The sequence below is a fragment of the Aythya marila genome, assembly GCF_965140915.1.
Source record: "Aythya marila genome assembly, chromosome: 3".
NCBI lineage: Eukaryota > Metazoa > Chordata > Aves > Anseriformes > Anatidae > Aythya > Aythya marila.
Window position 1 is genome coordinate 12,061,763 of NC_139044.1, and position 227,152 is coordinate 12,288,914.

Consider the following 227,152-nt stretch of genomic DNA (forward strand, 5'->3'; position numbering starts at 1 on the left):
ACCAAACAATCCACAGCAGTCAGCAACTGGACTCCTAATTCTTTGGCATGGAGTGTGTGTCTGAGTTTCCAGACCTTGTAATCCCTGGGATCTGCATGGAAATTGTTACGGATGGACCTACGTATGTCTATCCACACAGAAATATCCCCAAAGATTTGTCATATTCTCATGTTCTCATGCTTTTAGGTCTTTAGGGAATTTCCAAAGGATGCTTCCAGCCTGACTTGAAGTAAATAGTCCCAAGAGCGCAGGGAACAAAGCCTGGCTTCTCGCCTGGATTTTCCAGTGCCTGCTGCAGTAGGGAGGTCCAGCAAGAAATGTCAGCTGCAGTATTCGCAGCATTTCACGACAAGTCCTCCTGTGCTTAGGAGCTGAGCCACCCCCACTGGCTTTCTGCGCTGCTGAAGTCTCTCCTCTGTCTAGTAACAGTTTTGTTACAGAAAGCACGTTAGCTCCGAGATCATTACCTGTCTATCAGATGTGATCGAAGAGTTCAAAAGTAACTTGAGAAAAGCACAACCATGTTGGCTTTCTTTCCCTTGGAAGCTATGCTAAAAATAAAGATAAAAGTCGTGTCTTTCATCTAAAGGGCTGCTGTCCTTCGAGTGGGGTTATGGGGAATAGAGAGAAACTGAAGGCCAGAGGGCATGCAGTGCTGGAAGGAAATCACCCTCTACTTACACAGTGCTGTCTGCCCCTGTGGTTCTCTCCAGTGTATTGCTTCAGGGAGCTTCTAACTAGATTTTGCAGATTTCTGCAAATTGCATTGCTTTAATTAACTGAGGTTCTCATTCACAAGGCACAGGATTGACAAAAGACTTTGGTATTAATTTCACTCGTCAATTCTTAGAGAGCATCTTTATAGCTTAGGAGGGAAGCTGCAGTCTGATCCTGTTCAGTGCATCGTGATTTGAGATGACAGTCTTGTTACCTGTTCCATATATCATGAAAAACTGTGTTTGGTGGTGGTTTTTTTTTTTTGGATTAGTTACACTTTTTCCTGTAATTTTATGAGGTTACAGCTGCCAAGGTCCAGCCCTCCGCAAAGGTCCATTCAAAGCACGTCCACTTCTGGTGCCTGTACTCTGAGTCGCAGCTGGAGAACTAAAATCAGGTCCTGCAGCAGTGCCCCTGCATGAAAGGGGCACTGCCAGACTCCAGCTCTCTGCAGAGGCATGCTGGTGATGGGAAGTGGCACAAAAATGCTCAGAGTGCTATCGGCTCTCCTCCGATACTCCCCCTGGTCAGGACAGGGCTCTCTCCATATTATTCAGAGCCTGAGCTGTGAAATGCTCACTGATTCCTTCTGACTTATCAGGGAGGCCTGGTGGTTATCTCACAAGGAAAGACAAGGCTTTTCTTCATTGCTACCTTTTTGCTTTAGGCTATTCAGCTGCCAAGTGGTTTTGTGCCCTCCTCTTCCAAGCTGTGAACAGAGTAGAAGCACAATAGAAATTCTCCCCCCACCCAGAGATTGGGAGGGAAACAAAGCTAAACCTGACAGACCAATATATTAACACATAAACCCATCTTCCCCTCAGTCTGTGGCAGCTTTCGGCCTGCTTGTTAGTTTACCTGAGCCACCCTGACCCTGTGTCACCAACACTGAGCACGTTATCATGCATCTACATGGCCACCTCGGAAGGGACACGGCTATCACGTTCACCTCCAGCCTCAACCCTCACAGCTCCTGAAGGCCCTGTTGGCACTGAAGGGTTTGAACCAACAGCATACGCTCCTCATAGAAAAAGAGATCAGATCCTTGTTGCTGGCTTTGTGCAATTATTTCTGGTGTCCAGCTAGTTGCATTTATTCTTCACCTCCAATTGATACAGAGAGGCCAACCTGGAACTGTTTGGAGGCACTTCAGCAGGAGCTGTGACGACACATGAGGTTCCTGAGGCAGCACATGCCCACAGCAGCTCCTCACAGACCCCATTCTCCTCCTGCACCCAGCTAGTCCCTTGAAACACGGAGGTTTTCACTTGCTTTTCCACTCCCGGTGCTGAGAAAGCTTGGAAGAAGAAAGAAGAAAGCTCTGGACACGGCCTGAGGCAGGAGAGCCCCACGAGGCCTCTGTCCTACTGGAGCTCAGTTTCGCTCAGTTCCTGAGTCAGCTGGAGAAGGCCTTGAACTCCTGGTGAAGCCAAAGCACCAAACTCCTGGGTCAGCACTGGACTCACTGCCTCAGGCTGTGTGTAAGAGCAGACAGAGGAGAGGCCCTGCCCTCTGGCCTAAGACTTATTTATTGCCTAAAAGCAAAGGTACGGAGCAGATAGAGCCCTGCTCTTTGTCCTTAAGTCTCCAGACATAAGCTCCTTAACTGCTTTGCAGGAGAGCTCCCTCCCTAATCTCTGTTATTTTTAGATTAGCTATTTTGAAGGGAGTGCTAGATGCCCACTGTACACCTTCTCTGAGGGTTTTGTTTCTCAGTGCTGAATGCTTTGCTGCGCCTGTGGTTACACCACACCAGTTTGTTCTCTACTGGCTGGAGCACAGACAGGGTTAGGCGCGGGCAGGCACAGGAACAGAGACCTCTAATTAAGAAAAAGAAAAAAAAAAAAAAAGGATAAAAATCAAAGCTGCAGTGACTCAGGCACTGGCTCACTCTCTGGGAACAGAGCCAAGTCTCCGGGCGGAGAGCTCTCCTCTGGGTGATGGTGATGTGGAGTCCCAGCCTCTCGGTGCTTCTTAGACCAGGCCACAGCAGGTGGAATTTGGCACGTGCCTCGGGGCTAGGTTTTGCTGACATATTCTTGAACTTTTGACTCGATTCTCCCCCTGAAAAGCAAGGGAGTGTGTAGCATGCTACCCCTCTTGGAGCAATCTTGAAGGAAAAAAATGACAGAGCCATGAGCACAGCCTGAACGCTGAGCTGTCTGTGGCTGTCTGTTTTGATCGGGTCTTTGAAACCATGGCACCTGGCACACCACAGCTCCTCTCCAGTGATGAACAGAGAGTTTGGGCTGTTTGTGCTTAGAGGTGTCTGAAGCAGCTGGGAGGCAGGATACTTCAGCTACCTAAATGAAGAAAACCTCTTTGTGTTCGTGAAGTACTGTCTTGGCTTGTTGCAAAACCCTATCAGGATTTTACTAGCGATTTCTCCTCCTCTCAGGGAGGATTCTAACCACTCAGGATCCCAAGTGCTCAGCTTCACACAAACCTCCCTTCTCAGGGGAGAAGACGGCATCCGCCTGCCTCTTCCACACCAAAATCCCACCTTAAACCAGCTTTGCACTGCAGGGCTTTTCTACCCCAGCCCAGGGGATTGAAGGCCAATGTTTCCAACTATAAAGATGACTGAATTGATAAGAAATGCTGAAGTTTTGGAAAGCAGGCATTTTAGAGGAATGCTTCCTCTAAAAGTGTAGTAGATTAACCTATACATATCAATTTCATATATATAAGGTGCATATATATTTTTTCAATCAGACAAAGGTGAGTTCAGCAGCTGGGTGAAGTGTGAAAAACAGTATACAAGAGGGCTCCTGATGCATGATCACAGCATCAATAATGAATCCCACTAAAAAAATACACTATTACCCAACTAGATCAAAAAGAAAAAGAAAAAAGAAAGCCATGGTTATGGTGCAGAAGCCCCAGCAAGTCCCATTCTTCTGACCCAGGCTACTCAGGGTCCAGCATAAAAAGGGCAGGTGCTGCCCATTGCAATTTTTGCCACAATTCTGGAAGTCTGAAGCCAAGATTTCACTCCAAATGGCAGTGCCAGTACAGCAAGTAAGCCAAGACACCTCTAATGTGTTTTTGAAGACTTGCAAGGAACAAATCAATAACTTAACGGACTGACGTAACTGCACTTAGGCCTCCAAATCACTGCTGAAGCTTGTATTTAAACCAAAAATAGGTTTTTCATATTTTTAATGCAGAAAGCAAGAGCTGAAATGGTTTCCCCACAGTATTCATTTTTACTCTGGTGCTGTGGTTTCTGTACAAGAGCTAATGTACCTTTCTTTCTCCATTATCCCACGGTGAGAAGTAGTCATTTGCTTCTCCAGCTGGAGCTTTGATACACACATAACAGCATAAGTCACTCGGAGGTGGGAGAGCTCAACCAGTTCCTATTTTGCCCACATGAAAGTCTGTGATTTTCTTTTCCATTGTCACAATATTTTTCATAAAGCAAGCCAGCACGTCTCTATACTACCTTAAGTGGCTGTGCCTGTGGCAGAACTGTGACAACCAAGACCACGCAAGGAGACGGGGGCAAGGCACCAGCGCTGGCTCTCCGCAGAGCTGTAATTTCCATGATTCACATCATTTAATGGCAACGCACCATCAGGGAAACCTGGAGCTGCTAAATGACAGCGATTTCCCACAGATAGGAAATAAAGCTTGTCATTTTAGAGCACAGCATGTTTCATTTTACAGAAACAAAGATAGCTACATGATTCTTGCAAGATAATTGCTCTGGCTGTACATACAGCCTTCCTGCCTGCCTTCCTTCACTTTCCCCACTCCCTTCCAGTCCCCATCCACCATTTTTTGAGGAAGAGGGCAGTGTTTGCAAAGCAGGATTTGGGTCCTTTAGAACATTCTCAATTTTCCTTTATAAAACCTCCTCGTCTCTTGGATAAATTAGGACAAGCATTTAGACACGCAGGGGAACAAAAGTGCAAAGCGAGAGGAACCTGAGAAAGATCTGGGGGAGGAATTTGACACGATGGAAGTACTGCTGCAGGTTTTTGGTTTTACATGAAAGGAATTCCACCTTCCACTTCCCTCAAAAACATCGTGTCTCATGATGCTTCCCTCCCACTCTTAAGCTCTGCGTTGCCGTTTGCTTAGCAGTTCCCTGGCACTAATACAAGTTTCCATAGCAAAGGGTGTTAAATGAGACTCTAATCACAATCTCAAGGAACTGATGAGGGCTGAAAGGCAACTAAAACAGACACGAAGCAATAGAAAAAAATGCAAAAATGTCTTTGGAATATCCCTGCTGGCAACTCTGCACTGGGAAATGGTGGGAAGAATATTCCCTTTAGAAATCCTGCCTAAGCAGAGCATCCAAAAGTCTCCCAACCACAGCTGAAAGTGCCAGACTAGATCTGAAGCCCAGAAGTGACTGGATCAGAACAGATGCTAGGGAGAAAGGCTCTGGCTGTCCTCTGTATCTACATAAATATCAAATCCATTGAAAGTCATGTGAAAAATTATGATAATGGGATCAGACTTAAAAATCTGTGGGACTTTCCCTGCAGAGCTTTAAGTGGAGCACTGAAACCATTGGCCATCAGCGCTCGAGCTGGCGTTAGCTGGCATGATTCATGGGCTTCAGTATAAAGAAGGCTTCAGAAATGAATGAAAGCTTTATTTACAACCCTTAATGCCCCTTAAAAGGGCTTCTGTGTAAGAGACCCCCACCTTACTAGCAGGAGCACATCACTGAAAGCAAAGTTTAACCCTAATGGCAGCAGAAAGAAGAGACGCCCTCCACGGGGAGCTAACACAGTCATGTCTCCGTGTGCACCCAAGTAATTTTAACCTAGACTAAAGGTGGAGAAAAAAGAAATCTGACTTGTAAGGCAACAAAAAAGGCTTCAAAAAGTAGGAGGTCTAATGCTGCTTACAGGGTGGGATTCCCCCATCCCTGAGAGCTGCTCTAAAGTACATAAGGGTGCACATACTTCACCCCCACCACAAATGTATTGTGATACCAGGGCTGGTGCTGCTCTCTGTGCCATCCACGCTCGATACAGAAGGGAAATGTGAGTCACAAGGAGTCCTGATGGGGATGGACTGTCCCAGTGGAAGAGCCCCTCCAGTTTCAAGCAAGGGTAGGGGCAGCATGGGGTGCTGGCAGGGGGCTGCACACTCACATTTATCTCCAGCATCAGGTCCAAGCCCAGGATTACTTGGGATTGCTGTGTTCATGGCTGCTCGTCAGCCTTGAGTTCAACAGCAACAGCCAAGCCTTTGGGAGAAGACTGAACTGTCACAGGCAGGGCAAACCCCTCTGCAGGGACCAGAGCAGAGCCAATTGTGCCAAAATGGCACAGACAGGTCCAAGGAGGCCACTTGATCTGCCCCTGAAGGCAGGTGGTGATGCCTGCTCCAGAGGATACACAGCTACAATGGGACGAGAACTGAGCAAAAGATGGACTTGCGCCACCCAAAAGCTGGTGCCAGCAGAACCCTTTGCACTGAAGGCTGTGAATTGATCCAACAGCTGCCCAAATTCCTCCTTCCCATCCAGGGTGCGATCTGCCAGACAAAAACTCACCATGCAGAGACTGCTCCTTGTGCCTGCAGTTGTTTTTGACAAGCACGAATACTCATCTCATTGATTCGAGGCTTCTTAAAGCTGGTGGTACATTTAGGTGCCTTTGAATCAGGTGAAGTGGAGTGGATTTTACATTAGCACTAATAGCAGCTACCCATCCAGTTCCCTTGTGTAACTACGAGATTGAGGATTCATCTGAATTTTCCCCTTGAAAACACTTTTTTATTGTGCAATCCCTTAAAATTACACTCAAATATGTCACAATAACATGTGCTGCTTCCACATGTCCAGTTCTGCAGTCATGGTTTCAAAGCACAGTTTAAATTAAGCTACAACCTCCCTCCCCACCCCACCCCCCCAAAAAAAGAGGTTAAAATCCATATTGTTTACACGGTCTCTTGCCCAGGATGACTAACTCAAAAAAAAAAAAAAATCTTTCAGGATGTACATGCTGTCTTATTTCAAATATAATTAAAGGCAGTCATTTTACGTCTCTGCCATGAAATAATTAACCATTGGTTCATTATGCTGAATGCCAAACAGCCCAGCCATCTGTACTGATATTGTGTTACAACTGGTTTTGAAAAATGCATTTCAGTACAGCTTTGGGACAAAATTAAGCCTGAAATTAGGCCCTGCGTAACGTGTTGTGTACCTCCAGAAATGCAACACCTTCCCTGGAGGTAATACAACCTCTGAATGATCGCAATCGGTAGCCCCGCTCAGCACCAGAAGTTAATACGTTACATGTGAGCATAAACTTTAAGCCAGGACACATGCATAGGTATTGGACAGGCTTGGATGAGATACGGGCAGGGAAGGTAAAAGGCGTATCACTGGTTTTAATCAACATTTGAACTCGTGCATTAATCTTTTACCAGCACAGAACGTCAGGTTCACCAGCCGTGATGTTTTTTAGCTCTTTTCCTCCTCTGCACCCTGTGAGAGCATCAAAAGGGGGCAAATATCTCATTTGTCTGCTCTCATCTCCAGTGCAAACATACTGCAAGGGGTGTTTTCAGAGCACAGACCTGTCCTTGCAGCTGTCCCATGTCCAGAGAAAGGCCAGAGGGGTTGCTGCCTGGTGAAACAGCGAGTGAGCCCTCCGGGAGCAACTGGTGCCTGGTCTGGGCTCTTCCTTCCTCCACTCCCTTCCTCCCACAGCATGGGCTTGTCAGGCTTTGGAAATCCACAGGCCCCGTCCTACGTCTTCCTGCAGCACGTGCCAACGGGCAAGAGCAGGATTTTATTTATTTATTTTCTAAAGCGTTGTCATCAGATGGGCATGAGACCTCTGGAAGCCTTTACTCCAACCTCCTGCTCCGAGGAGGGTGACTGCCAATGCTAAATGGGGTCAGCTGCAGCTTTGTCTAGCAGATTCTTGAAATGCCTCCAAGGATGGAGGTTCCCCAAGCTCTCTGGTGATCCGTCCCAGGGCTGCACACCTTTCCCGTGAGGAAGTTTTTTCCCCAGCACCCAACCTGAACCTCCCAAGGCACAATTTGTGTCCTTTGCTTCTTGTGACACCATCTCTGCCACCACGCCAGCGAGAAGAATTTGAATCCGAGCAGAGTTTGGCTCCGTCACCTTTTCAAATGTCCTTCAAGTGGCTGAAGTCTACTATTACATTGTTCTTCTGCCTCCTGAGCATGCCAGGGCTTTGTTGCTGGCACCAAGGACGGGACATTCTTCACTAAGGAAGTCACCAACAACATCCTGCTGGATGCTTGCGGGCACTTGGCGCCTTTCAGATGGAGTCACAGCATTTGCAAACAAGCCACGTAGCATCCGTGTGTGTGTGTGTGTGTGGACAGAGCCAAGTGATCGTGTGCCCTGGGTCGTGGTGCCAAGTGCAAGATCCTCTGCCAGGAATCTCTTAACAGCTGTCTATTCAGTTCCCCTGCATCCCTCATGCCTGGGGCAGGTGGAAGGTGGTATTTCTTTGAGCTAAGAAGTTTATTTCTCTGCGTTGAGCATCACCAGGTAAACAAAACAGTAGAAAGCCTATAATAAAGGCAAGAAACACCGAAGCATGTCTCTTTCAAGGTCCAGCGTAGCTCAGCCGTACTCAGGGGAGTCTTGTAGAAGTGCATGTCAAAGGAGACCCCTGTGGAGCTCAGCCCCAAGCAGCTTCATGGAGCAAAGGCTCAGAGTTTGGGAAGCACTCATGGAAGAAGGAGGGAGAGCACTGCTCCCCATGTGGGTGTGGATACCACCACTCAATGCTCCCTGGTTTTACTGACAGACCTCATGGGGTGCCCTTCCCAAGTGTAAAAAGGGTAAAAGGGTAACTCAGGGTGGGCAGCCTGCCTTCCCTGCTACCCAGGACTCACCATCCAAGTCTTTCAGACTCTTTGCATGCCGTTGGTCCCTCATGTGGGACAAAATCCCAGCAGCATGAAGCTGAAGCCTCCCCACACCCAAGACTATTTACAAACATTTATTTCCCACCTGGGGTTGGGATGCATGTTAGGGAGAAGTCAGGTGCCAAGGGTACGTAATTCCTGCCTCCCAGGAGGGAGCCACCTCAGGCTTCCAGCAAAACCTCAGGCTGTGATTTGCAGAGAAAGAATTTCTTATGTCTTTTTGTGGAGTGACCTAGAAAAGGCTCTGAGGCTGCACTAGCGCAGCACACAAACCATCGCTTATCTACGGAGTGACCTAAACAAGGATGTGATGCTCAGCTGCCCGATAATAGCTTGCTCCAGTGATTCAGGGATGTGCAGCGATTCAAACAGAGCAGCCCAGCCAGCGAGGCAACATTCACAAACCTCACGTTCAGGATCTGACTCCCAACCACCTTGCAGAAGCTGTTTGTGAAAAGGAAGAGATTCTTTTAAGGCTGTGGTTAACCTGATACACTAATTTTAAAATTATGTCTCCCTGTTCCCTTCCAACTGCAGTAGTCCCAAGTGCACGTTGCCAGTCTTCCCTTCAGCTGAGAGGAAGCTGATGTAACGCTGAGGAATGGGCAAAGGATGAGCTGGTTTGGCTCGGCACTGGTGTCACCTTGGTACAGTCATTTCACATCCGTGTGCCTCAGATCCCTGCTTGTGAATCGGAGTGAACTAAAACCTCTTTTCTCCAACGGTGAATTTATTCCGCCTGTTCGGATAGCGAACTTTTCAAGACAGGGACAGTGCCAAGCAAAAGGCAGGCCATGAGCAATAATAAGGCGATAATCAACGTCCTGCATGCAATGGCATTGGTCTGCAGAAGTCATTAGGCAGCTATAAATAGTTGTGTGCCCAGGGTAAGAATCACAGACAGACCTGGTTCTCGGAGATGAGGAGAAATCTGCTTTTATATGAAGAATTTGTGAATGATCAGTAAGCTAAGCTATCTCCTGTTTTCCAAGCAGAAAAAAAGACTAAATACATTCCTGAAGTGTCTTATTTTCAGCAGTCAGAAAATAAATGAACACGAAAGTTATTGCTAAGCACAGACGTGAACCCAGTGCCTGGTTTGAGCAAGAAGGGCTTTTTCCTCTTCTCTCTCCGATGTGTTTATGAAGATGGAAGTACGTTTGCCTTGGAAATGACTTCCTTATTTCTTGGGTGTTCACTCAGTTCTTCTAGGATGCTAATTTAAGTGCTGGTGGATCACATGGCAGGACTTTGCACTTACAGACAGCCTCATTAACTGACCGGTGATACAGACTCCCCGTGCTAAAAGGTCCATAACTGGTTGATGTCGCCTTCCCCCTGGTTTCCACTTAAGCAACACTTTAAACTAGGTCAGAGAATTAATTAACTTTTTCATGAGATCTCTCATCAGCACATTCTGCCTCCCATTGGCTAGTTAATTAAAATCAACACCAATATTCGGCTGCTACTTTGCAGAAAAGAAAAAATGCTAGTAATTACCCTTTTGGGGAATAAATTATTTACGACTTACTACACCTTAATGCTCACCTGCCCTGCTGTAGCTGGAAAATAAAAACCTTTCTGGCCTGCTTGGGTTTTAGTGACAGGATAAGAGGCACCAGGCACAAAATGCAGGAGGTTCCATCTGAATATAAGGAAAACTTCCTTACTGGCAGGGTGTCAGAGTGCTGGCACAGGTTGTGGAGCCTCCTTCCCTGGTGATATTCAATACCTGCTTGGATGGGATCCTGTGCAATGTGCTCTAGATGACCCTGCTTGAGCAGGGGGATGGACCAGATGATCTCCAAAGGTCCCTTCCCACCTCAGCCATTCTGTGACTGTGACTGGGCCATAGGAACGTGTGCCTTGGTTTCGCCCTTGGCTGCACTTCTGCTTGACAAATCTTTATTGAAAATCACCTCCTTAAAACTGTCTGGTTTCTTTCAGCTGTCTTGTTGGAAACAGACTCCCTGAGCACCTTTCAAGGACACAGCTGACCTTGGATAAGTTTGAGTTCAGGCTTGACCTGAGTGTTTTGGGTAAGAGAGGGTCCTTCTGTGTTCCCACAGGTGTGCTCATACTCACAAAGCACTCCGATGAGCTTGGGTTTGGGTTCATGGAGTAGTGCAGGAGACTCATCTCCCCTTACTTGAAATGCCAACAGCATAGGCTCCTGGATCAAAGTAAGCCAAGCAGATTTTCAGTGGAAGGCAACAAGCACTTCTGTTTATAACATCCTAAAGGAGACACCTAAATAGCACAGAATAACCCTTCTCTAGAAATGCTTTCTCTTCCCTTGACAAGAAAGGGAGGGTAAATGATGCTTGGCTGTAGACAGCTGTTATGTGCAGTGAAACAAGCCTCACCCCTCAGAGCATCCCCTTTACTCCCTCGGAAAAATGATGTCTGTCCCTAGGAGAAGCATGGTGTGATCATTCCCAGCCTGAAGCTCTTTTGCCTGTGAGGTATAAAATAATCTGCATGGCTTCAGGAAACTCTAGCTGACATTCCTCGTCAAGGAAACAGTTGTGGCTTCCCTGAATACATGGAAGGACGACATTTATAATTAGTGGCTTGAACTGTACTGACCTGGGACTGGCGGCTCCAGTTCCTCTCCCGAAGTTGCCAGCCAGGCTGCCACTCTTCCCTTGCTCTGCAAGATGAGAGGAAAATCAGCTGGCGGCTGTTGCCCAGGGACAGAGATACCGTGCTTTACACAGTCACCCACCAGGACAACAAAATCTACTTATAAATATATATGCCTTCGTTATATATGGTGGGAACACAAAATAATCTTGCTGAGATTGCCTGTGGCCTTGGATTGGGCATCTGAACCCCTTCCACAGCTTTGAAAAAATCTAAGAAAATGAAAGATCTTATCACAACTTTAGATCTCACTGCCTGGAGCTGAATTCTGAAGTGCAGACAGACAACAAAAGCAAACAAAGGGTTTGGGATTTTTTTTTTCCTTGGATAAACTTTGGCCTCTTTCTTCAGCCTCAATCTTTATCTACTCCCTTCCTCATTTCGTACATCTGACTGGAAACCAGGTCCTGTAACTACCTATGCAAATAATCGAATTGTTTAGTTCAGCACGAGATGCTGAGCATTCCTCAGATGAAGTGGTCTCTTCCAAGTCTGCAGGCTTTCACCTGCTCTAGCTTTTTGTGATAGGAGTTTATGAGGGGGGTTAAGACATCCCCAGCTCATTTTTGTTATCTGGCAGACGACATTTCAAACCTTTCTTGATCAGCTTGCAGGAACCCAGGTCATGGTTTCTTGTGAGGTCTGCTGGCCACCCACTGCAGGTGTGCCCCAGATGCTTATTGTTCACAGGTATTATCACACTGAGTTAACACCCACCAGACCTTGCCAGTGTTGACTTAGCAACTTCTATTCAGCAATACTTGGGCAAGAATTTGCTTCCTGTTTTGGGATAAGGCTGTGCCACTCAACGGGAAAAAAAAAAAAAAAAAAAGATTGAGAGAAAAAAGGCGATGCTGCTGATTAGCTCATGACAAGCGTGCCAATAGAAAGTCACTTGTTTTTTAAATGTGACTGACTATTTCACACTTGGGATGTAGGAAGATGAACTGAAAAGATCAAACAAGATAACTGCCAAGGTAAACTTTGAAACACTATGGGAAGCAGATAGGCTGAAATGGGGATTAAAAGGACAGATGCTGGCTATCAGTACAGTTTCTCTGCAGCTGAAGGAACTTGGCTGTGCTCCTGGCATTTGAAGGCATGCATTTTGTGCTGACAACATGCTTGAGTCCTGGAATCGAGCACCATATTCTTATTTCTCCAGGTGTGTCTGTTATTCACATGAATACACATTTATGCAGCAGTGTTTGAGGTCTGCCACTGACCGCCACAAATCTGCAATAGAGTCTTATATTTTTGTGCTCACTAAGCCTGTCCCACAGGGAAGTGAAGTCCTAATGCTAACACTCCTCTTCTGTCTTCCTCCTCCTCCCCTCTACAAACAATTGCTGGCAGGTTTTTATGACAGTCTCTTAGATGGACGTATTTATAAACCATATCCTAAAAGAGCAATCCCCTAAGAAAATCTGCTGCACTGCCACTACAAGCTAAACTCACTGCCTGGACAATTAGGTAGTGGCTGTAAGCCTCTGCCTGTGAGAAACAGTGGAGGCACCCAGCTGCTTGCCTGCCACATGGAGAAAACATGAGCAGGAGACATCACTGCCTACAATTCATATCCTGTTTGCTTTTCTTAAACCCACGGAGCAAAGAATTCAGGATACTTCTCTCCAGCACTGGCCCAGCACAGCTGGAGCTGCTGAGCCCAAGCACTAGACTCAAGTTCTGAGATGTCTAGGAGGGCTCTAGTGAGATTTGCTGAGGTTTCTGGAGTCTCAAAGCTGCCTAAGTTGCCATGTCAGCTTTCCTTTTACCTTTTAATATTTGTTTCTTTGTGAAGCAGGTTGTCTTGTTTATCTACATCCTTGCTCTGGAGGGGCAGGGGCAGCCAAGGGGTGTAACTGGTCTAACCAGAGGATGAAAAGAGTAAAACTACAATGAAAAGAGTGAAACTAGTCTGGAAGTCCTTAAAAGCATATTCTTTTATGGTGCAATCACAGTAAACAATATGATTGTTTTATACTAAGAGGTGGGGCACTTCTGTTTATCCTTAACGTGGTACTGGGTATCTGAGCTGTGACACAGCTCTGAGATCTAAAATGTTCTCAGCTTGTCTCTGGACGAAAGGCAGAATGCATTTCCCTGGTGAATCTGGCTTAATTTGTATTTCTTTACCTATCAAGCAGAATTATAACATGGAATCTGTGACAAGCAAGTAGGAAAATGCACATGCACCCTGGATGGAGAGACCACTCATAATCTTTCTTTAACTTGTCCAGGAAAACTGCTTCTTCTACTGGAAGAATATCCTATCAGTGCTCTCTGGTCTTCCCATATCAACCAGTCTTCATATCCCATGCTTCCTTTGCTATCCTTATCCAAGATAGTGTTGCTTTCATGTTAAATAACTTACAAGTGCAAAATATGCTGTGGCATTTTGTCTGGGAAAATAATCAAGCCCTGTCTATTCATTGCAACATGAATATGGCTAAAGACAGCTATAGGCAACTATAAGACAGCTTCCAGACTCTCATTAAACACTCAGCTCTCCTAAACTCTTCACCTGTTCCCCAACTTTAAGATTTTGTCTGCCTGCGTGCAAGACTTCATCACATCACAAGAAATAGAAGATGCAAAGATTAGGCATTTTAGATGGAAAAAACACAGTTACAAAACACTGATTATCCCAGGACTAGTTCTCTTAACACAACATTGCAAGGCAATGGCTCATATAAACAATGATAATTACTTCCTCTTGCCTTTTGAATAGTCAATTGCAATAAAAGCAATACTTTACTGCTCATAAACCAGTATGTGTTTATCTGTTTGCAAGCTATCAAACACCCCAATGGCAGAAAATAGTCAATATCTAAAAAGGAATGTGTTGTTTCCATTTTTTTGTACTAATCGTCAATAATGTGGCTTATGGTAGTATTAAATTTAAGAACAGCCATTTCTTACATCCTTCCTGGGAAGGACAGGCTCATTTAGCTCTGCCTGCTAAATGCCCACAGGTAGCCAATCCTTGTGGTCTCTGAACCATATTCCCAAATCAATTCCTGCCTTTGCCTGTGCTCTGCAGAATGGGTACTCCCTCCCCAAGTGACTGCACAAAAGCTCCACTCCACGCCTGCCCTGTGTCCTCGCTTCTTAAACACATCCCCTGCTGGCTCTGTGGGCACAGATGGAAATAACACCACTTCTCCGAGTTGATGAACCAGATGAGAATTTTCCTCTGTGCAGGGAAATCTCCACCAGCCATCCCTGAGCTCACAGAATCGCAGAAACACAGGATGGCCGCTGTGGGTCTGGACTTCTGCAGCTCATTCTGGTCCAACCCCTGCTCAAGCAGGGCCACCCAGAGCTGTTTGCCCAGGACCACATCCAGCTACTGCCCAAGATAGATGAAGAATGGCTGCTTTAACCCATAAAAACGTTGGAGAGAGCCCATAATTTGGCACATTTCACCTCAGTTTGTTCTCTGTTCCTTTTCATGCCTTCCCTTGTCAAGCTGCTCTCCTCTTGGATGGGGCTGGCTCCAGGTGACACGTGTGGCCACTTCCCCTGGGGGGAAAGAGAAGAAAGAAATGGGTCAGCGTGATGTGGAGGCAGCAGAGCTGAAGGCTTTTCCCACTGTGTGCACAACTTACAAGGAACAGAAGGCCTTCAATTTTGCCTTCTGTAAAGTCGGAGCAGGTTGTGCCCGGTTCCTGCTATCCAGGCTTGTGCAGGAAGGCCTGCAGGCATTTAGGAGGCTCTGAGGCCGGTGATGGGGAGACACTGGCACCCTCGACGTTAATTTTGCAAACCCTGGTGTCAAACAAATGTAGCCAGCTGATGCTTCAGGGCTTTAGCTTGGCCTTACACATGCGACGCGTGGCCAGGCCCGGTGAGCAGGTCTCTGAAGTGAGCCCCGCTGCCCGCATGGGACAGCAATGTACTGCTGGCACCAGCTGGTCACCAGCCCCCTGCAATACTGAGCAAATGAGTTAAAACTGCTGAAAATAGTTCAGAAGATGCTTTATAAGCCCCACAATGCTTTATAAGCCCCATAAGGGCCCTTCCTTTCCACCAGGTGAGTTATTCACCAGTGGAAGGACTCCCCTGGAGAAGATGAGGGCATCAGGCCTCACCCCAGCACCCCACCATGGAAAACCTGGGGAAACCAGACACAGGGCTCCATAATTTGGTGTCCCTTGTGTTGTCTCCTTTCCCCTTTCCCATACAGTGCCATTTCTGCTGGAGGTATTACACTGGGAGGGTGACTGCAGGTAGAACACCACCCGCATGGACAAACAGGGGCTACTGGGCAATGAGTGAGAGCGCTGTGGAAACTGCCACCACACCACTTAAAGTCATCAAAAGACTAAGAACATGCTAAATTTTAAGTGAACAAGCACTCGTGTTGTCCTTGCAGGCTTTGCTGAGCTGGCAGGAGCACAGGGCCCTTTCTGCCCCGTGACAGCTGTGGTGTCTCCACAGCATTCCCAACCCTTGTCCTCCAGGAAGGAGGCAACGTGAAAGTCATTCCCAGGCCTCAGAGGATGGGAGCGCAGTACTAAAGCCCAAACTAAAGCATACTGAAGCCAAGAGTTATCCACTGATTGATACAGATGCTTGGCCAGGCCTTTAGCAAATAACTAATTACTTCTCGAGTTGGGAATAGCTGAGTGGGGACTCGTACACACACTCTCCAGTTAATAATTTATTCACACAAATAATCCTCCATCTTACAGGCAGTCTTACTGAAAGCAAGGATTACAATGCAATTAAGGACTGCAGGATGAAGTTCTGAGATAAGGTACGGAATAAACAACGTAAGATAGCGCAGCCATTAATTACTGTTTAGAAATAGTCAGCTAATGAAGTCAGGGCGGCCATGAGTCACGATATTTCACTGCTTCGCGAGCTTAGGAGCAAAACTGCTCTTGGTGCAAAGCCACGGTTTTAATTTTCAAGATTGCTATTGTCACAAAATCTGTGGCTGAGGTTGTAACCTGTCTGTGACTGGGCAAAAAAAGGGTGACAGCCTCAAGAAGCCCCAGGGTGTAAGGTTTTTGCAGGAGCTCAGTGTTACTCTGTGGAAGTCATTCTCACTGCTATCTTCTCCGTCAGTGCCTAATTTGTCTTTCTATTTTTAACATGCTTTTTCTTTTTTTTTTTTCTTTTTTTTTTTTTTTTTTTAGTTCAGCTTTCCAAGAAACTGGAAGGAACTGGAAGTTTATGTGACTAGGCTGTGTGTTTACATTCATCTGTCCTGTCCCTTCCTGCTTCCCAACGCATTTTGAATCTACCCACTGGTTTCAGACAATATTGACGGAGGGGAAAGGGCCTTGGGGATCTGCACTGGGAGCCTTGAAGAAGACACTGTATTAAAGGATTCAGGCAGCATGAACAGACCATGCCTGCCCTACCAGGCCTCATACCTAGGGCTTGAGCAGCCTGTAGGTTTGCATGAGCAGCTGCTGCAAGGGAACCTGCTGGAGGCCCTGTGTTGGACTACGCTGTGCACTGGTGGGTGTTCAGACAGAGGTAATAGTCCAGCCTGTCAGGAGAAGATGTATGGGTTCACTTGGTACACAAAGCGAAGGACACCACGGCATGGGAGGGTGGCAGACCACGGATGGGATCGGCACAGCATGCTGTAGGAAAATCCATCCAGAGTCTGTCTGATGTTGTGTGAAACCAGGGTTCCCAGCATCTCAGGGGGTGAAAGATTTACTCACCACCTGTTTTTATTCTGTCGTATTGAAACAGCTATTTCATTACATCATTTGTTGTTGGGTGTTTCCTACTGAGATCTGGAAAGAGCCCTGCACTGTCTCTCCCTCTCAGCCCTCGCAGTGCAGAACAGGATCTCGATGTCCTAGGACACAAGGTGCACAGCCAGGACAGGAGGGTAGCTCACGTGTCACTGCTGAAGGCAAGCCTGCAGCATGAAATTAATCTTTAAAACACACAAGTGGGAAAGAGCTGCTGACAGTCAGCCTTTGGTAGCTCCATCGTCTGTAATATTTCATTTTAAAACACTTTTTTAAAAATTGTGCTTTAACTTGGTTAGTAAAGATAAAACATCTCTGAGCAGTGCAGACAACTTGTGCAATTGCATGACTTGGGAAAAAAAAAAAAAAAAAAAAAAAAAAAGATATATTTGCTTTGTTTCTGTAATATTTTCCAAAATGCTTGCCTTACTGAAACAAAAGGCATTTTCTGAATATGCATTTTTTGGAAAAAAAAAAAATAAAAATCTGCTGTGTATTTGATACAGTTATTTCACAAAACAAATCATAACCCTTTGTTTAGATTAGAAAATATTAAATGCCTGGAGCATGTTGCAAAACAAAGTAAACAAAAATAAACAGGAAATATGCAGCTGAGTAGCCATAACATGTTAAGGTCAGTTCCCCTTGTTTTGGCTCTCTACTGTATCCTTTCCCATTGTGCGTTTTTTCCAGGATTTCTGTTTTTTTCTCTCTCTCTCTTTTTTTTTTTTTTCTTTCTTCTGACTGCTGCTTTTCCTCCCCTGCTTTAATTGAATCATGTCTGGGGGACAAAGCAGTCATTGGTCCCAGCCAGCATGGGTTTGTGAAGGGTAGGTCCTGCCTAACTAACCTGATTTCCTTTTATGATAAGATCACCCGTATGGTGGACCAAGGGAAACCAGCTGATGTGATTTTTTTGGACTTCAGCAAGGCTTTTGACACGGTTTCCCATAGGATCCTACTGGACAAAATGTCCACCATACAGCTAAATAAAAACATCATACGATGGGTGAGCAATTGGCTAACAGGCAGGGCCCAAAGGGTTATGGTAAATGGAGCTGCGTCAGGCTGGCGGGCGGTCACCAGTGGGGTCCCTCAAGGCTCCATTTTAGGACCGGTACTTTTCAATATTTTTATAAACGATCTGGATGTAGGAATAGAGGGTATTTTGAGCAAGTTTGCTGATGACACCAAACTTGGAGGAGTTGTGGACTCAAATGAGGGCGTAAAGGCCTTGCAGAGGGATCTGGACAGGTTGGAGAGCTGGGCGATCACCAACCGCATGAAGTTCAATAAGAGCAAGTGCCGGGTCCTGCACCTGGGACGGGGAAACCCTGGCTGCATGTACAGACTGGGCGATGAGACGCTGGAGAGCAGCCTAGAAGAGAGGGATCTGGGGGTCGTGGTAGACAGCAAATTGAATATGAGCCAGCAGTGTGCCCTGGCAGCCAGGAGGGCCAACCGTGTCCTGGGGTGCATCAAGAACGGCATCGCTAGTAGGTCAAGGGAGGTGATTGTCCCGCTCTACTCTGCGCTGGTGCGGCCTCACCTCGAGTACTGTGTGCAGTTCTGGGCACCACAGTATAAAAAGGACATGAAACTGTTGGAAAGTGTCCAGAGGAGGGCTACGAAGATGGTGAAAGGCCTTGAGGGGAAGACGTACGAGGAACGGCTGAGGTCCCTGGGCCTGTTCAGCCTGGAGAAGAGGAGGCTGAGGGGAGACCTCATCGCAGTCTACAACTTCCTCGTAAGGGGTTGTCAAGAGGCAGGAGACCTTTTCTCCATTAACACTAGTGACAGGACCCGCGGGAACGGGGTTAAGCTGAGGCAGGGGAAATTTAGGCTGGACGTCAGGAGGGGGTTCTTCACAGAGAGGGTGGTTGCACACTGGAACAGGCTCCCCAGGGAAGTGGTCACTGCACCGAGCCTGTCTGAATTTAAGAAGAGATTGGACTGTGAACTTAGGCACATGGTCTGAACTTTTGGGTAGACCCGTGCGGTGTCGAGAGTTGGACTTGATGATCCTTAAGGGTCCCTTCCAACTCAGGATATTCTATGATTCTATGATTCTATGATTCATTCCCTTCTGCCTGTTAGAGAGCCTGAAGAAATAAACTTTTATCTCAGCTGGGCAGCTGGAGGTGATGATCCCTATGCACAAGTCACAAATTGTGTGTAATTTACTGGCTTTTCAATTACTTTAATTCAGCCTGACCCTTGGCTTGGTTCGGGATCGTTTGCAAAAGATCTGTGAGATAAAGGAATTAGAAAGCTAACATAACAATTCATTGAGGCAAGGCAGTTTAAGAATCATCCCGCCCTGTTCACAACCTATGCAGTAGTTCAGTCCCTGGGTGGATACGATGGGATTTTGGAAGTGCCTTTCAATGCCCAAACCCTAAAAGGGCTACACTCCTCCTTTCAATGTGGGTCTAAGAACCTCAGCAGATTTTGACCACGTGCATGCAGTACAAAACCTGGCCCACAAAGAGGAACCCACTGAAAGATCACATTTGCTTTTGTTGTTTGGCTCTTGACATCCTTTAATCTAAATAATTCCACTGTAAATAGGTGAACATTTAGTGTTCACAAAGTCTTTTGAGTGTCATATGATCCCTTAATGCAGTTTATGGTCTCAGTCCCCAAGATACTAAGACACTGGCTTGTTTTAATAATGTTTAAAGCTGGTTTGATGTTTAGTGGGTATAATTATTTGTGGAGCAACACTTAGAAGGGAAAGAACAGAGATAGTTATAGCTGCTTCTCATCCTGGAAGAGAGCAAGGAAACAATATGAGGTTGCCATTAACAGTAAAACTGATCTTGTATGTGACCAGGAACTTGCTTTTACTCCTCACGCTAACACACTTACAAATGTGAAAGCTTAAAAATGTGAAAGCGTTTGTACAACAATGCAAACTGGCTGTAATTCAACATCAGCAGACTTTCAAGGTCCTCTAGAGTAATTCATGCAGCTTACGTGTTCAAGTGACTGAAGGTTGCATCTCAAAACAGTGCCTTGGGACTGAGGCTGTTTCCTCCAGTGGTGTCTAGTGGGAACGTGCTTTGTGCATTTTGTAGGGCACCAGCTTGGGTTCAGGATGGCCAAATTCAGCCTGGGACTGCAGCGAAGCTCTTCCTCGCTGGGATCCTTCCCCACGGGCAGTTTTAGCCATTATTCCTCTCAACTGCCCCTGGCAAGGTCAGGTCCTGAGAAAAAGGGCTAAGAGAGCATGGAGGGCTGCTCCTTCAGCAGCTATTTTCCAGCGCCAGGTAGTTTCCCTGGGGCGTGAACTGAGCTTCGTGGCTGCAATCTCACTGCCATCACCAAAGCAGAGCCTTGCGCATTTTAGTTAATCGGTCCTCTGTCTGCACACCCTGGCCTCTTGTGGTCTCACCGCCGAGAGCAGCCAGGGAGATTTCCAGCCCTTGTCCGTGATTCTCAGAAAAGGGTGTTCACACCCAACCAACAAGCTTGCTCTTGAGATTTCACTGTCTCACACCAGCTGCAGCCTGGATTTCACAGCTTTTGTTTTACTCTTCCTGGTACTCTTTTGTTTGGCAAGAAAACCAGCCCATACCCCAACAGGTTTAGTACTATTTAAAGGACTACCTATCCTTTATGTGCCGGGGGTGACTCCCAGTATCTGCTGCTGCTACACAAAGGCTATGCATTCTTGAGCTGTCACTTTTATCACTGATCTTACATCTTCATTGTGGTTGCTCTTTTAAATCTTTCACAAAGATGTGAATGGCGAGCTTGGGAGCAGCTTTATGGGAGCACCCACACTGGGGAGAACTGTCAGACACAGCTGGAGCAACAGCCCACTTGCAAGTCAGTCTGGGTTTGCAAAACAAGGGATGTTGTCATCTTTACAGCTACAGCTACATACATTCAGATGTATCTGCAGAAGATGGGAGGTGGGAGTCGCTACTGCTTTCCAGTGAGTGTAGTAAGAGTGAGAATTGCTCCAAAGACTTTCTTGGTTTGTATCTTGTCGGCTTTGAAAGTCTTAATTCTGGACATTTTTAATGCTGTGCTTTTACAGAATGTCCTGCCAATGACTGAAACCTAAACATGTATTTCTGTCATGGATGGAGGGGGAACAAAAGCAGCAGAGGACAGGAAAAGCTAACTTCTGCCTGTGTTGAATTAGAGTTCCCCCCTTTACTTTCTTCATATAAGTACCTTCATTAAAGGCATAATCGAAGAAACATTCAGTCTGGAAGTAGAGCTCCAAGAGACAACATGAAGTGGCACATTTCTGCCCCTGTTGGCCCCCTTGCCATTCACAGGGGCACTGGGAGCACCAGTATCCTTCACCCCCGAGGAGCTTGGAGCACCAGCACACTGCTGCCCAGCATTATCGCTAGCCCTGACCTGCAGAGTCCAAAGGAAACACTTGCATCACTGCTATTGTTACCTGGCAAAGCATAAAATTCAGTCACACATTTCATGTAAAACGCAAACACGACCTTTGAGAGCGGATTTTGAACCACAACAGAGTCATACGTGCCTGCTGTCACAGGAAACCACTCTCTCCTTGCATTAGGGCAGGTGTTCCTCCCTGTTCTTGAGATAAAACCAAAACAAGACAACTAGATAACTCATTATATATGCATTTTTATACACAAAAAGTATCGTATTAGTAATCATTTTTGGCCAGTTTAGATGTGGCGCTTTGATGGTGTGATACTTCAGTTCTTCATTTAAATGCTTCACCATAAAACTTATGTGTTTCAAATGAACTATCAAAAAGCTTAGATCAAGAAGCAAATCATACTTAGGCACCTTAAAGACTACATTACAATGTCTTATTTTCAATCAAAACCTCATTTCTGCAACCTTGTATTAGCATGCGGGTTCTGAGGGGATCATTTTCTGTTGTATAATCCGACACCAGTTGGAGACAACGTTACATGAAAATGAACATCATTTGCAAACGACTGAATCTTCTGCAGGAGAAAGTGGGATATCTGTAACTATTCTTTTTCATGTCACGAATTTGATAATCATTAACAGTAACCACCTAAGGGTGCTGTTATTAAATGTGCTCCTGCACATCTACAGCAGCGTTCCTCCACTCCCTCCACACCTCCAAACCTTCTAGGTTTCCCTATTGCAGCCATTTAAAAGAAGTTTTAATTTTATTTTTTTTATATTATTTTCTTTCTTAATTCTTATCGCCCACTTCTCTGATGTGTTTCTATGTCCGCCAGCTGCTAATTTGTCCACAGAGCAAGTGATATTACACAGTATTATGGCATATATTACATAGAAAATGCCATTGTACAACAGACACTTTTCTATTAATCCTTCCTCATCATTCTCCGTGAGACTAGGAGGCTTTTGCCGTGCTGACAGCAGTTCTGCTGTCTTTAATTTTTTATGCTTGCTTCATACCTTCCAGTCTCATAGCATCACTTATCTGCAGTGTCTGTAAATTGTCCAAATTCCACGCGATAATGATACAGCAATATTCTCAGTGACAGAGAAAAAGTCAGAAGTGCATTTTCAAGAATAAGTGATTCTCCAAAAGGATTAAAAAAAAAATAGCATCCTTTCTAACTGGGTACAGCATGCCTAATGCTGTGCATCAATTTGCATAATTTTACAAGTTTTTTTTTATTCACAATAACCCATCAGAGCCAGGACAACTGCAGAAAATCAAGTAGAGCATGATAAGGACTGCAACTCATCAAAATACACACAGCTTTCATCAGCTGCAAGCACTGGTGGCAGTGGAATTGCTAATGCAAACTGTGAAGAGAGGAGGGAGCACGTAGATAGATTGTGAACGTCGAATCATAACTGCTTAGAGTGTGAAATTAAGCTGGATTTGTAGGTTGAATCTTTAATTCTAGCAGCTGAAGAAAATATTACATGGGCTACAGAAGTGGACAGAAAACCTCAGAGGCATTTCCCTAGTGCCTTTCAGTATAGGTTTGATAGTCACAGGAACAAAGACAGCAGCTTGCCAGACAGTGGTGGCTAAGTTCTCCAAGTAACTCTTTAATTACTATAGTGGAAAGGGGGAGACGAGCTTTTCATTGCTCACACACGTGAATAGACAGCTTGTGTTTGCACACTTGAAGCAGATTCTGGACCTATGTCTTTCTGGATCTCCTCGGGCCTTTTTGCAAACAGCAACTCAATTCATCTAAGGCTGTATGATATTAAACTGAGTTTTCATTTTATCGCTATGCAAATTAGAAAAGCAGGCTACCAATCTTTTTTTTTTTTTTTTTTTTTTTTGGACATATGCTTAAGAAAAGTTCTATAAACTCATCTATGTGCTCTAATTACAGTTCAGTTTTATATTATCATAGGGAACAGCTGAGACTTGCCTGCTGTGACATGGCAGGCACGTATGACCTTATCTGACCCAACCATATTGCAGCAGCTCCTCAAGGAGGGACAAAAAAAAATAAAATGTACGCAGGCAAACTTAATTAATTTAATTTTATTTTTTTTCAGGTTAAGCCTAGACATAGCAATATTGCCCATTCCACCCTCTCCCTACTTGCTCTAATTTACACTGAGCACAAGCTTGTTATTCTTAATTAGTTGGTTTGGTTTGGTAAGGCTAAGAAGTAGTGCAGTGGTATTATTTATAGGAATAAAGTTACTGAAAATTATACATCAGTGAAAGGCTTCAGAACAAGGCAAGATAGGGATCGCACAAGCTGAGGCAAAGAGAGTAGATGACCTCAAACCTACTGATGCAATCATGGTAACATTAATTGTTCAGAGAGCTGAATCATAAAGCAAAAAAAATGTCTTCCCTTTGAAAAGCCTTATCGATTACAGAACAGAGAACATCATCTTGGATTTTGACAAACTCAAGTCACCATTAGAAAGAAAAGTAGTCCTTGTAAGTTGCCTGACAAATCCTGCTGTTTGGAATCAGCCGATCCTCTTAATGCACCAAAGAAATTCCTATTAGCATTCTTTCCAAATGAATAAGTATAAATTATTGAAGATAACCGAAGAAATAAAAAATGGTTTGGTTGAAAGAATGTCAGCTTCTAACTGAAACCAACCATGTAAGTTTACAAGGAGAGAAAAAACTAATTCTCTAAGCATTTAAACTGAGCGGATTGTATTAGTTTCTCATAACTTATCGAATAAAGAGGGAGATGTAGAATCTTTAATAAAATGAATACATTTTTCTTGAATACATTTGAGGCTTAAATTGCAATTTTTGGCCATATTAAACTATTGTGGGAAATGCAATAATAGTTTTGACTGGGTACAGGTGTGGGGTTTTTTTGAGTACATACTAGAGCTGAAATGGACCAAATGTTGCACCTCTAGTTATAACAAACTTTTAATGGTACAATTTTTTAGCATGATGCTGGCACCATATCAAAGGCCTACTTTTGAAAAATGTAACTCACCCAAGCATGCTTGAAAATATTCAATTTTCTCCCCCCTGCTTTGAAACAAATTACTTGAACTAATAAATCTTAAAAAAAAAAAAAAAAAAAAAAAAAAAACACCAAGAAGGTAATTATTTTTCTAAATAGTATTTTCTCTATAGTTTCTTCCTTCCCTCTTTCTTTGGGCCAGTGTTGATTACAGCCATAGAAGTGATGGTTCCTAATTTTACTTAATTACAAAGGGTTTGTAACTACACTAGTTCATATTCACATTTAGCAAGAACCTCGCTTTCCAACAAACACTTCACCAACCCTCTATCCTCCTCACCCAGATGAATTCCTCCTCTCCCTTTGGCTTTGGCACAAACTGCTTTCAGCCACCATTTCCATTTACTGCTAACCTCCCCCTGCCTTTTCTCATTTAAGCAAGGTACTCCAATTTTGCAATAGTCACATGAAGACCTCCACAACTTGGAAATATTACACACTTTACTGGTAACATCTGATATTAATATTAATTTTCCTTACAACATCTAGGTGTACACCACAAATTGGTCAGAAACATGTCTGGATTTGCAGGGAATGAATGAGTGGAAAAGAGCCATCTATTTATTTAAAGAGCTGCTAGACGGACAGTACGAGCAGCATACCTATTACGGCACTAGCTCCTACCGCAAGACAGAGGATAAGTGGTTTCACGGTATACTCAAACTGCAGCTTCTTTGTCAACTGACACCAGTTGTATAAAGCAGAAGCAAGTTCCCTCACAAACTATTTATGCAAGTTTATTATTGCAAGAGTGACAGGGCTGGCCATACTGTCACAGTTCCGTAGCTCTGCTACGAAACTGATTGCAAGCTCCCTCAAAAAAGTAGAAGAAATTCTTTTCTCATTGCTTTATTGAGTAAATTCCAATAGAATACTCCTTTTGTCGGAAAATAAGGAGGTCTCAGCTAGGCCGTGAGGTGATAGTGCAGAACACAACTCTGCCTTTTAGGGCAGCAAAGCCCCGTGGGTTCATTTTCCTCATGCAGGCATCTCAGCTGCCCTGAACCAGGCACAAGAAACACGCTAGAGCTCTGCCCGCGGTCTCAAAATTCCAGCATGGGCCCTCCCACTCCATTTCGCTTTGCCACTGTTGCTGCAGGGGTATGTTTTTAGCTGTGGCATGACAGCCCCTTTGCTTGTACAATGGGGGAAATTGGTTGTGGGTGGAGGACAAAGCAGTGCTTGCAGGACTGTGGGGGCACCATGGGTGGGCAGGGGGACATGAGCACTGCTGCCCCGTGTTTCTGTGGTGACGGAGGCTGCAGCCATGCTTAGAGGAGCATCCACAAAGACCAAAGCTCTCCGCAGAAAATGACTGGTGGGTGGTGCTTGTGCTCCAAAAACTGCCATCGTGGCTTGCCTAAGCGATCAAATCCCCATAGCAGCTACAGGGAAATGGGGCTCCCCATCCCTTGCACAGCTTTCATGCCGACAGGCTGGCTACCAGAGCCCCAACCCTGCCTAAAGGGGACCAAAAGGGGCGGGCAGCAAGATGGAAGCCAGCCCGGCCTCGCCTCGCCTCAGCGACAGAGCCGCTTCCCGCCCTCGGTCCCCCCAGGGCAACGGACCGCGTGGCCACGCTCTGGGTAGACCTGGCCACCCACAGGTAGACTTGGCCGACCACGGCCCTCATGCAGGCCACGCCCCCTTTGTGTTGACCACGCCCCTTTAGGGTGGCCACGCCCCCTCCGCGCTCCATCGAAGCGCAGCCTCCTATTTGCCGCCGCGAGCGGAGAGGGCGGGGCCGAAGCCCCCGGCGAGTGACGCGCCGCCGCGGTGACGTCACAAGGGGCCGCCCCTCATTCCCCGGCCCGCTTCGGCCGGGGGCAGCTGGGAGCCGGTGCCCGCCGCGCCGCGCCCCCCCCGCCCCCCCCCCCCCCACCACCCGCTCTGTCAGGCGGCCCCGGGCGGCGGCGGCGGCGCCTCCGGGCGGCGGGAGGAGGGGCAGGGAGCGCGGGCGGCGCCGCACAAAGGGGCCGGAGAGCCGGGAGCGGAGCCCGGGGCAGGTCAGTCCGCTACGGGACGGGACCGGGAGCGGGCCGGGGACCGGGAGCGGTTGGGGCGGGCGGTGGCGGTGCCCGGCCGGGGGCGGAGGCGCCGCGCCCTGCGCGCCCCCTGCCCACCGCAACCGCCCCTACCCTCAGGCCAGGCCACGCCCCCTTCCTCACCCAGGCCACGCCCCCTCGCGCAAACCACGCCCCCAACGCCGAGGCCACGCCCCCTCCGCAGAGCTTTCGAGGAAACCCCGCCGCCCTCCACGCGCGGGCTATCATTGGCTGCCTCCGGAGAGGGGCGGGGCGAGGCGGCCCCACGTGACGGCCCCTCCCCGAGGCCCCGCCCCTCCCTCCCCGGCCCGCTTCGGCCGGGGGCGGCTGGAACCGGTCGGCGCCCCCCCCCCACCCCCCCCCTTCCCGGGCTTGGCGCGAGAGCGGCCGTTGACGGCGGTTGGCGCTGAGGTGATTTGGGGCGGGGGGAGAGGGGCAGCGCCCTCAGAGCCGGTTCGTAACGCACAGCGTCTGCTCTAGCCTCTGGGTAACTATAGGGAGCAGTAAAATAGTGTTTTTCTATTTTATTTTATTATTTTTAATATTTAGTGTTTATTTATTAATATGCAACCGCGTGGTTGAGCTCTTGTCAGTTGCGTGTTCGTGATGAATGTTTCGCTGAAGAAATAAATCCAGCGGAGGCTGTTTTGGTGTTCTCGCCAAGGCACCCCAACCCATTTCCTGTCATTTTCAACAACTTTGTGTGAAAAGCTGCCGTAGCACAGCTGAGGCAACGCAGGCGCTTGTCCGTGCTGCCTGCACAGGAATCGGAGAAATGCTGCAAACCTTCAAGTTTTTGTGGCTTAGAACAAAGCAGATGGTTTTGGTCACCCAGCATGCCAGTGAAGGATCTTTGCGTTCAATTCCCAGGGCTGGCTTGGCCTTGTAAGCAGCTGCCTAAGTAGAGGCTGAAATTAGCGTCTTGAAGATATTTCAGTATTGCTGTAAACAGAAGTGACGCTGTTTGGGTTTGGAAGCAGCGCTCAGGCTTTGCCTCTTTCTCAACACCAGCAGAGCCACGTTGGTGACATTCTTGCCTTTGGACCAGAGCAGCGTGTCCGAATCTCGTGTGCCAGTTTGGTTTTCTGTCCGGTGCTCGTGCTGCAATGCAGCAGGAGCGAGCTGCTGACTTTGTGGCTGTCCTTTCCAGCGCAGTCAGGGTGAGGGGAGGGAGGGGGGGGTGGAAGATCCGCCTGGTGGTTCAGCTGGGAATGAGGGAGGTGATGCTGTAATACTGTTTCTAAAAATTCTCCTCCGGTTGCCAGACACTGTCCTGACAATTTGGAGTGTCCTCTGACGTTGCTCTAAAACCCAGGTGTTGCTATCCAGGTATGTAATTAAGTTACGATAATTTGGTACTTAAGATGTGTCTTACAATGTTGTGACTCCTTCTAAGGAGCAACAACAAGCAGCAAAATCTGTTTTTTATGCTGCTGGTTTAATCAGATTTGAATAGATATCATTTAAATATTAAAAGTACAGACTGAAGTAGTGCAGTTTGTTTGATTGTCATTTTTACTCACAGTATTAGACTAAAATGTCTCTTAAAACAGTAGTTTTCTTTGGCTAGGCTCCTATTTCTGTGGTGCTGAGCATAGCACCAGCTCTGACAGGTGCTGGATTTTCTCTTGCCGTGCACAGCACAGCTTGGAGGGAGGCAGCATGTCAGTGCAGCTCTTTTCCCTGCAGTGCCTGGTAGCGTTCAAACGCAGGCTTCCCACTGGAGAGAGGTTCGGGGCTGCAGTGCCCTGTGTCAGCCCCGCTCCTACCCGCGTACACTCCTAGCTGTCGAACAGCTTGGCTGGGATTGCGGCACCTTTCCCCTGCTTCAGGCTGGAGCTGGACCTCTGCTTGGGGCTGATAAGTCTCGCCAGTATGTACTTTTAAGGTGGAGAATGTCTGCTTAAAGCAAGAAACATACAAGCAAAGATCCCGCAGCCTTCCAGATCTTGCTCTTTTGATCTGTGTATGCAAGAGAGGAACGATATTTTGAAATAATTGAGCATGTGTTTACTTTTTGCAGTACTGCGGTAGTCTGCACTGGACTGGTGATGAAATGTGTGCTAACGGTATGAAGGAGCCTGCTTGTGCGCACAGATTGGCTGGTATTTTCCTACAGATATCCAAGCAAATTTAGTAATACAGTGGTTAAAAATATTCTTATATTAAGGATCAGTTGATTGAAGGTATTAAAGTACATTATGTGATTATCTGGTACTCAGGTACTTAGCTTGCTAATTTTAATTAAGTTTTCTGTCTAAACACCTTTGAAAAATTCCATTAAATACCTATATATAAATTTAGATAGCTGGATATATATTTTTTAAAATAACACATTAAAAAGCTACTTCAGTAAGCTCTGTTTTTATCCTCATGGGGAATAAAAGAATTATGTTCTGTCTTAGCCAGTTATCATAGAATAATTCAGGTTGGAGAAGACCTCTAAGATGATTTAGTCCAGCCTTTAACATAGTGCTGAAGTCCACCACTAAACCGTGCTACTGGGTTCTACACCTGCACGTTTCTTGAAGACCTCCAGGGAACGTGACTCAGCCTGGGTCATCCTTAAATGTGATGTTATTTGGCAGAGTTTCAGGATGATGGCTTCACGTCAGACATTTCTGCCAGTAGTTCGCTGCTTAGGGTTTGGGGAGGCAAGTGAGGAAGAGGTGTCCCAGAGTGTCTTTCAGCATAAGCCTGCTTCTCTCTGGCTTTCTCAGTGTTGGTTTGCCAAATACAGATTATCCTTAATGGATAAAGTCACTGCAAAGGGCCCAAATCTCTCACAGCCTGGGTCAGCCAGCTTCTAGGAGCTTAAATGAAGCTGGTTTAGTTCACAGTCCAATGGATGTGATGTAGAGAGAACAGAGTTTACAAAGCTGCATGTACTGGAAGAGCAGTATTTTGCTTTTCCTTTAATCTTTTTTTTTTTTTTTTTAAATCTTACTATTTTTGATACAGAAATCTTCCTTTTGTTCTCCCTCTTCAGAAAGCTAATGAAGAATTTCCTGAGGGTTGGTCTGTTTGTTTCTCCTTTCTTCCACCTCCATTAGATGTCAATTTGTAGTTTCCTGCTATACATATTCTATATATATATATTTCCTGCTATATATATATACACACCCAGCCAACCACCCTGCAGTCCTTATGGACATCTCACAGCTGATAAAGTCAGTGTTCCATGGAGTTCTGTCTTAATACAGTTGCCTAAAATGTTGTCTACCTACTTCTAAAAGTTGCCTGTTTATACAAAAAATAAAATTTAGAGGCCTCTGGGCTTGGAAGTCTGTGATATTCTGTAATTCTGTGAGTCTAAGACATGCTCAGTGTTTGTAGGCTATGGTATTATATTCCAGGATTGTCCCAGATGACTTGGTGTTTATTATATAAGCCTGAAATGCTGACCCGTGAGCCAGAAGGTTCAAGTTAACTCCAGGCTTGGAATTAATCAAGTCCATGTTCTGGTATATTTTGACTACAGCAAAAAAAATTATCTTGGTCTTCCCCATCCAGGATGACCTCTGTAATCTTCGCTGCCTCATTTGTAGAGGAAAGGTACGGTATTTTCATACGTTAATAGCTGACTGTGTTATGCCAGAAGGAGAGTGTTAAATGTTGTCTTTTCTTCTGAGTGCCTTTAGGGACACAAGGCTGTTTGTCTGCATCTTCTGGAGGTGCCTTCCTAGAATGAGGAGAGGAGAGACTATTATTTAGGGAGTACATTGCCTCCTGTCACTCTTCTTCAGGTGTCAATGAGGAGGAGAAAATTAGCGAAGGAAAGGCTTACAGGACATATTAGAACTGTTTCTCCTTTCTTCCACATGCAGGTTACTGTGCTTAAAGTCTTGGTTGCTTTTCTTATGGGTGTCTGAAGGCAAGTAAGTGGCTTTTTGAAACAGCAGTACAGTGCTTCCCCTCCCGAGGAGAGCTCTGCCTTGCAGCAAGGGAGCCAAGGCTGCGTGTGACCCTGCCCTCTCAGCTGCTGACTTGCCCCTGCCCTGAAGCCTTGCTGCCAGCCTGTGGCGAGGCTGGCTGATGGGCAGGGTTCTGAGTCCAGCTTGAGAAGGCAGCGCAGCACTGCCTCCGGGCTCAGTCAGGGCGCTGCTGCTGTGCAGGCACCGTCTCCTCAGGAAGCCTCCGGAGGCTGGGAAAGGTAAGGGCAGAGTGTGCGAGAGTGGCTGTGGCGTGGAGGGGAAATGAACTTGTTTCTGTTGGGAAAGCAAGGATCTCTAGGGAGATAAATGTTTGTTTTTTTTCCTCAAAGTGAAGTGCTGGTAGTGTTGTGTGAGTGTTTACTGGGTAAGATTTGTGTATCCCATGGGGAGATGTCAGATTCAAGTGATCACTGCTTGCTTGCACAAGGTTTTAGTTGCAGTACCAATAAAAGCTGACCCAGCGGGGAAGGAGGACGCAGGCTGAGGGGCAGCTCTTTGCAGCACAAACACACGTTTAGTCACAAATAAGCGTGGCAGATGTGAATTCAGCTGGAAAGTTTTTGAATCCAGAGGCTGTTTAAAAACGGTCGCACAAGTTGATAAATCTGCTCAACTGAATTTGTTTTATCTTTGCTGATTAGGAAATGTATAACACTTTTTCCCAAAGCTGTTCTAAGAGACTGCACTTCCCCTGGGCAGTCAGTAATGACTGCTGAGCTCTGTTCTCCCCAGCAGTCCGTCTGTACAGGTGTGGGGAGTAGAGGATTTTGTTATTCTGCCTCACCAAAGGTGAGTGAGGTTCTGTAAGCCTGAGGGAACATAGTTTAGAACATCGGCTGACACCTACTGGTCAGAGGCTTTTAATGTTCAGTCTAGGGTTTCCTTCTGGGAATTAACCTTTGTCTTCTCAGGCGCAGTCAGGACCAGGACAGTTAAACCTCTGTGCTTTTTAGAAACTAGATAGAGCATTTTTGTATCACGTTAAAGTACAGAACAGTTTGTAGGTGCATGATGATACACAACAAAGATTTGATTTATGAACAAAAAGATCTCTGCTGAAATAGAGTTACTGAGTGGACAGACATTATTTCTTCTTTACTGTATACTTGCACAGACTGATCTGCTAGAGAAGATACTTATTTAAAATGAGGTAGTGCTTTAGACCTGAACACGAATGTCAGTACCATACCTGTACCTGCCGGACTGCTAGAAATCATGCCTGAGTTTAGTGGTGTGAACTAGAATTTTCCTTTTCCTGTTGTAAATTTTCTGAGCAGAATTTTGAAGACTTCTCAGTGTGAGTTTACTAAATTTCCTTACAGTTAGCTACTGTTGCAGAGAAAAGTAATGTTCTTTGTCAGTCAGTTTAGAAAAGCCCACCAGTGTGGGCTACCTCCCACAAGTAGGTACACAGAACATTTGCAGCATGAAGTGAAAAAGGCCTTATAGATTTAATGACAGGGTTTCAGATTTTCTCTAGGAATGGATGGGTAGGTAGTTAATTTGGAGTAGGGTAGCCATGCTGTTTTTCATCGAGGTTAATTTTGTCGTGTTGCATGAGCCTTTGGTAATGGATTTTTTTTTTTTTTTACATGGTGAAAATCTGTTCTTGCTTTGGGGAACTGGGTTCAGGCTTCAGCTGCTACCTACCTGCTTTGTAGCCTTTCCCAAGTCACTTCTGCCTCTTTTGGCTCTTCTGCCTTCCCAGTTAAAGGCTGTCCAAGCAAAAACAATCAGCAAACCCAGCCAGGGCCGTGAGCTGTTGGGTGTCATTACAAATACACACCAGTCATTTGTATTTTCTGCTTCAAAGTGAAGTTTTGGTGTCATATTGAATCAGTTTCGAAACTGTACTTTTATTTTTGGCACTGAACTGTGCTGCATTTTAACCTTCCCGTGTCTATAAATAGCTGCTAAACAAATACTAGAGTGTGTCCCTGCTAACGTACAGACTGCCTAATGACAACAACACAACAAAGTTTGTAAAAGATGTGAGCCCTTTCTGGAATTTCTGTTTATTAGCTGTATTTATTTCTAGCATCAGTACTTTGTTTTTGGTTTTGTGTTTTGTTTTGTTTTTGTTGACAGCAGTGTTACTGTTGAAGCTTACATGTGGAATGAGGATATGTGACCAGAAATACCTATATTGCTACTGTTTTTTTCTCTCCTTTTGTCTCTGAAGAGTTATCTCCCTTGACATGGCATGAGAGAAATAAGGGAGGAGAAAAAAAGAACATAGGGGTGGCAATAATGAAAAAAGGATTAGAAGTGTAGAAGATCTGCAGGGAAAACTGTAGATATTCAAGCTTCAGACCACAGCTAACTTTGTGATTATTTGGGATCAGTGAGGATTATGAGTATTTTCCCTATGTTTTCCTACCAGCTGACTTTCTTCAGCTTTTTGTGTTTTCAGGGCTTTTTTTAACTCCTGTTGCTCTACACTGTGCCCTTTGAAGGCAAGGCTTGCAGTAGAGCTAGTGCTGAATTTGTCCTGCTTTTGTCCTGTTCAAAAATAATACTAATGTAAACATTCTGCTCGCTTGGATGAAAGGGAGGAAAACAAACCAACAGTGCTATAAAGAGATGGATTAGTTGAGAGCATTGCAGAGTTAATCCTGCATATAATTAGTATGACTGACTGTTCTGCAACCTGTATCGAGAGGAATGTACTTGGGTGATTACAGTTAGCCTAGAAATACCCAGACTTCGGTAGGACTACTACCTTCATAAAAAATCTAAAAGCATATTTTTTGTTAATGGGGTGGGATCCTGGTGGCTTTTTTTTCTGATGAAATTATTGTGCATTGGAGGAGGGTAAAAAATTGAGGCGGGGTCAGTCCTCTAACAACTGCCCTGGCTACAGAGTTTACTAGCAGTCCCTTCCTGCTCTGGCGACTTCAAGATAAGGTTGCTTGGTGTTTCTGCTTGCTGCTGTTCCAGGTGAAAGGCTGGAAGCCTTGGTAGGAGCACGGAGCCCAAGGTGATGATGGGCAGTCCTTTGCCTGTGACAGCAGAGAGCTGTTATCTGTCATGGATTCTTCCCCTTTTTCCTTCCACGTAATAGTGCTCATCTGCAAAACTTTTCATGTGTTGTCTTCAGGAGGATGCTGAAGAATAACACAGGGAGACATAAGTTAGGGGCTGCCAAAGCCCATTTTAAAGGTCTTACAGTAAAATTTTGGGACCAAAGTTAGTCATAACAGAGGTGTTTTTTTTTTTAATAAAATAATAATAATTAAAAAAAAAGAGTCCCAAAACTGATGAATGCTGCGTAATGTGGATAGTTGCATATGTTATGTTTTTCAGTTGTCTCTTTCTTGTTCCAGTGTTGCAAGAGTGTTTTCTGCAGCTGGATGCTATTTTCTGTGGCTGCTGCTGATTTTAAAGAGCTTGCTATTTTTGCTGCTCACTCAAACAGCAATGCCACTAGTCGGCTTGCTTCCATATAAGTGGTTGAGATTCATGTTTCTTCTTCCTTAGGACAGCAAAAGAAGTTATGTATCATTCCTGAAATGTAGTTGTTCTGTTTTTTTTCCCCCACTATAGGAGATTTCAGCTTTCCTAAGACAAAAGTTCTGCAAATATGACCTCATCTCAAGTCACTTTTGAAGTAAGAGGACCATCAGCACCAGGTAACCAAATTGAGCTTTTCTTCTTGTATGGTAGAACTAGAAGAAAACTGATTAGAAAAATGTTCAAAAGTTGTCTTACCTGTTGTTGTTTTTTTTTTTCCAGTGGTAAAGGAACACATCAGTTCAATTATCAAAATAAGTCACTGTAAAATACATTAGGAAAAAATTTGACATAGAAATCCACACAGTGTGCTACCTGTTTTCTTGCTCACTGAAATAATTGACTGCTTTAAAATGAGTCTTCTCTACTGGCTTCTTATTCAATGAGAGGGAGTATTTACATTCTGGACTGTAATAGGCATGCATGGACATGTTTGTTCTGTTTTTTCTTTTCTTTGTGTCCCTGTTGAAAATTCTTTGTAGTAAGATACGATCTCTACTGGGAGTTGGTGACAGAAAGAACATGAGGCCTAATTCACTATTGTTTGGAAATGCATCAGATAGAAATAAGTAATTCCTCAGGTGATAAGAACAGTGTCACTTGGTCATGATTCCTTTTCATATAGCTGTTACCCTGCATCATGGGATTCTGACAGTGATAGTGTATTTTTGCCTAATGCTATCACAGATTTTCATTTCTGTAAATGCCCATTAGAAATAAATTGATGAGCTTAATGTTTCAATAGCAACCTGTCATAGGAAGTTCTGCTAAGCAAATCCATGTTTAATACACAGAATAACTATTCACAATTACTTTGTTTTCAGTGAGTTTTCCTGACTTTCGGAAAAGCATCAAGTTTGCTATTTTATTTACTGTTCAGCTTATAAAACCCTTTAACCTCCATTGTATTTACGTTGCTGAACACCAGTCTGAGTTCAGAAATGTTTTAGTCCTTTGGTGTACAGAAATATTTTATACTAGTTCTTTAGTTTTCCTCTGTTTTCTGTTTCAACTATGCTCTTTAGAAACGGGGAATGAATGCTGGAGTAACCCAGAGCGTTCCTGACTTGCATAGGGGAATTAAAATATTTCATTTTTTATGAGTGTTTGTTATATGTGCATTAACATATTGTCACTCTTTGCTTTATGTTACCATGAGGAAAAATTATTTCTGCATGGGTGAAGTAATTTCACAATCTTCTGAGATGTGTAAATAGCTCAGATTGTTCTGCCTGTTGTATTGCCTTGCATTTATCAACCTCACATCAGGTCTTCCCTTGCATCACCAGCCTGCCTACTTCTGTTACATCCTCTTGATGTTCCATATTTTGCTGATTTTAACTATTGTAATCTGGCAACTAGAAGTCATATCAGAATGTAAGGCATAGAAGAAGTTACTTAAAATGCACACTACAACAACAGTAAGTCATTATCCACACACAATACTCTGTAGAGACTGCAAGGTCTCTGAGCCACCAGTGGTGGTATTATATCTGTCTAATTCATAACTTGGGTCTTAAAAAGAAACCTTCTTGGTTTTGAAGACGACAATTCAGCATCACATAAATAATATGAAGCAATAAAATTTCATTCATCTCCAGCTATCGTGGCAAGGAGATTCCTTAACGTGCAAAATATTCATGGATTCTGAAGAAGTCCAGCAATGGCTCCATGAGCTGATGAGTGAGGATTAACTAGTGGAGTGGAGAAGAAAAAACATGCTGCTTGGCTGAGGAGTTTGTTGCTTCTGGCTTTGGAGCATGTTTCAGAAGTGGTTCTTTGTTCCTTTTCAGTTACTATTCTTAAGGCTTTAAGTAGCATTTCCCCGTATCTTTCATCAAACGCAAGGTTAAGCATAGCATAAAATTTCCATCTTCTTTTGTTAAAACAGGTAGAAACGTTAATTTCTTGAGACAAGTGATGAGTGAATTCAATCCAATTAATGAAATACTTCAGTCAAAAATGTTTCGTCGTAAGCATCTAAAAGACAGTGCAGCAATCATGCAGGTATCCTCCAGTGGTTAAGAATTGAAACATCCTGTGGTCCCTGTTTGAATATGACAAAAAGTGGGTTTAGGATTAAAAAAATGCTCCTTTCTCAGCTCTTCAGAGCAGGTTTCTCCATTCGGTAGCTCCCGTGTATACCTCCCTTTTTACCCATGTATCTGTTGAAATTAACACACTGAAATCTTGACCTTCAGCATCAAATTAATTTAAATGTTATTAGTGTTATATGTGCTCAAAGAACAGGATTGTGTAAGCTTTGTTTCTGTAGCCAGCCTGATGTAATACTTACTGCTAAAAATATAACTTGTTTATCAAAGCTATGTGGCAAAAGTGTGTAAAATCACTTCTGTTATCTAACTGAGGAATACAAATTGTCAGATCATTTGTAACACCAAGATGTAGCGGTATTCCATTGTGCTTATTGCTTTGACCATCATCTTTAGGAACTCCGAAGGAAGCTAATAACAACAAAATGGTAGCTAACAGTAGCAGCTAAATGTGAAATTATGTACAGATTGGCAAAATTCCTGTTACAGACCAATACCAGCTGGCATAACGGTTGTGGTTTGTGGGGGAAAGAAGGGATAAAAACATAAGAAAAGCTTTGACATCTGTGCTATGTTAGACTTCTGTGTTGAGAGTTTGGGAACTGAACTTTGACAGACAATATGGACATGGAGCCTTTGGTAAGGAGCAATGTTTTTATAGCATTTTGGAGAAAACTTCAAAATAAAAAATGAATAGAACTCCAGGTCCTATGAGGCTATAAATCATTAGTGTAGCTAACCAGTGCAGTGTTGCAAGTCATGCTCTCTTTGCCCTGTTTGCAGTGTTTCCACTGTTGTGATGGTGCTGTCACTAGCCAAGTTGTCTTTGGGTACGTAACTTCCTTTTACTGATGAGATCTGCAACAACAAATAGCATCAGGAAGATGTAGATCCTGCTCCAGTGGCTGGTTACAAAGAATTGCTTGGAGATGCCATTTGGATAGCATTAAGAGGTGACAAGAGGTTGCTTCTGCTTATGACAGTGTTGATGTGCTTGGTTTTGACCAGGGAGGAGGGTGTTGAGATGCAGCCTCATGAAAGGAGAGAAGGAGAGAAGCAGCTTTGGTTTTCTAGAGCTGTTAGCAGTTCTATGAATGGCAACAATTATTTAAAACACCACACTGAGTCTGTCAGATCACCTTGGCGAGGAGTTGGTGAGACAGGAGTGAGTCCTCACCTTGGATGCTCAGGTGTTGTGTCCTCATCACTCGCATTTCCTGTTGATGTCAGTGGTTCCAGCTACAGGGTGGAAGGGCAGCAGAGGAATGATGGTTTGACTCGCTCCCTCTAGCCAGACTACTTCTGGAGTTAACACTGGCAGTGAAGCCTACACGCTGGCATAAACTCATGACACGGAGCACTTTGTTTTTGTCTCATCCTAGCGGAAGGAAAATTGTCACTGGTTACTGACTGTGACTTGTGTAGGTCTTCATCAGGGCACAGCGCTGTACCAACAGATGGTTAGGGGGTTGAAGATGAGCTAAGAGAAAAATAAACAAAAACAAGCCTACTGAGTTTAGAATTGCCTTGGGGAAGACAGTTCCCCTATATGCATTTTTCTTGTGCTTTTCCGCAAACAGCATTTCACAAATCCCAATTCAACCATGTGATGTGAAGCGAGTTTAGGAGTGACTGTGCATCCTGTTCAAATGTTGACTCTTGTGTGTTGTACCTTGCGGAGTGATAAGTCTTCACCGTACGGTCACACTCTTTTGTTTGTTTGGTGGTGGTGGATGGTTTTTTTAGATTGCTCTTCAGGGATTGCCTAGCATTTACACAAAGATGAACTAAATGCTGCCATTTCTAAGGAATATTAAAAAAATTCTCACTCCTGTTTAATATCTTCAGTCAGCAGATGCGTGGTATTTAAGTGGTTTTCCCTTCCTCCTTCACCTTCCCCTGCAAAAAACAAACAGTCATGTGCCCCAGTGGGGTGGAAAGAGTAAAACACCTGACTGGCAGTTGTGTGCAGTAACTTGCACAATAAATGTATTCATACTGCACACACAAAAAAAAAATCAGCTTTTGTATACTTAAAGCAAGCATGCAAAAGCCTGGATTTTTTTAATGAGTTGGAAGACAAGATTTTTAGTTGGGGGGAAAAAATAGTTTAGGTTTAAAATTATTATTATTTTTTTGTTTAAAAAGAAGGAATTAATCTATTAATCTTAATTCCTCACATTTGCATGTCTGCAGTGCTCTTTTATAAAAAATATGGTGGTGTCTTTTATTAGGTGAACCTGTATACCTGGAAAGGATGGACTCTCTTCTAGAGGCATAAGTACATCCTCAAAGGTCTTACTTCAGATTTCAGTTTTGAAGTACCAGCTGTGATATTTAGCATAGTAAAAGGTAGTGTCTATGTAACCTACATCTTGCACTTTGTATTTTAAGATTGAGATTATTGTACCCCCAGCACTTTACTACTGCTTTCCCAGTATGAAAACAGGAAATCACCATCAGATGTTTGCGTCATGCTTTTGTCAAGACTGATATTTGTTTCTCCAAGACTTTTCAGCTATCAATTTGATCCCTGCTGTTTCTGTTCATCAGGCACCACCACCCCTAACCTTAAAATAACCTGAAGAGATTACTTTAACTTCAGCTGAATGTTCTCATGCCTGTTGTGGTGTAAGGGTTTCTTTGTTTGAAATGTCACATTTATACATGCCATTTAGATAATGAAGTTCATTTCAGTACATATTCTTGTTAATACATTTTTTTTTGAGAAGTGGCTCTAGCACTGTGGTAGTTCTTCTATTTTGCATGGAAAGACTAAAAGGTTAAGCAGATTATGAATAAGCATAACAGCTTCATACTTCCTCCTCCCATAATAGATTCTTTTTATTGCTTCTAAAAATATTGTTGAATTACTGTGGAAAGCAAAATACTAATTTTGCCTTTCCAATTGTATTTATTGTTGTTGTTTTAATTGTATGTTGGTTTTATGTTGAAAAGCAAGGATAAATTGCAGTGTTAACTTCAACTCTTGCGTTTCCCAGAGTTAAGTATTTCTGTGATACTGTTTTTTGTTTTTACTGTGTGCATGCATTATGGTAGACAGTACGCAATGCTTTTTGTGTGACAACCGTACATTTTCACTTCCAGTTAAAAAATGAAAGCGTAGCAGCTAAGTTGATTTTATTTCTCACACGAATGAAGCTGAATGTTCTTGTGGGAATTATGCTATCAGCCTCCTATTTTGCCTGTGCTTCTAGGTTATTTATGTGAATCTTAGAAAATTACTTTTTTTGACTTGTACATTAGTACTTGTGTATGGACTTACACACCCACATATGAAAAAAATGTTTTATATTGACAATAAGAATTTTACATTAAAAATTTGCCTTCTGTTTCCAAGTTGTTTGTTTGTTTGTTTGTTTGTTTCCAAACAACATAACTAGGAGGATTTGGAAGCCAACCCTTTTAGGGGTTTGGCTTGTTACTAATGCCTCTCTCAGAGACATCTTTGGAAAACACAACACTGTTTTAATTTTAGGTGGGGAAAAATACCTTTTTCAACCAAAAAGAGGGAGTTTGGATGGGTGACACTGTGTATGTGTTAAAATTATTTGAAGGTTTGACCATGTAGACTGCATTTAGTAATTCCATATAGGCTTGAGTAATTAAGTCTTTTTTTTTCCTGTTTGTTCTTTTTTTATTAGGAGAAGTATTTGCAATATGTGGGAGCTGCAGTGCTTTGGGAAACTGGAATCCACAAGCTGCAGTAGTCCTCCAAACCGATGATTGGTAAGATTTTTTGTTGTGGTGGGGTTTTTTTGTTAGTTTGTTTTTCCTTAGAAGTAACTGCAGTTCTGCGGCAACAAACTTGTTCTGGCTCATAGTTCCTAAATTATTAGGCTATATGTGCTATTAGTAAAACTCTCCAGAATTTCTTGTGTCGCCCTTGAACGCTTTGATGCTTAGGAATGCGTCTAAGGTAATGTTCAATTTGAGTATGTTTTCAAGTTATGAATGATGTTTCTACCATTGTTGCGGAATAGTTCAGAAGTACGGTTGTAGACACTTGAAATAAGAGGCTGCTAAGGATCACTTTCACTCCTGTAATGGAGCATACAGGAAGTTATGGGAGATGTTCATAGTGTTTAGCTCTTAACCTGTATAAGCTCTTAGAGTGCCTATAAAGAGATGAGAAGATGATTTTAAAACAAGACTTCTGTTAAAAGTCTTAAGTGTTTTGTATCTATATGAAGATGAGTGTATACAAAAACAGTCTAGACATGGCAGAGGGATACAGTATTCTTTTAAATTTGAGCCCTACCTATCATTATTCATCTATATGATGCAGAAAATAGGGCTCAAAGGATGTATCTGTAGTTCTGCCAGTGGCTTGCTGATCTTGCATGAATCCCTGAATTTCAGCATGTTTTCCCTACCAGTTAAAGGAAGATGAGAGCTCTTCGGATCTGTAGATTAGAAAGTGCAGTTTCTGTTCGAAGTACTTATTGTGCTTTTTTTGCATGCTTGGCTACCCTTGTGTCTTTCCAAACAGCTCTGTCACTACTTCAACATTGGTAGGGAATGGCTGAAGCATTGACGCAGAATGGCTAAACCAATTCAGTTTGATACTAAATCATAATATGAAGTAACCTGTAAAACGTGTTGAGCCTCACCTACTGTTTTGAACACCATGGTGCAAACTCAGTTTTGTCATCAAAGTTGCAAACAATGCCAAAGTATTTGTTTAACCATTATGCTTATATTTCTATGATAAATTATTGTACTGACTTAAGGAAAAAAAAAAAGAAAAAGGAAAGCAACAAAGTGAGAAAAAACAAATGTACTCAGATAGGAAAATGATAATCCAAGCAAATGTGGTTTGTGTCTCTATGAATAAATCAGTTGTATTGTTTGTATTTTTAGATGACAGTAGAGCTGTTAAGCTAAAATAGTATTTAGAACTTTGGATAAAACTTCAGAAAACTTGAGATGAAATTCTTGAAATTGTTCTCTTTCCACAGTGAATTATGGAAAGCTACTGTAGAGCTTGTTAGAGGTGTTCCTGTTAAATATCGGTATTTTAAAGGGTACTTCTTAGAACCTAAGGTACGTACAACTTTTTTAAGTTGGCTCATCTTCTGTGATTTGAAATAAAAAGGATTTTCTGAGTTAATCTTGAGGTTTTTAGAATGAAATCTTAATTGCAACATATGCTTGTGGAAATGACAATTCACTTCTGGAGATATGTGACCGTATACAGTTAACTTAAGTTATTTTGGTTAAAATGTCTTTTGTCTTTTACCCTTGTTAGTGCTTTGGATATTGAATTCCAAGGGTGTTGAAATGCCTGAGACTATTATAAAGCTTAAGCAGTATGGAGAATTTTTTATTAAGTATAATAGGGCTACGATAACTTACTTAAATGAAGACTTAAGTAGGGCAAGGATCTTCAGCATGGATGCAAGAGGTAGTAGGAGGAAAAACGCTTAATGTGAACAGCTTTATTTAAATTTGCCTAATCTACTACAGTTTTAAAACTGCTGAAGATACTTGGGTAAAATATGAGAAGTATTATCTAGCCTTTGTGCTGCATAATTAATACATGTTAATTTCTTCGAGTGAAGATGAAACAAGGAATGGGACAGCCTGGTGTTTTCTCTAGGTTTGTATACACCTATTTGCATGACCTGACTGAAGAGGCAGAGATGTGCTTTTTTTTTGTTTGTTTGTTTTTGCAGGTATTGATGTAAAAGTTGCATGAGAGTTGAATATATTTGGCAGTATACTGGTCTGTAGAAGTCATACTAGGATGGGGGAGGAAGCTCTTTCTTTTTCAGACTAGGGATGAAATTGCACACAGAAAAATAAAAAAGTCAAGACTAATTTGGAAACTAAGCAGCTACTCTTCAGCTGTTTTTCTTGATAACACATAATAGCTGTAAGAAGTAATCCGTTTAAAGTTATCTTTGCTGTCTTGCTTACTCTATTAATATCCTGTAGCTATTTACCTTGGGCTTTAGTTCTTCTTTGAAATAGGGATTATGAAGGCTACAGCTAAACATGCAGAGGAGTTGTGGAATAAGCTGGTCTATATATATATATATATATATTAATATTTTAAATTATTGAAGAGCTTGGAAGCTTTTGTCAGTTGAACTCAGCCTTCTTTCACTGAAGTGTTAATGGAGGTGTCATGAAAATTCTCAGTGAAGGATACTAATTGAAATGGAACTTGAAACTGTTCTGCTTTTTATTATGGCAAGTGAAACAGTCTAATCTGAAACTGATACTTGCGTTGTTACTTTGAGGTAAAAGAAAGGAAGGCCAATAATAGTTTTTGGTTTGTTTTTTGGTGGCTTTTTTTTTTTTTTTTTTTTTTTTGAGGCCAAAAGTAGGTCAGATTTTATGGCCTAGTAGATTGATCGGACTCATCTTTCTCACAAATGCCTATAGGCTTAAAATGTAAGCAATACCGCCTTAGGATAACCACACTTAGAACAGATTGCAGAAAAAGTGCTCACGGACAACACAGTTTCTGTTTTAACAGTTGAATAAGTTCACAATATGTATTGGTGAGTGTGTTTCTTTAAGTAGGTGCTCTGTATCGTGCACGCTTTATGTACCGTGTGATGCAGAGTCTGCCAAGGTAAGTATAAATTTTATGGAATAACAGCATAAAGAGCTCCTATATTTAAAAAAAATAATTAAAAAAAAAAAAAAACCACCCTACAAAACCAAGTATGTGAATTGCCAGGGTACATGGTTATCTGCTTAGCAGTCTCTAACCTGTACCTGTTAAGTATCCAGTACCACAGAACCTTTTATCATAAAATACATTATTTTGTAGTTGGGGTCTTTGCCCTCAGTGTTTTCCTTTCTGTAATTTTTTTGAAGAACAAAGAAAAAGCAGGGTCTCTTCATTCTAACAGGCATGTAATATACCCTAGAATGCAAATGAGTCTGTGGAGGACTTCAGCATTAACAACCCTGTTAAGGATAAGATCCTTCTAAATTAAATTCTCAATATTTTTATTTCAATAAATGTGTTTGAATTGCATGTGATTTATCTTCTAAATTGGATAGGCTTGCAATATATGATCCTTCAAACACTGCTAACATTTTGTTAGTGCAATTCTATATGTCATGGTCTGTAGTTGGATAACTTAACTATGTGTAGACTTAAATACGTGTTGAAGTCTGCATATGTCAATTTTACACGACATAATTGATTAAGCAATGTTGAAGATAGATCTGTTTTAAGTTATCATATCCTTCCTTTCTGAAACAACTGCATCTTTGAAGGTGCTTGAGATGATCACATCAGCATGGGTGCATGTTGGCCAAGTAGGGGTGGTGCATGTTTACACAGAGAAATGATCGTTTCCATATCCAAAATGTTACTACAGACTAGATGGGAAAATAAACACAACAATTCACATTTTGGAAACAACAAATAAAGAGTATTTTTCACACATGGAAAAAAAAAAGTTGTCACCTGATCTGATCTCTGTTACTATTTTGGTTGAAGGGTAGTACAATGTCATGGGAAGTTTGGCTGGTTGGCAGTAAACTATTTTGATGTTAACATGATTGTGGTTACATAAATAGAGCATTATTTTATACATAGAAATGTATAGAATATTTAGGAATAGGAGTACAAATAAATGAACGTATACATAAAAAAATACCTTACTAAAATATCTGTACAAGTCTTGAATTCTTGAATATTAAGAGTTTCTAACATTGTGAACATTTTAATGATTATATGAGTCATCCTAAGACTTTCAAAAGAAAACTAAATAAAGGATTTGATGAAACAAGACAGTAATTTCAACTGGTTTGCTCCAGGTTTGTTTTTGTCTTAAGCAAAGTCCAGTACCAATTACCTTACTGTGGTGGTCTTCCAATCTTTTATTCTAAACATAGGTTCTGTTTGATTGAAAGAGGGAGAAAAACACCAACAACCTGCTTACCTGGCTTCAAATTTAAATCTTGTGGGTAGCATATGTTTGAGGAGAACGTTTTATGTACTGTTTGTGTGATATGTTTGAAAACGTTAGTAAGGTCAATACCTTATTCTGTTTAGCTGTGTTCTATATTTGTTTTTCCAACAGTAAGCAAGCATGGAAGTTCAGGGTTATTTCTTTCAAGGAAATGTGCAGTAGCTATGTGTGTGTGTAGTGGGATTTTAAAAATTGTATTGGTGAACGTCTCACATGTGTGAGAATACTGCTTTACTATAGATATTTTAAATAAGACTTGCATTTTTGCTGAAATACAAACACGTCAAATCCATCTAGTGCTTGGAATATAATAATCAGGGTGAAATTTAGGTCTAGGCCCAGTAATTTCTCTAGTAGCAAAGTGCCTTAGAAAACCTGTTGCCAGGCTGATAACTGGTGGTTAACCTGCTGATAACAGAGGAGCACTGCTGCTGTGAGTACGCTGAGGTAGCAGGCTGTATTCAGCTGCTGCTTGAAGTATATTAGAGGTGCTGTTGCCTTGTGAATTAAGTGACGCTGAGTCTACAGCTATTGTTGTTTCATTGGTCTTTTGCTTAATTATTGTCTCTTATTTGGTACTGAAATCTGGAGGTGTTTCTGTCAGATATCCACCACAGGCAGTGAAGTCTAATTCATTTAGCTCTGACCTGTTCTTGAGGCACATCAATATCCACTCCTGCAATAGAGTTTCAAGAAGTTAGCTGTAAAGTGCAATTGGTTAAATGTCGTTGTGGTCTTTGTTTATTTTGTTTTGTTTTGATTTTTAAGCTCACCTTGTTTTTCCTAATGTCTACTCTGTTGTGTTGCCTTGGATCAGAAATCTTGGCACTGGCCTCCTAAACTGTCATTTAAACATCCGAAGAAGTGTCTTAATTTTTCAATTGTACTGAGCCACCCAAGCACTTCATCAGACTGCTTTGAACTTCTGGAAGCCACCTCATGTTATATAGGCCTTTTACCCTGCATTTCAAAACGTCTCATGACTTACTGGGGGGTCCCCAGCCTCTGACAGTGTGCGAAGACTTTTTTTAGAAGATTCCTTTAAGTCTTTTCATAGCTTTTTTAAATTGCATCAAATGGTCAGTCAAAGATCAAGGATTATAATTTTATGGACCTGATTTAAAATAAATTCTCTGTGTCGGTAGAGAGGAGTTCATGACATACAGTGCCACTCCGTATAATCTCTGTGTACTGCCCACAGGGATGCTTGGTGTGACACTTGGGTACTTGTCCTCTAAAGGCTGTCCTAGCAGAGGCTGGCTTTTTAGGGAACAATACCATGCAATAAATGTTGATGACACATCATCATTTGCTACAGGCTGGTCTGGACAGGACTAATGTTGGTATATATTGCTGAAATTGCATCAGTATTCTAACATCACTGGAACAATGACTAATGTGTAATGAAAACAGTTGCAGTTATTTAAATTCATATAGGCACAAAATCCAGGGATTGTGAGAGAGCTCTCAGTCACGTCTGCTCATACTTGCTAATCCATTGCGCTTCTTTTCTAGGTAGTTTTGCTTACCTCCTTGTTTTTAGTATGGAAATTGAGGGTTTCTGGGATTAAATGCATAATCAGCTCACTGTATCTCTTCCAGGGGGTGAAATTTTAACTATATCCAGTGTGTTGTGCTTATTGTTGGAATAACATTACTCAGATTTTGATTCTTAATTTTTTTTAACATAAAAGTGAAATGTGGAATTACAGTAGTGTATTTATCCTTTCAGAAATAAGCTGTTATTGTATTTTAATATGATATGTTGATTGTTTCTACAAGTAGAAGCTTTTGTTTGCCTTTTTATAGGAAACAGCCTAATGCATGCTAGGACAGATTTTCATTCCCCAGCTTTGCAAACTGCAAGTTCTGCATGTGTTTATGGGACCTGCTGTTGGAGAACTTGCAGGCTTATGTGCTGTTAGGAAACGGTAGCCACTCTGCTAGCAAACACAGATTTCAGCTTTGAAAATGGGAATTTTATACACAAGCATGGATCTGCTGTGAAAAATGGGAGGGGAAAAACTTCTGAGCTTTCCTACAAGTCCATAAGAACAAGTATTGTGGCAACAGCAGAGGAAAGGATTAAAACTACCCTGTAACAGGAATCAATGAAAACAATAATACCATCTTATTTTATGTATATTTATCTGTATTGTATCTTTAAAGCAGAACTTTAAACATTTGTGTTTTCTCCTGACATGACTGTTAAGTATGGACACTTCTGAAATCACTAGAAAAATCAGTCTGCACTCTGAATCTTAGCTAAAAGCCAACCCTTCCTCCTGAGCACTTCTCAAACCTTTGGCACTTGCTCTTACAAAACCAAACCATAGTAGGTTAAATGTGTTTGATGGTCAAGAAATACCATCAGTTGATAAAGAATTTACTTAGTGGGCTGTAAGACAACAAAGTATTCAGATACCCGGATCTGCTGACTTGGAATCATGTCTGGGTGTGCGTGTTGATCTGAAATCTGTTTAAACAAGAACCTGAAGTACTGGGACAAGTTGACATTGAAGTCGATATGACTCAGGTAGGCAGTAGTAGCTAGTCTTTCTGAAATTGAGCCATTTAGGCCCAAAGCACAAAAAGGACAAATTCTTCAGCTATTTGATGGCATTTTTAATGACTCCACACCATGTTAGGGAAACCTGACAACCTCTGAAGGTGACTGAGCTGGGATTCAGGCATATTCTGTCTGTTGTTAAGCACTGGTTGCCTGAAAGTTCTAACCTGGAAAGCATTTTCAAGTGGTACTGTTTTGAAAGAAGAGGTAGAGCTACTGTTCTGTTCATCTGTCTGAGTCTAGACTACGTTTGTCAACAAAACTAATTTTTGATGGAACAATCTAATCTATCCTGCTTCAAACAGAACAGTCTGCAGGGAGCTTCACTGCTGGCTGATTGCATTGTGCCAGTGTATTTTTCCTTCTGAGGCAGTGAAATTCCATTTCTGCTTTAATTGGATGGTAGCTAACTTGTTCTATGCCACAAGTAGAATAACCGCATTAGATAGACTTGGAATTATTTGAGCAAATTGTGAGGGAGAAACCACCCCAGCAGCTCCTAACTGCATGAATAGATGCTGGGTGCTGTTGAGAATTTCAGAGATGTGGCTTAAGTGAATTCTTTTTATAAATTGCTGCAGGAGTAGAAAATGCACGTAACGAGTTCAGAGATGCTTTTTTGTATTCGAAGGAGACTATGCTAGTTCAGCGGAGTAGCTATAAGCAGCAAAGATTTAGTCGTTCCATTTAATGTCTCCATCCTGTTGGACTTTTTCAAGTTTTGTCATATGTAGTGTGACACATCAGGTAGTAAGTTGTAAGGGGGTAAGAACCAAGCCTGACCTGTTTGCTTTCTTTCTTGCTTTCTTTCTTTCTCTTTCATTCTCTTTCTCTGTCCTGTTCTTTTTTTCTTTCTTAAATTTATAAGTTTAGTTCACAACCATCCCAAACAGATTCATGGGTAGAAAATCAGATATAACAAAAGAAATTATTGCAGACATTTAACTTTTAAATTACAGACTATCGATGGTCCCTGCGAAGTCATAGTTCACACGTGGGAGACTCATCTACAACCACGATCAATTACCCCTTTAGGTATGGGCATCAACTGCATCTGTTTGAGGCATATGCATAAGATTGCTAATATGCTGCACATTGGTTTAGAGGGATTGATAATGAAAGCTTTAAAATACTTAAATGTATTACTGTGTTGGAGGTATAAACATTTTTTTTTGCACAACATGGACCTTACTCTCAAAAAAAAAAAAGTGTGTGTATATATATATATATATATATATATATATATATATATATATCTGTAAGTGGCTTAAAAATTGAGTGGGTGTAAAATTTTTTGCTGCCATCCTTAAGATCATGTGGGTTGTTTTCATGAACTTTTAAAGTAATAGTTTTTTGTAATTTAATTCTTTGAGACTAAGGATCCATATTTTCATTTCCAGAGAATGTGGGGAGGGGGAGGGTGTGAATTCACTACTGTTTTTGTTTAAATACCATTCCACCAGTAAATTTTTAAAGCAAAACTTTTTAATTAGGCTTCTTTAAATGAATGGCTTCATGTAAAAAGAGACATGAATGAGCTAATTTACCCGGCAATTTAGCAGAAATTTATTTTGCTGGAAGAAAGGGTGGCATGCAGACTTGTGTACAAGTTTCTAATGCTTTTCTGAGATGGGAAAATATGGGTTTCTTTGCTTTTTTATTTTTTTTGTTAAGAGTGTTTGAAATAACCTTTGAATGTAGCTTGTAATTCAGATATGCTGTTATAGGATGGCATGTTTTAAGCACTTGTCTCTTCTAGGATATGAAAAATGTTATTTTCTCCACACTTAAAAGTATACATCTATTGAATATCTTCTGATTCATTGAAAGAATACTTCTTTTAGAAAGCAGCTTGTATTAAAGAAGCTGTAAATAGTGAATAGTGCCATGATCACTGTTTTTGGGGGGTTGACTTCATTTAAATTAGTGCAGTTAAGTGTTGGTGTTCCTGTAACAAAGTGATGTTTTTATATTCCTAAGGATCTAATTAGGGAAGCAGCCCACCCTCTGTTAGGGTTAAGAATTTCTCTCAATTCAGATAACTTCGTTCATGCAGTTAGGATTTTTTTTTTTTTTTTTTTGAGTACCACTCAGTGCTTTTTGTCTCCTTAGTAACTGATTAATGTCAAAAATAGCCTCTGCAGAATTCTGTGGTTAAAGATGCGTTTGTTTTTTTTTTTTTTTTTTAACGGACCATGGAGTTTAAGTTAACTTTTATCACAGAAGCTAACTTTACCCAGGATCTGTTCGTATGAAATAGGGGCTTTCTTCATAAGCAGTCTTTTAAGAAAATGCAGCAAAACCAGGATGTTAGCACTTGGTCATTATGATCCTGAATTGTTGCCTAATGGTTTTTAAAAATGGAGGGCAGGACTATGATTCTTCCTAGAAAAGGATAGGGTTCATGGCTGTAAGGACAAAATTTTCTTAAAGTTTGTTTTGAGTAACTTGTAGTTTGTGCAGATTGCTGCAATTCTGTTAACGTTGATGAATTGCTTAGCGCATAAAGATTTGAGTTACTAAAACTTTGGAGAGGGTAAGGATGAAAGGAATTGTGGAACATTTTGAGTATTTCATCCTAGGATAGGGTTTCTCTCACATGGACAGAATAAGCAGGCTGGACAGAATCGAAAGACTCGCTTGATTTAGAAGCTTTAAATGTGCAGGAGAACAGCTTTCTTGTACGTTTGCAAGAAACTTGAATGTCTTGGACACTAACAAGCATTTTAGATTCTAGTAGGACAGAGATGTTATGAGCAAACTGCAAAACTACACAGCCTTCTTGCTTTTTCTGAGTTCAGATTACTTCAGGTAACACAGGCATCTTAGGGCATTTCGGGTGTTGATAGGTTTTTCCTGTAGAAAAAGCACAAAATTGGAAAAAAACTTTATAGTAGGTTGCAATCAACATGCTTGTTTGTTTCACTTTTTCCTACTTTTTATTAGACACACGTTTTGGTAATGAAGTGGAAAGGTAGAATTTAACTTGGCAAAGATTCCTTTTAGTATGCATACTAATAAGAATCTTTCATGCTTTTTTTCCCCTCCTTTCAATTCTAGAAAATGAAATGACCATTGACGATGGATACTTTGGAATCCATAGTAAGTGAGATAAATTCATCTTTACTGTATACGTGTTAACAAGATGAAACATTGTAGTTGAAAAATATTGTGAAATGCTTAGTTTGTTTTAAACATGAGTTTTCTGCTTGTGATTGCTTCTTCGGCTTGTACAGTTGGTTTTATACCTAGCATTTGTGAACACGCTCAGGCTGTAACTCCTAACGTTAATAAAACACAGCTAAGATGAGCTTAAAGATTATCAGCGTACTGGTGTTTAAGATCAGAATTTGTAAACTTTAAATTATAAGCATGTATTTTTGGAAAGGCAGAATAGGCTGTTAGCTTTCTCTTTAAAACTAGCCTTAGAAAGAACTCTTCCTGACTAGAAGAATGTCACTTAGACAAAACGTACAAAAATGTGCTTCATCAGATGAGCACATAACTGCCAAAACCTCATGTTCTTGTGCATGGATGTGTCTTGCTTCTGTCTGTTAGAACCCACCTCTCCCTTAATGTTCAACCCCTTGGCACCTGAGTTAACTCTTTGTCATGTTTCATACATCTTGGCTTCAAGTTTTTCAGTTTTTCTCCTATCATCCAAGGATACATTTTGCTAGCAATTACTTGAAACTGCAGAGTCTACTTTGGCATGTAGTCTGGCAGCTTATGCTTTCTTTGTAGGCTTTCCTTCTCCTGATGGTTGAGGGTTTTCCTCTCTGCTTTTTCCCTATTTTATCTGTTACTGTATTTTGTCTTGCATGCTTAAACTGTTTCATTGCCCTTGCTTATGAGCTAATTTGACATCTGTATCTCAACTGAAACAGTCTGAAGTTGCTTATGAGTCTGCAGAGTTTGTCAGTGTTCATCCATGTATTGAGAGATCCCTGGATATGGGATGGTTTCATGTACCTGTAGAGATTTACTTAGCTGTTAATACCATAAATAAAAATGAATACTGGAATACTTAGTATTCTTCTTCAGACAGTGACCACATGAAGTTGGGAAGGATCAGTGTTCCTATTTGTTTACCTTAAAAGCCAGTGAGCAACTGCAGCATCTGTTGCTTGTTCTGGCTAGCTCAGAAAAAAGAGGTGAAAGGATGCTCTCAACATTTGCCTTGGAAATACTATTGAATAAAACTGTAGATAAAGGAGGATTGGCTAGAAGGTGGTGTCAGAGGAACTATAGTTACATTAAGCTGTTTAGATCTTCTTTTAGAAAGTGAAACAAGTTATTAAGTTGTCTTTCTAATTCTTGTTGCTTATTCTTTGACAGATGGTATTGAAACTGTGGATGCTGGGTGGCTGACCTGTCAAACAGAAATCAGGTTGCGTCTGCATTATTCTGAGAAACCCCCTGTAGTGATAACAAAGAAGAAATTTAAAACATCAAGGTTTAGGTAAGAGCCTGCTCATCTTTGGTAATCTTTAGTAGCAATTTACCTCATGTTAATTGTCAGTACCTTTTGGTTCTTTTTTTCTTAATGAATTTAGCCTTTTAGCATTATGGTTACTAGTAGGGCTGTGCTGTTAGGCCAGTTTCCAGGTATTTAAGTGCTTTGTAAAAATGCAGTGATTAATATTCGATCAGTGGTATATCAGTTTCCTCATCTTATTATTGAAATAGTATCAAAGGTCTTCTGTTTCAACAAAGGAATTCAAATAGTTAAAACTATTCTGGTCTCACTGCTGAGTTAATACTTTTCAACTCTTGGCATTCTGTTAGTTGACTTCCGGGCTATCAAAAATGTATGAAGTGATTGTGTTGGCAGAAGTTGAACAGGCATCCTTCACAAATATTTACTCCATCTTTGTCTTGATGTTTGTTTCCTGCTTCTTGGCTAGAACTGTAGCATTCTTAGGTAGTGGTCTGATATACTTCAGGGAGTTTTCTTTATTCCGTTGTCATAACTTCTCCAAAGGACTAGCTTGGATGTGAAAGCTGGGGAAGGAGAGTTGTACTGTTGTTGTGTTTGGTTTTGTTCTTTGTTTATTGACCCAGGTGTTTGTTCTCCTTCTGTGTCTGAATTTCTGCGATCTGGAGCTTGTCTTCACTCTCTCTTCCAACCTCCCCACCTTTTCCCCTTCTTGTGTGGATTTTTTTTTTTTTTTTTTTTGGAACTCTCTGGTTGCTAAGCTTTATCCCAGCATATAGAGTTTTACCGCATGGTGAAGGCTTTGTGTCTTTTGTAGGTAGTGTTGGCACTCATACTCTGACTATTACTATAGTTCTCCCATTTACCCACATTCCAATATTAGAAGTAATCAATACTAGAGGTAATTGAGCACTTAAACATGACTGAAATAGGATTTAGACAGCAATGGTTCCTAAATCCTACTCTTGTTAGGACCTGCTGCATGCATAGCTCTCTGTACTTGGTGGTGTCAAGAAGACTTCTTGTGTTGTATGGGTGTCTGCTCAAGCTGCTTTCTAATTCCCCAGTGTTTCTGAAGACACGCCTGTAAGTTAACCATTTGTTTTGTATTTCTGATCGGGTAGAGTAAAGTTGACTCTAGAAGGCCTGGAGAAAGATGAGGATGATGACGAGGGCCAAGAAAAAACATCCCCTACTGTTCCTCAAAAAATGGCAAACACTGTGGAGTTCTCCTTAATAACCAACAATGAATATAAATGCCGACACTCTCAACCAGACTGTGGTTACGCTTTGCAGCCAGATCGATGGATAGAATATACTATACAAACCATGGAGCCTGATAACTTGGAATTAATCTTTGATTTTTTCGAGGTATGTCGCTTTACCACTTCGAAGCAACTCCAGTCTGCCTTCTGGAGTTGAAGGAGTCGATTACTTTGAGGATTCCACTGATGGCATCAGCCTGCAAAGTGATCAGCTTGATCTTTGGGATGTTACTTGTGTAAATGGTTTAGGAGTCTGTTTGCTGATGCACCATTGTACAGATTTTTGTTTTTGAATTGTCTCAGTATGACACAAAGTTTCACGTTCTTGCCTTCTTGAGAATAGTTAGTACAAATTGGACTCAAATCTTAGTGTGCAGTACTGTGTATAATTCGGTTAGCTTGATTTTTATCCTTTAACAGGGGTGAGTTCTGCTTATCCTCTCTGAATTTTAACAGTGCATATAGGGACTGGTTAAAATACAACTATTTCATCTTGATTTTAAGTTACAAGAAAAAATCTATGTAGTAATTAGTACAAATTAAAACTGTGCAGATTCTCGCTACTTCATTTGCTACTTTGCACTCAAAGCATTTCAAGAAAAGTTAAATATTGATAGCTTTTAACAAAACTAACTTTGGTCTTTTCATACTGTTTATGGAGAAGAAAGTTTTAAGCATTCTCTTTGGTCAAAAAAATGCCTTTAAATCACTTTGAGTCACAATTGTCAAGTTGCTACATAGTTCCTGAAATTAACAATGACCAAGTGCCTGTTCTGTTTGCTAGTAGCTGTCTTCCTTCTCTGCAAATGAGTACAGAGCTCTTCTAAACTTACATATTACTTAAGTTGAACTTTGTTTGAAGTGTGACTTGGGTATTTTAGAAGAGAGTATATTCCATGCATGGCATTTTTGGTCTGAAAAGGTTGTCGTATCTAAGAGTTTTTTCAAAGATTAATGTACGTGGTTTTCTAGATTTCAAACAACTATTTCGTATTCCTATTTGTAACTTGCAACATAGTTGCATGAAAAATTTTGGTCTGAAACTTGTGTTTTCTGTAACACATGGGAGATTTCATTATATTAGTGACTGTATGTTTTGCTGAGGACCAAGGCTTCCAGGAGAAAGCAGAGTTGGTTAGTATTCTTACCCACATATAACAGTAGATGTTTTGGTTCTTTGTGTTTTTAGGAAGATTTAAGTGAGAAAGTACTGCAAGATGATGAGCTCCCAGGTCATGTAGGTTCTGCCTGCCTCCTGTCATCCACAATTGCAGAATTTGGAAAGAGTGCTGGAATTCTTACACTTGCTATCATGGGCAGAAATCCAAGGAAGACAATTGGAAAAGTTCGAGGTACAGTTGATGCAATCAGACGTAGATAACTTCACTTGAAGTCATCCATTATCTGTTGACATGTGAAGCATTTGGTATCTTTCCTTGTAGTGGACTACATCATTATTAAGCCAATCCAGGGATACACTTGTGATATGAAGGCCTCATATGCAAAATACTGGAAACCAAGAACAACTCTAGATGTTGGACACAGGGGAGCAGGAAATTCTACAACAACAGCTAAGTAAGTTCATTTGTCTTTTCATCTGTTGGTTTTATTTAATGTTTGGGTTCATGGATACCAACCGAGGAAGCAGCTGGTTTCAAATTAAAAGCTACAACACATAACTGTTTTAACTCTCTTCAATATTAAACGTGAGTGTTCCACAGAACAAAGACTTCCAATTTATGTTCCTGTTGCTTCAATGAACTTCATAGTGCCATTAATAAAACTTTTTCCTTTGCTGTTATTTCAGACTTGCTAAAGTTCAAGAGAACACGATCGCTTCTCTGAGGAATGCTGCAAGTCATGTACGTACACACATTTACATGAACACAGTACTTGTATGGTTAAAACTAGTGTGGCTTGTATGTTTAGTTTTCAAGATTCAGTACAATATATGTTAAGTGTGTTGATTAATAAAAAAAGAAAAAAGCTTCAAATTACGAAGCTGTGGAAGTTCCCTGAGAAATAGGAAAAGAAGAAATAGCTTAGTTTAAACTTTCATTTTTAATTTTCCTTAAAAACCCTTTCCATCCAACATATTCTGGTGTTATTCTAATACAGAAAGAATTTTAACTTCAGCCATGCAGAGACTGAATAATTTTGAACAGATGATTGAAGTCTGGCTTTTCTAGAGCCAGCATACTCTAGGGCAGCAAAGGTCTCACTCGGGGACTGCAGAGTACCTCAAACTGGTTTGCAAAAAAGGGACTTCAGTTCTAAGAATAAGTTCTTAGAATAAAACCGTCCTTTGTTCCAGTGGTTGTTAAAATGAAGATTTTTGACTCCTAGGATCTTAAAAGTCTGGAGGGATACTGAATTTGGAGATACACTCCTCTGATGCTTAAATTCTGTGACCTATATTGTTGATTTTATCCCTTCCAAAATTTGTTATTGAAGTAATCTGTGATAAGATCAACCTTGATGAAGAGGCAGTGAGGCAGAGTAGCTGGAGTCAGTCCTATGGAGCACCTTCAGACATTCCTTGTGTAGCTCCTGTTTTCACTGAACAGCTGTGGTTACAGTCATATTAAGATGCTGCTATGAGATCACATGCTGCTTAACTTGTAGGTTTCGGAGACTTCCCTGGTACTATAACAGTACCAGAAGAATCCACTAGCGTGGAATCTTACCAGACATCCTTTGTAGTTATTAATACTCTGCTGCTGCCATCCCTTTATATTTATTGGCTTCTTATTTCTGAACACTGTAATGCCCGTAGAGTTTCATCTTGGAGGTGGAGTAGAATTTGAAGACAGTGTCTGGACCATGCACTGACTAGAGAGCAAATGAAAACTACAGTTATGAAATGATCTGTTAAATAGGACTTTTTAATTTCCTGGTAGATACAGCAGGTTTCTACCCACTTTAAAAAAAAGTCTGCAGAAAGTATGTTGAGGCAGAAATTTACTGTAAAATAATAACATCACCAGAAAAAGTATTTTGAATTATTTGTGGAATGAGAAGACTGGAAGCCACTGCTACAAAAATATTTCTGCTAAGAAAGGAATGATTTGGAGACAGTCAAAATAAGTCAAAAACTGTTTCTGTGTGTTTCTCGTTCTTTCTGGGCCTTCAAATCCATAAAGATTATACTTAGAGCTCTTGTTTAATCTTTCATCCTTTTTAAGCTTAACAGAAAATAACATACATCTGAAAATAATAGAAGAACACTGGATGTAGAAATTTCTACTCTTGAAGTTGTTATAATGCTGCTGCTCTGTCCTTTTGGATTTTGTTTTTGTTTTCCCTATTTTTAATCAGTTTTTGAGTAAGATGTGACTAGTAACAACCAGTATTGCATACAACTTCTGGTAGATGTCCAGGACCTGTGTATATTTGGAAACTTGTCCTCTGAGTTTTCTGAGTTCTCAAGCCCTTGTGCATCAGCTGTTAATGGATTTTTGTTTTGTTCGGTTGTCAATGTGTTTTTTGTTTTCTGTAGGGAGCAGCATATGTGGAGTTCGATGTACACCTTTCTAAAGATCATGTGCCTATTGTCTACCATGATCTCACATGTTGCATGGCAATGAAAAAGGTAAGGATGATGATCATATCTGTTTTTTTTATCTGTATTTTTATCTTGGTGTGACCAATCCAGAAACTACTTTTTTTTTTTTTTTTTTTTTTTTTTTTTACTCATAGAAATAAGGTCTCATAGAAATAATGCTGGGAAATCAAGGAAAGGAAATACGTAGTGTTACTGTATGCATAAAGTACGGCTGGGAAGTTCAGTTCCTCCTTTTGATGTTGTAGCAACAGTGTTTCAGATGCATGATCTGTATCTCTTTAAATGTAAAATGCAGTTATTTGGCTTTTGTTTATTAATGGTTTGAGAGAAAAATGCACACAACTTCACTGAATTCAGAAGCACCTCTTGCAACCCCTTTAGATTCTCAGAGTAAGATCTTCTGGTTCTTTTTTTTGTTAGTTTGTGGGTTGGGTTTGGTTTGTGGGTTCTTGTTTTGTTCTGATTTGATTTTGTTTTGTTGTTTTCGAGGGAGAGTTGATGTGATTTTCAACATGACTTCTCACCCCTGCTGGTACTTAATCATTTAGGACAAGTATAGTGCTATGTATTCATAAATGCACATTAGCTTAAACCAGAGTCTACCTTGTATCCCACTAGTGGTCAGTGGATGGAAAGCAGAAAATTGAAAGAAAAATTGATCTTCTCCTTGATTTAGAAACATTGTGAAAAAATGGATTAACCACAGATGGCTAGGTTTCCATTAATTTTTCTCATTATTTCTTGAATCCCTTTTCCTCCTGCATTTGATCTTTCCTTTACCTGTGAGGTAAACAGTGTACTTCGTGCCTTCTGGGGACAGTAAGTGGGGCTGAAGAACTGCTTTGGTTTGCTTAGTGGGACAGAAGGAAAGGAGTTAGAACAGATGTGCTAGGAGCAGGAAAACAGGACTTGAAAGCGTCTTGTTCCTCTCCTAGCTCAAGTTATCAGTTGTTGCAGTAGTTACTGTTTTCAATCAAAACTCTTTTTCTGCTATTTTTGTAAGCATTGAGAGTAGGATAACATAAGCAGTGAACAGTACTGTTATTCCTGCATATGGATAATTGTTCCTTAAATGGTGCTCTGACCAGACATGCACAATACCTTTTAAATAACCAAGTTTTATGAAGCATCAAAACTGAATGTTTTTATGGTGACATAACACTTTTTAATAATGAGAGAAACATAGGTCTAAGAGCTGGTGACTTAAACACAGAGTTATTCTTTCTTTTGGTCTGTTGTGTATTTTCCTTGATCCCAGAATATTTGTTCTCAACCACAGTGTAGAGGCAAGCTTAGGTTTGAGCAGTTCTGGAAAGGGAAGTACTTACACAGCAAATCAGTGTTGTCTTGTTGAGTATGAATTCCTTCATAGTGAAAGAAAGGAAGTGAAAACCATGTTGATAGCTATGTATTTTTTTTGGCAATAGATTCTTGAAGGGGGGAGGGTTGTCTCAGTTTTACCAGGACACTTGTCTCTGTATAAGCTTCAGAGACATTGGATAAATAATTATGAATTGAATTGAATTTTAATTGCTTTTCATATTAACATATTAAAAATATATATGAATTTTTAGTACTTTTCAATGATGCTTCATTGTGTATTATTTCTCTTCAAAGAAACTGGATACAGAGCCTTTGGAGTTGTTTGAGATTGCAGTCAAAGAGCTCACATTTGATCAACTGCAGTTATTGAAGGTATTGTTACTTCTTCTGGTTTGATACACCGGGTGTGGGATTTGTAGCTTTGATTTTTGGAGTAACTGCACATCGTGTGGGAGAACACAAGCTTTAAAAGCAGTACAAGTAGAACAGGTAGTTAATTTCAAGCATAGTACTCTTGTGCCATCATTACAGCTTGAATAAATATTATTACTAAGGTTTTCTAGAAATAGCATCCAAACAACTTGCATAGATCCACCTCATTATGCTACCATTCCTGTTTTAAAAAAAAAAAAAAAAAAAGTGTTGGTAGGGTTAATTCAAAGCCAATGCTGTGGAAGAAAGATACCATTCACCAAGTCTGTATAGTTCTTATATTTCCCTGTTAACAAGAGAGATCCAGATTATGTTGGCTTCCTCCTTGGAGGTGCATGTAGAGGTTTAAAAGGGTCCATGGTTCCACAGTCTGGATTGGACAAACTGGCCAGAACTAATTGAATTTAATTTAATTGGGTATCACTGTGTCTTCCAAATAGAAATTGTCTGCCTACATAAAAGGGGATCAGGGATAAGACTGGTCCACTGAAGACCAAGCTGAGAAGATACCTGTGCTCAGTCAAGGAAGCAGCTGGCTTAACCAAGAATGATGTTTCTTCCAGTTAATTCCACTGTGTCTGTAAATGAACCTCTAAACTTAAAATAAATAGATGATGATAATTAAAGTTTAAAAAGAAAATCAGAAGGAAATTGTGTTGTACTTGTAATAAGATCTCTGTGGGTGGAACACTTGTTAATTTTATTATTTTGATGCTTTTTAGCTGGCTCATGTGACTGCCCTGAAAGTTAAAGATCACAATGGTGCGTACTTGTTGGCAAGAGTCTTGGGATTAATTTATTACGATGTAATGATACATAGTCAATAATTGCAGTAACTTATTCTAATTGTATTTGGCTTTTTCCTGAAAGTGTATAAATGCTTAATTAGTTACTTTAGTTTTAAGCTGTCTGTAGAGCTTTTTGCTGGGAAGTGAACACCTGAATGGGAGTTACTCCCTTGGAAGAGAGGGGACAGAAGGGTTCAAGTTGCTTGCATGGCTAAATATATATTGATGAGTATTCAAAGTGTAATTGCCCGTAGTGTTTCTTTTTTATGCTTCTCTGCTGTTTTGGCACCTCTGCAGAATTGCAGACAAGAACTTTGTTAACTGTTATACGGCATCTTATTTGTGCTATAAGTCTCAGACTGTAATTCGTCTCCTTCATGGGGACGTCAAAATGGTGCAAAGCATCTCTCACATCCTACTTGTCTGAGAAAAGAAAAAAGTAATAAACCTTGACAGGCATGGCTGCTTCTACTGACTGTGATTCAGTGACTGAGAGAGTGAGGTATGGGAGAAGCTGCTTCTGACAAATATTGTCAAAAAATTTTCCTGCTGGTAGAACGGGAATTGTCAACACCATTGTTGGGAGTATGTCAGTGTTAGAGAGAAATTTTTAACAATCAAAAGATAAACCTGGTTCAGTTTTTCATTCTTAAAGGTGTTGTAGTTCTGAGCCAGTTAATTCTTGCTGGATTAGGAGTGTTACTATCTATTTTAATCCAATATTTTGTATTCATTTTCAGCATCTTTTAAAGAAGAAGAAAACTCTGCTTATGAGACCCAGCCGTTTCCTTCTCTGCAGAGAGTAAGCAGTGAATGTAGAGCAAGAGATGATGATTATACAACATGCAAACATGCAGTTTACTTTGTGCTCCTCGTGTAGCAATGGACATTAATTTTTTTAATTATTATTTTAACCATCCAATATCAGTGTTGGAACTGAAAATCTTGTTTTGTTTTGTTTTTCCCCACACTGGAGCCTCACCAGCACATAAAATCAGTAGTTTCCATACCTTCAAAGGCTCTTAATTCAGAAGCTCAAGTTGTGTAGCTCAGGATATGCTCAGTTTAGCAGCTGGCTGACCATCTGGGCATTGCATTTCAATGCATTGACAGTTGTTTGCTGAATTTAAGGTTTGTGTTGGGGAAAGACTTTTGGGAGTTCATTGTGTAGTCTTGGACGTGTAGCAGAGCCAGACATAAAGAAAACAAAAGTGAATATCTAAAATGTTTCCCTTTGTGACTATTTGCAAACTATTGGCTTGAATTGGTTTGTTTTTCCCAGAAACTACTGTCCAAATAGCTTGATACCATTTGCAGCATAGTTTCTGGAACTGCTATTGTTGTTTCCCCTTCATGTTCTCTTCCTAATGTCTAGACTGCTCATTTAGCATGTCTTTTAGGGACTTTTTTGCTTTTTTTCTGCTTTCTATTTGGACTATAGAGATTATTAGTATCCAGTTAATACTTATGTGAGAATTAACATAAATTATTTATATAATAAAGAACTGTGTAATGGACTGAACTATTGAGGTTCAATTCATACACATTTTGGCTCTCCAAAGTTCACTTTCTTCCTGTGAGAAAGGGAATGTTACTCTTCTCTGTACCTTCATATTCATAGGATTAAAGAATCTAGCATTTTTTTTATTTAATTAGCTGTTACTTCCGCATTTTGACTTAGTCACCTTATAATTACAAATTTTCTTTACAAGCATTTCACTTTTTTGTTCTTATCATAATGGTAAGCTCATGGATTTCATACATAGGACTATTGTTACTGAAAGTACTTTCTGTATTAAACAAAATCTTTCTAGAGAAGTATAGAACACTTTTTTCAGGAGTATAAGTGGGGCATTTATCTCAAGTGTTAAAGGTGAATTGACTTACATTTGTACTTGATCAAATCTTGAAAAGAAAATTTATTGAAACTTTATGTGGTTCTTAGCTTTAAACTGAAGAAGAAAAAAAGTAAATGTATTAAGGTTTTTTGGTGTTGTGTTTTTTGGTTTGTTTGGTTTTAGTTGACTGTTGACCAACATTTAGTTGAATGCAACCATTGGGGTTACATTCCAGTGTATTCTTCCAGTAATTACCCTAATAGTAGTTAGTTGACCCCCTTAGCAGTGGAGTCTCTTCATAATGAAATCTTTGCAGGTCCTGGAGTCAGTTTCTGAAGACGTTGGCTTCAACATAGAAATAAAATGGATCTGCCAACAAAGGGTAAGTGAATGTACGGGAGATTTACTTTGATATTTTGCTGTGTTCATGGCTAAGGCTTGCGATTTGATATGACAGTTTCTTAGGAGCTATAAACAAAGAAGCATTTTTATTTTAGTGTGATCCTTTTATTTTATGGCCCATTATCTTTAAAACTGAGTATATCGCCACCGCTTTTGCAACTGAATATAACACAAGCATGCTCTTAAAGCAATGGGATGTATTTGCAGGACTTAGCTCACAGTGCAGCTCTGCTTTTTTTCTGCATTTTTTAACGTTCTTTCATGGATTTCCTTTGTATTTTAAAAATTAAAGAAGACTTCACAGCAGCTTTCCCCTTAGGTGGGAAGACTGAATTTTTCAGTCAATCGTGCTGTTAGAATTCAGCTGTTCTTCTAAGACAGTCCTGCAGAGCTGTAGCTGGCATTCAGGAGACTGAAGGAGTGACTTCTGTATTCAGACTTGTAAACTCAGTTCTTGTTTTGCTGAAGTTGAAAGAGATTGTAGCTTGTTAAAATAATTTTAGTAAGCATCAATTAAAATGGCTGACACTTGTCTTTTCTTTTTAATAGGATGGACAGTGGGATGGTAACTTGTCAACTTACTTTGATATGAACCTCTTTTTAGATATTATTCTAAAAACAATTCTGATGAATGCTGGAAGAAGAAGAATTGTTTTTTCTTCTTTTAATGCAGATATTTGTACAATGTAAGTTAAGGAGCAACCATATGTTTTTTATTTGATGAAATTTACTTTCAACATAAGTATACCCAACTATTCACTAACAAGAAGTTCCAGTTAGACCTAAAATTTGGGCGCAAAAATAGATAGGAATTGAAACAAGGAATTAGACCCCTTTGATATCTGAGCTGTGACAAAAATCAAATAGGAAAATGAAGTCAAAGTAGATATTTTTGTCAAGTGCCTTTCTGAATGCTTCAGTCTTAACACAGCAAAAAAAAAAAGTCAGTATTTCTTACGGTATCACAAAGTCTGTTTCAGATACACTTAAGGGGTACAGAAGCCTAATTTGCAAACAAAAAATGGTTAGATTTTTTTCTGTGTATTTGCCTTTTTTAGAGAACAGGAAATTAAATAGCTTTGAATTACGGTGGCTCTTTCTGGTAAGAAGAATTCCTCTTGTGGAATGTCGAATACATTGCAGCACAGAAAAAGCATAGGAAATAACTGGGAAGCAAACAGTTGGGCTATATGTGAATTAACAAGATGCTGTAGTATGTTGTAACAAGAAGTGATTGAGCACTAAGAATGAAAAGCTTAGTGGAAACATCATTTGATGAGAGACTGATGAAATACCATGGAAGGATAAATAGGACAAAACCAAATCAAGGTACTGATAAAAGAATTACAAAACAAGCGTGAAAGCATATAACGCATTAATCCCAGAACTGTGTTTCCATCTACTGTCATTTCATGCCCCTAAGTGGTATTATCCATCTTGAAAATTACATTAATATGGTTAAGTATCGTACATTAAACACAATGGATTCTTATCATGTATTTTCGTTTTGCTCTATTAAGAAATCTACAGATTTGGATAGCTTTCAAGGATTTTATGTAAACATTTTGTGGGTGTGGATTAGAGTTGAACATGAACTCAAGCTTCCCTTTAACTGTGTTTTAATCTCTGACAATGCCAAACTGTTGGAGCAAGTTTGTCACATAGTTTGCTATGAAAATACAGTATGATCCTGTTGCACCCCTCAAATGCACATGCAGCAAAGGGAGTAATTCTCAAACAGTAAGATTGAATTTCACTGCTATTAAACTTCCTGCTTGCAAATGTTTTTTATAACAGGGTCCGGCACAAGCAAAACAAGTATCCGGTGTTATTTCTCACCCAAGGAGAATCTAAGCTCTATCCAGAACTTATGGATCTCAGATCTCGTACAACTCCAATTGCCATTACTTTTGCACAGTTTGAAAACTTGCTGGTAAGCTGACAAGCTCCGGTATTTCTCTGTTATAAAATTAAATTGAATTATTACTAATTGTTGTAAATCCATCATTTTTTACCCAAAATTGCAAACAAACTCATAAATGCATTAACGTTAATAACTACCAATATTATGTCGGTTGCTTGAAATTTCTATTTAGTACGTTGCTTAAAAAATACAGGGCTCAACTCTTCAATTGTACTAAGTTATCATATGAAGTTATTATAAGGAGCTACAAGTGTCAATAAAAATGTGAGACCTTCTCAAACAGTTTTTTAATTGAAGTGTTTTATATTTCAGGGAGTTAATGTGCATTCTGAAGACCTGCTGAGGAATCCATCATTCATTAAAAGAGCCAAATCTAAAGGCTTAGTTATTTTCTCGTGGGGAGATGATGCAAATGACCCAGATAACAGGAAGAAGTTGAGAGAATATGGTGTTCATGGGCTAATATATGACAGGTATGTGCTTGAAAAAGAAAAAGTAGAATATTTAAGTTCAATAAATGGTTGTATCCTGAGTCCTGTGAAGCTCCACGTTCCTTTATGATTGACTGGGTGCAGAGTACCTTTCTTTTCTACTACAAACACAACAAGCCCATAAAACCAGTTGCAGAAAGAGATGCACTAATTCCTATTCTTTTAGCTGTGTATATGAATCAGAATAACTTCTGCTTCTAATGAGGCTAATGGAAATAAAACTTAACTCTAAAGAACTAGTGCATGGCCTACACATTTAGTACGCTATTAATATTTCTGGCAGTAATTTTTCAAACGTGTATTACAGTGTGGTGAGGACAGTATTATTTTAATTGACTGCAATTTTCAGCTTTCTACATTTATTGATGGAAGTAGTTAGCACAACTTTTATACAAATGAATTATACTTAGTTTTTCCCAGCCTTGTGTTCAGTTCTGTTTCAGAGTTCGTAGAATCAGAGAATGGCTTGGGTTGGAAGGGCCCTTAAAGATCATCTACTCAAACCCCCCTGCTGTAGACAGGGTGGCCAAGGCCCCATCCAGCCTGACCTTGAACACCTCCAGGGATGGGGCATCCACAGCTGCTCTGGGCAACCTGCTCCAGTGCATCACCACGCTCTGAGTGAAGAATTTCCTCCTAACCTTTAATCTAAATTTCTCCTCTTAGTTTAAAACCATTCCTCCTTTTCCTGTCATTATGTGACTGAGCAGAGAGTTGCTCTCCATCTTTTTTGTAATTACCCTTCAAGTACTGAAAAGCTGCAATGAGCATTTGTGTATAGTTTTACTATTTTTTTGTATTAAAATACCTTCAGAGTGACTCTCAGGGCAAACTGCCAAAAATAATCACTTCAGAGGTTAAGGTATTTCTGCAGTTCAGGTGGACATCAGAATACTGCATGAAGTCTTTGAACAAAGGACTTAATTCAAGTCCTTTCAAAAATCAGAAGTTTTAGGTCTTATATCTTAAAAGATATGAAATTAATAGCAGAAGATAGTTGCACAAAAACGTGTTTAGTTCACTACTACAAGAAGAATCTTGAACTTGGAAAGCTGAAATTAGTCAGAACCTTTAATTACAAAGAATATCTAATTAGGAAAGCACTAAGTGTAGTGAAGATGTCAAACTGTGTAAGACTCCAACCTTCAAACTTCATGCTTTAGCGACAGCATTGCTTTGCATGTGGTGCACCAAAAAAAGGCGAGGAAGATCAGGTAATTGTCAAGGGCTCTGTTCTCTACGAAGTGAAAAATGAAAGTCAGGTTGATATGCCTAGAGGCAAAAAGTCAAATACACTTCATTTTATAGTTCTAGACACCTAGACTCCTGCAAAAAGTTACCTAATTCCCTTTGATCCATTCTCGACTCCTGAGTCATTCCAGACTGGGTGGAGATTATCTGGCTTTCCAGTGGTCTTCCTCCTTGTCCTGCAGTAGGTCTGCCTCTTCTCGTGGATGGTAAAAAGGAGACTTTTGCACTGGGGAGCAGCTTCAGATTTAAGTCACTGAAACATCAAGTCATCTGCTGTGCTGCAGCAGTGCTGCTTGTTAGACCTCTCAAAATTTAGACCCTGTTAGTGGATGGACAGATCTCTGGACTGGTGTGCACAAGATTTGGTTCTTAGTGTAGGGGTGTTACCAAACGTGGTTCTGTGCCATGCATGGCTTGAAGCGATAAATCATCGGTCTGTGGACAGGTGAGGGGTTCTAATCAATTATCACTGCTTAAAGGGTTCTTCTTGAAATGTCTGTGCTTCTGATGATTACTAATCCAGTCTTTTCAGAGTTGTTAATTAATCGCGGTGTAATAGATAAGCACTAGCATGGTAAGACAGTAAAATGTGTGATAGCCTTATTTCTGTCTTGGTACTGCTTCCCCTGCTTGGATATGTAATTTCTCAATGCTACTGAAATAATGCTGCATTTATGCCAGGGCTGCAAGCCCGCAAAGCGTCATTCATCATGTCTTCTCTTTTGTACTGCTTAGCGGGTTTAAGTTGCAGCATGATAACCAAACATGTTTTACCTCACATTCTGATGACTAACCAATTCATTGGAACTGGTTATATGCTGAGTTTCCTGGTGAAGTTAAACAAAAAAAAAATCTTTCACCTCCCTGTACTGTACGGATCATCTAGATTCTTAACTACTTGTGACTTCTCTGATCCACTTCTCCCCATATTTCTTCCACCTTGTTTACATCTTCCCACTATGAGAGGAACACAAAAATAATATCAATTACAAAGCTGTTATTTAAAAAAAAAAAAAAAAAAAAAAACACGGTAGTTCAACAGTGTATTTTTTTTTCTCTTCACTCAGTGTGACTGAGTAGCAAACGGTCACTTTTTTCAGCATAACTATTGCAGGCTGGTTAACTCTATAGTTTCTGAACACCACTAACTTTTTCTGTAGGCAAAAAGAAATATTGGAATGCTCCTTTATGATCCTTAATAATTTTCTAAGCTTAATGATAGAATTAAGTTCAAGCTTAACACAGAACCCTTAGAAGGAACATGACTCTTCTGAAAGTTGCAGCATGTGGACACTGTCCTGTGCCTGGTGTTTTGTGTTGCTGTTCACTAGAGCTTTACTTAAATCATCTTCGTAAGTGTTAATTGTGACAATGTTAGGAAGTGAACACATGGATTAAAATCTTTAGGTGAGCTTTAGGTTGTTTGGATATGGCCCTGGGTTGTTGCTGTGGGTAGCATCTGGTAATTGTGTCAAATATTATGAACTGTCTGGGTAGAGATGATTTCTGTAAGCTATTTTTCTGAACTTAGTTATCCATGTAACGATGAGCAAAATGAATGTAGCCACTCGCGAAGATGGGAGAAAAGCTCTGTGCTGAATACCAAAAGTTGCTGATACCAAGTGTCGGGGAAAAAAAAAATACAGGTAGGGAGGGTCTGACTTTGTTTTGCATGGAGGAAAAGCTGCAAGGCTGAATCGGAGAAGCTTAACAATGCCACTGCTGTTAAAAGAACCAGCTCACTGGTGCAGGGGGAAGTATTTTTTTTTTTACCATCCTTTCTCCACTTGGGCTGCAAATTATGAGACATAGCCAAAGTCAGTAAGCGAAATGTATGGTCTAGTGCAGTTTCCAGGACAGTATTCTGCTCTTTTCCTATGCTCAGTGAGCGTTTATCTCGACACTTAAAATATCAAAACTACTTGTGTAAAAGACAACCTATAGAAAAGGTGACACCTCTGCCTCAATATCCAGGCTCCTATTTGGGCCCTAATCTAAAGAAGTACATTAAAGGCACATCTGTGCATCTTCTGTTAACATGGAAAGTTAAATCTCATGGTAAAAACTCTTTATTAGTCTGGTGTTCAGATTTATTGAAAGAAGAAACTTGAACCTAGTATAGACAAATTCTCTGGATTGGCAAAAAAAAAAAAAAAAGACAAGTTTTTAAACAGGATTTTGAAGGGGAATTAGCTGGCATTTTTCTCCTGGATAAATTTTGTAAATGGTCCAGAAGACACTTCTCTGTTTGAATTTACTTACGACTGTTCTTACTGAGTTAAGCTCCTATAAAGAGTTGGTTAGAGATTAAACACCAATGTGGAGAGGGAGTGGGTGCTAACTTGGCTTGGCATTATCATCTTTTTTTTTTTTTTTTTTTAATTCTCTCTACATGATCTGAGTTCTGCTTGTTGAATAATACATACAGCTGCATGAAAATTAGTAAGCCAGTAATCCTGAAACATTTCTGCCAAAAGCTTTTCCATGAGTGTTTTCAGTGTGTTTGTCTCCCCTCTAAATACTGCTTTTCCTTATGGCTTCACATTGAGTTTGCAGGTTCCAGACAAAAGCTTTGTGCTGTATCAGTAATTTTCCAAAACTAATGCAAATTTTGTTGGCAATAAATGCAAAAGCATTTCAAAATCTTCTTAAAGCTGTGACTGATTAAATCTGTGTCATTGGGTACAGTTCTCTTGCATGAAAACAGTATTTCCGCGTGACTGACTGTGGTTTTGATTTTTTGATTTTGAAATAATTGGTAAGAGAGATCCTGGAGCATTGCTCTTTCTGCCAGCTGAAGGTGTAGAATAAGGGACCCAAACAAAAAGTGGGAACATGAAATTGTGGGGTGTAGGAGTAGTTGGGCTTCAAATGGTCTTCTCTGCCTTCAGCATAAAGAAGCACTACGCATGTTGTAGCAGATGTCCCAGCGAACAGTCTGAAAGCAGCTTGGAAGGCTGGCTTCTGCAATCTTCATTGAAAAGAAATGAATATAAAGCAAGAATTACAGAATTTCTGCTTGCCTTAGCAAAGAACTAATAGAATGCCTGCTAGAAGCTGCCTAGCAACATGCCTAGCCATGTTTCCAGAGCCAAGGGGCCTGGAAACATGCCTTTGTTTTTCCATCGTCTATCTGATGGGAAGGGCTTAAAAACAGGAGTTCATAAAGGCTGTTGCTATATTAACAACAGAAACAAACAAACCAAAATCCTGGCTCCTAGCTTCAGTGCTATGTCTTGAAAGCATAAAAGAATTGATGAGCTAGGTTAACTAAAGAAAGCAAAGGTCTTACCTGCATCATGGGAAGAAGGTTGTATTGCGGATAGTTTCTATCAGGCAATTTGGGTTCATATTGTAGTCCTTTATCAGGCTGTAGGTGCTGTGCAAGTAATTGAACTCTGTGCCTTCGGTTCATGTACCTTAAAATTGGACAGCTTGCTATCTTTGGTCTTACTGTAAGGGACTTGATCAACATCTGTAAGTCCTGTAGAATTGTTTCCAAGCTGATTTACTGTATCACTCCTTGAGCAGTGTGTTATTCTTGTCTTGGGCTTCCCAACAGTTGAGAATGTGTCTTGCTGAGTTTAAAGGCACGTGGCATTCTGTTTTGGTCATGCCACTGTGTTTGGACATAGGTTGAAATTACTGAGTGAAAGAAAAAGATTGATTCAATAGAAATACGCTATTTGCTTGAAGGAATCATAGATGAGAGGCAGTGTGAATATTCATAAGATGGTGAGGCAGAAGCCACAGTAATTCCTTCCAGGAGTTTCCTTGGAAGGAGATAAACCTGGAGACCTGCAGTATCTGAAAGCAAAGGGAACTGGACTGAAGAAATTTGCCAGAGTTTATGTTTGGGGTATTTGTAACATACTGATATTAGAAGTAATGATGATGATTAGAATGTGTTCTTTTTATTTTGGCTGCAATAAGTTTGTACCAAAGTAGACCAAGGTTTTTCTTCCACCATGAAGTGCCATTTGCTCCAAGTAAAGAGGATGTGCTATTTACATGGTGTAAGGAGTTGAATTTGCATTAGGTATGAATAAAAATCAGGTTTTGTTTTTTACTCTTCACCTAACATTGTAATAGTAATTTTAAACAACCATAAATCAACCATTGTGCAGAAGACATACCATTTTATATTGCAAGATTAGAGACAAAACGTAAGGTGCTAACCTCAAACATCTTGTTTTTGTAGACTTGCTGGTATGTGACTTCATTAGGAGAAAAAAAAAAAGATGAGTAGCTTCATTTAGTTGTATTGTGAACTGTCAGGTTATACTGATAAGTCTGTCTCTTCTTTTCTCATTTATTCAGGATATATGACTCGAATCCCGAACAACCAAATATATTCCAAGTAGAACAACTGGAGCGTCTAAAGAAGGAATTACCAGAGTTGAAAAGCTGCGTGTGTCCCACAGTTAGCCACTTCAAATCCATATCTCCATGTAAATGTCATCATAGTTGCCTGGAAGAGAAAACTGTAGATAACTTGCAGAGTGTTCAAATGCAAAAGGACTGATTCTAGGCAGAATGCTGTTTTTTATCTGTTTAACTTCGACCATTGGAACAGTGCTCTCCATGCCTTGACTGTTTGTTTCTTTAAGTACCCCAAACAGCAATAACTGTGTTCCTCCTTCCTGACAATACTTGCTAAAGTTTCAATGTTAAAATATTCAGCCAGTTATAGTTGTTGCAGTTTACATATGCAGTTTTAAGTTTCCCATAATCAAGTCTCAAATTTTGAAGCAGTAAATTTAGTATTAACACTAAGTGTGTTTTTTAAAAATAAGCACTCTAAGGAGTGGAAGCTAAACTAAATTGTACAGAAATTACAATGACCTGTTGGTGAAAATGCTTTAAAAAAAAAAAAAGTTTTGATTTTGATTTTACTTCAATAGTACAGCTCATCAGCCTGTACGTGACAACAGGAAATTAAGAGTGATGGTAAGGTACATAAAGTTAGATCTAGCCCGAATAAATCGGTACCTCTATCTATATATGTATTTGCACTGATAGATCCACCTGTATAAAGCTTTGTGCCATTTAAAAAAAAAAAAAAAAACAAAAAAAACTCTACACCTTTAAGTAAATTGCAGTGCATATTAACTCATTTTTCCCCCTTCATGGACATTTAGGCTGCTGCCATTGTTTTCTGATTTGCCAACTGAGTGGTACAGTGTCTGTGTTTAGTAGTGAGGGGTGAACCACAACTATGAGCATTTTTCATTAGTCTCACACAAGCCTGCTAAACTTCAGGAATGTTGCTCATAATTTTAATATTAACAATTACAGAAACACCTGTCAGTGGTTGAGAATCTTTTTTGCACAGTAACCTTAATAAACAAAATATGTACCATGCACAAACTCTAGAAAATGCATGCTTTAGTTTTTAAGCATGAAATTTAGGTGTTTGCTGAGGTCCTTGCATCTTTACGGTGCTAGTTATGTGTGAAGGGTGCAAGGACTAACTAAACTACTTAACCTTCTTTGCCTAAAACCACAAGCCTGTTATTCACAAACATTTGGGAAAAAAAAGGCTATACCATTCATGGTTTGTCTTTCTTACATAACATAAGCCACTAGCTTTTGTATTTTGCAAGATTTGATTTTTATTTTTTTTTCAGAGCAGGAATTACAACTGTACTGAATTCAGATAATCTGTATGCTGTTGGCTGATCCCTATCCTTTGTAATTTATTATGAAGTTATAGTTTAGAATCCTTAATAGATACATGCATGTCCTTTTTCCTCCTGAAGTTGCAGGTCATGCCAACACAACAGCTGTAACTTTCTACTGAAGTGTTAATGTATAATAAGAATGAAAAATATTTATTTTTTTTCTCTTGTAAATTGACAATGAAAACAATAGTGTGTACTATATTCTTTATATACAGTCATTGCTACATAGAACTGATTGTACAAAGAGTAAAGCCATTACAGATACATGCTTGAGCCTGCACCACTGAGCAGTTTGGAACAAACAGCTTGTTTCAATTTGCCTTGTACATTTTAGTATTTAAGGTTTGTCCTGCACAAACAGCACAGTCATGATTAGCTATCTGGAAGCTGTCTTTTAATAAAAAAAAAAAAAAAAAAAAAAAAAAAGTTTTGAAGTGTGTGAGCTGTGTTTTTGGGAAGGAGGGAAGGAAGGAGCTCTGAACCTGATTCTTGACATCAACAATGATCGCCTGCAGCTGTTACCGGATAGAGCAAGTCCAGATTCCCCACTTGTCAATGTGTGAGATTAATTCTTAGTTGTTTATAATTTGTGTACCCTGGGAACCTCTTTTGAAGGGTTTTGAGGGCTTTCCCAACAAAGTGGCTGCGGCAGCTGCTCTTTTCCTGCATGGTAGCAGGTCACTAAGGTAAGTGTATGGCTCACTGGAACACTACCAGCAGCCTTTCCAGGCAGAGTGTAAATCAGCCTGATTTTTGTTTTATGCTTCCCAGTTCTCCAAAAGCTTAATCCTTTTTCACTGTCCTGCAGTTTACAGGTATCAAAACAAAAACAGGTAAAAAGACAGTGGCTTTGTTAGGAGCACCTCTGTTTTCCAGGGTGTTTGAGTGTGGACAACCACCTTCAGACAAAAACATGCTCGCCACCCACTATTCCAATAACTGAACTTGCTCTCTGCTTCCACAAGTGCTGGCCTTGACCCCTGGGGTCACATTCACGCAGGCCATTGCTGGGATGGTGCTGCAGTGTGCTCTGATGGTGTTTGCTGTTCCTCTGGTGGCCAAGAGCACAGCTAGGGAGAAATTAAATAAAATAAAGGAAACTCCCTCCCTTCAGACGGAGGGAAAGGAATTAAGCAGCAAGCGTTTTGAAGTCTGGATTTTGTGCAGGAATGTGTTAACCTCTGGCTGGTTAGGATCTGGCTGTATTTTGAGTGCTTGCTGGAGCATAGCTTCTTGTTGTTCCAGCAAAAGGACTGCTACGTTTTTAAAAAGAAAATTTCTTTTTAAATTAATCCTAAACTCTCTAAACTGGTAGATGAGAGAATTTCACTCTTACTTTTGGAGTTTCCTGTCTTTTGGCCTCAAAGGCAGGACTACATCAGCTCTGACAGCTGTGTTACTTGGGTTCTGTTCCCCTTAAATAAAAGAGAAGGGGGAATGATGACAAAATTGCTGATATGACAGAGTGAGTAGTTGGGAGAGAAGAAGTTTCTTGCATGTGAGTGCTTGGATAACAAGATATTTAATTGCTGTGACAAACTTCTGGTAAGGTTGAGACAAGGACAGGTCTGGGGAAGGGAGTTAACATGTGTTAGATGTGCGGGAGGAGTGAAGTGCACCCACCTTGACAGCCAACTTCCCTCCTGGCCAGGAGGACAGGATTTGTCCTTCTAAACCTCTGCTACAGTAGCAGAGAGCAGATTTGTCCTTGGGACAGTGGCTTACCCAGCAGCTAATGATGCGGTTGTGTTACCTGCTGCTGACCAATGTATTAGTGCTCCCCCTGTGTGCAGATCCCCTGTATTTGCCTTTCCATTGACTGATCTTTGTATTTCAAACCGCTGTCCCCCAGATGAACTATTGCAGGTGCTTCTGGAAGTGACAGCATATACATTCCCTTGTCCTTTGGTGTTTGTACCCAGATGCCAACAAAACAGCGACCTCTCACGCAGTTCCTGTTTGTTTTGTATGGGTACGTGTGTAAGCAGGTAATGTGACGTTTATTTTGGACCAGGCTCAGTATTTCAGCTGACAGAAGCAAAACTCTCTGCTTGCTTGTCTTGTGAGCACCTGTTTTGTAGCATTTTCCATGTGAGAGTCAGGGGCTTGGCTTGATTTCTGGCTGCTGATTTAACAAATGGACAGAAATATTCATTGGCATAATATAAAATAACATAAGACAAATAGAACAGACAAAAAGTTGAGTCCATCTCCTTACATTACCACTCATAATGGGTTTGCCTGGCCCACTTTAAAAGCAGCTGTATTGGAGATGCCAAACCCTCTTCGTTTGATCTTCCCTAGTGCTCTGAAATTTTCCTGATTTTTAACCTGAATCCCCCTTGCTGCACTTCAAGGCTGTGATTTCCTAGGTTACCCCCTGGACATAGAGACCATGTTCCTGCTGTCCTCTTGTGGACAGACTTATACTTTTCCTTTTGATTTATTTTATTTAGACTAAACAGCCCCCTGAAAGTGAAAGCAGCAGATCAGGGTTTGGTTCCAGCCCTGTACTACATCCCTCTTGCTTTGGACAGGCACGGCCCAAGGACTTTCAATAGCATTTTAAACTTTCAGTAGCATTTTAAACACTGGTGGCGTGAAGTCTGTTCCTGCTGATCCTGCTCACTTCTACAGCAATATTTGGGTGGTTTTGGTGCTTTTGGACTGCAGAGACGTGGGGTCATAGACACTGCAGCGTGTAACGTTGTTGGTGCTGGGCCTGAACTGACATCCTGCCATTTGTTCCTGAGCTGTGGGTGCGGAGTCACCCCAGGGACTATCAGTAAATTTTATTCCTAAATGGTGTGAGCGTAGATACTATTTTAACATCTGCAGAAGGAGGAATGCTGCTGTAATTCTCCCACTTGTCATTGGCCTGGGCTGAAGAGATCATACAGTCTTCTGCTGAAGTACATGGAGCAATAGCTGCATTGGAACATTTGATCGTTTTGCATTTGATCATCTCACATTTGATCGTCTCACATTTGATGATCTCGCTGAGGCAAGGATTAAAAAGGAGACGATGCTCCAGTGCTGTGCCCTGGTGGCACGGGGGTCACACCAGCTCCCAAGAACCCGGCGTTTACGATCGCGTTGACATGAAAAACCGTTCTGCTCGCTGTGACGCCTCAACAGCGCCGGAATAGAAACTTGAACCAAATCCGCTTTTTTTTTTTTTTTTTTTTTAAGTACTTCTTCCCTCCCCGGGCTCGTGCTGCCGGCCCTTCAGCCGGCCCCCTGGGCGGGGGCGGCCCGAAATGGCGGCGGGGGCGGGCCAAGATGGCGGCGGGCGGGCGGTTCTTCTGCACGGCGGGACGCGGCCTCGAGCCCTTCCTGGCCCGGGAGCTGCGAGCGCGGCTCGGAGCCACCGAGGTGAGAAGCGGTCCTCGTTCGCTGCGAGTCCGTGTTGTTTTATATATCGTGCGGTAAAATTAAATATTTCGCGCTGTGTGCGTCAAGGAGATGCTAAGGAGTAAAATCATGACAGGACACCAGGGAGGCGTCGGCTTGTAAAGGCACTAAAAGGCTTTATTTCACGATATCGCGCTCTGAGGGCTGGGCTGACCGACATCTCCGTCCCCTCGCCACCCCCGGTGAGCTGTGCCTTGCCCGGCTCTTCCCGGTGCGAAGGCGAGGCAGGGCACGCGGTGGTGCTGTTGAGCTGCTGGAGTGCTCACAGAAAATACTTATTTTTTTTTTCCCTTTTTCCTTAAGGTGGACTATGTTGCGGGGAAAGTCTTCTTCACCGCTGACGCGGAGCCGAGCGAACTGAAGAAAATCAAGTCTGGAGAGAGGCTGTTTTTGCTGATCAAGAAACATGGCCCGCTGCCCGTGTCAGGACATAAAGGTACTGCGCAGCCTGTTCCCCATGTTAAATTAACACTTGATCGATTTCATCACCCGTGGCTCTAACTGAGAAGAATCAACTCTGAAGTTGTGGTTTCTGTTTTTCTTTTTGTTGTTTTTTACCCAACCGGGCTTTTAAATATGTTTTTCTGTGCTGAAAACAACTTAGAAATGTTTTAAGTTCATCTTACCAGCTGACATTCTGCTGGCATAGTGCATACGTATATGTGTATAACACCGCTCCCACACCAAAAAAATTAACAAAACTGAAGTCTGATTCTGCACCCCTTGTATGTGTTTTAACAGTGAGTTATTATTTTTTTTTTAGGTGATGTGGATTTATACGTACTCTGCATCACCTAACTGTTCAGCATGCAGATTTCTTGTGAATTTCAAATACTTGCATCATGTTCTCTATCAGTGTTGAAATAAGAATTTCGAGTAAGAGGGATTGATGCTTGTATGGGGGTAGGATTTTATTTGAAAGATTACAAGAGGCCTTGGACTCTAAGGATCAAATTTAATTATGATTATGAAATTTAAAACGAGAAATAGAAATAGTTAAGTGTTTTTCCTTGACCAGAGTCAAGACTTTTTTTATATGAATTGGCCTCTGTATTTTCCTGCTGCTCTTGTCATAGCTAAGTCAACAGGACAACCTACAGGTAGGTGTAAGTTCAGGTGTGCATCAGAGGCTTTGTAGGATTGAAGGCAGAGTAATTAGTAAAAGAATAAACTTGTGACTTTTATTCTGAGCTGAATCAAAGTGATTCCTGTTCATGTCTGTCAATCCTGGAAAGTGTCCTGGATCTCTAATCCTGGACCAAGTGTTTTCCTGGACCGAGAGGAGGACGATATGGTGGGCTGGTGCTCCATCCCTGGGAGTGACTCTGAGGCAGTCTGGTTTTCTAGAGCTGCTGAACTTCTGCAGAATTCAAGCCCTGCAAAAGTTATTCTTGGTTCTGCAAAGCTTGTAATCAGATGGATGTGTGGGTCTTCAACTGATAGGGTTTGTGGGTGTTGAGAGCTTGGCTGTGTCTGTAATGTATGCTCCTGCAGTTCCTGGATTCACACGTTACTGAGATCTAAACCAAGTCTCTGACAGATGTTCTCGTTCTGTGGGAACATCAAATGCTGAGATTGAACTACTTAACCTGAAACTAGCGTTTTCTTCCAGGGAAAATGCTGCATGAAATCAGAAGTCTTGTCATTGAGGAACCAAAAGATTGGCTGGATGTTATCGCTGCTTGGAAAAACCTCCGTGGTTGCGAGGGGAAAAAAGATGGTGTCTCTCAGGAAAACCCATCACCTTGCAAGAGAAAATCAGAAGAAGAGATGGATGTTGTAACTAAAAGACAGAAAACAGAGCAAGTAAGAGAGAGTGTGTCTGAGGAATGTCAAGCGGGAGCTGAAGAGAACGGTGTGGTACCAGACAGGAAGAGCGATGAGGAAGGCCAACCTGAAACCGAGGCTTCTTTAGAAGACTCTTCCAAAAGCAGTGGAGAGAAACCTGTTGAGAATGAGAAGCACGGCTTCAGCTTCCGAGTTTCTTGTCGCTGTAGTGGAGCAATTGCCAAAATACTTACTTCACAGGTATGCTAACGCATCTGTGTTTTCAAAGAAATTAGTGAAAGTGAAAGGAGGCGTGTGGTTTATTTGCAATTTAATATTTATTTTGTATGTTTTGGAATAACAAACTGGTCTAAACTTTTTCTGTATTTTCAAAAAAAATTTTGAAAAAATCATAAAACCTGCATTTACGTTAAGCAAGTGGAAATACAAGCACTGTTATTAATCTTAAGGCATGATTACCCTGAATAGTTTTTCAAATCAATGTCTTTTAATAAGAATATAATAATAAGAGTGGTTGAGAGTCTGAAGAGCAAGCTGTGATTAGTTTGCAGCTACTTGAAGGGCCGTAGCAAGGACAGCAGAGCCACGCTCCTCTCATTTGAGGCAGACAGCGTAACAAGGGGTAAAAGCCAGAATCTGCAGAACTCATGAAGAACTACCCAGAAGGGTGGTGCAGCCCTGGGACACATCCTGGAGGGTGAATCTTGGTCCTTGGGGTGTCAGCACTCAGCCTTGAAGAGCCCCAACCATTCTGAGAGAGGTGATGTAGAGATCTCTAGAGGCCCCTTCTATCCAACGCTGTTCTCATCTGCATTGTATTTTCACCATGAGGAAATGGGAAGAAATGTGTAGCTGTAGTTTATTTAGGTTTCTAAGTTGAAAATAACAAGAGTTAGATTTTTTTTTTTTTCCTCTCTATTAAAGCTGGTATCTTGAGAAGATGGGACACATGAGCCTGCCAACACCAGTGTTTGTTTAAATTGGTGCTGTGCCTTTGAATTCTTATGCTGAAGGTACAACTTCCCAGAGGTGATAAAACATTAAAGCTGAGAGAGTTGCAGTTACGCATTGACAGGTTTTCCTTTGGGTGATCTAATTTACAGCCATCAGAAATACTTAGCATGCGATACATAGTTATAAAATGACTACAGCTGTTTGTTTTACCTTGGGTAGGACTTGAACTTCAGCCTCCCACACTCCAGGTGAGCAATAGTCATGTTATCCTGAGGTGTGTTTGCTATGTTTCTATCACTCTGTCCTGGTTCACCTCTTCTGGTCTTTGTATAAATTGTTCTCTAGCAATAAAGAAAGAGTCTTTCTTTCCCAAGGTAGTTAGAAGGGTTGTGTAATCAAGGATGTGATCTGTAGTTTTCTTAATTCATTTATTTTTATTGCCTGTTTGTGGTCTTTCCCTTCACAGGAGATCGGAAGAGCGATTGGCATAGCGCTCATGAAGCAGTTTAGATGGCGAGCTGATCTGCGGAACCCCGATCTAGAGGTAGTGGCACCTGTCTGCCAGGTGGCCTGTTGTTATTTCCAGAATTATCCCAAAATTTATTTATTTATTTATATGTGTCTGCCTTCCACATAAAACACTCCTTCATGTCACTACTTTTTCTAGAAAAAAAAAAAAAAAATGAGTGCGAGGATACAGTGAACAATCTTCTGCTTAGAGTAAATGGTTTTATAGTTAAAAATATCAAGAAAATGCTTCCTGGAGAAGTTTAAGTGCTAGTGGATGGATCCCCAACTGACAAATCCCTTCCTAGTTCAAATCTTAAATCATCTTTAAACTGGCATTCAGACTATCAAGTGCGATTTCTTCCAAATAATCATAAATTTGTAGAGCATGTGTTTTTGTTCTTAAATCGTATGATCCGAAGTTCATAGATATATCTTCTCTGTCTGGTTTAAATGAGTTTAAGCTACTGTCATCTCAAGTTGAGAGATTTTAATGTTATTTTTTCCCTCTTTCAGATCTTTGTACATCTTAATGACATTCACTCAGCCGTGGGGATTCCTCTTTTCAGGTAGGCATTCTCATCATCAGGTCTGTTTTGGAAGTACCAGAACAGGCATAATTCCTAAATAGTTTTGCTCTCCACTGTATTTATCTTCTGGATTAATATTCACTGGACTGTTGCATTTGTCTTGTGGTCTGTGTGAAGTTAACCTGAGCACATATTCCAGACTTTGCAGTGAGTGGCTAAAAGCAGGCTGTGGTTTCTGATTATTTACAGATCTGGGAAGTTCAGTTCTTTTGGTATTTTATATTACATAGGGTTTTCTATGTTGTTGTACCATTATCTTACATTGATTTTGCTGTCTACAGTCTTCCATTGGCAAACAGAGAGTATATCAAAACAGCAGGACTGCGGTCAACAATTGCGTGGGCCATGGCATCTCTGGCTGAAATCAGTGTAAGTGAATGTTCATGGCAAAGGTGGAGAGTCCTGAGTGAGTCCTTTGAAGCAGTGTGGTGATTTTAATTCTTCATGCTTTAATCCATATGGACAGAGCTGGAAACTTTTGTGTGGTTAGAGTGTGCTGTCACCTGGTGTTCAGCCACATATCTTCTTTAGTCCAAGGGCCTTCTAAGGATAGCTATTACTTTTTGTACAGATACACAGTAAAATTGCAGGGGTTTTGTCACTGTCCAGATGTTGAAGCTTGTTTGGGGTTGTAAAAACAGAAGCCAGCGTGATGTTTTCCACAGGTTAATTTGATACCAGTATCTGTCTGCAGTCTAATAAAGCCATTTATGCTTTTTTGTGATATTGTCATACTTCTTTAATATATCATCTCCAAGTATGGCCTGATACCAAAGTGAGTGACTGTTTTTACCTGCACTAGATTCAATGGGCCTGTGCAGGTGATCAGTCTGTGACTGAGTTTGCTTTGTGTTGAGGGAGGAGTCTATCTTGTTTGGGATGCAGTAACCCCTTTCTTTTTGTAGGCGGGTGACTTTGTGCTAGATCCCATGTGTGGGCTGGGAACAATTCTGCTGGAAGCTGCCACAGAGTGGCCCGTAAGTATCGCAGTCGTAACAGGTAGGAGCTTGCCAAAATTTCTTGTAGTTGTGCCAAGAAAAAACATCAATCTGTGCCACAGTTATAATAATGTCCATTAATGGAATGCTGGAACCAAAGTGACCAGAACACGAAAGGAGTGAAGATAGCACGAAATTTCCCATTGCTCTGTTGTCTTTATGTATTGCTCAGTGTAATAGCAGTAGATCTCAAAGCAAGTGGTTTGTCTTAAAAGAGCTGTGCAAAGAGGCAATTTTGTGAAGGTTTTATTAAATTAATACATGTGTTTAACTATTTTTTTTTCTTTTTCTCTGACCAGGAAGCCTGCTACTGGGGCACAGATATAAGTGATTCACAATTAGAGGGTGCAGGTGTGAATATTAAGACTGCAGGTTTGGTGGATAAGATTGAGTTACTTAAAGCTTCTGTGAAAGGTAAGCCTGTAAGCTTTCAAAGTGAGGCATGTTTCAAGTCTTCTGTAGTGGGTAGCGTAGGTACTCCTGAGGTGGTCTGTAATAGAGCTAACTCTAAATAAATAGCTGGCTAGTGACTGAGTAATTTTGTTCTCTCCCCTTCTGAACTTTGGCAAGAATAAGCTCGGCATAAGACAATGAAAACAACATTTTTCAGGCTTGGGCAGTAACTCTGTCTTAATGTTAAATTTGCAACCACAAAATGGTCCAAGAAGCATCTCCAGCCAGGTCGGGTAAGGCTGGCATAGAATCACAGCAGGGTTTAGGTTGGGAAGGACTGCTGGAGGTCTTGGGTTTGTTAATCTCCTTGGAGCAGGGCTAACCCTGAAGTGGGGTTCAGGTGGCTCACCTTATCCAGTCAAGTTCTGAGCATCCTGAGGGATGAAAACCCCGCAATGTTTTCCTCTCACGTGCTGGTTTTACTGGGGCCAAGCCAGCCTGGTGCGTGGCTGATCTTCACCACCACCAGGGTGCACTGCTGTGCCGTGGTCAAAACACAAAATACTCCCAGGACGCAGCAACGTCGCGGAAATACTTCAAAGACACGAGTTCCAACGGAATCCAAGTGATTCTGGCTGAAAGTTAAGTAGATTCTTGGGGAAAAAAGAGGGGGTGGAGGGGAATTTAACATGTGGCTCCTTGCCATTAATGTGTGTTGGTTTGAACATCTGTGCTAAGCAAAATGCTTGCGAGCTCAGCTCTTCGGTTGCGTTTTGCTTGTGAAGGTTTACTTGTGCTGAGAAGCAGCAGCTTGGAACTGTGCAGTGCCCTGCTAGGAGATTGTTGCTGTTGGGACGAGCACAGCACCAGTAACAGGGAACATCACAAGCTGAACTATGCTCTTAAGGGTTTGTCTGTACCCAGTCTGCGTCAGGTTGGTAGCTTTGTGGTGGTGTTGGTGAGGACAAACAGAGGAGGAGCTGTGAATCTGGGTGTGCAACCTGTGAAAGAGCTGGCAGGTGCTTTGGTAAGGTGAAGGATGCGATGGCTGCTGTTGGATTTTCAGATAGATGTCAAGATCTCCCTTTGTTCCGCAGCGTTGCCATTGCCTTCAGAAAGCTTTGACGCTGTGGTTTCGGATATTCCATTCGGGAAGAAGTTCAAGATCACGAAAGACGTCCGATTCCTGCCAGATACTCTCCAGGAGATGGAGAGGTACGCGCGGCCTTTGTTGTAAACATAACGATGGTTTGTGATCTCGAGCGTTCACTCAGCTCCAGGTTTGCTTTATTCGAAACACTCTCCAGCTCTGTAATCTGATGCTGTGCAGGCTGTAAAGTCTGAGTCCTTCACTCGTCGGTTAGTGGCTGTTGTGACTTGTCTCGCGAGCTGATGGGAATGCAAGCCAGCAAGGAATGAGCTTGTTGGCTGAACCACACTCAGAAATATTCTTTCCACAGCACGCTGGTGAGAGAAAGAAGAAAGAGAAGAGGGTAACCTAGCCAAGCTGAAGGCGTAGATAGGCAAATAAAGCAATAATCCTTCCTCAGTTGAGGTCTGCGTAAAATCACAGGCTTTCATTTTGGGTGCACAACCAAGCTTTTACCAGCCTGCCTTGGCAGGAGGGATCTCAGACGGGAAAATGGTGAAAGGCATTTTCCTTTCTGGCAGTGTCCTGCAATAATCCAGCTAGCCACCTGGTCATCTTTTAGATGTCTCCTTTCATATCTCACTCTGTCATTTTGTGGCGGAGTGAAACCAAGCTAATAGCAGGCTGCCTCTAACAGGTGCTTCAAAAACTATCCGTCTCCTTCTTTAATTCCTTTGCTGAAAACAAACCTTTTCTGCAGGACCGGACTTCAGTGGGTGTTGATCACACTCAGGGCAGGAATGTGGCAAGGAGATGGTGAAGGAGGTTACATAGCTCCCCAGAATGGCAGGGTAATCTTACGCTGACCATCCCTCCTCTTGGCTTTGTTTGACATTCTTATTTTCTGGTCTCATTTATTCTGTTGGGTCGTCCTAAGCAAAATATCTCCTTGGGAAGGTGGAGGTGAGGCAGGGATCATTATCACGAGACTCCCACCAGTAAGGCCGTTCGATGCACTTGCTGTGAGCACAGCCAGGATAGTCTTTTTTTTCCCCTCTCAAAGCCAAGTGTAGCGTTTCCTCCTGTGCTAAGAAAAACCGAGTTACACACAATGGTGAACTTTCCTTGGTTTCCTGTGTTTGAGAGACTTCAAGGATCAGTGCAGCGTGGAAAGGACGGACCTTTTAAAGCTTTCGAAGGGAAAGGCCAGTGTCAGAATTGCCTTACCAATGTGAAAAGCTCTCTTTTGCTGTGATGGGAAGCTGTTCCTGTGCGTGCTGGTGGAGGCTCAGGGCTTGCTCCTCATTGTGCGGCTCAAAAATGGGTTTTGAAGCTGGTTGTGCCCCTGGTTCCTTGGTACAACATGAAAAGCAAAAAAGCTGAGTCCATCCTCAGTGCTCAACAAATAGAGAACTCCTGAGGTCAGAAATGTTTGGAAGTCAATAAAGGGCCCATTTTTCCCAATCAGCAAGAGGTATAAAGATGGGGAATTTAAATTCCCTTTGGGAATGTAGCTTACTGAGTTGAGCATTTAACATGCTCAGGTGTGATCCTGCGTGCAGTTGGCACCTGAAGTATCGCTGTTGTCGAGTTGTGCACAGATAAATGAATCCAGGCAGGACGAACACCTAACCTTTATTTTTTTTTTTCCTGCAATTGCCAGAGTACTTCGTGTTGGAGGGACCGTTGTGTTGCTCTTGAGTCAAGATCTCCATAAGCGCATGGACAGCATTACCAAGAGTGGTGAAAACCAATCTCCTAACACCAGTTCTGATGGTGCAGGGGAAACGACCGCTGTGGAGACCTCGAGTAGTGACGGGAATTCTTCCTCCGTGGTGAAAGGTGTTGAAGAAGCCTTTCTCAGCAGCAGACAGCCACGTTTTGGGTCGCTGGTGCTGGATGGCGTCTATGAAGTTAGCCTTGGCAAGACGGTCGCTTTCATATACAAATACAGGAAGGTCTCTGCTGCTGGGAATTAGTCACTTAGGTGCACTGCCTAAGGTGTACCTGAGTCCTGATATACTTGAAAGCAGCGTTGCAGTGAACTGGTGGAACCCTGCTGATCCAAACCCTGTGCCATTTGTTGGCTCACCTCACTTCGTGTGAACTACACTGTTGCTTTTCTCTTCAGTTTTTAGGAGAGGTGGAAGACACCAGCTCGAGCTTCAAACGTTTTTAACATAAAATAGTGTCACGAGGAAGAGTCCTCAAATCCTTGCTTAGGCAAAGCCTCCTAATATCATGAGGAGTTTATTCAGGAGAAAAAGACTTGACTTGCTGTACTGCAAATATTACATGTAATATTCCATGTAAATGGTTTTTCACCTTCAGCAATGTTTTTCAGAAGCACTTGTGAACAAGTCTCCAACTCTTCTTGAGGACCTGACGGAGGGCTTTCCTATGTCTCTTGCAGTCTTGTATCACTTTAAAGGTAGTTTGTGATCAATCTGAAATGTCGCTATTCAGATATTTTTTGAGTGAACAATAAATTATTTTTGTATTAATTCCTGGTGGAGTTAGCATGTGTCAATTGAGTGAGCTTTAGCTTTTTAGTGTGAAGACTTCTTTCTATGAAAACAATGCTTTTCCTTGCTTGCTAGTGCTGCTTGAATGGCACAGTGTAGCAGAAGGAAAAACTTGCACAGTGAACAATTAGAGTTGACTTCTGTCTGCGGAGAATCATATGGAAAAATTTTCCTGAAAAGGGAGAGGTCTTAATTCTTTCAGTCTATGCTAAAGGTATTTTGGGGGTGATAGTCTAATTCAAAGCTTTCCCAGGGTTGCTGAGCTGACAGTGAAGTATTTCTGTAGAGAATTATTGTAAATTGCTTTCAGATGGTATTTTGGATGAGCACTTGCAACTTGGCAAGCTGGGATGGACTCATGCATTGTGTTCCTTTGCTGTGAGGAGTATGGAGATACAATTAGAAGTGTCTGTCTGGGTTTTCTATGTTTTTTTTTCTTCTTCTGCTACATTGGCTGGGAAAGGGAAAAAACCCTGACTTTTCATGGTTAATTGCACTTCAGGAGAGTAAATCTCACTGCTGTTGAGAGCTGCTTGTGCAGCTCGTGTCTTGTCTCAGCTTGAACCTCCCAGCCTGGCTGAATGCATGGGGTTATGTTACCCGTGATGAGCTCTGCTCATCTCCTCGAACGCTGTGAGGTTCTGCTTCCTAAGTTGGCTGTGGCCCCTCTGGGTGGAGGTTCTGCCTTCTACCATGACAGCCACCCCCAGTTCAGCATCACTCATAGATATTTGTGCTCTTCACCCAAGGTGGAAACAAAATTTTTTTGTTAAACCTTCTCGGTGTTATGTTAGATGCATAAACCATTTTGAGAGTGTATTTCTGCACTCTGCTTATGACAAGACAAACATGCAAGCAGGTAACACCTGGCTCTAGCAGAACCTCACAGTGTTTGCTGAGAAACTGCTCTGTGCTCAGCAGCATGGCCAGGCACAGAGACATGGGCAAGACCAGCTCCAAAGCTGTGCTTAGTGCTGACGCTGGTTTGTCTTGTCATTGCTTCCTGGCATCTGGATTGCTCTCAGACCAATTTTCTGACCTATTTGGGTGTTAGTCTCCTTTATATGGCTCTGTTTCTTCTCCTAATTTCCACTGACTTTTTCTGGTATCGTTTAATTGATGGTTCTTGCATTAAGCTGATGCTCTCTGTTCTACCACTCTTCTCTTTCACTTCCTCTTCTTTCCTCTCCCACCCGTTTGCTCTTCAAGCAACCTTTCCTTCTCTCACTTTTCCCTTCTTCACTTCCAAACCCTGTGCTTACAATATTCACCCCTATTACTGCTTTTTGTTTTCATCTTGTACTACCCAACCTGACTGCTACTCTGAATGCTCAGCTCCTTCAGCAGCATCTGCTCAGTTCCTGACAGCCTGTGCCCCCTGCGAGGCAGCCCGAGGGACCTTCTGGGTTTCCAGTCAGCTCTTTCCTGTGCCCAGCAGGTGTGAAACACCTCTTCAGCAACAAATGTGTGGATGCTGTGTATCCAGGACAACGCTGGCTCTTAGGTGGTGGCAGAGGGATAGCAGTTTGGGATGAGTTGTGACAGATGCATCAATGTAGCACCGAAGTCCCTTAATTATGAGGACTTGCACTGTCAGCTTGAACGATGCCTGACAGATTAGCGTGGTGATCTCATCAGGTAACTTGCATGTCACTTCTCTTAAGCACTGGAAAATGCAAGGCTGCTCCTCTTCTAGCACCCACTGCCTCTCTGTTGCTGCGAGAGGCTTCTTTGCCCAGACAGAGAGGTTTTCGGGGGCTCTGACTTCCTGCTGCTTCGCTTGGTGTAAGCGCCAGGCTGTAACCCTTCTGGTTTATGAACTCTCTCTGCTTTGCAAGGGTGACCATTTCCAAGCTATGAAACTGCAGTTGCTGCAAATGATTTTGACAGAGGAGGGTATTTTACTAGATATTGTAGCTTGACAAAGAGCCTAACACCTCAGAAGCAGGGACAGGAATGGTTTAATCCTCCTCACAGCGTGGCTTGGGTGCCCAGGATGGAAACCTTGGTTATTTACAAATTACACGGGACCTTCATGTACAAAGGTTACACAAGCACACGCTGGTTTAAAAGAAAAAGGTGTGTTTGGGCATTCAGAATAGAAGGGGGGCACCAAAGCCTTCCTTGAAAATCAAATGCAAAAGGTACGGAATCATATAATTACACATGATGCCCTGGGGAAAGAAGTGTAATTCTGTCTAGGATTTATTTGGCAACAGTGGCTTTCCTTTGATTCCTTTATGAACAGACCCTTTAAAAATTAGAAATAGCCCTAAATTCTTACAGCAGCTTTCTTACCCCTTTAGCCTGCTGCTGCAGATGTCGTGCTCCTCACAGATGTAGCGTGTTGAGCTGAAGCATCTGATTCTGTGCCATCTCTGTCCTCTGAGAGCTGTCTCATTTTCTAATCTCTGCTGGGCAGCATGGGACAGCAGCTTGCTGAACCGGTAAAACGCGATGGTCGGATTTTGAAGAATCAAGCTTTTGTGCTTGGAATCCGGAATTTCGTTTTCCCTTTGCTTCTGTTTCTTTTAGTAAGTCCTGGGGATGTTTTTCAGCCATCACTGGATGGTGTTGGCAGTGGGCGAGCAGTCACACAGAGGATTCTCTGGTGGACTTCAGCTGCATCATCTTGCTCCTGCTAATGAAAGGGTGAGCTGTGCAAAGACACCTGCCTGCTGCTATAAATCCCCGACTGCACCAGGCCCAAAATACAGAGCAGCTGTATCCATGTTCTGTGTCATCAGGAAGGCTGTAGATGAACTGGGGGAAGTAGTTCAGGTCATGTGCAGTGCTGGCTGCATGAGGGCGCAGAGATACGGTGCAAAATATGCTTGCAAATGAAATAATGGTATTGGTATTTGGGGATGTAGCGTAGCGTGAATAACTAAATAAATGTTAAGCCTTACTAATCAAATAACTTGCACCCAGCTTTGTTGGTATAAGTTATCTCGGGTAGCACACAGGTTATAATTACTGTTATTCACGGAGTTCCATTGTGTTGTTACCCAGTGACACAAGACTAAGCTGTAGCTCTGTGGCTGTGAGTTATAATCGGTTAACTTCTTGGTTTCTACTTTTAAGACTGAAGGAGTCTCCTGTGTGACTTCAGTCAAGCCCGCCCTTGCAAACCAGGCAAAGTACCCAAAGCTTCCACCTGTGATCAAACCTGGTCCAAGGGGCAAAATCGGATCGAGCAAGCTGGAGCTGTGGTGTGGAATCCCCTCTGCAGGAGCAGAGCCTGCTGCGTGCCTCAGGGGAGCCAGGAATTTTTTTTTTTTTTTTTTTTTTTTGCATGTGCTGCACGTAATCTGATCTGGAGGTTATAGAGCAGGTAATCTACCTTTGTGGGTGGCCCTCGGCAGCCTCCCATGGCGTAACTCTGCACAGAACCACTGGGGCTAAGTCAGTCCCCAGCTGTCTGCAGGCACCCGTCTCCCTGCCTCGGGTTTCTCTCGGGTCACTCTTCATTAGGCATTTTTCATTAGGCTATGTTTTTCATTAGGCAGCTAAATTAGCCATGCACAATGAGCCTTTCCTCAGGCCTGTGCTTCCCAAACTCAAAAAAAAAAATAAATAAAAGTATGCTGTGCATTACAACTACTGAAATCAAAGTATTTCCTTTGGCATGAGAGAAAGCATTGTACATAGCATTGTGAGTTGGGATGGTTAAAACTTGCATTGGTTTCTTGTTGGGGGATTTTACCTTTTCTTCTTTAAACAACCTTTAACTTCACAACTAAGATTTTTTGTGAAAGTGTTCCCCTTTCCTATTTCAGCATTAAGTATTTAGTACAACACCAAGGACTGCAAGCTGCAGACTGTTCTGCTCTGGAGAAGAGAGATCATTTCATACGTAAAGGGGAGGGAATGGTTGTTTTGCCCCTATGGTCCTGTCCTGCTGCTGCATGAGGCCTAAAATACATTTCAGTTTTGTTCTTTTTTTTTAATTACTGGTTATTCCACTTGTACAAGTGAATGACTCGCTTCACGCAAGGCACAATAACTGGAGATGAGAAGGAAAGGCGTGCTCCACTTACCAGCGTTGCACGGTGCCTACCCAAGGGAAACCTGATGAAGTCTTCACCTGTAATTAGCTCACTAGAATGCAGCATTACCATTACCTGTCATCAGGAACAGACAACCTGTGACGTGCTGGGTGAGGCTTTTCTCCCAAAAGAAGCTGACTGCTGCCACAATGCACCTGCAGAGAACAGCTGCAGCCGTGCCCAGGAAACTTCTCAAGTCTGTTGCCACCAAAACTGAGAAATAAAAGGTGGTTGTTACTGTGGACGTTCCTTCCCTCACAGCAAAAAGGGGAAGGATGCTTAGAAAACAGGCACGAGCACAGCTGGCCTGTGCCAGGCAGACCCACATTAGGAGGTAACCCCAGACCAACAAGCACCTGTAAATAGAAAGTGATCTCGCCATGATCAAACCAGTGAAGCTGGTGGTTTTGTAGCTGTGCTGTGAACTTCCCAGTATTACACGAGTCATTTAATCATACGACTTTGGCCGTGTAAGATTCAGGATGTGGGTGCAGCAGGGATTTATGCAGACACACCGTGATACACTTTGTTCTCTATTTCCTCCTAGAGTTAAATTTAAAGTAAGTTGGACAGACAGAAATGCTCCAGTTTCTAAACGCCTGGGAGTTTCCATTCAGACAGGTTCTGCCATAATTGTTTAGCGTGTAGCTTCTGACGTCAGCTCCTGAAACATCTGCTGCTGGATGTCCTCCAGAGACACCAGAAAGCACATTTCCAGCCCAAGGTCCACAGACTCTTGCAGAAGCTAGGGGAAAGGCAACCAGCTTCCATTCAACAAGCTTAAAAACATTTGTGTGTGTCCCGTAAGCAGAAATGAGGATGAGCACTGCTGATGGTGGGGCCCCGCTGGGACCCTGCCTCCTCGGTGTCTCATTTCTGCCTTTTTCATGTGAAATGGAGAGCACGGGCTGTGCTGATCACTTACGGAGCAGATGCCATTTGTTCTGCTGGATCATCTTCGTCAGGTTGATGAGGATGTTATGTAAGTGTTTTGGCTGGGAGAAGTGGTACTCGATGGAGCCGCATTTCTGAGCGATGCCTGCCAGAGAGGAAGGTGGAGGTGTTCCCAAACCAGGCACCAAAATAGCACTGGTCCCCCTGCTCCTGGTGCTCACCCTTGTCGTACACCTTTGTCCTTCCCATCCCTTTGACACATGATCACTCCTGCCCACTCTTTTTATCTGTCCTGTTCATCCCAATCTCCCACATCCAGAGGCAACTAGGCCCTCAAAATAGCCTCGCTCTCTGTGCTTCCTTTGGGGCATGAAGGCTTCGGATCCAAGTGGTGGATGGATGGGCTGTGAGCACACCCAGCCCCAGTCAGGTGTCTTCTGTGGCTGCAGGGAGGGCTGGTGACCCCTGGGGGCACCACAGTGATTCAAGTGGGGGATCTCTTAATGTAAGAGCTGTTTCTGTGCCTCCTGGTGTGTGTGAGCTTGGCTGAAGCTGGTGGGCACTGAAGGAGGTTCTCCTCTTCCATCTAAGAGTGTGTCCAGAGAGGGGTTAGGGAGCTGGTGAAGGGCCTGGAGCATGAGTCCTGTGAGGGGCAGCTGAGGGAGTTGGGGGAGTTTGGTCTGGGGAAGAGGAGGCTCAGGGGAGACCTCATTGCTCTCTGCAACTGCCTGAAGGGAAGGTGTGGGGAGCTGGGGGTCAGCCTTTTTTCACAGGTAACCAGTGATAGGACCAGAGGGAACAGCCTCCAGTTGCACCAGTGCTTTAGGTTGGAAACGAGGAGACATTTCTCCTCAGAAATCGCCAGGCGTTGGGATGGGTTGCCCAGGGAGGTGGTGGAGCCACCATCCCTGGGGGGGGGGGGGCGTTCAAGGAAAGGCTGGACGTGGTGCTTGGGGACATGTTTCAGTGCGTGACGGTGGTGCTAGGGGAACAGTTACACCAGACGACCTGGGAGGGCTCCCCCAACCCCATGGCGGGCTGACAGCTCCCCCTAAACCCCCTCACGCAGCGCCCCCCTCAGTAACCCCCATTTCGCCAACGCATGCGCCTCACGGCGGGGCGGAGCGGGGCGGCTCGAGGCGGGGCAGCAGCGCGCAGGCGCGGTGTGGCGGCGCGGCGCCATGTTGCCTGAGCGGGGCAGGGGGCGGCGGTGAGCGCTGCGCGCCGGGCACCTCCCTCCGCCCTCACCCCCCCCCTCCCCCTTCCCCTTCCCCCGGTCCCCTCCCGGGACCCTCCCCGGCACCATGAGCGGCGGTGGCGGCGGCCGGGTGTGCGACCTGTCCCGGCGTAACCCCCAGGAGGACTTCGAGCTCATCCAGCGCATCGGCAGCGGCACCTACGGCGACGTCTACAAGGTAGCGGGGCGGGGGGGGGGGGGAAGACGTTAAAGTCCGTGTTAATTTTTGGGGTGGCCGTTGGTGAGCGTTGTCCTGGTGGCTGTCACCGTCCCCGTCCCCTCAGGGGGGTCCCTGAGGCAGCCCCCCCCTCTCCCCCCGTGTCCCTTTTACCTGGGAGACGTCTGCCCAGAAATGAGCAGCTGCTGTCACGATAATCCTTTATTTTACCTCAAAATGTTGCTTGTACACCTCTAAAAGGTGAGGCTGGGCAACCTGTGGTGTCAGGGGAGGCATTGCTGAGGCTGCCTGGCGTCAGCTCCCTCCTTAACGCCGACCCCACAAACGCAGGAAAAGCAGAGCTAAACTAAATCACCCCGACATAACTTAATCTTTATTATTTTCCTCATATTCTCTGCTTTCCACTTGCCGGTGGTGCACCTGGGGTGAACCCTTGGTGGTGAGGACACGGCTCCCCGGGGTGCCGGGGCAGAGGGGAGGATCGAGGTTGGCCGCCTGTGCAATCCCTCTGCAGCCTTGCCTCAACCGGGTGCTCCCCGGCTGCCTCTGGTTTTGTCATCCCAGGTGGTTTGCTTCAGGAGATGTCTCTGCGTAGGCAGGGCTGTGACAAAAGGTTTGGAGGTGTCCCACAATTTGAGGTTCCGCTGTGTGTAAAAGGAGTACCGACTTTACCTCTGATGTGAAGTGAATGTGCCCAGCACGAAACCTTGCTTGGGTTGGGGCAATTTGGGTTTAATCTCAGCTCGTTTGAATACTGGAAGCTTCAGGACCTCAATCCTCTTGTTGTTGTGCCCTTTGAGCACTAACTCCCTACTTTATTAATTCCTTAACTGAAAAGATTCATTGTGTTGCTTTCCCTACCTTGCCAGCTTGCTCGGAGTATTTGTGTACGATGCTGCTGTTCTAATTACCCACGCCTGCTTGCTCCACTCTCCGGCTCTTGTTTTTCTGCAGGCTGTTGTCTCGATGTTCTCAGCTTTCTTGCAGTTTAAAGCTGGCCTGTTGACTCTGTGCTGCCTTATTGATCACATCTTCTCAGTGCTCCGTGTGTGACTTTGATGGATACGAGTTAACTGTCGTCCGTGTTCACAGCTTAATTTTCAGGACGTTACCTCTAACCACAGAGCGAGCGTCTCCATTTGCAGTACCAGTATACATAGCAAACCTGGTCATTTTCCATGCCATTGACAAGGTTTTCTCGGTGGTTATCGTACATAGATTGCTGTCACCTTCAGTTCGCTGCTCATTTTTCATTTATAACTTATTGGGGACACGACATACAGCTCATGTGGCAGCTGAGATGGAAGGAAATATATTAGAACAACGATACGCTAGGCCAGCATTATAGTTATTTACTTCTTGATGAAAGAGAGAGAAGCACTTCCTAGCTTTCTGATCAGGTTCCGGGCAGCGTAGGGAAAATGGGATGTGCTTTTCTCCTGGCTGAATTACCGCGTGTTTCATTTTGAGGCAAGGTGTTGCCCAAGGTGCCTTCAAAGAGGAGCGTGAAATTAGCCTGAAAATAATAATGCGAGCTGGTTGCTGGTAATGTCACAAAGAGGAAGTAATGCAGCCGTATGTGTCATCTGCATGTGAGCTTTATCCTAAATTTGCGAGGAGTTTAATGAAACCCTTTTGATTTGCTTCATCCTATCTTCCCTAGCTGAACTTGTAGTTGATGAAATAATTGGGTGAAGCTGAGATTAGCTGTGTGAACGTGGCACTCATCGGTGGTGGGATTTCAGCAGCTCTGATCCAAGCACTGGATGTACTTTGGCAGCTTCAAACTATACTCTGTAACTTGTGTTTTTGCACCCTGAACAGGGAGAGAGCCTTGTAGGGAGGCATTTCTGCTGTTGGTAGGTAGGGATTATTGCCTTAGTAAGATGACAATCTTGTTATGTTGACATTCTTACTAAACGCTGACCTTTCTGTAACCTGCTTTCCTGGCAAAGTTTGGAGGAGCTGAAAGCTGAGCAGACTGGCATCTACTTCCTTGATCCTTTTTCGTTGAACTGAGCTACAGCAGTGCGTGGGCCTACGATTATCTAGGTGAAACGCGTGATCTGCTGAAAAAAATAAAACAGGTAGAGTATCTACTCTGAAGGTTTCTGATTTTAAACTCAGAGTGGGTGGTGTGGACTGAAGGAAGGAATTTTAGTGGGAATGAGGATGTGTGTCGGGTTGTTACCGCCCCACTGGCAGGAGTCCCGCTGTTTGGATGGCACCTGGAAACATGCTGGTGCACGGCAAGTAGTAGATTTTGGACTTAAAACAACGTTTTGTAGTTATCCGCCCTCCCACCCAAGTTCAGGTTTCAAAGAGGACTTGGAGAAGGTGATAGTGAGTTCATAGTAAGAAAAGTAACGGGGAGCTTCATCGTGTGGTTAGTTCTTTATCAGATACGCATAGCCAACAATATCTCTTCTAACCAGCACGAGTTCACTGCGGGAGATGAAGTTTTACCTGGATTCCTGAGTGATTAGTGCATTGTAGGGACATAATCACAGGACACAATGCAGTTTTTCAGTGAGGGTCTGGAAGAGACCTAAAAAAATTTATTTTTTTAAGTTTTCAGAGAAGATATGTTACCGTGACAGACAGGTAAAACACTAACATTACAAAGCTCTCATTAGGTGCCTAAGTAAAACATAGGACTGAAAATCTATTCTCTTGTCAACAGCTGTCTCCTGTCAGGATTGGTAAAAGAAGTCTGCAGTGAAATCAAGTTAATACCTTGGAGTTGGTGCATTTGTAACATACATAGCACAGCTGATCTGCTAATAGAGCTTTCTTGGAGCTGAGTAGTCTTTAGTTTTGCTTATCACATTTTCACTTTTCTCGTTTTGTTTCCTATGTCTCAGTAAACTCCCTTGTCAAGTAATTTAGCTTCCTATGCAATCTGGCTTAGAGACTGGCAGCGTAATTACTTTTCTGATTGCAGGTACGTGTCAGCAAAATGCTTGATTTTCATCTTCTGTTTCTGATGAATTTTTTCAGCTGAAGTGAGACCTGCAAGAAAGGGTGAAAGCTTGTTCTGCTGCCAAACCAGTCATTTCTGCCTGCTGTGTTTGTGTTTCCCTGTGAAGCACTGTTCCATCGCGTGGCACGGTCAGCATAATGTAAAAGAGGGTTTGGACTTTTCATTTGTGAAACAAGTGCTATCTGACCCTGCTCAGTTGGAGGAAATACTTCTGGTATTAAATGAGGCAGTTGCTTAATTACTGCTTTTTATTTCATCTCCGACTTTGAAATATTTTTATGTCTTGATATGAAAATGCCAATTTAATCACCTCTGTACCCAAGCCCTCTGTAATTTATGATATGCTTTTTGGTCTGGAAGTGCCATGTGCAGTGTTGGCTATGCTAATAATTTAAATCACTGTGCTGTAAATTGCTGATTTGCTCCTACCCTAACACCTTCCTGTTTGGCGGTAACTGCATTTGAAGTGTATTCCAAGGCAATTGCAGGTCCGTTTCATTTGTCCATATCATTCATTTTTATCACAGCATATCTTAAAAAAAAACAAACAAACAACATAAACAGCTTCATTTGCCATCTTACAGGGTAGACCTTGCCACAGTTTTTCAGCATCTTATAAAAGGAAGGACCTTTCTTTCCCTTTTGCTGAAGCCCATATATTTATGAGGCTCAGCGAGGCTGTTTCTGCAAGGGTATCAGTTATATCGTGGCTGTGTTACTTCAGCTATTTGTGTTATTTCTGGTTTCAGTGAGCTGGCAGATGAAGACGCAGAAATTTGTAGTGCTCACTCTGTTTGATGTCTCCTTTTAAACTGAGCCTGATTTTCTGATCTCCAGTCCTTTGGCCTGGGTGTTTGTAGGGAGAGTAGTCGTGTATTTACCAGCTCAGCTACTGCACACTGAAACTCTCAGATTCTGTGAGTGTCTCTAGGAAATGCTTGAAGACTTGTTCTGCTTTCTGCTATCAACTTCGTTTCAGACTGTTTTTTGAGAGCTCCTCTGTGGTGCTTGAAGGGAATATGTCCACACTAGATTAACCTGAGGAGCCTTCCATTTTGCAGAGTCACACGCACAGTTCGTTTCTCTCACGTGGCTGAGTGCCCTTGCTTCTCTTGCCCGGGGTGATGCAGTAAGCTATCAATTCTTGTACGTCTCCTCTCCTGCGATATTTAAACTGTGACTTTCAGTTGTGTGCTTTGGGATGCACATTTTAGTCTTCCTTTCTTCTTCTGTGCCTTACAGCTGCTCAAGCTCCTTTTGACTTTGCTGGGAGTGAATCTCTGTTTGGAAGGATCTCTGTTTCAGCTTCGGTAGCCTTTTGAAGCTTGTCAGGCAGGCAGAGAGGGTGGACGTCCTCCCATCCATTTTTTTTTCCTGCATTGAGTACTATTGGGTTTGATTTCCGTGGCTGTAATTTCCTTAACCAAGGAGCGCCCTGCTTAGGGATTTTGTTTGCTTTAGTTTAGGGTCTCTTTGCTTAACAACATCCCTTTTAATCAAAGCATTGCTTTCTAAAATTGCAGCTCCGCCAGGCTTTGGTATCGTGCCTCCTACCAGGAGGTGGAACGTGGTTTATTTTTATCCTAACTCCGAGCGGTTCAGTTCGGGTTAATTACAGCTGTGACTTCGTACCATGGGCTGACCTGATGTAACAGCTTACGTTTACCCAGGAGCCGGGGGATTCCCTTCCCTATTCCCAGCTCTTGTCTCCGCTCCCACGGCTTATCAGCGCTGCCTGAGCCGCTGCGATGAGCTAACCCGGCAGAAAAGCAACCAGAAAAAAAAAAATCAGGTAGAGTGCTGCTGGCTGAGAGCTGAATCAGCTCCTGGGGCTGCAGCCACAGGCAGTGGGGTTGGGGAGCTGTTGGGGTGCAGTGCCCTGAAGAGTGGGGCCGAGCCGGGTCCTTGGGTGCTGTGCCCAGGTTACCCCGTGGCGCAGAGGCCTGTTCACAAGCTGCTTGTCCATGTCTCGTTCAGCAATCCTCGTGGGAAGGAGTCAGAAGGAGAAGCACCCTGCTGTCGCTGTCTCAGACTGCTTTTTGGCCTATTTTTTCTCACAGCGTTGTGCGCTTCATATTGCCAGCTTCCAGTTGAGCGACAAATATAAACTTGGCAAGAGATTTACCTCTTTGGACCTTGGATTTTATGTCTATACTGCACAGGCCTCTCCTTTTTATAAGCGTTGGGGCATATATTAGGTGGGGTACTACGTACTGGCCTCCCTCTTCTTTTTTTTGTTCCCCTCCTTTTCTTGTCAGACCCGTACTGTGCACATCTTCTGCCTGGCTGCTGCCTCCTGCACAGAGCCCATCTGACGGCTGCCCTATTTCATTGCTTTTCCACTCTCTGGGCTGGAGGCCTTTCCAATTGTGAGACATTTTGGATATCCAATCTTTGTATAAGGCGTTAAAAAAAAATAGGCTTCTCTAGCTTGTATTTATAGTGGGTGGCTGTTTTTGTGCAGCGTTTTGATCTGACATCCTCCTGCTGTCACAGAGACAGCAATTATCTGCTGTTTAAACAGTCAGTGCTCCTTCAGCTCCACTTAATGGTTGCTTCTTCATCGTTGCTTTTTGTTTTGTTGTTTCTCTTTTATCCTCCCCAGGTACGGCAGCCTCTAGAAGAGCATTGCTCTTCCAGGCACCGCTTAGGATAAGGAGCTGTGTACAGTTTTTTCCAGAGCAGATGTTGTGGAAGTGCTGTGTACAGTGAGCAGTATGACTGCGTCTTGATGCCAGGCCAACAGCAGCATCTTTGCTTTGGAAAACCTGTGTAATGCGTTCACCCTGGCTTAGCTCACTCCTGGAAGCAGGCAGGTGAATTGTACACCAGTTTTGATGTCTAGATGGCCATCATTACCGCAGCGTGACCTAAAATAGGGGTTGTATTTCCTGAAATTTGTGTTTGCAGGAATTAGTTGCAGGCTCCTGCTCCTAGAGATAGGGATGGGAGGAGGAGTGGCCAGCTGCTGCTGCTACTTGATCATCACAAAGGCTAGGAACCCAGGCAGAAACCCAAAATGAACGTGTGTTTTCTGACAGCATGAGGCTCTCTGAATTTATTTTTTGCTGACTCAAAAATACTTGTTGAAAATTGTCCTTCAGCCATCTATACCTTATTTATGCTCTAATTTCAAAATCCGTAAGTAATTTACAACTTTACTGTGATTATACTAAAAGAAGGCTAAAGGCAGTGTCCTCAGCACGCGGAGTTGTTGTATGGTACCTATACAAGTACCCTCCAAGTAGGGGTTGGAGCCAGCTGCCCTTTTCGGTGCGTGTTGAGAAAACTTCACATATGTTATGCTTTTTAATCTCTCATTCAAATGAGTTCAGGCAAGGAATTGTTTCTCAACAGGTGTTTTGAAAGGTATTTGATGAACTCAGGTAATACCTGTCAGGGTACCTGATCTTCATCTGTTGCAAGGAGCCCTTGTAGCACTGCTATCAGGACGATCACACGCTCAATATTAATAACCCAAATGGAGTCGGTTACCAGCTGATAACTCATTCAGATTGTTGACTTCAGTTCATATTGTCTCAGGGAAAGATTCGTGCCCTTAAGCAGCTGGTAGTCAGCCCTTTCTGAGGATGTTGGTGACATTAAATGAGATTTTGTTCCTCCTTTCTGGTTTTCATGAGCCCAGGAGGGTATTGGCTGAGAGAGCGGCTGGCTCTCCAAGGAGTCCCATTACTGCTGGTGATAAAGGAGGAAATCTGAAGCTGAAAATGCTGAAAAGACTCAGCATTTGTTCTTTCCCGCTCACAATTTTGAACAGTTCTTCTATGTCTTGTTCTCAAAAGAAGAAAAACCTTTGCAACAGGAGGGGACGGTATAAGCCGCAGGGTGTGGAGAGTGCAGGTTTGGCGAGGCTGCCCGTTGCTCACAATTTATTCTGGCATTATGCACATCCTGCTATGGATATATCTGTAAAGCCATCTCTACTATCGATAGCTTTCTGGCATCCCCACCACATGGTGAGTAATGGCAAGTATGCTCTTATGTTTTATTTGGTCACATTTGCTCCAAAATGTTCATTAGCTCCTACCCAACTTCTGGCTTGAGTGCCATGGCGTTGTGCAGAGCATAGTGACCTGTGGAGCCGTAGTCAGAGAAAGAAAGTCCTGACAGCTGAACGTAGCATGGGATGGGGGATGGAATTTACCAAACAGCTTGTTTTTTCTGTTGGACTAGCAACATCCCTGAAGCCTCCGAAATGGGTTTCCTGCTTGGCTTGCACATCCCAGCTGAATGCAGGATGCGTAACTACAGGATCTCATCACTGGTGTCCGCTACAGTTGTGTCTAATTGATTGATCTTTCTAGCACAAGCTGTCCCAAAATGTCTTCTAGTATTAGCGAGATGATTTTATGTCCTCTTTAAAGCTTAAGTAATCCTTTTTGTTAACTGCGGAGGTTAAAAAAAAAATCTGCCCTTCGATTCATGATCATCTTGTTTCTGTTTGTTTCTTGCTATGAAAAGAATGTGGTCGGGAAAAGAGCTAAGGAGTACAAAAAAAAATCTTAGCTTGTGCTTCAGTGTTGCTGCTTTCTGTCTCGCGTTGCCTTCATTCTCTGTTACAGATGAAAGGGAACTCGTATCCTCGCTATTCCTAGTGTCTGTAGCATCTTTGTTCCACCACAAAGCGATGATTGGAGACACCGCTGCCATCCGTGGGGCGGGCAAGTAATGGCTTACAGGAAAGGCCGTCAGGCAGATGCTATTTTTTAGCTCTGTTCTTTCTATAATCTATGAAGTTCGGGCTGCTCTCTGCCTTGTATAGGATTCCACTGATTTCAGGATCTATTCATAACCATCTGCTTACAAATTATTCATGAATGCTTGTACTCCCAGCTGTACAGAAGAGCATGGCCACGGCAAGGAACAAGGAGAAGTTTGAGGTCAGCTGTGCAAGGAACTACCTGGGTACACCTCTAAAGATAGGAACACACGCTGCGTTTATTTCCAGACTCAATCGCTGGCTATTTTTCAGAGCCTTTTGTTTTCTGTCTTGTTTCTTTTCCATCACATCAGCCAGCTCTCAAGCTGCTGTTCAGAGTCGCTACCTTGCAGCGTTTGGTGAGTCTCACAGCCTTGTAAAGCAGTACTGCGGATCAGATCACTGTTTGTGTTCTTTCTGGTGTTTTATGAAGCTATTTTTAAAACGTATAGTGAAGGGGGGGGCTCAGTAAAAGCCTTGAGTTGCTGAATGACTTCAAAATGAGATCATTGGCAACTTAAAAGCTGGGTGCCTATCTGCATCATTAAATTCTGCAGTTCTGCAGAACTGGCTTTTGTTGATTTGACAGTGGATTGGGCAGGGAGCAAAAATGGGACTGACCTCAGTCTGTCACACAGCTCCAGGCACCAGCGCTCCTCTGGAGCTCCTCTGGAGCATCTTTCAGGAGCTGCTGCTTTGGGGCTGGGGATGGCTTCTTTGCCTTCTCATAGCTGGGTATGAGAGCATTGAAGCACAGCACAGATGGCTCCCTGATTTTTCTGTTAGGAGTCAAGTGCAACAATTCCAAAAGATACATCAGTATTGTCATTATTTATATTGATTCTTAATGGCTTCTGAAAAAAACAGCATCCTTGTTTACTCAGTAGAACACAGGCTTTAGCATGACAGAGCCCTGTACAGAATGCAATTAAGCTGCTGAGTAATTGCTGCTGAAGTTGCACACACACACACAGCAGCTCAGTGGCCAAGGGAAAGGTTGTTTTAATTCTTTCTAGCTCCGTTTGCCAGCTTGTTTGCTTAACACCCTTACAGAAAGGGCAGGATGCTGCCACTGACTGTGAGTAAGGATCAAGGCGCAGGTAGGAAAACAAGAGCAGAAAGTGTTGCACTGCTCCCTTGGGAGCCTCAGGAGCTGTCACAGGCTCAGCAGGGCAGAGCACGTGATGCTCCCGAGGCTCTGCTTTGAGATCTGTGTATATTATAATTACTTCTCAAGCAATAGCTCAGTGGCCAGCTAGTTATGGAATTTAACATGGAAGAACAGCATGAACAAGGACTTGCCTTATTGGGACCGGCGTGTGCCACTGCAAAGTTTATAGCTGCAGAGCTCAGTGCCAATTAGCTGCTTAATGTGTTTGTGAGATGGTTGGCTTTGTCAGGAGATAAGAAATCCGGCATGAGAAATGCTGTTGGAAGAATCCTTCCCACAAACTTGCAGTGGAGAAGAGCTTGCTATCTTTGGAATTTTACTGTTTGGTTCAGTCGTGAAGTACAGGCATAGATTATTCTACATAAGTGTTTCAGATATAACAACTCAGTAACGAAGCTCACCTAATCAAATGATATGCTGTAAGCCCAATAAGAATAAACGCATAGTGTATTTAGAAGACAACTCTAACCTCACGTTCAACATAAATGTACAAGATGTTTTAATTTATTGGCTCCTCCTGAGGCTGTTTTGCTTCAAAATAACCCCAACAAATGATTTCATTGTTTCAGACCCTTGTGTATGTCAGTCGCTCTTTGACTCCGCATTGTCAGAGAATTTCAAGTGGAGAGTGCAGAAATGATTGCTGTGTTCTGCTCTCTAAATACTGGTTTTGTTTGTTTTTTTCCTTGTAGGCTAGAAATGTCAACACGGGTGAGCTAGCAGCAATCAAAGTAATAAAACTAGAACCAGGTAAGTGTTTCCTAAGTGAAATAATAGGCCACTGAGACTAAATATTTTCATGCTTAAAATGCATTTTTGCAAAATAAGTTTAATTCATTGATTGAAAAAATAGATAATTGCTGCTTTTTTTTTTTTTTTTTTCAAGCATAGAAGAAAATAGACTGTTCCAAAAATAACAAACGTGATGAGCAAGATGTGGGAGAAAAAATGTAATGTGGAGAGGGGGGAAAAGTAATTGGAGAATAGTTAAAGGACGGCTGATTTAAAAAAAATAAAATAAAATAAAATCAGGGTGAGTTGGTTTTTTGGTCTTAAGTACAATATTTTTGACCCAAGTGGTACAAAAATCTGCAGAGAACAAAAGAAATAAGGAAGATAGCAAGACAGAAAAGAATTCCACTGGGGAAAGTATAGAGGGAGAAATTATAAGAAGGAAGAGTGACATAATAGGTGAGCATTAGCTTGATTATTGGAAATTGAGTAAACTCAATTTGGCATTGAGTAAATTAATAACTTAATTTTTTTATTATTAGTTATTAATAGTTATTATCAATAACTTAAATTTTTTATTATTGAAAATAATAACCGATAAATAACTATTGGTGTTCCATTTACAGATTAATGCTGGGGTGGGTGGTAGAATATCTGAAGTATTACCTGATTTTATCTTTAAGGTCCGTGCAGCCAAGAAGGGGAGGATGTCACTGCATTCTTCCATTTTTCTCTTAAATTCTGGAAGCGATTAGAAATGTATGTGTATAATGCACACCCATTTACTAATAAATAAGTTCAAGATTGGACAGTATGTTACAGTGTACTTCCAGAAGTGTATATTCATCACGCATCTCGTGCTCAGACTGAAAGTTGTGGTCTCAGATTATCTTGTCAAGTTCTGCTACTCTAATGTTTCATGACAGTTCCCACCGCTGGAGTACGTGGCTGTGCGTAACGCGGGTTCTCAGCTCAGCTGAGACGAGCAGCCGTGCTGTGGCTCCCTATGGAACTATAGAGATAAAACAGGGAAGGAAACTTGCATAGTGCAGAAAGAATTGCAAGAGTTCAGACCAAAAGGATGTCAACCTTTCAAATAACACGAGTTTTTCTCAGCTGCCTTCTTTCACTCTCTCAGAAGTGTAAAATGACTTGTTGCACTGAGCTGAATCATGCAGGGTGTGTGATATGAACAGCAGACAGTCTGAGGATGCGCCGCAGCTCAGCAAACTTGCTCTCAAGCTACACTGACAGGGACAGAGAGTGGCATCTTGCAACTGAATCGAGTAATTCTGGCAGCTTTTGGATACCGAGCGGTGCACAGAGTGAGCTTTAGTTGCCCTGTTTGCTTGGTGAGCTCAGTTTCGCTTTGTAATTGTCACTTCTGGTTGTGGTAGGGGATTGACTCACAGCTTCATGTGGGCAGCATCCGTGTTCCAGAAGTGTAGTACTGGCTTCCTTCCTATGTTTTGCACATTTGGGGACAGTGTGAAGACGAAGGATAATCATTTTTAGGTGCTTATGCTGCTTTAATATTCTGAAAGCAAATGAAAGCACTAGTCAAACGCTGAAGGAGTCACAGATACCTGTGACTGTGGAGATACCTGTTACATGGAGATACCTGGTTTTATGTGAAAACAATTTCTTGTTTGTGTTCGTATGGCTAAAGGTTAACCCAGGATACAGTGAGCCATCAGCAATAAACCATGGATACCAAATGGCTGACTGTGAAGTTACCTTACAGCTTGTGATACCAAATTTGCTTTTAGTGAACAAAATCCATGTGAACATTGGATTTGTGGTTAAGAATTACCAAATTGTTAGATGACCCATACGGCATGTATGGGAAAACATAACAGATTCGCTTAGATAACAGTTTGGTCGGTTTTCTCAGAATTCGTTGCATTTGAAACTTAACAGCCATGCTAAGTGATTTGGGGTTGTGACAACTGATAAATGTAAGCTTATTGTCTGTATTGAGTTTTTTAGACAACAGCTTTGCTTTGGGTTTAGAAACCCTTTCACTTACGCTGGAGTGTACTACAGCAGTAGACTAAAAGAATTTTGATGTTCTTTGAATTTTCATGTTTCTGCAATTTGCTTCAAGAGTTTAAGCTGTTCATGAAGATAAATGATTATTTTAGGCCTTCAGGCTTGTTTTGGGTATCAACTCATTGAAGTTGGCAAGAATTAGTTGGTTTTGTACTGCGTATGTCTAGTAAGCATGCAAACTTCAAAGGAATTTCTTTAGAAATAACGTACCAGGCTAGCTATAATTTACTATGCCTTGAGACATTTCAGAGGAGACCTGGTGTAAGACAATGAACAGCAAGAGAGTGTTTGACATGTTTCTTACAAAAATGATTATTTAGAAGGCTATCAAACTTGTGTTATTGACGTTGTCTTATATATTGATGTCTTTTCACCTTCTGTAGCTTAGCTATGAAATCCGTGCATAACACCACCAAAACAAAAACATCTCTGGGAAACAGAGTTGGGATTTACAATGTCATACATGTCTCTCTCTGTCTACATCTGCTAAGAACCTTTTATAGAAAGACAGGTACAACCTAAGTACCAAATAGCAAGATCAATGAAACATCTATGGCAGTGTTTTATCTGGACATAGTTTATGCACAGTCCATAAAATGAGCTCAAGGAGTTTACTGAGAAGTCTCAGCAGTGTGTTGTTTTTTGTTCAGAAAGGTGATGAGTCCAATGACTCTTGGACATGTGGCCAAAAAATGCATTGCTTTGTGATGTCTTAAGGACCTGGGATATTGTCAGGGCATGTGCAGATGGACACAGTGGGGCCTTGGGGAAATACAATTTAGTAAGAGATGTGGCCCATATCTTAAGACGTATCCACAGATGTCAAGTCCAACTGTCCTAGAATGAGACTTCTTTTTGTAAGAATATAACTACTTATTGCGAAAGCCTCGCTAATTACTATTGCTTTACAGTTGCAGTACGTGAAACTGGTCGACAATTAGTTTTAATTACTCAAAATGCTTATTTTATAAACATGTACTGAAAGCCTAGTTGAGATGCGGGTATGGAGCAGGCCAATGAAAACATGCATTCTTCTGCTTTTTAGGAGAAGATTTTGCTGTTGTGCAGCAGGAAATCATTATGATGAAAGACTGTAAACATCCAAACATCGTTGCTTATTTTGGCAGCTATCTCAGGTACAGTTTGTTTCTTTTGTTCACTTTAAGAATGCCTGTATATTGCCTTGAAAGGGACAGGTTCTTAGAGCGACTTAAGTAAAAGTTAAAAAAACATAAAACGTGACTTAGCAAATAAATACTATCTACTTGCATACTTTTTTCCCATATACTTCTTCTGCTTGCTGCAATTGCCCTCTATAAATAATATTTTAATGGCAATGTAGTCACGTTTTCTTGGAAACAAGTTGCAGTTTAAACGCTTTGAATTGAATGTTACATGGAAAATTAAGCAGAAGTATGACAAATATGAAGAAAGAGCATGTGTATGTGATGTCTTTTAAATCTGTTTCAGTGAAATGTCTCAAATTTGCAAAACTTTGGGAAGTATATTGCGTAATACAGAGTTCTCAGAAGTGTTTTGACTTCATTGGCCTTCACATGTAAAATCCTCTATGAGGACTTGAAATTAAATGTTATGGGGAAGTGAAGCAAAGAATTGTTGTTTCTTTTCATTTTTTCTTTCCTGTGCTTACTGGTCCTATGTTAAGTTTTAAGGACAGGCCCACTCCAAGGTACCTAGAAGTGTAAACTGTGCAGCCTTTAAAAGCCCTCTGGTTCTTGTGTTCTGGATTTGGTTTGAAATCTAAACACGATTGATATTTTAGTTTTTATCTTTGCTTTTCTTTCTTGAGCTGCATACTTGTTTAGGTTATTTATTAATGTGGAATATACGATTGTTCTCTTTTAATAGTCCTTTGTTTAATTCCTTTTGGAAGTTGTTATGTGAACTTGTTAGAAGTACAATAAACTCATGATCCATAGAGGAAGTCTTAGAAGATTGATAGCTTGCTCCTAAGAACACTTACTATTATTTCTTAGTATATCCTGGGAAGTGTTTTATGCTAGATGTAACGACTGTTTGATATTCAAGGAGTGGACTTCTTAAATGGTGGGTTTTTGTGAATCTAATACTGTCGTAATTTTAGTTCATAGAACCATTCAGGTTGAAGAAGACCTCTAAGATCATCTAGTCCAACCTTTAACTTAGTAGCATGGTTTAGAGGTAGACTTTAGTACTAAGTTCTAGATTTAAACTTTTCTTGAAGACCTCCAAGGAACTCCACCACTTCCCTGGGCAGCCTGTTCCAGTGCCTCACAACCCTTTCAGTAAAGAATTTTTTTCCCAATCCCCAACTTAAACCTCCCCTGGTGCAACTTGAGGCCATTTCCCCTTGTCTTATCACTTGGTACTTGGGAGAAGAGCCTGATCCCCACCTCGCTACAACCTCCTTTAAGGTAATTGTGAAATACATCCAGGTCTTCTTGAGCCTTCTCTTGTCCAAGCTAAACACCCCCAGCTCCCTCAGATGCTCCTTGTAAGACTTGTTCTCTAGACCCTTCATCAGCTTCGTCGCCCTTCTCTGGACCTGCTCCAGCACCTCGATGCCCTTCTTGTAGCGAGGGGCCCAAAACTGAACACAGCACTCAAGGTGCGGCCTCAGCAGAGCCAAGTACGGAGGGACAGTCACCTCGCTGGTCTTGCTGGCCACCCTATTTCTGATCCAACCCAGGATGCTGTTGGCCTTTTTGGCCACCTGAGCACACTGCTGGCTCATATTCAGCCGATTAGCAACCAGTACCCCCAGCTCCCTTTCTACTGGGCAGCTTTCCAGCCTCTCTGCCCCCGGCCTGTAGCACTGTATGGGGCTGTTGTGCCCCAAGTGCAGGACTTGTGCCTAACTTGGTGTCATCTGACAGTTGTAACAAGCCTTGTAATAAAAAGCTTTTAAAAGGCACTGAAAAGTTGTACTGATCTGTAATGCAGAGGCTTTTCATTGCTTTCAGGTATTTGCATGCCTTCTGTCTGCTTGGGGGCAGGCTATATTGGACGTGATAGCTCTGCATGTTGTGAAGGTTGCCAGCTTGAGTTATTCATGCCTTTACTAGACTTCAGCAACTCTAGCTGAAATTTTCCATGATGGATACCTGCTGCAGCCAAAAACTTCTGAGCAATTTTGGCCAAGTGCGTTAGAGATTGAAGGTGAGAAGATGCAGGTGTTTCCATATGAAAAGTCTGGGTGCATGAAAGCCTTCCAACAAAAAATTACCATCTTTGAAGCAGGAATATTTGACACGTTGGCTTTTGTATTTGGAGCGCGCCTTTCCTGTTTCAAAATCCTTTCAGTTTTGGCCAAATCATCTTCTGAAATACAGCATTTCTTTTACCTTCTTTCCAGGTGTGTTAGGGCTTGGGAAATCCCAGTGAGCGTTTTTGTTGTGGCCAGCAGTTCGGTGCACGTTTGCAGTAGTACTGGAGAGCTGCGCACGTGTTCCCTGGCTTGCTCAGCCGCTCCCTGTTGTGCTGTGGGGTGAACTGGGGCAGGATGTTGAAACGGAGAGGTTCAGGGGAGGAGAGAAAGCCCTGCCTACAGACCTCACAGCAGGAGGAGATGTCGCGTGCTGAAGGCAGACTGATGGTGTCTTGAGGAGTTCATCGCTGCTCCTTCAGTGCCCTGGCTGGCCCTGGATGCTCCCTGAAATCATCGTGTTATCACTGGCAGGGATTAATTGCATCATTCTCAGCCTCATTATCTTTTTAGCTTTTTTGTTCCATGAGGGAAAAAGCGTTGCACGCTCCCAAGTGTCATTTGAGTCAGTAGGGTTTGTGTTTTGAGTTTTCATTTCCCAGTCCCTTCAAAGGGCTGCAGTGGAGAACCTCGTCCTGCTTGTCCTTCACAAAAATCATTTGCCGTGGTGCACGAAGGCAATTTCCAAGAGAAAAATGAATCTTCACAATCAAGTTAAATATAAATGCACTGAAAGCACGTGAATGGAGAGGAAAGCCGACCATCGATGAGCTCCTTAGGATAACCTCATCTGAGCTGGACGCTGACAGAGGCAGGGGGTCGTACTAGCAAGAACATGCAGTTGTGTGCTCATTGTGTTCCCGTGTGCACGCAGGGAGCAAAGTCTGATTATAAAATCAACAAGCCATGCTGTTCTGGCATCCCATACCTCGGAGGGTGCTTGTCTTGGCAGCCTGAATGCTTTTTTTTTTTTTTGTTATTTAATTCAGAGCTGGTCTGCAAGCTGCATTATGCACGAGTTTGTGCGGCGTGCGTGCAGATGGAGGGCACGTACATGTAGGGACTTGGTTCTCCGAGCTTTCTCTGGGAGTGTCTGCGCTTCGGTTTTGACTCCTCAAGGTTAATTTGAAGGTTAATTGAGGTGCCGTGTTACTCGCATTTGGGCCTTACGTTGTGCATGAGCAAGTCTTAATACTGATGCATACCTTGAAGTCACGTTAAGGATTAGAGAATTTGTGGAGTTTGTAGTCTGGTTGACAGCAGTTTACAGCTTATTAGGTGGTAAAGTTGGCAGGGGGGGATCGTGACCTCTTGAGGGGAGAGGATTTGGAAGCTCTGTGTTAAGGCGATGAAGCTTTTTGAGTGGATGGTGCGTGTTCCAAAAGCTGTGCGGTGGGGACCAGGTGTGTCTCACCCTCCGGTCATACCTCCTCAGTCTTGCCAACCTCAAAGCCTGCCTGTGTTTGGTAAGAGAGCACCTTTTTGTACGTTAAGATGACCTCTGCTGCACGGCATGCCTCTTTGTACCTTTCTGTAGTGCTGGGAAGGAAGCTGTGCTGACGTTTTCCTTGATGTGAGATGTGAGTCCGCAAATACAAAAGTCATTGTTATAAACCTTCACGAAGGCACGTTTACAAGAAAGAAGTAATTGAGGAATGGAAGAAGGGAGGGCTTGGGCTCTGTCGTGCTGCTGAAGTTACCTTGAGTTGTTTTGCTAACACTCAACCTTCTGACGAGAATGCAGTAACTGTTCCACTCAGGCTTGTTCCTGGAGGTGAGGTTGTTTGCTCTGTGGAGGCACTGACACATGCGTCCAGCTGTCTCACCAGCTGCTCTCTAACCAGTCGTAGTGGGAACACATTGCTTAGGATAACGAATAAGAAGCTGTTCATGGTGGTTTTTGAGACTTCACATGAAAATGGGCTGTAAACAAACGTAATTGTTACATTCCACTTCAATGGAAGTCTTCAGATTGAGCCAGTGCCTCTTCTCATTGCACTGTATTCAGATTGGGGATGCTTCTATGTAGGGGGGTAAAAAGAGGAGTTTTCCTCTGGTCAGAGAATATCAAGATGTACCTTGGTAGACATGGAGTATAATGTTGGCACATACAATTTATATTTTGGCACTCTTGTGTGCCTGCTTGGTCCACTCCCCTTCTTTTGGTAGGTGGTGTACTTAGTGCTTCTCATTTGGGCAATCAAATGGCAGTGGTAGAGGCCTCTCATTGTCTGACTTTTTGTTTTTTCCAAGTAACTTCCAGTGCTAAAAACAATAGAAAAACACCTTCATCCTGTACTTGGCACTCTTCTGCACTTTGCTCCCCAGGTTTTTCTTCTGCTTACACATGGGTTTCCCAGGCAGCCCAATTTCTGCCTTGCTGTGAGCCTCGGTGTGAGGTTGTAGGCACTGAGTGGTACTGTTGGTGCTCTTGGGGTTTTGTTTGCTGTGCTTGCTGCGTGCTCTGCAGACCCAGACAACTGTGTGTGCTGTTACTGTTGATTTATTGGGATCTTCACCTGTCGCAGCACTTAGGCACTGTAATAAAACTCTTGATAGTGAGTTAGAAATGCAGTCTCCTCTTTTGATGTTTGTTTTTTACTTTATAGTAGAGCCTTTCCACATGGGGAAACAGGTGCCCAGTGAGTGAAGAAGGTGTGAATTCACAGCACTTACCTTTCACATTTCCTACTTGTGTGGGAGCTTTGGTGCTGCTAGGACTGGCCTAGCTTTTCTCCACTTTGATGGCAGCATCAAAACAAGATGTAGCCACGTGGCTACATGGCTTTCATGAGCCCAGTGCTTCCCATCATATCCCCAGTGGAGTCCTGTATCGCTGTGGGGAACAAACAAGAGGCTTGCAAATACCTCCCTCTTCTTCAAGGTTTCTTTTTCACTCTTGCTCCCCTGCTGCCATTGCTAATCCGGATGTATTGCAGAAGTACTGGTTTTGCTTCTGTGTCCGATGTTGATCATTTATTTCAGTGAAATTTCAAAGTAGTAGTGCTTTAATTAACCTCTCCAAATGTATGGTGTAACCGTGACTTCTTGTATAACACCAGAATAACACTTTTCCCACCACAAGTGGAAGCAGCCACTTTGCTTTGAGGATCCTGTGGAGGAGGCTAGACTTAGGGAAGGAGGAGATCCCAAAAAGACAGTTCTTCCTTGGAACAGCAGCTGTTACTGCTGTTGCCTTACTGGTGAGAAATCTTAGCAACTTGCAGCCCAAGGGCTAAGCTCAGCATTTACACCATTGCCCTGCAAAGCACTTCCATGAACATTGGCATTTCTCACTGGAGTGTCTTAGCTCTTCTCACAAAGCCTCATAAATGCAACGAACCCCAGACCAGGCGTCACAGCAAGCTGCAGAACTATCACCAGTCTTCCCTTTGTCCCAGTCTGCCCTGAGGTGGTTATTTTTTTTTTTCTCTCCTGTGTGTTTTGACGGCCAGGAATGAGCAGGCATGCCCTAAATCTTCTGATCTCTAGGATGCCCCTTTGCATTCACACTTGTGACATCTGTCTCATCAGTGAAAAATAGTAAGTGAAGATGGAAGATGAAAACCCTAACTACACTTTTTGTTCTCTACCATTTCTCTGAACCCTTCAGCCCACTCTGGTTTTGGAAAGCACCTTTTAGTGTGGTACAGTGAGTCAAACTGAATTGATTATCTCTGCCAGAGAAATCAAAGATACCCTGTGCCCCCTGCCACCTAAAATATCCACAGGTATTTCTGAGGGAAAAGATGTCATCTAAGTAGTCATCCGTTATACAGGCTCCACTCTGCCTAGCTTTGACTCCAGTGCTAGTGTTTCACTCTATTTGTTTTGAAAGGAATTGAGTTGATAGATATCCCTAGGGATTTTCTATGTTTGGGTTTGTTTCTTTGTTCTTTGGTGGTTGTTTTTTTTTTTTTTTTTTTTTTTTAATTGTTCTGCTCTGAAAGAAGTGGAGGAGAAGTGAAAATGAGGAAGAAATGAGAACCCACTATTATGCCTCTACTCAGTAAGAATGTTTCCTAGCACATCTTTAAGAAATATAGTGTGCGTGTGTCTGTTAATCCAGCAAACCCCGGAATATTTGGGGTATTTCATTATCACCTGAAGATCAAATCATATTATTTTGACTTGTACTTCTCATAATACAGAGCTCATGATGTTGTGCTTTGTAATGCTTGAGTCCTCTGACTTGTGTTTTATAGGTACAGTTTGTTTCTGACAGCTAATGAATTACTTTTGTTGGCTTTTTAGACGAGACAAGCTATGGATTTGCATGGAGTTCTGCGGAGGTGGCTCTTTACAAGATATTTATCATGGTATGCCAAGACTGTAATTCCTTAAAAGCTAAGTAAAGCTTGTTTTAAAAAATGGAGATGATTACAGTGTTTTGAAATCAAAGAGGATGAATCTTAAATTTAGTATCCATAATAATCCACTGAAGGTCAGTTTTAGCTTACTTGGGTATTTACGTAATTGGTTGTTTTTATGAAACACAATGAGCTATAGTGGGGTGGATTTTTTGAGCAACAGAAGTTCCTTCCTTCCTTCATCAGATCATATACCAATCACTACTTTTCTAAGACTGTAAAATTAGACACTGTTGTATAGTTTTTTTTTTTTTAAAAAAAAGCTTGTATCCCAGTGCGCTGCCTTACTTCATAGCTGTTTTGGGTTTGAGCTTTTGAACTTTGCTTTAATATAATCAATACCGCTGCCTACGGATACTTAGATAAATGGATTGATGAACATGGATGCTCTTGTCCTTTTGACCTTATGTATGTTTGTATTGCGGTATTGCCAAAAGGGCCTTTTTTACGCATGACCTGTGAGAAGCAGAAGTGACCTAGATATTTGCTTTAGGCTTATGAGTGGTCAGAGAAACAAGGAGTGTGTGTAAATCTATTGCATGAAGTCAAGACCAGTTGATTGCTGGTTTTCAAGAGACAAAATCAGTTTTAAGGGATTTTTATTGCCCTGGCAATAGGACTTGTTTAGGAAAAGACTGTGTCACAAACAAGTATTGGCTCCTGTGGTTTTCAGGTGATGTTTTTCAGGCAGGAAATCTATCCAGATTCTACATCGTGAAGATTTTCTATGTTAGGTTCTTCACATCCTTCTCGTGCATAAACAGCTTGCACGTGTTTTTACGTTTAACTTGGGTGCAGTTAACGAGACACCAATTCACAAATTCACACTGCGTTCATGGTGCTGTCGTTTGAGTGTGGCCTTGTTGATTCCTGATATCTTCACCAGTGATCAACATCAGAGCACCGTGCCTGATAGGCTTTGTTTTGCGGAACACCTGTAGAGTAGGAAATGAGCTCATGTTGCTTAAATGCCTGAGCAGATGTCCTACAGGAGCCATTTCCTATTGCAGCTGATTTTTTGGCTTCTTTGCTAGTAGCTAGAGTGAAAGGTTCTTTTCCGATCTTAATCATGTTCCAATTTTTTATTCCAATTGAACCAATTAAATCTCAAGTAAAATAAGCAGTTTAATTTAATTAGCCTTCAGTTTCTCAAAATAAACATGGGTTTTGAAGAAGCTAAGTAGTTAGGTGCTTAAATCTTATTTAATTTTTAACTCCCAGCTCCTTTGCAAAGCCCCATCCAACTTTTCTGTTTGCAAGCTTCTCAGGTTTTGCAGAGAAAATAGCGAGGACTGCTGGTCTGGTCATAAAACCTTGTAATTTTGGGATCAAAGTCTGGTGACTGGGGACAGTCACAGGCTGTTCCTTGCTTGTGGTTCAGTGTTTGGTTTATGTATTTGTTCCAAATGCAATTGTTTTCATTTAAGAGAGTTGAGTGAAGGTGAACTATGGAGGGAGGAGAGGAAGACTCTTGGAAAGCTGCAGAGACTCCTCAGAGGAGTGTGAGGAGGTGCCCAGGGTGGCAGGCCCAGGAGCAATAATGCTGACAGCTCGTGCAGAAAAGGGACGAGGAGGTCGTGTGGCTGCAGGGAGGTTAGGAGCAGAGAGCAGGTCCCACAGCAGCAGGAAGGATGGGAGGAGAGAGCAGGTTGCAAAGGGTGGAAGGAACTTCGTGGAGCGCAAAGGGGCCTGAGCTCAGCTCTGAGTCACTCAGTTGGAAGTCCTGGACACAATGGGTTTGTGCAAGGGAAAGAGTTGTGCTTAAATCACTGCTTCTGTTTGTTTTTTTCCCCTCTTAGTTGCTTTGAGATATATCCATGTACCAAGTAACTCATTTCCATTCCGATAGGGCTAGACACTTCTTGAGCTATAAAAACCTTCTGGTAGTATTTGGGATGCTCCATCTGAGGGAAAGCCGAAGCACTTTCACTTGGATAATCTTACTGATGTAAGATCCTTTCAGTGTGAATATAAAGTAATTGAGGTTTGGGAAGGATAGTATCTCATCTGATTTTGAGCTTTATTCATTCTTTTTCTTTCCATTTCAGTGACTGGACCACTCTCAGAACAGCAGATTGCCTATGTTAGCAGAGAAACACTACAGGTAGTGTATTCTAAGGCTCTTGTGGTTGTATACAGTTCACATTTAATGTAAAAATATCAAAATCTAGAAGCAGAAGCTCCAAACGCACATCATACCATGGAAGTGCAGTGTTTGGAGCGTTTAACATTTTTCCCAGCCTCCTGAGGAAGTCCTTTATTATAGCCCAGAACTGGTTCATATAATTGCATAACCCCAAATTATCCTGGATGATTTGAGGGAAAATTGACATCTACTTTCTGCTGTTATTTTTTCTAAGGGCTGTGGGGTGGGGGGGAGGAGTCTATTTGTCTATATTTGTAATACAAGCTAGTTATTGCAGGCTGGAAGGAAAACTTTTAAAGCCAGTTTTGCGTATCTGATCGTTGATCTGTGCCAAAAAGAAAATGGAAAAAAGAATGCCTTTGTACTTGAGATGTTCCAATTAAGGTCATTAGCCTCTCCTCGTGGTCATGCTAGCTTTCATATGTCTTTCCTAAATTAAATGTTAAGCTCACCACTAAAACTTCATGAGGACCAGCTTTTTTTGTTGTGTCTTCTCTCCATGTGAGAGAGCAGCTCTTGGCTTCCACTGAATGCGAAGCTCTTGAATGCCATCGGTTGAGAGCTGTTGCCTCTCACAAACACTCTCTCAAGATAGCTCTGTCCCCGAGCCAGCTCTCTTGCATGCCACTGACCATTTCTCTGCACTATGCCAGAGGTTGCTGACTTTGAAGATGTGACTTCTTTTTTTCTTACAATGAAGCCTTGGCTTACCTGGCATGTGGGAGTGTTTTGATATTTGAATTTTTAATCCCTCTTGTTCTTCGCAGAGTGTGGAGAAGTGTTTTAATAATCTAGAATTTAATTTGTGAATTTTTTATTGTTTGAGAAGACTTTTGGCCAGTATGTGTAAATTGATTATTAGAAGGAACTGTGCTACTTTGTGTTTATTTTCTAAGTGTTATCAATGGATGCTTTTTTTTGTTTGTTTATTTTACAGTTGTCTGTAACTGCATGCTTATGCCACACTCTGACCAAATATGATGTTTATAGTTTCTCGTGTCTTGTTGTAGTTAATGATCTAGCAGTCACTCTTTCTAGTGAAAAATCAAAGAATATAGTCCATCTGTCCAAGGAATTTGCCAATGTTAATTTTGCCATCAGTTTCCTTGAGTCTGGAGTTTCATGTGAATGCATGAAGTTAGCTTTTGATGTCCATATTTAGGATGATGTATATATTTATGGATCCATATAATATGGATGATGTCCATATTTAGGATGAAGTATGATGTCCATACTTCAAGGTCTCAAGCACCAAGTCATGTAAGCAAGCATTTCCCCATTTGGGTGTAGTTAGGACCATCCATGAAAATGATGATAATTGAAAACAATTCTCATTTCTTTTTGAAATCCGTTATGTGATGTCTTGCATGAGCAGCTGGAGGGGGAAACAAAGTTTGTCCTGACATGGCTATCTGCAGTGAAATGTAGTCCTTGTGGAGGTTCATGACCGCACAGCCACACGGATGTTTACCTGCAGTTTGCCCTGTGGAAGAGAATTTTAAAGATAAGCCTGGAGCGTCAAAAACAATGACATCTGAATCCTCTTGAAGGGTTTCAGCTTCATTAGTATTCTTCCAGATCATTTCAAATTTCTAACCCGTATCAAGGCACTGAGTCCTAAAATGCTGTGGTGCCCTGATGGAGACCTAGAAGGACAGCCCAATAATTTCCCTTCCTGCAGAAATGCATGAATTAGGGTTGAACTCTGGTTTTAGCCCTGGGGTGTTGCCTGCTAGCATGGTTCTGGAGTTAATTGAAGCCTGTAATGATATACGAGATCTCTGCATTAGGTATCCAGTGAGCAGACTGTTGAATAGAGCAGCGTTAGGCAATTTAAAACTAATTAACTTGGTCTAGAAAGGTGACAGTTAACATGTCCGGGGGAAACTTTGAATAGAAAATATTTGGCTCTCAATAGACTGGTAGCTGGCATTCTTTCGTCCAACCTGTGTTTAGCTGTTACCCTACTGTGTGTATTGAATTTGCAAGTGCATTTAAGATAGACTGAAGTGAAAGAATTTTCTTCAAACAGAAAGTCATTTAGATGACTGAAATGGATCCTAAGTACGTTTGTTGATTAAATAAGAAATGCATATGAAGTGAAAAATGTTGGACTAACTTATTATGTAAATATTTTATGCAGGGATTATATTACCTTCACAGTAAAGGAAAAATGCACAGAGACATAAAGGTAAGTAAAAACTGAATGGAATGTGTGTTTTTGTAGTAGCCTACACCATCACCTCTTAAGGGTCTTTATGGTTACACAACAGTTTTGGAAATCGTCTTTATAAGGTTTTTCTGTTTATTTATATATATATATTTTACCCAGCAGAAATTAAAAACTTGAATATGCATGGAAACAGTTTGTTCTTTTGACTGGAACCACACACACATTTAGTCCAGGGCTGCAGGATTTCAGCATCAGCCATGCTCCAGAACGGCACGTGTTCAGCTGGCCCTGGGCGTGTGCTTTGTGCAGAAGCAAAGGCTCGGTGTTCTCCCCACCTTTCCAAGAAGCTCGAAGTACCTTCCGGCTGAACCAGCGAGTAAACAGCTGTTGCTTTGGCTTCTTGCCTCTTTTCTGGGGAGCAGATTGCAGGGCAGCGGCTGCCGTTCTGCACGGTTCTTGCCCCGACTACTTGCTTCTCCTCCCTCACATACTAAAATTAGAGAGGGTACCATGAATCAGGGCTCTTAGCACCGACTTAGTTAAAACTTCACTTCTACAGAGCTGTATCAATGGCAGCTTGCTCATACTAGTATACTCCCTGGTAATAGTTTCCTTCTGATACTTCCTGTTGACTTTTTGTCCTTGGAGTTTTATTACCTGCTATTTGCCTTTCTAAACTCTTCCTTGCGCAGTCTCTGGCTTAAACTTGGCAGGCTTCCCTCCTGGAAATCAGACAGTGAATTGCTGGGCTCCTCTGTGTTGCGCATGTGATTTTTGTTGTTGTTTAGTTGTTTTCCCTGTTGTTGTTGTTTTGTGTGTGTTTTTTTTTTTTTTTCTTTGAAAACTAGGGATACAGTTTATGTAGTAGCTTTAACTGGAGGTGCATTCTCACTGACTGCAGGAGAATATTTGGGTTTTGAGCAATGGTGAAAATCATTTTTAAATGAAAGATTAATTTGGACACTAAACTTGAAAGTTTTTCATCATACTTCCCAAGCATTATTTCTCATCCTATGAGGATGCAGTGGATATATATTCATTTCTAAACAGAACTGTTCTGATAAAACCACTTGGAATGCTTACAGTGAGGTTTTTTGTTGCTTTTTTTTTTTTTTTTTTTTTACAAGCTGTTCCCATGAGCGTGGAAAAATACTATTTTCATCTGCAGATCTCTTGACTACTGAGTTATGTTTGCTTTCCTCAGTAGTTAAGTTATGTATTTAGAGTATCTGTCCTGTTAGTCTTGAAAGGTGGACAAGGTCAAGAGCATGTTAGCCAGGCTGTTACACTATTTACCTAGCTCCATTTATAAGGCTCATTTACTGTACTTGTGCAGGATTTGCCAAAATGAGTTGTGTGGCTGGAGTAGGACTGCAGGTCTGATTTCTTCCCAGTGAAAACCCCTTCCCGTATATAAATGATGTTTGGAAAGCCCTATGTGCTGTGCCTCTCTGCCCGGTTTATGGGCAGCACTGACATTCGTGGCTCTGTTCAGCTTTGCTTAGCCATCTCCAACCTTCGCTCAGTTCTGCTTGTAACTGGTTTCCTTCTTCCAATCAGGTTTGTTCACAGTCCTTTTTATGTGGTAATTTTATGGTGTCAGCTGCCGCTTGGGGTTGGTTTTGATTATTGAGCTGATTATTGAAGTGGTGCACATAGCCCCACAGCAGTGAGCGCTTACAATCGAGCACCAACAGAATCTCTGCTGCAGAAAGATGGAAATAGTTGTGTAAAACACTTGAATATCAAGGGAGGTCCTTAAGGCTATAATTATCATGGCTCTCAGATGAGAGAAACCCAGCCCCTGCATATGAAAAGAAAATCAAATTACTTCCGCCGTGACCTTTAGAGTTCCTATTTCCTTTCAATCACTGTAAATAGAAAAAAGAAAGTAAGAATTCATCCGCATAGGCAAATGATCATAATTCTGCTCTTGGAGAGGGCTTCGTGTACAATGGGAAACTTTGTAATACCATAGACTAGAGAATACTAAACTTGAAATTCATGAGAAACCCTGTGTATGTAAGTTCCTTTATATCACAGAATGGCAAGTAGATAATTTCAGATACATTTCCTTGAACATGCAATTCTTGATTTATCTTTTGACCCCGTATTTGCCATTAGATCTCACAAAAAGATTTTTTTTTAATATAATATCAGGGAAATCTGCATGTTTTAATTGAAGTGCACTTTTTTCTTTTAAGGGAGCAAACATTCTTTTAACGGATAATGGACATGTAAAGTTAGGTAAGTAAATAAAAATCTGTTGAGCTGTAAATCGTATGTGCAGTCTAAATTGTGTGCAGTCTAAGCAGTCTTTTTGTTTAATTAGGTAAGGAATTAATGAATGTTAGAATTCGTTTTCTCTTGCTGATAATATCTCATTCAGCACCATCATATTAATGTCTTCAGAGTAATTGGAGTGTGGTTTTGGAACACTGACGTGAAACATTCTGATGTTGTATGGGAGATGTAAAAAATCAAATCCCAGGACTTTTATAAACTGAGCCTTTTTCTTCCTTGTGTTGATAAGAGGAACGTGTTTGTGTGCAGCCTGCATATTTCTTAGGCGACTAAGAGGGGTTGACCAAAAGAATTTGAGAATCACCAAGCTTCCGTTATTTGCTGTTGTTACTTATTTTTTTTGTTAAATATTTCCGGTATGTTTAGCAAACTCTTAAAAGTGAAGAAACCAAACTGTCATGGTCATAAACAGTGAATTGCATCAGATCAGTTATTAACTCTTTGTTCTTATTTTTATATAGCGGATTTTGGAGTATCTGCGCAGATAACAGCTACAATTGCCAAAAGGAAATCATTTATTGGCACCCCATATTGGTAACTATGTTTTTAATTGCTTGTTAATATAATAGTAATGAACATAATACTATTGAAAATCTTATGTTAAAAGCATGCTATGTCTTTCTGACTAATCACTAAAACCTCTCTGATTTTCATGGAATCATGTCTGGTTTTGTGCTACATCCTGAATTAGCTGAGCATCAGAAAAAAAAACATTCAAATACCTTGAAAAACTTAAATATTGTCTGTGTTCTGCTGTTACTATTGACCAGTGGATCTTAGTTTAGTCTGATTTTAAATCTGTCTGCGGTCTTGTTTTTAACTCTGATCTTAAATTTTTTTCTTCCCCAATATCCATTTTGGTGTCTTGGGTTACTTCCCTTTTATGCCAGACCTGTTTTTTTCCTGCAACTCTTCAGCTGGTAATGAGTTTCATTTGTTTGTCTCTGCAGATTCTTTTGCCACTTGTGAAATGTTTTCTCTAAGACTTCTGTTTGTTTATTTTTAGGCATATCAGGCAAAAAACAAAGCAAAACACCACCACAACAAAAAATGATAGAAAAGAAACTTAAGTTTGAGTTCAGTCTGTACTGTGTCTTATTCTTTCCTCAGTCAACTAGTTTGCATAATTTATCTTCTCCTAAAGTTAAGGTTTTTCCTTTTTTTTTCTTTCTCTCTTTGTACTGGATGTGGTTCCCTTTTTGCCTTGAAGTAAACGATGCACATTCTTCACTGTAAAATAGCACTTCTGTACATTTCCTAGACAGATATTGCAAGTTCTATTGTGTGACAGCATAGTATTTATGAGAAAAATGTATGTACAAAAAAAAAAAAGCTACATTCAAGTATGCAGTCTTGAAATAGACTCAAGCACAGCATTTTTAGCATTTTTTTGTAGCATAAGTCACGCCAAGGCACAGATTCACTTCCCTTCCTAAGCAGTGCAAACACCCATCGGTCATGATTGTGTAATTGCACTGTGGCTCTGTTTCCTGACTGAGATGTCTGGGGTGACTTCAGTCCTGACCTGTATCGCTGTGAAACTTCCAAACTGGGCCATGCTTCTCAAGTGACACGCCATAACCTTAAACAATAACTATGAAAGCATTACATGGTTAAATACTGACGAAAAGCACCAGTTTGTCTTTGGAAGTCATCTCAGATTTGGGGAGTAGAAGCGAGGAAGCAAAGCTTGAGGCTGTGGAGAAGATTTAGCTGTAAGCAGTGTGAAGATTTGAGCAATCGTTAGAGGTATGGGCAGAAAAGGGCACCATGGTGGGATGGGAGAGACGTGAAAGGCAAAACTGCTGTGCAGTGTCTTCAGTTCTAGTAATCCCACTATTTACCCTTGTGTTCCTTCTCCTCCATGTCTTTGTAAAGTTAATGTTTCCCCTATGCACTGCTAACTCCTTCTTTAGTATCTTCCTTTTTTGATTACTTTTTTATTGAACTCTAATGTAAGTATATGTAGATATAGTTTAGGCCAACCGTGAAATAAATCGTACCACAAAAATCTGATGTTGCCTTCAAATCTGCAGTTAAAAACACACCTGTGTTTTAAATATTACATCATTTGAAATGTCTCTAAGTAATGCTGTCTGCTGCTTTACTGTAGCACTCACTAAGTGACATTCTTCTGTCTTATCTGTGTTGTGTTGCATTTCTTATTCCACTGGTCCTTTCCAGGTGATCTGGGCTAATGAAGTTCAAAGCTTAAAAACTTCAACACTTGACATCCGATATGGCTATATCAATCAGATCCATAGTTTGCTTTGGCAATCCAAAGCATGCCACAATTCCTAGAGAATTGTTTTATTTAGGTATTCTTATTTGTGTTGATTATGCTTGTAAAATTTTTCCCCCTGAAGATCTGAATCTGCTTTGTAGACTTAAATGAGCTCCTTTGACATAACAGCAAAGCAGGTTTTACAAACAAGAAGTTCTCTGCAGAACTGACATTAAGTCTTCAGGCTTTATGCTTTTAGGAGAGAAGAAAGCTTCTCTTCTTCATTGCATTTCTAGTTAGAGTTTTTCTCTTCGAAGTCATGTGATTACTTTCTGGGCCATGTGGATATTTGGGTGGTGTTTGGATTTTATTCTAGTTTGGTTGTCCACTGGTAGTTCCCTGTGCTCCTGCACAAGAATGTTTTCATCCACTTCCTTCCTGGAAGATAATAGAGGAGAACTGAATCATTGCTACAATGAGGGAGGGATCCTAATGTGGGAATTGTTTGCCTATCACTACTTTCAGATGAATAAACAAGTACCATGGTGTTTATTCATTTGGAAAAAAGGAACTAGGGAAAAACTTGACATAGTTTTGTGGACTACAGGTTAAAATTTAGAAGTTCAAAATCAAGAAATGTATGTATGATGTACCTTTACACGTACATGCATGCATGTATGTATATGTACATACACAGAAAAATATATATATGCTGTGTATTAAATAAGATCTATGGGGATATAAAAAAACATGCTGCTGCATACAGAATGTTTAATTTGTGATGGAAAGTGTATCTAAACCAAGACATCTTCCCTCATTTAGGATGGCACCAGAAGTTGCTGCAGTGGAAAGAAAAGGTGGCTATAACCAACTCTGTGATCTGTGGGCAGTTGGAATAACTGCTATAGAGCTTGCTGAACTTCAGCCTCCAATGTTTGACCTACATCCAATGAGGTTAGCAAGGGGTTAAAGCTCGGTGTATAAATGCAGCTTTATAAATGATCTGTTTAGATAAGCTGGCTGTGTGTGCTTCTGGTGTTTAGGGCTACTGCAAAGATGTTGGGTTGTAGCAGTCCTAAGAACTCTTTTTGGTGCGTAAATATGTGGTGGTGTCCTGGTAGCATCTCTTAAACTGATGGGCTTCTTACTGCCAACAAAATGATGTATTTACTAATCTGTCTCGTGTGTGTGCGTGTGTGTATCCATCTCACAATGTAAACCAGAGAAATACTGTCTTTTTTTTTTTTTCAGAGCACTTTTTCTAATGACGAAAAGCAACTTCCAGCCTCCTAAATTAAAGGACAAAATGAAATGGTAAGCACTTCAACATTTCAGTAGATTAGAATCCATTGTCCAGCAAAATACATGATTCTAATGTTTACCATTTCATTTTACAGGTCCAATAGTTTCCATCACTTTGTGAAAATGGCACTTACAAAAAATCCTAAGAAAAGGCCTACAGCTGAAAAGTTACTACAGGTAAAATTTGTGTGATTTTTTTAAATTTGTTTTTGAAGTTATAAAATTAAAATGTGTTTATTATGACTGATTGGTATTTTAATGTGTTTTTTCCTTCTGTCTTTCAGCATCCTTTTGTTACTCAGCCACTAAATAGAAGTCTTGCTATTGAACTTTTGGATAAAATGAATAATCCTGATCATTCCACTTACCATGACTTTGATGATGACGATCCTGAGGTAGGAATACGTTTTAACCATAGAATCAGCTTGAGTTTTTGTTTGCCAACAAAACTAATTGATTAGATACTTAATTATTTTTTGTTGAGCCACAGAAATGTGATCTCAGAATGGTCTGCAGGGTTCCGTTCACTTCAGTTTATTCTCTTGTTCCATGTGTAGACTTGTGATGCTTACCAGACCCTTACCAAAATTCATTGTGTTTGAGGGAGGGAAGATTAAAGAAAGATGTAAACATTTTAATTTTATTTGTTGTCCTTCTGCATTTTATGGTGCAAAAGTAAATGTGGGCTCCTCCAGTCCTGCATTATCGTGCACCCTGCTTTCTATTTCTTCATGAGAATGTCTTTATCTGCAAAAAACGCATTCATAAAATCACTTTATATCCATAGATAACTTGTTTCTTTGCTTTTAATCTGCTGTCTCAGCAACTTTCCTACTAGAATAATGATTCTGTAGTTGTTTTTGTCAACTGTTTTGCTGTGTTTCTTGCAGGTTTTATTTTCTATCTTAGAATACAAGACTTGATTTCCCTCACGATTTTATCAAATGCAAAGTCTGGTTTTCTGCTTTAACAGCAGGTTAAAAATATCATGCTTATGTAAGGTGATAAACAGCACAGGACTGAAGTGATTCTTAAGAGAAGACATATTTTGTTATTGCATCCTGTCAACATACTTAATTGTATCTTAGTGAAGACTTCCCAGATGTACACAGTTCCTTAAGTAATTACCTCTTAAGGGGAAAAGAAATCCTTTAGGCACAAATCGACTCATTTATTGCATATTTTTGTGCTTTGTGTGTATTGCGTATTTTTTTTTTAAATAGGGATAAACTAGTCTAAAAATGTCTTCAAATGAATATAGGCCTAAAAAAGCATCTACTTTAAGATACCCACTTTCAGATTTTGAAAGTTAAATGAGGTTTTGTAGTTTCTGTAGAATCAAAGACAAGTTGACATGCACTAAATCTGCTTCTTCCTTCCTTAGAAGTTGAAATAAATATCTGGAAAGAAGCGAAACTAAAATCTGTTTTTTATTGCGGAGTGCAATGTTTAAGTGGGGAAGGAGAGGAAGGCATAAAGATTGCATAGTCAGTACTCTTAAAAGCAATTCCAAGTAGTCAAGCTGTGTAAAATAAATCTAACTAAATTTTATTCAATTTATTTAATTTAAAGATGCAAGAAAACCCTTAATGTGTTTGACTCTCCCAAGAGAAAAGTTTCTGATTCTTTACGTCTCTGTCAGGAGACAGCACCGAGGAACTCAGTTCTGCTCTTTGCCATAAGCTGTGAGGATCAGGTGGTGTTCTTTACCTTACTGTCTGTTCAGTGATGGTAGACAACTAGGAGGCCCCCATAAAGTAGTATTTCTGTAGAAACCAGAAAAACAAGACTTTCATAAGCTGTCATAAGAAGTAAGATAGCTGTTTTCAGTGTGCTTTATGTTAGGTAAGTGTTTGGGTCAGGCTAGCTTGCACAGAGTAGCTTTCCTGGAAATTGTACTGAATCATTGATGTGCCATTTCCCCGTGTCACTTTTACATATTTTCCAGTAAGAACGTGTCTTTATTCTGGGCCACTCAGCTGGAGAACCTCTCTTCTCTTTCTGTCTGGAGTCACTTCAGCACACATTTTAGTGACAGTTATCTGTGGCTTTCAAAATAGTATTCGTTCTTATGTCCATTCTGGTTTACCTTTAAGAAGTCTCTTCACTTGTCCAACGTATATCACTTGTCAGTTATCACATCATAAAGCCTGGTATCAGGAGAAAGTTATGCCTTGTCTGGGGAGAAAATAAAATAAAAACAGTCTCACAACAGTGATCAGAGAAAAATGCATATTTTCAGCATTTGTAAAGGAGCTGTAAGGGTTGACAGTATTGAGGGGATGAGCAAGTTGTCTTGAATGTCTTCTCAGTTTATTCTTTTGGATGCAAGTTCATTTGTTGTTCACCTTTACGAGGCTTATGTGGGGTTTTTGTTGTGTTCATGGACTTCACAGCTAGACATAATCCAGTTCCCTGCATTCATCACGTGGCCTTGGTCTGTTCAGTGGGCTTCAAATACCATTACCTGTGGCGTTGAATCATCTTCATCAAATAGACAACTTAGATGTCACTTCTAATGTCTGCCCAAACCTCATTACCAGAATACTTTCCAGCAAGGCTTTTAATCAGCCTGCAAAATGAGATTGATAGGGACACTTGGGAAAATGTTTCCTTAAAAAATAAATGAGTGTAGGATCTGCCTCTGCACATAAAGCAGATGATAAATTATCTGATGCATCTTGAACAAGGTCTGTATATCAGGTATCCTGTCACAGATAAAAGTTGTGGTTGACACTGCAGTCATTCCCAAAGAGGGTAAGAAACTTCCGTATTCCTCTTATACATGGTTGAACACACTCCAAGACCTATCTGTTCACAGGCTGGATGGGGATGTTCACCTGAACCTGGGGAATGACCACTCCTTTACTAGTAGCAGACACCCGAATGCATCCACCAAAAATTGAAAGAAGCAACATAGCATGGTACAAACGACTCTGGGGAGGATCTTGAACATTAGATCTGCACCGTGGTTTGTTTTTGTGTGTGTGGTAGTCGGTCACTTCGGTTTTTGTTGGCTTTTGGAGGCACGGGAGCTTTTCTAGCTAGCTGTGGTTTTTGAAGGCAGGCTGCTGCCCACTGATGTTAGCCCTTCACCTGGCCCTTGGAGGTTTTATGGGAGTGCTATTTGTTACTGTTTGGGTAGGATAGTCTGGAGTGTTGTTGTAAAGATGAAACAGCGTGTGTGGGGAAATGCAATCAGGTTGTTTGGATGTAATCAGAAAGGTCTCCCGTGGATACAGACAGTATTTGTTTGGCAGCAATACCTGTGACTGTGGCATTTATGTTTTCCTCACTCCAACTAATGGAGCAGCACCTCAGTGGGTTTCTGATTCCAAGACAATTTCCATTTGGGACTCCCTTATGAATAAGGTATTGTAGCTGCTGGCAACTGCCTGTTCCCTTTAATCCTCTTTATTACGCCTGAGTCTTAGCACCCGGTATGTTTTGGGGATGAGATTGTTTGTGAGATCTGTACCATGCTTAACCTTGTGCCCAAATGGCATTTTGTGTTGGCAAGTTAACCTACATTTCGTTGTCCTCGGGCACAATTTGGGTGTCAGCTGCTTCTGTTGTTTAGTTGTCAGCATAGGTCTTTCAAGGTGAATTGCAGACGCTGTCCTCTGACAGAGTGATGAGGATTTGACTACTTCCAGTAATTCTGTTAGCCGAGGAAAAGGAAGTGTGAGGGCGGGTTCTGCACGTAGTACAGTGTGAATATCTGTGAACATCTGTGGCAGGATACAGGGAACTTCGAAAATAATGCTGCGAAGGCAAAAATGCTTTCTACCCGCTCTAAACCTGCCTCCTGATGCTGGCATCGCAAATGTGCACACACCCTGTGCAGGTGGGCAGTGCCTCTCAACCAAGGACTAGACGTAAGCAACCTTTCAGTGCTTAGTGTTTGAAATATTCAAGTGGAAAAAAAGGTTAAACCTTGAACTGCATCCTGAGGTATCTAGAAAGCAATTTTTTAAAGCTCAAAAGAATGCAAAATAGGCAAACCAGAACTGCAGAAGAGGAGGATTGTCACAAGCTCCAAAAATGCAAGCCTCACTGTGAGATGCATTTTCTCTCATGCACCCACAGTTTTGAAGCATATCCAGTTTAAAAAAAGACCGAAGCAAGCATAGAAGTGAGGTGAAGCACTCTGTACGTATGTTTGGCTTGTAATATAAAGCAAGGCAGTTGTCTTTGATGCAAAGAGGATGGGAATAAAGCTTTCAGATAATACTTGAGGGTTAAACAGAGTTGCAGAGCATTTGTGACTTCTTGTGGTATTATACCAGTTAAATTTCTCTAATTGTCATCCCTTCATAGTCAGAAGTTGCCAGGGAATGATGAGTAAAAGCAAACTTAATGATGAGTAAAATGATGCAAACTTAACTTACAAGCATGTCAAATTTCTGACACTACTGTGTCATATTGCCTTCATTAAAAATTGTCTTGCTGCCATATATTCAAGACAGGAACATGGCAAACATACAATTTTCACAGATTACTTGGGAGAAAGTTTAAATATTTTTTTTTTTGAGAGTAAGATTTCATAACAGAGGACATACTGAAAACACAATTAGGATTTCTGTTGCTGATTTTGGGGCCTCATTGTACACATCAGTCAGTTGGTCTTGTATTCTTGCTAAGAAACCTTGTCTTATGGTTTCTTAGAAAACCTGCAGTAGTAGATAGGAAGGAAAAGCAAAACTCCAACAGGATCAAGGAAAAGAAAGCTACATCTTAAAGTTCATGATGCTTCATCTGGTACAGAAGTAAATGGAAATCCAGGGAAAAATAGAGATGGCCCATACATACGAAGGTGAATTTCTAGAAATGATGGCATCGCTCTTGCCATACAACACAAGGAACTTGCTGTGTGGTACCAGGGATATTGTCTCTTCTGTTCAGCTCTGAAAACCTCAGGCTAACTTGTCATCTATTGAAAGAAACTAACTGATGATGTTTTAGAAATCGGTTTAGATTAAAAACTGGGAAAATATGGTTGTCTGAACAAAGGAAAATCTGCTGGTAAGACTGAGTTAGTACTGCTGCTTATTTTGGATGCTACCAATACTATTAAACTGAAAGGCACAGAAAAGAAATGTTACACGAGCAAAAGTGAATCATAGCCAGTGTTATCTTCATTTGCTCAAATCCAGAGTTTAAAAACCCTTACTCTGAACTTGATGACATTCTCAGAGAAATGTGGAGACACTGTAGCTAAATAATTCTAACTTTAAATAAATATTTATAACTTTAATGTACAAAAAAAGGGAATCTTTATTTTTAGCTTCTGCTTGATTTCCTTTTGATATTATGCTAAAGAAATATGCTAAAAAAATACCATACCATATCAGAATACCATGTTTTAAATGAGTATATGTGGATATTCAAGTATTATTTTTTTCTTCCAGCCTCTTGTGGTGCCTCATAGAATTCATTCAACGAGTAGAAATGTGAGAGAAGAAAAGACACGCTCTGAAATAAACTGTAAGCATGTATAGATGACAACATTATATGTTCTTAAATTAATCATTAATATTCTCTTACAATTTCAACTAGTATTCTGGGTATTTGACACATAGAAACATTTTTATTGGTATGCAGCAAAATAAAAACTTTCATGTCCAGAATGTATCTGCAGGTGAAACAGTGTAATAAATATGTCTAAAATACTTGAATACACACTTTGTCAGCACTTCAGTAAATCTTACTATTGCTTCATCTTAATTGAACAGTACACAGCCTGAGATCTTCTGATAGCTGGTTGGTATAGCCCCATATCTCACTTGGGCAAGGATGTTGAGAGTGATGCCAGATTGTGCCGGGTACCAGAATGGCAAGGAAAGCTTTTTCTTCCTTAATTTAGTGTATTTGTCATGTTTGCTTTTGAATTGAAACAGATATATGAAAATTGGGAAAGGAGAACGTTGATCACCAGCCATTGGAATCACTCCACTCCCAAATCCCCAAGTTTTAGTCATTCCTTTGCTTGAATTAAATCATAGCGTTTTCTTGCAGCTTCAGTTTTCTTTAACTAAAATAGAGGGGAGATGTCTTAGACCTGCCAAAGAGCTCTGAGAAGGTGTGATTAGTTTTCTCCGAACTTCATTCAAGGCTCTTGAGTCCTAATGAGTCTCCCATAATAACACATCCAAAAGTAAATTCGCATAATAGATGTTTTTATAAGCTACAGCTGTACTAGACCTTTAAAGAGGGTACTTTGATGCCCTCCCTGTTCACTGAATCCTTTTCCAGATTGTAGAGCAATTAGGTAGGGTAAATGATGATTTTGCTGCCTTCTGTGATAGAATAGTAGCATGTGTCAAAAGTTTCCATCAGTGAGCATAGAATACGGTCATTAAACCGAATTTATTACATGTGTTAACCTTTGGAGGAAAATTTTGTCTAATTGCTGCTTAACTTAAGTTGTTGTTTTCCTTTTCTCTTCTTTAGTTGGTCAAGTAAAATTTGATCCACCCTTGAGGAAAGAAACAGAGCCACATCATGAATTTGTGAGTAACAAGCAGCGTGTACAATGCACAATACATCATTCCCTGCAAATATCAGTGGAGGAGGGGAAATAAAAGATAGTGCTTCCTTAGCACTACTAAAATCAGTAGTAATTCTTCCAACAAGGGGGAACATATCGGTCCTAATAATTCAGTGTCATTAGACTGTATGCATCAAGACCCCCTTCTTTGTGGGTTTTTTCAGGTTTGATGTATGTGCTAAGCAACAGCTCTTTGTGGTTTTCCTCTATCCTTTATACCTCATTGCCAAGTATATCATTCCCTTTACTTAGAGTTACAGTTCTAATTGTAGAGTTGCTGTGTGTGTACTCAAATGCTTCTCTCCCTCATGCTCATATTGACAATGATTGCTATTGGAAATAATCATAAAATTGAGAGCCTGGGAAGAAGCATGATGCGTTTGAAAATGGATTTTTGGGGGAAGGTTTATTTTCCCATGCAAACAAACTTCTTGTAGCCCTGAATCACACCTGAGCCACACGGAGTCTGGCAGTTGGTGTATTGTGTGACGATATAGTGCTGATATTTTCCTCCTATGGGTCCATCAGTACAAGAAAGGTCTACGAGAACTCAGGCAGTGGGGGAAAAGGTGTCTGTGCTGTCTGTCACACGCCTCTGCAGTAACTTCTGTGATGGAGGCTGTTGCTTTCCACATCTGTGCACTTGGGCAGTTTCTTCCCATTCCTGGGAAGGTCAGTGTTTCTACCATCAACTCAGCAGCTACCTCAGAATCATTTCTGAACTAATTCCACATTATCAGGACTTTGTTTCTGTTCTGCATTGTCTGGATTGTGAAGAAAATTGGTGGCATCATGTAATTCAAAGTATGATGCTTTTTACTTTTTAAGAATTTTATATATATAGAATCATAGTTGCCAAAAGACGTGGGTGGAGAAGCTCAAGTTTTAAAATAGTTTCTTTCATTTTGATTTTATCAGTCATTCACTGTACAAACCAACTAGTCAGCTGGACAGCTTCACTGGGGCAGGGAGGTATTTTTCATTGTACCTTAGGAACCTGAGTTGCTAAGCTGCAGAGAGAGAGATTTTCTGCAGGGGGTTGAGGCATGACTTCTGAAAGCTCTTCTTTGGCAGGTATGCTTGGAAAAGAGAAATTGGGCCTTTTCCCACAGCGTGTGTTAGCAATCAGGACCTTTGCACTTCAGAATCTTAGAAGCTCTTTCTGCTACAAGAAGGGACTTGAACTATCCAAATTAATTCTACTGATAAGGAAATATTTTAGTATTATGTATTCCTCTGAGAGTTTGCATATTTCAAACCTGTCCAAAGAACTTGCCTTCTCTCTCTACAAAGATCTGTAACTGCTTTTATGGATCTTTCTCAAGACAGAAATTAACTGCCCCTCTGCCCATAACAGAACAAAGCATACAGACATGACTTGTCCTTTCAGGATATAAAAATCCTTTGCTTTAGGACATCTTAAGTAATTTTCACCTTTAAAAGATTAATATATTCTTTTTGATTACCTGGCAGGAGTTGTGTTTTTTTTTTCTGTAGTGCTGGTCTAATTATTTGAGTTTGTTTTCAGTGTGAGCATGAATGGGAAAGAACGAAACAATCATCAGTTTGTCACAGGATTACTGTGACATACCTAAAAATGCAAGCAAGATAGGTAGTTCTGTAGGCAAAGGTAACTGCTTACATGAAGTATTTGGATCTGTGGTAGCTGTTTCTGTAACATATGCCAGCATAGACTGAATTAGAGGAGTCGTATTAATTCTTACAGCTGCTGTTAGCCAAGAGAGAAGCATAACTGTCATTTTCCAAGTGATGATGCTGGGTCTAGAGACAAAAGAAAAAATACATTTTGTTGTTAGAAACCAGCCATGGAACAAATGGGCAATTGCAATTGGCGTTTGCAAGGAACGGCTGCTCTAGCAAAGAGCCTTCGTACAAAGCAGGCTAGAGGAGAAACTTGTAATAATCTGCATCCTCTGGGGGAGGCTGGAGAGAGACTTGGAAACAGGAGCAAGAGATGCTCTCTCTTTTTCCAACAATAATGTGAATCTATTTGTGTTAAAGCAGTTCTCCCGACCCTTTTGCTTTTGTCTCACTAAAGCTTGTTTAAACTCCATGCTAATTTACTGAAGGGTATGAGCACACAAGCCAAGGGACTGGACCACTGCTGAATGATGATTTATTGTTGGTGATGCCCTCATATTTTATGCTGGTACACACGTGCCTCTTACTGAGGCAGGTTGTCACCCATTACCACAGCTCAGGTGATGAACAATAAGTCGTCATTTTGGTGTGATTCAGTAGCATTTGGTGATGTGACAATACCCTTAGCTGTGTTCCACCCTCCTGCCTGAACTGTTTTAACATGGTTTGAGCTTCAACTAACAACTCTTTTTTTCTTTTTAGCGAGAAAATTCCCCTTTATCTATCCCTGGCTTTCAGTCACAATGTAAATAACTTGAGTTTCTTGATCTCTATCTAATGAACAGCCTGACAGTAGCGATTTTTTGGACAATTCAGAGGATATATACTACACTGCAAGATCTAACCTGGTATTTTTCATCTTATGCCTTTCTTTGTCAGTGTTGGTTTTGTCTTTATTTTCCTTTTCCAAAGCTCATGTTCTGTCCTGTTGTTGTAGTGGTGTTCTCATCTGTGTAAAAGCCATTTGGTGCAAGGATTATTCTATATGAATGTTTCTGTAACATAGGATGGAATTCTTACAATGTGCAGTACTGAAAGTGTTTAACCCATACTCATGTTTCGTTAAATCACTTCTGTAGAAGGGGCTCAGTATTACACGTTCATTCAAACTTATTTAACTGCTTTACAATGCATAACGTGTTAATTTTATGGAGGGTGATTAAAAAAGAGAAACTACATCCTCTTCGTATTTTTGCTTGGTAGTTCCTTTAAATAGTTCCATGAAAGACTATAAAATTATATAAGTTTAAATATCCAAATTCTCCAGATAGCAGTTATATTACAGAATGAATATAAACTTAATACAAATAACAGAAGGCAGGGTCATAAGTGTTTTCAATGGCATTTGGCACCATTTATACTCTGATATATTTTCCAAATTTTCTGTTACCACACTGCTAAAGAATTCAGTTGTTAGCACTGCAGCATGGAAATTACTGTAGAAAGCAAATTTTCTTATTTCTTTACTCTTTAGGCACAACGTAGTTACGAAAGTAATGCTTCTGACTTTGACAACTTCTTATATGGTGGAAAAAATGAAGAAACATTTTGTAGCAGATGAGGATTGTTTTAGTGGATTTCTTTGATTTGTGAGCTTTTTAGTATAAGTGTACTTGGGGGGAGGAATGGAAGACTGAGGTGTTTGGGGATGTTTTTTGTTTGTGATTTTTTGTTGGTTTTGGCATCAGTTGGCTTGGTGCAACTTGAATCTGCCAATGCTGTAATTACTGAGAGCTTTGACTCATTTTTGGAAGGAACTTCATGTGGAATTCCTTGGTAGAAAAAATGTTTCACAAATTGTTTTGAGATTAGTAGCTTAGATTTCCCTATATGTGGTGGGAACAACTCATCCTGTGCAATTGCTCTGTTTTTGGGGATGGGTTTTTCTTGATTTTATTTTTGTTTTGCCTTGTTTTATTTTTCAGTTGCTGCTTTTTTTTTTTTTTTTTTTTTTTTTTTTTCTTCAGATCTCCTTTGGCATTGTCACATATCCCATTAGCTTAAAATCTGAGGGTCTAAAGGGGAGATGAGAACGCATCTCCCAAGTGAACCGTCCTTCTGTTGCATGAGGCCCTGGGCAACCTGATCTAGTGGGTGGCATCCCTGCCCATGGCAGAGGGGGGCTTGGAACGAGGTCATCTTTAATTAAGGTCCCTTCCAACCCGAGCCATTCTATGAGTCTATGATATGTTGTTTTGCACATTTTCAGAAATGTTTACTGTGATAAAATTGATAAACTACTGATATTGCAATCATGAGAGGGTATAGCAGGGCCAAATATCTTTCAGTTAAAATATTTTTGCTGTATTTAAGCATTAGTTCAGAAATAGCCTCAGGTATGTAGTATCTTGAGGAAAAATATTATTTTCTTCAAGCTGTGACTTCTTTCAGGTTATTTTTCCACCAGATGGGTTCTAGTGGAAAAATAGAGCTTACTGTTGACAGGATTCAAATCAAAAAGTCATGTTGAGCAAATTTTAGTTTGGGTTATCCTGGTCATCAATGAAATATTGTGTTGAAAATCTTTTTCATAGCTGAAAAATTGTTTTTGGATGCATCCACCCCGGTCTTGGAAACTGATTGATAACACTATAGTCGCTTTTTTTCTTCGTATTGGAGGAAAAATTAAATGATTCTACATTGGACTTCATACAATTTAGTCTGGAGTATTCAACACACAGTGGAAAGTATTGAATTCTACTTTTTAAGGAAGTGGGGATGGAGGAGGTGAAAATGTCAAGTTTCAAACTGAAGTTGTTTTCAGTTGCTGTCAAGTTAGCGTTCACTTTAGATTTCTCTGGCAAAGTATTCAGTAAGGGATTTGTGGTTATCATGCAATGCTTGCTGTTAAATTTGCCAGAGGTATTTATACATTAGATCCGTGGGGGTTTTTTTTGCTTATAAACATTCTGGATTTAATATTTTTTAATAGTCTTTGGCAACAGTTAATTTTCAGAATGCAGTGTTTCAGCATAGCTTTTTGGTGTTAGTTATTTATTTGTGGCATAGAAATTGAGAGATTTATAGGAAAACCTTAAGTTAAGGAGAAGTGACTGACGTAGATGATAAACTTTGCCCGGAAGACTTACTCTTTAGTTTGTTGAGATCATTTTTCTCCTCACTATACATGCATGTGTATGATTTTCACTTTGTTAAAAGCCATATATATTCCTATTCCTGCTTAGTTATACTATATTTTTAGAGTTATATTAGTTATCTATTAGCTGGATTTCAGAAAGTCTTCATACTTCGCTCTGCTTTAGTTAATGAAATGATGTGTGATCCTTAGAAGAAAATGAGTAAAAATGTGAGGGGAAAAGTACGTAAGGGTTAGGAATGTGTTTGGTTTTTGCTTTTTCTTTTCCTTCACTGTATGTTTTCAGTACTTTCTACCTCAGCAGAAGTAATCAAGAAGATGAGATGCTGAATTTTGTTGCTAGAAGGCAGTTTTAAAATATTGTGTAGAGGTGTCTGTTTGATTGGGGCCTTACCATAGTTAATTAGGGTGGTAATGTTCGCTTACGTGGATGCAAAATAGTGCTGTTTGTGCCAAGCAGACACTCAGACAAAACGTATAGAGAACTGAAATACAAGGAAGAGGGGAACAATAGCTACGTAGCAGTAACGCACAGGAAACCTCAGTCAGTCACCAGGGAGGAATTACTTTTGCTCATGGTTAAATATATATATATAATTAGCTATTTCTGCTATCCACAGAAAATAAAGAATGTGATTTTTAATGAAGTAAAGGCATTGGAAGTGTATATTCATTAAGAAATATTAAAGCTTGTCTTAAAATAAGCATTCTTTTTTATGGGGTAGCATGATAGGAACTGCTTAATCATTATTCTTATTAAGAAATAGGGATGCATATGTGCCTTCTTGTTTGCTAAGTTTGTAGTCAAAGGTGATGTGTAGTCTTCAAAATTCAGATTTACTTCCCCAGCACTTTGTGGATTTAAAGACTTAAGAAACAAGGTCATTTGAACAAACAAAATGAATAGATTAACGTTCCAGGATTAAAAGATACGTGAAGTAACTGCAAATTGCTGGTTAACTGTATACATTCAGTTTTGCTTTTTGAGAGACTGAACACTTAAAATAAATTTTTCAGTACAGCTCAGCCTTCAAGAACAAATCTGTTGATTAGGAAAGAAGACTAAAATTTACAGTAATGCTTAATTCATCATGAAGTTCTGCAGAAAATTCAATAGCTTTTTTTTGAAGCTTCAACTGCTGAAGATACTGTAGATTTAATCATTCTTGGGGAACTTGTTTTATAGCATCGTTGATTTCTTTGAAGGGTGTAATTTGCCGTTTTACATGACTTCTTCCTTTAGTTATACCCAGACTGGTGAGAAGAACTAGTGGTTATTCCCTGTATTATCTCTTTTCCAGAGTGATTGTTGTCAGCAAATAGCCTTCTGTCTTGTACACAGTTATGTTGGCTCAGGAATGGGTCCTTCATAACCTGAGCTTGAAAGCAGAATAATCTGGGGTTGTGTCTTAGATTTAACAGCAAAGTTATTAATGATTTTCTCATTCCTACTGGGTGTAGGTCTTAAGCTTCTTTTGGAAAATGTTTAGTCATTCAGACTCATTTAGTGTGAATGTTGTCTGATTAGAAAGAGTTTTTGTTAACTAATTGGCATGGTATGTATCTTAAATGAGAATATTCATGGAGATTAATAATGTTGTTGGGCCACTTTCAGGATGTGGGTGAGGTGATAGCCTTTATTAAAGCAGATGTTGCATCATTTAGTAATTCATGCTAATTTGTTCTTCCCAGTGGGAATCCATACATGATAAGGTTTCTGTTTTGTTTATGTTTACATTTGGCTTTAAAAATAAAAATCTACTTACACTTGTTCTTCTTATAAAGTATAATAGCTCTGTGGAGGGCTTATATGATAAATGCAGTACTTATCTATGTTAGTGTATTAAATATATAGCTAGAAGGTGTATAAAGTCACAATTCCAGGATATATTTGGAAAAAACAAAAAAAAAAACAAAAACAAAAAAAAAAAAAAAAAAAAACACTAGCACTTTCAAAGAGCCGACTAGCTCTCAAAATGTATCTGGTAATCAAGAGTGAAAAAGTAGGTTTCCCTAGCAATGGGTTACTTGACCCCACATCCCCACATTTAGGTTGAAAACCAGAAATATTTTAAAAGTTTGCAAGAATGCTAACAGGCTAGTCAAGGACAGGGAATGAAAAATATATCCAGTTATAATCATAGTGAAAAAAATGCTAATAGCACAATGGTAAAATGAATAAAAAATAAGCTTTTGTCCTTTTAAAGAATTTAAGCATAAGTAATTCTGGCAGATGCCATTTTTCATAATGAGGAATCCAGTGAAGCTTGTAAGGTCTTGTGACAGGTGAAGGCTCTTGATGTTTGCTTATTTTCTCTTATTAATTTTCCTGTCGTTGCTGTACAATGTATATGGTCATGCATTGCATGATGTGTAAATTAAAATGGACAAGCATTTTATGTCTGGCCAACATAAGATTTCTGTTTCCTGCTTGTGATTAATGTGATTGTGCAACATGCAGACAAAGCACTTGACACTCAAACTGAAAATCTCAGATTTCGGTATACCGGTCTGGGGTTATTTTTCTCCAACAATCCTTTTTCTGGCATCCTTTTACACAGACTCACGCCGCCTGTTTAACCTTGTTGTTTGTGAGTCTAGTGATATCTTATGTTTCCAGTCTTGTTATTTTCTGCTGCAGGCCTGAATCCCCAAATACCTGTGCTTACATTTGGCTGCTGTGGACCTTTTTGAATAAATTATTTTTGGAATAATTACTGACTCACAGTCAGGAGAATTAGATCAGTGTATCTCTGGTGGATTGGGGTGTGTCAGCTGATGGTGAGGACCAGCAGAAAGAAATTGCCTGGATGATGTTATAGATACTGGGAATTACCAAGGCTGAAATTGCAGAGGGCTTAGGATGGCCTTTCACAGGGGAGGGAGATTCTCTGAGTGAGCTGTTGGGGTACAGGAATAGAGTAAAACTGTGGAGAAGGAAGATAAGGATACCAGAAGGTATCAATAATACCCGTGACTGAGGCCTAACCCCTTCCACCTGCTACCTCATGGAGCCTGAGGCATGGCCCTGGAGGAGGGCGAGCCTTCCACCTGCATGGCCATTTCTGAGCCCTTCCTTCCTGTCACCTCATTTTTCTGTGGGGAGTGGGTAGGGTTTGTTGGTGGTTCAGAGTTTAATTCTAGAAAGTGGTGTGTAATAAACTCATACTAAGGCTGACAAGTCTCCAAGGTTCAGGAAATGGCAGCTTTGGGCTTGCCATTGCGGTTTTTATACAACCCTCTGATCTCTACCTTTTTACATCATATCAGTTACGTGTTGTTTATTTCCACAATATCTCACTTGTCCTGGGAAAATATGAAAAGTCACTGAAGCAATCAAATGCTACTGACAGCTGTGGTAGAAACACCCATGTGGAAACTACTACTTAGCTTTACAGAGTAGAGTTGAAGGTGCAGTAAACAAAACCTGGAACTCCTTGCCAAGTAGAAAACAACCTTTCATAGCTTTGTGTGAAGTGATTGCCCTTCAGTTTGGGACTGAAAGCTTGTGGTGGCTTGTGCTTTGGTATCTGGGAGCACTGGAAAATCTTGTAGGAGACTTCTCCCCTGATTCTTAAAAACAGCCTTTGCGAGATCAGCCCCGTGAGTTGTCGTTGTCTAGCCCAAGCTCTTGCAGCGTGGCTCTCTGGGCACTTTTCTGAAGGATGGCATGGTTTTGATACAGGCTGCAGCCAAAAGAGGCCTATTCTACAGAAAATACTACAAAACTATTGAAAAGTTGTCTAGGGAGGAGCAGTGTAGCTTCATTTGTCACTAACTTAGGTGATAAGTGACTAATTTCTCCTGGTGAACACACACAGTGTTTTGGGAAGCAAGTTTATGTGCAGATTTCTGTGTGATCCATCTCAAGAAGCCAAAACCATTTGATTATAGCAGTATCCTCCTGGCAGACGCAAAGTTGTTGGTGCTTCAGTATGGTCTCTTTATTCCCATTAATGAATTAAATTTGTATGCCATACGGCATCCATTGAATAGTAGTGTCTGAGGCCTGTTGGCACTTCTTTTTCTGAGTAGCCAGCCCTCGGTGATAGCTTGAGTGCTTTATTTTGCTGCCCGTTCTGTTAATACTGTATTTTTATTTTTGATACAAAAGATATTGTTAAAATCTACATAAGAACATAGAGTTATCTCTCAAATATATATCGGATAACCAGAGCTATTAAAACCCTTTTAGTGTCTTCTCTGCTTATTTCTTTAACATTGCCATCTGCTAAAGGCATTTCAGGCTCTCTGCCAGAAGAACTCCCCATCTGAAAGGAATACTATTAATGTGCCAGGGAGGGATGGCTGGCTTCTGTAAAAACTAGTGTGATCAATTTGATGGGGCTTGATCCATCACAAAGTCCTTTTTGTTGTTTTTTTTTTTTTTTTTTTATTTCCTTTTCTACAGCTGACTTATTTGAGGAAAGGATCTGTGAGGCTAAGGAAGAAGCTAATGACAGAGTTTTAAAAGGAATTAGAGGTGCAGCAAGCTGGCAGAGGAGATTTTCAGGTGTGGTGGGCTTGAGAATGGTGTTAGAGGCCAGAGGAACTAGTTGGTGTGGTGGTTCAGGTGTTGTAGAGAGGGGTAACAGCAGTGGGATTGATGTGGGGTATGTGTTTGCTCACCTGTTCATCTTAAAGATTCATTCTCTTGTATTTCAGGATCTACAGCTAGAATATGGTCATGGTCCTCAGGGTGGCTACTTCTTGGGTGCAAATAAGTGAGTAAACAATGGCATTTTCTGTCATGTATATTCACTCAAGGCTGTTTTACTACAAGTTCACAAATGTGTGTTTAAACACATCAACTGAAATGGATGTAGTAAAATGTCACGCTTATTTATATCAGTTATGGTTCCAAAGTCACTATTTATACAATATTAGTAATTGATACAGAATTACAGCACCTTTCAGTATTTGAGGCAATGTTGATCGTACTGTCTCTGTGGTGCTGTGAGTCTCCTTTTAAGAGCTGTTATCTTGGTCTGCTTGTTAACAAAATGTTCTGCATGGTAGGTGTTGCAGAGCACAATTTTACCCCATCTAGTAAGTACCACTGCTCTTCTTTGAAGTTCCGATATGAACCCCTTCTTAGTGTTATAGGGCATGAGGAGCATTCAGTTACACAGGCTTTGAAAAGTAAAATTTACCTGTTTCGAAGACATTTAACTTTATAGGTTTAATAATTTTCTTGTGTTAGTCATGTGAAATAGTTTTCAAAGATATCATTCCTTTCCACCCAGTTTCTTAATTTCTGTTTATGCATGTCAGAATTAGGATGCTTACCTTTGTGTTGCTAAATCAAATCATATTTTAAAAATGCAGGAAATCTAAGCATAAAGCATGCTGTTTTTTTTTTACTATCTTTTATAGATCAGTAAAATCTGTATACCAATATGTGTATAAATCCTATTGTTTCCTATTCCTGCATTTCACCTGTTATTCTTCTGTGTTTTCAAAGACACAAAACAATGAATCTATTCCAGCACAGTAGCTGAATGCACATGTTACTTCAGCTTTTTTTAATGCTGCTGATTTTCTTGATTAGTGTGGTTTTCTTCTAAATTTGATCAAGTTAAAACAGCCTTGTTTTACAGTACAAGGGCCACTGTGCTGAATAGCAGTACATTAATAAATGCAAACGGAAGTGTACTGTGTAACTTAGAAAAATGCAGCACTGTTTGTTTGTATGTAGATGTTTGATTTATGTTCTGAAAGCTAGCTAAAATAATATGCTTCGCATTATTTGCTGATAGAATCATGGGAGCATTTGCCTTGGCTTTTGATAATTAAGATTGTGTGCCACAATTAAACTGTCTTCTTATTCTTATTTAATTCTGAAGGAGTCTCTTAAAATCAGTTGAAGAAGAACTGCATCAGCGGTAATTCTATTCTTTTTTTCCTCTTGTGTGTTTCAAAGTCATTTGCACGTTGATTTCTTATGTCTGTCACAACTAGTTCTTGTTTGTCCCTGTGTGTGCCAAGAAGATAAGAGAGAGGCTTAGTTGGCTGTAATACAGCTGTGCTTTGAAGAAGAATAATAATCATGATAAAAAGCTAAAAGACAATAGTCTGTAAAAGGGGTAGTAGCCCTTTAATCTCTCTTTTTTTTTTTTTTTTTTTGCATTATCCAAATAATTTTATTAAAACTCACTCAGCCATAGTACCTTGTTTATTTTCTTAGGGGACACGTGGCACATTTAGAAGATGATGATGATGCAGACGATGATGCTAAACAGTAAGTCCTCTTGTAAAAAATAAATAAATAAAACCTGATACTTGAATAGAAGAAAAAAATAATAAAATGTTGAATTCAAGATACACGTTTAATATTTTTCCTAGGTTACATCATCAGAATTTTGCTTATTGTGCTGATAAACTTGTGGTAAATTAAGGGGAAAGATCTTGTTCCTCACATGATGTAGTTGCCCTTTTGTTTTCTAATTTTGAACAAAATCTGTGTACTTCTATTGAGACAGTAAATTATCTCACCCTTGTCCTGGATGTGTCTTTTAGAAGTAATGACTATGTAAAGCTCTAAAAAAAAAAATACATAAGATGTGTTACCATCTTCTCTAGATGACTGAATTTGTGCTGTCCGCATTCTCAGCCAAGAGAATGCTTATTTAGGTGTTTGAGGATGTTGGAACAGAGAGAACCAGCTTCTTGTGACTGCTAAGGCAGTGTGGATAGGCATATGTTAAAGTAATTATGCTCATTTAATTCCACTGATACAAGTATTTGGGGGCGTTTTCACTTGGCAGATGAGCACTCAAAAAATTTCCAACACACAGCAAGTATGTGGAAATTTACATTCCTGAATAAATCCAATGTAAAGAAAAAAAAAGATGCCATTGAGACAGATTTCTTGTTTAGTTTCCAGTTAATGGATAATTTTGAAAGCTGTTGCTTCATACCAGAAACCTGTAAAACATGCATTCTCTGTCACTGGACTATTTACCCCTTTCCAGAGAAGCAAATATCTCTTTGTATTTCTTTTCTTGAGGTATTTTACTCTTGTTCCCTTGTAACAAAGGTAGGGCTTTCATCACCTCAATGAACATGATGGACAGCCCCCTTGAAGAAGGGGGCTACCTTGAAGAAGGCTACTGATCTTGATAGTGTCTGATGTCAGCTACTTTACAGTGACAGTACTTTAAACTTGCATTGATTAATGATCAACTTCTCAAAACACAAGGCTGTTTGGTGCAAGTGACATTTACAGAAGAAAAATGATTTAGTCAGTTTTTAGCAGGCATTATTCCCTTGCTAATTCCTTGAGAAATTCTTCGTATTTCATTAAGTGACTGTCTAAAGATACCATCAATTACACTGTCAACAATATGAAGCTTCTAAGTATTATCTTCAAGGGGAAGAGAGTGGTAACAACACTCATTGATCTGTTCTCCTGCATTTGGACCGAAGAGCCTCCTCTGCTCGTAACTGCATAGACCTTACTAATGGTAAATGAGGCTTCCTTCACTGTAGGATGAAACGGTCCCCCTATAGCTCCATAATGCCAGATCTACTCTGGTCAGAGCACTGAAGATGCTCTGGATAGCTGCACTGCTGTGAGCCAGTTCAGCTTGGTTCCTCCAGCTGTATTAATGTCTAGATCTCTTCCTTGTGTACAGCTCTGTGTCCTTGTTCATTTTTGCTTTGTTCCTTCCCCCCTGTCTTTCTTGCTCTGTTTGCAGCTAGTATCATCTACTTCAGTCATGTTCTGGGACCAAAAAAGCACCCCATAGCTTCTAGAGAGGTTCTGGTTTGTCTGACCCTAAGGACAGTCACAGATGGTAGTATGAACATGTCTTGAGATTTTTGTATCTTCTCACATTGTATACCTAGTATTCTTTTTCTACTGAGAGGTCCTGAAATTTTCCTGTTATCACAGCGATAAGCCTCAGATGCCTCAGCCTTGACTCAGATGGGTTCTGCACGTGCCTGTTTCCTCTTGGTATCTGTTTGAGTCCAAAGCTCTGCTGCGGTGTGTTGGGACATCAGCTCAGTCTCTCATAGCTTTCTCTGGAGCCTGCTTGAAGATTCAGGGCTCTTATTTGATTTATATTCTGTGAGATGGAGCTGCAGTTGAAGAGCGCATGTGACATCAATAGCTTCTTCCCTCAGACCCAGAACACAAACAATGAAGCAGCTGTCCCCTCACCACTCCAAACTGATGCCACTGCATGACTCCAAAGCTGGATGATTCATAGCAGCAGAGAATACACACACTTCAGGGAATATACAGAATTCTCTCTCTTCTTTTAAGGATTTTGGTTGCTTTGATACGTCTTTTTCTCACACATGTGGCTAATCTGGTGATGCTTGAATTTCCTGGTTATGCAAGTTGAGAAGGCAGAAAATTTTGATGCAGTATCCTGTGTGATCAAAGTGCACATGCACTTTGCTGTTGAAACCAGGACGCACAGTCCTTTGTACAAACATCTATCATATTTGGCAAAAGCTCTGACTTTTTTTTTTTAAACTGGGTTTGACTGCCCAGTAACACTGTGGTGGCTGTCGGAAATGCAGAGAAGGATATGAAAGAAACAGAGTGGAGCTTGGACACACGTGACTGAAGACTTGAGCTTGGTCTCCTGCTCAAGGTGATTGCCACCTGCATTGTGACTGAAGTACCTGTCACAGGGTATCCTGTTCTCAGAAGTCTGTTCCAGCTTCTGTAAAATAAAAGCAGCTGATAAGATGCTAGAACAGAAACTCCGGAGAAGAATGATGCAAAGCAGGCAAGCTGTTGAGCTGTAAACAAGCAAACTGATAACCTTACTACTTGGATATTCTCCCAAAACTTTGGAACGTAATTTAAAAAAAAGCAAAATATTGTGCAAGAATGTCAAGTTTTCACAGCTGTATTCCTGATTTATTTAATGGAAATAATCTTCTGTTCCAGAAGGTTAGGAAACAGTGCAGTGCAAAAGTTTGTAAAAACATCAAAATTCTAGGAAATTAAGATTTAATAAAAATACAGCACATTCTTTAAAATGCAAAACCAACAGAAGAAGAGTACTCCTGATGCTTCAGCTTTCTTTTTTCATGCTACCTTGTCCTGTTGAGCCAACCTGCTGAATGATTAAGTTAAATATGTATTTCCCAAAAGATTTGTGTGAAAAAAAGAAACTCATAGAAGGAGAGGAGAAGGGAAAAACAGTAGGTTAGCTGTATATAGCATTTTTTTTCTTTGCTTTCATTTGGAAGGCTGTTATGAAAAGTTTGTGGTAAATTTTTTCAAGGAATGGTATTAGTCAGTTTAACTCTCCATTGCCTTATATATTTACAAATGGCTCTCTAGAAAAGCTTACTGAGAACCCAAACTTTTTTTCCTCTCAACAGAGTAAATGTCTGCTCTGCATCTCCTTGCTTTTTTCCACACAAGCATGTCCCACAAATCAGTTCAGGTCATTTGTGGTCTCAAGGATCCGTGATGCTTGAGTTTTCTGGTAGTATATGTGGTACACACAGCAATAAGAAACATGTTTGAAGGTATTCGAGTACGATGCAGTTATTTTGATGTAATAGTGCTGTTGACAAGTTAATGGTGTATGTATAGGAGTTACTTGTGTGGAATTTATAGAATCCTGTATCCTCTTGAACACTGCAATATGAGATTCAAAGAAATACACCAGACAGCAACCTGTCGTGTTTCTTTTCTTTTACAGTGCCACTATGAAACCTAAAGTACCACCTCCTTTACCACCAAAGGCAAGTGAGGGGGGATTTGTTGCCCAGAATAAAAGGGATGCCTTTAAAAATAAACAAACTAAGAAATGCTGATGGTTCTTTGGGGTGAACCATGACTTGAGGACTAGAATCAAATTTTAAGTCAAGCGTGTGTTCAGGGGGAGTTTGGCGGTTACCATAATATGAGCAGAATTGGAGAAAAAAAAAAAGTCAGATTGCTATCAGTTGGCTAGGCAAAAACTGCAGGTTTGATTACTCACTGTGCTGCACTAACTATCTTTGTATAACTGAAAAGGATTTTACAAGCAGCTTTAGTGCAGCCAGTGACTAAACAATGTTGTCCTTTGTGATTGCACTCCCTATTTGGGGTTCTTTACACAAATCTCTGGCTGTGTCATTGTACATTCCGTAGTTTCTATTTAAATGTCTGGTTTGGTTATCTGTAGTCATGAATGGTGACATTTCTATATATCCAATAATTGTTTAATGCATAACTTGAATGTAATTTTGAATTTGATTTTTTGTCATAAGATTTTTTTATTACTATTAATTTTCTTCTAATGCTTTTTTTAAAAGGAAATCTTCATAGCATAACATGTTACTTTATTAATTTACCTGTGAAAATTCCAAGATCCAAATACTTCATGTCTTTTTCACCAACAAGTCTTTTTCTATTATGTGAGTCTTTTTTATTGTGTATTTATTACTACTATGTCTTTTCAGCCTAAATCCATCTTTATCCCCCAAGAAAGCCATTCTTCTGAAAATGATAATCAAGGGACAATCAAGAGATGCCCAACGTCCGAGAGTCCAGCAAAATCTGCATCTCAAGTTCCACCCAGACCACCCCCACCACGGTTACCTCCGCAGAAATCTAACGTTTTAGGTAAGAGTTACACCAAGAAGCGTACAGGAGGTATTGCTTAAATAATCTGATGTGATTTTGTCTACATCTATGCACACCTTAAAGCATGCTGGAGTGGGTGGGTGTTTTTGTAGTGGGTGAGTAACTGAAGGTGCATTGAAATTAAAGAAAAAAAAGCACACTGAAACTCTTAATGTACTTTCAAGTAAAGCCACTGACACAATTCCTTGCTGATATCAGTGGTGACGTAGTCGCCTTTCTAAGCGACATGCTCGTAATGTTGTATACTGAGATTGTCACAGGGAATAAACGTTTTCCTGTGTGTAAGTTTCAGATTCTTGCCCTGTGTGTCAACTGTTATGGTAATTTGGTATCCGTAAACATGTCAAGATTACAGTTCTGCTTTCAAAGTTCAATTTTTATATGTAGTGAACGGGGTTAGGCAGTATACCAGGTAGTAGTGCTTATTTACTGTTTGCTCAGGCTGTTCCTTTGATGCTTTTGTTAAGGTCTAATGCTTTGAGTGCTGTACTAGGCTGGCCTGTTTTAAGCAAGTTTGCTGTCTGACTCTTATTTGGTATCTCACTAGATCTTCCTTGCTATATCTTTATTACTGCAGTCGTTGTGTTACATCTTTTGCTGTAACACTCAAGTATCTAGTGCTGAGGAATGCCTCGAGGCTACTAACTAAAAATCAGTAATTGAATTGTTAGCTATATCCAGGCTTCTCTTAGATACTTTAATAACATTTTTCCTCATAACCATGACTGCATCCCTTTTTCTGTCCACACTGGCTTTGTTGCATTAATTACCAACCACTATGGGCTAAGATTGCATGTGGCTTTATAGATGGTTATGTGTGCATGTGTGGGGAACATGTATGCTTTAGAAATAAGGTATTGGATCATGTTCTTGCATCAGTGACACGTCCAGAAATTTTGGCCCTTCAAAACTGTTTTTAGGCTAGACTGGTCTTCAGTTTAAGGTAGAACACATTTTTAAATCTGAATCTCTTTAGGTAACGGCTTCACTTCTGTGCAATTAAATGGTGAAAGAGAAGGATCACCACCTCAACACAATGAAGACAGAGACACTAATTTTTCAAGGAAAGAAAGGAAAGAAATACTGGTGGGTATTTAAGCTTCTAGATGTTATTCTAATGTCTCAGCTGCTTTAAATGAGCAACAGAAAGGAGTAAGCATGCTTTTTAGAGTAGAAATAATGTTGGATGGCATCTTGTTTACTTGATTCAAAGCACATTTTTGCTAGATCATCTAGTTGTGATACAGTCTTATGCTGAAGCTTGAGTCAGTATTTCTCAGTAAAAACTAAAATAATCGTGGGTATACAAGGCTTGCTTATATTCACATATTTGAGAGACATCTAATGAGAGGGAGCTCCAGCAAGAGATGTGTTGTGCTGTACTGAGTAATGACTACATAAGCAAATGAGGAAATTAAGGAATATGCTGCCACCTGATGGCTTGCTGGAGGATTTGGCTGATCCTAGAAAGGAGCTGCATCAGGGCTGTTCCCAAATGAGTCCTCCTATCCCAGTGTATGCATACAGCATTTTGGGTGTTCAGGGGAAAAAAAAGATGAACTTAAATCTGGGGAGGGCTGTCCAGATACCTGAGCTGCTTGCCTACTGGCATTTGGAGTACCAGGCTTCAAGGTTTAGTAGCTTAGGTGCAGTGTCAAACTTGAGCTCTGTATACTCATGTGGAGTTGCATCCTTGGACAGAATACAATTTTACACCACCTGATTCAGCTGTGGGCTGAAGAAAGGGAATATTCCTCATCCCTTTCTCTTCTTCCAAGTGAGTTTTTTTTCTTTCGATCAAAGCAGCACATGGCTTCCAGAGTGGTCACTCCATTACTATAATGTAAAAGTGGAAGTGGGAATATGAGATAAAAGAGTGGGAAGCTTGTTCAAGTTTCCCTGTTTCAGAAAACCTGAAACTGCAGCCTTTGGGGGCTTCTTCTAAGGATGAGACTGAAATGTAGTGCTTTTGAGAGAACTGAAGGAGAAATAGGTCAGCTACCTAGTGAACATTTTGGTTTTGTTTTAAGGAACTGCCAGTAATGCAGGTGATACTTCAGAAAGTGTGATTTCCTGAACTGCATTGAACCTGGCCTTTTAAATTGGATGTCTAAAGTTTCCTGTGTTTTTGTAAAACCTATTTCATCAGAAGTGTGCTGTTACTAGAAGGAAATGATGTTGATACAGAACAATGAGTTTAGTACCGACTGATAGAGCTTAACACTGCTTGAAGTACTGAACGGTTGAACAGTTGCTAGAATATTGCTTAAATTACTGGATATAGCATTCTTTCGAGCATCATAACATGAGAATGCTGTGCAAGAGATTATGCAGCTATTCAATGAGGAGATATTAAGGAATAATAGTAGTGGTTTTAACAAAGGAAGATGATACTCTTCATTTGGGATGTGTGGTCAGTAGGGGAGGGGTGGTTAGCAAAATTGTACGGAAAGAAGGAAGTATAGGTTAGAAGGAAAGTCTGTAGCCTAACCTCATGTTCAAAAATAGGAGTGTAGACAAAGCCCTGCTGTGGATTTTAGATCTGTTATGTGACACTGAACATGGTGATGTGTCCCAGGAGGTGCCTTCTATTACAAATGTGCAACAGAAATCTTTATCGTCTAAAAAAAATATCTATGGGGAGGGTTTTGTGTGTATTTATTTCCTGTTAATGTCATTATGCTTGATTATTTATTAACTGCTTTTAACAGCAGTGTACATTTTTAATATACATTTATATTTTGGTTTTGCTGTAGTGTGGGGAGATAATATGCATGTCCATGCATATGTACACTTGTGAGTATAAACAGTTTTTTAACTTTTATTTTTCAGAAACCAATTAGTAATGGCCTTCCTCCCACACCTAAAGTACATGTGAGTATTACTGAGACATACAAATGTATCTTTAAGGCAGGACGTGTTTTCTTACTAAAGCTGAGAAAGTATACTTTCTGAATATTTGTTGTATTTAAAATTAAAAAAAAAAGTGTAAAAGTATCTCTTAGAAATGTTAATCCACAGGTGTAGCATTTCAGAAGTCACAGCTGAGTTTGTGCTAAGTAAATTCTGGAATTTTTTTGGTTTGTTTGCAACATGTAAAAGTAAATGAGAATTCTGTGACAGTAAATTAATTTCAAGTTTACTGGATGTACTTACTGATCGGTCTTTTCCTGTGGGATCTAAGGAGCTGATACCTCAGGAATTGCAGAAGTAGCACTAAGTTCATACTGTGCAGCTGTAGGTTTCAGAACTTCTGAACATAGCATTCATAGATGCCTTAGGGCTGGAAATAACTGGCTACAATCACATAAGTGCACCTTCATAATGTAAAGCAAAGTAGAATTTCATTGTATTACCTGTGTGAACTTGTCATTGTGCTTCTAGCCAGCTCTGCCATCAGAAGAACTAGTCTCTCCCTTTTCTTGACCCTTTGTTTCTGCCTTTAGCATTCTCCTCCTTGGATGCTGGAGTGTGCATTCATGTAGTTGTGCAGGGAGCCAGGGAAGGTGTTTTTAAACAAACCTTTTGGTACGTTACTCCTAAGCCAGATCAGTTTCTCATCTTTACATCAGAAAATTAAATAGCTACAAGGATGCACAAGGGCAGATGATACTCTTTTTTGCTTCCTAACTATTTTAAAGGAGTAGGAAGGGTTAAGGCAGAAGTCCTGCCTCTTTTACTTAGAGCTGTAATACCTTGCATAAATGCATGGGATTGTTGCAGAGCTCCAAATTCTTGATATATTTAACATTGGTTATTGAGGTCAACCCTGTTCTAATAAACTCAGTGCTAAACTAAATGCATGGCATAGGTGTGTGTATGTGAAACTAGTGGATGATAGCAATTTTGAGATACTTCTGGCACTGAAAACAACTGAATCACATCATGGGGAGGGAGAGATAAGATAACTGGTGACTGGAATGAGAAAAAGGGTAGAAAGTCTAATAGCCTGAAGTGTGAAGTCATGTATGTTGTACTCCGGCTACAAACTGAAGGGACAGGCCATTCAGAGACTGTCAGCTGCCAATAAAATGGAGCTGTAAAAGAAACTAACTGAATAGAAGGACTTCTGCAGCTGATCGGATGAGTCCTTGGCGTTTGACTGCCCTCGGCATGTTCTTGAATCTTTGTGCTATTAATTCTGTGGTTCTGCTGGGTCCTCAGTAGGGTTAGAAACTTTCCCCTTTCTTCTTTTTCCCTCATCATATCCTGCCTTTTATGTATAATTAGCTATTTCTAACCTTCCTGTTAAGTATTAGGGGCTGATCTGGTACTTTCACACTCCTCTCTACCTCCTGTCTCCATCAGCTGCCAAATAATTGGTTGCAAATCTGCATGTTGCAGAGTGGCACGAAGTGTTTTGCTTCTCAGTGCCCTCTGAAGTAGCGAGATGTTCTGGGACTCTATAATGGTATTTATGCATGGTCGTCTGTCATTTGAGAGACTTGGTTCAAATTTCTTAATAACCTGCTCTGGCTGGCTGTTCTTTTTTTTGTTTGTTTTGTTTGTTTTTTCCCTTCCTGCCCTCTGCTATTTTTGGATGGCTTGCAGTTCAGGGGAGATGCATTAGCTACTACCTCTGAAGGGATGGCTTGCCTCCTGAATTTCCTTCCAGACTGGAATGCTTCCATGGCAGCAGGCAGTTCAAGCTCCCTCACTTTGACCTTTTATTTTGTGTTTTTGTTTCCCCCTCAGCCCCAGCAACTCAGTTTAATAATTTGTTCTGCTTGATTCTCAGCTCTATCCTTGGGATTTGTGTGGTATTTATGGATGATACCCTCAGGCTCTGTTTGCTGTTCTGAAGCATTTATAGCAGCATCTTGGCTCTGTAGGCTTCTCAGAGATCAAGGCTGAGAAAGGCCAGAGGAAAATGGTTGGTCTCTTCTGTTTTCTACCCATTCCTGCTTTCTTAGCCATCTTCACGCTGCAGAACTCAGCTAGGTGTTAACAGTGAACAGCAGCTTCTCTCCACAGCATCTCTCTCCAGTGCTTGGAACAGGGTCGAGGAGAATTGCCTAGCTGCTGACCAGAGCAGCAGAAATGCTGTTTCCTCCAAGAGATCAGAATCTCAAGTGTCATTTGATGAATTTTCAGTTGAGTGCCTTCAGTGTCCTGCATGCTTGGAAGGAGGCTTCCATAAACAGTTCCAAAAATCCTTTTATTGTTTTTCATGATATCCCCCCTTCAATCTCCTTGCTGCCGAGGGATTTGACAACATGGAAGCTGCGAGTACATTGAGGTCGCTCTGTGTCAGTATCTTCTCATTCTCCTGCCTTGTCATCTGTGTCTTAGCTCTTACTGATGTTCTTCTGTCTGCAGAAGGATCAACTCACTCTCTAGTGAGCAGCCAGCTCCCTCCTTGGTACTGAGACTTCTGCAGCAATACTAGCAGTGCTGAGGTCTTTCCACTTCTCTTTGTGTCTTCCACATTTTGCTGTTCCCATTGATTTTTTTTTTCTCTTGCACTAGTAAAACAGACCAACTCATGGTCTTCATAATAGTGATGCGAGAGATGGATGTCCAAACCCCAAAGAGGGCTCTAATTTCTGCTGCTTTTAATTTTAAACAGTTAATTCTGAATTAATTTCTTTGCTCTTTTACACTAAGCTACGTTCAGAAGGCACTGAAATTTGTGCAGACTTTCTTACTCAGCAGAATTTTAACAAAAATTGTTGAAATGTTGACAGGAGAGCTGTTCGTTAATTCACTTATAGGTCAATAATAATTCACAAAGTATTGACAGAAAGTTAAAACGTTGTCATGCCATAGCTCTGTTATAGAATATATAGCTTTGCATAAAGGTGATGTCTGCTTGTATTTGAGATGGAAACACTTACTTAGGAATTATTTTTACGTTTGCCCATCTTTTGGTAAATAGATACGTTTCACTTTACTACCTGTTTCTACTGAATTAGTCATCTACTGTACTGTCAATCAAGTCTGTTTCCTAACAAAATAGGAGGGGTTACTGTGATGTTCAGGGAAGAATGGAGAAAGCCCTGACTTCTGCTTTTCAGTCATTGTGATGCGAATTTACTAATTATTCTTATAGGTGTCCTCAAGTGCTAGTGCTTCATTAGGGGGAGGATGGAGAGATTGACTACAATATACTATGCAAGTCTCTTATTTAGCAGGCAAACTGATTATGGCAAACATAGGATTATGCCAAATAAGGAATGGAATCTTCTACCAGAGGTTTTCCTTCAGGTAGCTATCAGTACTGTAAATACATCAACTCAGAACAATGAATAGGAAATCCAAAACGAAGATTTTAATTGTGGTATGTCCTAGAGTTTTATTTCATGTTTGTGAAGTATGGCAAGAATAAAGCTTCACTTTTGAGACTGTTTATAAAATCACAGAAATCAGGAACTTTTTCAGGTTTCTCACGTGTAGTAAGTACATGCTTAGACTAGTAATTTAAGAGCTGCTTCAGAAATGCTCATCCTGGTATGTTTGTTCAGAAGGGTCTTATGGACAAAGAAAATATCACTTAAAATATATATATATAAATAAATTCTATTTGCCAGCATGTTGTCTGGATAAGATTATTTTCCATGTGGCAAATGAAGCTACTCTTAACTTGTTAATACTTTTAAATCAAAATAATCCCATTGGAAGTGATGTGGATCTTTATTTATTTATTTTTACTTCTGCAGATGGGTGCTTGCTTTTCAAAGGTTTTCAATGGCTGTCCACTAAAAATTCATTGTGCAACATCATGGATAAATCCAGATACAAGAGGTAGTATGTCCCATCTATTTTACCTATTTTGTCCTCTCCTAGGCTTTCAGGAGTTTTTAGATAAGTACGACTATTCCCTTTAAAGTACCTTTATTTATGTAAGCAGTTCTTCAATTATACCACTCTTGTCTCAAGTACAGTGTGTTTTTTTAAATTACACTGAAGTATATGGGGCACAGTTTTCAACTTTAAAAAAGAATAAATTGCATGTTAACTAAAGGTAAAGAAATATCTTTCTGATTGTGACCCAGCTCTTCTCAGCATTGTAGTCCAAAAGATATCATTCCTAATTTATTTTTAAAAATCTGACTTCCAGAGGTCCTACTTGAGAATTATTACCTCATCATTTACTTATTGTTTGTTTTTTCCCCCTAATCTTCCTAGTTGTAGTGGTTAGTTTGGTGCATCTCTTAATTTTTACATATCTTTTTAGTGCTTTATTAAATTGCCTGATAAAAAGGATAATTGGTAACACTGTGCTCATATTACCTGCAGTTTCACCTGATTATAGGCTATGTAGACGTGCTACAGAGCCAGTAAGCAAAAAAAGACTGTGTTGGTTTTTTTTAGAAACTGAAATTGTGAAAGTCAGTCTTTTCCACTGACACCTTCTCAATATGAGATGCCTGCCTTGTTTGGCTGTCCAAATGCAAAAGAGGGTATTAATTAACTTCCATTGTAATTGCAATAAACAACAGGTGAATCATGCTCAAGAAGTGAGGCACCCCTAAAGTACTGTGAAAACTTTCCAGTCAATACTTCAGTCAATTCTTCCTTGTAGTTGTATTACAGCTGCATTTTTCTTCACAGTTTGTCACAAAAAAAAAAAAAAAACAAAACACCACTCTTAGGTCTTAAAACAGCTTCATAAATTTAAGCTTCCTCGGTGAGATTATATTTTCAGACACCATAACCATCATATGTTGGTTAATTTCCATGTGTGCAATTGTTTTAGTCTAGTTTTGACAAAAGTTCGGTTAAGTGCTGCATACACTTATTTAAAAAAAAAAAATAAAATTAAAGATCAGTATTGCTGGATTTGTTTTGTGTTTGCAGATCAATACTTGATATTTGGTGCAGAAGAAGGCATTTACACACTGAACCTCAATGAGCTTCATGAAACGTCAATGGAGCAGGTATATTTCTGGTTTGATACTTCTGTAAAAAAAAAAAAAAAAAAAAAAAGCAAAAAAAACCACCACCATCCATGACAGTTTGTAGCCACTCATTAATGTAATATATTTCTGTATTATCCTGGAGTTAAATGATTTGTCCAATAGTATGGAATTTCCTTGACATGTTTTGTATGAAGGTCTCTTTTTTTTTTTTTTTTTTTTTTTTTAAGTTATTTTACAAGATAGGATATTTACATCAAGCGTTATGTTTTGGCTATAGGGAAGTGAGAAGATCCTTTAAAAACTAGATTCCATTCTTTCAGTCTTAAAAACAGTTTTGCTGATGAAACTCAACTTACTGAATCCCAGTTAAAACTGTCTTTGCAGAATCTGATAAATAGTAATTTTTTTGAGGGTATAGTGGGGAGGGGGAAATGCCAATTGCAGGTTTTTCTGTATGGTGACTTCTCCAGCTCTTTCATTAATCTCTAAGAGACTTGTTTTCTTTCCTGCCTTCTCCCTAACTTAGGGAGCTATGCATCTGCCAGCAAGATGGAGGAATTTGCAAGGACAGCCTTCACACTGTAAGCTGGAGGCACTGGTGTTTGTTCATTTTCCAGGGTCCAGACTTTGTAGAGATGTCTGTTGTGTTGAGAAGGAGGCTTAGGTAGCTTGCACTGAGCCCCATGTAACCCATAATCATACTGGTGCTTGAGTTAGCTGGTTAAAACTTAGTTCAGGTACTTATCTGCTGCTGCACTTCAGTTGCAAAACATACCTTGAGGAATATCACTAATGCAATAATTCCTGCAGGCCAAACAGACCAACCAAGTTTTTGAAAAATGGCAAAAATGGAGAATAGATAAAATGAAACTCATGCTCTCATATCCATCCGTGTTTTCTTTAAGTACCATGTTCTGTAGTGCATTGTCAAATGATGTTTTAAGTATTTTAATAAGCACCTGCAGACACAAAGAGGTGCTAGTAAAAACAACCAGTCGTGTCACTGGAGCAATGCGTGGCAGCCTAATCAACCTGCATATTTGAAGTACTGCTGTTCTTCTCTAATCCCCAGATCCAAACCCACTGAGTCACAGTATGCTTATGCAACTACAGAAGATCAATCAAATGTGCAAGTTAAATTTAGATACTGTCAGGCTGTTAGAATATTGCTATTTTTTTTAATAGTGTTTAGGTTATGAGAAGACTTCAGGAATAGAAAGTGCACCCTCTGTGCTGACCATTTGTTACATCCTTATTTATGATAGCAGTCAATAGGGCTTTAACTCCAATAGTATTTTTGAATCCTGTGTTTCACTGTTGTTTACTCCCTAGGTCTGATACAATTCACTGTAAAAGCAAAAGTAGTGTTCTTGGTTATTTTCCACTTCATTTCACTCTGCTAATGGACAAAGCAGAAATAATACGTGTATCCAGGAGTCAGTACAGCTTCAGGATGATCTCACACTCTTACAGAAAAACCTTCCAGTTAAAATACATGTCTCTTCAAATCTCTATAATACACCAGCAGGGAGATTACAGGGTTTTTTTAAGAGTAAAAAAAAAAAAAGTAAAAAATCTTTCTGGGAGATCTGTCTAGTGCAATAGTCTGTTTCCTGCAGCGGCAATAGGAAATGCCCATGAGCTCAGCCACTTTGATGTCCCCTCACAGTCAGTCCCCTTGGACGTCTCTACAGACATTGAATTAGGCATGTTGGAGGGTACATCCCTGCCTGTTTGCCTTCGTGTCCATTTATGGGCCTGTTGGACATCAGTATGTCTAATCCCTCGTTTACACTGTTGATACTGTCCCTTTCCATGAACACTTGTGGCAACAAGCTCCAGAAGTTATGTGAGAGGAAGGAAGAAAAAATACTGTTTTTAATCTTTCTTTTTTCTAAAAAGATGCCTTGACAGTTTCAGCCCCTTCTTTCTATCGTGTCTATTAATTTGACAGATAACAATTCTGCCTTGACCATTTGTTGCATTCCTTGATCACTTCCGTGAAACGTGTAACCATATGCAGATGGAGAGTCGCTTCAAGTGCCAGTTCTAATTGTTTCAAGACACTTGGAATACTACAGGCTTTAGAATGGCTTTAGTTTATTGACCATGCTTTGTTTACTGAGGCTTATGTTGTTAAGTGTTTCTCCTTTGAAGGAGAAAGGCTGGTGGTTATTAAAATTTTTGAAAAAGAATGGATTGATCTTTATAATGACACTGTGGGCTAATTACAGTGTACTTGAAGACCTGAATACAAAATGTTCCAATTGTCTAAATGTTAATGTGTATGTTAAATATAGTGTGTGTGCCTAAGATTTACTCAGAATTAACTCTGGAATCCAGGTAAATATTATTTGGCTTAAGCTAATTTCTGCTACAAAAAGCAAGTCAATATTAGTTTTGTCCTGTCGTCTATGCAGACATTAATTGATCGAGTTAATGTGCTCCTATTTTGTATTTATTGAACTGAGTGTATGTTTTTTTCTTCCCTATCAGCTATTTCCTCGAAGGTGTACGTGGTTATATGTCATGAACAATTGTTTGTTATCAATATCTGGTAAGTTGCTCTGCCACCTGTGAGTGGTAGTATTGGTATCCATTTGTTTTCGTATTTGAAGTGTTTTTTTTCTGATTTCCAGGTAAAGCTTCTCAGCTATATTCCCATAATCTGCCAGGACTCTTTGATTATGCAAGGCAAATGCAAAAGCTACCTGTTGCTATTCCAGCACATAAACTCCCTGACCGGATACTTCCCAGGTAAGTATGCATCATCGGGTAATATCAGAACATCTTAATTCAAAGAGTTCAGGGTATGCCTGTGAAAGTCTGGGAATCCCAAATAATTTGGAACTCTGTTCACGTGTTCACACATTTCCATAAATAACTCACATGGGTGTTAGCGTGTAGACTTCTACGTTTACGTGAATCAAGATGTGACTATGCTCTTAACAGAGAACTGAGTTTCAGTACGTTTTACCTTCTTGTCTGGAAGCCTCTTGTTTCTGGGTATGGCTCTTGTCAAGCGTAGTCTAGCATGGCAAGTCGTGATTGTCCTTGTGAAACAGAATCTCAGATTACTGTTGTACCTGTGATATTTCAGGCAAGTAGAAATGGTGATCTTATGTTAGTTACTTGCTTAAGCTCTGGGCAGCCTGTTTCTGTTCTATTAAAAAAATAGTTGCACTTAAATGCATTTCCCCACCTTACTGTGTTTTTTTTTTTTTTTTTTTTTTTTTTTAAAAAAAAAGGGGGGGGAGGTCAAGATGATTAAGGCGACTCTTATTGCAAAGGGAATGGGCTGATGGGTTATTTTGAAAGCTGGGGAAAACAGAAGTGGAACACAGATTTGACACTCATCATTGGCACGTCATTTGCAGGTGAGGGTGGAAGGTATTACAAGGAAATTTGTGTCCCCAGATGCCTTCAGTAATTGTACATGCAGTCTCTCCAACTTTATTTACCACCAAGAGCATGCAAAATCCCAGAGACTGGGTACAATGGGTAACAAGCAAGCCTTAGGCGCCCATTCAAATTTAAGAGGAAGAGATAGTAACATTAATCTAGTTTGCAGATAAACTCTGGTTCTTAGAGGGCATAGTTAATCATTGGATCTTCTCAAGTAATAGGCTTTTTTATTAGCAAATTGTATTATAGTAGACCTGATTCTTGATTACCTTTGGTTCTGCTGACAGCCTATTAACATTTAATTCTCAGATTCAGGAAAGGCTTCTCGTTCAGTCATCTACAAACATATAGGTGCAACACTTATCTAAAAATTGTGCTCTCCCTAGAGGCTAAATTCTTATTATCTAAGAGATAATTTGTGCTTTTAAATGTTGTCTTCTGTGTACCTGCACCATGGTTCTGTTCCTTTCTCTTCCAAACTAACTTTGTTGGGATGGTTTTGGCTTGAGGATTTTATCAGCAGTGGACTGATGATCGTAATTATTACAACGATCATGTGTGGAAAAAATTCAGACTATGTTCAGCCTGGAATGACTCCTCAGTGAAGTTCCAGAAGGCTCAGAAAATTTCCTGTCCAGTCCTGTCACATCCCAAGAAAAATGCAGCACAACCTGAATGTGCGAGTGCCAAGCTAGTCGTTCAAAGGCACGACAGATTCATTTAGATAATCCGTTCTCCTGCTTTATCCTTTGGCTGTAAGGCGTCAGGGTAGTAACCTTAGCCAGGCAGACTACCAGAATTATATTTGAAGTATGTAGGAAAGCATTTTTTTTTTCCCCTATCAGACCACAAAGTATGTTCCGCAGCAAGTTCCTAGATAGTATGGTGATGAGTGCAACATGAATAATGTAGATAAACTAAAAACAAAGTTTTCTATAGAGGAAATGAAAAGCAAAGTAAAATTCCAAGTCATTATGTGAGGTTCAGTATGGTTGTCTGCCAAATGGTCTATGCTCAACGTATGATACTTAGTAGACAAGTATTCAGAAGTAAAAAATAAGTCTGCTATAAGTCTCCTGTCCAGCTGCATTCCTTTGAGTGTCCTTCAGTTGGTCCTTTCAAGATTTTCATGACTTCTCCAGCCAAATTTGTGGTTACAGCGTTTTTACACTGCTCAGTCCTACTACATTACCAGTCATTTCTGGAAAGCTTCATTTGAAATGCTATGCAACTGTTTTCCTAGTTCATAGCTTTGACCACAGCATCTGCCTCTCTCTTCACTTATTCCCATCTTTTCTGCAGCATCAGTCAAATTAGTTATTTTTACCATCTATTTTACAACTGTGAGCAATCTCCATACAATCCATAGTCTTCTAGTCAGTTCAGAAGCATTGATTTCCACTTCCAGCAAATAACACCATCTCCCCAGCTTATCTGATAGTTTTCATCATTTCTCAGGGAGTGTCCCCTACACGAGAGATCTTACAGAGCTGCCTTCCTGTCCTCCTTCAGACCTCCTCTTGAAACTCGTGCTGCGTTGCCTATGAAAAGCTTTCATAAAAGTCTTAAGGTGTGAGTTTGCAAGGACAGCAGTCCAGCAAGCTATCCAGCACAACATAGTTTTCCACATTCCAAGTCCCCATGTCTTGTCTTGAACTGTAATGTCCTCGGGACAAGGATGGATTTTGTTACCTGTATTAGCATCCAGCACAAGATGCAACAAGTTATAGGTTGATTTCTAACTGCATTCGTAACGCTGGATAACTGAGCAGCATCTCAGTGCTTCATGATGGGATCACACTGTGTGTTCTAGGCATTTTGTTTTGAGAAGAGATAAATAAATGTTTAACTTTCCTGGGGGACAAGTACAATTTTCACCGCAACAACATTCTGAAAAGCAAATTTATTCAGGTGCTTTAGTTGATTGATTATTCTGTGTTTATCTTGTAGGAAGTTTGCGGTGTCTACAAAAATTCCCGACACCAAATGGTGTCAGAAGTGTTGTGTTGGTAAGTAAAGATCTGCAGAATAAATGCCAATAAGAATCACAAATGGTGGCAGTATTAAGATTTCTGTGTCAGTTTTTGGAGGTCAAGGGAGAAGAGGCTTTTCTGTAATTATGAAACTATGCAGCTGCAGACAGTGACCTCATCCTATTAATCCTTGCATTTAGGCAATGAAAACTTGCTCATTTTTGTCTTTGTTTTTGAAGATAAAAGTATTTCTCAAGAAAATGCAGGGAAGCAGAGTGCATGTCAAATGTTTAAGCTAGCCCTCAGGAAGAACCTAATCTCCATGGATGGAGTGACTTAAAGATTTTACCGTCGGGTTAAGTAAGCTGATTTACTAGTGGAAGATGCAATGATTTATATTGGATTATAAAAACAAATAATGTTTTCAGTTCTTTGGGGACAGTCCCTGAAGACTCCATAGTGCATTCAAAGTGCCAGCTACTGAAGAATTAAAGCTGTGGTGTGTTAAGAATGTTTTAAAGAGGGGAAAGGTAGCTGTGGATGATCTCGTAAATTCTTATCCCTGGGAATGTTTCATCTGGTGTCCCATAATCCAGTCTTTGGTGTGAGGAGTTAGACAGGAGATCTTCAGTGGTGGGTGAGCATCTATTGCTTATCCTGATGAGAATCTCCCCAAGATTGCTAAAACATCCTATGTTTGTTATCACTCCTTTGCCCAGCTCACCTGTTAAAACTTGTCTCTTTCTGGGATACAAATCCTTCAGGGTGTGGTGGGGTGTTAATGATATGTACTGTGTTCGTTCGGGCCTTGCCTTAATTGAGGCGTCTAGTCAAGCTGTGACTGCTAATGGATGCTGAAAGGAAAACTTCAGCTTCTCCCTCCTCTGTGGTGTGGATGTCATCTGGGGGGTGTGGAGAGGCAGGGATCAGAGCAGGTACAAGCACTGGCACTTAAAGTTCATTTCAGAGCCCCTTTGTTTTAAGATAACTCCATTAAATGAGGGACATGGTGGTATGCTCCTCCGTAATCTTATGGTTTCTACACTACCAGGCACGGGATTTAACAGGAGTGCCGTGGGGGTTGGCACGATGAGGGCGAATTCATTGTTGTGCTCAGAGACAGCTCAACCTAATAAGCCTGGAGCGCTTCTTGCATGACGGGCACTGGGAATTTGTGATTGTAACAGGGGCAGCTGCAAAAGAGAGGTCTGAGGGGCAAGATCCCCCACCTACTGCCCTGCTTACTACGTGCAGCCTGAGTCTCCATTCCTGCTGGCAGCGTGAGGATCCCTTTGGCCTGGGGAAAGCAGCAGTGCCATAGGAGGCAGAAAAAGACCAGAAGTTCTGGTCTTGTTTCTCCTGCTTACAGGTGTTGCTAATTGCCTGTTTTGTGGTTTCTGCTGCTGAGTTCAGCCTTACTGAGGGCCATGCCAAGTGCTGTTTGCTGCCTTTTGCAGTTGGCTTGACTGAAGGTGAAGGAGAACTCGGGTTAATGACATTGAGCTTTTGTGTTTCAGATGCCAGTGGATTGTGAGTGGATTTTCTTGGCAGTGGAGTAGCATGAGCATTTTTCATCTATGTACATAGTACTGGGTTAGACGCTTGTTATTTGAGCTCTGTTGTTAATTGCCTGGTGGCTGGCTGATGGTTAGTTTACTGCAAGTTAACATCTGGTCTTTAGGTGTAGTTGTACAAGGTGCGAAGTAACGCTTGTTGTTCCTAAGCAGTGCCAGCATATCCATTAGGGAGTGAAATGTTGTCATTACTGTAGAATTCAAGTTGTAAAATTCCAGCTTTCACAGTGCCCAATTTTCACAACTTTATTGTCCTTTTTACAATTCTAAATTGAACCCTGATAAAAAAAAAAAAAATAGAAATGGAGCAGTCGAATGAAAACTGATGTCACTTTAAAACTGTATTTCATGCTGGTCAAGAAGTGCTAATCAAAAATACAGTATGTGGCTTTCAGACTTAGCATTGTGGTGCTTGAAAGGCAGCTGAGCGGTTCTCAAGTGACAGTGGCTGTTTAGTTCCTCATGGATAATTGTCCATGTCTCATCAAAAAAGCCATTCCTTAATAGCTTCTCGTGATAATTTGGAGAGAGTTTAAGCAAACCAACGTGTTAGAGCACGATACCTCAAATGTTTGTGACTCCCCTTTTTATTATTAATTGTCTAAAGTAGTAAATCCCATCTACTGTTTCAGAAAACAAAAACCAATATTATTTCGAGCTGAAGCGGTGAAACATGCCAAAGCTCTCTTGTGAGAGTTGTTTGTTATGGCTAATTTGGCACCAGCTGCTTGCTGTTCATGCCCAATGGAAAGGCAGCCCCTGCTCCAGCATGCTCCGTGCCACCATTTTTTAAGTATAGATGTTGACTTTTCAGCAGCTTCCCTTCATGAAAGATTAGGGTAGGGATGGGAGGAGTTATTTTCCAGAAATGTATGGACTGTTATTTAGCTGAAAATTGTTTATGATTTATAATTGCTTAGTATACTAATGTACCCTACCTCTTCTTTTTTTGGCAGTGAGGAATCCCTACACAGGCCACAAGTACCTTTGTGGAGCACTACAGTCTAGCATTGTTTTGTTAGAATGGGTTGAACCAATGCAAAAATTCATGTTAATCAAGGTAATGCTGCAATAAGGTGAAATACTCTGATGTTCATTTCTATTTGTCTTGTAATGATTTGTTATGAATAAGTATTGGCTATTGCTTGTGTTATTTAATAGCATTAAATAAGTAAATAACTGAGTCATTACCATGCATTGACTTTTCTCACAGTTTCTGCTTAATTACCTTGCAGATATTTGAAAAGCTATTTTCAATATGCATTTACTGACTCAAAATGTATATAGGAACCTTGTTTTTTTCTTTTGTGGTGCACTTCAGTTGAAGAACAAAGCCCTCCTTGCATGAGCATTGCCTTTTAGTTGCACAATAGAAAACTCTGGCTTGCAGACTGAGGCATGGCCAAATGGAGGGGTTAGAAATGGGCCTGTTTCCATACCATAGAGAAGGTAGCCAAATATTCTGTGGTTTGAGATGCCGTAGGTGCCCAGAAATGTTTGACACCATCAGAAGAGATGGAACCAAGGTGCACTCTTTTTTTTTTTTTTTTTTTTTTTTCTAATGAGAGGCAGCTGCTATGACTTAATCAGCCTAGGAAGCAATGGCTTTGAGACTCCATACCTAAGGGGGGCAATCCTGGGTATAGCACTCTTGTCCTCTGTGAGCAGCAGCACAGAGCACACATGATGAAAGGCATCCCATCTGTTTTAACCAAATCGGCATGAAGACTTTCTAATTTTCTTAACTTGAGGCTTTCTGTATCTGTCTAATACTGTTATCCAAAGGAGTCGACTAAGTGTTATAAAATATACAAAATAAAACTTACTGTATGGTTTAAATAGCTAATAGCAACTGGAACTAAACCTGTTTCCCTTCTAATACATATTTTTTGTTTCTTAATCTAGCACATAGATTTTCCTGTACCTTGTCCACTGAGATTGTTTGAAATGCTGGTAGTCCCAGAGCAAGAATTCCCTTTAGTTTGTGTCGGTGTCAGTAGAGGAAGAGACTTCAATCAGGTGGTGAAGTTTGAGACTGTCAACCCAAATTCTACCTCTTCATGGTTTACAGAAACAGGTTTGTGCATGCTGTTGTGATTGCATTCAGAAGTGTTCCTTGCTCTTCTGTTGGAGTTGAAGTACTGGAAAGGTAGTTTCCTTTGACAAAACTAATGGTTAAATCATTAAAGCTGAGTGATCATGATAAGTCTTTTTTGTTTAAAGGGGTATCTGGATGTACCTGCTTGTATATGCACCCTTGTTTTTTGTTGTTTTTTTTTTTTTTTTAAAGTGTTTCTACTGTTGAACCAATTGGACTCCTGTTAGTCTCAAGGATGGAGTTGTGGTTTCTCGCATTTCCATAAATAAGTCTGTAATTGACTTTCAGTCACTGTGCTGTTCTGTGCTTTACGCTGGCGCTGCGACTTTTGTTTATTTAATAGATTTTAATAGAATTACACTCTGAGCTATTTCTTTCAAAATCACTGTAGGTGTGGTTTGGCTCTCCTGCAATAAGCCAGTAAGGTCAGAAATGGTGTTGTCAGCCTTCTGTTGGGAGGGAGCACGTTTCTATTTTGATGTTTATGGAATGAGAAAACAACAAGAACCACTGATAGCAGGGAACCAAGCACTTGTCCATCACTGGTCTGGGTGCTGTAAAAGTAAGGAAGCCGCCTTTGGTGCAACAGTAGAAACTCTTGCAAAGGAAATGTGCTCAGAATTATTTTTCTAGAGCCGCAAGGATCTCTCTAAACATAGCTACAGTAGTGAGCCAACTCCAGTTATGGCTTGCAGGGTTAGAAGCAGTAAATAACTTAGTTGTTATCAGCCATAGAATCTGTGTTGATCCACCGTGAATTTGTGTGTTGCCCTGTGCTGGCATAAATGTGTGTATCAATCTGGCTAATTGGATACTGTGGAATTCACTAAGTAGTAGCTGGCATTGGAAAGATGCCTGCTGACTTTCTTGCTGCTGAAAAGGATATGTCAGAGTGACACAATTAAAAGAATTGGTACAAAACCAAAGTGATCAGTGGATGGCCGATTAATGCACTTACTACATCAGAGTTGGTGCATTTTATTTTCAAGCTCATGTATATTTATGTGCCTGTGACTCCAGTGGAGTCAATAAAAATAGCATGCTGAGGGGAAATTCTTTGAACCGTAACATCTTGTTGTCATTCTTCTTTCAATATTGTCTTCATCAGTATGTAAATACAAGAATAGTAATCCCTTCCCAGTTCCTTTTTTTTTTAATGTTGGTAATTTAACACTGCTTTGTGCTTTCCAGAAATATTTCTTAAGCTTCCTTGAGTCAGTTGTGTCTTCCCTTATTGTGTCTGTGTTGTTTTCTTCTATTTATTTAACACTAATTTAAACTCTTATGTTGTATTGGTTTTTTCCTGTCCTCTGCTGGCAGTAGGGCGATAATGCAATCAAAAAGATTTATTTCTTTTTAATGAGGAAAGTGTTTACCACATGGTCGCAAATATTTTTGTTTGACATTTGGCATTTGTTTGTGAATTCTTTCAAGAAAATGTCTTTATCAGACAATTAGCTGGCAGAGACTTACCGCAGGGGCTTGCTTTCTTCCCTTCCCATCCCTCTCCTGTTAGCTTCAGCCAGCGAAGTGCATGTTTCTACATTACATGATGTGTTTGCACAGGTGTATATCCTCCAGTCTTTCTGTTGCATGCTTTCATCATGCCTATATCCACTGTTGGTTAAGATCACGCATTCAAAACTGGTTAAGGTGGTTAATGTATACCTTCCAAGACACCTAACAGCAAAAAAGAGATGGAGAGGCCATCTCGAGGAGCACACTTCTGCCATCATCCTTGAATTTTTTGGTTCTCAACAGTACCATGGAATTCATTATGTATTTTAGGTAACATGCCCTAATTTCTCAACTCTAACAGATTGATTGAGTTTCTATTTTTTGTATGAAAGAATGCCTACAGAATCACTGGCAGCAATGTGGAGTTAGTAAAAGCTGCTTTTTGTGTAACTCCAAAGTTAGCAAACAAATGGACCAAACTGCACTTCTCTTTTGAGTTGACATGTCCACTGATCACTTGTGGGTCAGATCCCCCTGTTTTTGCTGTGATGAAGACTGCTGCAGCTGTAACCCAGAAGAAAGGAAGGTAACGCTTCCTTTCAAAGTTTGGAGAAGGAAATTGTCCCCCAGTTTCTAATAACTGGGGGTGGAAAGTCTAAAAAGAGCAGCAAGAATTAAGTTCTAATTTTAAAAGTCCCTAGCAAGATGTAGAAATAAAGGCAGAAGAAAAATGGACTGAAACAGCATTCACAGTTAGTGTGAAAAGCCTCAGATGTATGCGGTTTTTTGCAACAGCAAATTAAATGAGACTAGTGGAGAAAAAAGAACAACAATGTACATGAGTTTGCTTTTGTGACTTGGCTCAGAAAAGCCTGGATTAAGTCCATACTTGATAATATTACAGCTTCAGTTTTCTCATCACAGTCAACAAGTTGGATCAGTGGACATGCCCTTCTAAGAGAAGAGAAATGTCACTGGTAAGATGATTGTTTTAAGTAGATAAAAAGACACTAACCCATTAAATTGTCTCAACTTCTAGAATTCAGTTTCAAATTCATGGTAATTTAGTTTACAAACTAACACTCTCGTTTTTCTTACAGACACTACAGAGACAAGTGTTGTACATGTAACACAGCTGGAGAGAGATACCATTTTGGTGTGTTTAGATTGTAAGTTTCAGTATCAATGAAATATATCCATGTGCATGCGCATGCATACTGTATATCTTCAAATTAGGTCATATATTGAAGATTAATTCTTTGTTGATGTATCCTATTTATTGTCTAGGCTGCATAAAAATAGTGAATCTGCAAGGCAGGTTAAAATCCAGCCGCAAGCTGTCATCAGAGCTCACATTTGACTTTCAAATTGAATCAATAGGTAAGTTGTTTTTTGTTATTAGTATTGAATATTTGATTAGATTATTTACTATTACAACACAGAATTACTTGAAAACTGTCAAGTCTTCCGGTATGCAAAACATTATCACATGCTCACTTGGAGCTCGAAGGCTCAGTGAAAGGCTCAGCATGCTGCATAACATTCTTCTCTGGGAGCAGTAACTCCGGAGTCTTCCCTGATGAGACTAAATAGTCTGGCAATATGATGGAGACCTTCAGCATGGAAAACCTTAACGCAGCCTGCTTAAACTCTGTGACTCACGCATGGCCAACTCATTCTGCGTGTGTGTTCATGCAGTCCATTTTTATAAAGCAGCTCAAACAAAAAATGTGTATACGTCACACTTAACAACTGGCATTGTTTATGTATTCTTGTAAAGAATCTGAATTTGGTTTGTGAAAGACAGAACGCATCCATTTTGATAGTTTTCAGTTGGTTACGTACCTGAATTACATCACCTGCTTTTGAAAACTTGAGCTTGTGAAACTCCTGAGGAAGTTAACTCTCACAAACAGAGAAGCAGACGAGAAGGCAGCCCTTTCTCTGTTGTAGCCTCAAACCAAAAGGCTGGAAACTGCATTGCATGTGAGCTTTCATGGTCTCAGAGGCATCTACAGGATGCATAAGCTTACTGAATGGAGAAAATCCTCACCCTGCCCTAGCAAATCTCCCAGTGATTGTAAAGAGTTTTGAGGGATTAGGGAAGGAAAGAGATGAGGCACCAGGGCAGGAGAAAGCTGAGTTGGAACGGGGAAGCTTTGCAGAGGGAGGAGTGGGGGGAGTGTTAGATTGTTGGGAAGGCAAAGGCAGTTCTAGTTCCAGGCTGTGGAGTTGATGAGAGGTGGGACCCAAGGTTAGGTGATATGGGGAAGGAATTGTGTGGAAGAAATAGTTTGGAGCCCCGGTGGGAAGAGTGGGACAAGGTAGGATGTGTGCATAGGTGGAGGGTAACACCAGAAAAGGAAGAACAGTGAGAACAAAAATAGTAGAGAGGTGGAGGGATTTCCTCCTGAGGAGAAGCTTAAAAGTTTCGAACTAGTAGTTCGAACAAACTCAGAGGAAAGGACAAAAAACGCTGACATGGAAAATGTTTTTTTATGGCTTGTGTTGGTTAGGAATGGGGGAAAGGAAGGAGTAAATGGACTTGAAGCTGCTCACTGTGGGTAGTACCTCTGCATGTGCTGTAGCCCTGCCTCTGCTCATCACAAATGAGCTGCTGCTGGCCTGTTCTGGCCAAACAAGTGTTTCCAAAGAGCTCTGCTCTACTTTCTGCATCCCTGCCATAATTGATAGAGGCAGGGTGCTGGATGCAGGTAGAAACAGATTGTTCTTAGGGACCTAGATGCTTGTGCCCCTCTCTTTGAGGAAGGCCCTGGACTCGTTTCCTTTCACAGGGTTTGAATGCAGGTGGCTGTCGTGTGGTTGTGTTTGTGTGACAACGGGAAGGGCTGGGAGGTAGAGGTTTCCGTAAAGCTCTGCTCAGCTGTTGCGTAAAGACCCTATTAACCAACAGATGCTTGGTGACTGCAAAATATCACTGCAGTATGCCTGTAACTCTTATGTTGGAGCTCAATGTATATTTTCAGCAAGCATTAGAATGGAAGAATGTTTCTTTTTTTCACGAGAGGACCATTTTTAGGGCTAAATATCAGACAGAAAGGTCTTCTCCTAGTTAGGTGAGAATATTTTTAAACCCTGCTCTTTAAATAAGTAAAGTCTGTGTGCACAAACATAATACAATAAAATGTGTATATACAATTTTTGAAATAGCAGCCATATGCTTTTGGCCTTGGAAGTGTTGACATTACGCCTGAAAACTGATTCCAGTGTTCTTTGTTGTTAGTCTGTCTACAGGACAGCGTGTTAGCGTTCTGGAAACATGGAATGCAAGGAAGGAGTTTTAGATCAAATGAGGTGAGTACTGCATTGCATTTTGCTTCAAATACTAGTTTTTAATATAAGTCAAGCTCAAGACAAATGCATGAAAAGAGTGAAACATTTCAGTAACTTCTGAACATGAGACCTGGAAGGTGAAGTCTCATTCCAAGTGTACCTCGTAAGCTACAAACTAATTAGACTTGCTGTTCCAAAGAGGAAACCTTAAATGTTGGAGTATTTATTGAGAACAAAGAACCTTTTATTCCTTCCTTGATGGAATGCTGCATGAATTAGCTGAGTTGGGGATGCTGTCCTTGTAACTTGGTGGGATAAGATGCCCATGTTGCACAGATAGGGGAAAGCAGTGGAGAATCTAGCCAAACAAAACAAATTGGAATAGGTCAAGATTTTTTCTGCTAGATGGGCCACACGTTTTTGAAAGGAAGCTTCATGAACAGATCAGAAATAATGGAGTGGTGCCTCTTCTCTAATTGGAAAGTGAGCTGAGCTGGAATGCTGCAAGGCCCTGGCTGATACGAAGCTGTACCAGGAGTCACTGTCAAGTCTAACGTAGAAAGCAACAAGAGACCTGGCGGAGTTGCCATAAAATGTATCTGAGCCTAATTCTTGGTCACATTAGTCATCTTCCGCCTTAATTGCTTGGAAGACCAACCTCAGTAGTCCCTTAGCCTCTCCAGATGGATACCAGAATTTGGGCTTTGCCAGTAGGTGCATGCTCCAGTGCTGAGCTTTAAGTGTTGAATGAGTCGCCCATTGTTTGTGGTGTTTTTTTTTTTTTTGTCTCCTCCATGTTTACTTGGCTTTGGAGTCCTTTGAAGTTTTTAGTGCTCATTTTCAGAAGAATTATTTTCCATCTGAAGAGGTTGATGTAAAGGTTATTTTCTACAATTTCTGTGCAGTCCCTTTTTTTCAGCCACTTAAACAATGTCTAGAAATTGTCAGACCATTGTAAATACCTTTACGACTCCCTTTTTCCTGCTGCAAACTTTGTGCAACCAGGTGTGAGTGAAAACACTGTGCTCTGCAGGATTTTCCAGAGCCTTTTAGTTTATTAAAGACTGCTTGCAGACTTAACCAGCTGTTTCATCAGTGTCACATTTGCTGAGAGATTGAGCTCATTATGACTAGTTGTATTTTAATGTACACGTACAGTCACACCATGCCAAACTTAGATACTCCGTGTTGTTACACAACTCCATTTATTTGCACAAAGCCACAGCTGACCTTATCTATGCTGACAGTAGTTCTGCCCTTTTGTGGCAAGTCGGACCAGGAATTGGAGTCAGACTGCTTTCTGACTTCCAAATGTACCAATGCTTTTTGTGGCATTTGTGCATGTTTGATCACCAGGCGCGATTGTCGTTTTCCCAAAAACTCATAATGTTGAGCTGCAGCTCCCCTGCTGTTAGCACAGACCGTGAGGAGGAGATGACGCTGCTAGGCACTTGTCCAACCCCAGGCTGCTGCTAGCAGCATTCTGCAAGGCTCAGCGTATTACTCCACCCATTGGCACTCAGTAGCTCTGATCCAGTTGTGAGAGGACGTGCCCCAGAGTGCTGCAGCACAAATGGATGCTTTATATTGTTTATATAAACCATAAGGAACTCTGTCATCTTGGTTTGTTGTTGTCAAGCCAAAGCCAGCACCTAAATGAAGAACAGACGGCAGAACTGAGCTGTTGTCAGAAGGACAGCCACCCAAAACTTATTTTTTTCCATAGAACATACATAGGGTAAGCTCTCAAGCTTTTTTCAATTCCTTATCTCTCCTGCCTGTACTAGTACATTCGTTACTTGGTGCGAATATTTTTGTACTGTGTGCTAAGGTAATTAAAAAAAAAAAAAAAAAAGAATAAAAATAAATGACCAGCCTGACTTCGCAGCACATTTATCTTTGAAGACATTGTTAGTGGAGATTCTCTAGTCTAGTATTAGCCGGTCTAATTGAGGATAATTTCACCTACTTGTAAAGTTGCTTCACCTTTTCATTCCACAGCTGTGACATTCCACAGTGGCTTGATTTGATTGATTGGGAAGAATGAAACAACAAAGAACTGTCTGAATTCTGAGACAAGACTCTCGGAATTTGGGCCAAAATGTACAGGCTCAGCCCCACAGCAAGCAGGAAGTAACTTACTTCAAGTGGGGAGCTTCGCTGATGTGAATTAAAATTTTTTTCTGAGTTTGCAGTGCCAGAAGTGAATTCATGAAGTCGGCTAATGCTGCTAGGACCTGGGGAGGAGAGAAAAATCTCTTCTGTCCTCAAAAACATGAAATGTGGCTGTGTAGAAAGGGATCTTTGTAAACACTGCTTCCCTTTCACAGTATGACTTGATATCCTTCGGAGTATGCAGTGTGCTTTGGTTGACTTTAATTAATAACGTGCTGTTTTCTTTGGTATTCGTATCATCATAAAGATGTATCTCAAATACAATTCACCAGCCATATACAAAGCTCTATTGCACTAGTCTGAAATGTCCAAATACTGTATTTTCTTTACACAGTGGGCATAAGCGCCACAAGTTCGGTGCTTTCCCTGTTCAGGTTTTCAGAAGACTAACTTCCTGCATCGTCGTTATGATTCAGAATTTCAACCATAGGTATTTTTTGTGTCACTTACCTGACCCATTTCCAATGTCTGCTGTAGGGTGAGACAAATGACACCCTTACAGGTACCTATTTCGATCATGGCTGTGAAGAGAACTGCGCCAGTAGCAGCTCAGGTGCTGTGCTGAGCCTGTTGATTGCAATTGCTACCAGAGGAACTCGCATAACATAGCAGGAATTTCAACAACCAAACCACCACGACCAAAAACCACTTAGATCTCGTTCAAGACTTACAGTTGCATTGAACTCTCTCGCTACCTTAAATGAGCAATAAATGGGTAACATCATAGTCAATTCTTTTCGCTAGTTTGATTTTAAAAATAAAAATAAAAAAGTGTACTTAACATGTAAATACTTGTTTTATTTTTGTCTAGATCACACAAGAAATTTCTGATAATACGAGGATATTCAGGCTTCTGGGATCTGACAGGTATGAAGAGAAGCGAGCATGGCATGCTAAAATAGAAAAATGTTCTCCTTCTACCTTGTGGAAGTTCTTTGCTTGTTTCTTGTGATTCCTTTTCTAGCCATCTTACTCATTCCTTTGTGTACATGTTCACCTTTCAGCCTTTTAAATTTACTTTTTTCTTAAAAAAAAAAAATTCTTCTGAAAGTGTTTGTGGGCTTCCAGAAGTACTTGGCTGTAGTAGGAAGCTCGTACTTGGCTGCAGTTACAATATCCAGGAGTGTCTTTCCTTTTTAGCACCATAATTCCTTTGTTTAACTGTTGAAATCCTTACTTTCAGATGCTCTGCTGCAGTAGCTCATCAGTATCTCCCTCTTAGGAAAATAAATAAATTAGATGTCTTGCTTTCGCCCTCAGCAAGGAGCTCTGATGGTTGTCCTCTCAACAAGACAGCCCAGTTCTTGAAGAGCTCTTCATAATTTTTAGCGTAGCTGTTCTTTGGCGTTTCTTTTACAGGACACAAATGCTGTGTCTGTCTGACCCATCAGATCTAAGCTTGCCCAGTCAGTCACTGCTATTTTAGGAGTGTCACTGACTTCCTCAACTTTCTCTGCCCTGCTGTCGAACTTTGTACTTCTTTAACAGCCATGAAAGCAGCAGATGTTCTGTCTTCTGGGGAGCGCGTGCTGACATGGTGGTTTCACCAGTAACATACTCGTGTGCAGTGCAAAGCCACATTTTGATTTTGGAGAATTGCCTGTCCTCTGCCACTTGCAGGAAACGCGCTTTCTTGTTGCATCGTGGCACTACCAATAAGCTTCAGAGCAACCAGAGGCTTTCCTCGTGTTCTGGTTGCCCAAGCTTGGTGCACAGCCCTGTAATTACCTCAAACATCAGCGGCACCAAATGGTGCTGTGGCTTTGTCAGCTGCCTACCTCATGGCAGTTTTTGCTGGCTGGGGGTTGAGGATTCTCCCTTACGTGCAATACCTGGTAGCTTTTTGGTAATGAGTAATTGTAAGCAATACTCATCTCTGACCTGAGGGTTTTACTCTCCCTGTGCCAGTGAGGTGTGCGTGGAGCTCGGCTTTATTGTGTCACTTCTCAGGTGTTGAGAGACGGCACAGCTCACTTTAAAAACAAGCCTGGCTTGAGAATGGAACATGACATTGCAAATCATTGCCTTGGAGAACAGTGTCCTCTTCTCCAAGGACTGTTCCATCTATTTCCATCCTACACTAATAGTCTCCCAAATCAGAGATCATGTTTAAAGACTTCACACTGCGATGAAGCCGAATTGCAAATTTTTCAGACCTCGTTTTGGTTGCAGGTCTGTCGGATTTTGTGCTGGAGCTGTGAAACCTTTGCCAGTAACACGTCATTTCCTAGGCAGTTCATAGGAACTGGGGTTCTGAGAAGCCAAGAAGCCTGGCATCAGTGTGATGAAAGCTGGCGTGCTATTTTCTCCCAGCAAGCCGGGAATCCCTCGTGGCATGAGGTGTCATGCCCTTTATGGAGCACATTTAGCAGAGCGTTAGTTTTGAAGCAAGCAACCTTTTTTTGGGGTGAATCCACAATAGCTGGATTTGGATTTTGGGGGTTGTTTGTGGAGAATTCACTACACCCTGCTCCATTGAGCAGTTATAGCAGTTCTTGCCTGATTAAACATCTCAAATAGTTTGTGAAATTGACTTTGGATTGCTGACTTCTCTCCTTTGAAGAGAGCAGTCTGATGCAGGATATCCCTTATGGTCCTTGCAGTGGTAGTAGAGATCCAGCTAACCCTGTGTCCTGTCTCCAATGTTGGCCAAAAGCAGGTGGCAAGAAAAGAGTACAAGAGAAAACTCTGCATATAATGATGCTTGCTTTGAGAATTCTCTCATTTCACAAATTTTTGTCTCTCTGGGACTTGGCAGGAAGTTTCTGTGGATGTAGGGACTGTTGATAGCTTACATGGGCTAAGGGAAAGGCTAAAATCACAGAAGACTGAACCTTGGTCATCTATTGTGTCCAGTGGCCGGGGCAGACTAAGGTTGACTTGACTTTGTTGCTGTTTTGCTTTCATTTCAGGGTCGTGGTGCTGGAGAGTAGGCCGACAGACAACCCAACAGCCAACAGCAATTTGTATATCCTGGCAGGGCATGAGAACAGTTACTGAGAACAGCGCACGGCAGCTCACCATGACAAGATAGCACTCCTGCTGCGGCGATCATGGCTGGCTGAAATTGCACAAAAGCTGCAGTGACCCGACTTCAGTTACTTTATAATTTATTGTGGCATGAGAGAAAGACGAGACTTGTTTGTGGTATGGACACATAAGCATTAAGATACCACGGAAGTGCTTGATTTACTGTTATGTAATCTTTGTACATATGCAGTATTTTTCAGTGAAACTTCGTGCTGAAGACCTACACTGACTTTCTGTAGATAGTAGTCCTCCTGTTAAGTACAAGTGTCTTACCTGTACAGATGTAAAAGTCACTGAGGATGCAAAAATGAAATCGGGGTACTATTTTAAGGACTTGTCGTGTGTTTATTATAAAGTGGGATGCTAGCAACAAATATAGTTCATTTAACAACACTATTGTATTTTATTATATGTAATTTACTAATACAAATAAATCCTAACTTTTAGAAATTGTAACCAAGGCTGTAATCAGATTACAATCTTGTTTTAATTTTGATGCAACACACTGGTGTTCATGTTTGCACAACATATTGAGATGTGATGTATTTAGTCACAAAGGTAAGCTGTGACTTTGTGGATATGACTTGGGCTTCAAAGATCCCCCTTTTTTTCCTTGAGTTTACTCGGGTAGTTTTCTTTGTGAAACAAACCAGTTAAACACCTGTATTTTTATATTTAATTAAAACTCTCTTTACGATTACTTCTCTATGCTTGAAAACAATACTTCCTGGATGGGTGTCAATCCCAGACTAGTGGTACCTTCCTGTAACACTGCAATAGGTGTTTGAATTATTAGTGTATACAACGATAAAAATTAGTATTACTCTTCATCTTACTAAATAGTTTCATATCACGATGAAAAGCAGCAACATTCCACATTGTGGAAATGGCTCAAAGACGTTGTCATTTTTGACTTTTTTTTGGCCTTATAACCATTTTCACACTTCTTTTTTTCAATTTAGGATGTTAACACATGGCCAAAATAATTTAGTTACTACCTCATTCAAACAATACAATGGTTACTACGCATCACAGGAACTTAGTTTTGATCAGAAGTATTTTTGATTGCTATTTTCCAATGGAGTATGTAAATGCCAAGTTTTAGCAAAATGCACACATTTGACTCCTTTTTTGTATATGTTCTTTATATTTTATTGTGATAATATACACTAAAAACAAACTAAATTTAAAGTGATTTATGGCCTGCATTATTGTTGTGATTGGTAATGCTTTGAAATATGTTCCCTAATGTATATAATGTAAAATAAACTTTTTTTAACATGTTGTTGTACAAGTAGATTACCACCTGCACTAATTTCCACAGAAGACTAAAATCTGTTGATGGAACATACTGAGTCTTGGATTCTGCTATTAAATGTTTGTGCCAAATGCAGAAGCTGGGCATTTGTGAATGTATGAATGATCAGGCTGCTGGAGGTCTGCTGCATTTAGACTAGCACTTGAGGGTAGGTATTATTAGTCTTGCTCCCCCTTAGGCAACAAATATCTGTGTTTTGGACACATATTTCCAAATTCCAACTTATTTCATTTTTTTTCCCCTTAGAGTAACTTAGCCCCTCCTCTCTTGGTTGCAAAATTTGATTTTTATTTTTTTCAGCAGGGTTGTTTTTTTGGTTTTGTGCCTGTGAGTTGTTGGCTCTGCTGGCCCCATCTCTTGCCTTGCGCTGAACCTCAGTTACGCCTTGTGGGAGAGGTGGTGACACCAGCCCCGCTGCAGAGAGGCTGAATTCTCAGAAAAGGCGAGAAGTTCTGGGTGTTTTACAGCACATTTGTACTGCTGCTGCTCAAGGGGGGATTTCCATCCTCCCTCCTGTCAACTATTCTTCACTTCAACATGCAAAAAGTAGCAAAATTTGAACAAAGTACAGTATGGCTGATGTACAAATGAGAGCTCCCTAAACTTGCTTCCTCCTCTTAGGTTTCTGCAGCAGCTTGGGCCCACTGGAGTGTTGTTTGGGGCTTTTGGGCCACTGCTGAACTCCAGGCAACAGGAGCTTGAGGAAGATGGTTTTTGTTTTGGTTGAGCATTTTTGGTACAAGGATGCATGCTGGGCTGCAGCTGGGATTGATCACCAAAGTCAAGGAGGACGGGGAAGTGGGAAGGGGATCGTTGTGCTAGGACAGGCTGTCTCAGATTTACTCTTACAGCCAAGACAACTTGGCTCCCATGTGCTGCTTTCCAGCCTGGAATAAGAGGAAGAAGGGAAGGGTTCCTGCTTGTTTTTGAGGGATTATTCTGTTGCAGGAGTTGGGGTCTGTGCTGCAGAGCTGCCTCTCCTGCAGAACAGAGCTGCTCTGCTGGCAGCTGCCCTGTGCTTAGCCCAGGAGCCTGGATAAGCAAAAGGTAGAGCAAAAAGTCGCCTTTACTACATTTGCAATTGCCACAAACAGCTTCCTCAAGCTTCCCCCTCACTGGGAGCTTCCAAAACCCCTACCTTGATGTCAGATGGGATCAGAATGTGTGTGTGGCTGGCTGAAAGGAGCACGGCCAGAGCCAGGAACACAAATCACAGGCCAGATGAGCTTACAGCAAGGCATCTGCCTACAGCTAGTTCAAATAGCTTCTCTGGCAGATTGAGTGGCTTCCCTTTTTCTCTCTCCTCTCAGCCCCTTCCATTCTGGCTGCTAGTGTTGGCTTCTAGCTATCGGCCCTTGCTAATATGGGGAAGTGGCTGAGCAATAGAGCACTCGCCAACCTGGCAGCCAAGCTGTGAGCAGCGCAGGGGCTGAGGTTAGGTCCCACCTCAGGCTGAGCTTCTTGAAGAGAAGTGAGAAGTGGGGTTGTTCAGTTCCTTTGCAGAAAGAAAAGCCGAGCAAGCAACCACAGCCTTGCACCAACAGCCCAAGTCATGCCTGCTCGGGCAATGCCGGGGGCTCAGGTGGGAGATGGGATTTCCTTCCTGCCCAGGCCCCAGCATCATCCAGGCCATTCACTGGTATTTAGGAGCCTTAGACCAAAAACCTGGGGCCTTCATCTCCATAGAAAAGCTGGCAAGTAGAGCACAAGTGTAATTTTCACCCAGCGCTGCACATACTTGATAGCAGTTGAGGTGTTACGCCTCAGGATCTTAATGCTGACAGACTGAATTTTCTCCATACTGTGCTGAGCACCCCAGCCTGCGAGATGCTGAGATGGCGTCCCCAAATGTGCCAGCAGCCTGCTAGGCCAAGCAAACAGCTCTGAAATGTGAATCCCCCTCCTTTCATCGTGGTCCCAGCGTGTTCAAGGCAGAAGCCTGACTCCTTCAGCCAGCAGCATCTGTCTGGAGGAGAAGCGCCACAGGCAGAGCTGCAGGGTGAAGACGTCTCTTTCTGAGAAGCTCCATCCATTATACGCTGGAGTGCTGCTCAGCGTCTCGGGACCATCTCCTCCTGTCCTCAGAGCGCTCCACAAACACTAATTACATGTAAGTGAGCCTCCCAACGTGCATGTCATTCCTGACAGGTGTCTGTATGACCAGCCCTTGAAACGAAAGGGAGACTCCACAGTCTCTGCCCAAGCAACCTGTGTGGGCACCTCGCTCTCCTTCCAGCTGGAAAGCTGGCCCTAAACCAATCTTCCAGCCACCTGCAAAGGTTTCCACATCTCCCTCCCTCTCTGTGGTCCCAGCAGCAGCACACTGGATCCTCCTCTGGCCCTCGGGCTGTCCCTGGCTCCTCACCTTGCAGAACAGAGCACACTGAATCTGCCCATGGTTCCCAGCCCCCTCCTGCCAGGCCCTGCACACCACCATGGACTTTGTCCCGCTTACGCCACAGGGCATCATTTATGTTCCAGCTTTGCTTTTTCTGGCCTTTTTTCTCCCACTTTTTACCCCTGAGGCTGTTCTTGTGCTGCTTGAATGCTGACCTGGCTCCATGTGAGATGCCTGCATCTTTCTAATGATGGGTGACAGAGCTCCCTGGGGCACAGTAATGCTGCCTCACCATCTCCTGACACCCCAAAATGGGACCTGTCCCCTTGTGCCCATGAGGAGCCCAGCTGTGGCCTGCAGGCAGCAAGGCCTCGGGGCCATTGTGAGCAGCATACATGTGGGTGCTTGCTGGGGATTGACTCCCCCAGCACAACTCAAGTCTGAAGTGCATCAAACTTGAATGTGTACTAAGTCAGTTTGGAGAGGATGCTAAATTTGGAGGAGCTGTTGAGTCCTTCCAGAGTAGAGAGGCCTTGCAGAGAGATCATGATGAATTAGAGGGCTGTGCAGTCACCAAACATGTGAAATTCAACTAAAATGCCAGATTCTACATCTGTAGGGCCTGGTGGATGAGAGGCTGGAGAGCAGCCCTGTGAAAAGGGGCATGGGGGCTCTGGTCGATGGCAAGTTGACTCTGAGGCTGTGTGCCATGGCAGCCAAAGGGGCTGAGCACATTCTGGGGCACATCAGGCATTAAGGTCGAGGGGAGGGACCTCACCTCAGGTAGTGTGTGTGGTTTTGGGTGCCACAGTGTAAGAAGGACGTGGAAGTTAGGAGTTCAAAGGAGGGGTATGAAGATGATGAAGGGTCTGGAGGGCAAGATGTACGAGGAGCAGCTGAGGTGCTTTGGTGTGTTTATCCCAGAGAAGGGGAGACCGAGGGGAGGCCTGATGGCGGCGTGCAGCTCCCTCACGAGGGGAGCGGAGGGGCAGGCGCTGAGCTCTGCTCTCTGGACACAGCGACAGGACCCGAGGGGACGGCATGGAGCTGGGACAGGGGAGGGTCAGGCTGGGGGTTGGGGACAGGTTCTGCACCCAGAGGGTGCTCGGGCACTGGGACAGGCTCCGGGGGGCGCTGGGCACTGCCCTAGCCGTGTCTGTGTGTCTGTCTGTGTCCGTGTGTCTCTGTCTGTGTCTCTGTGACCGCCCCCAGGCTCTGTGACCGCCCTCAGCCTCCTCCGCCCCCTCAGCACCGCTCACGCGCGCGCGCGCACCGGGGGGCGGGGGGGGGGTGGAGACACCTCCCTCCCCCCCTCCCCTCTCCCCGCGTGACGTCACGCCGCCGGGGCGGAGGCCCCCGCCGAGAGGCTGCTGGGCCAGCGGGGGCTGCGCGCGCGCACGCGCCGCCGCCTCAGCCGTGCGGCGGACGAGCCGAGCCCGGAGGCGCGCTCCCGACCCCGCCCTCAGCGGCGGCGGCGGAGGAGGAGGAGGAGGAGGAGGAGGAAGCCGCCCCCCCCCCCCCCCTCCATTTTCTCCCCTCCCGCTCCGTTGCGGTTTTGCCCCCCGAGAGCCCGTGCGGGGGGGATGCGGCAGCCTCCGCCGCCTCCCCCCGCCGCTGCGGGCCTGCCGCCGGTGGCAGCGGCAGCAGCGGCGGTGGCGGCGGAGGAGGCGGAGGGAGGCCGCGGGGCCTCCTGCTGAGGCGAGGCGCTGAGGGGGGGGAGGCCGCCCGCTCCCTCCCGCTCCCCGCGGCCTAGCGTCCCCGGCGCTGCCCCGCCCGCCCTGAGGCCCCCCCCAGGGCCGGGCCGGGCCCGGCGGCAGCATGCAGGCGCAGCCGCTGCTCTACGAGTTCTTCAGCGAGGAGAACGCGCCCAAGTGGCGGGGGCTGCTGGTGCCCGCCCTCAAGAAGGTTGGTGAGGGCCCCGGCACGGCCTGGCGGAGGGCCGCGGGGCGCCCTGCTGGATGCAAAAGGGGAGATAGGGGCTGGGCACGGCGCTGGGGGGGTGCTGAGGGGGTGTGGGGACTCCACAGTGAGCCAGCGGAGAGGGCTGGGGGTGTGGGGGTGTTGGGCTCCTCATGAGGGGGTGTTTGGGGGCTCCTCTTCCACTTGGGGCTCAGAAGGAGAAGGTTTGAGGGGCTGGAGGTGGCTGCTGCTGCTCAGACTGAGCTCAGTGCTCTCCTAGCCCAACACGGCAACATTTTACAGATCTACGTATTTCTCATGGTTAAAGGCGGCTTTCCCTCAAAGCACTTGCTCCTAGGGCTGACCGAACTGTTGCATCCCCCGGTGCGGGTTGGAAAGCTCAAGTGCTGCAGTCGTGCCGGTGCAGTATTTCTTCCGAATTTCCTTTCGCCTCATTTTTCCGGGCGTGCTCTCTGAGGTCTCCATCGGGTCAGTGTGCTCTCATCCACATCTTGGAAGTCTTCTTGCTTGTCTCATCCATAGTTTGTGGTGCTAATGGTCTGTCCCTCGTCGGTAGGCTCTTTCTGAAAGTAAACTTGTGTGTACATTGTCCACCTGGCTGCTCCTTGTACTGCTTGCAAGCACCCAACTGGAGCCTGGGGGGAAAGCGGAGCCACCCAAGGTCTCAGAACAACACAAGCTCGCTCCTTTGGAAGTTGTTTTATTCCGTGGATTAGCAGGGGTTCATCAAACTTGGAGCCAGGCTCAGTGCTGAGTACTGGAGGAGGACGTAGACTGAGGATCTCAAGGCAAAAATGAGAAAAAACATCGGAATTGCTCTCTACATCTGAAGCACAAGGTTATATCCTAATGGGCAAGGCAGTCACGGAGCCACCCTGGATTAAAGATGCTTGCCGAGGGATTTGGGCAGAAAGGAGGAATTCTGGAGTCTGAAGTCAATGAAGAAGGCCAGCAGTGACAAGCTCTGGAGGGTGACCAACTGCCCCTGCAAGGTACGTTGTCTTGGTTTCGCTGTGTTGTGCACCATTGCTTGCTGCGGGCTGGGGGACAGCAGCAGTGACGTGGAGTTAGTTCTGGAGGCTTGACACTCAAACGCACAACTGTCTAGCAGATGTTAACTCCTAACCTCAGCTCTTCATGAGGTCGCCACCTGTTTCTTATCTTCTCTCAGGCTATTGCCCGGCGTGCTCCAGAAGCGCGGGCTGCTGCTGCTTCCTGTCCCTGTAGAAATGGAGAACCTGTCCGTGTCACCTGCTTCACCGAGCAGCCCAATAGTTGAGTTACAGGGGAACTAAATGGCTGATGAAAACATCAAGCTGTTTTTTTAATGGCTTCTTCATTAATGGAGAAGCCAAACTGGGTGTTTTACTAACTTACATGGGTGCAAGTCATCTCAGCTAGGGCGTTTAGCCCTTCAGATAAAGGCCCCGTAACGTAATGAGCCTGTCATAAGTGGCAGGTAGGCTGGGGAGAATTGCAGCCTGCGTGCTTTGCCAATCGTCCATCCTCGCTCAGGAAAACCTTTGTGGCAGCTGGGTCTGAGACCCTGCCCCTTGCTCGGCCAGCCAGAGACCAGAGCTGCCCCTGGAGCCCGCGTACGGGACCAGTAAGACAAAGATGGTGGCAGCATGTGCCAGCAAGGTCAAAGGGCAGAGCTGGCCTGGAGGGAGAGCTCCCTCTGTCAGGGTCAGGTTGTGCGAAGCCGATGTGTGTCTGGAGGAGAATTTTCCTGCCCTGCTCCCAGCTCATGCCCAGGTAGTGGCAGCAGCTGCTTTCCGAGCTCCACCTTGAAACCTGCCAGGTACACGGACAGGATTGTTATGTTTTCCTGCATGGCTGCAAGTGAGACTTAACGCTTTGGGGAGGCCTACGCTGAATTAATATCTCCGAGTAGGAGAGAGGTGTTTTAATTTAACGTTGCTGAAGCACGTATGCCAGGATGGAGCCTTCCCAGCTCCTGGGGAAGGCTGCAGTTACTCTTCTGTAACTTCACGTTGGCTTGTAAAGTGGAGCTTGAGCAACAATGCTAGAATCCCTTTCTTAAAAATTGTTGAAAGGGTTTTATTTTTCCCACTGTGTTACCTTGGTTCTGTGTTTTTATCAAGCAAAAAACCAGGCACATGTAGTAAGAATAAATCACTTCTTTACATCAATAAATTCTCAAGAGCATGTGCCGTGTATTTCATTAGACATGGGCCTCAACAATAGGCTCTGTATTGCACTGTCGCTGCATTTAACAGCTGTGTTTGCAGAAAGCAGCTTTTGTGCCATTCAGATCATAATGTAATCCCTTTTCTTCCCATTCTTCTTCAGATCCTGTCAAGATATACTCCAGTGCACTCAATTAGGAAGAAAATGATGTGTAGTGAGAGATGCTTCTCTGCCTGGTCGCTGTTACTTTGAAGCATCAGAAGAGGAGTGTCACAGAGCCCCACAGCCGCCGACAAAAGGCAGTAATCCTGGTGACGAGCTGCAAGAAAAGGAAGTAAGAATGTCAGCTGGTGCTTGAAATTGTGGTTGCAGAAGTGGATGGAAGGTGAGATGCTGGCGATGAAGACAGAGGACTCAAGACATATGACACACCAGAGCTCTGGGGTGGCTGGAGACAGAGACACGTGGATTCGGGACTCCTCGGAAACCAGGCTGAGAAGAGACGCTTGCACAGCGATGCCTCTTCAAACAGTGGTGTTCCTGTACTAGCGAATGTGCACGCTTCCTTCTGAACAGAACCTTTTGGATAGTTCTTCTTGAACATCTTTCCCTGGGGCTTCATCTTGCTCGTGTAACTCTTGTACAGTAGGAATTTCTCCGCGTAGCTATGACTTGCTTCTTCCCTGATGTGTTGGTTTTGACTGCAGAAAGTCATCCTTACTGCTGGCTACCTTCAGTAGTTTTATCGTTTAGAGAAAGAAGACAACTTCCTTGCCGTACAGATGTAGGAGTACCACCGCCTGAATACCTCGAGTTGTTTTGAAGCAGTTGAGCAATTAATGAGGGGTGCTCTTGGAATGTACTGCGCTCAGAGTGATGGGATTGAAGTGGTTTGACAGCTGAGGAGGATTTGCAGCTTCAGTCAAGGGAATTGTTCCAGGCAGTGTGCTCCCAGATCCTCACTGTGTCGCTTAGTCAATCTCTTCTACCTTTCATGGAGCGAAAGAGACGAGCGAAGTTCCTGAAGTGACTTCAGAGGGCTTGGGAAGCCGTGCCTGACACAAACAGTTCTACCTGACTTAATTATCTCGTTCTCTAAACTGATGACGGCCCAATTGCTGTTCTGAGTAACGAGCAGCAGTAGTTATTCTTGGCACCGTTTCACTGCAGATGTAGGACATCCTTAAGTTTTGATAGCTCTGGATTCCCTGTGCTTCTGATGGCTGCGGAGGATAAAGTTAAGATCCTGAAGTTGCTCAAGTGCGGATTTAAGACCCCTGTGCTTGTTTTACTTAGCTTGATCCCTGAAAAATTCAGTAAACAGTAGAAAAGTGCAGTATGCTCTGCAGAATTGCCGAGTATCAGTGGAGTTGTACAAGAAAAAAAAAAGAAAACACAGTTTTTATGGGGTGTTTGCTCTATGAGAACACTCATTCATGCAAGCTGTCCGTAAAACATTTCATCCTGGAGTACTTCAGCGATAAGCAGCTGCTTGTCGGTACTTCTGTAGTCATCGAGGGCAGATTAACAAAAGCTGTGCTGTGTAAAAATGAGGGGTGTAACATCAGTGAAGACTCTCAGAGCAACCCAAGTGGGGAGGGAAAGAAAAAAGCCTGCCCTGCCACCAGGTTGCTTATAATAATGTCATAATCTGGCTGTGAAGGCTTGTGTTTTCCACATCTGTCCTCGGTATTTGGAAGGTTTGGAGAAATGCTTGTAATCAGTTGAGTCTCGCCCTGTGTTTTGGAAAACAGCTTGGTCTTTGATTCGGGAGAGGTGCCAGAGGCCCAGCCTCTTCCCACCATGTTGCAGTGCAAGGAAAATGATGGATTCCCCCCGCTGGTAACAGGGGAGCATTTGCTGTCCAAGCAGGCAGGGAAGGGCAGCGCTTGCTTGCTTTACTTCTGCAGCCTCTCGTGTCACAGCTTCTTCCATTTTACTCTCCAGACGCTGTGATAAACCCGATGTTTTTCCTTCAGCTTTCTTACAAGTGCCTCAGCTTGAGAGAAAATCCTGGTGTGGTGGTACCTGTGCTCAGCAAAGCGTGCTTGTGTGCTGAGCACATCTCGGTGCTTGATTCACACTTTGACGTTGTGCCAGAATCCCAGGAGATGGGTATCCTTGCCTAGCTATGGAAATGACGTTCTCTGCCTGACAGAAGATGCTTTGCTTGTGCATTTTGGTTTGTTGTGTGGCTTTTGGATGATTTCCCTCTGTTATCTGCCTTTCTGAAGCTTCTGCTGCACGTGGAGGCACGCAGTTCTCTATCTTTTTCTGCACTCTTTCTTACAGAGATGCTTTCAGCAGAGGCTGAGATTTTTCAGCTTCATGTTCAACGTAAATCACCCTTCCCTCTTGCAGACGTGAGGGAGGGGTAACTGAAAGCTCTTGTGAAGGGGGCTTGGTTCTGTACCAAGCAGACTGACAACAAGTGAAAGGGAAAGGTCACGGAGTAAATTCAACAAACATCTCTTTAGTGCAGGATAAACTGCAGAATATTGGTCTGGGCTCGGCTTTGGATTATCTTGTGGCCAGCCTCAGAGCTGCTGTGTTGGACCAGTTGGAAAATAAAACCCCTGTGGAAGCTGGAGCTGTAAAATCTGCTTCCCTCGGACTCAGCCTTCTTTCTGGGTTTGGTCTAGATCATGTATTTCCTATGAGAAACAGGTCTGTGTTCTGGTTTACTGCTTGAAAAAGCTTTATCAAAAATGTTTAATTTTTTTATATAGAACAAGTTGCTAAGGGTTATAAATTGCAATCAGATATTGTTGCGTTGTTTATTAAAGAGATGTGTTAGTCTCTTTCTCTGGCTTTTTCAGACAGTTTAGGCTTGCTGGTGCCTGATTTGTAATTTGTTGCCATTCCTGACAGAAATTCTTTGCTCTTGTTGATTTTATTAAAAGAAAAGAGGGGTAGGAGGGGGATGCCAAGTCATAGGGTCATAGGATGTTCCTGAAGTGCTACAAATTTTCATGAGCAGGGGTTGCACCTTCTCTGTTCATAAACAGAAAGTCGTTCGAGAAAGGCTTGCCTGGCTCGTCTTCAATTAAAGAAAATCCTGGTGGGTTTGTTTCCATTCCAAAATCCAAGGGAAGAAGGCCTGCATGTCTTAAAAAAATAAAAAAGGAAAGAATTGGGTGAAGATGGAGCAGTGGAGGCAGGGGTTTCTAGCCATTTTGAGTTGTATTTTCCCCTCAGGATTTGGTGGCTTATCTTGGAGAACTGAAGCTTTGGTCAAAAGATTTGGAAGCTGTTCTTGTGGTAATTCCCCTTATCACGAGATAGACGTTTTGGTGTGTGTGGGAGGGAAGGGATGGGTTCTGTCATTATTTAAGGGAGAGGTTAAACGCTTCGATAAGGATCTTATCCAAACATCACTACACTTCAGAAGTTGTTCCTCTGTTTTTATCGCCCCTGTTCCTGACATGGGCTGGCGAGGGGGCTGGTGGGATTCACGCCGCGCTCCAGCGTCTCAGGGCTGATAAGGCAGGGTGGCCTGCTTGTTTGCTTTTAATTATCATTATAATTTTTAATTTTGAATCTGAGCAGACTTTCTGCGAAGGCTGGAAACCCCCCCGGTAACTCGATCTCCTTTTTTATTATTATTATTATTACTATTTTTTTGGCTCGGGTCACGTGGCGGCGCCCGCTAGCAGATGTCCTCGCTTGCTGCCTTCCCTCTCCAAACCCCGTGCTGCCGCCGCCGCTCTTGCATCACGCCCCAGCTGATGACCTCCTCGGGCACTGCCTGCTCCTCGGCCCCAGCCTGGAGGTGCTGCCGGGGTGCAGATACCCAAATTACACGTTCCTCTGCTGGCCGTGCACCGGGCCGTCCTGTAATTTTCCCCGTCGGACTAGTTGTTTTCTTGCCTTTGCCGGGCTGACTTTGAACCCTAAATGATACTAAATCTCACTTAAGTAGCAATGAAGCTTATTTACTGCCTGCCTAATGGAGATAAACTGTGCCGGCCAGCCGGAGGCACCCTCATGATGTTTTTCTGCGACGAGGTGGATGTTGTGCTGAGGCAGAGCCCGGCACTGCCAGCAGACGCTGGCCTTCGAGAAGCAGGGTGTAATTGCTCCCCAAACACAACCTCTTAGCAAAAATGCTTGGAACTTTATCTCCTGAACGAGAAGTAGGTTATCGGTGTTGACTTTGTTTCGGTTGACTGCGGATCATGTTTCAGGTCATGGCGTGGTGTTTGTTTGTTTGTTCTTACTCCTATAGACAATTACAGGCAGGCAGGGGATGACGAGTCCCTTCTCCATGATCTGCCTTCTAAGAAAAGGTAGAAACAGAGCCGTTTTTCATCACTCAGTTTTATCCCATTCCGTATTTTTTATTGCCTGATTGACTCAGTAATTTAATACTTTTCTGAGTACCAAATGCTAGAGCAATCCAGAGGGTTCACGTAATAGACGTTTTTTTTTCAGTTCTGCCTTAAAATAAATTGAGACAGCATCTTCCAGGCAGCTCGGATCAGCTCTGATCTTTCAGAGGAGTCTCCTGCAGGTCTGTAATTTGGGATGTTAAAATGTCCCGAGCTGGTGCAGTGTTTCAGACATGGGTATTTGAATTGTAAATGATTGCTGGGACTGCTGGGGATGCTGTTACACAGGTACCTCCAAAAACACGCGCTGTGGCTGTGCGTGGCCGAGTTCTTGGTATTTTCCTTACCCCAACAGTTTCATTTTTCTTTTCGTTAGTCACGTGGGGAGAAGTTCTCCTCTCCGAACAGTGTTTTCAAGTTTAAAAAAAAGCAGCAAATGTCAGAGGCGTTCTTTAAGACCTAGTGGATCAAGGTACACAACCTGCAAGTAACTAAACCCCTGATCGAGTGCATTTAATTCTCTACAGCAGCGAAGTGAGCACCAGGGCTGTGCCCAGACATGAAGTTTTCAAGCTAATGAGTGCCTTAGCAAGCAAGTGGATTTCTATTTGAGGCTGTTGCGTGTTTGAACTTCATAACATTTAATTCTTGCTATAGCTGCAAGTAGGAATGAGAACTCAGCTGTGAAATTAAATAATTATGGCAGCGGGATTTGAATATAGGCATGGGTTTAATATTGGGATGAGACAGATTGTTGGGGTTTGGTTTAAGGTGGTTAAGCTCTTCTGGAGGTGATTGAGAGAACTGGAGGCATTTTGAGTTGAGTGCAGTGGGAATGGTAAAATGATGAAATTGGGGCTTGAAATGTGTTGCGAAAGTCAGCAGTCAGCTTGCTCTGGCATAATATTTGCCATCAGTGCTTGGGGTTGAGATTAAACTGCCTGTCAGTTCGAAGCTCTTGGAGCAGGGAGCTTTGCATACCTGAAACTTAAACCAGCTAAAACCATGCTATTTTGTTACCTGCAGAAGTGCAGAGGGAAGCTGTGCTGCTGTTCAGATGGCTGTCTAGAAAAATAAGTTGGTAACGCAACCCTTTGGGAGGAGCACTGAGTAGTGTGCCTCAGTGGGTTTACACCAGTGAGAATTCCCAGATGGGAAAATCTTTGAATATCTCTGCTGTTTCTGTAGTGCTCCGCCTTTAAAAAAGTTCTGGATCTTGTTATTGTAGCTTGAGTGGTGTGCAGGAGGCTGTAAATGGGCAAAACCCTACATCTGCAGCGTGCTCTGCAAACGGTGGTGTAAGAGTTGGGGTGGAAAGACGAATTTATGCAGAGTATTTAAGGAGTTTTCCTAATTGCGCTGCTGAACACCGTTATTAATTAGCTGTTTTTTTGACATTAAATATTACTTACAGCCATTTGAGTACGTTTAATATTTGAGGTTTGTGTTCCTAGCAAGTGTAAATGAGTGTTTCGCTTCTCTGCCCAGCGTGCCTTAATAGAGCTCAGCACACATGCAGTTCTCATTGGATTTTTCTAAACTGTTTGGCTCGTTCTTTTGTCATCTTTTTTTTTGTGAGTAAAGCATATAACTTGGGGCAGAACAAAAAATAAGACTGATTCTTCTGTTCCGTACAGGTTCAGGTGCAGGTCCATCCTAAACTTTCCTCTACCGAAGATGCGTTACAGTACGTGGAGGAGTTAATTCTCCAGTTGTTAAATATGCTGTGTCAAGCCCAGCCCAGAAGTTTTCTGGATGTAGAGGTACGGAGAATATTTATTACAAATCTGATCCGCGTTTTGCAATGTAATTTGAGCTGCTGTATAAAAAGTCCATGCAGAAATCATTTCACAACGCGAAAAGGATCACTTGGTACAAGAAAGAGAAGCAGTAATTATGTATGTTTATGTAACAGAACCTTCAGCAGAAAACCTGCTGAGTTACCTAATAGGTGATTTTCCCATCGGTTGCATTTCTTGTTCAATGCTCAGTAAAACAGTCCCTGTGAACCGCATTACTGTGTAATAGCTGGTGAGTGTAACTTCTGGACGTAAAGCTGACTGGCTCCTTTCAAAAGGCTTTTTTCTCTGCCCCCCCCCTGCCCCGAGATAGCATGCGAACTGTAGCTGCTTCGTCTGTGATCTCGTGCTGCTTTCTCAGCGTGGTGATACAGGCTGATACACTCCCCCCCCCCCCCCGGAAATTTGAACAAAAATAGTTCAGCTGCTTTCTCAGAATGAGTTGAGGAACGCTTCTTTCCTCTCTAAGGGAGCCTCTTCTCTGACGATCCTGTTTTCAAATGTTTACAACCTCTGCTCAGAAAAGCAGCTTGATGTTTGAGAAGAGCTGTCTTACCTCTGTTTGAGAAACAACCTAATTCAGTTTCACTCTAAGCCTGTGAATATATTGGTAGCCCTTTGTGCTTAACCATGATATGAAGACTTTGCTGCCCAGCTGCAGACTGTGCATGTTGGTTTCCAGTCCTAGGGGGCTGTGGCTGTGCTGTGCCAGGTTAGGTTGCAAAACAAGATGCAACTTCCTCATGTTCTGAAGAAAGTGTAGAAGAGTGTAGGCAATGCTCTGACAGGTACACGGAGGGCTGAGGAGATGAGAGCTTATGGACAAAGATTTGGTTAAAACAATGCTGGAAAGCCAAAAAAGAAACAAGCAAAACTAAAACAAGCAGCAAGAAAAAATCACTAAGATGTCCAGGAATTCAACAAGTAAAAAAAAAAAACACTAAGCTGAGTTCAAGATTGATGAATTTCATCCTTCCTCCTGTTTTGAATGTTGACACCTAATGGGGTTTCAGTGTCCCCTCTCATGGCTAGCCTGTTTTGCAACATTACTCTGGTCAACTGAAGTAACAGAGGTTTGTGGAAGATTGCATGAAGTGTTTTGGTAGCATTGTTTAAAAGCCAGGGTTAAATGTAGTGTTGCTTTAAGAGTCTTCTGGTTGTGAAGTCAAGCCCTTAGGATGAGAAATGCAAGAACTGAAGATGATCAGGCAACCTCAATTTACCCCCTTTGTGTTTACATGTGATGATTCCGTCTTTAATTACATGGTCATACACGGTTATTTTTCCCCCAGGACACCTTCATTCTTCAGTCAGCAGGCTGGGCTGCATTAGGGGTAACAAATCAGTATTAGATAGCAAATGAGATTTTATTTTTTCTTAAGTATGACTTCAACTTTGCTCTTGCAGAATTGTTATGATGGAGGGTGGGGAGGACAAAAAAAAAAAAAAAGGAATCTGTACTTTGAAACATTGGTTGCCACCTTTATGGACTTGTATTCTGTCCCAGTTCTTTTTGTTGGAAAGTTTTTGTTTGTGTACATTGCCCTGTACCAGCTCTTTGTAAGTGGTCATTAATTTCATCTTCCTCATTTCGTGGTTGCTCAAATTGGGGTCATATTTACGTAAGCGAGCGCTTGCAACTGAAACAGTCAGTGGGAACTGTGGTCTGAAAAAATATGCGAAGCGATCTGAGAAATTAGATTTCTGGCACCTTTTCTGAAACACCTGGGCTACCAAAAACAGTCAGGGCTTTGAATCTCCAGAGACCCATGTGTGAGTTCCAGCAGGAGAGCTATTCAGAGCATGGGCGAGTGTAGGTGTGTTCCAGCACCGAATGCTGGATGCAGTAATTAAACTGCAGGAAAAAATGAGGGCAAAGCTGAGCTGGGCACGATTGGGCCAACTGCAGACATGGAACTGTTGGGCAGTCTTTTCTTATGCTGTCTTCAGAGGGGTTTGCATGCGAGTGATAGACAATTCGGGCTGTGTGCTCATCAGTGAAGATGAAACAAAGCTCCTATCCTCTCATTCAGTGACTATTCTATGTCTAAACATATTTAATTGCTGAATTATCACCCATGTGCACAAAAGGAGCAAATTGTACCTGCAAAAGCAACTTCATTCTGGCATTTCTCAAATTTTAAGCACTAGATTTTTCTATGGAAATGATATTCTGATATCCCTTAGGAATGTGGTGAGCAACGTGTACCAAAATGATAGTTTGTGTTATAGAAGCTCTTATAGTCAAAATATCAACATTTGCATACATTAATTTGTTAATTAATGAGAAGTGATTTCAGAGTGTATTAGCATTGCTCAGATAATTCCAATTATGTATTTACCCTCTAGTTCTGGTTTTGTTTTTTTTAAGGATCGTGTTCAAAAAAGTTTTCCCCATCCTATTGATAAGTGGGCAATAGCTGATGCCCAGTCTGCTATTGAGAAGAGGAAACGAAGAAATCCGTTATCTCTCCCAGTAGAAAAAATCCACCCTTTATTAAAGGTAAGCAGTGACATGATCTTGCTCTTGGAATGCAGTTGGAGGTTGACAGCTTTGTTTTGTCAAGCGTCTGTGTGCTGCCTGAAATGTAAACAAGAGAACAGTAACAATACCTGTTTTCAACATAATTTTCAGAGTTTTCAGTTTAGTTGATTGTATTTCTTCAATTTGTACATTTAGGAGTTTTTCTGGAAGTTTCTTAATTGTTTTCTGAGTCATGCAAAGTGAATTAAGAACAATTAAACTTGAATCAAATGACTGCTTAGCTTTGTTTATGCGATAGACAGTTAACTAACTTTTAAGTGAGGCTTTTGGGACAGTTCTGGGCTGTTGTCAGCTCCACAGTCTGCAATGATGCTGTTTCTTTTCCTGGCCTACAGGCTACCATGTTTCTTTAATATAGACTGTATGCCTTGAATGTTTATGGTGAGGAGTTAGAAACTTGCAAGGTTTAGTTGTAACCTGTTGTGTATCTTTCATTTACTGAATAACTGTGTAGCACTGATTTTTTATTTTTTTATTTTTTCCTTTCAGGAAGTGCTAGGCTACAAAATTGATCACCAAGTGTCTGTTTACATAGTGGCAGTATTAGAATACATTTCTGCAGACATATTAAAATTGGTTGGGAATTATGTACGAAATATAAGGCATTATGAGATTACAAAGCAAGATATTAAAGTGGCAATGTGTGCTGATAAGGTAAGCATAACTCTTGTTTCTAATGTTAACGGAAAATTTTAGTTAAGTTTTGGTAGGACAGTGTCTATTCCTTACCAGGTAAATGGGGTTTTGTGTATTTGAAATAAATTGCTGCAGTAAAATCTGGTTCCATATTTTAATACAGCAAAGCTAATTGAGTTTATAGAGCTGGTGCTTGGGCTTATTAATATCTGAGTGTCTATTGCTTATGATATTGCTTGCCTAATCCCAGCAATGTGTGGATGCTTTAAAAATTATTGTGAAGCTGCACTAACTTCAAGTTTTCATGATTTTGGGAGACCACCCATGCTTAAGACTGTATTGCATGTAAAAAACAGTGTTTCAATGGTCAAAAATAAATTGAAAAATCCCTTCATAAGCATCACTAATATTCTGTGGGGGTCCGTATTTTTATCTGCAGGTAGTCATTCTTGTAGTTTTAGAGGAGTGTTTCAATTCAGAAAGCAATTACCTCTTTCCTTGGTGATCCAGCAGTGCTGGAGAAGGGTCTGCTGTCTGTCTTTTGAGGTGCTTTTGTGCTCTAGCTTCTGGGGCCACCTCATCAGCATCTCAAAATATCCATTGTTTAAAAAATAAAGCTTGAAGTAGATCCTTTCAGAAATGCTACTGGGCAGTGAGATCTTGCTGAAGTCCAGGCATTTTCAGATTTATCACCTCCTCTTGGTACTTCTTGGTCTATGTTAATCTGCGTTTCTGCTTGGAATTGTCTCGTTTCATTGAATTCTTTTGTCTTGTTCATGTTTGTTTTTTTCTGTCTTGTTTTTCTCTTCACCTCAAGACAGGGAAGAAAGATGTCTTGTGAAGTCATGAAGGGCCAAGTATTTTTCAGTCAGGGCAGTTGTCTTAGTCCCGCTTGCTTTTGGGTGTACTTACCTGGGTTGTTAAGGCAGTGTTTAGAGGTGTGTGAATAAAGAACAGAAACAGTGCTGTCACTGTGTGTACCTTTGTATCCTGGGGAAAGGTAGCAAGCAGAAAAGACTGATTTGGGAAATTCCATTACATGGGCTGCTCTTACATTGGAGCAAGCCTTTTTAATATGTGCACAGAAGAAACATTTGAAAGGCTCTGAAGTAGGCATGTTAGTTTTGCTGCTGCAGTGGAACAAGCTATGGACAGGTATTCCCAAGGTGTTTTCTTTTCCAGTCACATCAAGGACCTTCTTAGTATATTAGGATTTTACTGCCAGTGTACATTCTGCTTGGCTTTATTTTTATTATTTGAAACAAACCAACTAAAACAGTCTGTTGGCCCCACGTGTCTTTTTTCCCAAGCACTTTCACACTTGTTTTTGTGCCACCCATCCATATTAAAAAAATCCTGCCTCCTCTGAGAGGGGGAAGACAGCAACAACAAAACTCCACCACCACCAAACAAAAAAACCCACGTGCATTTGAATGCAAGCTGCTTTTATTTGACTATCTGCTCATGCTTCTGAACGCTCTAAATTCAGTGTCCCGGGGTACGGTTGCTTTGTTTCTGTTGTTTTCACCGTAGTGAGGTGTGCCTTATGATTGCAGCCTGGAATCTTCTAGATTAAGTATGCACTGGAACTGCATCCATGGAGTTATAAATGCTGGGGCCTCCTTGAATACCTCCATTACCCCGTGTAATTGCCCACAGTAGTGATGCTATGTAATGTCCTGTTTCCCAGAAATAGGATCCTGATTGTAATCTGAGTTCCATGTAAATTTTCTGGCTTTACAAGATGAATCACCTTCTTTTCTTAGAACATGTCTTCAGAAGAAGTCAGGCTTAATGCAAAATGTCCATTGTTTTACTTTCAGAAAAGCTTAAGACCAGGGCGTGTAGCAGGGACCTTTGACTCACTAAGAGAAAGAACCTGCTGCGTGCCCATTTCCCTCCCCACTAGACCTCTGTATTTTTGAGGATTGTTAGAACAGGACCCAGGTGAAGGGATGCCTGCTCTAGGTAGGTGTATTTCTGCCAGTATTGAAGGTGGATGAATCTACAAGACCATCCCTCGTGCTTACAAATCCCCAAGTATTTTCTTGCAGGATAGCTCATTTGTCCAATATCAGTACTCGGCAGCTTGGCTAGCTGGCACGTCCTCTAGAGAAGTGCCTGTGTAAGGTGCATTATAGAAGGAGGACTTCTACAGCAAACAGCAGGGTAAATGTCACGTTGGCTGTTGTGGCTCCTTCAGAGGCTTAATTCTTCACCTCCAGTTCTATAATTATTTTGAGCAACACTTGTTCTGTTTTCTGCCATTTAAAAAAACTCTGGGTCGTGTTTTACGTCTTAGCCTTCCCTCATGTCGCTCTCAAATGAATATTTACAGCTTTGATCCTGCAGTCTTCTCCTCTGTCTTCTTGGTGATTGACAGCCGTCACCTCAGTCTCTGCAGCAACAGGCGTAGGTTGCCATGGCTTCACCTCCATCTGTTCACAAGGGAGGCTGGCAGGCAGCACTTAAATCCTAATTTATTTTGAAGTTCGTGTGGATTGTTTGATGCCTTCTGTGGCCTCCTGGAAGGGGAGTAGCTCTGGGCAGTAGGTTTGTTTATAAATGCTGTCCCGTCTGTCTACCCCAGGACTAAGTCATCTTGTGTGTTGGACTGCATCTTCTGCTGGTTTGCTTTTAAGCTGCATCACTTTAGGTTGTGTGGGGCCTGTAGTGTTTTATTTTTCCAAAGATAAATTGGATTAAAATGCCTTTGCTATTTTGCAGTCAACACATTGACGTTAAGTTGTTCTTCAGGTTTTATAGACATCAACCAAGGAGTAAATTCAGTTTGTCGCTTGCTAAGTCATTGTAATGACTCCTGGCTCAGATTCCATGTTTGGAAGAGGTTCAGTGATCCACTTAATCTTTTTCTTGAGAAATTCAATATACTAATTGCTTGTGTTTGGTAAACCTTGCTTAGGTAAACAAATGAATTGGGACCTCTGGTAGTTGGAGTCCTTCAAGTCCTTTTGTCTGTGCAGTTCTGCACCTTGGTTGACAGCTTTTTCTGAAGCTGCTGCCCTTCCTTGTGGGTCCAATTTAACAAGAGAACTCAGGAGCTATTAAGGACAGAAACCAGCGCATTTGCAATGTGTGGGCAATCCGGTATTCATCCAGGTAGATAACAGGGTTCTGAGCAAAATCACGTGTGACTGCCTGTTAAAGCCAAAGGAGGAAATCCAAAATGTGCATACTTTGTGACTTTAAATACTGCATTATCTTCCGAAACTTAGATTATGTGGGATAATTCACAGTTAGAGAATACTGTTAAGGGCTAAATACCTCTTTGTACTTCATAGGACACTTCGAATAATAATTGATTTTAGGACCATATTCTGAGAGGCATCTGGATTGGTCTAAGTGACGGGATTCTACAGAGATTTCCACTGCAAATAATGATTTGCAAAGTAATAACACTGGATGTTGCTTTTGTAGTGCTCAACCAATTGCAGAATTACATACGTAAATATCTCTCCTGATCACTTTGATTCCATGGCAATGATAATTCCCTTTTCTGGTAACGTACTGGTAGATCTTGAAAAGAAGTTTTTGTCACTTTGTGGTTTTCTCCCTCTTTGCTACCTAGGTGTTAATGGATATGTTCCATCAAGATGTGGAAGATTTAAGTGCACTAACTTTATCTGATGAGGAACCCTCCACCTCAGGGGAGCAAACCTATTATGACCTAGTGAAGTCATTTATGGCGGAGGTTCGCCAGTATATAAGGGAACTAAATCTCATTATCAGAGTTTTCAGAGAGCCATATGCCTCCAACTCCAAACTGTTTTCATCTCATGTAAGTGTTGTGTAAAATAAATTATAGTGGCTATAAATTTAGGTTAACGTTTCTAGAACCTAACTATTGCATGGTTTAATATATCTACAGTAGAGCAACCACTTAACAGTTCTGAAATGTGAATTGTAAAGGAGCTTGTGGGGAGACACTAGTTCTGTAGAAGAAATGACATGATTTTCTATATTCACGTGCAGGCCTGTAATTTAAGGTTGGCCAGTGTTCCGTGCCATCTTGTTTCATTGTCAATTTTCATGTATTTATACATACTTAAAGTTATTGTTTTGAAAATAAATTGTGATTTTTACGTATTAGTATTACAAAATACTTATTAAAAAAAAAACCTTGTTTTAATTAAGCGAGTCTAACTTCCTAATCATAACAGAGTAGCTTTGCACATAATGTTCTTTCTTTTAAATTACTTAAAATTCCTTGTTGATTTTTATCTGGTTCTGTTGCTTTTTGCAGGATGTGGAAAATATATTTAGTCGTATATCAGACATTCATGAACTCAGTGTGAAGTTATTGGGTCATATAGAAGACACTGTTGAAATGACAGATGAAGGTAGTCCTCATCCATTAGTAGGCAGCTGTTTTGAAGACATGGCTGAGGTAAGACAGTACTTATTTTTTATTATTCAGATGTATCCTAAGGTCTTGCACTTAAATGCTTAATGCATCTCTGTTCTAGGTGCCTTTGTTTAGAATGAGATTTTTTTTCTTCTAACCTTTCCCTCAGTCATGAGGAGACTGCTGTCACATTTCTAATTTTAGTCCTCAGTCTTTGTGGGCTGTTCAGTCTTGGTTAGCACAAGAAGGAAACAAACAAAACCATCTGTGACTAGACTTCAATAGAAATGAAGAATTCTGAAAATTGGGATTTCTGTGGAAAGATGGAGTGGAGCAGAAGCTTTTTTTTTGTCAGCAGGTGTGCTAAGGTGATGAGGAAAGCTATTAAATTAGGTTAGGGCATGGAGACTGAAGCGTGCAGTTAGAAAAAATCAGAGGAGGTTACCAAAAAATGTTGTGGTTGAGCTTCTCCTCCAAAGACTTGCCAATCAAAAACTGGCCAAAGCCTTCTTCAGACAAGTAGGAGCATCTCATCATCATGGGCCTTGGTTCTCTTGGTAGAATAACCATGCTGACATCTGCTGGGAGGACAACTTATCCTGGTTCAAGTAGCCCAGGAGATTGCTGGAGGGCAATGAGACAGTGTTTTGTGGCATGTGCTTACGGGCTGTCTAGGTAAGGTGCTCCAATTCACTTCATTCTCAGGAGCAAGGGAGCAGCGGCAGGAGTGTCAAAGCCAAAGGCAGGCTTGGCTGCAGGGGTGGAGTTGAAGGTCTTGAGGAAACAGCAGGAGACGAGAAGCAGACTGAACACCCCGGGCTTTGGGAGAACAGACTTAGCTCATTCAGGGAAGGGGTAGACAGAATCGTATCGGTTGCTTCTAGGGTAGAAGGGGCTCATGACAGTGGGCTTATTCTCAAAGGCAGTATTTTCAGGAGTACACATTTCCAGTCCCTAAGAAAAAGGACAGGTGTAGTATGAGGCCAGGGTGAGTACAATTTAGGGATTCCTGTTGAGTGAAATGCAGGCTTCCCATGAGGAATGGAAAAGCATTGCCTAGGTAGATGGAAATGGCATTAAGAGGGCTGCAGTTCACCTGTAGTTAAACTTGACTACACTCCACTGACTGAAGGAAAGCAAGAAGGGCTTTTAGTGTAAAATACTATGGAAAGGAAGACCATAGAAAATGTGGGTATCCTGCTCATGGGGTGAGACACTCAGTTTTTGAAGATAGAAAACGTGTTTGAGGTACTCTGAATCTCCTTTGCCTGGTCTTTACTGGCCAGATATGCTTTAAGGCCTCCCAGGTAAGATTGAAGGAGAGGGGTGAAACTCAAGGATCATGGTAAAGTCTGTTTATCTGAGGTGGGTATGTGTAAGTCTCTGCAGCAGGACAGGATGCTGAGGCAGCTGGCTAGTATCATTGCAAGGCCACTGACCAGAGTTCTTGAAGATTAGTTGTGAGTTGTGGAGGTCCCCAGACACCAGAGATAGTGTAATGCCTATTCTCCAGGTCTAAGAAGGATGATCCTGGAAACCAGAAGCTGATTAACCTCTCAGTCACTGGGAAATTATAAAACAAATGTTTTTGAAATTCATGTCCAGCCACACGAAGGACCAGAATGTGATTCTGAGCAGTCAGCACAGATTTACAAAGGGCAAACTCTACCTGACCAGCCTGACTGCCTTCTGAGAGGAGATGGCTGGTTCCATTGATCAAGGGAGGAGCAGTGACTATCACTTATCTGGAATTAAGCAAGGCCTTCAGCACAGGCTCCGGTAATATCCTTATAATGGGCTTGGTGAGATGTAGAGTAGCTAGCTGAACTATCAAGTGGGTGGGAAATTGGCTGGACTGCCAAGCTTGAAGGGCTGCAATCAGCAATACAAAGTTCACTTGGTGACCAATGGTTAGTGGCATTCCTCAAGGTCTGATAGTGGGGCTGATACTGCTTAATATCGGTTACTGAAATGGGAGAAGGCCTGCCTTGTGGAGTTGGTAGATGATGCCAAAACTGTGGGAGACACTGAAAGGCAGTGCTTCTTCGTGAGGGACCTGCACATGCTGGAGAATGAACCTACAGGAACTTCATGGAGTTCAATAAAACATCAGGTTCTGCACCTGGGAAGTAACAACCCCATGTTGATGGTCCAGCTGCTTTGTTATGGAGCATGGCTGCTCAACAGGGCTTGGAGATCCTCAGGCATTAGCACTGTACCCTGGCTGCAGTGAAGTCTAAGCTCATGCTTAGTTATGCTAGGAAAACCATAGCCAGCAGGTTAAGGGTTCCTTTCTGTGTAGCACTTGAGATCAGTTTTGTAAAATCATTCTGTATTTCTTCATAGGAACTAGCATTTGATCCATATGAATCATATGCACAAGATATTTTGCGACCTGGTTTTCATGATCATTTTCTAAGCCAATTATCAAAGCCAGGAGCAGCATTTTATTTACAGGTAACTTTCTTTTTAGTAAGCATTATTATTATTGTTTATTTTCATTACGTTATATGGTTGCTTCAATACACTCGTTTTAAGACTGAAACTTCTTTTGTTTCTAGTCAATAGGTGAAGGCTTTAAAGAAGCTGTTCAGTATGTTCTACCCCGGCTGCTCCTTGCCCCTGTTTACCACTGTCTTCATTATTTTGAACTGCTAAAAGTAAGAACATTGTGTTGATCTGAGTTTTTTTAATCATTCTGCATGTTGGATACCAAAGCTTTGTGTACTCTAGGTGTAAAACCTGCTAGAATTTGAATAATTAAACTGATGTAATGAAAAGCAGGTCATATGCTCCAGTGCACACTATAACTGTTTTACAGCTGCTAATGCTTTTCTAATGCTTGTTCTGTTGAATAATCAAGTTACTATTAATTTAGAAAAGAAGAGAGATCTAGGTATTGATATTCTTAGAATGATGGTTTGAACGGTGGTAAGAAACAATGGCAAACAACTGTTACATAAAGTGTTCAAGGCTTTCTCAAGATGTTGCTTGGTAGATTTAAAACCACAGTAAGATTTCGATCAGACTTCACTGTATTTCTGTGAAACTTTCCATGTTCTCTTTCCAGTGCTCATCCTGTGATGGGTATAGAGGTGATTATCTTCCTTCAAGGGGAAGGCTTGTGTATAGACTTCTTGAGCTTGTTGTACTGAGACCTTGCGTCACTGGGTTAACAGTAAAGGCTGCGTTACATCTGTGTGTATAGGTAATGGCTACAGAATGTTTTTTAGGGAGGATTTATCAATTAGCATTGAGTATTAATCTTTTAGAAGAACACTATGAGTAAAACTTTCAAGTAGAATCTCTATTTTGACTTAATGTCTGAAGGAATACAAAAAGAATGCCAAGTGTTGTTTTTGGTTTTCTTTTTGAAGAAACCTGTTTTTGTTCTTGAATGTTCATTTGGATTTCTTGGGATAACGAAGTAGCTCAGTCATCCTTGAGGCTGTTTCTGCAGTTCTAACACAATTTTTACTGATTTAGATCTCAAAGTACAGTTTTGGCATGTAGCTCATCTCATATAACATGCTTTTTTTAAATTTTGGAACTTATGCTTGATCTGTTTGTCCAACTTTTCAGACATCTTTAACATATTAAACATTTCCTGACTATATGTTGGAAGGATTGTATGATGTATCTATGCAGATAAGTTTCCTCTGTTCATGCTTCTATCATACAGTGTCAAAATGCAGTACCTTATGGCTTTGTGTACTTACTTCCACGTGAACATGGTTATTGTCTTACTTAATAGGCACGGCATAGATTAATATCTGAAATGCAAGTGTCCTGTGAGCCTCTTGCCATTGGTAATTACAGCGGAGGAGAGAAGGCATGTGCTTATGGAAGGATGGAGCTACTTAAGTTTCTTCATTTGTGGGCAAACTGGAGTCTAAGCTAAGCCTAGCTCCAGAAGGTTATCAGTCTTTTTGCAACTCCTAACTTGTGCTGTGTGTAAAATGCCTCTGCCCTGTGTAAATGTGGTATTGGTGAGTTGGATTTAGTTCCATTTATAGTAACTTTCCATTTTTTTGTTGTGGTCTGCCAGATGTGATACACATGATAGGCAATGATAATAAATGCATGAAGAGAGACGGTAGCTTTCATGGCGTTAGTTTCATCTGTCAGTTGGAACGTGTGTACACAGCATATGAATACCTTCATCAAATGATTTCTGCTGCAGTTTTCTTTCTTACATCTGGAATCTTCAGATAGATTCCAGCTTGGTTGTACTTAAAGGTGGTCTGAAGAAATTGCTACAGAAGGGTATTAATGGAATTCTTCTGTTGTATAATCCCCACGTTTCCCTGGTGCAAGGTCATATTGAATTCTTATGTATGGTAAGAGATCTGATTTGGTGTTGGTAAGCATACCTATGAATAATCAAAGTAAATGCTACAAAAAACAATCTCTCAACATGAGAAGACAGTGTTGGCAGAGGATTGTATGTAGTGGGGGAAAATTATTTCTCTTGAATATGAGGTATTCTGAAGGATAATGGGCTTAACGTTTTTCTCTGAGCATGCTGTCTAATCTTATGTGCTTTGAAGTTATCTGTTTAAAATGCATCTCAAAGTTACCCTCTAACTACGCAGACTACAAAAAAATCAATTTCTATCCACTGATGGCTATCATATTTAGAAACTAAAGCCCTCCTGAAGTCTGGCAGGGCACCAGGAACACAAATACATGTTCTATTTTTAGCTTAAGTTTCTTGCTGTAACTTTGGAGAATTAGCATATGACTAAGGGCTGTTTTTTTTTTTGTTTTTTTTTTTTCTTCAAGCAGCCTAAAAGTCCCCCAAATTTTTTATGTGAGAAACTAGATGTATAAAATAGCAGCTTCAATAGCAAATTTGCAACTAATAGGAATGTTTTTTTCTAAATGTGAACTTGTAACTGGAATGTAGGGTGGCACAAATAGTGCAGTATTCACATGAGTTGAAGATGCTTACAGGAATTTTGAATTGAATCAGGTTCTCTTTTAGATAGTGTAAATTTGTGTACATGTGTGATACTCTCCTTTCTTTGGGTAAATAGAAGATTACTTTAAAATTACTGTTTTTTTCTAAATAGGAGTGTCTCAAAGAATATGTAAACTTTGTTCAGATAAAATAATACTTTCTGGAAAATAGGAGAACTAAATAGACATTTAATCAAGTGCAGACTTGGCTACCATGACTTAAGAATGGAAATTTCTTGTCTCTTGGCAAATACTTTTTAACTTGGAATTCTAACTGTAATGAGCTTAAATTCTCAGGATGCTTACATTTCACGATAGCATGTAGTGGGTTTTATTTGATTTTTTTTTTTTTCAAATTTTTCTTAGATAAATGACTTTTCAATCTCTACTGACCAGCAAGTCTGCTTGAGTGGAAATACTATATTAATGTAACTTAAAAAATAAAAATCTGATTTGGCAAGGTCTTCCAATATAAGAAACCACCCTTTTTACAATCTGATGATATTAAATGTGTTACATGTTGCTGGAGAACACACAGGATGGCGAAATACAAGTAGTTTAGGACTAGAGTTTCTTCAGATTGATCCTGTAAAGCTTTTGTCAGCAAAAATGTTGGGCAGCACAGTCCAGTGTATTCTGGGGCTCTGAGTTCACTTTGATTCTTAACTGTGTTTCATCCAGGCTCGTGATCCAGAGCATAACACACATAATGAAGTTCGTTTGTGATCCCATCTGTAACTGGTGTAACCCAGCCCAGGGTGGAGAATCGCTGAGTCTTAATAGTTGAACTTTGGCAGCCTGCAGAGTTTTTACAGTGTCTGCAGTTATAGATCATTGTCTTGAAATGCTGTTCGGGTTGCTTGTACTTAGTGCAGGCACTGTAATTAACAGCTTCTTTTGCTTTAATCTATTCTTAAAGCCTCCTTAAATGAATATTACGAACAAAAACACAGATTCAGACTATGCATTATTTTAATAAAGCACTTATTGTCAGCATACGATTTTGTTCTCTCAAATCACTTTGTAGCCTGGCACGTCTTTCCAAGCACAGCAGCTTGTATGCACAATATTGTCTTGAAATAATAGTAAAAACAAGAGTATTACTGTTCTACATGTGTTTGTATATGTAACTGCAGAAGAATATGAATTTATTTTACCTCCATTAGAGAGAATTATGTCTCTGCAAGTGTTGGAGGCCTAGTTAGAGGCCTAGTTGGAGGGCATGGAGCTTGACAGAACTGTAGCTGGTGCATGATAGGGACTGCATAGCATATTTAAGTGTTTTTTTTTTTGTGTGGAAAAAAAAAGATGGGGTGGTGTCAAAAGTGGTCTCAAGTCTAAGAAGCAGCTTCCTAAAATATGACAATAGGTGGAAAAAATTAAGCAACTCCTTCATATGGTGAATCTACGAAGATTTAAATTATAGCTGCAGTGCTGTAAAGGTCCAGAACTTGCTCCTGTGACAGAAGTGTGAAGTGATGCAGGCAGATACATGAGGTTCTGTAGGTTTTGCTTGCCTGTGTGCTTGCTTTGACGGCATTTCTGTTGCTTTTCTCCGTAAAATGCTGGCAGGTTTAAACTCTAACATAGGTGTGTGTCTGTGTGTGAAAGCCAAAGGGAAGACGGTAAAGGAAAAGTAAAACTTTATCACATGTTTCCCACAAACTTCATTACTGTTAATCTAATTATTTGGGGGTCTCTGAGGTAAATACTGAAAAAGTCCCCCAGAGTGTAAAGAAATTTTTTTTTTGCTGTGGTGCTTGTTGACAGACTGTCTATATCTGCATACCTGAGATGCACGCACATATCACTTAATTTGTCAGTGACTTACGCCGTGTATAATGGAGCTGCGGTGGGGCTGCTTGTTCTGTTGTGTAGGTTTTTCTTCCTTTTTGCATAGGATACATCTGCGCTTTTGAAAAGCAGACTTGTCCTTTGGGGAAGCTTTCTGATGAGGATGAATTACCTTGGAGAGTATTCTTTCCTTTTTTTTTTTTTTTTTTTTTTCTTTTAACCCATTGTCCCACTAAAATTGCTTTATGGAAGAAGCTGGATAAAATCTTTCAAAAGTTAAAAGTAAAAAATCCCTCTTTTTGCTCTGCGTACTCTGCAACTCAGTGTCACTTGTGCTGTGTTGTTGTCATTCTGCTGCCAGACCAACAAATGTTGTACTTTGATCCCTTGAAGCAGAGGGTAGGGTGGCACTGTGCTAAAACCTGTTCTTATTGAGATGCCTTCTTTGAGGAATCAAATGAAGCACTAACCAAATTGAGTCTTTTCTCTTCACTTATGAATTTAACCATAGAGTTCCAGTGGCCTGCTTTCTGATCTATTTCCTAGGCATATCCACAGGGCAAAACCTCCCTGGGAATTAGGAGAGCTGTGCTAGGCAGACTGCTGGTGGTCAGGAGCTGGTGGTCAGTTCCTTGTTCTAGTCACCACTAGTCTGCTGCTTGTGATGGTAGATGGCTCTTTAGCTTACTTGGCAGCAGTATGTGCTGAACACCCAAGGACAACTTTTGTGAGACTAAATGGGTGTTGCAGGAACTTGGACGAACTTTGATATTTTTTTTCTTTCGAACTTCAAGCTTTGACACAAATAATCTAGACAGTATTGCACGTGAAGAAGCTTATTCTAGATGAGTCTTTCACTGCCTTTAGGCTGACGTTAGTTTTGTGACTGTGGCAGTCATGGTACAGTCCCTGAGAAGCTTGAGTTGCTGTGCAGTCTTTTAACAGGAGTAGTAGTCTATTTCCCTGTCCTTTTTTCCTGTTCTATGGAAAGATTAAAAAAAAGAAAAAAAGAAAAAAAAAAGAAATAATGCAACAAGCTACATTTGTCGTTTCTATAGATTAAGTTTATGGAAAGTTTTCCCAAGTCTTCCTGTAGACTAAGTCTGCAGATGGAATTTTACTTGTCCCTCACTTCTTTTGTTGTTTTTTCGTAATCCTCTCTTAAAATCAACAGAGTTGCTTCCCAGAATGATCTCTGGAACTGTAATTTCATCTGATGAAGCATTCAAAAAATTAATGTGCTTTTATCCAAATGTAAAGGTGCCATCCACTTGAGTTCACAGCCTTGCAAACTTAGCTGGCAAAGATCAGACTTGAATTGTGTTGAAGCAGTGAAAGTAGATTTCAATCTACTTTGGAATTGTGACAGAGAAAGGGAAGATATTTTCAAATTGAGCTGTCTTTACTTTGATGGAAAATCTTGGGGAAGAAAGTGGAAGACCTCAGTTACAAGTTTGGAATCTCATAGGTAAATATTTTGTGATATTTCAAATAAAGATCTAATTGTGTTATCAACTTAATTATGCATTTTAAATTTCTAATGTATTGTGCAGGTCTTCTGCTAATGATGAGACAAACCAAAGTGACAGTAGGAAAGAAGAGAATTTCAGAGCATGAAGGCTCTGGAAGGATCTGTGTGAACTTGTACGTTTGTTGCAGAAAGGTAATGAATCTGCTATGGAAGAGATGTCAGCATATAAAAAAAAAAAGGCAAAACAAAATATTTTGAAGAATGCAGAGCACATGCATTTTCCATACTCTCAGAAGTCAAAGTCTTCTGTAAATAAAGTAGCCATTTCCCAAGCAATGAAATCTGGGCATATAAAATGCATATATGGCAGCTAGTAGCCTATAAAAAGTCTGGATATTTAGGAATTGGTTTTACAAGAACATCAAAAAATTTACTTAAAAAACAATTATTTTTTTTTTACTGTTCCTTGTTGAAGTAGATGTTGATCTTGTAAGCTCAATAATGAAAACACTTTCACATACACAAATGCCTTCTTTGGCCACTTATAAATAAAACAAAAAACACAACAACCTGAGATCAGAGTACATTATTTCCAGCTGCACAGACCTCCATTGAAGTATCTAGCAGACTGTAGTAACATTTGAGCAGATCTAACCTGAAATATGGTCTCTTGAAAGGCCATTCCCATTCATGGGAATAAATGGTGGCAGACTGGCACATGGAATCTGTAATGGGAATTTTGAAGCACTGAACTGGTGAAACATCACCTGACAGGCTTCTGCATTGTATATATTTCTGACTGTTGTTCAGTAGCTGTCCTAATTTGAAAAGGAGCACTTCTGCTTCAGGAGTAAATTACATTACTCTGTTTTATTTCAGTTACTGCACACACTCCCCTGAGTCCTGTCAATAAAAGCATCCATGTTAAGGAACCGAAGTAGCAATCCCTTACTGTCACAGCTTTCTTTAACTAACTAGCTTTAAATGGTCTTACTTTTTTTGAACTCAAGTGAAGTTTGACAGTTAAACCTTCCATGTACCCTTCAGATGTATTTAAAGTCACATAAAGCTGTGCACGAATTGCAAAGCTTGTACTGAAAGTTGAAGCAATGCTTATTTTCATGTTTTCATGCCTTACTCATACAGTATGCTTCACAGTGGGCTGACCTCATTTTTTCATTATGAGAGTTTAAACTTAATGTGAAATAAAAGATGAAGTCTTTTGCCTCTTTTCTCTGTTTCAAAATGGACCTCCAAGAGAATGTTGGAGTTCTTTGTAACTAATTATGTAGTATCTCAGGTTTAATGTTTGACGTATTTATCTAAAGTTACATAATGTAATTTACCTTTCAAAATTAAGCCGAGAATTCATAGTTAATTTTGAGAGGAGAAGGTTTTGCCATTACTTTGGTAATGTTAACTCTTGTTCCACTCTTCCTGTAATGTAAATATAAATAAAGTTACATGTATGTATATCTTTATTATGCTGTGCTCAAGATTGTCCAAGTTCTTATGAAAATAAACTGACTTTTGAAATTCCAGTGCATTAAAACTGGGGATGTATGTCCAAGAATATGGCACGCTGAGTTTCCTTGAAGCTTCAAATGTGAAGTGCCCTGTAGCCTGTTGTCATTTTCCAGAAGTACAGTGTTCCCTACAGTTTTCCCCACTTGATTTTGTAGATTTCTCCATGCCTTCTAAAAATTACAGAGGTTTCTAGATATGAGAGCACATTTATCCCAGGATACTACTGCTTTGGGCTGAGTTTTTATTATTTGGAGGAATTGCAAGAAGTCAGCACTCTCAGGAACTCTATTATATTAAGAAAACGCTTCCAGCATTCTTTTTTGTTTTTTTTGTCTTTGTTTTTTGTAGCAGAATGTCAGCAAATCTATCAGCTTGCATTTGTAAGAAGAGAAATGCTGTTTGGTTTTTATTCTTGTTTATAAAAGATTTTCTTCTTCTCTGAAACATGTTGAAGAAAGTGTTGAGGCCTAAGAACAAAAGCTGGAGTAAGTGATGTCAGTGCGCTTCAAGTTCTCATGCATGTTGAGAGTTGTTTATTTATGTAGCATTTCCCTACAGAGAAGATAGCTAGGTCATACTACAGCTCAGGCTTCCTTTGTCAGCTATCAAAGTGTTTTGTTGCCTCCCTGTGGGCTTCAGGATATCTGAAGAAAATGCCTGGCAGTTTTTGAAGACGCCTCTCTGAAACTCTCTGAAACAACGCTAGTTTGGGCTAGTTGTTCTGAAAACTGCTGTATGCGGCTTTTTCTTTTAATGTGGGACCTCTTAGGCATTCAGCTTCCTGGCTTGATGTTTTGGGAGACAACAACTTGTTAGCACCTCAAATCAAGTGGTCTTAAACAAATTCAGTTATGATTTCCCTGCCTCCTGTATGCTGTTGGCTATGACAGGCCTCTCCTCTCAGATAAATCAGGGAACCTGCAGTGTACAAATTCCAGTGGATATATTAATATAAAACTTCTAGGGAGACAGCAGTCTAGATCATCTTGAGGTAAACTCAGAGGTACAAGGTTTTATATCCCTTGTGACACTTGTTAATATTGCTATATTTGTGTGTTCTCATCATATGTGTAAATATCTTTTTCTTCATTGTCTTTCTAGATAGATGTGTCCCACACAGGCTAGGAGAAAGGACTGCTGTGGAGTAAACTTGCAGTATATAAGGAGGATTTTTTTTTATCTCTTTGGAACTTCCTGTTAATTGGCTTTATAAATATTACCTAATCCTTGCATTATGCAGCAGGTAGAAGAAAATACCTCATCTTCCCCTTCTTGATATCTTTTCAGTGTTTGCAGCCTAGGATGCAGAGTGCTTCTTTTTATTACAAATTTCCCCTTGGAAAATAAACTGCCACGTTTGTTTTCTTCAAATAACCTGGACTGGCAGGGATACTGCGCCTATTTCATTATTAATTAAAATTATTACTATTATAAGTTGATAACTTGTAAGATTATTAAAAATACCTTAATGACTAATACTACTGATAATCAGAAATCTGCATCTCCTTCCTGTGATAATAAAGTATTCTTCATTTAAGTAGAAGACATTTAAATCAAGAAAGCACATTTCTTAGCATCTACCTGATTCATTCATTAGAGGGCACTGCACATCTACAGAAAAAACAGTGGGATTGGCAGAGAACCTTGAATGCATTTCCAGTGTTGCCATTTCACTTCCTATAACCTCCTCTACCGAACTGTCTGGGGGCAGTGTAAGATGAAATACATTGCAGTGTATTAAGCTCAGTTTTGACTGTTTGCTTTTGATAGCAGTTTATGGTAATTATGTAAGGCGAGAAAATAAAAAATTCAAATTGTGTTCTCAAGAAATGTCTTCAGCACACCATATGATTTGCAATTTGTGTTGGTCTACATGTGATACATACTTCTACATACTACTTCCTGAATATTAAATCTGGAGTATAATTACAGTCATTGATCTTAGATTTTGTTTGTGTATATGGTTGGAAATGTGTGTTGCTTCCATTGCATCCAGATGCAGAAATGTCATTAAACAACTGCTTTCTCTCTTTCTCTCCACCTCTGTATCCAAACATGTAGTTTGTTTTTGGACATGGATTTCTCTGATGTATATGAAAATCTTCTTGCAACTGGAGAGAAATTACTTTAAAAAACATTTTTATAAATATCATACAGGAGTAGTTTGCTTTACAGCAGTGAGCGTTAGTCTGCACGTTCCTGAAGAGAAGGGATAGGCAGTTGTTTCTCCAGGTACTCTGGCGTAAGGCACTAGAATAACTAGAATATCCCTAGTTGGAAGGAACCTGAGTGGATCAATGGGTCCAACTCCTGGATCCACACAATACTACCCAAAAAACAGACACACTATGTCTGACAGCGTTGTCCAAATGCTTCTTCAGCTCTGGCAGTCTCAGTGCTGTGACTACACTGGGGAGTCTGTCCCAGTGCCCAACCACCCTCTTGGTGAAGATCCTTTCCCTCATATCCGGCCTGAACCCTACCCATTGCCCCTTTGTGCTATTGAGAAAATCCTTCTATGCTTAGTGGATTTTTATTATCCTGTTTGGTTTAGCTTTCCTCTTACACGCATTAACCTACCTTTGCAAGTTTGTTTGTTTGTTTTTTATATTTTCCAAACTTCAAAAACGTTCTTCACTTTTTGGGATACGAGACGTGTTTGTTCTGCTGTATGGTAGACTTCTCCGTTAGACTGGAACAATTAGGTTATATACACAGTTTTAAAATAAGGAAATGATTTTATGAGCTTTGTTGCATTTAAGCTTGATTTTTGTCCAACTTGTATTTTGCGTTCCTTTTGCTGCTTGCCTTATCTCCTGTGATTCTCTTTCAAGTGAATGGCAAAATACAGTAGGATCTTATGGATCTAATAAAGCTTATTTTAAAGAGGCTTGTTTAAAACAATCCTGTCTAGTTTTGAAGGGTCGGTAGCCAGGAGATGGTTGGAAATCCAGCCAACCTCCTTCTGATGCAGGCTGATGAAGAGGCAGTGCTCAAAACCAAGGGCCTCCTTTGAACTCTTGTGCGGCAACAGTGCAAAAGCTTGGAGGGTGCGAGGGTGTTACACCTTGTTCTTAGCTTTCTTTCAGGATTTTTGCCAGCAGTGCTGCACCTGCCTCATTTGTATGAATTCCTTTCTGAAAGCAGATGATCTGTACAACTGAAGTAAAGGGGAGGCAATACATGTGTGTGTTAAATCCAGAGAGAGTATGACAAGGGTAGGCTATTCATTCATGGAGGGAGGTTAAACCTGTATTGGTTGTTGTCAGCCCTATTTCAGTGCTTGTTGCACGATCAGGCACTTGTGGTTGATGTTGAGCTGCAGTATGACAGACAGATTGTGCTAAGTGAGCTGAAGCTGCCTAGAATAAAAGGTGTGGTTATGATGGCTAGCAACACAAATAAAGCACTGTCTGGTATTGACAGCTTTTGCACTGAACGTTGAGCTCTGGTCAGGGGAAAAAAAATAATGCTGTTAACTGACTCATTCATATATCAATTGTGAATGTGTTTTATTGAGTTGGGTTTAGGAAAACAATGCTTCCATTTCATACTGGGAGCAAACCACGCGATCGGACTCTTTGCAAGGGTGTCTGTTATTCTGCTTCGTGCCAGCGCCTCGCTTCGCTTTTACCTCCTCTGTCAAAATAAATCTTTCAGTTGCGTGGAGCCAGTTCTTGGTGTAATAGTCTGAAATGCGTATCAATTATTTACAGGATTAATACGGGATATCTCAGTTTTATGTCTAAGCCACAGCTGTAGGCACTGTTGTTTTTCACTGAGCATCAGGTGAAGCACTTCTGTGCTTTAGGCTACAAGGTTTAAGAAGAAAATGTCATTATTGTTGGATAAAAGCATAGGTTGTTTTGTACAAGTCATCTGTCACAGCCAGTTGGTAGGCACAAAATATTAGTATTAACCCTTTCACTGCAGCTTTAGTTTATAATTGTGTTGCTTTGTCTTTTTAAGAAAGGTGGAAGTAAATGTGTTACTACAGCTGCGTAGTCAGATAGGGACTTCATGTATGCTAGTTTTACAAGCTGGCTGTAGTTAGATGCCACTTTATTTTCTGAATACTCGTGGAAGAACATTTACTTCTCCCTGCTATCCTTCTGGTTACTGTTCTTTACCTTTCCCCTTCTTTTTTTCCACGTGAAAATTCACGGTCCTGGTGGACAAGATGAATGTGAGCCTGCAAAATCCCCTCACAGTAGCTGAGGCCCCAAGTCCATCCTGTGCTGTACTACCAAGCAGGTAGCCAGCATGGTTGAGGGATTTGGTAGATTCAGTTCCCCAGTGACCAGTTTGGGCTTTATCTTTGACATCAGTGTATTGAAGTGATGCTGCTGAAAGGCTGTCGAGATGCTTGGGAGGATGGAGTGTGTGGTGGAGGAGGAGGAGGAACGGGGGGAGTGGGCTTATTAACTCTGGAGGAAAGGAGGGTCAGGAGAGAGCGAACCTTCCTGCTGTTTTCCACCATGTGATGGGGCTGCGGAGATGTGGATCTCCTTCTTCTCTAAGTCCTTCTAGGAGGTAACACATTTAATGGGTTCTTTTTTGGAGATGCAAGGTGAATCAAAGTAGCTTGTGTGTCGTCTGTACATGGGGGACTGGTGGCTGCTGCTCTCATCTTAAAAGAGATTGAGTTTAGCAGAGAATTTTGTCTCTTGCCTGTGTCAGTAATGCACCTGATTATTTTCTTAATTTTAATAACAGACATGAGCATGCCAAATCAGCAAGTTGTTGGATTTGTTCTTCCTAGGTCAAACTTCTGGATTTGCACGTAGCAAAACACTTGTAATACTTACTGTGTGTGACTTTCAATGTTCACAGCAACTAGAAGAAAAGAGTGAGGATGAAGAGGATAAAGAATGCTTAAAGCAAGCAATAACAGCCCTACTGAATCTTCAAAGCAGTATGGAACGGATATGCTCCAAAAGTCTTGCAAAACGAAGGCTTAGGTAAACACGTTTCCATTTTTCCTGCTTTCTGCTCTTAGTGCTTTGCTATAAATCCAGGGCTCCCAGTTTCCTCTTTTAGTAAACAATGAACAAAATAGTTTGTGACAAGCCTGCTTTTTCAGAGGAAGTGACATCAAAGCCAAGATAATTTGTTATTGTTTTAAAACCGTTCGAATTTCTGTGTGTCCTTGCATACTGCTAGTTGAAACGTTCTGAAAATTCACGGGTAAGTAGAAAGCTACAGCATTTGCCACTTTCTTATGCTCAGATTAAAAATACTTTAAAAATATTTTAGAAGTGCATTTGTGTGATTAGAAGGAAATGTTCTTGAATTTAAAACTGCTTAAAGCAATTTGCCGTTGCACATAAAGCTCTTCTAGTTAAAAGTTACAACTGGATAACAGAAATTGCTACCTAATTTTATATACGTGTCTATGTTATAGTGAAATCTTGGATTATATCGTTTGTCATTTGATTTAATGCTAATGTTTATTTTCTTAAACAGTTATTTAAGCATGTTAAGATTGTACTTTTGATCTTAAGGTTGTTTGAGTATTTTCTTTGCCCAACAAGATTTCTATTGTTAAACGTTGTATTTAGGTTCAGAAGTGAATGTATTTTAACAGCTTATTTTCTCTGAATGTGCTTCTTTAAATTAATGCTTTCTAAAACTGTTTGTCATCTATGAGAGTGAGTGATGTACTAGGCTAAGAAGCACTAACAGCCTGCCTACTTCTGGTTGCCTGTGTTTAGGTAAAAACATTTGTTGCATAGAAGCTAAGTGGGAACTTTGTCAGTTGGTGCACTTTGGAAAAACATTAGTCAAGCCTTGTAATAGTGCTTTCAGGAGAAGAACCTGATACTGGCTGTTTAAACTGTGTTCTCAGAGGAGTTCTCACCACTCAGAGAGATTATCTTGTGTTGTTGTTGCTAGTGGTGTTTGTGATTTTTAAATCATCGTATACTAATAGGCTGCCTTTTTCCCATCCTGCGTTGAAGTGAATCTGCATGCCGATTCTATACTCAGCAGATGAAGGGGAAACAGCTAGCAATTAAGAAAATGAATGAAATCCAGAAAAATATTGATGGTTGGGAGGGTAAGGACATCGGCCAATGCTGTAACGAGTTCATCATGGAAGGAACGCTCACGCGTGTGGGAGCAAAGCATGAGAGACACATCTTTCTATTTGATGGCTTGATGATTTGCTGTAAGTCAAATCATGGCCAGCCAAGACTTCCTGGTGCTAGCAATGCAGAATATCGTCTAAAAGAGAAGTTCTTCATGCGAAAGGTACAAATCAATGACAAAGACGACACTAATGAGTACAGACATGCTTTTGAAATCATCTTAAAAGATGAGAACAGTGTTATTTTTGCTGCTAAATCAGCTGAAGAGAAAAACAACTGGATGGCAGCATTGATATCTTTGCAATACAGAAGCACGCTGGAAAGGATGTTGGATGTAACGATGTTGCAGGAAGAAAAAGAGGAGCAGATGAGATTTCCAAATCCTGAGCTTTACAGGTTTGCAGAACCTGACTCTGAAGAGAACATTGTGTTTGAAGAAAACATGCAGCCCAAATCCGGAATCCCGATCATCAAGGCAGGAACCGTAGTCAAGCTTATCGAGAGGCTGACTTACCACATGTATGCAGGTGAGGCCCTTTATTTCCATAACCAGAGAAGCTGATGACTGGTTTAGGCTTCTGATTTTCTGTATTAAATAGGTATAGCAAAATATATACAGTAGGTAAAAAGCCAGTGTGCTTTGCAGTGCACAAATTGTGGAATGCATTTTGAGTTAAGGTTCAGAATTTGAAATTTGCACTGCTGTAGCAATTAAAAATACAAATATATTTTTTGGTTGAACACAGCAGGATAGGCATGTGCATAAGGTTATTCTCATGTGAGGGATTGGGCGGGGGGTCAGGGTCCAGCAGGAATTGAGCTCCAGACAATACTTCTTCCTGTATGCCCCAGGCTACAAGAATTGCCTTCCCTCAAGACTTCCATGGCTGGGTGGCACATGAAGGGGCTAGTACTGCAGACAAGAATTGTGGGCCTGGTTTCTTCAGTTAAGAGTTGCACTTCATGAACTATTACCTGTGTCCATGCTGATGTCAAATGAATAGATCAAATAACAGCTTGCTAGAAGCAGGCACTTGCATGATTTTCACCTTAATCAGAAATGCAGTGCAGATTTGATTCAAGAACTTTTGACTTCAGGTTTCTGTTTGTTTTGTGAAGATACATTTATTTTTGTGAAGGTATGTTAATGTTTGTATGGTGAATGGCATTTTTGTGAAACTGAATGGCTCATCCAGTCCCATCTCTGCGTGGAGTTTTTCTTGATAATTTTCCAGGATTTTTATAAGCTGTGATGAAAAGCATAGGCTTGGGTTTGTTCGTTTGTTTTCTTTGATTCTACCTGTATGGGCACTTATTCTAAACCTTACGCATCTTGGTAAAAGTACTTCTCATACTCAGCTGCAGATTTTTGTCTGCCTTTTCACTCCTTACTCCAAGAAATTGTTCTTCTGCAGCTCTATCTTGGTGGAACTGGACTCCAGCATTGAGCAGGAATGTTTGTTTGGAAGGAGCCAGGAGTAAACAGAATATAATTAATACAGTTTAGTATTTTTATTTTTAAAGTGCTTCCAAATAAATCTGTTTACTCCATTACTTTTGTTGCTCTTCTCCATACGTCATTCAGTTTAGCTTTCCTATCACTTACTGGAAACGCAAATGCAATGTCTTGCTGGCAGCTTTAACCAGAGAAGATTTGTGCCTGTCTTCATTTTCTTGTGGTTTTATAAACTTTTAGCTGTTGGCTTCAAATTTTACAGGCACGATTTATGACAATTTTATGGGTTTGGAAGTTAGAGTAAAACAATTCAGTGTTAGAGAAAGGAAGAGTGGCTTTTTTTTTCTGTTTTGAGCTAAAATTGTATTTGGCAGAGAATTAGCAGAACCAGTACTGCTTTAGTGACACGTTTGCTGTGCTTTGGCTACTTTGCATACCACTGGGAATTGGCCTTCTATATGTAGAGGGACTCTTGTTGTCCCCAGATCCATTGGTTAGATCCACGTTCACTTCCATAGGCATTGAAATCCCTGCTCTCAACAGCCACAATTTAATGAAGCCTGAGGTAGGTAGCTCGAAGCCCGCTGTTAGAGTTGTGTGATGTTGACCAAACCACTCTTTGGCTCAGCTGAGAATACGGGTACTGCAAAATAGCCTGAAGCCCTTGGATCTGTTCTCCCCCACAAAAAAAAAAATAGGGGAAGGAAAGAAAGAAATTGGTTGTCTTGTGATGTATTTGGCCCATCACTGTAACCTTAGAGATCTGAGCGCAACATGCGTGGCTCTGATGCTGAATTGTTCGGTTGTGTGTCATTTCTCCAAGCTCTTATCTTTCATTACATAGCTTCTGGTTGGTAGCTGGTTCTCTGTGGGGACGAATGTAGTCATTCTAACCATTCTTCGCTGTCTTTTCCAGGGAAACAAAGGAATAGATTTAGTGACTCAGCCAAAAAGGCTCTGTTGTACAGGAAACGAGGTCCATTTACTATGTAAATCATTCAGTGTTTTGTTGCATTTTATGAGATACAGTGAGTAGGGCGACAGCTTTCCATAATAACCCTTTAACTGTTCTGGGCGTGCATCAGCCGAGTGCAGGGCTTCTCTTCTGCTTTCAGGTGTAGGAACACAAGTGTCTCTGTGGTATGTAGCTAAACAGCTACAGATGGTGGATTTCTTACTGCCCCACAAAGGATTGTGTGTGTGCTTACCATCTTAAAAGAATTGTGTTGACTTCATGTACATATGCCAGAATAGCAAGCTGTAACTTACTAAGGTGTATTTCCTCAAGTGTAGGTAGCCCCGCATATGACAATGTCAAGGCAGATATTTTGGGAGTCTTCTCTTGTAAGTCAAATACTATAAGGAGTAATTACAGATATGGTCGCAAAGGATATGCCAGTTTGGTGGAAATAGCTGAAAAAGGGGAGTTATTGGCAGGGGATGAGCTCTGCAGCCACCACCAGAGGTAAAGCAGAGAGAAAACCCTGGGGGCTGCCTGGCCAGGAGGTGCAGCGGGCTGTCAAAACCCTCCTCTGGTGGAACAGCAGAGCTGGGAGAGGTCTCCTAAAGCAACTTGCCTTGTGTTTTCACCCGAGATGCTGCCCTCTAATTAGAAATTCAGATTCTGACCCCGTTTCCGTATTCTGGTGGTTTTTACTTGTTTTAATGTGTTTCTGTGGTTATCTCCTCCTCCTGATGCTTGCTTAAGAGCAGCTCGGCTAGGTGGTACCGAGATTTGAAAGCCATGGCCTTTTTTTTTTTTATCTATAGGGCAGTGCTCTTCTATTTTTAAAGCTTTGATATGTTAAGAGTGCTTGTGCGTCATCGTAGTGTCCGTTTCCTTTCTTAAGGAATTCAAGGGTGATTATTTATAAATCCTTGTAGAACAAGTTATTGTTCTTTTTTAGCTTTCAAATTGGCTGTATTGAAGAGAGAATTATCACATGAGCAGACATCCTGGCTAACCAGTGTGTTGTCTGCATTTTTTTTTAACACTTGCTCATATATTGTACGCTATTTTGAGTTGCAGATTTTGCTAGTAAGATAACGGAGTTAGATTTCATTTTCTGATTTACTTCATTTGAAATTCAATATGCATTGTAGATTTAGACACTGAGTCTACCTGTAAATAACAATAGCTATGACTCAGAGCTTGCAGCGATCTGAAAACGTTGATTGCGGTGGAGGCTCGCTTCTCTTTCATGCAGACAAATGCTGTTTGGGGCAGTTGCTGCCTACTACAGAATGCAAGCTCTGAAAACATGAGTTATGGTGTTTAGTTGAGTTACTACTTGTTTTTTGGGACATGAAAAATCATATGTTTGCATGATGAGGACAGTGGGGACAGGGATCACATTCTTTGTGCAAAAAGATTTGGAGGTTTGCCTTTGAAAAGACTATACGGTTTCAAGGAGAGGTGAGAGGTATTGTGATAAGAAAAACAGTAATGAAGGAAATTGAGATGATAAAACACACTAGCCAGTGTATTGTGTAGGAAATGGGAATTAGCATACAACAGAAAGGCAAGGAAATGCTGCGTGGCACAACATGGTTAATCTGCGTGATGGATTGTAGTAAATTAAACGAGGAATTCAGTGGGATTTCAAAAAAGGTAGGATATTTGCTCAGATGGATGAGATGCTGGTAAGTAGTTTGAGGATTTTTATGAGGGTCTTAAAACCCCACATTCCAGGAAACAAATCCAAATGTGAAATTGGTGTGTAGTTTTAGGTCAAATAATGCTGGGTTTCTTCCTGCATTACTACCTATAGGAACTCGTTTCAAGTGCTACATGCTGTTCAGCCAATTCATACTAGAAAAATTGCCCTTTTTTTTGAAAAATATATATGCATTTAATATGTAAAGCCGTTGCAACCTGATCATGAGTTTTGTTTAGTGATAGCAATGCTAGCTTGGTTTCTAGTCAGCTCTGTGTAGTGCCAGCATGCTGTCACTGCATTTCCTCATACTTGAAAACAAATGATTTTGCTTTTGTAATTAAGGGAAGTGCATTGCTTTCTGTTTTGAATACTTGTTTTTAAAGCTGATATGAATGTTTTAAAGATGCTGATGTGTACTTAATCAGTTAATATGAAATGTACTGATTTTCTTGAAGTAAAATAAAATCAGTACAACTGTAAGCTAACTGAAAAAAATACCTAGCCTACCTTAACCACAGCTGCTCATAAGTTGTACCAGTTTTGGGAAAACATTCTACCCTGGAAGAGTTAGGCCAATTTTTATCCAATGCAGTGTTGGTTGTTCTGTTTTCTGAGTTGTTTGTTTGTCTTGCTCTTTGTCAAAAACGGCTGTTTACTAGATGGCTCATAAATAAAATGATCTGTTATTTTCAAAGTTGTTGAAAGAGAATCCTATCTTTTAATAATTGAAGGGAAATAGCCATTTTTATGATTTGTCAAATGGAGTTAAAATTGCTTTTAAATTCTGCTTTTTATTTCTATTTTAAGAGGTTGTGAATTGTTACCAAAGCAGCTTCATTTTACACCATCCTCTTTCTGCATTCAATACTCTAGCATCTTTCATTTTGAAGGATGCAATTAACTTATTTTCAAGTATAAACCAGTAGATAATTGCTGACACAAGCATAATTCTTTGTCTTAGATCCCAACTTTGTTCGGACTTTTCTCACAACATACAGATCCTTCTGTAAACCTCAGGAGCTGCTGAGTCTACTAATAGAAAGGTATGCCACTGTTAAAATATTACTCGTATGAAGTGCGATATTTGTTTAAATTTTTACCTGGAGTAGAACTTGTAAGATTCTTGTTTTCCAGCTGGCTTTGTTTTACTCCAAACACTTTTAAAAATTTGTGAAATTTAAGGATGACAGAGTGCAAGTAAAATGCATGAGGTATATCCAGAAGTTTTAGGATTGTTCAGTTGGCTTCAGTAATTTTCAGTGCCCCACAGTTATGTCTTTGAAATCTGCATTAATGTTGATTTTAGTGAATCTTCCTGTGTTTAGCAAAACATAAGATCCTGACATGTAGAAACCATCTGAATTTTGAGCTATCTTCAATCAACACGTGCTCGTTTGAGCAAGATTAGTTTAATAGATGACTGGTACTTATCCCCACCTTCTGTGCTAGGTTTGAAATTCCAGAGCCTGAGCCAACAGAAGCTGATCGTATTGCAATGGAGAATGGAGACCAGCCTCTTAGTGCTGAGTTAAAAAGATTTCGGAAAGAGTACATACAACCTGTGCAGCTACGGTGAGTACTGCAGCAATGTGAGCCAACCTGACTTCCTTTTAAGTTTTTAAAGTACCAAACTTTGGATGCAGGAGCTCTTTTGGATAGCTGGGAGCCTTTCTTGTAGATGTTTTGATAGCATAGGGGAGCAGTTAGACATTTTGACTTTGGTGCTTGAAAATCTGGTGGGAATTTGACTCGTGGCGTGAAAACTCATGGCATGAAAGGCCTTGGGATAGACTTCTGCTGAGTTTTAGGCTGTTAGTCTGCAAATCTGTTTCTTGCACTCATGGCTTTTATGGAATCCATATTTGTGCCAAGTTGTACACCATAAGCTTGCCACAAAGATGTATGTAGAGAACATTATAAAAGTTATTTTAATGAATATTAACATTACTCTGGCTTCTCTGAATGTAAAGTTAAAAAGAAATGCTTATAGCCAATGAAATGCAGACAGTAGAATAATCCTGTTTGTTCTGCTATTCTGATATTTCTGTGAACTAAAAGCCTTGAAACGCTAGACATGAAGACAGACCATATTGTGCAATACTTACTGCCCTTTTTCTTCTGCAGAGTATTAAATGTATGTCGACACTGGGTAGAACACCACTTCTATGACTTTGAAAGAGATGCTGATCTTTTGCAACGTTTGGAGGAATTCATTGGAACAGTAAGAGGTACTTAAAGTTTCTTAAGTAGTGGTCTTTTTAAAGCATGCCTTTTCCAAGGTATGGAATGGATCACTTTGCCTTTCAGTGAGTGGATAAAGAAAAACAGAGCTTGTATCTTATTAAATACTTAAATTATATTAAATTCCACAGTGTCTGGCCTCTGTTCAGGAGAAAGAATACTTTATATCCTTATTTAATAAGTTCTATGCTATAAGGTGACTGAAATCAATGACAAATAACGAGAATTGAGTGATGCTCAGGACAGAATAATTATTTTGATTGTCCTCGTAAACAATATGCAGGTGTGATTTTTGTAAAAGTTTGGTGGAAACGACTGGTTTGTTAAAGCAAGGGTTTTCCAGCTCTTTCACAGTGCATATCGGTCCTGTAGGTCACCTTCCAATTGTGACTGTACTGGTCTTTCACATTCCCTTACAAGAACAACTGGACAGCTACAGGAGTAGTTTGTAGGAAAATATTACAGTAGAGAAGTAATCCATGGTTATTTAGCAATTTAGATGAGGTGGAGACTGAAGCAGCTGGTTTAATGTGGATTACTGGTAAATTTTCAGTGGACTTGCCATCTCATGTAGGAAATTCTTATGGTGTAGAGCTAAACAGGCATTTGTCCTTTGGGTTTTATTCTCAGCTTTGATGATAAATACAGTTGAGGGAGAAGCTTTTCCCTGTTCATTATTATTCCCTTCTATGCCTTCTGAGGTATGCATGTACTCCTGCCCAAAGTATAAAGTTCAGGTGGTTCACAGAAATGCACTTTGGACCAAAAAAAAGCTGGTTTCCATAAACTCATTGTAAAGTGGTAGAAGAGAGAAAAATGCCCCCTGATTCAGAGCAGAAGCCAAATTTAGATGTCATGAATGTGCTTGGACAAACCTGACATGCTCGGCATTGGCTGTTGAGGGTTTCTTCATAATATGTCTGAATGCTTTGAGAGTTGTTTGGGAACACCATGCATACGTTTCTGAGTATACGGTTGCTTAATTGTATTGGCGGCATGGGGATGGCTATTGAATCAAAAATTTCCCAATTATACAAACCTCTGGGAAAAAAAGTATTAAGACTAAACAGCAATTTTCTCCCTGTGTGCCAGGCAAAGCGATGAAGAAATGGGTTGAATCAATCACCAAGATAATCAACCGGAAAAAGCAGGCACAAGCCATTGGGCCAAGCCACAACATTACTTTTGAAAGCCCACCTCCAGCGATCGAATGGCACATAAGCAAACCAGGACACACAGAGACTTTTGACTTGCTCACTTTGCATCCAATAGAAATTGCTCGGCAGCTCACTTTACTTGAGTCAGATTTTTACAGGTAACTTTCCTCCATTGAAAAACACATGACACAAACCAAAATATCCTCCAGCATGAAATTGTTTCTGCGGGCCCCTGCTGTGAAGCCCCACGGTAGGTCAAGGGACTTTACCGATGCTGTATATTAATTGTTACTTTTTCAGCCAAAAATTCTAAAATCTAGTATTTGTTTTGTCATCCCCAAGCGAACGTGCGGTGCCTGTGACTGATGCATACTTTCAATTGCATTGTGCTGCAGGTTTCTCCTTATGCTTTCCGAGTAAATCAACCTTTGAGAAGCACGAACATGAATTAAATTGGTATCCTAGATTGTGAAGCAAATTATGGACCATGTCAGATCTCACCAGATGTCTGTGAGAGCTTGTTAAGATGCTGGAAGCTCACATTTTATTACGGTGAATGAGATGTGGACTTCATTCTTCATTTAGATGAACAGAAGTGGTTAATAGTCATATAAATTAAGAAATATTTACGTGCTAGAAAAGAAGCACAGAAATACAAGTCACTTGAGTCATGTGGTGAGCCTAAGATCATAGAAGTGATACCTTAAGAATTCAGTTCCAAATACTAATTTCAAATTCCCTGGAAATGAAGAAGCTTTGGAAAAATAGTATCTTCTTTCATGCTTGTGATTACATTTTTTGATACATGCATCTACTTTTTTTTTTTTAGAGCTGTGCAGCCATCTGAACTAGTTGGAAGTGTGTGGACAAAGGAAGATAAAGAAATTAATTCTCCCAACCTTCTCAAAATGATAAGGCATACAACTAACCTCACTTTGTGGTTTGAAAAGTAAGTGACTTTGCTAAAATATGCACCTAGTCCGTTACTGGATATGTACAATACTTTCAGAAGGATGTTGTGAAAAAAATCTGTTCTGGGAGAATTTCATTTTAATAGTGTTTAGATGCTACAGCTGGTCCCTGAGATAATGTTACCATAATGATTTCAGCTTTTTAGTCTTTTAATTCTTCAAAGCAAACTTTATTCTAAAAATTTTCGGAACTGTTGAATAATTTGATAAACTTTTCAGACTTATGTGTGTTACAACTTAATATTTTCTTATGGAAAACTCTTCAACACTACAATACAAAATCAAATGTTCTTGTTTATTTAGATGTATTGTAGAAACAGAAAACCTAGAGGAAAGAGTAATTGTAGTGAGCCGAATAATTGAGATCCTGCAAGTTTTTCAAGAGCTAAACAACTTTAATGGCGTCCTTGAGATTGTCAGTGCAATGAACTCTGCAGCAGTGTATAGGTTGGATCACACATTTGAGGTACAGTGATGAAATGTTCTCCATTTTTGGTATGAAAGTGTAATGTAGTGCACCTTAGCTACATTGAAAGCTTACCTTTTCAGTAGGCATGTCCTTCAGAGAAGGAACAAGGAAGGTAAATCTCCCAACAACCGAATCAATTAGGGTGTAAGAGTTGTTTTTTTATTTCTGGGTTTCAGAAGAAAGAAATCAATCCTCACTTCAGAAAGGCAGAAAAAGGTAGCAAGATCCTGAGATGGTGGGGCACTGTCCTTGTGGTCACTGACTTAAATATCAGTGGGAGATGGTTACTCTCAGTATTGTTGCTGGCTTATGCCATTACACTGGTTTTCCAAATAACTGGTTTTGTCTCTCTGTAGCAAATTCCCAGTCGTCAGAAGAAGATTCTGGAAGAAGCTTATGAACTGAGTGAGGATCACTATAAGAAATACTTGGCAAAACTCAGGTCCATTAATCCTCCTTGTGTGCCTTTTTTTGGTAAGTATATTGGGTTCTGAACGAGCTATATCATGCATAAACCTTTGGAAAATAATGAGCTAAGGCACTAAACAAAAGTATGAACAATAGTGAGAATTCAGTTTTAACAGGATATTCGGGTTTGAATTTCAGCTGCCCAGACATCAAAGCATTTTCCCTGGCTTGCTTAAACTAGCAGCAGGACTGATTGTGTGAAGGAAATTGTTAATTGCCTGTATGTGAAAGAAATGTTAAATTGACCAATAATTGCATATGTTATTTGTGGCAAGAATTAGTATACCTGGAATAAGTTAATTACATAGTTATTCATTTTTCCTTTAAATGCAGTTTCAAATGTTGTCCCTTAAATGGCAGGTGGGCATGTTAGAAATATTTACTTGCAGGTAAGAAGGGAACACGCCCACATACTCCCAAACAACGTCAAGAAATAAAAATAGGTTTTGGTAAAGAACCCTGTTCTGCATCATCAGGCTGAGGAGTTCTTCCAAGTAGGATACTTGGAGTTTCTGAAGTTTAGCAAATTATGAAATTAGGCAGAAGGCATTGCTGCTGCTTGGACATTTGCTGCAGTTCTCACTCACAGTACGTTGTACTTGTCCAGCACAGACTTCACAGTTGAAAGAAAATGGCATTGATAGCTTTTCTGGCAGTTCACAAATTTGGGAAACATATACGCCAGAGCTCTCCAAAGAAAGATAAGGTCAGCTAAGAAACCTTTTGTCCTGCTTCAGAGATGAGTAGAGGTTAGCATGATCACACATGAATAGTTCTATTTACTTCTCAAGCTGCAGTCAGAAGAGTCGTGTGACAGTTCAGCCAGGTCATTCATGGACTTGAGACGAACTCCTCTCTAATGATCATGATTTGATGTAATTATGAGGGCAGGAGTGGAACAGAAAAATAAAACACAAATACTTTTTTTGGGCTTAGCTGGGATCTCTGGTGGAATAGAACTGAATCCTGGCAGAATAGTTGAGAGAAAGCAGTTCAGTTCAGTGTAGACTTGTCTTGCAAATTGCTAGTAGTGTTCAGTGTTGTGAGGTTCCTAAACAATGGCAGGATGCATAAACCTGGAGATTTTAATGCAAAAGTCAGAATTCACAACAATTAAAATACTTAAGTTACTGCCTTATTTGAAAATGAGCTGTGACTTACTGACCCCAAATGAAAATTTTTCTAAGTAATTAAAATGCACAAATTAAGTTGTTTAAGAATTTTGTTTTCCAACCACATACCTTCCCGCTTGTTTTGTACTACATATTTAGAATCTCTTTTGTGTTCTCCTTAGGAATTTACTTAACTAACATTTTGAAAACAGAAGAAGGCAACCCTGAATTTCTAAAGCGACATGGGAAAGAACTTATAAACTTCAGCAAGAGGAGAAAGGTAGCTGAAATAACAGGAGAGATACAGCAGTACCAGAACCAGCCATACTGTTTAAGAGTAGAATTTGACATCAGGGTAAGTGGCATTATTTCCATGTGTCCACACCTTGAGGTACTTCTGTCGTGATAACACCAGCTGATAGAGACTGAATCAGAGATGAGCAGAAGGCTTGCCATAAAATCTGTCAACTCTGTAAGAGAAGAGCAAAAAGCTCTCAAGTCTGTAAGAGCAAAAAGCTCAATGCTTGCAATTTGGTGGTGGGGGGTGATTGTTTTGTTTTTATGCTTTTTTTTTTTTTTTTTTTTTTTTAATTTCAGCTGTTGGAGTGTTGGTAGGTAGATCTTACTGATCAGTGTTAAACAGTAACAGAAACTGCCAGATTCTCACGGTCCTTCAGTCAGTTGCTTTTATTTATCACTGGCCTGTAGTGAGCGCAGTTGTCTTTTTCCTCTCCTCTGTTATTTTTTATGTTTTCAGGCTTACCTGATAACACTGCATTTACTTCATGTACTGGTGATGATACTCACAGTTTTATCCCCTTGTGTACTTGTTCTCCTTGGTTTGTGTGTTCCTCCCTAAGCAGTCTGCTGCTTGCTTTTCTTTCTCCTTTTTCTTTAAATGTATTTTCAGCTATGTATTCTCAAAGAGCCATAGGACTGTTTATCTTAAGAGACTGCAGGATTTTCTCTTGGTATTTTTTCTCCTCAGGGTTTGACAGAATGTGTTCTGAGAGCAGCCTTCCCCTGCATCAATGTAGAGATGGGCTGTATACAACTTCTTCAGAGGGTGTTCAAGCTAACCTGGTCTGCTTTTTGCACTACAGAAAATATTTATGGTACTAGCACAGTTGTTTCTTTAGGCCAAGCATAGCACTAGGAATGTCCATCAGAGGGCTGGCAACAGGCACTTGCTAACTTAAAAATTTATCACTGCTTCTGACTTGAACGTTTTCTCTCTTCTATGGAGCAGTTGGGATCACTTATGCAATAGAAACAAGCGCCAAAGAAATAGCTTAGCTGATGTAATTTTTTTTACCTTCTTGTATTTCAGAGATTTTTTGAAAACCTGAATCCAATGGGAAACAGCATGGAGACAGAATTTACAGATTATCTGTTCAACAAGTCCCTAGAGATAGAGCCACGAAATGTCAAGCCTCCACCAAGATTTGTTAGTATTCTCCCCCCCCTCCCAAATGCTTACATTTGTCTTTCAGAGAGAGGTGATTTATTTGGCATTTTGATTTTGTTTGGTGTGTTTTGATTTTGTGTGACGCTTTGTTTCCTTTTTGTCATTTCAGCCCAAAAAGTACAGCTACCCTCTCAAGTCCCCGGGTGTTCGCCCATCTAATCCAAGGCCAGGTACCATGAGACACCCTACACCCCTGCAACAGGAGCCAAGAAAAATTAGTTACAGTCGCATCCCAGAGAGCGAGACCGAAACCACAGCATCTGCACCAAACTCTCCACGAACACCTTTGACCCCACCCCCTGCTTCTGCTACTTCGAGCACAACAGATGCCTGCAGTGTATTTGACTCAGATCCTTCCAGTCCTTTTCATGCAAGTAGGTGAAAACTGATAGTCTGCCAAGACTGTGTGTATTAGATTTTGTGGTCTTAAACAGGTAAAACCATCTTTAGTCTTGACCATCTTTAGATAGCCTTTAGACTGTCTCTATAGTCACTGTAGTCTCCTTGTAGTGGCAGAAACTTTCAGTGCATTTTACTCCATTTTTATAAGTTTTCGCTGTAAAGGGAGAAACTAAACAGAATTAGATGTGCTGGGTATTACATGTCTTTGGACAAACTGTCAAAACAGAAAGCCAGAGGTATATCTGATATATCTGGTATAACAGCTGTGGATTTGCTGCCATATATATATACATGTATGTTTTCATATATATATATATATATATGTGTTGAATGTATTCAGTGAGTATCTGTTTGATGGTGACCCATGAGAATAGAAATGAATGTTCTGCGAATGCCTTATTTTGCTGTCTGCCATTGCAAATTGGCTTCAGGGTATGTAGATGTTTTTCCTGAATGTCTTAAAATCAACATTGCCCTGCTCTAAATGCATCAGGAAAAATCAGTACCTATTTTTCTTCTGTCTTCAACATACAAGGAAGCTTATGCTATATGGTATGCTTTCAATATTTCACATTGTACATGTAGGAGGGCTGTCAAAGGAAATACAAAGTTAGTGCCCTGTTGAACTGGTTGCCACAAGGGGGTGTCCTAGTGTCCTCACTAGGTCTCCCAAGTACTTCCTAAGAAGATATTTCTTCATTGTTGGATTGACCCACTGACTGCAGGTTCAGGATATTGTTTTAGTGCTTTTGTGTTAACATGGACAAGTTTGTGGTGTGGGTTTTGGTCTTAAGGATTACTTAAGAAAGCACAGGGATTAGTGGCCACAGATGATTGCAGCTCAGAAAAGCAGTTTGTCTGGGATGTGCAAGGTAGAGGGTTGTTTAGTTATATATTCCTTTAACACCTCTTGTTTCATGCTGCCTTTTACAAGCAAGTAATTTACTAAAGTAAAAGCATGCTGCCTTTAATGATATCTTTACTGACAATGATAAAGGAAATATACCGTGTTGAATAAAAGTTTATCATTATTGGGATTTTTCTTTTTATGCCCACTAGGATCCGCTTCTGTGTCATCCATAAACTTCACCAAAAATTCGGATGAAGCTCATGTTCCCCCTCCAGTTCCTCCTCGAAGAAGACCAGAGTCTGCCCCCGCTGAATCCTCCCCATCAAAAGTAAGTAAGAGGAAAAACGGGTGTTTTTCTGGGAGAAGAGGGAAGGGTACAATAGAAAACGAACTCCTAAAGATAATATGTGTATTTTTTAACAACTGTATGTGAAACAGTAAGCAGCCGTGTATTTCAGGCCTGCACAGTTCAGCCTTACTATGTCCTGATCCCAAACCAGTGAATTAACAGATGAGACCTAAATTCAGGATTAAGAATGTCTCTATCTTGTCTATCAATCCAGAGTGATTAGGCTCACACTTTGCTAGAACTTGGAGCCACGGGTAGATGTTTCCATCTGCAATAATTGTCTCAGAGCATCATTTTGGGGTGTATGTACCGGGGTAAAGAGATGAAAAATACTGATGGAAAGCGATGAATATACCTTAGTGTCCTGAAAAGATTCATAGGAATATTTGACGCTGTGGTGCTCAGTGCTTTTCCTTGATCACCTGTCCTGTCTACCTGCTTCAGCCATTGCTGCATCTTCCTTTAACATCTGGGATCTGATCTAGCCTTTGCTGCAGAGTGTCAAATTTCTCTTGATCTCATTGGGAGCTGGTTGATGGCTTCAGAGAATTGGGTAGATTTGAAAATTCCACTCAAAATTACTTTGTATGTCTTTGGGTTTAGAGAGGGCTTCTGCATGTCTCTTCAGCAAGATGTCCTTTTTGGACTACAGGTGACTCTGCTGCCAGCCAGCAGACTTTAATGTGTATTCAAGTTCCTATCAAAAAGCAGTTGAAAACATAAACATAATAAGGCGGTGGAAACTGTCATAGTGGGCTGCAGCCTGGGAACCATTCCAGTAATTGTGCCTACTTAGTTCCATCTGAGCATAGTTCATTTTTAACTCTGTTCAGCATCATGTGCCTCTCCCTTTTCCACATTTTCTTGGAGAAATATCTGGTGCTATTACCCATCCTAAGTGCCTGTTTCTGGGGAGGCAGGGGAAGATACCCAGACCTACCCAGCGGGCAGATCTGGAACCAGCGTGGAAGCTATTACTCTGATCGTTCTTTGGCTTGCCTTTTCCCCTCTCAGTGCATCTTTCTTCCCTGCATCCCTGGCTGTTAACTCATGTGTTGATACACCCATGCTCTCCCCTCCTGCTCATCTGGTCCATTTGTCTTTTCTGTCTGCATCACAATGAGGAACGTGTTTGTTTCATGCACCACCGCTCCCTTTTGTTTCCTTACTCCTCATCTTCATTGTGTGCTTGCTTGCTGTGTCTTTTGCTTAACCGGATAGAGCAATCTGCAGGGCAGGAGCTCTGCTCCCATTTCACAGCAGGGTCTTGTTTTTTTGCTGCCACTCTAAAGCTTTATTGAATGAAATGTTTGCGTACCTCAGATTACTTCCGTGCACCTGGACAGCCCACCAGCAATCCCTCCTAGGCAACCAACCTCTAAAGTGTATTCACCAAGGTACTCAGTGCCTGACCGGACCTGCATCTCTGACCCCCCTGAAAGCCCTCCTGTGTTACCACCACGAGAACCTGTGCGAACTCCAGATGTTTTCTCTAGCTCACCACTACACCTCCAACCTCCACCACTGGGGAGAAAAAGCGAACTTGGTAACACCTTTTTCCCAAACAGTCCCTCTCCGTTTACTCCCCCTCCCCCTCAGACACCTTCCCCACATGTAGCGCGGAGGCATCTTCCATCCCCGCCTTTGATACAACAAGACGTGGACCTCCATTCTGTTGCTGGACCACCCATTCCTCCACGACAAAGCACTTCTCAACATATCCCAAAGCTTCCTCCAAAAACTTACAAAAGGGAGCACACACACCCATCGATGCATCGAGACGGACCGCCCTTGCTGGAGAATGCCCACTCCTCCTGAACTGTCCCCTGCGCTGGGAGTCACATTTTCCTGGTGCTACGTCTGTTGCTGGCAATGGATGCACTGAACCTGGTGGTGCCAAGGAGTTGGGATGTGTATGCCAAACACTAAAAACTCTCCAATGGATTGGAAATGCAGTGTACAGAAATGGAATTGCAAAAACGGACATTCTAGTGAAAAACCGGTTAACTTGCTATTCTTCTTTTAGTATGCAGGACATTTGTTCTAAGATAATTGGACAACTGATTGTACCAGAAAACAGACTTGAGGGACTTCTTTGGCCAATGAGCAGAGACTGTGTTTGTGTAATGATCTGTAATGCCCAGTACAGGAAGGAAAACAGTCTTGTATCCATCAGTTCCATACAGTGGCACAGTTTTTGGAATGAAAACATTATGCACTTTTTTTAAATCTCAAACAGGGAACTTTATATCCTTCTTAATTTTCCTTTGCTTTACTCCCTGCTTTAAAATACTTTCCTAAAATTATGAGAAGGACTGTGAGGAAGATCTGTGGTACCTAACCGAGTTAGAATTAAGGCATAGCACTGTATTGCGGTCCTGTTTACAAGTTGTTACAATGAGTAGTAGGGGGTACCTAGGCTTCACCAAAGAGGTACTTTATTATTATTTTCTGAAATATTATGGTGCCAGTTCAAAAATAAATTTTTGCCAGGAAGCATAATGTCTAATTATTGCTTTCTTTAGATAGAGCAGATGAAAGTCTTACATCATTGAAACAACAGCAAATTTTTAAAAAAAGGCAGCACTATCATCTGAAGTAAATATACTACTACATTTAGAAGACTGTTAATCTCTGCTAGGTTATGTCATGTTCTTTTTAAGGTTTACCGATAATCCATTTCATGGCTAGTAGCTATTCTTTTTCAGTCATGCCATGAAAAGAGTCACTTGTGAAAAGGAGCACTCACTGGCCAACTTCCATAGCTATTGTCATGTTTTACTAACAATAGATTAATCAGCATACATAGAATTGCCTTGCAGTTGCATAAATCATGTGTATATAGTGAATGTTGCATAAATATACTTGCAGATTGTTTTTAATTTAATTGAAATAAAGATACAGATATGTTTGGCTGACATATGTTAAATTATTACACGGACAAATGTACAACTCAGCTTTTCAGGTAAGCACATGTTGTGGTACATATTTTTCCTAGTTCAGTCGATGTACTTGAGTTGTAAGAGTCTAAATAGAAGTCGGTTTTGGCATGTGTATCGAAGTAATAATTAGTAATATTGGAGAAGCTAGCTTACTCCCAAAGTGAACTATTACGCATTACAAAATTTCCTCAGACCTCTTATATGCCACTTGCTAGGGACATTCAAACTTATATTAGTCTTTACAGAAGCTTTCTATGTCTGAAATGCACCTGAGAGAACATGTACTGGCATAAGTATCATGACATGGATTATCCATAAACCTGTGTACTGTTCAATTCTAGACAATACTGACAGTAATGCATGCCAGTTCTTGAAGAAAAGAAGCTCTATAATCTCCACTGCGGTATGTTTGTGAAGTATCTCACCTACAGTTAATATGGCTCATGGGTCAAAGTAAAATCCTATCACATTTCTTCTTTGGAAGCAGAATGCATCTTAGAAAACTGTGTCATTAGGGATGGTGTTGTAGAACGATGATAGAAATTACCTTTTTTTAATGCTTTCTGCAGTGCCATTGAGCAGTGCACCTTGATCCTTTTGTGTGGTCTTTACATTTCAGAAAGTGTTCCGATTCCATCAACAAAAACAGCAGTTTTCATCATGGTCAAATGTTGAAATGTGTCAGTTGTGTTCTTTCTTTGATGTCTTTAACAACTTTGCTTTGGAACATTTTTCTGGTCAAAGAAGAAAAAAATGAAGATCTCTAAACCTTGGCTTCAGAGGAGAATGTTCTTAAATGGGATCTTGGTAAAAACCCTTAAGCTATAGGAGGCGTGATTTAGGTTATTGGTTCTTCAGATGTAAGCAACGTGAATGTTGAAAATATTGTTACTGTTGGAAATGTCATATAAATTATTGGCTCATCCATGGATTAGCAGGGAAAGTTCTTTAAAGTTAGACTTTCTGATCTGTATCTCTCCCTCTTGATAAATTTGTAGTCAAGGCAGACCAAGCAAAAGGAATGATCAGTTGGTGAAGTCCTCCACTAGAAAGGGGGGGAATCTCGCATTGATCCTGTTAATGACATTTCTTCAATGTCAATTGGCCTCTCTTTTCCTTTGTCAAATGGGCAGAATGCTGTCTTGCATCTCTGCTTGAGGACAAAATTCCTTTATTGGTGGGATACCTGGATAATGGTGATACTGGCCGGTGTGCAAGAACCTAGCATAAATGTGCTTTGGAGCCCAGCAGAACAGGTCAGTCATACAGTGCACAAATGATGGCATCGACTCAGCTGCAAACAAGAAGGAATGAGGAAAAAAAAACTGTTGCATTTAGGATAGGAGATCTGAGTACAACTTCTAAGCCCCTGGTTTGTCTCATGACAGTTTCATTTGCATTAATGATTATTTAATCCACAATGACTTTTTATTTGGACCATGTTTGTGTTAGTGACAATACTTTCACGTGGAAAATGAAATAATTTTTACAATGCTGTATCTGGCTCCTGGGTAAATAACACTGGATGTGCTGATGTGGCCTGGGATGATGAAGTGGCTTCCTGGATGAAGAAACATGCTTGCGGGGAGGCTAGCAGCTGGCTTGGGTGAGTTGCTGTATATCTCTAGAGTGCCTGATACAACAACAGCAAAATGTGTCAGCACAGTAGGAAAATGAAGTGCTTGAAGAGTTACGGAGGTCAGCAAAACTTCAGAGGTGCAGTACTTTATGATTTGTGCTGTGTCACCACAAGGTTTATACTTCATAAGTAGTCTAGAGCAGCAGCATCTGGGTTTATTTTCTTCCAGAGAGAATGCCATGGTTGTGTATTAGCCCAGAGAAGCTCTCTGAGAGTTTGGAAGTGCCAGTATTGCAAGCTTGGTGTGTTTACTTCCATTCGGCACGCTGTATGGAAAGTCAGCTCTCTGCTGCCTGGTGACCCAAGCTACCTGTACCTGTCACAACATTTAGCAGCTCAGATAAAGGTTTTCTCTAACTGTCTGCTAGCAGAGAATGCTGTCCTGCTTATGGATCCATACCGTGGAAGTGTTTGAGTGGTCCCTTCTCAAGAAACCATCTCTAACCTGTTTTAAATCAGGGAGGGAGAGGTCAGTCTCAGTAAGAATAAATCTATGCTAGTGCATTGGATTTAAATACTTCAAGGTTTAGACTGACAATTGCTGGGTGTTTAATTATTTTTTTTATGTATATCTGAAGTCAAGCTTTCTGTTCAGTTGGGTTTTGCTTCAAATGCAATGATGTCACTGGAGTTACCACTGCCGAGGTCAGTAGATTATTGTACTTTGCGAGAGGGTTTTGTTGTATACATGGAAGCTTATTTCAGCCTGAAGAAGTGCTTGCACAGATTTGCATCTCAGCAGTCAGTACTGAGAAGCCAGTGTGTAATAATTAGCATAATTTCACTTCTTTGTGGCTGTTGTCCAGTTGCTAGTGTGGCATTTTACTGAGGCAGTGTCTATTACTGGTACTTTCAGTATTACTGCAATTTAAGCTCAACCAGAAAGAACCCCTCATTCGTGGATATTTCTGTTAGAAAATTGCAGGAAAGTTAAACAAAATACTTCTTAATGCTTTGCTGCTGTGAGCAGTGCATTTAGTTGCAGGATATAAAAATCCTTCTTTGACTTTGTCCTGAATGCTAATGTCTTTCCAGACAGCAGGTAGGAGCTTAGTCAAAGAGGCTGTTTTAAGATGATATTAAAACATTTGACAAGTCTTATAGGTGCCCCCTGGCATGAAATACTTTTTTTAGTTGTTGAGTTGTAACTTCAAAATGCAGGTGATGCAGGGGCTGGAACCGTTTTAGCTCATATTTGTTAAGGAGAGAAATATGTGGCCCAGTATGGTTGTGAAGCCAAAAGTGCTTTTTAACTTAGTTCGTAAGTTCCATGCATTTTTCCTTTTAAAGATAAAAACAACATCTTTAAGTGCATTTTGCTGTCAACTGTGAGCAAATTTCCCTTTTGCCTTTAAGAAAAAACTGAATCGAGTAATCAGCTGCTGCAGCGTTATAGGGCAAAGGAAAGAGCAAGTCACTTCTTTTGACTTCTTAGCACGCAAATGTGAAATCATGAGGCAGATGATTGAAAAGTTGGAAGGGGGGAGAAATGTGCCAGATGCATGACAACTTCAGTAGCTGCCAAATGTGCCTTTTATGAAAAGAACATTGTAATATTTACAAGGTTAGAGGAACGTAGATGATCGGGGTGCATGTTGTCAGCATTGTTTTGGGCACATTCATTCAAGTTACGGGGAAATGAGACTTTTTTTGGTTGTGAAAAAGAACAAATTTTAGGTTCTGACAAGTTTGTTCAAGTATACATGGACTTTTGCCTTTGTTTAATGGCACAGTTACTTGCCAAAATGACAAAATGCTAAAAGCTGTTTCAGTCCAGAAAAGAGAAGCAGTAACCTTCCCTTGGCACACCTGGTGACCTGTGTACCTGTCTGTAGGGTGATCTTTGTATGCTGTGTCTGCAGTGGTATTCAGAATGCGTTTAAGCAAAAATTTCATAGTGGTGGTTACGTTTTGGCATTAAAAGATATGTTCTAAAAATAATAATAAAAAAGCCTTACATATCCCACAAGTGTACACTTTTGGATATTTTAGATATGCTGAAAGTCTTGGTAGTCTGAAACTGGCTGCCTTAGGCTTAGTACTGTGTATTTTGACCTTAAGGACATCTGTGAGTCTGCTAGAAATGTAGGTTTTGTTTAGGGTAGTAAAATGCTAACATATAGCATCCTCTGCTCAGAAGATACTCTGGCTGGAGTAGAAAGCAAGGTGTGTGTGCGGTAGGGGTCACAACATGGCTTCCTGATAGTGACAGCATCTTCTAGCTGTGTCCTCTGCCGTAGGATTATTTGTTGTAGGTTTAACTCCTGTTCTGCAGCTTTCTGTTACAGCTTACTGCATCGCAGGATCTGCAGTCTGTGGGTAAATATTGTTCCTTCAGTTTTGCCAAATTATTTTTTTTAGCTAGTTGGTTTCGTCCAAGAGCCTGTGTCTTGTCTCCTTGTTGAATCAGATCATACTGAACAAAGGGGCGGTATGCTTAATAGCTTGTATCTAGCAACAGACCAAACCTGCTTTCAAAGAGCAGAGTCAGTAAATGAAAACCACTTGCAAGTAGAAACAGCTTAGTATTTATGGCAGCCTCCTCCATCTAATCCACCTTGCAACCCCCTCCAAACCCAAACAGCGGCCAAAGACAGTGCTACAAATGCCCCAGCTCCTCCTGTTCAGGCATGAGAGAAGGGCCCAAAACACTTCGTGTGGGGTCTGGAAAAAAGAAGTGGATTCCTTGGAACATCTTGCAGTGTTTCTGCCCGTACCAAGGAATATTTGCATAACCCGTGCTGAGGTGCAAGTACGTGAAGAACATGTAGAGGAAGCCGTGGTACACTGCAACTCTGGGAAAGAAAGTAGGAGAAAGTGCCCACGTTATTATAAACCTAGCCTTGGTTATGTTGTCTTACAGAAATGTAGTGGTGAGAGGATAAACTTGGGCTAACTCTGACAGTCAAAGTGAATCGCAATCAGAGGAGAATTTAGGATGGCTGTAGTAAGCAGGGAGTAACGCTGTGGAGAGGTGATCTGGGACAGTCACAGCTATGATGGGAGTGTGTCTGCTCAGGGACTGTCTCAGGCGTTGGCTGTTCCCAGCAGCTAGTAGGCATGTTCTGCATCCACCTGGTCAAAGGGGAATTGAGGAAGCACCCCAGTAGGTGTGCACAGGAATCCAACTGTATTTCTGCTGTTGATGTAAAGCTCAGCTGGTGTATTCTTATCTCTGAGACTGCTGTCCTGAGGGATGCAAGGCTGCAGGGAGCAGTAATAGGGATGTTACTTGGGCTTGCAGGGAAGGCATGAGCAGCAGGGCACCCTTTGACACCCTTTGTGGTGTCATTGTTTTGGCGTCTGCTGAGAATGTGACAAAAGCAAGAGCTGGAATTAAATTTTGGCAAAAAATTGATACGTGACAGATTTGTCATTAATACGGGAATGTGTTGAGATCTCTTACAGAGATGGATAGTTGAAATTTCAGTGTTGGATATGTCAGTGGAGGAGGCTTGTGGGATTTTTTGTGAAGGCTAATGTCTGTAGCAGTGGCAGCAGGAAGAGGTGGAGAGTGGCACTGAAGAAATGTCCCACCGAGCTGCACCAACAGCAGGAGCAGATCTTGAGCAGAAGTCTAGAGAGAGCAAGAGCTTTTTATTGGATTGCTGGTTCAGAGCCTTGAAATAAGGTGTATGGAAACAATCTTCTTACATGATTGTGTGCTCAGTGTAGCAGGGTTTTGTCAATGATGTCGCCTCCAAAAGGGCCTTGGGAAACATGTTCCTCCTTTTAATGCATGCAGTCTTACGGCTGATTCAGTGTAAAAGAGACAGCAGCATTATTTAAAAGCAACATTTATTTGGCACAGGAAGAAAAATATTCCAGAGTACATACACATACTAAAGGTAAAGTTGGGTCAGATCCTGCAAGAGGCTGTGTTTCTGTTGTAGTGCTGAGCAGTTTTCATTTGTTTTATTTACATTTTGCAAGTTCTGAGCAGGTACAAGGAAATACTCAGGATATCTCAAATGATAAATATAGGCCTGGAAGTAAGAACTCATACAGGATCAGAAAGAAATAATAACCATCAATTCTTACCATGCCTTAAATCACTAAAATAGAAGCTAAAATCCATGTGCATTTTACAAGCAAGGGTCTGCCACTCCAGAAGGATTTCCTCACCCAGGAGATGTTAGCACATAGGTTTTTCTTCTTGTGCTGTTTCTACCCTGGCATCTGTCTGGCAAGTGTGAGGAGCAAGTTTGTTCTGTGAAGGACAGAGATCTTATCATGTGTGACACACAAAGACACAAGACTCAGAGCCCTTGACGGCATCAGTGCATTACATTGGACTGAAATTCAAAATCCAAGTATTTCTCAGCAAGTAAATTCAGCATGACAGGATAGGGATGATGTGGGGAAGGAAACTCATCCATATTGGTAAGACTTGGTCCATGGACAAACAAGTAGGTCTGTCTGTGGCTGATTTCTCTGCAGAACAAACAGGCTTTGCTGATGGCTCAGTTACAAATACCTGGCTCTTATTATGTATTTCTTTCCTGGCTGTGCACTGACTGAGAGCTGTGAAGTTCTAGGGGTGTGTTGGTGAGGCAGTGGCTGTTCAGTGTGGAGTAGCTCCGGTTGGGAAGGGCCAGAGAATTTGTCATTTAATGAGGATGTGAGAAATGGAGAGATGGAATTCTTTTTGTCATTAAAAACCATAAATAATAAATCTTCCCAGAATAGTTTCCAAAAGATACATTTCCCCCCTCACCTCAGAAGGAGGAGAGGTGGATTTTTGGCAGCTATTTTGGGTCCAGTAAAATCTATGGGGCAGGCATCGTCTGTGACATTTTTGTCTCTGAAGTTTTAGTTTGGTCACTTTCTTGGCACGTGCTTTCAGTTGGCACTGTGGGAGAGCTGTAGGCCCTGGGTCTGCCTCGGGGTGAGCCACTGTGGCAAGGACACCTTTTCTCTACCCTCCCTGTAACATTGCCACTGCCTGGAGAGCCATACAGCGTGGTGGGTGCTTTTCTCAGCACCAGATTCAGTCACCCTGCAGTAGTGTTAGTCCCAAGCCTCTAATCCCACAGCCTTTCACCCCTTCT

General features: G+C 41.2%; 5 protein-coding genes across 14 annotated transcripts; 4 read left to right on the forward strand and 1 right to left on the reverse strand.

Annotated features, from left to right (window-relative positions):
- The first annotated feature begins 26,225 nt into the window (after nt 1-26,225).
- GPCPD1 (glycerophosphocholine phosphodiesterase 1) lies at nt 26,226-70,306 on the forward strand. Of its 6 annotated transcripts, none has more exons than XM_082757926.1 (21): nt 26,226-26,412; nt 27,717-27,780; nt 33,933-34,018; nt 39,619-39,703; nt 40,936-41,020; nt 47,446-47,521; nt 49,547-49,588; nt 50,825-50,948; nt 52,049-52,295; nt 53,379-53,541; nt 53,632-53,764; nt 53,997-54,051; nt 55,689-55,781; nt 57,372-57,449; nt 58,232-58,271; nt 59,038-59,099; nt 60,452-60,517; nt 61,087-61,223; nt 62,335-62,470; nt 62,774-62,934; nt 68,524-70,306. In XM_082757926.1, exons 3-21 carry the CDS (start codon nt 33,970-33,972, stop codon nt 68,726-68,728), a joined length of 2,037 nt encoding a protein of 678 aa, XP_082614052.1. In that variant the 5' UTR covers nt 26,226-26,412; nt 27,717-27,780; nt 33,933-33,969; the 3' UTR covers nt 68,729-70,306. The 6 variants fall into 6 exon arrangements, with proteins under 6 accessions (XP_082614052.1, XP_082614055.1, XP_082614051.1 ...); XM_082757929.1 differs by lacking the exon at nt 27,717-27,780 and adding an exon at nt 65,735-65,849 and having other exon boundaries at nt 68,524-68,657; XM_082757925.1 differs by lacking the exon at nt 27,717-27,780.
- A 2,863-nt stretch (nt 70,307-73,169) lies between these two features.
- Nucleotides 73,170-82,102, forward strand: THUMPD2 (THUMP domain 2 tRNA and snRNA guanosine methyltransferase; the record flags this gene model as incomplete). The annotated part of the gene is made up of 10 exons (XM_082757858.1): nt 73,170-73,262; nt 73,605-73,737; nt 74,914-75,329; nt 76,510-76,587; nt 77,067-77,119; nt 77,422-77,509; nt 78,046-78,117; nt 78,438-78,552; nt 79,629-79,746; nt 81,285-82,102. The coding sequence occupies 10 exons, from the start codon at nt 73,170-73,172 to the stop codon at nt 81,598-81,600; spliced, it is 1,482 nt and encodes a 493-aa protein (XP_082613984.1). The 3' UTR covers nt 81,601-82,102.
- A 2,636-nt stretch (nt 82,103-84,738) lies between these two features.
- TMEM178A (transmembrane protein 178A) lies at nt 84,739-88,272 on the reverse strand (the record flags this gene model as incomplete). Its single annotated transcript, XM_082758157.1, has 4 exons — nt 84,739-84,944; nt 86,271-86,393; nt 87,121-87,234; nt 88,155-88,272. 4 exons carry the CDS (start codon nt 88,270-88,272, stop codon nt 84,739-84,741), a joined length of 561 nt encoding a protein of 186 aa, XP_082614283.1.
- A 33-nt stretch (nt 88,273-88,305) lies between these two features.
- Nucleotides 88,306-167,946, forward strand: MAP4K3 (mitogen-activated protein kinase kinase kinase kinase 3). Of its 5 annotated transcripts, none has more exons than XM_082757167.1 (34): nt 88,306-88,504; nt 98,071-98,128; nt 101,208-101,298; nt 107,622-107,686; nt 109,786-109,841; nt 112,027-112,074; nt 114,261-114,303; nt 114,822-114,894; nt 117,407-117,538; nt 117,836-117,898; nt 117,982-118,063; nt 118,171-118,281; nt 123,298-123,373; nt 124,340-124,398; nt 126,884-126,946; nt 133,861-133,919; nt 135,042-135,080; nt 135,383-135,436; nt 138,873-138,915; nt 139,618-139,780; nt 140,778-140,887; nt 142,634-142,675; nt 146,461-146,545; nt 147,602-147,681; nt 150,160-150,220; nt 150,303-150,420; nt 153,019-153,077; nt 155,572-155,675; nt 156,521-156,692; nt 159,272-159,340; nt 159,459-159,551; nt 161,416-161,486; nt 164,452-164,507; nt 166,553-167,946. In XM_082757167.1, exons 1-34 carry the CDS (start codon nt 88,394-88,396, stop codon nt 166,638-166,640), a joined length of 2,697 nt encoding a protein of 898 aa, XP_082613293.1. In that variant the 5' UTR covers nt 88,306-88,393; the 3' UTR covers nt 166,641-167,946. The 5 variants fall into 5 exon arrangements, with proteins under 5 accessions (XP_082613293.1, XP_082613294.1, XP_082613295.1 ...); XM_082757168.1 differs by having other exon boundaries at nt 150,309-150,420; XM_082757169.1 differs by lacking the exon at nt 135,042-135,080.
- A 3,780-nt stretch (nt 167,947-171,726) lies between these two features.
- Nucleotides 171,727-221,074, forward strand: SOS1 (SOS Ras/Rac guanine nucleotide exchange factor 1). Its single transcript, XM_082755526.1, has 22 exons — nt 171,727-172,231; nt 180,366-180,491; nt 182,899-183,030; nt 183,562-183,726; nt 187,298-187,507; nt 187,973-188,116; nt 190,421-190,531; nt 190,636-190,734; nt 202,662-202,789; nt 203,789-204,444; nt 208,995-209,076; nt 209,483-209,605; nt 210,158-210,261; nt 211,367-211,589; nt 212,261-212,380; nt 212,706-212,868; nt 213,228-213,345; nt 214,634-214,806; nt 215,782-215,898; nt 216,029-216,293; nt 217,381-217,499; nt 218,844-221,074. The coding sequence occupies exons 1-22, from the start codon at nt 172,145-172,147 to the stop codon at nt 219,336-219,338; spliced, it is 3,960 nt and encodes a 1,319-aa protein (XP_082611652.1). The 5' UTR covers nt 171,727-172,144; the 3' UTR covers nt 219,339-221,074.
- The last annotated feature ends 6,078 nt before the right edge of the window (nt 221,075-227,152 follow it).

Coding starts and splice junctions, on each gene's coding strand:
- GPCPD1 (XM_082757926.1), top strand. CDS start 33,970: ATGACCTCATCTCAAGTCACTTTTGAAGTAAGAGGACCATCAGCACCA. Junction 53,765..53,996: donor AATTCTACAACAACAGCTAA/GTAAGTTCATTT, acceptor CTGTTATTTCAG/ACTTGCTAAAGTTCAAGAGA. Junction 57,450..58,231: donor ATCAACTGCAGTTATTGAAG/GTATTGTTACTT, acceptor GATGCTTTTTAG/CTGGCTCATGTGACTGCCCT.
- MAP4K3 (XM_082757167.1), top strand. CDS start 88,394: ATGAGCGGCGGTGGCGGCGGCCGGGTGTGCGACCTGTCCCGGCGTAAC. Junction 114,304..114,821: donor TAATGGACATGTAAAGTTAG/GTAAGTAAATAA, acceptor ATTTTTATATAG/CGGATTTTGGAGTATCTGCG. Junction 124,399..126,883: donor CAGAGCCACATCATGAATTT/GTGAGTAACAAG, acceptor TCTAATGAACAG/CCTGACAGTAGCGATTTTTT.
- SOS1 (XM_082755526.1), top strand. CDS start 172,145: ATGCAGGCGCAGCCGCTGCTCTACGAGTTCTTCAGCGAGGAGAACGCG. Junction 180,492..182,898: donor GAAGTTTTCTGGATGTAGAG/GTACGGAGAATA, acceptor GTTTTTTTTAAG/GATCGTGTTCAAAAAAGTTT. Junction 211,590..212,260: donor CTTGAGTCAGATTTTTACAG/GTAACTTTCCTC, acceptor TTTTTTTTTTAG/AGCTGTGCAGCCATCTGAAC.